Source organism: Lutra lutra, chromosome 3 (genome assembly GCF_902655055.1).
Source record: "Lutra lutra chromosome 3, mLutLut1.2, whole genome shotgun sequence".
NCBI classification, from domain to species: domain Eukaryota; kingdom Metazoa; phylum Chordata; class Mammalia; order Carnivora; family Mustelidae; genus Lutra; species Lutra lutra.
In genome coordinates this window covers 173,532,607-173,820,964 of record NC_062280.1, presented here as the reverse complement: position 1 = coordinate 173,820,964, position 288,358 = coordinate 173,532,607, and positions in this window count along the sequence as shown.

Sequence of the window (288,358 nt, the reverse complement as noted above, 5' to 3'; positions counted from 1 at the left end):
TTTTCAAAACCTGAATATGACTGCATCTGATCATATGAAAAAAAAACAAGTTTGTAACAGTTGTTTCATGTGAAAAATTGTATTGTGATATATTGAAATATTGGAAGTCCATACGAATAATCAAGCATTCCTTTAGTAACTCACTCAACAAAATTTGGCAAAACCTCTTGTGTGAAATTTGTGATGCAAATTTTTTAAAACTAAAAATGTTCTCCAAATCCTGTATAGTCTTCAAGGAACTATATTTCACTGATTAATTAGCAGAGGATAAACATTTGTCCCAAAGGTGAAAAGAATGATAGAAGTAAAAGTATTCTTTCACTATAGTCTGTACATCACAATCAATATGGCAGTAATAAGTATTAATTTAATCTCAGTAAAAATGGTTGAGTAAAATAGAATTACGACTTACTTTCCACAACTCACACATTTTATTTCAGAATTTTTTATAAATTTCTCTATTCCCAACACTTAATTTCCGTCACTAGTATTCCCCCAACCCCCAAACTCCCAAAAGATGTCAAGAATCTGTATTTGAGGAAAAAAAGATTTTTTTTGGATATTAAACAGTAACATTATCATAAAATAATCTATGTACCTTTCCTGCTTTAAGATAATATTATTTGTGGTTTTGCATTATATCTACAACAGTTGAGCAAAAGACAATTTTAACAGTTGTATGGTAGGCATCTCTAAGATGGCCTCCAATGATCTTGCCTCATCATATTTATCCAGCTCTGGGTAATCCTTTCCCTTTGAGTATGTGTTGGATTTATTAATACTTCTAATGAATGGAAGATAGCAAAAGTTTGGATGTCCCTACTGATATTAAGTTACACAAAGACTATACAGTAAGTCTTAGTTACCACTGTCTCTCTCACACACACACTTTCTCTAAGGAAAGCCAGCTGCCCTATTTTGCCTTATTGATATGCCCAGAGGAAGCCTTGTCTTATAGCCAATGAGGAAAGGGGCCCTCAGTCTAACAGCTCACAAGGAATAAATACTGTGAATAGCCATGTGACTGAGCCCTGGAGTTAGATCCTCTTCCAGACCTGCCCTCAGTTGAGGCTATGTCCCTGGTTGTCACTTTGAGCACAAGCACATGAGAATTTGAGCCAGAGACACTTTGCTAAGCTTTGTCCAGATCCCTGTTACACAGAAACTATGATATAACAAATGCTCATGGCTTTTATCTCTGAGTTTTAAGGTAATGTATTATGCAGAAATAGATAACTAATACAAATTGTTTATACGATGCTAGTTTTAATTTTTCCCAGTGATGACATCTAAAAAATAGTACAGCTCCAGCCACTTGCCTTTATTCTTACAGCCTGAGTTCACAACAATTTGAAAATATATTCAACATGAACAGATTCAGATTAACCAAACCCATAAGAGATCTCAAAATAATACTTTATAATTTTAAAAAGAATTAGAATTGCTGAGAAATAGAAGTGTCAGGACTGTGGCATTATATTGTTCCCATATACGTACTACAAACTTAAAATTTTATAGACTTCAAATTTTCAATCTCAGGAAAAGTCTTTTTTTTTTTTTGGCTTCCTGCAACTTCAAATTTTGAACATTAAATACTTGTATAAATTCCAGAGATAATTATATATTCTGCCTTTAAAAAATTTGCCTAATTCCAAATAATTTATTAAAATAACTAAATAACTAAAGATAGTTTGATGTGTATTTTGGAAGAAATATTGCAAATGCTGGTGGATAGAAAGTACTCCCTGTGTCTACATTAGCCATATGGCTTCGTGTGCTGTAAGAACCTGTGTGAAAATAAGAGATTTGTAGAATTAAATAGCTGATAAAGAGAAATTATAAATATGGGAAAAACACATTATGACATTTAATTGATTTTTAAAGTGCTAGTAACGGGATATGAAGGATGGAAAGTGGTCTTATGAATCAAGGTTTGATTTCAGACTATAGTAATCGACTTACATCACCTATCTAGATAAAAAGATAATAGAAAATGAAAGGGTAAAAGTAAATGCACATTTTAAGGGAAAAAAAGGTACTCTGTGCTTTAAAGAGGCAGTCTGAAAAGATTCCACATTATTCAGAGCCTTACAGCAAACAAATAACTTGTTGAAGCTGGTAAAAAGAATGGCCCGTGGGGAGGAGACACAGGGAGAATGACTGTTGAAGATGATACCTGGGATGTATGACCAATCAATTCATTGCCTCTTTTGAGTCTTATGGGCATGACTCTTACTCTGTAAGCTGGGGGACAAAATAAATGTCAAATTCTAATTTTTTATTTAATAAACTTCACGTTGAACTATAATCTTGCATGCTTGCTGGAAGACGCAGTGTTACTATTAGAACTCCTTTGTCCTCCCTGGGGCCTATGCAATAATTTGGAAAGTATTGCTTCAGTAGGACTATTATGCACAAAATTTTAGACTGATCCTATTACCCCTGAAGCTTAGTGTCCAATCTAACTGGATGTATTCTGCGCCATCCCCTCTGAGGCCGTGCTACCTCCTTAGCAGGTGAATATAAAATAGAGCCTGAGTCAATTATATCACAAGCCTATCTGATCTCAATAATCTTTCAAAAAAAAATAAAGATAAAATAGAAATCTAGCACCTTTTTTCCTATTTTAAAAGATGTGCTAAGGAAAAAAATAAAACAAAACTCTCTTATTTTGTAGATAATGTCCCACAAAATGAGAATTAAATGGCAAAGGGCAGGAAAGGAAAGCTTTAAAACTTTTTAAACATTAATTAATACCATCCTGTGAGATACAAGAGGATCAGAGGACTTGCTACCATACTGGAATGGGATAGAAAGTGTTGGGGGGAATACATAGAAGAAAACAAATTAGAATCAAAATAAACATTCAAACTATACTTTTATGAGACTGTTAATAGGTGTGATGAATACCAGAAAGGAGATATAGATATAATCCTAAGGTTTGATAAACTCAAAATATAGATAGAAAAATAGGATATCAAGGCAATTTATAAAATTTTTAAAATATGTTCTGAAAAGTATTTTGAAAGAATAATGTAAGAGATCACAAAAGGAATCATTTTAAGGCTTCCAAGAATAGACAGAATTATGACAAACAAGATAGAGTTCAAGGCACTCTGAATTGATTAAAAGGGGGAAGTGGAGGCACAGAGGAAGGAACTACAAAATCTGAAAAATGTGTATGAGATGGATATTTACTCAGAAAGAGAACTGGTGCACTGATGGATGTTTGTCTTAGAATGGGTGCCCTTGAAAATATAGTCTGAGGAAAATCTTATATAAGTTAATACTTTGTAAAGAGGTATGGAACCCAAGAATGCAGTTTTGACTGATTGAAAGAGGTAGTAAAACTGAGAAAGAAGGGAAAGAGTTTTGGAGGTATATATTGAGCTGGCTACCACTTTTTAATCTGTGTAACTTATAACTAAACATCTCAGAAACTTTATCTGGGAAGTCATGTTAATTTCTGGAAATTATTTCCATGTGAAGGAAGAGAGAAATAATTTATCTTGTGACTCCAGTGTTGCACTGATCGAATATTTTTCTCTCTGAGATAACTTCCCTGCAATTCTGGTTGTAAATGAATGAGCACAATATAAGTCCAATGGTATCTTATGACTGTATTAAAGAGAAAACCCAATATTGCAACATAAGTATGTGTAACATGGGCAAGAGACATGGTACTGATGGTTATGCACAGGAGGTCATTGTCCATGACATCTAGGATGACACAGTTTGTCAAGTGTTCCAATTCCAAGAGGATCTGTGGTGGTTCATAAAAATTGCTTATATAGTCTGCACTGGCAACAGGAATCAACCTTCATGCCTTCTAATACCCAACACCCACTCTATAATATGGATCTCTTTTGGTGGAAAAAAACACATATTTTCACTACCTTCCTGAGAGGCAAAATAAAAATCCATTTGTCTCAGTCTCTATCAGTGAGCTTTGGTTCCCACTGCTATAGCCAATCCCAAATCCATAATTGGTACTCCATCATTTTCTTCTTCAATCATCCATTCTAGCTCGTTTTTTCTCTTGTTCGATGCTTCAGTTGGTCTGGATTATTTGCCTGGTGGGAGAAAACCAGACCCTTAACTGTCTTATCTTTCTGAGATCCCATTTTCTGTAGTTGCCCATTTGTAGTTATTAATGGGATGGAAAACCAAGTCTTCACACAGTAAACTCCATAGATTTTAGGCATACTCCTCCTTAACCCCATTGTGTTTCAGTATCCTTAGCCTCTCATGATGATTAGTGTGAATTTTCCCTTCTCAGTTGTCAGTTATCAGCATAATAACTTCTTTCCCTGATGGATCCTCATGACCCACCAGGGTAAGAAGTCAAAAATGTCTAGCTAATAGTTAATTAGTTCAGTTTTTGGAATTATTCTGTGTTCCTTGTAATGTGATGCCTTACTCCAAATTCAAGAATTAAAATCTCTAGTAAGATAAGGCCTAATAATGCAGGGAAATGAAGCATAAAATTGGCAAGTGGGTTACTGGCAGTAAATGAAAGTGGCCAATCCTGCTTTTACCTCTGTGTTTCTAGACTTGGCTATTCCAGATATTAGGAACATTGTAACGTGTATTGGCCATTTGTTCAAAGCATATACTAGAACCTGGTGGACAATGGGTGCCTCAGTTCTGCATGATTCCACCCCTAAAGTGACAGTTTAGCTTGGCCTTTCATAGGCTGTTCCAATATTCTGTGCAGCTGTATCTGGGCGACAGAGTATATAGTATCAGCATGATGATTTTCATGTCAAGATGATCAAGGTTAACAATGACCTGAAGAAGCATTGCCAAGGCCTAAGGATAAGAAATTGATAAAGAACTACTGTCCACCCCACATAAAATCAAATTGATTTTGATCCTTTTTACTAATGGGGTTTGAAAAGAATGCATTAACTAGATTAATAGCTGCATAATAATTGCCAGGGGCTGTGTGGATCTGTTCCAATAAAGATGCCACATCTGGCAAAACAAATGGAATTGAGCCTACCACTTGGTTATATTTAAGATAATGTAGAATGTGGCAGTCTTCTGATCAGAGGAGGGGTGGGCACCAAATGTGGGGTGAACCGATCAGGTAGAGGGTGGAGGAGCAAGCCATGAAAGATTTCACCCAAGGCTGAACAAATGAGATAGAAGTTCATTGAATACTTTGCAAGGGAGCAGCATACAGGACAGGAGGGGAGGGACTGATTGCCACAGACGTGGAAGGGAGCTGTTTTAAGGGAGAAGCTGAGGATGTATAGGAATGAATGGAATTAGCCGTTTTGGGTACCTGTATCCAGGTATAACCCATGGGTCAGCTAGGACTTATGAATATTTTGAGGTGGGTTGCCTAATGGTCCTGTTCGTATTCAGCCAGAGGTTTGGGGGTCACTGTGCACTCTTCTACCCTACTCAGGTTTCCATTGCTCAAGTTGGTTGCCTAAAAGCGGTCTCAACATAGAATAATCTATCATACTCCACCTCCCACCCCCCGAAAAAGGGGGAGAACATAAAAATGAACAAAGGCAGATATAATAGGACAGGAAATTGTATCTTCTTTAAGTATTTGGGGGTGTTCATAATCTCTGCCATTTCACCAAGTATACATAGCATGACTTCTGGTGTAGTGCCTTGGCCGAAATGGAAGGGTAGGAATGAGAAGGATTTTCAAGAGTGTCCCTTATTCCTTTCTACTACAAATTAGGGGAACTGTGCAAATGTTCAGCCAATTGTTTGATATAATTATTCTGGTTTTGTTCTCAAATACAAGGAATAACCTAAGAGTAGTGGAAGTGGTTGTGATGACAAGATCCTGCTTTGGTGGACTTGGGGTTTCTCCCAAACAACAAGCAAAGCTCTGTAGCTGAATGTCCTACAATTCAACTCATGACACTGTCTACTTGGGAATAGCATCAGATTCTACAGACCCAGGGTTGAGTCTTATGAGACTGTTTCCCTCCCCTCACCCCTGCAACACACACACACCCAACTTCAGATGCCAGTTGGAAGGCCTGTTTGTTCCCTGTGCTTCTGACCAACAACCACTTACAGATTGGTGGTTCCCATGATGCCCTTCTTGGGTTCAATTAATTTTCTAGACCACCTTATAGAACTTAGGAAACCTATTTACTCACTAGATTACTGATTTACAAAGGGTATTAAAGAATACTTAAAAATCAACAGCCAGTTGAAGAAATACATAAGGTGAGATATAGGGAAAGGGCACAAAGCTTCCATACCCTTTCTGAGCACCAGTCTTCCCAAATCACCACACATTCACCATCCCAGAAGCTCTTCAATCCTTTGGGGTTTTTATAGAGGTTTCATTATATAGGTATGCTTGACTAAATGCCCAGTAGTGATTGAGCTAAAACTGTAGCTCCTCTTCCTCCCTGGAGGTCAGGGGGTAGGACTGAAAGTTTGAAAGTTCATTCCTTTGTTGATGAGCTGCCATCCTAGATGTGTTCCAAAAGTTGCTTCATTAACATTAAAAAAGACCCCTTTATGGCTCTCATCCCCTAGGAAATTCCAAAGCTTTTAAGAAGCCAGAAATAGGAATGAAGACCATATATATATTTCTTACTATAAATCCCAATATCACAGGAAGGCTGGCTGGCTCATTCAGTTAAGCATCAGACTCTTGATTTGAACTCAGGTCATGATCTCAGGGTTGTGAAATTGAGCCCCAGCTTGGGCTCCACACCTAGGTGGAGTCCGCTTGAGATTCTCTCTCTCTCCCTCCCACTTTGCTCCTCCACTAATGCATGGACACTATAAATAAATAAAATAAATAAATAAATAAAATCTTACAAAAATTTTAAAAATAAGTTCCAATATCACAGTTATGTCTGTGCACTCCCTGGAATGACTGTGAGATGGACTTGAGTCAAGATTTCATTTAGCAGGGGTACTTTATAACTCTACTCCGAGAGACCATGATGGCATTTCACATCACCCAACACCAGTTTCAGATCGCACCAGTATCCAAGGAGCCCTCATGATTTCCCCCATTGTATATTTATGTTGGTAAATGGTTGCAGGTCTACTTAGAGAAAACACTGGAAAGAATGTTTATTACATATTCTTGTAGAACATTGCAGAACCCGTTCTCAAGGGACTCAGCCTCCCTGTTAGTTGATAGACTAGAGATCTAAAAACTAGCTAATATTAGCAAATGAATAAGAAACCATTTATTTTCATTTTTGAGGTTTATTCTGTTTGCTTCCTTAATATATCCACTTTTTTAAAAATTCTACAAAAAACCAATAATATTATCATATGGAAAGAATGCCATTGCTAGATCAATAAAAAGAAAATCATAATAGAGCTTGAAGAGTCACTGTTATACCAGGTAAAAGTGTTCTATGTAGAAAATTGTCTTGTCAAAGGAACCATCAAACATAGTGGAAATTCTGTGAGACTTATATAAATATATCTTCAATGATTCTCAAATTTAAGACAGGAAAATTACTTGGGATAATATTTATATTTTTTTCCCAATAGCTGAACCATTTTGCTCTTTGGCAGAGATAGAAAACATGGGAATTGAACAGCTAGATATCAGAAACTAGAATTTTATTGTTTTCTTACCAAAAAATTTCACCTCATAAGAAAACCAAGTCAAATATATGTCAGTACAATCGCCAACTTAATCAAATTTATATTTTAAAAGAATGGGGACTAATGCTCCAATTACAAAACAGATAATTAGGAAGGCAAATAACTAAAAATAAGCAAGAAAGTTTTTCTCAGAAGTGATACCATGGGGATGTTGGCACAGATCAGAGGAATGCTTTTGTTTCTGTTTGTTGTTTTGCCCAAGATGATTTATATAACACTTTTTCAAGTTAAGAAACAAAGTGTTCCAGAAATTCTAACATAGGAAAATGATTATGATTAAATGGGTATCATTGGAATGTTACAGATTGAGAATAGTGATTACAAAAAGGACATTTTTCAAAATAATGTGTGTAATCTTCAGGCGGTAAATTGACAACAGTGTGTGATAATGAAAATTTGCCTATGTGATAAAATAAGAACTCAGGTAAGAAGAAAATAGTTTCAGATATTTTGGTGAGGAATAAAGGAGGGGTATCATAAATAATGTCAGAATGCATCTCACATTTTCTGGCTGAAAGACATACTGTTTTCTCAATCTATTGAAAAATAACACACAGGAACAAAGTAATGACTGATAGTAAAATGTGTCATTTATTTCATGATTAGTTTATAAAATATTTATAAACTGTGCACTAAGTTTCTTGCACAGTGAGGACTAGAGCAAAGCACTTGTTTGTCAGGTTGTCATTCTCATGGGGAAGGTTGACCTGTAAACATTTAAATACTACAGTTTTATAGAAAGATTTTATGGAAATATACAAAAAGAACTTTGTAGCACTATGTTACATTCTGTATGTCAGCTATTCTGAGAAATGTTAGCAAATTAGGTCTAATATATATAAAGAGGAAACTAAAAGAAAGCTATATCACACCAAAAACTGTTGAAGAGAGCTTGGTGAGACTAACATTTTAAAAAATGTATTTTACTTACAAATTTCTTTCTTTCTTTCTTTCTTTTTAAAGATTTCATTTGTTTATTTGACAGAGAGAGAGAGAGCACCAGTAGGCAGAGCAGCAGGCAGAGGCAGAGGAAGAGGGAAAAGCAGAGTTCCTGCTGAGCAGGGAGCCCAATGAGGGGTTCAATCCCAGAACCCTGGGATCTTGACCTGAGCTGAAGGCAGATGCTTAGCCAACTGAGCCACCCAGGAGCCTCTTACAAATTTCTTTAAAGAGAAGCTTTCAGCAAAGGAATTATTGATACAACTTCTTTGGAGACTATAATATACAATGTGGGGTATCATCCTTCATTTAGAAAGAGATGGGATATATTTTGAGAATACTTAAATACCAGTTAACCACAAATTTCGTAGTTATTCTATCTCATAGTAACATGTTATTGTAAAGTAAATTTTGTTAAATGGACTTCTTATAAGATAAAGTAACTTCATGTAAATACTCAAGATTACTTTTAATAATTATCTCAAATATTATTCACTTGTAAACTTGAGACTATCATTTTTATTTCTAAAATGTTTCTCAAAAATGGTGTTTGTTAACTTGAACTGTGCTTCTTGGAAAGTTGAGCTCACCAATTTTCTTATAATTACACAAATTATTATAATGTTATTGATGCTTTTATAAAATAACTCAGTTAAAAAAACTACATATGCTCTTATTAAAACAGTTTTGGAACATATTCCTTCTTGCAAGTTTGTGCAAGTACAAATGATTAAAGAAACATGACACAATCATATTAATTTTCAAAATAAAATATACTACTTCAACAGAATTTCAAAATTTATGCATAGATTTTAAAGAAATAAAATATATAGATAAATTTTCATTCTATGCATAAAAATGCACTTATTTTTAATAGTACCTATGTATATAGTTTGTATAGATAAGTGTGCAAATCATACTGTCTTATCATCTGCTTTTATAGTTAACAATTTATCATAAAATATTTCTATATTCATGAATATAGAAGAAATTAGTATGGATGCTAAAAGCATGGAATCCAAAGTTAAGCTGCTTGGGTTGACTCCTATCTCAGTTATTCACAAGTTATTACACAGTGTGCATTACTTAACCTTTCTTCACCTAATGGAAACATGCTTACATATTTTGAATGTCACCTAATTTATTTGACCAATCCCAGTATATTAGGAAGTATAGGGTTTCCACATTTGGTATTATAAGCTATAAATTTTATAATAAACAGCCTTGTGCAGATATGTTTATGTGTATAATTGTCCAGTCAATTCTCATAAGTAATGCCAAGAGGCAGATTTATAGATAAGAGAGGATGTGTATACTACAGATAAATATGTTTTCATCTGCATGTAACAGAAAACCCGACTATACAGGATTTTAAATGTGATTCATTATTCTTAGATAAGAAGGGGATTTAGGACATCAAAAATGCCAGAGCTGAAATTTCTGTAACTCTTATAAACTTTCCATGATGGACACATAAAAGCTCTTTACAACTCCTGTTTTCATGCTATGTTTAAAGAAAGTACCAAGAAAGCCAGTTTTAAGTAAAACAAGCAAAGGAATACTATTCTTAGGAACTGTTCCAAATTCTTTTTCTTACTACTTATTGACCAAGGTTAAGTCATATGGCAGTACCTATATGCAAGGTAGTGCAGGAAAGGGAGGAACAGGGCAGTCGCTGGAAAGGAGGACATTATATATACAGCTTAAAAAATCTGTCAGTTGGGGTGCCTGGGTGGCTCAGTCATTAAGCGTCTGCCTTCAGCTCAGGTCATGATCCCAGAGTCCTGGGATCCAGCCCAGCATCAGGCTCCCTGCTCAGCGGAAAGCCTGCCTCTCCCTCTCCCACTCCCCCTGCTTGTGTTCCCTCTCTCACGGTCTCTCTCTCTGTCAAACAAACAAACAAACAAACAAACAAATTAATTAATTAATTAAAAATCTGCCAGTGCTCCTTTGTGTTTCTTAAGTAAATATTAATGAAAACCACTTCTAGTTCTTTTGAACTAGTGTATCATTCCAATTCCAGTGATTTTAGGACTTTAAACTCTTGGTGTAATAGTTTTGTTATATCAGTTTGGCCAGACTGAACTGCAGTCCCCAGAATACCCTATCTAGTATGATTTCTTTTAGGTCAGGCCACAAGGAACATTCTTTAGGATAGTTGAAGGACAGAAGGGAGTGGCAATCATTTTATATAGTATCCGCATCCCTTTCAGTTATTCAAAAAATACTAATCTAGTTGCTGCTCAAGGTGATTTTGCAGATATGATTAGAGTCCTTAATCAGGGACTTTAAGTTAATCAAAAGGGTGGTTATACTTGAGGCAGCTGATGTAGCCTGTAAAAAGGCCAATTTAAAAGGGCTTTAGGTCTTCACTAAGTAAAAACTTCTAGTAGCCACTGCGTGGAACCACCCTTCATGTGAGCTTCCTCTCCTCACTGCCCATCCTAAGAACTTTGGAGTCGCTTGATCAATGCCCACAGTTGTGTGAGGCAAGTACTTGTAATAAATGCCAATATAAATATCAGTGCACATTTCTTTTTTTTTTTTTAAGATTTTATCTATTTGACAGACAGAGGTCACAAGTAGGCAGAGAGGCAGGCAGAGAGAGAGGGGAGGAAGCTCTCTGTGGAGCAGAGAGCCTGATGTGGGACTGGATCCCAGGACCCCGGGACCATGATGTGAGCCGAAGGCAGGGGCCTTAAACCACTGAGCCACCCAGATGCCCATCAGTGTACGTTTGTAATGATGCCGTGACTCTTTCTCAGATTGAACTCTGACTGAAACTCTAGATACAATAATTACGAAGCCATCAGAGAGTGCATACAGCATGATTTAGAAGGAGCAGGTGAGCTAGAAGCAGCAGTATCAGCAGGATGGGGAGAATGGAGGAGCAGGAGGAAGGCAGGGAGGAGAAGGGGAGGAAAGGGAAGTGGAGGCAGAGGAGAAGGAAGAGTGAATTTTGGTACCAGGAAAGCACTGTGCCATCCTTGATTTAACCTGATGGGGAAATTCTCCCAAGTTTAAAAAAATGAAAATGTACAGCCAATTAAAAAAGAGAGAGAGGGCGCCTGGGTGGCTCAGTGGGTTAAGCCTCTGCCTTCGGCTCAGGTCATGATCTCGGAGTCCTGGGATCGAGTCCCGCATTGGGCTCTCTGCTCAGCAGGGAGCTTGCTTCCTCCTGTCTCTCTGCCTGCCTCTCTGCCTGCTTGTGATCTCTCTCTGTCAAATAAATAAATAAAATCTTTAAAAAAAAATAAAATAAAATAAAAAAAAAAAAAAAAGAAAGAGAGACGGGGCGCCTGGGTGACTCAGTTGGTGGAGCAACTGCCTTAGGCTTAGGTCATGATCCTGGAGTCTTGGGATGGAGTCCCGCTTCCGGCTCCCTGCTCAGCAGGGAGTCTGCTTCTCCCGATGACCTCTCTCCTCTCATGCTCTCTCTCTTTCTCTCTCTCAAATAAATAGAATCTTAAAGAGAGAGAGAGAGAGGAAAGTAATTCTGTGGTTGACAACCAATGAAGACTCTTCAGATGCTCTATAAAAAGGAAGCCATCTTCAAATATCATTATTTAAGACTTAGGATTTAGTGTGAATTTTAAACAGTGTCCCTGATTTATTTCCGCTGAGCAGAAATAAGAAGAATTTTGGAAAGTGTACTGAAAATTACAATATAATAAATGACTTGAGGGAAAATGATGCGTATGACACATAGAAAATACCAAATGGAACACTCTAGACTGAATAAGTACATAGATCAAAATGAGGAGCCTCAAAAGCTTTTTTGTACAGAGAATCAAAACACCATGCTGAGGCCCCACCATACATCATTTGCATTCAATAAAATGATTACCCATATCATGGATTGCACATAATTCCCATCCCGTGGGATACTATCATTTTAAAACAATCCCTTTGGTTTCAGTCATATATTTCTCAGAGAACCCCAAAATAAATGGTTCTGAGCACATATATGAACAAGGCAGAACTTACTTGATTCTTGTATTCAGAGGAAGCAAGCCAGGGAAATATTAACTTTTATGGCTTTTTTGGAATGGTTTATTTCTGGGAGTAAAACATACTTAATTTATGTGTACAGAACATAACATGAGAGTTTTAAATACTAAACAGAAGCAAGTATGGATGGTGAAATAGCACCATGTAAAGATAGAGGTGGGTCTATTTATATTTTTTAGGGTATATGTATATATAGGTGAGTATGGGGAAGTAATAGAAAATCTAGATTTTTAAAGTAGATAGGCTAAATTCAAATTCCAGCTGTGATTTGCTGCATATAGAACCTTTCACAAATTAATTGAACTAATACCTCATGTCCTTATCTGAAAACAAAGTAGGGATAAAAATATTACTTACCAAATTTATAGAGCTGTTTTATACAGTACCAAGAATGTAGTAATAATGAACCTAATGTTAAGTACATGTTATTATCTTAATACTTTGAATATGTGTTTACTTTTCTTTTGCTATCTTTTTCTACTTCTTCTTATATTTTCTTTTAGTTAAATTATTTATAATAAAGATTGGTTTAATGCATGCACACACGTGTATGTACTTCTTTGAAAAAAAAAAAAAAGTGTAGTGCCATATAGCAGTTTCCAAAATAAAGCACTGTGAAGTAAAACCAGGGGGTATTTTGTAATGGGATAAAGATAAGTAAATCTTGTCTAAACTTGGGAAAGAGAAGCTAGAGGCATATGAGCAGACAATCAGTCAACTAACATAATTTCAGAAAATCAGTAGCAAAGACTACAGATGTGGAGAAAGAGATTGCAAAGTTAAATCACCTTGGCTCCAGTTGTTTTCTTTCCTGGCAGAAATCCCAGAGCCCATTATTATTATTACTGCTTTGTAAATACCCTCACTACTGTGTTTCTCTTCCCTTTCACTTTATTCACAAAACCTCAATCTTGATGAACTCACAGTCTCCTTTCCTGAAATTTGCTGGAGAAAGGAATGTTTATGTGTGTCTCTTGGTTTCATTAACAAATTTATGATCTGAAGTTGACATCAGATATTTCATAGCAAGTCTCATGAGTATATTTTTTCAGTTATACTCACTTCCACAACTCCCACAAATAGTATCTCCTATTTCATCCATCCACTCTAACCCCCTCTCTCACACACTTCCTCTTCTCCCATGGCTGATGACAGCGCTACGTAATTCACTTAGAAAATGGAAGGCAGCATATGGGGACATCTTCTACCTTGCCACCATCAAACTCAAAATCCTATGTACCCTTTTATCTATTTTCTCTTGTCTTCCCTTCTTTGGAGAAAGTTTCCCAATGCATATCCCCTCTACCTTGAATTCTAAAATTTTAGTGCTTCCCAAATTAGTGCATATAAAAATCACTTGAGAGCACGCTTTATAAATATAGATTCCTGGATGAAATCACCAGAGGCTCTTCAATCACACCTTTTGCCATTCCAGTGTGGCATATACATACACACACGCACACACCCACACAGGCATACCTACCCATGCAGTCGTACATCTGGATATCTATATAAACACTCACATGTGTACACATACACCAATACACCTGTTCCCTCCTATATACACACATAGTACATAATATATGCTTACCCACACATACTATTTAGGCTGAATTGTATCCACCCAAAAAAGTATGTGTTGATGTCCTAACTCTCAGTGTCTAAGAATGTGTCTGCAGCTGATAATAGGGTCTCAAAGAGGTGATTACTGTAAAATGAGGTCTTATGGATGGGTCCTAATACAACATGACTGATGTACTTAAGAGACCAACGCAATCAGAAGGAAGACCATGTGAAGAAACAGGGAGAGAACGGACATCTGCAAGTCAAGGAGAGAGGCCTGAGAGTAAAATCAACACTGCCAACATTTTGATTGTGGACTTCTAGCTTCCAGAATCATGAAGGAATAAATTTTGGTTATTTAAGCCACCCAGTCTGTGATATTTGTTAACAGCTGCCCTAGCAAACTAATACATACTTGTATATATGTATACACATACACACACTGACTAGGCTTCCCTGAACACACACTCACACGCATAGACATACACACATTCCAGAGACATACACACATACCCACAACACCGCTGTGGACAATCATCAAGCTCCCAGCAATACTAGCTTTATTTCAGCTTTTTTTTTTTTTTTTTTTTTGGAACATGTTAAGCACATTGCTATAATAGGAGTTTTGGGCATACTCATCGTTTTGCGTAGAATTCTTCCTTCACATCTTCTCTTGTATGATTTCACCTTTTAGGTATCATCTTAGTGATCACCTCTTCCAAGGACCCCAGTAGCCACCCTTCCTCTACATCATTATCTATCTCCACCCATTGTGTGTTTTATTCAAAGAACGTGTTACAAATTGAAATTTTTTGCCTTTTAATTTTGTTTTTCTTATTAGATCATGAAATAAATCATCTCTGTGACGGTAGAATCAATTTTGTTTTATAAAAAGTTCATATTCCTAGTGTTAGCATAATGCCTGGCACATAAGAGGTATTCATATTTGTTGAATATATGAATAGAGGACATTCAGCTGAGTTCTTTTTTGGATAGTGAATCCTGTTTGTGTGTGTGTGTGTGTGTGTGTGGTGTTGTGTGGTATGTATGTCTGTGTGTGTTCTGCTTCAGGAGAAGGTGGGAATGAAAATGTAGAATAAAGTTGCCAGAGTGTCTTTTTTTTTTTTTTCCTCTGTTGATGTTTCCCAGAGCCATTTTAATTCCAGGTGCAAGTGAGGAATAATGACTCAGTTCACTACACTCTCTAGCATTCTATATAATTTGGAAGTGGTTGTTATGCACATTAAGATAATGTAAGGATGAGGTAACAGATAGGACTTGTGAATAAGTGGCTGTGGAGAACTTGGGAAAGGGCAGGCCGATATTACTTGGATGTTTCAAAATTGTGTGACAGGAATAATAATGTTAGTACCAGCAGGGAAGGGAATTGAAAAGGAGAACTGTTGGGGCGCCTGGGTGGCTCAGCGGGTTAAAGCCTCTGCCTTTGGCTCAGGTCATGATCTCAGAGTCCTGGGATCGAGTCCCACATGGGGTTCTTTGCTCAGCAGGGAGCCTGCTTCCTCCTCTCTCTCTGCCTGCCTCTCTGCCTACTTGTAATCTCTGTCTGTCAAATAAATAAATAAAATCTAAAAAAAAAAAGAACTATTTGGGGAGAATAAATAATAAAAGAAATTCAATTTTATGCATGTCACTTTCAACATTGTGTTAGAATATCAAATTGAATGGTCTAGCTGGTTGAGCAAAATTTAGGTCTGGAACATGGGAAAGATTCAGGACTAGTTGTATAAGCGTGATACTTTAATATTTTCATGTTCTCATTCAAGCCAGGGAAGGAAGTGATAGTTTTTTATATCAGCTGGAGAAAAGCTGTGGCTAAAATACCAAAATCCTATGCAGCCTTCTGGTGAGTACTTAGGTAATGGATCTAAGTTAATGCAGGCTCTTGACTCAGCTCTAGCTTTCCTTCTAGAAAGATGTAATTTCTTCATTTTCTCTTCAATTTCAGCTATAATGAAGTCCATTTTAGTCATCAGTTGGCTTTAGTCTTTCTGGTGATTAAAAGGCATGTTTATTCTTTAGTCATTAATGGTTAGTTGATGTCAATGATGATATTATACAAGTATCCAAAAATAGAGAGTCAAGGGAAGAGGTTGTTACTCTTTGATCAAGCCTTCATTTCTTCATGAAGAAGTGAATTTTACAGAAGACAGATAAAGTCACTTAAATGAGAATGGTTTGATGAGAAAGGAGACAATTATATTCCAGTTACCAAGTACTGTTTGCAGTTGAGAATGACTTGAGAGTATGGTCCAAATGGTGAGTCCTATAGACTACACTAATTTTACCTCCAATAATTGATATAATAATGATAAATAATTACTTGTGATAATAAATTAGGTCCCCTATATATCTAATTTCAATGAGTGATTAGCCAAAATATCAAATATGTAATGTCTGTAACTCATTCTATTTCCTAACCTCACATAGTTATAATCATTTAAGAATAGGGCATTATAGTAAGAGTTATTATTATAAGATAGTCATTGTTGATTGGGCTTGGAATTTAAAGTCTGTAAGGACAAAGGTGAGAATTCAACATAATGTGATTTAAATTGTGTCTAAAAATTGATTTGTTGCAAGAAATCCTGCTGTGTCTACAAAAACATCCTCTGATCTCCAATAACGATACCTTAAGAGTAACTAATGTTTGAGATATAACAGTAAATGTTTGCAGGTGTTTAAGAAAGCGTATAATTTTCATTCACTGCATAAATTTTTTCCAAATACACTATTTTTTAAAAATGACTTTTCATATTTAATTTAAAAACAGCCATTATGTGGGTCATATCTATTTCATAATCTAACAATCATAGCATAGCAAATATGAATATTCCTGATCTGTACAAGCAGAAAGTTATATTACCAAAATATTCCCAAAGATATTTGAGTTTTTAAAAATAGACTATCAATTTTATAGTTTCTCCCTGTGATGAAATTTGTAGGTACTCTCCCCTAAAAACAGACATTTCATTTTATTGCTTCCAGCTTTTTGGCAGGAACAAAAAAGTGAATAGCTAACACCTGGTTACTAGCTACCAGCCAACCTTGCAATTTCTGCCTCTGTGGAAATGAAGTTTGAGTCTTAGAAATCAAAATAAAATGAAAGTTTTGAAGCTTTAGTCTTATTTACTCGAATACAATGAATGCATCCAGAGAAAGAGAATTAAAAAAAAAAAAGGGACTTGTTGAAAAATCCAGCTTTACTGTTTTATTCCTAAAAGAAGAAACAGAAATATTGCCAAATAGTTATAATTGCATTTGTCATAATAATACTCTTTATCCATTGTTAATTTAGTTTACTGACATTTTAAGACAAAATTATTTAGAACTCTTAAGATCTTAACTAATGCATGAGTTTTTCATGTTTAACACCAACTCGTAAATATTTAAGAGCAAAGTGTGATCAATATTTCATTTCACATCTTTATGGGAGAAGATAGCTTTGAGAAGGCAGTTCAAAATTTTACATTTTCTAAAATAGACTTTACTTTTTAGAGTAATTTTAGGTTCACAGCAAAATTGAACAGAAGGTTCAAGATTTCCTATATATTCCCTACTACTATCCATGCATAGCTTCCCTTGTCATCAACATCCTAACCAGAGTAGTTAATTTGCTAAAATTAATAAACCTACAATGAATATCACTATCAATCAAAGTTCATAATTAGCATTAGGGTTCTCTTTTTGTGTTATGCATTCTATGAGTTTGGACAATTTTTGGTAATGTGTCTCTACCATACAAAGTGGTTTCACAGCCCTAAAATTCTTCTCTGCTTTGCCTGTTCATCCCTTTTTCCTTCCTAACCCCTGGAAACCACTGATTTTTTTTTTAATCATTTCCATAGTTTTACCTATTCCAGTTTGTCATATAGTTGAAATACACAGCATGTAGCCTTTTCAAACTGGCTTGTTTCATCTAGTAATAGGCATTTAAGATTATTCATTTTTCATGGCTTGATAGCTCATTTCTTTTTAGCACTGAGTCATATTCTATTTGCTAGATGTATCATAGTACATTTATCCATTCATTTACTAAAGGACATCTTGGTTGCTTACAGGTTTTGCCAATTATGAATAAAATTGCTGTAAGCATTCATGCACAGGTTTTTGTATAAACATAAGTTTTCAGTTCATTTGGTCAATACCAAGGAGTATAATTGCTGGATCATATGGCTATGTTTAGTTTTACAAGAATCCACCAAACTGTCTTCCAATGACTGTAGCATTTAGCATTTGTCTCAGCAATGAATGAGAGTTCCTGTTGCTCCACATCTTCAGCATTTGGTGTTGTCAGTGTTCTGGATTTTGCCATTTCGAAGGTGTGCAGTGGTTTGCAATCGTTATTTTAATTTGCATTTCCCTGATGCATAGGAAATAAAACATTTTTTCATATGCTTATTTGCCATCTGTATATTTTCTTTGGTGAGGTGTCTGTTAAAGTCTTTGGTTCTGATTTAACTTTACACTAATACTCTGAAATTAACACAGATTCATACTTGCACTTGGTATAAAACAGTATATACCTGAAGTAGCTTGAATAATATGAGACTTTAAAAGGATTTTATATTTTGTCATCAACTGAGCTGTAGGCCTTGTGTTTTTCCAGAAATAATTAAAAAAGCTGTCTTTTTAATGCAATGTAAAAGAGCAAAAGTAGTAGATAATGAGGTGAGACAAGGAGGGAAGCCAGGCATTTTGAAGATTTTGACTGAGTATCCTCACTTATATCTGAGTGAAATTAGAAGCAATTGGTGGATTTTGAGGAGAGAAGATAATCTTTCTAATAAAAATTCATACAGTCTAAAAAAAAAAAAAATTCATACAGTCTATCTAAACTTCTTCCAATTCACCGGAGCATTCAACATGCCATTGTGAGCAAATGTCCAGGTGGCAAGTAGGCCACCCAAGGAATCTTAAAATTTGAAGGAGGAAAAGAACAACCTATTTTATTCTCACACTGAACATGAATATAACTACTTTGTCCAGTGTTTATTAGGTTAATAATTATATTCGTTGTTCTTTATGCCTCACTTGAGTACTATTTAATCCATTCCGTCCTCCAAATGTTCTCTGTAACCTTTGGACTCTCTGAACTCCACTTTATTTTATTGGTTGATCTGCATCTCAGTTATTTTTATTGACCTCTTTCATTTATGTCAGGTACTCACCACACTGTAAGCTGCTTTTATGGGCTTCACTATGGATATTTTTTGAAGCCTTTGGTCCTGTTTAGCAGAGAGCTTTTCCCCACACTTCATCCTTCCAACACAGGGACACCCTTTGGAATATTCTGAAAGATTGGGCACTTGACATGTGGTGCTTTGAGAAGCAATCTGTTCCTCTGTTGAGTACTTTTCTGCCTAATCTTTTATTATGGAAACTTACAAAAGTACAGCAAAAATTAAGAAATTTTATATGAAAACCCATGTAACTACCATCAAGATACTAATGTTATTGTTTTACTATAAATGCTTTGTTGCCTATCTATCTGTCCTTCTATCCATAGCTTAATCCATCGTATCTTCCATTCTTCTGTGATTGGTACTGGGATGTTTCCAGTTTTAGGCTCCCTTGAATACAGTTGCTTTGAATATTTTGTACAAAATCTTTTTGTGAAAATATGTTTTCATTTCTATTGGGTACCTAGGAGTAGAATTTCTAGAATGTAATTAGTTTTAAAAGAAATTGATAGAACTTTCTCCCAAAAAGGCTGTAACATTTTCTATTTCTACTACTTTTTCTTTCTTTTTTTGCATTATTCCAAAAAGAGCAAAGAGATTTCAGTTGCTTCATAATATTACCATCATTTAGGGTCTTTTAATTTTGTTCTGATGGGTATCTGCAAATATTTAATTGTGGGTTTTGTTGTTGTTGTTTTGTATTTCACTAATAACTAAAGAGACTCAAAACTTTTTCACGTGCTTATTGACCTTCCACATACCTTCTTTTGTAAAGTTTCTTTTTAAATCATTAGCTCTTCTGTATTGGGCTTTTTTTTTAAATCATTGAATTAAATTTTATATATATAAGTGGATATTCAGTACTTTGTCAGATACATGTTCTGTGAATATTTTATCCCAGTTTGTGCTTTGATCATTCTTTTTCCCAATTGGGTCTTATAATGAACAGATGTTTTCATTTTAATGAGGCTTAATTTATCTGTTCTTTTTTGAATGTTACTTTCTGTAACCAAGCTAAGAATTCTTTGCCCACTCTCATGATGATAAGATTTGATAAGATGATAAGATATTCTTTTGTGTTTCCCTGTAAAGTTTGATGGGTTTAACTTCTGCATTGGGTCTGTTCTTCATTTTGAACTACATATGGCATAAAAAGTGAGATAGGGAGAGTTTTTGCTTTTGTTTTTGTTTTTCATATGGATATTGAGATAACTAGCACTGTTGGCTGAAAACCATCCTTTCCTCATTGGATTACATTGGCTCATTTGTTAAATTCATATAATTATATACATATGGGTCCATTCTATGCTCTTTATTTACTTTATTAGGTTCATTTGCCCATTTTTATGACAATTTATTCTATTTTCTAGATTTTTATAGTTTCTAGTATGTCTAGAAATTAGGTAATGTAATTCTTCCAACATTGTATCTTTGTAAAAGTAAAATTCTTCATTTGTACCTGTTAACTATGATTGTATTTGTATTAGTTTATTACTTATTATTGATTGTATTTGTATTAGTTTATTACTTTCTCAAAATCATTTGTTTACTTATTACACAGTGGAGCATATTAGCCTTTTTACCCCAGTGTCTTTTTCATCCAAAAGTTGGTTAGTGTTCTTTTTTAATTGTACTCAGACTTCATGATCACAGTATATGAAGTGATAACTACTTCAAAGTGAATAAAGTGTTACAGCTTTAGCGTTCTCCTTCCATACAACTGTAGTGCCTTTTGCTCATAGCATCTGCAGTAATTGTATAATTGCAGTAAGACTTGGAGGAAGGACCACTGTAATCATCATCATAGTAACAGTTCCAGCAAAATTTTGGTTCTTAGTAAATCTATTACTTTTTAATGTGTGATTATAGTTTTCTTTTCTTATTTAATCTTCATGACCATGTACAAATCATTTTATACATTTTATAAATTAAATAAAGTTTGGGGACATTATATGACTTATAAAATAATACATATATGCTATATCATAGCATATAGAGACACTCTATGTGTCTCAAGGAGATACTGCTGGTAACCCTAAGGTCTACCAAGCCTTCAAACATCTTTGCTGGGTTTAATGCTGAAAAACATAAAGTGATTATAAAGAAATAAGCAGAGTTGCAGCTTTGAACAACTCTAGGCCGTGTAGTTCATGCTGTGTTCTGTGTGGGGGTACTCTCTTTAATTGTGCAGTACACAGTATCAATTAGATGTTTTGTTTGTATTTGAATTTCTTCTCAAAATTACATCAATATAAATGGAATTTATTGTGTGATGGAATAGGAAGGATATGAAGAGGTCAGAATTGATTGTATTGATTTGATTCAGCATTTCATGGACACCATTAAGATCCTGTTTCCTCTGTTCTTGGACTTCCACAGTGGATCAAGTTAATTTCAGTGTAAGATTGCTACCAAGAACTTCTAGGACTACATCCACCTACACAGAGAAATAAGGCTCATGTCCTCAGGCATATTCATTTTCTAGGATTGCCATAACAAATCACAACAAACTGGGTAGCTGAAAATTGCTGAAATTCATTTTCTTCGGGTTTAGACAGGCAGAAGTCCAAATCAAGTTGTCAGCAGGGCCACAGTGCCTCCGAAGGTTCTAGGGAAGTATTCTTCCTTTATCTGCCAGCTTCTGTTAGCTCCTGGCATTCCTTAGTTTGTGACAGCACAGCTCCAGTCTTTCCCTGTTTTCACAGGGCCTTTGACCAATAGTCTTCAGGTTTCCTTCTGGCTGACTTAAATTTTAGACAAGCTTCTTCCTGCCTCTAGCCCCCTGACTTTCCTCCTATCTTGGCCCTTATAAAATCCAGAGGACATAACTACAAAAGTCCCTTCTCTCCTTTTTCTTAGAGCATTTACTTTAGAAAACTTGTAATTGCAAATTGTTTCTCTGCTCCTTTGAAATATAGATCTGCTTCACAGACTCTTGACAGTTTTATAACCCAGTACTATCTTTCTCTAGGACCCGGGAGCCAGTGCTATGAAATTCAATAATCAAGGAAGATAGAGTCCCTAATTCCTAGACTCTGTAAGCATTTAGGAATCTAACTTCAGTGAGCACCTTGCTCCAAATTGTAAAACTACCTCTTGTCAAGTAGGTGTGACAAAGTTTACTTTTCCTTTGTGTAATGGCCATCACACCTCACCCCACCTCAGCTCTCTTGCCAGACTGGGTTTTGGCCTCTTTCCCCTGTTCCAATGCCCTTTTATAAAATCTTCCTTGACTATTTAACTTCTACTAGTGCAACCTTTGCTTTGCTACTTTGTGTCTTCTGAATGCCTCTTTGTCCTTTCCTTTTCTTATAAGGACACAAATTACTAGATCTAAAGCCCACCCTAAAGTCATTAGGAGTCTTCTGGAGATCTTTGACTAAATATATTTGCAAAGACACTGTTTCTAAATAAGGCAACATTGTGAGGTACTAGGAGGACAATAATTTTTCAGTGACACTATTCAACTGACTGCATGTTGCTTAAGGGCTATTTTCTTCTTATACCTTCAGCAGATTTCCCCTCTTGTCTCATTGTCTAACTTGGGTCACATGCCCATTCTCAACTCAATCCATTTGGCCAAGAGAGTGTCATTGAGCATTTATTGGATTAAACCTGGATTACTGAAATAAATCACCATGGCAAATAGCTTATGTTGGATTAAAAGAAGAGTTGGCCTTTTTTTTTTTTTTTTCCTAAAGAACCATATAATGAATATTGATGCAGGGCTCTATCCTCTGTTCAGCTATTCCACAGTAGCGGGAAATCAACCATAGACAGTTACTAAATACTGGGTGTGTTTGCAGTCCACTAAAACCTTATTCCCATAAATAGGCAGTGGATGGGTTTGGTCAGGGGGCAAAAGTTTGCTAACCCTGGATGGAATAATTAGCTTCCTCTTCTCCCTGAGTTGGCCAAACAGGGACTTTCCGTGTTCTTCAAAATATGGGGGGAAAAAATAGAAGCCTGTAGTACTTGGTAATTCATCCCTGATACATTTAACTTCATTTTCAGAGTTTTACATTCAAAGAAGCCATTCAGCCTCCTCTGACTTACACAGATACCATTATTTAAGTAAAATTTACTATACTGGTTTTAAGCAACCATTCTCTACTTAAGTACATCACAGAATAGTACAGTTTATCTTAAGACTCTGGGTACTATAAAATGTATTCTTATTCATTCTGTGACCAGGACTTTATCCTTCTTTTTTCTGATAACAACACAGCAAAACAGTACTCATTTTCTTCACACAGTGGCTGAAAAATACAGGCTTAGAAAGCAGGCCCACATAAATTTGAAACCTGGGTCTTTTAAGAACTAGTGATCTTGTGAAATTTATTATGTGTACCTCTGTTTCTTGATAAATAAAATGGCGATTGTAATAGTACCTATCCTAGTGGGTAATTTCAATGATTAAAGTGTAAATGTGTGCTAAACTCAGTATCAGCATGTTTGGTGTATTATTAGCTTTTTCAAGAAATGCTAGCTATTTTTCTCATTGTTTTATGTTTCATTAATGAAAAATTGTCCAATCTCCCATGGCTTTTTAGGTGTCAGATCTAGGCTTTGAATCAAATCTCATAATACAGATTTGTGTTTTTTCTACCATGAAATGCAGCATTATCAAAACATTTTAGTTTTAACATTTCAGCGAACAATAAGCCTATCTAAACCATAAGTCTGTCTGTGATTCAGTCTTTGACAATTTTGCTCAAGGTGGAAATTTTCAAATTTTATAGGAATTAAGTGTTATAATTACTTAAAAACTTAAGTACTTAAATTTTATAATAAACATAAAAAGAAATTAATTTTTGAGACAAATTTGTATATATTTCTCGAAGTAAATCTATGCTTATTTGTAGGGTGACTGATTTTTTATTTTAAACTTCAGGTACAGGAGCACCTGGATGGCTCAGTCAGTTAAGCGCCTGCCTTGGGTTCAGGTCATGATCTCAGGGTCCTAGGATAGAGCCCTACATCGGGCTCCCTGCTCAACAGAGACTGTGCTTCTCCTTCTCCTTCTGTCCCCACCTCCCCTTGTGCACACACTCTCTCTCTCTCAAATAAATAAAATCTTAAAAAAAAAAAAACTCAGGTACAGAGAATTAAATGAGTTATTTTACTCAGTTGACATTATACAAATGGTTTATGTATGTATATACATATGTATATGTATACACATGTATATACATGTATATGTATACACACATATATATGTGAGACATATAGATAGATAGATAGATAAGATATAATATATACATTAATTTCCCTCCCCCACAAAGTGGCCAGTTTAATGATTTAATGTTTTTCCCATATGGGTATTTTTACTTTGTATTTATATATTTTTCATTTACATAGTGTAGTGGCAGAGATTAATGATTTTCTACCAAAATTCATTATGCCCTTATTCAATAGAATAGAATTATACACTACATTTCCCAGGATCTCTATAGTTTGGTGTGTGCATGTGTGATAGTAAAAAGAAGTGATCCAAAACATTTCTAGATCTGAGCCTTTAAATATTAGGTGTTTGCATTTTCTCACTTTCTACTCTCTGCTAGGCAGATGTGAAAGTGCTACAGTTTCAATTAAGCAACTAACGCCAGTACTCCAGGGCATTGGTTCTCCAATTATTCTTCCCAGACGCATCAGTCACCTTGAAAATTGCTAGCAATTGTGAGTATTGCAAATTTTCAAGCCCAAACCATGGCTGCATGTCAGAAACTTGGGGAGAGGATTAGCAATCTTTGTTTTACAAACCCTGAATGCAATTGTGATGCATGTTGCAGTTTGAGAACCACAAAGCAATATCATAGGAAGGACCTGAGTCTTTGAATGAGTTTATAGGAAAGGCCAGCAAATCGTAGTCTGCAAAGTTTCAGGTAGTAAATATTTTAGGCTTTTCTTGTTCTTTTTCTGTCCCTGCTTCTGTTTTTCCTCTTCTTCCTCCTCCTCTTGCTTCTTCTCCTACTTCCTCTATTAATCATTTAAAAATTAAAAAAACTGTGAGCATATACACAGATTATACAAAAGTAGGTTGGCAAAGAGTAAAATGGCTAAGGTAACCTTGGGTATATTATACAAGAGAGAAAAATAAATGTCTGTTTTTTCTAAAGTAGTATATTGTCAGATCAGTTATAGCAGTTTACAGACTCATTCACTTTTTATTTGTGTATTTAGACCATTTATACTTATGGTTATGTTTAGTCCACCAATTCCAACCACAGACAACTGGATATATTACCAGAGAAATTTCTGCACAGTTCTAACAGGGAATGTGTAAAAGGTTTTATGTTATATGGCATTAGGGAGTTGAAATTGACATGTGTTCATGTCTGGGGAGAACACAGGCAAAATGTTGTAAGGGCACAGCATGGAGCACTTTTCTGTGGTGGGAATTGGTGGGCTAAACATAACCATAAGTATAAATGGACTAAATACACAAATGAAAGACAAGAAGAAATGGAAAAACATTCCATGCTTATGGATTAGAAGAACATGCTGTTAAAATGTCTATACTACCAAGAGAAATCTACACATTCAATGCAATTCCTATCAAAACACCATTAACAGTTTTCACAGAACTGGAACAAACGATCCTAAAATTTGTATGTAATCAGAAAAGACCCTGAATAGCCAGAAGAAGGTGAAAAAGAATCCAAAGCTGGAGGCATCACAGTTCCAGACTTCAAGCTGTGTTTTGAAGCTGGTATCATCAAGACAATATGGTACTGGCACAAAAAGAGATGCATAGATCATTGGAACAAACTAGAGAACCCAGAAATGGACCCTCCACTCTGTGGTCAACTAATCCTTGACAAAGGAGGAAAGAATATCCAGTGGAAAAAAAGTCTCTTCAACAAATGGTTGGGGAAATTGGACAGCCACATGTAGAAGAATGATACTGGACCACTTTCTTACATTGTACACAAAATAAATTCAAAATGGATGAAAGACTTAAATGTGAGACAGGAATCCATCAGAGTCCTAGAGGAGAACACAGGCAGCAACCTCAGTGTCCTCGGCTGCTGCAACTTCTTGCTAGACACGTCTCTGGAGGCAAGGGAAACGAGCAAAAATGAACTATTAGACTTTATCAGGATAAAAAGCCTTTGCACAACAAAGGAAAAAATCAATAAAACTAAAAGGCAACCTACAGAATGGGAGAAGATATTTGCAAATGTCTTATCAGATAAAAGGCTATTATCTAAAATCTGTAAAGAACTTATCAAACTCAACATACAAAAAAACAAATAATCAAGTCAAAAAATGGGCAGAAGACATGAACACTTATCCAAAGAAGACATACAGTTGGCCAACAGACACATGAAATGCTCAACATCACTCATCATCAGGGAAATACAAATTAAAACCACAGTGAGATACCACTTCACACCAGTCGGAATGGCTAAAATTAAGAACTCATGAAACAACAGATGTTGGCGAGGATGCAGAGAAAGGGGCACCCTTTTACACCCTTGGTAGGAGTGCAAACTGGTTCAGCTACTCTGGAAAACAGTATGGAGTTTCCTTAAGAAGTTAAAAATAGAGCTACCCTACAACCCAGCAATTGCACTACTAGGTATTTACCCCAAAGATACAAATGTATTAATCCCAAGGGGCACCTGCACCCTAGTGTTTATATCAGCAATGTTCACAATAGCCAAACAGTGGAAAGAGCCCAGATGTCCATTGACAGATGAATGGGTAAAGAAGGTGAGGTAGATATATTCAATGGAATATTAGTCAGCCATCAAAAAGAATGAAATCTTGCCATTTGCAATGACGTGGATGGAACTAGAGGGTATTAGGCTAAGCAAAATAAGTTAGAGAAAGACAAATTTCATATGATTTACTCATATGTGGAATTTAAGAAACAAAAGTGATGAACATAGGGGATGAACATAGGGGAAAGAAAAATAAGAGTAACAGAGGGAGAGAAAAAATCCATAAGAGACTCTTAACTAGAGAAAACAAATTGAGGGTTGCCGGAGGGGAGGTGGGTGGGGTATGGGGTAACTGCATGACGGGCATTAAGGAGAGCAGTTGAAGGAATGAGCACTGGGTGTTATATGCAACTGATGAATTTCTAAATTCTACCTCTGAAACTAGTAATATTCTATATGTTAATTAAATTGAATTTAAATTAAAAAATGTTTAAAAATGCTCTGATCCATGCTGTGAATTGTTTTTGAAGAAATTATTCTAACTCCTACTTCTAAACATCAAATCAATACTTTCACTAATATATATATTTTAAGAGGGTTTATGCTGCTTTTACTTCCACTTAATTTATATTTTTAAATATTTTTCACATTTTGTACATACAAAATATATGAAATACATATGGCAACTAAAAATAATACTATTAGGAAGAGTTTCAGTTTTCAGTGACTACTTCATGCTTTGAAAATTGAACTTATTTTTGAAGTCCACAAGGTATTTCTTGTTTTGCTCTCTAAAGGTCTTTAATTTCTTGCTCATCATTTCTTTCCATTTATTTCCATTTTTGCCATTTGTATTGTATACATGTATAGCTACACACCTTAATATAAATATATATCTCAGTATATTTTTATATCTTTCATTAGTATTTATATGTATATTAAAGGTTTATGCTATATTATTCTATTATTTATTTTGGGAACTCAGTATTATGTTTCTTAATTCATGTAGCTATGTTCATTCATTTTGATTGATGCATAATATTCTGTTCTGGTAATATTCTACAATTTATCCATGATTTTCTAAGTGGTGTTTTCCTAGTTTTATTATATTATCTACTTTGATGCTTGGAACAATATTATACATTGCTCTTGTTGCATAAGAGCAAGGATTTCTCTAGGGTTTATATCTAGGAATAAAATCATCAAGTTATAGTTTCGCTACATAAGCAAACTTCCTTCTGACAAGTAACTGATAACTCTTTAATGCATTTTAAGCATTATTAGTACTCTTTCAGACCCAGCATTTTCAGAATGAAAAAAAAAGAAATTAATCTTACCAGTTTGTCCTGAGTTACATATTCTCTATACATTGATTTATCCATTGGGACATAACCATTTCCTCATACAAAATTTACTCACATTGTAGGGATGGTAATCAGTCTGAGATGCAGTACCTGGTACCTGAAGTCCTGTCAATCACCATCAATAATAGGCATGTGAATAAAATTTACTTTTGTAGAAGGTGGAGATGCTGGCATCAGGGAAGACAGATCAATAGGCTTATTAGAACGATGAACTAAGGTATCTACCATGATTATTTTTGTAATCTGGTCAGTTAATAAATGACTACTTTAAAATTGAAAAAAAATAAGTAAAAAATAAAATTAATAAGATGGACAAATCATTTATCATAGAAATGATTATTTTATCCATGCATAACCCCAAAGCTCCCTAATCTGCTCACCTCATTCAAGGGGTTAATTGTTTTTGAGATGTAGGCATAAGTAAAACATGAGCAGGGTTGGAAATAATCTTTGGAATTTCATTGAATATGAATTGCAAGTATTCTAATAAATGCAAAATACGATCAGCCTTACCTCAGATCTCAGAGTAATGCCTATCCATTCCACCTTAATAATGTTCTACATTGGCACTGTAAAATATTTTCAGGTTTTGAATGATACATTTCAGCCATTAATTCCCGTATCAAAATCATATTAAATAAGTCACTCTTCCCATTTTAAGTATGTCACAGGGGTATAGAATGTTAAATTGCATGACCATTGTGTCAATATCAATTCAGGAGTAGAATAATGAGTAGAGTCCAATGAACACTATTTTGTCTATTGCTTGAATAATTTACTAATGGTGATGTGCCTTTAGGAAATATAGTAAGTAATATCATTTTATGATGTCTGAGCAATGAGTTATAGAATGATAATTGTCTGATTGTATTATGCTCTGGAAATCCTATAATCACTTACTTACATAGGGAAAACTAACTGGGAAATTAGCGAAATATCCCTTCTTTAAACGTGTCAAAGAGTAATTTAAGAGGAGAAAGTGATGCAGGCAGGCTGGGTCTGAGAACCCAGGGGAGGGTCCCACATGACCAGCTAAGAGGGTGCTTGGCTTCATGAAGGATAGAAACCAAACCTGAGCCAGAGAAAGTGAAAACAGAGTTTTTTTAATAGCATAAGTGACAGAGAGTAGCAGGTGGAGTTGCTGGGAGACTCAGAACAGAAAGGAAAATAAGTCTCATCATTGCTTGGGCCTCGGGGTTTTTATTGGAAAAAGTTCAATGGTGCATGTTTCTTCAGGAATCCACGGTAGGGTCCAATCCAAAGTGATTGTCAGGTGAACAATGGGTGTTAGTCCATAAATTACTGAAGGTAGGGGGTCCTGATGCCAGCATCAGCAGTGGTTTATTTGAAGCTACTGTTCTGGAACATATTTGGGATCTGGCTCTTCTGGCCTAGCACAAAACTCAGAGGAAAATTAACTTTCTTGCTTTCTCCTTGAAATGGCAACGTAGCTTCTTTGGCTTATCCAGAGGCAAAATATGGAAGACCGGTGTAAATGGGGCCTTGCAGGAAAACAGCAGAGTTGGGACCTTTCCTCAGATGGAGTCCCTTCAGAATTCCTAGTTCCAAAGGAAATATTGAATATTAGTTTACATTAATCTCATGAAATAGTTTGTCTTCATTTGTATAGAAAAATTCCTTCTTGAAATAATTTGCTAGTTCACGACCTTTGCATTGATTACACTTGAAAAAGGACAGAAGATCATGATTAATGTTAAATGAACACCTGTTATGTATCAGGCACTTTACCTGTGTCATCACAGTCAATTCTCAGTACAACCCCTTCAGGGAAGAACTAATAAATTTATTTTCCAGTGATGAAACAGAAGGTCGTAAGGGCTACCTTATTTGAATGAATCTAAAACTAACATCATTCACTAGAAGATACTTATCATCTTATTTCCACAAGAAACAGAAATACTGCCAAGTATAATTTTAAGATTTTCCAGGAAGCTGATACTGGTTTAACAATATTACCATTGGTAGGATGGGTGGGGGGATAAAGTACCTTCTAGAAAGATCTCATGTGCTGGGGCACCAGTCTAACCTTCCGAGTTGGCCATATGAAGCCTGTTCCCAGGCTTCTCTGGTTCCCAAGTCCCTGATTCTTCCCTTAAACTTTACAGCCTCAGCTATCCTCTACAAAACAGAATGCATTTGGCATTTTCCTTTATGAGAACGTGCCTTTTCCTTGGTGGCACCACCTAGTCTTTGTAACCTTCATACAGAGGAAATCAAAGTGCATGACAGTGTATTAATCAGAAAAATAGATTGTGCCTGCCTCATCCTGTCAATCACTTGATAAGGGAAAACAAATAGCAAAGATTAAATCACAGACTGCTCAAATGCTTCATACTTAGGATAAATACATTTCAGCTTTCAGAAAAGTCCATTATGCACCGTTTGGCTTTGTTAGCAGGGGGCATTTCATAAAGCATGAAATTCAGCTACAGCTAGTGGAAGAAAGAAGAAATGTGTGAGCATTTTCTCACAGTTTAGTTAAACAACTGATTTACCCCCGTCAAAAAAAAAAAAAAATATCCATTAAGGGCTCTGACAATTATGAATGTCTTTGGCAAAAAGATGAATTTATCTGCCTGTAAAGGAGATGTCACTTGAAAAGCCCATGTCTGCAGCAAACAGAACACCAGCAGAGCATGACGATAAAGAACAATCCGTATTTGCTCTTACACAGGAGAGATCCACAATTGCAACTTGATTGTAATCCTCACCTGGGAAATCTGAAATCACCACCTGTTTTCTTTGGATGCTTGTGTGACGCACTCCAGTTGTTTTCTACAGAATTTAGAACATTGATTTATTCCAGTGGATACACTTGGAGCTTTCTTCAATTCAACTCATTTCCATTAAGCATCCGACTCACTAGTTGGATTTATTAGAGCTAAGTAGATTTATAATATTTTATATATATATATATATATATATTTATAACATTTATAATCCTAAGTATGCATACTACATATATTGCTTCCACCCCAGGACTTGTATTCATACAAGTGTTACTCTTGTTTGTACTTCATTAAAAGGGGCAAGATATTAAAGAAAAGAATAATTAGCTACTATGCATTCAGTGTCACCTTAAAAATTTTGGAGAAAACAGAACCAGTGTGATAAAACCACAACCACCACCACAAACTAATTCACTTCTTACAGGCCCTTCTACATTCCATTCTGGACATGTCATTTTTTTATGTTCAATCATTCTAAAGTATTCTAGGCAAGAATTAAAGAATGTTGATAGGCAAAACCTGAAACATAGCCTTAAGGTCATCTATAATGCCTATTATAAAGTAACCTCTGTTATTTTTAGCATTTCATCTCTACTTAAATTTGCTACTTAACCTGGCAAGATACACTCTAATGTAAGGGGCATTGCAGTACCAGTAAACATAGATCCACAAAACTAGGCCCATTGTTATGATCTGAACAAAACAAGTTAATGGGAAAAAAAAACAAAAACAAAAACAAAAAAACTTGAGAACTTCTATGACACAAGCAAAAATCTGTCAGAACCCAGATGCTTTGTGAGGGTCTCGAACATTGTGCAACATTTATAATTATATAAAAAACGGTCTCTACTTTTTCTAAATTTGGGAACACTACTTTAAGGATAATAATTTACATTATCAAATGAGAAGTTTCAAAACAAATTTAAATGTGATTCTAGAATTATGTATTTGTAAAATGGACATAAAAGGCAGCAATACGCTAAAAGTACAAATGTTCGACAAATACAAAATTATGTCAAAGTTTTATCCTGAGCTTGATGCAATCAAGTATATCTAACCATTTTAATCTACCAGTGAATAAAGATTGATTGTGGCTAAGCAAGGTCTTTGTCAGTTCATACTGTTAGGGAATTTTAAGGATAGTTTGATTATTGTTGCAAAAGGCCTGAAAAACTCAGTGTCAGTTTTTGCTAAGTGATAGTGCCATCTACTGGTTTTGTTTGTCACAATAGCGTGGTGGTTAAGGGCTGGAGGTGTCCGGTTTATAGACACACCTGACAGCTGTGACCTCATGAAGGTATTCCTAAACATAGATTCTGTCATTTAAGCTAAGCAATAAAAAAGAATCAACACTGTTATAAGTTAATGGAAATTTCACACTTAGAGGCACTTTCATTCATTATTAGAGCAGAGAAGAGAACCTATTACTGGGCAAAATCATGTAGTGATTTAAATTATTATATAAATAGATTATATATATATATATATATATATATATATATCTCAAAAGTTCAAATGTTTAGTTAATCAATGCTCTGCACATATACACTGAATGCATTTTGTTCTCAAAAATGTTAGGCAGATTGAACACGATTCAGGGCATTTAAAAGATAGACAACAGGAAAAACAGAAGAAAGTTCCTGGCTTGAAGCTTGAGGACTGAACGAACATAATATACAGACAAGCAGTTAACTAACAAAGTAGTTGGCTCAGGGTAGTTGCCATACATATTTTAAGATATGAATAAACGTATGTCTGTGGAGTAGGGGGACCTTTGAAGGAGGTGTTGAATTTGAAAAGGAGGAGGCAAGAAAAATGGAGGGGATTATCAGCTTGAAAAAGGGAAAGTACAATTCAGAATGAGATTTTGTTTGGCTTTTACACAGCAACCATACATGTATCCTTCATTCTGAGAAATACATTCTTAGCAGCTCTAAAACTATCAATAGCTAATGTCCATACTGAGCATAGGAAAATGTGTGCTCATTCTTAGTGCAATAAAACATCTGATTTGGTCTGTGGCAGTATCAAAGAGTGGTCCCATTGACCCCACATTGCCTTTAAAGAACCCCAAATAAAATGTGTTCTATTGATAAAAGCAGAGAAGAGATTGTTGGCTATGCAATCACAGAGTTCTGACAAGTTTACAAAACTCTGTTACCTTATGGGGCTCCTGGGTGGCTCAGTGGGCTAAGCCTCTGCCTTCAGCTCAGGTCATGATCTCAGGGTCCTGGAATCGAGCCCTGCATCAGGCTCTCTGCTCAGCGGGGAGCCTGCTTCCCCCTCTCTCTCTGCCTGCCTCTCTGCCTCCTTGTGATTTCTCTCTCTCTGTCAAATAAATAAATAAAATCTTAAAAAAAGAAACAAAACTCTGTTACCTTATACTGCTTATTAACTCAGATGCTTTGGAATGCAAATCACATTAGAATATCTATTTAAAGAGTAAAGTACATTATTTTCCCTAGAATCTATAAAAATCCATCTCAAGCTTTTAAAATATTTTTGGGCTGGACACTAGTTTTCCTAGGAGGTTCCCAGGATGCCCCTAAGGAGAGTGAGAAGCAGGCACCAGTGTAATCATTAATTTACCTGCCCTGATCCCACACAATCAGAGTGAAACTGCTTTGATCTGAAAAGTCTGTAGATATGTGTTTATGTGTTTATATGTGTGTGTGTATATAGATACAGATATAATTTAATTCTACATACATATTTTCTTTGGGCAATGGTTCTGCTGCTAAAAATACATGTAGAAGCTTATAAGTTTAAACACGTCAATGTAAAAAGTGGAATTTGAATGCAAAAATATTGGGAAGAAGAGCTTGGATAGAAGTAAGGAAGGGAAGGTAGAGGGTAAGCATGCTATTTTCTGTTTTGGCTTTTGCATAGGAATACATTAAACTCTTCAGTGGCTCAATGTATGCCGACCTAGGCGTGGACTTGGTTCAGGGTCTTCCTTGGCCAACCCAGGGAGTGATCCATGTCTGTACCGGGGACCTCTGTCCATCCTGTTCATCCACTTGTATAGCGTGCTACTGCATACTACCTTCTAATTACAAATTGTGTGGGTCTGAAAATTTTGTACTCGAAACAAAATAATAGTTTTGCTCAGACAGGATTCAGGCCTTACCTCATTTGAATTACTCATAACACCAAGCATAATGTGGTGCTGGTTGTTTATGGTGAATATAAATAACATCCCATAATTCCTCTCTCTATTTCTTTCCCTCTCTCAAGCATTCACATGCACATACACATGTTAATTCGTTAATGTCATAGAAACATGGACAGAGTGTACTAACAGGCTTTATTCGGAATAGGAGATGTAACAGGAGAGAAGATCGGTGAAGAGATGATTGCGCACATAAGAAATCAGAGTGCTTCCAGTTATACCTATAGAATATCATTGTGTAAATGTTAGAGTGACAAAGATTAGACAAGTGATGAAAAGGATCTGAGACTAATAGGACCCACATGCTCAATAGAAGGAGTGGACACTGGTAAATCCGACTGACAGAATTATTTGGCAGTAGTTCACACAATTGAATATGATTTATGCATACCCTAGGTCATGCAGTGCTTTTCCTTAGTGTATACCCCATAGCGATGTTCAACATTCCCTTTGGGGGACATATACAAGGATAGCCTGTGCTTATTTATTTCATTGATAGAGATTTGAAACAACCTGAATATCTACCCCTGAGAGAGTGGGCATGTAAAAAGGGATGGATGGATGTCACAGAATATCATGCAGGAGGTGCACATGGAAGTGCTCGTAGATCTAAAATATGTAATAGAAAGAGAATGTAATCTACAAAAATCACAACATGTTTGTGAATTTAAAATACACATGCAAAACAGTAACATATTTTCTACAAAAACATATACAAATGCAAGTATTTTCACTAAATAGTGAAAAATGTGGATGGAAAGAAATATACAAATAAATGAATTAAAGAGGCTTGGACTGTTGGCAACAATGTGTATCATTGAGGAATGTGATTAGCTCATGCTTATGCACCTGATTCCTAACTGGGAAAACAAGAAAGATTAGAGTAGCCGCTTCCAATAGGATGCACAGAATAGAACATGCACAAATTGGAACTCAAAAGCAACATTAGGCTACTTGCTGTAGTTGTTTACCCCATCAGAATGGGAAATTTCTGGTTCTCAGATTTCCTGATGATCTCTGTGTGAACCAACCTTTCCCATCCATACTTAAGACAGGTCTTTTCTAATGCCAAATTCCTTTTCAGTTCAATTCCGTATCTGCTGTTTCATTTCATATCCCTTGGAAATGGTCCCCTTAAACTGGGAGAAGCGACAAAACAGTTGTGGCCTGAGTCAAGGCAGCGTCACATTCAAGAACTCGGTGTCTGCCTCCTTTTTTTCTACAGTGTCACATTTATCACAAGCATAAAGAAAATATTTTTCCTGATTCTCCATCATTTTGGTGATTTTACCCAGAATGAAAAAGTTTTAAACAGAAGAGGATTCCAATTTCAGTTGTATTCAGGCCATGGACAGACATTTCTTCTATGTACGAGCAACAAAGGAAATAAACAGCAAGTCAATAATAGAGTGTTTTTGTTTCCATCTCTGTAACTGGCAAACTATGTATTACAGATGTAGAAGGCCAACTCCTTATTTTTACTTCCTCATCATTAAAGGTGAGGTGACTGACATAATGAACATAGCTCTAATTCACTGAAGGGAGACTAAATCAAATATAAAACAAAGAAAAAATATTGTGATATTAAGCTAAACAGTTACCAACCCAACCTGATTGTTGCATGTGAGCAGAATTTCAGGATAAGAGAATTGTAAGGTTGTCTTTTCCAGATTATAGATGTAGGCCTGTTCCCAAATTCAGTTAATTAACTAGACTGGATGATTTTTTAACATTGGGGTATTATCAATGCTGACCCCCGCCAAAATGCTAACCAACAAGTTAGATTTTCTACATGCTCTGGTTTAGAATAAAGTACTATTCAGCTTATCTAATGAAAATTACTGAAAAGTGTTTAGAGTATAATTCTATTTTTGTAGGAGCTGTTTCTAAGCTTTGACATTATCTTTTGTATTGGCTGTATGAATACCAGACTATGATTATGCTAATGGTCAGGAATTAAAATAATGTTCCTTCTCCACTGACCCGAGGAACATTCACATCAAGTCCATTTTCATAAATATTCCATTCTTTAATAGAAGCATGTACCATGATGGGAAAAGAAAAAAAAAAAAAAAAAGAACAGAGCTATAATTATCCTTAAAAGATTTGGTGGAAAGTTGATGTTGTACGGAGGGTTGAGTACCATGGCAATGAATACAAACTAGTATCAACTCATATTTTTACTGTGTTTAACATACAGTAATGCACTGCTGTTTCACAACAACAGTAGGAAATAGGAAGGAGACTTTTTTTTTTTTAATTTCCATTTTATAGGTGTGGAAACTGATTCTGTTAATTTGTGATTCAGATTTCTAAATAGTAAATCCTAAAAGTGAACTCAGTTATATTTCTTCGGACTCCAGAAATTAACCATGCTGTGCGTAGTCTTATGTTTACCCTAGCCATCATGAAGTGAGAATTCATGAAAAAAGATCAAGAAAATACAGGTTGTGTAAGTAAAAAGTAAAGTAAAAACAGTAATTTAACAAAATACATGAAATATCACACAATTAAATTTAGACTTGATTATGAGGGCACAGAGGATCATTGGAGAATTTAAAGCAGAGAAAAGATATGTGAAAACCAAGTTTGGGATGATTAATCTAGCAGAACTGTATCAAGTAGATTGAAGTGGAAAGGACTTTGAGAGAACAAGAAAATAATGTGGTTATCCTGCATGAGATAAAGAGCCTTCCCTATGGCAGAGGCAAACTGATTAAGGAGAAAAGAAACAAAATCCATATATATTTTAATTAATAACATAATGGAATCAAGGAATTAATGTAAGTAGGTTAAGAAAATGAGGTAGGGATAAAATTATATCTGAAAATATTCTTTTTGTTGAGGAGTTAATATTCTGAATATAATGTTTTTGTTATGTTTCAAATGCTTAATTATTTAACTTTTTTGTCCAAAGAAAAAGATAGTAATGGACTGATAATGATGGTCCTCATCTAAATGATGAGTCCTCATGTAAATGATGAGGGTCCTCATCTATGGACCATGATGATGGTCCTCATCTAAAAATATCAAAGAGGTTAATGGATAAGAGGATTATAAATAGAATTTCATTAAAATGGGGCATGCTAGTGGTTAGTAAGCTGTTGATTTGGTGAATGATTTTTAAAAAATATTTAATATTTGGAGGAGGTTACTTTTCGTTGGATGGGTGTATGAGTGAATTTCACTAATGTCGATTTTCAGTGCGTGTGATTGTTTTTTTTTTTTTAACTGTAAAACACACAGATTTCCCACTTTAACCATTTTAAAGTGTGAAATTCAGTTGTACAATTGTCATTGCCGTCTAATTCCAGAAATGTTTTATTACCCCAAAAGGAAACTACACCCATTAATCAGTCTCTCTTCATTCTCTCCCACCACCTCCCCCACCCCCACATTCCAGGCAAACAATAATCTGCTTTCTAGGACTTTGACTTTTCCTACTCTGAATATTTTATTTAAAATAAATCATGCAGTAAGTATGTGGCATTTTGTGTCAGGCTTCTTTCACTTGAGATATTTTCAAAATTTATTCATGGTATAACATGTATTAATCTTCACTCTTTTTATGGGTAAATAATATTCCACTGTATGGATGTACCACATTTTCTTTATCCATTTATGATTTGCTAGACACTCAGTTTCCACCATTTAGCTATTGTGACTAGGGCTGCTATGAACATTTATTTACAAGTTTTTGTTTAAACACCTTTCAAGTCTTTCATTCTTTTTGAGTAAAATTTTGTATATGGTGTAACACAGAGTCCAACTTCAATCTTTCACTTGTGAATATCCAGTTGTCCCAACATCATTTGTTAAAGAAACTCTTCTTTCCCCATTAAAAGGTCATGACACCCTGTTGAGAATCAATTGACTATAGATGTATGGATTTAGTACTAGACACTCAATGTCTACCCTTATGTTTTGATTACTGCAACTGTGTGGTAAATTTTGGAATTTTGAAAAATGTGAGTCTTCCAACTGTATTCTTTTCTTTTGAGATTGTTTTTACAATCCTGTGTGGATTTGAAAATAAGCTTTTCCATTTCTGCAAAATAGCCACTGGGATTTTGGTAGAGCTTACATTCAATATGTAGATGACTTTGAGGAATATTGTCATTTTAATGATAATAAGTGTTCAAATAAATGAACACAAGATACCTTCCTATTTGTGTATTATTTAATACTTTCACCTGTGTTTTGTAGTCATCTATTCCTAATTTGTTGAGCATTTTTATCGTGGATGGTGTTAGATTTTCAGATGTTTATTCTGTAATATATGTTCATTCACAAATGTTTAGTTCGACTGAGATGATCATTTTTTTTCCTTCACCCTATAAATGTGTTGTTTTACATTGATTGATTTTCCTGTTAAACCTCCTTTGCATTTCTAGGGTAAAAAAAACAAAACAAAACAAAACAAAAAAGCACACCACATATCCATTATGTATTATTTCTCTGTCTTTTTTTAAGATTTTATTTATTTGAGAGAAACAGAGAGTGAGAAAGAGCATGGGGGTGGAGGGACAAATAGAGAAGAAGGAGCAGGAGCAGACTCCCTACTGGACAGGGAGCTCAATGCTGGGGTCTCGGGGTGGGGGGTGCTTAATCCCAGGACCCTGGGACCATGACTTGAGCAGAAGGCATCACCTTAACCAACTGAACAACCCAGGCAATCCTCTGGTGTATTATCTTTTAATGTGCTGCTGAGTTTTGTTTACTAATGCTTTGTTGAGGATTTTTTCATCCAAATTCATAAGGGATATTGGTCCATAGTTTTATTTTATTGTATTTTTGTCTGGCTTTAGTATAAGGGTAATGTGGAACTCAGAATGAATTTGGAAGTATTTGCCCCTCTTCTGTTTTTCGGATCAGAGAAGAATTGGTATTAATTCTTCTTCATTTGGTGAAATTCACCAATGAAGGTAAATGGTCCTGGACTTCTTGTTGTTGTTGTTACGAAGACAGAAGCAGAAGGTTGGAAGGTCAGAGTGTGTAGCTTTAATTATTGGAGGTAGAAAGCTATGAGCTAAGGAATGTATCAGACATTAAAACCTGGGAAAGACAAGGAAATGAATTCATCTCTGGTCTCCAGAAGGAATGTAGCCCTGCTGATCAAGTTTAGACTTCTGATTTCCAAAATTATAAGAGAATAAGCTGTGTTGTTTTAGGCCACTAAATCTGTGGTAGATAGTGACAGCATCAATAGAAAACTGATAAAGCAGATATTTTACTTCAAAATAAGCAAATTCATCCTACTCCTCAGCCAGTAACTTATAGTGTGTTTTCATTGGGAGTTTGGTACTAATTATACCTCTATCATCTATGAGCTATGAAATTGCTTCCCTCCTTCTGTCTCTTTTTATGTCTAAGTGTTTATATCCCCATAATTGTCCCCTGTTTTACTGTTACAAATATCCATGCAACATATTAACAGGTAAGTATAAAAATACCATATCTTGTTCTCTGAGAGGCTATTTCTTTAGCAAGTTGAGGAATTATCGATTATTATGTCAGACTTCCTGAGCTTTAATCTGAGCCTCAGTACTTATTTTCTGACTTTGGCAAGCTTACTTAACCTCTACATGCCTCAGTTTTGTAACTAGCCAAATGAAAATAAAAATAGTACTTGGTATAAAAGGTTGTTCTTAGGATTATATAAGATAAATATATAGATATTGACACACAGAATCTATTAAGGAATACTGTCTTATTTTCTGTATCTATGAAGACAAAATTGAAATTATTTTAAATTCATTCATTTTTTAAAAGATTTTATTTATTTGAGAGAGAGAGAGCATGAGCGGGGTGGGGTAGGGGGGAGGGACAGAGGGAGAGGGAGAAGCAGGCTGCCCACCAAGCAGGGAGCCCAGCATTGGCCCATCCAGGGCCCAGTCCTAGTGCCTGGAGATCATGACCTGAGCCGAAGACAGATGCTTAACCAACTGAGCCACCCAGGTGACCCTAAATTTGTTCATTTTATTTTTGCAATAGGAAATTTAGTTTATAAACAGGAAACACTTCAGTAGAGTGTAAAGAATATGAAGTAAGTTTTATCTGATTTTTCACTAATATAGCCTTAGTGATATAAGCAGTTTCTGGAATGTAGTCAATACTTCACAGATGTATGTCAAATTAATATTGCATTCATATACATGCCAAACTGCCAACAACATATACTTGTGCATTCCTGAGCTTTTATAATTATAACCCCTGTGAAAATGAATAAAGGAAACCTCTTTTAAAATGGAGTTGGAGGGCACCTGGGTGGCTCAGTGGGTTAAGCCGCTGCCTTCGGCTCAGGTCATGATCTCAGGGTCCTGGGATCGAGGCCCGCATCGGGCTCTCTGCTCAGCAGGGAGCCTGCTTCCCTCTCTCTCTCTCTCTCTCTGCCTGCCTCTCTGCCTGCTTGTGATCTATCTCTGTCAAATAAATAAATAAATTCTTTAAAAAAAAAAAAAAAAAAAAATAAATAAATAAAATGGAGTTGGAAAGGCCCCAAGTAGGCGCTCTCGTACACATTCCACTCCTTGCAGTCTGTCTCACCAGCTGGGAAGGTAATTGTTGCCTTGAAAAGGCAGGACATTTTCCACGTAGGAATTTTATTTCCCGCTTTCAAGAAAAAGAAAAGAGTGATCTCCGTGCTCTAATGGCAGTGCACTGCTTTCAGCCAATGAGAAACCTCTCCAACTCACTCATTTCATAAAATACATTTTATGAAAATATTTATTATTTCATTTTATATTTAATAAAATTTCCTACTTATACCACGAGCCAGGTGCTCAAAGCAGAGCTTCTACTCTGCAGTCTGGTAAGTTTACTGATTTACTCATTCTCCTACCCTCAACCTAAGCCAGGACCAGTGCTGGGTGCAAGAGATAAAATAACAAAATAACAGTAAAAGGCTCTGTTAAACCTGCTACCTACATTCCCTTCATAGCTTGAGATACATACTCAGAAGTTTTCTTGAGGCTCATATAATAATCATTTATCAAGATGATCATTTACTATAACCTGTAATAATAACAATAATTGAGACAAGAACACCTGCTGAATTGTTATCACGGAGGATGACTCCAGGAAAAAAATAAGACAAAATATTAACATGTTTCCCTAACTCTAGAAATAGTGAAACTAAATATATTTAACTGAATTTTGTGGTCTAGTCAAGTAAACAGAAGTTCTTGAAAGCTTTTATCCATTATCCCATTTTTGCATATTGTTTCTATATTACCTTGTCTTTTACTTTGTTTAAATTTTTAATTTCCTCATATTCCTTTGGATGACTCTGACTATATATATGCATTTACTTAAATATGTATGTGTATTTATGTGTGTGTGTATAATATGTATATACATGTGTTTTGTGTACATGTGTACATATCTTTGTTTGTATACATATACACATTTTATATATTTTTATATATCTATGTGCCCTAATTATATCTATCTATGATAGAATAATTATTAATGTTCTGCCTGGGTTTTAGTTGTCTTAATTTTGCTATCTGCTGGTAAATATAGAATGGTAAAATTTTAGGTAACATTTGAAACCAAAAATAGTTAGATACATTTATTTTGTTGTAAAATGCATGGTACTCTACCAAAAATATATGTATTTGACTTTATTTACTTTTTAAATGTTTTTCAGGTCATTATAATATAGACAAATTCAAAAGAAATGATAAACTGTTAAACCATACAATTACAATGTAAAAAGAAATTTGGGGTGCCTGAGTGGCTCAGTCAATTAAGGGTCTGCCTTTGGCTCAGCTCATGATCCCAGGACCCTGGGATCCAGTCCTACCAAGGGCACCCAACTCAGCTGGGAGCCTGCTTCTTCCTCTCCCTCTGCCCCTCCCTCTGCTTGCGTTCCCTCTCTCACTGTCTCTCTGGCAAATAAATAAATAAAATCTTTAAAAAAAAAAAAGCAATTCAAACTTTTAAAGTAGTAATTTTATAAGACAGGAAATTCATGAGTTTTCAGGGGATGAAAAATATTAAACTGAATAATGGCAATTTTAAAATATTGTAGTAATTTAGGAATAAACAGACTAATTATAATCTTGGTCACAAAGATAACGTTTTATCACTGTACCATAATTGGACAAGCATAATCTAAGGTTTTTAGTAGTTTTAAAATGTCTGTTTCAGTCCAACACATAAGCAGAAATAAATAAACGTTGAACACTTCTTACACAAATAAATCATTAGAAAACCTTGATCAAGTGAAACAAAGAAATCTGACATTCACGTGTTCCCTTTTCGATGAATTTATTCTTCAGAGATAAGGACACATTTTTAATAATGGCTCACAGATTAATAAATTTGCCCAAATCCTAATCTTGAGAGAACCATGCTGACAAAATATGTATTAAACATTATTTTTGCTTTCTTAAATCCTATATTAATCACGTTGTCTAAAATTAGAAAAGGAACAAATATTATTGTTAAGAAGTTTAAACATGCATAAAACTTGTTTGTATGCTTATAAATTAGACAAGATTAAGTGTCATGTTTATTTAAACATTGAGTAAGCTGAATTAATTACAGAGTGTGTGCTAAAAGCTTTGGACTGCTTTTCAAGTCAAGAATGATTTTGCCTATTTATAGGATGACATTTGGCTCTTACTTTTCTTAAACAACCACTAAGCTAAGTTTAAAAAGTGAATGAATTAACAAAGTGCAGATAGTACAAAATATTACAAAGTCAACACATCAGTTCTTCTAATATAGACCTCACTTATCTGAAAAAGAATTAAGGGTACTGGAAACAGTATTAAAGGTATAAACTAATAATAGAATACAGATATTCAGAGTTGACAGCATCTTGTTAAAAGAAAATCATTCAAAATAGAAAGCATTGTTATAGCTGTGTAGGATATTGTAATCTGTAAGAAAACTCATGAACTATGCCCACACAGATTAAAAAAACATTTGAACATTTTCATTTTATTTTCTTCAGAAGGTAGGAAGTTGGTGGAATTCTGACTCCCCCCAGCCACTTGAGGACATATGCAGTTTTTAATAAATGCCTCAAAGAATGTACCCAGCCCTCTATAGTGATGGACAAAAGATCCAGAATATTTTTAATATTATACTTTAATATTTATTATATTTAATATTAATATTTAAAATAATATTTTAATATTCTTACAGTGAAAATTATATTACCTAATCATTATATTTTAAGCTTGTTTCTTGTTTGATTTATCTTGAAAAATAAGTAAAAACCAGTACTATCTTATTCTCCAGTTTATTTTATTTTTCCTTTTACCTCACTTTGCCTCCAATTTGGTGACACCATTTCTCTGATCATTCTCCAAAGATTATTGTCTCCAAAATTGTTCATTTGGAAGTCAGTTATATCATGAGACTGTTTTGTGAGTTACAGTATTTTGAGTTTTATCTGTGGTGTTCAGAGGGGGTTTTTTGGTTTGTTTGTTTTTTTAAGATTATTTATTTGAGGGGTGCCTGGGTGGCTCAGTGGGTTAAAGCCTCTGCCTTCAGCTCAGGTCATGATCCCAGGGTCCTGGGATTGAGCCCTGCATCGGGCTCTCTGCTCAGCAGGGAGTCTGCTTCCCCTGCTCTCTCTGCCTGCCTCTCTTCCTACTTGTGATCTCCATCTGTCAAATAAATAAATAAAATCTTTAAAAAAAAAAGATTATTTATTTGACAGAGAGTGTGTGCATGCCAGCCAGGGGGGCAGGGGCCCAGGGGATGGTGGGGCGGGGGGAGGGAGGAGGGTGCAGAGGAAGAGGGAGAAAGAACTTCAAGCAGATTCCCAGGTGAGCATGGGTTCCAAATTGGGCCTTGATCCCACAACCCTGAGATCATAAACTGAGCTGAAATCAGGAGTAGGACACTTAACCAGCTGAGCCACCGAGGTGCCCCAGTGGTGTTCTGAGTCTTGATACTCTTTCACTTTCTTGCCAGGAACAGCTGTTACCCTGAATTTACCCTGGGTCTTATCAGCAAGTCCAGTCCCCAAGGAAGAGTATCAGACTCAGCACTTTCTCAAAGTAAGCTGTTGATCTAAAGGATTTTTTTAAAGATTTTATATTTATTTATTTGAGAGAGAAAGAGAGCAGGAGCAGAGGGACAGAAGGAGAGGGAGAGGGAGAAGAAGAAACAAGCTCCCCACTGAGCAGGGAGACTTGACCCCAGGACCCTGGGATCATGACCTGAGCTGAAGGCAACTGATTACCAACTGAGCTACCTGGATACCCACCCCAATCTAAAGGACTATCACATCCACTTATACTCTAGAATTTTGATTACTGGAAAATCTATCCAAACTCTTGATATATTGACATAAATGTGATTGAGCATATATGTGATAAGATATAGTGTGTTTTCATGGTGCTTTTTCATATTTGAAGTCAAAAGCTTATTATAGGATATTAATAAAGTAGAAGAAACTCTTATAACCAGCTCTTGTCAGTGATTTGTAATGTTTGTGTAAGAAAAAATTATTTTGGGAATGCTCTATCATGTCTCTGGGAAAGACTAAAATATTATATTTATAAATTAATCCATGTGTGTCTCAAATGATGTGATATCAGGATATTTGTTTCTATCTGTCCTTTAAGCCTCCTAAAGAGAGTAGCATTTTCTTTTTAAAAGATTTTATTTATTTATTTGACAGAGAGAGTTCACAAGTAGGCAGAGCAGAAGGCAGGGAGAGAGTGGGGGAAGCTCTCTGCTCAGTAGAGATCCCAATGTGGGGCTCCATCCCAGGACCCTGAGATCATGATCTGAGCCGAAGGCAGAGGCTTAACCCACTGAGCCACCCAGGTGCCCCAAGACAGTAGCATTTTTAATAACTCTTTCTCATCATACCTTTTTTTTTTTTTTTTTTGCTAATCTTAAGGAAATGGTAATTTTATTCTGATATATAAGCAAAGTTGATTTAAAAAATCATGAGGAAATATTTTAAAAATTAAATTGTTATCATTCACTGGGTGCTGAAGGAAACAAGAGTTGGTAAAGCACCATGGCTTAAATGTTAATGTCAGCCTCAGTGTCTCATGCTTTCTTTGGCTAGCATGAATATAAAAATTCTTCAAGCAATAAAATTCTTCTTCTGAGTAAATTCAATGACTGCTTCACTGCATAAACTCTTTAACATTCCTAAGTATCCTTTCTTTTCTTTCTTTTTTTTCCCCATATCTATCCATTTTAATTGTGATCTGAGGAGATGTTACATAACTGAATTTTTGTTTAATGGTATATAATTTGAATAAGGGTGTTATTTTCTTTTGCTTCACAGTTGGGAGGATTTTCATTAATTAAATAGTTTGGATTCTCATTTTCTGTTTTCTTTTTATAGTAGTGGTTTATGGATGCTTCCTTCTATTTTCTCCTCATTTTGTAATGTGTTATTTTTATGCATCAGCAATAACATTTAACTGCAGACAGGGTGAGAGTTACCAAGTTTCATCTCTATTCTTATATCATCCCTCATTGTATAACCACTGAAACCAATATTATAGAGTGATTTATGAAATACCCCAAATCTTTTTCATATAAATGATTTCTTTTATTGGTGGGGAAGGCATCACTTTATGAACCGTAATATACAAATAGTACCTTATACAAAATAAAACGTTCTGTATACTGCTAAAATGTGTATCCAGAATATAAGCAATAAAGTTCCATTTTATACATCTTAAAAGGTAATAATTAAAATAATACATAACTAAATAAAAAACCTAAACACACACTTTATCATTTTTATGTGAACAAATCTCTTCTATTTGTATCTTATAGTTATATAAATAATTCAATGAATAATATAAAATACAAACTTTCTTGTTTTTTCCCAAATAACATTAGAATCTCAAGTCTGTCCTAGTATTATACCTATATAATATGTGTCTAATAACTTACACAGAAGAGAAAGAATCTGAGTCAGCATTAACTTACTCATTAATGTCTAAACATTTATTTTTAACATGTTCTAGATGTGGTGTAGGCCATACAGGGATGACTAAACCATAAAGCTTGCTAAATGAGTTAATATTTCTCTTCTACAGTCAAAAGTATGAAATTCTTCTAGATTCGTTAAAAAATTTAAGTATAATCTGGATTTTTAAAACAATAACTAAAGTGTATTATACCAATATAGAAAAGAACACAGAATAAAGAAAATATGGACTATACTAAGTAGCCTGAAATAACTTTAGTCACAGTTTTAGGAGGTCACGTCAAGCAATCTATGATTTACTGGAATCTATTGATTTCTTCATTAATGACAGGGTACTATCAAGCTTCTAATGTTCATCCTTTTTTTTTTAGCGATCCAGGCATTTATTTAGGAAAAACATATTCTGTGACAAGCAAATGACTAAAATCTGATAGTAAACAGACATAACTCACTCTTCATCTCTCTTTCCCTAATTGGCAATCTAATAATAATATCATAGTGTGGTAAGAGTTATAAAAGGTAGACACACAGGGCAATGTGCTGATAAGGACTGGCCTTGTTTTATTCAGATGGAGGCTTACCCAAGCCAAGTCATGGACTATATCATGACTGAAAAACAGGAACTAATCCAAGCAGATGGGGAGCTGACAGAAAAAGTATGACATTCTTTTTTTTTTTTTTTTAAGATTTATTTATTTATTTATTTGACAGATCACAAGTAGGCAGAGAGGCAGGCAGAGAGAGAGAGAGGAGGAAGCAGGCTCCCTGCCGAGCAGAGAGCCCGATGTGGGGCTCGATGTGGGGCTCCATCCCAGGACCCTGGGATCATGACCTGAGCCGAAGGCAGAGGCTTTAACCCACTGAGCCACCCAGGTGCCCCAAAGTATGACATTCTAACATGGGAAGAAGTTGAAAAGATGGAAGTGAGAAAGAACATGGCAGATTCAGGGAACTAAAATTATTTTTGCGTGCTTTAAGGGTAGAGCATATATGAATGAGCACAACATAATACTTCTTCAAGGATACTCAGCTGTGCTTACTTCAAGAATTACCACCAGTGCTTTGTACTTATCTTTCCTAGGTAATTTTACTTCAGGAAACTCATTGCCAATCCCTGAAACTACATCTTGTTTGGAGCCACCCTTGCCAGTGCCTCAAATTTTCACTTTGTCATTCAGGATATATATATATATATATATATATATATATATATATATATATATATATATATTTTAATCAGCTTATTCCTTCTAAAGGACAGAATGTGCAGAGATCTTATAAAATGATGACCTTAAGTGGTCACAGATAGTTTTGTTAAATCATAATTTCTAGAACATTAAATCCCTTCTTGAAATCTCTGTGTGTATCAAAGATAATGATTCATTTATCCTTTCAGACCAGAATCAGAAAGGTCAACTTTTTTAAAGACACAAGACAATCAAAGTACTCAATTATGGTGTGTTCAGTATTACCTCCATATACCAACTTTATTTTCTATCTTTCTAAAAATTATTTAACTTATTTATATGAATCTTTATATGAATATTAAAAACTGAACTATAGGTCGGTCAAAATGATAATATACTCATTGTTATCATGTCTCATTGAATCCACACAGAAAACTTGTAGATGAATAATAATATTTAATGAATGGAGAAATTGAGGCTTCAAAAGGACAAGTGTCTTTGATGATGCCAAGCTATTAAATTACAGAGCCAAGAATCAAACCCAATTCTCTTTGATGACAAAGGCAATTTTGTTTCTACTATTATTACATGTTGTTTACTACTTTTCTAAAAATTCTATTGCAATGTGTCTTACAAATAGTTTAAATTTTTTCTTTATTTGGCTAAATTATATCATTTATTCTTAACCTAACAATAATTGTTCCTCTTATAAATTGGATCTAAAACAAGAAAGACATTCTGGAAACTAATTATTTTAAACTCCAGGTAATAAGGTTTCAGAGGCCATGATCCCGGTAAAGCTAGGTATTAGTTTGAACTTGGTGAGTTAGAGACAAGATTTTTTTCCCCCCTGTAATTACTTACTTCACCTATGCTCTACTGAACATTTAGTTCCCTTTCTTTAATAGTTTACCAGGTATGTTCTTCCTGTCTCTCCATCCATTCTCCACCTTTGCCTTATTGTTCTCTTCTCAAGGAATTGACTTATATAGATTTAAGAGTGATATCTCTTGACCTCTGGCTTCCAGTCTGGCTGGATATTGGGAAGCTAAGTAGGAGAGCAGAGGTAGGAGAATAAGAGTAAGGTCCATGTACTTGTTTTCCAGCTCACCTTTGACTGAAGGTCACATTGCTCTTAAAGTGGCCTCTCCATAAGATTCTCCTGTGAGTTCTAGTGGCCATGCCATTCCATTACCCTTCACGTTCGAGTTAGTAACCATTTTGCTGTTATTAATCCAGATTACTCTACTCTCCTGGTGTCTTCTTCTTCTTCTTCTTCTTTTTTTTTTTTTTAAACAACCTGTCCATGCTCTTGTTAATTATCTTATTAAATTCTCCAGAAATTATACCAAATGAGTGTGTCATCATTTTTCTCTTAGGACCTGACTGATTAAAATAACTTGGCAGAAGATCCCACAACTTTCTGAACAGTTTTATACATTGGAATAGTCTCTGTTATTCAATTTAACTCCAACTCTTTTCTCTTTAAACCTGTTAGGTAGGGATGAGGGTAAAAAAAAGAATAGGTATTCTCCTTTGGCATCATAGCTTACTCTTGGGTTGACTGTTTCCCTATATCAACTGGCTGCTGCAGGCGCCATCTGTATACTGGTTCTGGTAGTACAAAGGTGGAAAGAGATCTACCCTGGCTGCAATACTTTTTTTTTTTTTTTATTAAAGATTTTATTTATTTATTTGACAGACAGAGATCAAGGTAGGCAGAGAGGCAGGCAGAGAGAGAGGAAGGGAAGCAGACTCCCTGCTGAGCAGAGAGCCTGATTCAGGGCTTGATCCCAGGATCCCAGGACCCTGGGATCATGACCTGAGCCAAAGGCAGAGGCTTTAACCCACTGAGCCACCCAAGTGCCCCAACCCTGGCTGCAGTTCTAACAGCCAACATCAGCTCAACCAACTGGTCACCCCACCCTCTTGTTGCTGTGATTCTCACCCAGGAGGTTACTTTTCTTTTCTTTTCTTTTCTTTCTTTCTTTCTTTCTTTCTTTCTTAAGATTTTATTTATTTATTTATTTGACAGAAAGAGAGCACAAGTAGGCAGAGGGGAAGGCAGAGGGAGAAGGAGAAGCTGTTGCCCGGCTCCATCCCAGGACCTTGAGATCATGACCTGAGCTAAAGGCAGCTGCTTAACTGATTGAGCCACCCAGGCACTCCTCAGCAGGTTTCTCAATCTCTAAAACGTTTACTTGAAGCTCTCCCTATCCCTACCCTTTATTTGATTTGCTCGTTATATATGGGGAGAAATACTCAAACCTACTACTGTTGGGGGCGCCTGGGTGGCTCAGTGGGTTAAGCCCCTGCCTTCGGCTCAGGTCATGATCTCAGGGTCCTGGGATCGAGTCCCGCATCGGGCTCTCTGCTCAGCAGGGAGCCTGCTTCCCTTCCTCTCTCTCTGCCTGCCTCTCTGCCTACTTGTGATCTCTGTCTGTCAAATAAATAAATAAAATCTTAAAAAAAAAAAACCTACTACTGTTGGCTTATGAGCAATGATTGCTTCTCTTGCCTCAAGCTGTGATGTATGAAGCCTGGAGAAGCAGATATAAACTCCCTGTCTTAGAGGACTTTTAAAGCCTGGAAAAGGTGTCTTCCCAGATTATTTTCAGTTTTTCCTTTTCTTTTTCTTTTTTCTTTTCTTTCTTGCTTTTATTTTATTTTTATTTTTGGAATCTGAGATATTTAAAGTCATTGTATTTTTACCATGGATCATACATTATTGGTGATGCAATAGAAAAAGTCCCCCTTATTATATAGCTACATTTATCAAAAAATGAATATACCATTCATTATAGCCTCTCAAGAAGTATTTATTAAACTAAAGACACAACTTCTTTCCAATAAAAAGGTACATAAAAATGATATGTGATAGTCTATTGAGTGTTCAATCAAATGGCTAAGAACAAGTTTTTATAGCAACAACATTAATAGTTCAATATGAGTGGCAGATGTACAAGAGATATTAAACTTTTTAAAAAATATATTTGAAAGTTTTAATAATGAATGATTTTGTTTTAAAGGGTCAAAACAAGTACATCTATCACTATAAACTGTAGGTCTGAAATACACATTGTTGGTCCTCTTCCTACTAAGAATAAAATTCCAACCCTCGAACTGATCTAGCCCCTGCCTGACTTACCACAGTCCCTCTGACTCATTTTCATCCCATTGTATGGGTAATTCTTTTAGGTTAATGCAAAAGCCAAGTTTTTCTTCCTGAGATAATTTGCCATACTTAGAACTCTTTGGTAACATTCTTATTTCTGTTCCTTATGCCACTTTTCAGATTTCATCCTAAGTAGTACCTTTTCACAGTGGTTTTCTATGATCAATGTGTCCCAAAAAAAATCTCCCACCATTCATGTAAGCATCCCGTTTGCTCCCTCCATAATCTGCACCACTGCTTCTAATACTCTATTGCCAGATCTTTCAGTGTAGTAACTGTCTATGTTTTATTCAACTTTCTATCCCTATCACGCTTAGTATGTAGGAGACACTCAAGAAGTGCCTATTGCATGATGAAATCTAGTTTGAATAAATCTAAATGAATAAACCTAGCTCTTTGCTTTCAAATAAGCAATAGAATTGCATTGTGGTAGATGAAGAATTAGATCTCACTCTAAGATGCTTTTTGCCCATCAAGTTCTAGTGAAATGTTGTTTTAAGCTCTGGCATTTTAATATTGAGAAAGTTTTATGCAAACACCATCATTGTCTCTAAAATATTTTGTGTTTAGTTAGCCTCCAGTGTGGTTATTAATAAAACTATCACAGCTGTTTCATAATGTCTTTATTAATCCCATTAACTTTGAATTAATTCAGATCTTCAGAAAACAAACACAAATAAAAGAATTCCCAACAGAATATGCAGTTGCAGTGTTAGCAAATACCGAAGAAATCAGTCAAGACAGCAGTTTACTCAAAACTTCATTTATAAAGGTATAATCAACAACATTTTTTAATCCCTTTGTCAGGAAGAATAAATGTTCAATTTGTTTTCTGACCAGTTGCTCAAGTACCAAACACCTGTACTGTGTAGATATAGCATTAATCATTCTACCATCCATCTACGTCTTTTCTCAGTGTCTTTATCTTGCCGTGATCGTCCTCAGCTTACCTTCTCAAGACTTTTTCTATGAGGAGTCTACATGTATATGAAAAATACAGTGTTGAGATCACATTTTTCATTAAGGACATGTTCAACTTCAGTTTACTTACATTGAATATTTACACAGTTACAGGCGATTTGGTTATTCTCCTATTAGTAAAAGAATCATTTAAGTATTTGAAATTCTCACTTCACACATAAAGTTTATGTCAATTTTGACTAGAGATAAAAACAGCAATTGAGTAAAGAAAATTACGAGAAACCCAAACAAAGCCTCTCACCTTGAAATGATAGAGAAAAATAATCAGCTATATGGGGCTCCTGGGTGGCTCAGTGGGTTAAGCCGCTGCCTTCGGCTCAGGTCATGATCTCAGGGTCCTGGGATCGAGTCCCACATCGGGCTCTCTGCTCAGCAGGGAGCCTGCTTCCCTTCCTCTCTCTCTGCCTGCCTCTCTGTCTACTTGTGATCTCTGTCTGTCAAATAAATAAATAAAATCTTTAAAAAAAATAATAATCAGCTATAAAAACAAAGAAACAAATGACAAGCTGTAAAATCAAACAGGAAAACAATGAAATATAGCGTGTAAACAAAGAGAATGCTTTGAAAGTTAATAGTGAAAATAAAACCATTATGTTAGTAGCACAGAATGTATGAGAAAAGGGGAGAAAATAGACTAAGATTCAGGTAGATGGAAAGATAATACAGAGGTTAAGAAAAGGAAACGTGGCACAAAGTGGATCTGGTCAGAAGCAAAAGGCAAAAATTGGGGGAGAGAAGAAATAGAGAAAGAAGGTAAAAGTATAAGAAAGTAATATAAAGAAAAGACTAAGGGAAACCTATAGGGGAACTAAATAAAGTGTAAAGGGAGGCTGAAAACAATGAAGAAAATGTTCACCCAAAGAACAATTATACATATTCATTAAATATGACCATTATATTTTATGTGCTGTAGAATAAATAGCCAAGTCCCTGGTTACTCCTGCAGTACTGGGGCCATAATCACAAATCCTAAAAGAGCCTCAGAAGCAATAAAATTAATGAGACATCTGGTACAGAGAATATGCTTCCGGCTAGAGTGAGTTGATGCCATTGGAGGAATGGAGCCAGTGTTTCCAATTCTTCCTATCTTTCAGAAGTAAATGGGCATGTTTGACATTTTATGCCACCTACCCTAAATCTACTCTTCTCTTTTTCCTTGCAATTCAAATTTTGATTTTGGAGGGGGGGACAGCAAGCACTCAACTCTAGTCATTATTCCTGGGTCCTTTCATCTAGAGATAGCCATATAAATCAACGGTGAACAGTGAGAGTAAATCCACTGTACTGGCTTCTAGGACTGTGGCAAAGTTTTGCTTTCCTGAAAAAGAATGCCAGCATAGCTGGCATCTTCTCTTTATCCCCCTTCCTTCCTTAAATAGGAGGGGATAGCCAGACCTGCAGCACCCATCATGGTCCAGTTAGACTTGATATTGCTGAGTGACTGAATCAACATCAATGATCTCTTAATTCTGGATGTGTGTGTGTGTGTGTGTGTGTGTGTGTGTGTGTGTGTGTGTGAGAGAGAGAGAGAGAGAGAAATGAACATATTCAGGTAAACTATTAGTCAATCATTCCATCAGTTGAAGCCAAATATATTCTAAATGATATAGTGGAAATCTAGATTGGGGTGTGAATTATTTTAAATGTTAGTCATATTTTAATACTGTTTTTGACAGATGAAATATGTCAGCAGAGCAGATCCTGACCATAGATCACAAAACTGTGACCTCTACATATTGATTCATTTTGGCAAATGAGCCAAAATTTCCCATTCTGAATGAATATTTTGCATTCAGAGTAGCTGTTTGTAAAGAACTAAATTTATTCTGAAGAATTCTATTTGTATGCTTTTATCCTTATTGAATAAAGGATTTATTTTATAGGTAAGATATTTCACATCTATATAAGTATATTCTTCAGGTTTTCCCAGTGCCCTTGGATCTTGTCCATTGTCTCTTCTTTGATGTTCCTATTTATTTAATCGCTCTGTGTCCTCTGTGAAATTGGGGTTCAGTTCTTATTTTAATCAAATGTGACTTCCAAAAAGAAAGATTCTGAGATGTTCCCCACCTCCAACTTGAGAGATTGCAGAGGGCACAGAACCAAGGGGTCAGCAGGGTTGTATAGCAGGGACACAAGGTGCAGTCATCCCAAACAAAACCAAGAACCAGCATTTTGCTGGCTGTCATATAGGAAACTAAAGGTGCTGATAAAACACTATTAAAGTCAAACACTGAGCAAGTGCCAAAGAAAGCACATAGCATTTCTTTAGAATAAGTAATAAGAGCCCAAAGAACAGAAGGTGCTATCACAATAAAGAGGATATGGTGGAATAAAAACTTTGGGCACATTGGAAAGAATCCAAAGAACTTGCATGATACACAAAAGGAGAAGTAGCCTGGGATAAATATAACATTGATTGCTAGTTCCAACTGGCCCAGAAAATTTCAAGGTACTTATCAGTAAGAAACTAAAAATTGTATCTCTAACTATACGTATGTCATAATGTATATATTTGTCATCTAGTTAGGTATATGATAAAATGTATATAGTTATCATGCCTCACCAAGAATTCAGTTCTCATCAATATAATTTCTTGGGGTATCCTGTGTTGAAGAAACTATGCCCCAAATATCAAATATAGATGCGTGAACTGACAAAACATACTTCATGTTTAAAATCAAGATTCTGGTACATATGATAAAAAGAGTTAGGCAAGTAGCATTTTTGACAAAATACTGCCTTCACACATATTTATTTCTTTTGGCTGTTTTACTAAAAGAGTAATTCTCAGTTATGTGAATTATGTTAATATGAGTACATATATATAATTTGATGGTACAAGATATATATATATATATATATATATATATATTTGTGTATAATATATATAACTGTTGTTGATAATAAACTTTTTTCTTTTATTTCTACACACCATTCTAAAATGGCCTTTTAAACAGCATGTTATCCATTCTGTTTTTTTGTTGTTGTTATTGTTAGTGTTACTTATAATTTAAAATAAAATTGTAGGATGTTATTTTGTAGTTATCCTGAACTACAGTTCTATATAATCCTGTAGAACCTATAAATTTGTGGATAGTTTCCCTCAACATAGATAAATTCTTATTTCCTTACTGAATATCAATTAGGTTGTTTCAGTTATACTTTGATGTCAGATAACATAGTGAATTGTTACTCTACAAAACTTATTTTTGTATTTTCTCAAAAATAATGACATGTTTAATGAAAAATCTCTTTCCTGTGCCTGTTCCAAACTGATAAATTAGAAACCATTCCTATGCCTTTGCACTGTCAATATGTTTTTTTGCTGGTCCACCAAGCAAACTTATAGCTAAAAGTCACAGTGCATATCTTCTGTTTTCTTATGTTTTGTCCACCTACAAAAACAAAAAAATTTAGTATTTGTTCTTGACAGTTTTATTCTTTCCCATGGAATTTATGCATACTCAAAAAAGTAATCTAGGGGTACATTTTCTTTAGACATGCCATATAAGCTCCCATATACATCATAATCTAGAGTTAAAATATTTGAAAGAACAATGAATTATGTTTAGCATGCTTATCCTTTATCTATTTTTGGTGAGCCCTAAGGCCTCTCTTTTAGACTCTGCTCTGTGATTCTCTGGTTGAATTTGCACATTGCCTGATGCCTTCTTTTATGATTCTGACAATGGAGACACTTGGGTATTAAAATTTATGGGAAGAGAAGAAACTTCCTATCTCTAGTTTAAGCATCATATTAGCTGTAGAACACAAGTTCCATTTCTTTTATCATTGTTAGCAACAGTCATGGTTATGGCTCTCAGATGTTCTAACACCTGCCAACCATATTCTTTTGTTGTTGTTGTATGAGAGCTTTGGTCTAAGAACCAGTAGTAGTGCTGTGATTTTCTTGGAGATCTGAGCGCTGGCTATGTGATGTGTTCCTCAGCTGTGATAATCAGTGTCTGTAGCATGATGATCACTTCCTGTGGTCAGCTTCTACAATATGGTCCCTAACCCCCTTTTATTGTTGTTCTGTCAGCCTAGAAGTAATAACTGCTTCTTCCGTTAATAATATCTGTGTTCAGGACACCTGGGTGGTTCAGTTGGTTCAGCATCTGCCTTTGGCTCAGGTGGTGATCCCAGATTCCTGAGATCGAGTCCTGCATGGGCTCCCTGATCAGTGTGAAGCCTGCTTCTCCCTCTGCCACTCCGCCTACTTGTGCTTTCTCTCTTCGTGTCAAATAAATAAAATCTTTTAAAAAATAAAAAAATGAAAAAAAAAAGTAATATCTGTGTTATTAGGACTCATGATCGTGCAGTCAGTTAAGCATCTGACTTTTGGTTTCTGCCCAGGTCATGATCTCAGGGTTGTGAAATCGAGCACTACATTGGGCTCCATGCTCAGTTCAGAGTCTGCTTTAAGTTTCTCTCCCCCTCTCCCCACTTCCCTCTCTAAAATAAATAAATACAGATTTTTTAAAAAAGTTTATTCAAAAATAAGTTTTATATAAAAATTTCCATTTTTGTCTTCCAGCTTTGCTATATGGTACAACTGATTCCCTCTTTAGAATTTTCTTATTTAAATTTCTTATTTAAATTTGTTATGTGGGATTTTTTTAGCTTTACTGATAAAACTGTAAGATATTTAAAGTATGCAGCGTAATGATTTGATGTATATATACATTGTAAAAGAAATCCCCACATCAGGTTAACTAACACATCCATCATTATAGGAGTGAGGATGAGGAAATAGGCTTTATCCTTTCCTCTTTAGCATACTAAAAGATCTAGGTAGTTACTACCTCTGCTCATTAGATTCAATGACCATGATGTCAGAAATGTAGTGAACCAGTACCATCTGTGGGATAACAAGGTGCCTAAGATCTAGGGACACTAGAATATAGTGAAGAGTTGACATAGCCCTGAGACAAGTCTATGCAGATACTTGCTGCTACCGGTGAGAACAAATGTTTCGCTAGCTCTTGCATAGTGGTCTAGAACAAGGCTGCAAATTAGAGCCATCAGACTAAATCCACAACTCGGCTACTTTTTTTTTTCCCCTTAAGTTTTATTGGAACACTGCCATACTTATTCATGTATGTATTGTCTGTGACTGCTTTTGTGCTATAATAATAAAATTGAGTGGTTTTGTTACAGACCAAATATCCTATAAAATCCTAAAATATTTACTTTATGGCCCTTCACACACACACACAAATATTATTATACATATATACGTGTATGTATATACACATAAATATGTATATATATGGAGAGAGAGAAAGAGGAAGATACCTTGTGTTAAATTCCTAGGGCTGCTATAACAAAGGACCACAAATTTGGCAACTTAAACAACAGAAAATTATCATCTCACAATTATGGAGGCTCAAACTTGAGATCACATGTCCGCAGGGCTGTGCCTCTTCTGAAGGCGCTAGGGAAGCATCCACTCAAGGCTCTCTCTGAGTTTCTGATTCTTATTTGGTTTGTGGCCGCATAACTTCAATTCCCATATGTTGTTCTTCCTGTATGCTTGCATTTGCCAAAATTTCCCCTTTTCATAAAGATCTCACTCAGATTAGGGGCGCACTCTACTCACATTCTACTCAAAACGCACAACAACCCTACTTCCAAATAAAGTCGCATCCCGAGGTACTGGGGGGTAGGAGTTCAACACATGAAATTGGGGTCACAATTCAACCCATAGCATTCCTTATCAGAAAAATACAGGCTCGATCAATTACCACATGTATATTCCAGAGGCTATATTGACTTGTTTCTAAAACTTGCCTCAGCTGGAAAAGCAGCTACTATTTATGTCACTCCCTATTTAAAGTTTACACTACTCCACAATCATTCCTCAAGATCCATTCACCTACAGCATGGGCAAAGAGCTATTTATTTATTGTTTTATTGTTGTTGTTGTTGTTGTTGTTTTTCAAAAGAGCAGTTTAAATAAAGCTGTGATAGGAACCCTTAGCCCTGCATTTCTGAAGTCTTTGACCACAGCACTAATCTCTGGAATTCGCACTGGGATGTGACATTGCTTTCTCTAGAGACATTTTCAGAGGCTTCATGTAGTGGGTGTTTTTTTTTTTTTTTTCCTGCCATAATAATTTATCCCATTAGAATGAGAACCAAATTTGGGTATTTTTTCAGTTCCTAAATATAACTATATTATTAGAAACTGTCTACCTAACTAAGATATTTATGCAGACCCACTAAACACAGTATGAGATGAACTAGGGTCAAAACTACCTTTTTGAACAGACTTCCATAACCCCCAGTGTAATCAATGGGCCATAATGCCATTTTAAAATTATAGGTACTAGTGCCAAAATCAGAATCAATGTCTAGAAATCTACCAAATCTTCCTTTTCCGTGGTATGCAGTAAGAACATAGAAAAGATTGCAAGACCCTTTGAAGAAAGCTTAAAGGAAAATTTATAATTTATATATCGGAAGAAACTCTGACATCCCTTTCAAATAAACTAAAAACTGAGTGAGAGGCTGCGACTATCCATTGTGATGATTCAAGTAGTTTCCACCTTATCCAGAATTTGTGTCACATAGATCAAGTGATACTTTAATAGATTGCCAATCTATTGAAATCTCTGAATCCTGCAATTAATTGGAATCTGCTGAAGATCTATGAGGTTCAAAACATTATTTTTCCTTGTTTCTAATGCACATTTTTGAATGTGTGTGCCCATCCTTTAATGTCTAAGTGTTTTGTCAAGCATCTACCATTCTGGGATCCCTCATCCTTACTCTACAATGAAAGCCCATCTCAATGAAGACTTTTCTGCCATCTTCCTCACCTGTATAGAAAGGAATACAGATGTGCATTTCAGCAATACTGCCCTCCCTTTCCATTCAGGCATGTATTACCAGTGCCTTAGAGAAGAATGTCCTCTCAGCCCTCTCTTGCTATATAATCAGAAAGCAGATGGCACAGGATGCATGTAGTTCTATATTCCTATTTCCTGAAGCTTTTGGATTTTTTTCCACTTTATATTATGTTAGGAAATTACTGATATTTCAGTCTCACTGAGTGTTGGCAACCATTAGGCCTAGATTTCAGTCAACAAAGCAAACAAATTATTAAAGCAGATTTAATGTGTTAAATCCAGAAGCTCTGAGAAGTGTAGCCATATCAACAGTCTGGCCCCATCCAGTGATACAGTCTGTACTCTTTCAAAATACATCCTTAGAATGTATACCCAGTCATATTCTGCAGGCTGCCATAATATAAATTAGCAAAAGCTGAGCCCTTTTGTTCTAGTAAAATCATCTCTCCCTTTATTATTTCCTCAGCTATCAGAATGGTAATTGCTTCTTGCAGTTACTAATCTTTGGATTATTCTACCATTTCCCCTTTTGCTCTTTCAGCTTTCCAACATCATCATCTATTTAACCAACCTATGGTATCAAATTCCCTCTCTTTGATGTTGTTTATGTTTCCTGGCAGGGCACAGACTAACTGAGCTACAGATGAATGTAACAGATTCAAAAAACTGAGATGAAGATAATTTGGAATGTGCTACAAGAGTTTTGGTCTTAGTGACTTTGTTTTTTAATGTTTAACTCTAGAGTTTTCTATTCTGATAGCTAAATTAACTCTGTAACAATAGCTTAACAATGAAAATGAAAATCAGTTCATCTTGTTCAAGTTTCCACCAAGTTTAACATGTTTTGTATAATTCTGATTGAAAGGTTCAATTCCTATTATTAAAAAGATCAAAATTTTAGAAGTTGTTTTGTTAATTCTCATATTCTGCTTATTTATCTCTTTTTGAAATTTATAATCATTATTTCTTTTTCTGCCCACTGGATTTGCATAGCTGAAGCATAAACAGATGACAAGCACCTGGTTGAATGTTTGAACACAGCTATTATCTAAAGCCTTAATCTACTTCCTTTCATAGCTCGAAGTATTTTAGATTGCTTCAATAGAAACATTCTAGCTTATTGATAAAAAAAAAAAATCTGATCCACTTACCTGAAAATAAATTTGTGTTTTATAATATTAGAAATTTCTGATCACCCTCCTTCCACTTGTCTACCTCTTGAGGAGTATTTGTTCAATTATTGTCTTTCTTTTTGGGTGATGAAAGTATCTGGAGCTAGACAATCTGGCAAATGTACCAAATGTCAGGAACTCAGGTGTCTGAGTTGGGGATAGAAAGATAGGCATGATGCTCTTCTTCCTTTAGAGAATCATTCGGGATAATCGAAGACTCTACAAAATCTCATGAGTAAGCCATAAAAAAAATTCATTCATAAGAAAATGATATTTATAAAATACAGATATGAATATGATATTCTTCATAAAATCCTTCAATGTCTTCCCATTGGCCTTGGATAAAATTCAGTTTCCTTGGGTCATTAAGAGGACTTCCGTGTCCTCATCTCAGCTCAGCTCCAGTCTCAATACTTTCTAGTCTTCATCTCGTATGTACTCTGCTCTACCCCGACCACTGGGGCTTCTGTAGGTTTTTAGACTGCATGATGTTCTTCTCTCTGGGCCTCCTCACTCTGCTGACCAGCCCGGCCATGCACACTCACCCTTGTTCTTTGGTTGTCTAACACTGCATCACTACATCATCCTTTACTTTCACTTCAATGTCAGCTTATTCTCTTTGCTTCCTTGCATAGATAAAGTGGAATTTCTTTAGATTCCCAAGGACCTCTCTCTTTTTTTTTTTTTTAATTTAAATTCAAGTTAGTTAACATATGGTATACTATTGGTTTTAGGAGTAGAATTTAGTGATTCATCACTTACATATAATACCCAGTGCTCATCCCAACAAGTGCCTTCCGTAATGCCAATGCCCATCGCCCATTTACCCATCCCCTCACCCACCTCCTCTCCAGCAACTCCTTTTGTTCTTTATAGTTATGAGTCTTATGATTTGCCTCCCTCTCTGTCTCTGTCTTATTTTATTTTTCCTTCCCTTCCCCTATGTTCATCTGTTTTATTTCTTAAATTCCACATGTGAATGAAATCATATGATATTTGTCTCTCTCTGACTGACTTATTCCGCTTAGCATAGTATATTCTAGTTCCATCCATGTCACTGCAAATGGCAAGATTTCATTAGTAATATTCCATTGTGTGTATATACGACCTCTTTCTGACCAATTCATCAGTTCATGGGCATTTGTGCTCTTTCCATAATTTGGCTATTGTTGATAATACTGCTATAAACATTCGGGTGCAGGTGCCCCTTTGAAACAGCATTGTTGTAACCTTTGGATAAATACCAGTAGTGCAATTGCTGGCTCATTAAGTCATTCTATTTTTAACTTTTTGAGGAACCTACATACTGTTCTCCATAGTGGCTGCACTAGTTTGCATTCCTACCAACAGTGTAAGAGGATGCCCCTTTCTCTGCATCCTTGCCAACATCTGTTGTTAATTTTAGCCATTCTGCCAGATGTGAGGTGGTATCTTGTTGTGGTTTTGATTTCTAGTTCCTTGATGATGAGTGACATTGAGCATTTTTTCATGTGTCTGTTAGCCCTTTGTATGTCTTCTTTGGAGAAATGTCTGATCATGTCTTCTGCTCATTTCTTAACTGAACTTATTTATTTTGGGGGTGTTGATTTTGATGAGTTCTTTGTAAATTCCTGTAAGTAAGCCCTCTCTTGTAACTCACTAAATGTTGATTTTAGTTATAGGTTTAGGGTCTCCTTTCCCAAGCAAAGGGTAAGCCCCATGACAGCATGGTAGATGTTTTATGTGGCAAAAACATGGACCATATGATGGCCATGTCTGCTGTATGCTGAGTGCCTAGCAAAAAACCTGGAACATTTTAGGCAAAAAACAAACAAGCAAACCATTCATTGCATGAATAAACATTTATTTAGTAGAATGGATCATAGATGAAAATTATTAGGTATTTTAGGACAGATGAGCTGAATGCACTTGAAATATCAAAGGTGATTTTTAATGGGAAAAGTGCATTTAAGTTAGAACTAGAGAGATAAAGAAAAATAGGACAAAGTGAAATTTGCCCTGAAATGAATAACATATGAATAGGTAAAACAATGAAGAGAAAATACAAGTACAGTCTTCCTTTTGAGGAATACTGATGAATTACTAGTGTTTTCACCAACATATCTTATGACTCAATAGATCCTCTAAAAGAGTTCCATTCCTTGTATTTCTCTGACTTTTTGAAATGTATGTTTTTTTCTAAAATCTAGTGTATTATATATTTTTGTTTTTTATTTTTATGATTTATGTTTATTATTATTTATAATCACATATTCCCAACTTTTAAAATATATGATTTTGTCAACATTTTCTCATTGATCCCAGTTGACTACAGAATCAGCAGTTCTGTTTGCTAATTTTACTTGTTATCAATAAGGTCATTATTGGCATTTTGGTTTGGTGATTCATCTTCACTGTGCAGAACTTTCTTGGGACCTAGAACAGTTTCATTTGTGGCCTCTGGGCATTACTTGCCATTCACCCTTCACCCTTCGCAGTTATGGTAACGTCCAAAGCTCATACATTTGCAAACAATACTGGTCATTTCTGACCCCCAGAGAAAGAGGAAGTATTGCCTTCCTCCATTTCAGTACCATTTAACTTCTAGTAAGTTAGGAAGTAAATTTAAACAATTGTTTTGATGTGATTTTATAATAATATATCCATTTAGCTGAATATTTAATTATAGATATATGTTTTCTTGGCACACATTTTTTAAATAGTGTTAGAAAATAATCTTAATACTATCTGACCAGTTGATTTACTAAGAATGTTTGTATTAGTTAGTACATAGATTTCCATAGAATTGTATGTATCCTTGCCAAATAGCATTACTCCATCTACATTTATTTACAAAATAATTTAAAATTAAGATAAAAGTAATTAACACCTATTTTTTTTCAAGATTTTTCATTTATTCAGAGAGAGAGAGAGAGGAGGAGCAAGCATGAGTAGGGGTAGGAGGAGAAGGAGAAGCAGACTTCTTGCTGAGCAGGAAGCCCATGTGAACTTGATCCCAGGACCCCTGGGATCCTGACCTGAGCCAAAGGCAGATGCTTAAATGACTGTGCCACCCAAGTACCCAATAGTAGCCTCTTTTAATGAGAGTAATTTTAGTGCTCATCTATCTAAGTCACAGTATATTCATTAAACCCAGCCATGTGTTGTTGGAAATAGTTTGTATGTATGTTGTATAAATTATATAAATTCATTGCAGTATTGCACATTACTCTCTATTTTAGATTTTTTTATATATACTTAAAGTATCTTACCTAATCCCTATACTTCCTTTTGTGAGCTATCCTGTGTCTCCATCATTTTCTTTCTTCTACATTAATACTGTATTTTATACTCCATTGTATTTTATAAAGCTGCTTTATCTCAGTACTTTTTTGGTTTGTTTTCTCCTCAAATTTTGCCTTAAGGTCTTTTGAGCAGTTGAGTTTATCTTGCCGATCAATAATTTAAGGTGTTCATAAAAAAACACTCTCTTCTTCTCCAGGAGCTCATTGCTTTGGTATTATAAAAACAACAATCAGAAGAAAAAAAAAAAAGTCCACTCTTTGAGATAATATGGCAAGGCATTTCCTATATCATCTTTTTTTTTTTTTTTTCCCAAAGTCATGGGCATAAATTTGTCAGAACCCTTAAATTGCTTTAAAAATTCAATACTTAGAAGAGAAAGAATACAAAGCATAAAATTAATATACACACATACATTATGGACTTTTTATTGTCATACTGTTCTTAAAAATAATTATATAAATACACCAATACAGATATATTTTATCTTTTGTGTTATATAAAGCATATTTATAAATCTAGGAACATGCATAAAGTACCTCATAGTTTCAGTATTTTAATAATATTTAAGATTTTTTCCTTCTAAAAGTAGTGTAAAGATATCCCCAATATGGAATAAAGGGATCCAAAATGTCTAGCTCTTCAGTAATTTTGCCATGTCAAGGAAGAAGAGTCATCTAGTATCTACTTGGTTCTAATTCAAAGTTTAAGGGTACATGGCTGTCAGGATTTTCCTAATCTGATATTGTCCTTGCCTTATAACAGTTGTAGTGATGTAGTTTTGGAATATAGGTGAGGTTTGATGGGGTGGGGTCTGGAGCCTCTGGCCAAGAAAGAAATCTTGAGACCTCTTTGGTGAAAAATTGTGTTTTATTAAAGCCTGGGGACAGGGCCCACCAGCAGAAAGAGCCGCACTGGGGTCTGGAGGAGCAATTGATCAGATACTTGGAGTTGGGGGAAGTAATGAAAAGGGAGGTTTTCAAAAGAACTTTCCTACGTTAAAGAAGACCTACAAGACCCTGGAGGACTTGCATTGTCAAGGTTAGTTTTCCCCTCTGGTAAGGTATTAACATTAAGACAGTTGGGAGCTTCCGGGAGGAACATATACTCAGCTTGCCTCAAGTGCTTGTCCGTGGGCTGCAGGTCATAAAGTCATTTAGTTTGATCTACATTTCCTTCTGGAAGTTAGGTTATTAATAAGAATGCTTCTTCTTTATAAATCTCTGAGATATTTGTAAACTGAGGAAGACTCATGTCTTGCAGGGCTATAATCTCTATAAATTAACCATTTGTTTTTCCTTCCCTTAGTTTTAAGGGAGGCAGGAATGTCTGAGGAATGTTGCACATATCATACCTGGGGGACAGGGGAGGAGGGGGTTGTGGGTGTCAGCTTGTGCTTTGTCTTCAGTTTGCCCTCTGCTCCTTCATCAAGAGGAGGGGAGGAAAAATAATGTTTCCCTCTACTCCTCTGAGTTGTCCTGTAATAAAAGACAGATTAACAAAAGAAAAACAAACAGTAGTTTATTAACAGGTATCATTGTGCATACATGGGAGATTCCCAAAGAAAAATGAGTCGCTCCCTGCTATGGCTTATAATACAGATTTAAATACTACTTAATAGGGAAAGGCAGGGGAGAAACAGACTTCTCGGGGAGAATAAATGAGTTTTGGGGAAAACGAAATGGGCCTACAGAAGAATAGATGGGAGGTATGAAAGTTTGTGACAAAATTTGTCAGGCTGTGGTGCAGACTTTGTCTTCTGTCCTGTCCTGTCCTGTCCTGGTCAGTTTCCTTTTTCCGTGATGAAACTCCAGGGCAGGGGATTTATGATTATTAAATTCCTTTTGGAGGATCTATCTTTGGGCAGATAAGAGGAGTTCAGAGAAAGCCACTCCCTGCATTTGCTATTTTTCGAGTGCCTCTAGCTCAAAATAATCATGTAGAGAGCAAAATGGAGTCTCTCATGTCAAGCAATGACGGAAGCAGTTTAAGCAGTTTAAGGTACTGCAGCTAGGAGACACGGCGGGACCCGTGTCAGGTGACACCCCAGAACTGATAAGGAGCTGAACCATAGGATATAGGACGTCATCAGAGACCCAAAACTGATTAAATCCCTTTAAAAAGGGGAGGATTTTGGCAGCAAACTCAAACTCTTCAGACCTGACCCCTCTATGTCTGGCCCCTTAAAAAAGGCAACTGCAGCCAAAGGCTCTGCCCAGTTGATCTCCGAAAAGAACCAAGATCCTTTACTGCCTGAACATAAGAAGCAGTAAGTGCCGAGAGCTGATCTGGACCAGACCCAGGCCCTATCTCAACTGTGCGCCCCCACGAGTAAGGGACAGGCAGGGCTAGGTAGGGAGAGGTGCAAAGCGGGCTCTGTGATCGGGCTCACAGAAATCGCAAAAATGTGGAGGTGTGGGAAAACCAGAGATAAGGGACAAATGGAACCACCCTACCCTAGGCTTGGGGGGGTGGGTGTCTTTATGATAATCACCTGTGACCAACAAGGATTAAGGAGACCCTAAAAAGGAAGTAAGCCACAGAAGGTGTTATCACTAGTCCTTGGTCAATGGTGATAACAATAGAAATGTTAAGGTCCCTAGTTAGCTTTCCATAAAAGACCAACCCTAAAGTCCCTCATCTGCAACCTTGTCCAGAACCCTCTCCCTCTTGGGAGGTTGTGTGTGTGTGTATGTGTGTGTATCTTCACTTAATAAACTTCTATCATGTACTCACCTTTGTCCCAGAGATTCATTCTTTGACTCCGTGACAAAGGAACCTAGCTCTCCCACTCTGCCCAGACTGCTGTCATGTCTCATGGAGGCTAAGAATGAATCTCGCAGACAAAGGAGAGTAAGTGATAGAAGTTTAAGTGAAGATATAGAAAGAGTTTTCTAGAGTGAGAGGGGTCCCACAGGGTTGCCACCGAGGGCTTTTAGGGATGGTCTTTTATAGAAAGCTAATGAGGGAACTTAAATCTTTTTAACATTTCTATCGATATTCCCCATTGAGCTAGGACTAATGCTAATACCTTCAATGGCTTACTTCCTTTTTAAGGTCGGGTAATTCTTTGTTGGTCAAAAGTAGCTGTTATAACAAGACCTCACATCTGACACCTAGGACAGGATGGTCTGGTATGCTCCCTTATCTCTGGTTTCCTTACATCTCCTGCATTTTTGAATTTTATAAGCCTGATTCCCAGGACCCCAACCTATCTCTTGCTACCAAGCCCCATCTCTCCCTCACTTACTTCAAGATGTTAAAGGGTTCCAGTGGAGGGCGATTTGCTTTATGGGCAGCAAGCTAAAAAAACCCAGCCTAGAGGGGCTATCAGTCTGTTGTAGATGATCATTGATATGTGAACTTCAATAGCCATGTGAACTTCAATAGCCATTCAGTGATCAAGAACTTAAGTACTGGGTTTAGACTCCATGTTTGGGATACTGCATTCATTCACATTGCACCATGACAGAGAAATAGATTTTCTTTCTTACTACTATTAAGCCACTAGATTATAGTTTCTATTATTAACAGTGGCTTAGTTTGGTCTACGTGTATGTGTTTATGTTCATGTGTGTGTATATATATATATACAATCCAAAAAGAGAGCAATCAATTACTCTACATCTTAAAAAAAAGTGAAACAAACTTCTTTCAAAATTATTTTAATTACTGATACCCTGACATTTGAACATCCAAACAAAATGATGCAGAAACAAGACAAATTTTATACATATATGTGTGTATGTGTATATATATATATATATATATAGTTTCTCATTGTGTAAAATGAGCAAAATAGAGAAAAATGTAAAAAAAGGAATCATCTAAAGGATAATACATTTTAATTGTTATGTATTGTTAAGTCTTTTTCTCAGCATATTTTATGTAATAGTCTTAATACAATTTTAAAATTTTGCTTTCTCATGTAATATACCTTATAAACACTCTCATCCAAATTTCCATAGATATGTTTTACAAGCCTTATTTTTAGTGTTTCAGAATATATTTTACATGGATTCACCATAATCTACTGTATGATTCCCCTACTATAATCTTTTGATGCCATCTAATTCTTCATTATGTTTAAAATAAATGTGAAAAAATTTTCGTATACTTTTTATACCAATTATCTCAAGATAGAGTCTCAGGAAGTGAAATTGTTAAACACACATCACTTAAAGCTATTGTTGCATATCCTCAAACTGCTTTCCCAAATTGTTTCACCAATATATGTCTAAAATATATCAGATTGTAAACTCTGCAAAGGTGAGGATATTTTATTTTTTCATTGATACGTCTTGAATACACACACATATGCACACATATTCAACAAATATTTGAGGAATAGCTGAGTGAATGGAGGATTCCAAATGGTAACCACATTTAATTAAGCAAGAATCTTTCAATTTTTATTGAGATGCTTGCATAGATGGACTTCAGGTAATCAATCTGAGAAAAGACAGGAAGCAAAGAAGCTTTTGAGGACAAGAAAAAAGATGCATAAATATTGCATCTCTCTCAAAGTAAGGACAGTCTACTTGGCAGAGACCACTACTTTAGTTGCCCTAAAGCTGCAGTGGTTAATGTCCAACCTCATGTCAGTCCTTACATTTTTGGCTAAAGATCCAGAGTTCTGTTAGAGATTGCTAGCTTGGGTAAATTCAATTCCATTGTCTGAAATCTAGTTATACAAGTACAAAGAAGTACAAAACTGTCCTTGACTTCCAAACTGAGAGACAGCTACCATAAATTATGCTACCGTTAAGAATATAAAACTTCAGAGTTCATTTCATTTCACTAAACAAAAGAAAAGAAAAGAAAAGAAAGTCACCTCAAAACATACTAGATACGGGAAAAGCCAAAAAAAATTAAAATCTAAGTGTTCTTTGTATCTATTCACCATTGACATGTTGACATAGTAACATATAAAGAGCTATTTGTAAAAATTCATTTTAAAAGATTTAATCCTTCCAAAAATTGGACTTATTGATGCTTCTCTAAAACTCTAAATATGTGTTTATCTCAGGCAATAAGATATTAGTTTATTCCACAATTCATATATAAATGTTGTGATTTATTGATTATTGTTTGTTCTAATATAATCTGCTTTAAGAAGGAGGTTCACATTGTTATTGCTTATAGTCAATTCAGTTAAATTCACATACTCACTCTTCCATCTGTTCTAAATATATTCTATGTAACTTCATTACATCATACTTTTGATTTTTGAAGATGTTCTGGGAGTCTGGGACAATATAGTGTGACAAATTAGATTAAATGTTTGTGCATGTGTGTGTGTTTTTTATGTGTAAAGTTTCTTTTTCCTTAGGATATTATAGATTTTGCCTTTTGGGTTTTTAGCTCTCTCTTTTTTTTTTTTTTTTTTTAGCTCTCTTTTTATCAAATTATTTTCACATATCATCCAGTCCTGTTTACATGTTATAAAATGAGAATTCTTTCATTCTCTGTCTCTCTTTTGTAAATATATATATAAATATATACATACATTTATATGTATATATATATAAAAATATATACATACATTTATATATATATAAATATATGTGTGTATGTATGTATATACATACCTCTCAAATATGTATACACATACTTCATGCATACACACATTTGGAGATATATATATATATATATATATATATATATGAAATCACAAATATATATATATGAAATCACAAATAATAAAATACATCATCGTTTGTATGAGTTTTATTCTAAAGATTTATTTATTTCTGAAGATAAGCAGGGTAGCTTTTTATACAGTCGCTTTTTAATATTATTTTCTCCGAAATGATAAAAAAGGTCCTGAAAATAATCCTGACAGCTCTCTAAAACCACTTGCATTATCTTATTTTGTACTCAAAATGGATATTTATGAAAATTTAATGCAGATAATGAATCATAGCATTATACTCTATCAATGAGGACACCAATCATGTGTAAAAATATAAAATGAAAAGGACTGTAATTTAATGGACTACACATAAATAACAGTCTTATCATTGCGCTTAGCCTGGTTTCCCATGGAAACAAGAATTATAAAACTACCTAGTGCTCTCACAGTCTAGGTAGCAAATAAAAGTTAAATAACAATTATCACTATTAGGCTATCAGTCAGACTGTCAGTCTCTGTAATGTTAATAACTTTGGCCTTAGCAGCCAGTTTCAGTAAAGTTTACAATGATCTGAGTTTCAGTGCTGAGTAGGAATATAAAACATCAGGAAAATAAAAACAAATCAATCAATTGTAGAGATGTATAAAGAACAAGTGACAAGAAAATTGCAGCAACTTCGCATTTATTCTTCATTTTATTTTAAGTACAGATGTCAGGTTTTATAACAAATTTTATGATGCCCCTTTTCAGCAGAGCATGTGAACCTTTTTAAAGATGCCTATTGAAAAGAAATTTAACAAAATACATTACCCTCCTAACATAATTGTTTCCCATATCAAAAAATGCCCAGCAGATTCATAAACTGTGTGAGTAATAAGTGTTCTCTAATCTTCCTGCTGAGGGTCCCTATACTGTCTTATGTGATCAGAAATTTTCTGAAATCATCATAAACACCATTCTTTCTCCTACTCATTGTTTCCTTACCTCACATCAAAACCATGGTCTGCCACTAATTTTCAACAAAGTCCATGCTATCAAATAATACCTGTCTGTATTTTTATTGTGGAAAAAGCTATTTGTTGCAATCATTTGTCAATGTCATGGGTTTGTTTTAAACCTGGCCTGTATTCCTCTTTTCGAGCCTTCTCTTAACCATCTTCTTAGTGTCTAACAACTACATATAAAGAAAAATCTAAAAAGTCAGCTTTGTGGTTTTTTTTTTTTTTATTCTCATTATTCTCTATGCATTTCATAGAATTACATTTATCCCCTAACAGTGAAATCTACAAATTGCATTTTAGGACAGTAAAACAAAGACTCTTCCAAAATCCTTTAATTTAGAAAGCTATGTTTTGCCCAACAGAAGCAAATATAATCTTCTTATCTGAGAAAATATGTATCATAAATGTAGGACTTGTGTTGTCTGATAAACTTTCTGCTTTTTAATTTGTGAAAAGTGATTATTTTAGCCTTAGAAACTATAATTTCAATTCTTATTTAAATAGCCAAATTATAATTCTGAAACTGAAAGGTTCTAGAATATATGTCTCCATGCTGCAATAAATTTCTACTCATTTAATCTCTATTTTTGAAATAATAAGACGTGTTTTGTTTTGTTTTGTTTTGTTTTTAAGAGCAATTTAAAGCATTCTTAAATATTCTAGTTTGGAGAGTACGGTGTTTGGTTCTCTACATCATCTTGGAGCCTTTATATGTGTTCTATTTCCTTCCATTGACTCTTTTCATATTTACTTTTCATTCTTTATTTCTCAGATTAAATGCCACAATCCCCAGAAAAGCCTTCTCTAACTGCTTTCTCCCCTTAATTATTATCTTTCAGAGTATTACTCATTTCACTGATAGTACTGCAGTTTGCCTGTACTTTTTAAAATCCACTTTATCTATTAGAATCTATTAGAAAATCCACTTTATCTATAGATATATAATTCATATATATCTATAATGCACATATAGATCTATAATGCATTATACATATATTTATCTATATATAGACATATATATTATATATATATATATATAAATGAATAAATGAATAAATGAATAAAATCTGGCCTCTTAGAGCCTAGATACATTCTGTCAAAACACTGTGTCATTCTATGAGAGACATTAGGAGTTAGTGGTACCTTCCAGGACATAAAAAATATTCATTTATACAGTTATTTAATAATAATATTTAGCCAAGTCTTACTCTACATGAAGAACTGACTTGACCGCACTGTTCTCAGTATCTGCAATGTAGATATGCAGATAAGAAAACACATGGTTTTTGAGGAGAACAAATGAGAAGCCAACAGATAATTTCCAAAGAAGGTAATAAGTACTGTGGGAGGAGAGTACTGGGTGCTATGAGAGCATCATAGGGAGGGTCAGGAAGAACTTGAAGGAACCAGAAATGTGAAAGGATTTATCTGGTAATAACCAAGAAGAACTTTCCAGGAGGAGGAAAGTACATTTGCATAAACTCAGAGGCAACTAACATCAGGGCATGTTTAAGGAATTTACCAGTTGAGTATAGCTAGATGACAGTGCACAAGACTGACTAGCAAAGGATGAGCTGGAGAGGTAGGCTAGTGTCTAGTCATAATAAGTCCCATACAGGAAGTGACCTATCACAGAATAAGTAAGTTTAGAGTGTCTTTTATTGTTATCTAATAAAGTTGTATGGGAATATTAGAAAAATAAATGGTGACTTGAGTCTTTGAGATCTAATCATTCAATTTAAAGACCACATCATGGGAAAGAAAGCTGGATTTCTCATCCTATTTCTCACAAGTATACATACATGTTACTAGCTTTGCAAAGGAAAACTAGGATCATCCCTGGATCCTGGGATCTGATGTATGTAAAGGACAGGGAAGACTTTGGGTATATTTCTTCAGTATTATGGAAAACAAGCCTGAATTTTCTGTACCCTATGTATATGATAAATGAAGGTTATTTCTACAAAGGGCCTCCTGATGTAGTTCAGGGAACTTCCATGTACTAGCTGACATATTTTTCACAAGTCTAACTCACTTAATTCCGTTCTGTCTCACGTAGAGTTGTTAGGACAGAAATGCATTAATACTTGAAGAGCACCAAAGCATAAGCCATCTTATGATTAAAAATACGTATGGCCTATGAGTGCTATATGGTTCTGAAACAGCCTTCTCATTTGTAAAATGAATATGCTATTTGGTCAACATCTACTCCTACTTATAGGAAAGAGCCAGCACCAGAACCCAGATCTCCTGAATTTCAGTACAGTGTTCCTTCTATTATAGTCTGTGTTTCCCAGTAGCCAGATCATTTATGAGAGGATAATAGCTATCAAGTTTCTTTTTCTGTATATAACAAGAGGAAAACAGATGTGGGAAATTGAAATAAGTCATAAGGTTTACTATAGTTAGTATTTTATGTTGTAATAATAGTAAATAAGAATTAAAGTGTTAGATTTACTGATACCTTCCTGAGATACATACCTCGTTGAAAAATATAAGAATTCATCCCTTTTGTCGACATATATTTGTGAAATTCAGAGAGTCGCGTGAACAGACTACATCTGAAATACGTCTATAAGTCAATGATTTAATGTAGAATTAAGATCAGTGCATTTGTTTTCAGTAGACATACTTGCCACCTAAAATTTCCTACACTGTCAAAGTAGAGCAGATTAGCTCAGAATCTTGCTTCTAATGAACTGCTGGCAAAGCCATTAGTCTAGTTTAGTTTAGTTGACACACTCAGCTTTGGGGTGAGAACAAACGGATGTTTTTGGTCTTGTCTTTAACTGTAATGTGCTTTGTTTCCAATGCCTATTTATTTTATTTCATCTTTATATAACAGTGCTCACTACTTTTGCTATATTTCATTTTGGTAAAACTAGTTTTGCTAATTTAATGTTTGAAATGGAAAGTCTAATAGGCCTATGTGGTTATCCACTATATAAAATATAAAAATTACACTTCAAAGAGAGATACTAAATTCATAGACACACAGGTACACAGAATACAGAGTAATCTAGATGATTTACGGATGAGTGAATCAAATAGGAAAGCAGCCCACAGAAATAACATTGGTACTTTTGTAGGGAGGGGCATGTGGCCATATAAATGATGTTAAAGAAGCTGGAATTATTATTGGACTTTCTTAATTAGTTAATATGAAACTCGGCATTGTCTCTGGGTCTTGTGACCTTCATTTGCTGGTGCCTTTCAATAATTATGTAGGGACCCCTTTGAGAATTAAATTATTTACTCTTTGATCCACAATTAAACTGGTTGTTTTTCCCTAAATATTTTAGAATAGTTAATTTACAATGACTTAAAAAAAGAAAATTAAGAATTAGTGGTCCTGCAGCATAAAACGTATTGCGGTATTTTATACTAAATAGAATGTAAACTTTAAGACACACCAATATTTTATGGACTAAAAGAGTTTTATGGATCACATACTGAATGTTACATGCACCTCAGTTTCACAGATGTGCAAATGTGGGAAAGGTGCGTTTTAGGAACGATAAAATGGCGCACATGTAAGTTTAATTAAAATTCATAAGAACAAGAGAAACTTCTTCAGACTGTTCTGCAAAGATAATAATTTTGGAATGTCTAAAACAAGTCCCTGGTAAGCAAATGAGTAAATAAGATAGCATCAAAAAGAGAGACATGATCTATTTTGTTTGCTGCTACAGAAGGAGCAAACCATTAGCAAGGCTGGGTTTTATATTCTTTACAGTACTAAACTTTTAAAGGCTGGGTAATGTTCCTTTGATAGTCACATCAGCCTTCACTGAGTCTCACAAAGCCCTAGTTATTACACACTAAGGGAAGGATTTATAATCGTTCATAAATATGGCAAATGAATTGCATTACACCTGTCAACAGGACAAGCGAGGGAGTTTTAGAGAAAGGGATGTGAACTCTGCCATCCCTATCACAGAATCGTGGTGGCTTAGCACATCAAAACTTAGTTTCTCACTCACCTAAAGACAGTGAAAGTTCTGAGATTTTGCACAGTAGCTCTTCTCAGCATATGGTAATTAAAGATTCGGCTGGTTTCTTCCATCTTTTGACGCAGCAGTTTCAATCTGTGTTCTCTGAGATGGTTACAGAAAGAACAGAGGGAGCCCGGAGTTACACTGGAGCATCTCTCACAGTTCTTATTGGCCAGAGCTTTTCACCTGACCCGTGGACTAACTCTGAGACCATCTGGGAAGTGTAGTGTAGTTCGTCGATAGTCAGGAATTACTACATTCCCGGAATATTTCTATAGAACTCTTTCCTCTAGCACATATTTATTAGGAATATTTTTATGACATTGCTTTAGTGCTAATATGTAATGACATGAAGGGTAAAATGGTCTGCATATAATTATACAAAAAAAGAAGAAGAAAAACTGCACTCTGGCCCCTGGCGAAATTTCCCTTCTATTCACCTGTTCCTCAACTTGAACCTGGGTCATCATTTTATTGTAAGTATCAAGCTTTCAGAATGACATGTATTTATTTACATATTGATTTTCTACTTTCAAACCTATGTTCACTTTGAGACCAGGGACTATAGTCTCCCCATAGACTATAACTGAATCTGTTATAGTATACACTCAGTAAAGCATAGTATTAAGTTTAATCGATTTTTATTCAAAATTCCAGTAATACATCCACTTTTCTTTTTTCTTTTTACTTTCTGGGAAAATTAAATTTCAATTCTCTTAATTCTTTTACTTCATATAAAATTTTCTCAAATTGAACTAATTTTATTAATACTGTTAAATATTGGAAAATATAAGTTATAGACACCTGAGAAAATAGGAGAAAATGGTTCATTGGTCAAATTCATCATAATAGCAAGTAGTTATAATTGAGGAAATATAGATTTGGATTCACAATTGATAGTATGTGAACATGAAAAGCTAATATAAATTTGCCAGTTCTGTTTTTAGTCTCTCATCAGAATCAAAATCATTCAGTTCTGCTTTCAGAGTAATGTAGGTACTGAGACATATATGGCATATAATATGATTAATACCAATAATGTATATTGAACACCATTGTAGTATATACTCAAATAGAAGAAATAAATTTAAGAATTATATGTGATCTTAATCTTTCAGATAATAGGAGAAATGTAATTAATGTTACTTTGTACTATTATGGATAAATGGAAATTTTCATTTAAAAATGATACATGTTTCAGTGTTTTATAAAGATATCTCAATATACACGTGCTTTAATGTTTTACAGTTTATCACAGCAAGTCTCAACATTAAGTGAACTTCGTTGCTTAAACAGAACTTATATTACTAAATCAGCATAGTAGTTGTACCAAATGCAAGAAATTACATGCCTTTTGAATTTAAAGCAACAGCAACAAAAACCATAAATAGTTTAAGTTAGATTTTAAAGTTTTGCTCTCTCATTGTACATAAATGATGAAATTAATATATAATTAATTATAATCTCTGCAAAAACTTCTACAGCAGTTCTGTGTGACAAGCACCATTCAATCACCCTACAGATATTTACTTAATTAATCTTCGAGCAATTCTATGATAATAGATACTATTATTATCCCTGTTGCACAGTTGAGGAAGCTAAGGCACAGACGGGTGGAGTAAATTACCCAAGATCTGGATCTTCATGGTGTGAGTTCTTAAAACTTATACAATGTAATATCTTTAAGAGTGCAAAATAAAAGTGGTCTGATAAAATATTCAGGTAGTAGAGGCTGCCTACCATTTTAATTGTATAATTCAATAAATAGTAATCAATTTAATATATTAAATAGAGTAGTGGAAGGAAAAAAGTATAGACCAAAAAAAAAAAAAAAAGGAATGTAAGGAGAAATAAGATAATGTCAAGGCTCAGTCACAGTAAATTATCATGCTTATTTGCATTTATATAAATTTACATATTAAAATTACTTATCAACTTTGATAAATATACTAGAAAGAACGATTTGAATATATGTTGAAAAAAAGAAAATGTACTTTAATTATGAAGGCGGATACAGGTTAAAAATAAGAAGGATGGTGTCTTAGTCCATTCAGGCTATATAACAAAACACCTTGGACTGTGTGGCGTATAAACAACAGAAATTTAGTTCTCACAGTTCTGGAAGCTAGGAAGTGTGAGATTAAACTACCAGCATTTCCTAGCCTTCTTGTTGTGTCTGGAAGGGACCAAGTAGCAGTTTTGGGTCTCTTTTGAAAGAGCTCTAATCCCATGAGGGTAGAGCCCTTATGACTTAATACCCTCTCAAAGGCTCTGTCTCCAAATACTATCACCTTGGAGATTAGGTTTCAAAATATAAATTTCAGGGGGACACATTCAGACCATAGGATATAGAAAAAGATATGCTACAAAAATGCTAATCAAATCAGCTGGATGGTATTATCAATATCAGGAACAGTATAGTTCAGGTAATGTAATGTCTAGGGTAAAATATAGAGGGAATTCTTTTTGACCGTTGGTTAAGCAAAGATTTAGATAGGACACAAAGTAACCAACCATAAAATAAACGATGACAAACTGGATTTTGTCGACATTAAAAACATTTTCTAAAGACAGTTTTATAAAAATGGAAAGACAAGTGAATGGAAAATATGATTTGCCATTCACACATCTAGGAAAAGATATTAATTGAGAAGAATAAATAGAAAAAAACCCACTTTAAAAAACTGGGAAAAAAATATTTGAGTAGATACCTCAATAATGAGAAAGAGACAGAAGGTGTCTGAGCAGGAAGTACTAGGAATCCTTCTCTCCACGTAGACAACAACTGTATGGCAGAATCTGTCTGATACAACTATTTTAGAACCCTGGAGTTTACTGAAGAATTATAACTTCCAGGAGAAAGCTTGGACTGTAAGTTGTTAATTTAGGTCACTTTCAACTCTTAGCCCATAGCAACTACCTATCCTATGAAATGGCATGGCACTATACTGGATATGGATTAGGTGATTCTGCACAACCATGGGTAATCTCACTCCTTCAGTTTATGGACTCAGAAGCCTTCTCAAGAGAGAAGAGTAAAGATTAGGAGAGGAAAAGCCTTGACCACTGAGTCAGAGTGGAGATAAGTGTCTTCAGATGTGACTCCTGATTAAGGAGGTTTCTCCAGATGTACCTCTTCATCCCCATAAAGGACCTCCAGTGGGAGGCACCAGGGCTAGAAATTCCGATATATATCAGAACGTGGCCAACCAGATGACCTGAGTCCTTCAACACCTCCCTTCATAGACTGCAGGGCACCAGCTAAACGCCCAGTCTGGTATTGGGGGCAGGGGGAGGAAAGGGGCATGCCAAGTAGAGCCTTTATAATCATCTCTGTGATTGGGCCTGAAAAATCACACATGTTTTTTGTCAGGAGCAGGACCCTACATGCTTCACCAAAACTTTATGTTATTTTTCTTTTTATTAATCATTTTGCAATATTTATAAGGAAATGAATAACTTCTCATTATTTTATAGACCTGCTTCTAATCAAATGTATGGGAATTGCCTGTACTTTGAAGGATCTCATTGGGAAAATTGAAATCAGGACATGTACCATTGTTTTAGGATCATTCATAGATAACCTTTTCAGCTTACCACATGGCTATAATCTATTCAGGTTTTACTTGCCTTATTAAATAAATTTTAGAAATTTGTATTTTATTAGAATTTAATAAGAAAAAATGGAGGCACTGCATCTACCTCAAATGTATTAGAAATACATGCATTCTGTAGAAGAAAAGACTCTGAGGGTGAAGGACATGGAAGCCAGCAATGACAACCTCAGCCCCCGCCCCGGCAACGCAAGGGATTCCAGAAGCTCACTGGAAAGCTGTTGAGAACCTCTTGCCTGCTGTCCTTGCACACACCTGCCTGCAACTGCCTCCAAGGAATGTGACTTTGTCTGCTTTTGCCCTTTTGTATCTCAGATAAGGGCCTCTCTCAGGACATGGATAGGAATAGGGGCATGGGGAGTATGAAAATTTACAAGAGAAGATATGATGCTTTATTGAAGGACTGGGTAGTGGAGTTAGTAAAATAGGATTGCCCATAATTCTACCATCTTCCATTCTTTACTCTTGGGTAGATTCTATGCCTGTGGGACTGGTAAGCTTCACTTTATACATGGCCTGAGAAGTAAGAGGTCCAGGAGAAGCTTAAGCAAGAGAGGGAATTAATGTGTTCAGTTACTTACCACCATGAGAAGAAAACACTTAAAGCAACATTTCAACAGATAGTTGATCAACAGTGTCATCTTTCTACATGGAGAATAATATTAAGGTTGATAAATCCATAAATACATGAAAATTGGTAGAGAAATTCAACTGAAAGCCATTGTTACTTTGTAAAAAAAAAAAGAGATATTTTAGATCTTATTTTGAAGGTTAATATAGTACTTTACATAAAATATTAGTCCAGATTAACATATTTTTCAAGATGGTTTTCGGTTAAAAGTCACATTGCTTAGTAGAAGAAAAAGAGGAATGCCAAACAAAATATTCCAGTTATTGTTAAACATATTTAGGTGGCCCTTCTTTTTCTTCTCTTGTACTAAAGCATCCAATGCAGAATCTTTGACATTGTTTTATTTTTTTGTAGATTTTTTGCCTTTGATCTAATTCCTATAAAAAATCTTTGCCATGAATAGCTCTCCATTCGTCGGGTCTATCTGGGTAATGCAAGTCAATTAAATTTCAGCAGAACATGTAATTACTGTTGGGAGTCCCTCTGCAAGATTTTCAATTTCTCTTTAGGGATTCAGAACTGAACAATGAATAATTTTGGTTTAATTAAAATTCAAGTATCAAATCCCGCAAGGCTCATTTTACAGAGACCTGCCAATCAGTCAATTGACAGACTCATAAAACTCTTGCTCACTCTGTGACTATTTTCTCCCCAATGTTATAACCCCCCAGTGAAGGACTTTTGTTTGCTGATATTTCATCCCACATATCTTGTAACTTGGCAATCTTATAATGAAAGAAGTGACATACTATTCCAAATTAATGAGTTATGTGTGGTAGGCGCTGCAGTCCCAGTTTGCACTAGTCTCTCTTGCGTAATATAAGATGACAATGTGGTGGTTTTCTTTCTTCTTTCAGTATTATAATCTGTATATAGGTATAGTTTGCATCTAAACTTGAAAAATAAATGACCTTCTAACAGAGACTATTAGCACATGTAAGAGGGTATTTAGTCACTTAATTATTCAATAAGTAGATGCTTACAGTCTATACTGTTGGCACACTATTTGCTGAAAATATAGTTTTCCATCACAGAGGCCTAGGAGACTCATGGGAAAAGCAAAAGATTTAATAAGAAAATAGTGTAATGTGAGGTAGGTGTGTGCTGTCTAGGCAAGTGCAAGGTATGACAAGACAAACCCCAATGAGAAAGGATCAAAAAAACTTTAACTGATTCTGAACTGACACTTGAGGAAGGAGCAGGAGATAGCAAGTCAAGTTTGCAAATCTGGGTGAATATGGAGAAGGATCCTGCAGGTTATCCAGGTGAAAGATGCAGTGTATGAAGTTCAGAGGAACCGCACTTGAGTCATTCAAGTCAGATATCCCATCTGAGCCCTGCTACTGAATAGGTTAAGTGAAGGCCTTGCTCAAGAGCGGAGTGAAGAGGAATTGAGTATAAATAGCATAAGAAGACCCCCGAAAGTGGCAGGGATGTCATTTGTGTGGTCCTATTGTGAAAATCCATGAATGTCATGCTGAAGAGTCAGAGTGATCCTCAGTATCCGTTAAAATTAACCTGGGGCCATAATATAGAAGTTTCAGTGGAACCATCTAGTTTATGAATCAGGATAATAGTCAAGAAAGTTAAAGAAGGGGCACCTGGGTAGCTCAGTGGGTTAAACCTCTGCCTTCAGCTCAGGTCATGATCTCAGGATCCTGGGATCAAGCCCCACATTGGGCTCTCTGCTCAGCAGAGAGCCTGCTTCCGCCCTCTCTCTGTACCTACTCGTGCTCTCTCTCTCTCTGTCAAATAAATAAATAAAATCTTTAAAAAAAAAGAAAGTTAAAGAAATGTCATGAGATCAGATTTGAATTCAGTCTTATTTCATGGTGTTATAATCAAAGTATAATAATTTTTAAAAAATCTATACTGTGAGGATAATAGTAAGGTATCTTATGTATGGGTGAAACAAGAACAGAGTAATGCAGCTTCTGATGTATCCTAGATATACAGCTTAGATGGAATCATAGAGGGGTGGCATAATGATTATAATAATTACATAGTAATGAAAGCATGTTTCTAAGCATATTACCCAAGTTACATATTACAGTACTAATGATAGCAGCTAATATTTGTAGGTTTTTTGATGTGCCAAGCATTGTGGAAAAGATTTTAGCTGAATTATTGACTTTCTTCAGAGCAACCTGATGGATTTTTGTTATATCCCCATAATAAAATGAGGGTTCTGATGTATAGAGTGGTTAAAAATCTTTCCCAAATTCTCACAGTGCTGGAGGCAGGATTCTGAACAAGGTTCGAAGTAACCTAAAACCAGTATTTTTATGTCCTAGGTATCCTACTTTTTAGTAAAATGAGAAAGCAAATTTATAATGATTTTCGAGAGTGCAATATTAAATTTTCAGAAGTTTTCTACTTTATGTTGGCAACTTGAATTCATCTGTGGTGGGGATGTTGAAACCATAGAAATCTACAAATCTGACATGTAAGGGTCATTTTTTGGAACATTGACCAGCATACCTATAGATACAGTAAAACCTACTAGGTTATGGTCAGAAAAGAGACAATGAAAGTAGGGTCACAGAATATGTCAGGTTCTATGTGTACATTCTGCAGGATGCTGAAAGATCGTTTGTGTTGTGCTGTGATGAATAAGGAGAGGACTTGTGAAAATCATATCGTGAAAGGGCCTTGCTTTAGGATGTAGATGTCTGGACAAGTCTATGTTTTTTTGTTTTGTTTGTTTTTTGTTTCTTGCTTCTGTTTTCCTGGGGTTTTTTTGGGGGGGCGGGGTGGGGAGGATAGGAGGAAGAAGAGTTGCTTGACTAGAGAAAGAAGAATTTGGTTTTTGTCATTAAAAAAATAATGCCAGTATGTTGCATCATAATTATCAGAAGAAGATTATGATCATGTCATTAAAATGTCCTGAATATTGGTAGAAATTTTCTACCCCTGCAAAATGTGCACAAGACACAAAGAAATGTCAAGAGCTCAAGCAGACTGCTAAAAACAGAGGTGTTACACTCTTGACAAGTTATTGCTAACCAGAAGGAAAGCTCTGGTCTGAGGAGCAATTCAAGTATAGATTCACATAAGTTTAGGCTAAAACTGGCAGAAAGTTTAAATGGCATTAGTTTAAAAACCAAGTGTTTGCTTCTTTCTTATTTTTGCTAACCTTTGGGTTGTAGGAGCTCAGGATAAGTGGATCATACAAAATGCGCCCTGTCTTAGCACTTTAATTTCTGTCTAAATATACTTGTAAGAGAAAGCACAATTTAATAAGAAAATAGAAAAAAAAAATGACTATACTTAGAATAATCTATTTCAGCCAAAGTTTACAAAGCTAAAAGTTTAATTATTAGGGCTATTTGGTATCTAGATATATTTAGATTCTGAGTTGGCATGCTGATTATTAGGAAACTTCTAGTCATTTGATTAGAGATAATTAGTCTTAGTCCATTAGGCTCTTCCATCACGAAGTTGAACATAATTTGATTGTTCACACCGAAGTATGGTTTTTCCATGCAATAATTTTTGAATCTTTATAATTAGCAATTATTAAAATAAATACTCCTTTTAAAATACCTTCCTGATCCAAGAACTGATTACCATGGCATTACTTATCAGATGAAGAGGTGTTTAACAAATTGTTATTTCTTAATGACTCTGCATCTAGATATGCAGCAAAAAGTTTATTAGGTCTTTGAATTCAGATTCATGGAGTATACATGATCTCATGCTGCATATTAAGAACAGGAATGACCATAAAAGTAGTGTTTGCTTTCCTTTCCTCCCATCCTAACATTTTAAACACTAATTTTAAAAAATCTGACACTGTATTTGAATAACAATTTGGAATTTTCTAGATGCTTTCACAACTTGCTTAGTAATCATAGCTGGTCTAAAGGTGGCAAAAAAAGTTTAATAGAAACTTTACAATGAAGAAATCAAGACAGAAAATATTAATAAATGCTCCTCCCAAAGTCATCACTGTGTGATTAAAAGCAAATGTATCCCACTTTTATTTAACCCTCTTTTCCCCACCATCTACCATGAAAACTTGTAGGTTAGGTTTGTATATTTGTACCATGGTGTGACATTTAGATGTTATAGTTAGAAAGGGAAAAAAGGGAGCAGAAGAAAATTAGAACAGAGAGGAAGAATAATAACAATGAAAATAAAAGAAAGAAAAGAAAAAGAAATTTTTTTGAGTATAGATATTTCTATAATTAAATAATTTCATAATGACTGAAAATGTTTGCTGTCAGTAATCAAAAATCCAGTTGGAATTTTTCCTCTATTTGTTTCTTGGATGAGTTTTGTTGTAAGCTTAATAACAACTGCTTTTTTAAAAAGTTGCAGCAAGAGTAACATTTTGTGAACCAAAAGTTGCTGAGCAGCACTTTTCTTTTTTATTGGAACATTTCTCTAAGAACTGAGTAAATTAGAATTTACTCCACAATAATGGATAAAATAGATACACTTTGATCCAGAGGGAGTAGAAGATATACAGCATTATCCCCATATGCTCTTTGAAAATGATATTATTCACTTTAGTATTCAAACAAAGAGTAATTTGTAAAGATTGTGTGCTCTGCAGAGTCATTTTGTCAAATTGCTAAATCTCACTGATTTCTTTAGGGACTGCGTCAGCTGCCATGCCATTCAGGACACATCCAGAGGGCAGTTCATTTGACAGTAGTTTGGGGAGACATATTTGTCTGAGTATCAATTTCCTGTCACCTTACATGCTATCTCTGTAAATTATTAAGGCAATTGTAAGAATGGAGAACACAGTGATTTTCAATATGCATTATTTCCTGTTCTGTATTTGACTACAATAAAAGTAAGACTTTCCATGAAAGCTGTGATTAAAGCTTGCATTATTTGCTGACTACTTCTTGACCCATCTTGGTTGTATAAATATCCACCAGTCTGATAGGATTTTTCTTTGAGTTAAGACATAAAGTCCCACCTATTTTCGTGGCTTAGTGTTTCATTTATTTGGCAACATTTTTATTTTGCAGAGAAGAATAAACCACAAGGATGTTAAATGACTCTCCAAAATCATCTAGATAATTTAGTGGCAGAGTGGAGGGAGAGGTATGGGGAGTTTTTGTCTCTGCTCCTTACTGTGTCATTTCAGGGGCCTTCGACATACAGTTGTTACAGATTGTATTGCATTTTGTTCAGAGAGCATGGACACCAAGTTATTGATAATTTTTCATTATTGATATTTATTTTGTGGTTTAATACATGGTCTATGGTCTGTACACACATGCACACACACAATACTTGGTGTCTCTGTCTCAGTCTCTCTGTATATATATATATATATATATATAATGGCAATATAATCATTCTCCCTCTCATATATATATAGATATACGTATATCTATATACATATAGATATACGTATATCTATATATATATATCACCTGTACTTTAAAAAGATGCATTCTTTCTTTTGTGCAGTATTCTATGAATGTTTATTAAGTAGTATGTTTATTGTATAAAATCTTTCTATCTTAAATACTTGGTTTCATTTTTGACCTATAAGATTCTGAGCCAATAAATTTTAAATACTTTGCTTGTGCACTTCTTTGGAGCATTTTGTCAGTGTATATATTTTTGGGTGCAGAAAAATTTGACATTATAATTTCTTTCTAGACATTAAGATATCTAGACATTTCCATCATTAAGAAAAAAATCATTTTACTGGCCTTTGTCTTTACAATCTATTTTTTTATGAATATTACATCAGCTGCTTTTTTGTTAGTGTTTTACTGATATACAATCTATACCCTTATGCACAATTTTTCTGTATATGGTCAGGTTTTCTGTATATCATTTTTAGATTATATAACATAATTTTTTAAACATATGCATTACAATCTCAGTGTTGAAGAGGTTATTTAATATTTCTACTATTTCATCAGCAAATATAATTGAATCCATTTCTCTCATCTTATTTTGTGTTTTCTATATAATACGATTTTCTTTTCTCTTTTCCTCCTTTCTCCTATATAATTTATCAAGGTTTTTTCATTACCTTCGGATGGCTCCAATGTTTTGAAATTTATCTTTCTATTTTATTATTTATATAGCTAAACCTTTAGGATTTTAATAGACATGCATGATTCATCATAGTCCAATGATATTATCTCTCAAAAACATTAATCTGTTTGTTCCCATCCCCCATTGCACCCTCATTATTATTTTAGTCCAGTCTTGTTATTAAAGATCCACAAAGGAACCTTGTTGTTATGAATTTATAATTAATATGTATGCAATTTTAGTTTGATCGACTTTATAGAAAATTTCAAGCATGTACTAAAGCAAAAGAAGAGTAACATGAGCCCCCAGGTTACTGTTGCCAAGCGTTAGTGACCTCCAGATGCTATACAGCATTTTTTAAAAATTTGTTCTTCACATAAGCATTTTGTTGCAATATTTGAAAGACGCTACAAGCATTCACATCATTTCACCATAAACACTCAATTTTGATGGCAAACAAATAAGACTTTGTAAGTGTAATTCAAATAATACTGTCATTCCCCAAAAGTTAATATTCTCAGTTATTATTTTCACCCAAAGCTTTAATTTCATTTTCTTCTAGAATATCTGATTTACACATGGCAAGTCTGCATTTATAATAATGGGCTTTCTTATCTTTTCATTTTATTAACTCTTACTATACCCTCCCTGCCTTTAATAGTCTGCTTCCAGGTGAATCAGTTTGTATATTTTATATGTTCTTTGACTTTGGTTGATTGTTTTTAAAATCTGGGATCCTTAGGACTTTCATTCCTGAAAACTCACAGTCCTTACCCTCACAAATATTACTTCATTCTGTCGCCTTCTTCGGGGTATTCTATCAGACGTGTATCTCAAGCCCTTTAATTCTGTTCTCCCAGTTTATTGACTCCTTTCCTTATGTCCATTTCTATATCTTTCTCTCTGTTCTTCCAGGTCTATCTTTTCTTCAGCTCTGTGGAAACCTCTTCAAGTTGGTAAATTCTTTACGCTTTAAAATAAACTTTTATTTAATCTTCTCAGTGAGGATTTAATTCTTAGGACCATATATATTCATATCAGGATGTTTTAATTATTTTGTGTTAAAATTTGTGTTCTTTTCAATACTCTAGTTCTTTTAATAACAAAAGCCTTAAAAAAAAGAAGGAAAGCCCATCATATTTGACCACAGGAATGAACCAGTAGGACCTTATGCTAAGTGAAATAAGCCAGTTATAGAAGGAGATGCAAGATCTCTTGCATGATCCCACTTACATGAGGTATCTAACATAGTCAAACTTGGTTGCCAGGGAGGACCTGGAGGGTGGGGAAATGGAAAGCTGTGTAACAATATGAAGTTTTGGTGATGCAAGATGAGTAAGTTGTAGAGATCTGTGCATAGTGTGCATGGTTAACACTGCTGTACTGCCCCCTCCACTGTAATAACTCTTAGGCATTACAGGAGCAGAGGGCAAACTTTGCCTCTCACACATACATACACATGCACACTCACAACCACACACAGCCACACACAAATGTACACATACATTATTCTACATTGTTCGAACCCTATATTATTGGCAAAACAATACACATCCTTATCTCATGTTAGTATGTATTGTCCCTAATATGGCGAGACCTGTATTACTGCAGGATTTTCACCATTTCTTCATTCCTGTGCTGATTAAGGAGAATTATTTTTTGCTTTCTGTCTTTGTGAGCCTTTGATGTACAAAATCAACTTAATGTTTGAAGACATGAATTGAGAGTCTCTAAGGCTCACTTGATGGATTTAAGTAGGGAATATTTATAGGCATCAGAACAAATGAAGAGATTCAGAAGTCTTAGGTGAATAGATTGAAAATTTAAAATTCAGCCCAGGCTGATATAGATGGAAAATTTAAAGGAGATTGTGAAGGAAGGAGAAATTTGGGGACATTCTAATGTGTGTAGTATATATAATACAAAGGAGAATTTTAGAAGTTCTTTTTGTGGTTAAAACACATTTTTGGCATTTAGAATTTCTTCTGTAGAGATTTAAAATCCTTTTCATTATAATTTGGTCCATTATAACTTGTTATCTGTGATGAGATTAAACTACAAATGGCTTGACATTATATAAGCTATAGCACTTTCAAACTTGTCTAGGCAAGGATGACTATCATGGGATTAGAATTTAGTAAAATTAGGTCTTTTGTTTCTAAGCTATGAACATGCCATAAAGGTCAGTTGTAAAACTGAATATTTTTTTCTCTTACAAGTTCTCACCGGCAACACAGTTATTTCAATTTTTGTGACAATGGCATGTGACCATTTTCTATGTAGCATGTAGTTAGAGTATGAAGTCATAAATTCTATGTATATTTTATGCTATATTTATTAAGCAACAGTGTCTTACTCTCTTAATTTCTACATGGTTTCAGTTTCTAAATGTTTTAGTTCAATATTGCACTGCTTATTTTAACTTCTTGCTATGTTTAAAAATTAAGATACATGCCAACGCTCTTTGCATAAATAGTGGTAATTGAAAGAAAAAAATGGGCACTGAATTGGAGTAACTGAATTGTACCATATTAGTTTCTTATGTTTTCTTATCTTCATGATAAGAAATAATAAAGTCATGGTGGTGGCTCAACAAACGTGTCATCGAGTAACCTTGCAATAGCAAGAGAAGTAAAAGAAATAATGAAGAGCAATTAGAAGTTTATATAGTGTTCCTGTTGTATTCATGAATAATTTTTATTGTATTTCTTGGTGGGAAAGAAAGGAAAACAAAACCAGTAACTGTCAGCTTAAAGTAAAAAGTATTTTTATGAAAAGATATTCAGTAGCTCATAAAACTAGTCTTGGTGTAGAACCAAGGGTAGGAATTAGAGCAAGTTTCTAAGCCAGAGAGGTGTTCCCAGGACACTGCTGCTGGGACCATTGCCATCACACAATCACCCCCATGCCTCCGAAGCTCCACCAGAGCCACCTCAAATCTTAAGTGGACCTATGCTCTTGATTCCAGCACTGGTAACCAATATTTGTTGGTAAAATTCTGCGATTAAGAATCTGAAGCTAAATGTGGTTGAGGTGGCTGAATAGAGCAAGAGGGATATTTTAGCTGCTCTGGTATTTACACCAAAAGTGGAGCAAAGATATGTTTCCATTTGGACAGGCATGGGCAAGGGTACCAGGGAGGGGTAAATTGACCCAGAAGACTGAATCCTAGAAAATATATCTGAGAAACCCATTAAAATACTTTATAAAGAGGAGGAGGAGTCAAGATGGCGGAGAAGTAGCAGGCTGAGACTACTTCGGGTAGCGGGAGATCAGCTAAATAGCTTATCTAAAGATTGCAAACACCTACAAATCCAACGGGAGATTGAAGAGAAGAAGAACAGCAATTCCAGAAACAGAAAATCAACCACTTTCTGCAAGGTAGGACTGGCGGAGAAGTGAATCCAAAGCGACGGGAAGATAGACCGCGGGGGGAGGGGCCGGCTCCCGGCGAGCGGCGGAGCAACGGAGCAAAATCAGGACTTTTAAAAGTCTGTTCCGCTGAGGGACATCGCTCCAGAGGCTTAACTGGGGTGAAGCCCAGGCGGGGTCAGCGCGGCCTCAGCTCCCGCAGGGTCGCAGAAGGATCGGGGGTGTCTCAGTGTCGCAGAGCTTACCGGTATTAGAACGGGGAAGCCGGCTGCAGAGACAGAGCCGAGGAGTGACTCTCAGCTCAGGGTTGCCTTGAACCGGTCGCAGGCTCGGTCAGCTCGGAGCGCGGCCGGAGGCCAGGGTGACGAGAGTCATTTGGCACTGTTCTCTGAGGGCGCACTGAGGAGTGGGGCCCCGGGCTCTCGGCTCCTCCGGGCCGGAGACCGGGAGGCCGCCATCTTTATTCCCGCCCTCCGGACTCTACGGAAAGCGCTCAGGGAACAAAAGCTCCCGAAAGCGAACCCGAGCGGATGACTCAGCGCGGCCCCGGGTAAGGGCGGTGCAACTCCGCCTGGGGCAAAGACGCTTGAGAATCACTACAACGGGCCCCTCCCCCAGAAGATCTACGGGAAACCCAGCCAGGACCAAGTTCACCTACCAAGGAGAGCGGCGGAATTCCAGAGGAGAAGAAAGCAAAGCACGGAACTCATGGCTTTCTCCCCATGATTTTTTAGCCTTGCAGTTAATTTAATTTTTTTTTTCTTTTTCAATTTTTTTTCTTTTTCTCTTCTTCTGCTAAATTTTTTTTAACTTTTACCGTTTTCTTTTTTTAACGTTTTTTAAATAGTTTATCTAATATATATATTTTTTTTTCCTCTTTTTATATATTTTTTTTTATCGGCTTTCTTTTTTTTTAATAGTTTTTTTTTTCTTTCTTTCTGAACCCCTTTTTATCCCCTTTCTCCCCCCTCACAATTCAGGATCTCTTCTGATTTGGCTAAAGCATATTTTCCTGGGGTTGTTGCCACCCTTTTAGTATTTTACTTGCTCCTTCATAAACTCTTATCTGGACAAAATGACAAGGCGGAAAACTTCACAACAAAAAAAAGAACAAGAGGCAATACCAAAGGCTAGGGACCTAATCAATACAGACATTGGTAATATGTCAGATATAGAGTTCAGAATGATGATTCTCAAGGTTCTAGCCGGGCTTGAAAAAGGCATGGAAGATATTAAAGCAACCCTCTCGGGAGATATAAAAGCCCTTTCTGGAGAAATAAAAGAACTAAAATCTAACCAAGTTGAAATCAAAAAAGCTATTAATGAGGTGCAATCAAAAATGGAGGCTCTCACTGCTAGGATAAATGAGGCAGAAGAAAGAATTAGCGATATAGAAGACCAAATGACAGAGAATAAAGAAGCTGAGCAAAAGAGGGACAAACAGCTACTGGACCACGAGGGGAGAATTCGAGAGATAAGTGACACCATAAGACGAAACAACATTAGAATAATTGGGATTCCAGAAGAAGAGGAAACAGAGAGGGGAGCAGAAGGTATATTGGAGAGAATTATTGGAGAGAATTTCCCCAATATGGCAAAGGGAACAAGCATCAAAATCCAGGAGGTTCAGAGAACCCCCCTCAAAATCAATAAGAATAGGTCTACACCCCGTCACCTAATAGTAAAATTTACAAGTCTTAGTGACAAAGAAAAGATCCTGAAAGCAGCCCGGGAAAAGAAGTCTGTAACGTACAATGGTAAAAATATTAGATTGGCAGCAGACTTATCCACAGAGACCTGGCAGGCCAGAAAGAGCTGGCATGATATATTCAGAGTACTAAATGAGAAAAACATGCAGCCAAGAATACTATATCCAGCTAGGCTATCATTGAAAATAGACGGAGAGATTAAAAGCTTCCAGGACAAACAAAAACTGAAAGAATTTGCAAATACCAAACCAGCTCTACAGGAAATATTGAAAGGGGTCCTCTAAGCAAAGAGAGACCCTCAAAGTAGTAGATCAGAAAGAAACAGAGACAATATACAATAACAGTCACCTTACAGGCAATACAATGGCACTAAATTCATATCTCTCAATACTTACCCTGAATGTTAATGGGCTAAATGCCCCAATCAAAAGACACAGGGTATCAGAATGGATAAAAAAACAAAAACCATCTATATGTTGCCTACAAGAAACTCATCTTACACCCGAAGACACCTCCAGGTTTAAAGTGAGGGGGTGGAAAAGAATTTACCATGCTAATGGACATCAGAAGAAAGCAGGAGTGGCAATCCTTATATCAGATCAATTAGATTTTAAGCCAAAGAGTATAATAAGAGATGAGGAAGGACACTATATCATACTCAAAGGAACTGTCCAACAAGAAGATCTAACAATTTTAAATATCTATGCCCCTAACGTGGGAGCAGCCAACTATATAAACCAATTAATAACAAAATCAAAGAAACACATCGACAAGAATACAATCATAGTAGGGGATTTTAACACTCCCCTAACTGAAATGGACAGATCATCCAAGCAAAAGATCAACAAGGAAATCAAGGCCTTAAATGACACACTGGACCAGATGGACATCACAGATATATTCAGAACATTTCATCCCAAAGCAACAGAATACACATTCTTCTCTAGTGCACATGGAACGTTCTCCAGAATAGATCACATTCTTGGTCCTAAATCAAGTCTCAACCGGTATCAAAAGATTGGGATCATTCCCTGCATATTTTCAGACCACAATGCTCTAAAGCTAGAACTCAATAACAAGAGGAAATTTGGAAAGAACCCAAATACATGGAGACTAAACAGCATCCTTCTAAAGAATGAATGGGTCAACCAGGAAATCAAAGAAGAATTGAAAAAAATTATGGAAACAAATGATAATGAAAACACAACAGTTCAGAATCTGTGGGACACAACAAAGGCAGTCCTGAGAGGAAAATATATAGCGGTACAAGCCTTTCTCAAGAAACAAGAAAGGTCTCAGGTACACAACCTAACCCTACACCTAAAGGAGCTGGAGAAAGAACAAGAAAGAAACCCTAAACCCAGCAGGAGAAGAGAAATCATAAAGATCAGAGCAGAAATCAATGAAATAGAAACCAAAAAAACAATAGAACAAATCAACGAAACTAGGAGCTGGTTCTTTGAAAGAATTAATAAGATTGATAAACCCCTGGCCAGACTTATCAAAAAGAAAAGAGAGAGGACCCAAATAAATAAAATCATGAATGAAAGAGGAGAGATCACAACGAACACCAAAGAAATACAGACAATTATAAGAACATACTATGAGCAACTCTACGCCAACAAATTGGACAATCTGGAAGAAATGGATGCATTCCTAGAGACATATAAACTACCACAACTGAACCAGGAAGAAATAGAAAGCCTGAACAGACCCATAACCAGTAAGGAGATTGAAACAGTCATCAAAAATCTCCAAACAAACAAAAGCCCAGGGCCAGACGGCTTCCCGGGGGAATTCTACCAAACATTTAAAGAAGAACTAATTCCTATTCTCCTGAAACTGTTCCAAAAAATAGCAATAGAAGGAAAACTTCCAAACTCATTTTATGAGGCCAGCATCACCTTGATCCCAAAACCAGACAAGGATCCCAACAAAAAAGAGAACTACAGACCAATATCCTTGATGAACACAGATGCAAAAATTCTCGCCAAAATACTAGCCAATAGGATTCAACAGTACGTTAAAAGGATTATTCACCACGACCAAGTGGGATTTATTCCAGGGCTGCAAGGCTGGTTCAACATCCGCAAATCAATCAATGTGATACAACACATTAATAAAAGAAAGAACAAGAACCATATGATACTCTCCATAGATGCTGAAAAAGCATTTGACAAAGTACAGCATCCCTTCCTGATCAAAACTCTTCAAAGTGTAGGGATAGACGGCACATACCTCAATATTATCAAAGCCATCTATGAAAAACCCACCGCAAATATCATTCTCAATGGAGAAAAACTGAAAGCTTTTCCGCTAAGGTCAGGAACACGGCAGGGATGTCCGTTATCACCACTGCTATTCAACATAGTTCTAGAAGTCCTAGCCTCAGCAATCAGACAACAAAAGGAAATTAAAGGCATCCAAATCGGCAAAGAAGAAGTCAAACTATCACTCTTCGCAGATGATATGATACTCTATGTGGAAAACCCAAAAGACTCCACTCCAAAACTGCTAGAACTTGTACAGGAATTCAGTAAAGTGTCAGGATATAAAATCAATGCACAGAAATCAGTTGCATTTCTCTACACCAACAACAAGACAGAAGAAAGAGAAATTAAGGAGTCCATCCCATTTACAATTGCACCCAAAACTATAAGATACCTAGGAATAAACCTAACCAAAGAGACTAAGAATCTATACTCAGAAAACTATAAAGTACTCATGAAAGAAATTGAGGAAGACACAAAGAAATGGAAAAATGTTCCATGCTCCTGGATTGGAAGAATAAATATTGTGAAAATGTCTATGCTACCTAAAGCAATCTACACATTTAATGCAATTCCTATCAAAATACCATCCATTTTTTTCAAAGAAATGGAACAAATAATCCTAAAATTTATATGGAACCAGAAAAGACCTCGAATAGCCAAAGGAATATTGAAAAAGAAAGCCAAAGTTGGTGGCATCACAATTCCGGACTTCAAGCTCTATTACAAAGCTGTCATCATCAAGACAGCATGGTACTGGCACAAAAACAGACACATAGATCAATGGAACAGAATAGAGAGCCCAGAAATGGACCCTCAACTCTATGGTCAACTCATCTTCGACAAAGCAGGAAAGAATGTCCAATGGAACAAAGACAGCCTCTTCAATAAATGGTGTTGGGAAAATTGGACAGCCACATGCAGAAAAATGAAATTGGATCATTTCCTTACACCACACACGAAAATAGACTCAAAATGGATGAAGGATCTCAACGTGAGAAAGGAATCCATCAAAATCCTCGAGGAGAACACAGGCAGCAACCTCTTCGACGTCAGCCGCAGCAACATCTTCCTAGGAACATCACCAAAGGCAAGGGAAGCAAGGGCAAAAATGAACTTTTGGGATTTTATCAAGATCAAAAGCTTTTGCACAGCAAAGGAAACAGTGAACAAAACCAAAAGACGACTGACAGAATGGGAGAAGATATTTGCAAATGACATATCAGATAAAGGGCTAGTGTCCAAAATCTATAAAGAACTTAGCAAACTCAACACCCAAAGAACAAATAATCCAATCAAGAAATGGGCAGAGGACATGAACAGACATTTCTGCAAAGAAGACATCCAGATGGCCAACAGACACATGAAAAAGTGCTCCATATCACTCGGCATCAGGGAAATACAAATCAAAACCACCATGAGATATCACCTCACACCAGTCAGAATGGCTAAAATTAACAAGTCAGGAAATGACAGATGCTGGCGAGGATGCGGAGAAAGGGGAACCCTCCTACACTGTTGGTGGGAATGCAAGCTGGTGCAACCACTCTGGAAAACAGCATGGAGGTTCCTCAAAATGTTGAAAATAGAACTACCCTATGACCCAGCAATTGCACTGCTGGGTATTTACCCTAAAGATACAAACATAGTGATCCGAAGGGGCACGTGCACCCGAATGTTTATAGCAGCAATGTCTACAATAGCCAAACTATGGAAAGAACCTAGATGTCCATCTACAGACGAATGGATAAAGAAGATGTGGTATATATACACAATGGAATACTATGCAGCCATCAAAAGAAATGAAATCTTGCCATTTGCGACGACGTGGATGGAACTAGAGGGTATCATGCTTAGCGAAATAAGTCAATCGGAGAAAGACAACTATCATATGATCTCCCTGATATGAGGGAGAGGAGATGCAACATGGGGAGTCGAGGGGGTAGGAGAAGAGTAAATGAAACAAGATGGGATTGGGAGGGAGACAAACCATAAGTGACTCTTAATCTCACAAAACAAACTGAGGGTTGATGGGGGGAGGGGGTTGGGAGAGGGGGTGGGGTTATGGATATCGGGGAGGGTATGTGCTATGGTGAGTGTTGTGAAGTGTGTAAACCTGGCGATTCGCAGACCTGTACCCCTGGGGATAAAAATATATGTTTATAAAGCTGTAAAAAAAAAAAAAAAAAAAAAAAAAAAAAGAAAGAAAGGATGAATCCACAAGTTTTGTAGCAACATGGACGGGACTGGAAGAGATTATGCTGAGTGAAATAAGTCAAGCAGAGAGAGTCAATTATCATATGGTTTCACTTATTTGTGGAGCATAACAAATAGCATGGAGGACAAGGGGAGATGGAGAGGAGAAGGGAGTTGAGGGAAATTGGAAGGGGAGGTGAACCATGAGAGACTATGGACTCTGAAAAACGATCTGAGAATTTTGAAGGGGTGGGGGGTGGGAGGTTGGGGGCACCAGGTGGTGGGTATTGTAGAGGGCACGGATTGCATGGAGCACTGGGTGTGGTGCAAAAATAATGAATACTGTTATGCTTAAAAAAAAAATAAAAAAATTAAAAAAAAAAAAAATACTTTATAAAGAAAATAATATTTACATTTGGAATCTACGATAACATAAGCCCACTTGATAAGTGTCAGTTTAGCAAGATATCCTCTATACCTTACATCTTTTTCTTCTCCCCCCTTCTGCCCATCTCAGACACATGAAAAGACGCTTGATATCAGTCATCATCAGGGAAATACAAATCAGAACTACAATCAGATGTCATCTCACACCAGTCAAATGGCTAAAATTAATGACACAAGAAACTACAGGTGTTGGTGAGGATATGGTGTAAAGGGAACTCTTAACTCTATGGTTGGTGGCAATGCAAACCGGTGCAGCCACTGTGGAAAACAGTACGGAGGTTCCTTGAAAAGTTAAAATTAGAACTATCCTACAACCCATAAATTGCACTACTAGGTATTTTTCAAAGGATACAAAAATGCTAATTCAGGGGGGCACATTCACCCCAATGTTTATAGCAGCACCATCAGCAATAACCAAATTATGGAAAGAGCCCATATGTCCATCAACTTATGAATGGATAAAGAAGAAGTGGTAAATAAATACAAAGAAGTATGAAATCTTGCCATTAGCAAGGACATAGATGGAGCTAAAGAATATTATGCCAAGTGAAATAAGTCAGTCAGAGTCAGACAAATACCATATTATTTCACTCATGTAGCATTTAAGAAACAAAGCAATTGAGTAAAGGGGAAAAAAGAGAGGGGGAGGCAAACCAAGGAAAGGACTCTTAACTGTAGAGAATAAACTGATGGTTACCAGAGGGGAGGTGGGCGGGGGGATGGGTGAAATAGGTGGTGGGGACTAAGGATGGCGCTTGTTGTGATGAGCACTTGGTGATGTATGAAAGTGTTGAATCACTATATTATACACATGAAACTAATACTATATTGTACATTAACTGGAATTTAAATAAAAACTTAAAAAAAAAAGAATGAGATTGAGAAATAAAGAAGTTGGCTATGGAATAAGTAATACAAGTTAGTTTAAAATGGTACTATAACTTGGGACTCCTGGATATCTTAGCAGATTAAGCATCTGCCTTAAGGTCAGGTCATGATCCTGGGATCCTGAGATCAAGTCCCACAGAGGGCTCCCATCTCAGCAGGGAGCCTGCTTCTTCCTCTCCCTCTGCCCTTCCCCAATCCTTCCCCTTACCCCTGCTGGTGCTTTCTCAGGCTCTCTCACTCAAATAAATAAATAAATAAATAAATAAATAAATAAAATCTTTAAAAAAAAGTTAAAGGTTGGAAATAAGACAATGGAGAGATATTTTATTCAAACTGAAATAATAAGGGTGATCATAGGAGAGAAAGAATTTGTTTTAGGTCTTGAAGAATTAGAAGGGTTTATTTATTTATTTATTTATTTATTTTTAAAAGATTTTATTCATTCATTTGAGAGAGAAAGAGACAGAGAGCACAAGCAGGGGGAGAGGCTGAGGGAGAGGAAGAAACAGATGTTCTGCTGAGCTGGGAGTCCTGTATGGGGCTCGATCCCAGAACCCGGATATCATGACCTGAGCTGAAGGCATATGCTTAACCATCTCAGCCACCCTGATGCCCCAGAAGGTTTTACAGATGCTGAGAAATATGATGCATAATACCATGCTGGTAGTCCTAATGTTCTTATGTCTCTTTTACCGGGCACTGAGATTAAAATGAAGCTTCACTGTAGCTGCCTTATATTATGAAGTAAATAGGGGCATATGATATTTAACTGAGTAAGTTTGGTGAAATTATTATCTGTGAGTTTCAATTTTCTTCTATTTAACATAGATACATTGGCCCGTTCTTCTGGCAGTGTTGTTCTGAGCACCAAATAAAATGAGATAATGTATCTGAAAATGTTTTATGGACTGTAAAGCAGTATAAATGTAAGGTATCGTTATTATTTAAACTATAACTCAGATCGCTCAAAGATCCTACTGAGATTTTCAAAGCACAGCAATAAGTGAAAGAGTAATAAATGATAATCATGATAAATGAATAAATATAATGAAGACTACTAAATTTATTATGCAATTTAGATTTTTTCCAATGCCTTTTTAGGATTGTTATATAGGCAAAAACATAGAGCTTCATTGTTTCTCAAGTATAAAATATCAAACCCACATCATGTTGAAGCAGTAACCTGGTAAAACAGATTTACCACTTCCATATAATAAAATTGGACTTCGATGCAAGTACATTTTACACTACTTCAAACTTAAGCAGGCATATCAGAGATATTCCAGTATATTACAAAGAAAAAGAACCTAACTTCTAAACGTAGGGTAGGTTAAGTCTCCAAAGAACAAGTAAGAAGAATTGTATCTTGTATTATAGCAAACAAGAGAGCATCATCATGACATTGAATGCATGGACCAAAGGGAAAGTATATGGGACCATAGTTTTGCATTTGTATAGTTACTGGTCATGTGGCTAAGATAAGCGCATTTCCAGTGTTTTGTATAAGTTGCACTGCTGGGACATGAATGTTTTCTGACCACAGCGGTCCAAAGCGGTCTGCTGCAGACAAGAAGAAAAGAAAGAATAGCAGGAAAGGAAATCCAGATCATTGTAGACCTGAGCTAGTTTCATTGGTGGGAAAATGCAGCCAAGAATCAAGGATAAAGAAAGAATAGAAAATCAAAATAGCCATAAGAAAAGCAAAGAGGATTAAAAAAAGATTATAGCAGATGGGAGTGGTGAATTGAGAAATTAATTTCAGAACTGAGGTTTTGCCTAAGTGTTCCTCTTACATAGCTCCCAACATGTGATGAAGAGGGGTTACTAGTTTGGATTTTTAAATGCCCTATAGAGAATCTGATTCCTGGCTTAAACTTAGAGAAGCTGTTTACACCTGAGCATATGCATTGTTTTCCAATAAGAATAATTTAAATGGCTGGCGATCATCAATTTATTGGTCAGAGCAAGTTGGTCAGTTTTTAAAAGATCCTCATTTAAGTTAAAAAAATAGAAAAATAAAAAATGGGTTATATTTTTTAGAAAAAAGATGGTCAAGTGAAGTATGAGAAACATCAAAATTATAAATTAGAAGGTAACAAAAGCAACAATTAGACAAGGCTTCTGAGAAGCAGGCACGACAAAAATATATTTTCCTAAATAGAACTTGTATTAAGAATGTAGTATAGAAGAAATTCATTTATAGTGAAAATGTTTGCAAAAATAATCTAAAGAATTAACTAGCGATAACTATATGAATACATATAGCATATGAATACATATTACTGTATGCTATATAACTCATTCTTTATTGATATCCAGTTACCTTGAGAGCAGTTATTAATTTCTACCACTTTAAATGTAAGAAAATGAGGTCAAAGAGAGTATTTGCTTTCCCCAAAGCCAAATAGAGTTAAAAGTTGTCAGGATTCAAAACTGCTACCTCTAGTCTTATTTTCCTAAATCTTATCTTCTTTCTTCTATTACTACACTATGTAAAAAAGAAGAAATAGTTTTCTATACATACATGAAGCACCTGAAGGCCTGTCATCGATTGTTTTTTTTTCTACCACGCTCATACTCATGCCAATATTAGCTACATTAAGTAAAGTCACTTAAAATATCTTAAAATATATTGTGTTATGTTAGGCAGAAGAGTTTAGAAATTCAAACACAAAGTGAAAATAATCATTCTCATTTGCATTTCCATATCTGCAAAACAGTCATGATTTCAGGTGACTTGCTTAACTCTTCATTTTGTTGAAGTGTGCAATTAAGAAAATGGTATTAGATTACCTTATACGGTGTAAGTGGGTAAGCTAATTAGTGATTTCAAAGTACAATTACTAAATAAGAACATTTTAAGAAGACACAATCAATTTTATATACCATTAGGTTGGAGTAATTTCTCCATAAATTATTTTATTTTTATATCTTTTCTTTTAAATATGCACATTTGTAGTGTTAATTCTCATTTTTCATGACTTTTCAAGCAAGTACATTATAATCCCAACAATGTAAGTCACCTGCTGTCAAGCTTTCTATGAACTTTTTTTCCTTTACAATTTGGACCAGATTTCTTAGCACAGTATTTTAAATGACAAAATTACTTCTTCAAACTTAAGTCATTTTACCTTTTTATTTTACCATATTTTGCAGCCAAAATAAATGATCATTTCTTTACATACTTTATGCTTTCTTCATTTGCAATACCTCTAGCCCTGTATCATCTTTTCATAATTTTATCAACTATTCAAGAGACAACTGGAATACCAGCTTCTGTGGGATACCATTTTTATTTGAATCAAGGCTGAAAGTAATTGCTCCTCATTTTTCTTGAAGAATAATTCACTCTTAAAAATTAGTTTACTTTTTTTATGGTTTTCTTACCACACTATTTGTTCCAATTTGATTATGAGTGGTTCTTGCTTATGGATATTTTTTATATTTTCTGTTTCTATACAAAACTGAGATTGCCCAAGACAGTATTATGTTATCATTTATAGAATTTGAAGTAACTCCTAAAAGAAATGGACAAGGTTACACTTAATTGTGTACAAACATCAGGTGGGAGAAGTAGTTGCAGACTAACTCCATTTGCAGGCAAGATAGTTGCCTTCTCTACCAGAGAACAGTGACTAAAACAGTAAAGGCTATGGTTTTCTGAAGTGTCTGTCATATGCCAAATATTTTATAATAATTTGTTTTTTCTGAAGAGTCATGAAAAGTAGATATTCTGTAACCCATTTTAGAGATGAAGAAATTGAGTTTCAAAGAGTAGATCTATTTTTTTCCTAAATCACAGGACTATGGGATAGATGGGATTTAAAGTAGAATAACTAAAGAAAAATCAGGAAGCACATAGAATAAATCAATAACACCACTAACCATTCTTTACAAGCATCCATGTATATATATCAAGGTGGACTGTATTCTTAGTCATAAAATAAATCTCAACAAGCTGAAGAAAAGAATTAAATCATATAGAACATGGTCTAACTGCAGTGATATCAAAAGGATTTTCAGACAATGGGCAACATGGTGTGATGGTGTTCTGAAGTCATACCATCAGCTCTTCCTAATTTTGGCATATATCACCAGCTATTCTTAGGCAGATTTCTGTAGATGGGTCCTCTTTTGTCCTGTTAAATATTATAATATTTAATTGTATTTTGGGAGTTTCATAGTGTTGTCTTAACCACAATGACAAAGTACTACAGCCCTGTTTAGATAGATACACAATAGTAATATTTCCCTATTTATCTTTTTAGTATGGTTTCACAAAGGCAAATCAACAATGATTGTAAAAAAAATTGTCCATGAGAACTTGAAACATGGATGAGGAGAATATGTAAAAAAGAATGAATCTGTTGAAAAATCTGTTCAGTTTGGGGAATATCTGTTGGCATGTGTTGATCAACTCTAGGAAATTTCATTTAAAATTTTTAAAATTTAAAAAAATGCCTTTAAGGGTAGTCCGTATACTGGTCATTGAATCTGAAAAGCTAATTCTTTTGGCAATTCAATAATAAAACAAAACAGCATTTGTTTAACTAGACTCTGTAACATAATTTAATGAACAACTTGATCTTAACATTTTACGAATTAGTTCAATTTCCTAAAGATTTTATTCTGAGAATAAATTTGAAACTATTGCTAATATTGGTTATTGGAATAAGTGCATTATTAGATCAGGTAAGATGTATCTCAAGATACGGAATGTGTTTTTCCTCTAAACTTCTGAGAAAATAAGCCAGACAGAAATTACTCTTTAGCTAACATCAATAACCTCATAACAGGAATCACCACAATTTTGTTCTTTGGGCTTTAGTGTCTGCACCCAGGCTCCAGCGGGCTTAAGGATCCATCTTGTCCTCTCACCTTGTGTCTCACCAACTTTCCCAGAGGCAAATCATTTTCTCTTCCTCTTGGGAATGATGCCAAGGTTGGAGCATCTGACTCTTAATAGTGTGAGTGACAAAAAGTCTCTAGGCTTTAAGATGTAGTTTTAAAAGGGCCATAATCAGGGCTAACATCCCTCAAGACCAAGGCTTCCCTCTCCTCCCGAGCCTTAAATTTATTACACTTTTATATTGGTGTGCGTGTTCCCACCACACAGTGAAGGAAAAATCAAGCTGAGTTTGCCCCGAACACCTGAATGAGATACCCAGGAACCTTAGGTCAGAGAGTATGTGCTCCACATCCTCACCCTGACTGTCTTCAGCCCCCAAAGATGCATAATTTCAGCAGCAAGTATCAGGGGAAATTCCTGTTTGTGATTTCTGGAGTACCTTTTAATCATAAACAGTTGCTTCTAGCCCAAGAGGTAACAACTTACAATAGCTTTGAGCTTCTCCTGATGCCAGCTACTTCTGGGCTTGGCAGATGTAGTCTAACATCTGTTTTCATGTCATCCTAATTGTCTCATATGTCAAACAGCTCCTAGGGCCCCCTGGAACTGAGGAATATACCTTCCACAACACAAGACTAATATCTCCATGAGGTTGATTTTATTCTTTTGTGCTACCTAAGCTTGAGAAATGTGACCTCTGATTTCACTTGAATTAAAGTAAATTCTAGTTGAAATGGTGAGCCTGCCCTTCTCTGCCAACCTCTGTCCACTCTCAAATGCCCTGACAGATTGAAAATAACCCCACGTTTTTCTTGATTACAAAACCCCCTCCTTCCTACTGTATAAGTGCATCTGTGTCATTCTCTCCTAGTGAACAGCCTGAAGGAGTTCCCATAGGCTTTTACAGAATTAAACTAGCATAAAAACTAGGGTGACAGACTTACAGAAAATGTTTTTATGAAAAAATATAAATTGATCTATTACCGAGAAATGGGGGCTGTGACTTTTAAAACTTGCCTGGCTTTGTTCTGGTGTATTTGTTCAACTTTGAGCTCACTCAAAGCCCTAGTAATTGCCACCATAGACTTTAAATATAAATGGAAAATGTCAGCAGTTCACACATTTCAAAACAAATTTTCAAATCCTTCCCTAATTAGAGAACAGCATTTTATTATTCTCTTTAGAATCACAGAAGAAGATGAATGGTGAGGAAAAAAGCTAACTAGCTTGGAGAGACGAGGCAAACTTGTTCTACAAGGAGCTGTGCTTTCATTTCTCTCCTGGTATATCTTATTTATGAGGTATCATTAATACATATTGGGTGGAGGTTTTATACAAGATGATCTGAGGGGGGGGGGGATCCTATTTCTTGCAGAAATATCACCCTGTTTGTTATCTAGTGTTTTATTATTTACCTGTCAGAGGCCAGATCAAAAGGTTTAGTCGGTATTCTTACATGCAAAGGGATCTTTCCTTTATGCCATGTTTGAAATTTCCTGGGACTGCCTATGCATTCACATTTCTTCTGAGCAGGTCAGGTTGTTCAATTTTGCTTTTAATGATTCTCATAATTTAATTTACCTTTATGGGAAATTGTACTTTATTTCAAAACAAAAGGTTCAGCAATTGGGAAGCAATACTACAAGATTTTCCAGATTATGTCAATATCAATCCAAAATGTTGCATTTAAATTATTACCTATGGCAGTTGCTTTAACTTTTCATACTTCTGGTATGCTGTTTAGGATTCAATCAGATGACTCAACTATTCATAATTCTCTGTAAAACTCAGTTGCTTTATGCAGTCTTGGTCTTAGCAAAATTCCACCATTGACTGGGAGTATACCTCTTCTCCCAATTTAAAACACTTGCTTATTTAAAACACATCGTAACATCGAAAGATTGGCTCAAAACCCTCAATATTTTTGTGCAATAGATGCATACTTCTCTGAGAAGTATTGTAAGAACATATTTAGATTCCATTTTATTATTTATCCCCTTTTTATAACATCTGTCTCTCCTTGCGTTTGATTTTGAATTCCTCAAGTGCCACTCAGTACATTAGTTTTTACATCCTTGGCGATAGTACAATACATAGCTGACTGCAGCAAAAACACTGCAAAAAAATAACCAGTAAATGAACGAATCGATGTCTGACTAGAATGACCTATGTTTCATTCATTTATTCAGCAAATACTTACTAAACACCTTCTCCATGGCAGGCAAAGTTATACAAGTGTTAAGAAAGGAGACACGTCTGTACTGGTTGTGCTTTAATTTCTATTTGCCAAAAATGTGGTATGGATTACAATTTAAAGGTCAACCAACTTTTTATTTTTGTAAATGTATGGAAGGGGAGCCATTAACTGTGTTCCTGGAGTCAATTTTTCACTCTCAGAATTGCAACAGAAAAGGCAAGGACACTTGTGGAGATGATCACGAAACATGTAATAGCTGAGTGGTAAACTTGTGAGTTTGAGTTTGGGACTCTGCTATGTATTACCTGTAGAGGCTGGGGCAAATCGCTTACCCTCTCTCTATGTTTTATTTTCTTCTCTACAAATAGGGAAATAAAATAGTTGTGATACATATCGAAAGGGCTGCCATGAGACTTCAATAAGTCAATGTATGTGAATAGCTTGGAACAATGCCTCGCACATGGTAAGCTCATGATAAATGTTAGCTATTACTATTCTTTGTAGGATTATTTGTCACTAATGAAAGCATTCTAAACTCTCACCACATAATTTGATGTTTAATTCATGGAGAAAAATATGGATGCCCTACCAATAAAATGTCCACTTATAATCTCTACTACTACTCTTACACAGCATATGACTTGATCTCTCAAACTCCTAATTCTTTCTTTAAAAAAACAACTGCACAGATATGTCTAAAAAAAAAATGTTGTTACTTATTTTGTTTTGAGGGGAGGAGGATTGCCAGGTTTTATTTATGAATTTGTTTTTGTATTTGGGCCTGAGATCCTCAAAACTTGGGAAAGGAAGAGAGAGAATCTTAAGCAGGCTCCATGCCCAGTGCATAGCCTGGCTCAGGACTCAGTTTCATGACCCTGAGATCATGACCTGAGCCAAAGTCAAGAGTCGAATGCTTAACTGACAGAGCCGCCCAAGCACCCCCCAAATCTTTTGATGAGATTATGCAGCAGGAATGATTTTAGCCACCAAACCCCCAATTAACAGATGTAAAATAACATCAAGGTAATCTTGCAGAAAAGGGAAGCCTGAAACATATAAAAATGCGAAAGGCTCTATGAGTTATTTTATAGAATAATATATGCCCTCTCCTCCACCACTCCTTACCAAAGTTTGTCTGGTGCAATTATTTTCCCACTCAAAGTCTTATGTGGAGTTTTCTCCTCTGAATCTGAACACATGTGTGTACACATACACTTCCACACACACACGTACACTTAATCATCCCATCTTCTGTGTTGTCTCTTTACTCTGCATCTTTCATATTATTACTGAGTGTAAAGAAATTTACCACTGTATGTACATCTGTATTATTCTCCTTCAAATATGGTGTCTACTGAGCATCCTAGCACAAAAATTGTGCTCAATAAAGTTTTATTGAACCAAATTTAATTGATCAAAGTAAATGGAAGAGTTGTTAAAGTAAAGATAGAAGTCCAGGAGTCAGAGACTGATTCTACATATAGAGAGAGTTTATTGGTATCAGGGCTGATTTATGTACAGCTTCAGACACCAAAATCTCTTTCTACCCATTCTTAAAACACCTTCAGTTCCCACAAAATATTTACCTTAACTTGACTGCGAAAATTAATGATAGCATAGTTCTACCTCAGGTCTTTGAAAATGCCAAATTCCCAGACATCCTGTGACAATTCAAACATTAAGGAAAAAAAATGGAAATAGAAAGGCCATAAGGTTATTGTAAGTAATACTGCCTTCCTTTATATTATTTCTATTAAAATTGTAGTTATAAAATACTATGAGCTAACAATTATAATGTCTGTATGCCTATTAACGTTTCCCCTGGAGTGTCAATAAAATTGAATCTCCATATTACCCTGGGGACCTGCTGTTGGTCAATTTTCCAGTTTTCAAAGGAGGCATATTATCACAAAGTGAGTTTTATTAATTTTCAATGACTCTAAATCAAATGTCAGCCTCTATGACTTCTTTTAAAAAATGTAATTGTTCTTTCATTTATAGCTGTCATCTAAGGCAGAGTAAAATTAAATTTCAACAGAAAAGAGGTAATTAGAATACAGTGTGTCCTCTGGGATTGTATCCAGAGAGATTCTACTCTGTAGATTGCAAGATTTCTTGCCTCTGAATTTGATTCAAGGGCATGAAGATTTTCAGATTTAAATAAACTTGAAATTATAAAGTGAACTTCCAATAAAACTAGCAAGTTAGTGATTTTTTTCTTCACTCCTTTGAAACTACAAATCTTAATTATAATCTGTTGTCTTAAAATCTCCCAAGTTCAGTATAATCATGTATAATATGTGGGGATTGGCAAATACTGACTGTAGCAGAAATATGACTTTCCTACCCACTTTTCATAAGAAAATCTAATTATTTCCTGAAAAAAGCATATATGACTGATGGTAGTTCTTAGGAAAAATTACTGATTTTGGAGATATACATGTATATATATTTTTCCATAGCAGTGTTTTATATTAAATGAAAAATGACAGGATTTAGACATTTTTTCCAAAGATATCCAGGCTCAGATCTGTTCATACATGTTGTTTCAGACTTAGCATTTTCAGACTCCATTCTGCAAAGACAAATACACTTGTCTGTGGCCTTATCTCTCATTTGTATTTTTTTTTCTAATATCCCTTAGATTCTAGTTCTGAGATTATGCCTATTCTTGGTATAAGAGAAAAGTAATTTTTATATGTGGAATGTAGGGGGTTTGAGAATTGATTAGAATAATGATAAACAGTGAGTTCTCAGAAGGAACTCATACCTTTCAATACATCCACTGCAAAGAATAGATTCAGCTTACTTTAACATAAATTTGTGTGATTTTGTTTGTGTGTATTCTTATGCTGTCCTTGAGATAGAAGAAGTGAGTAGTATTCTGGAGCCAGATCATGTAGCCTCTCATGAGCCAATTTTATGCGTCTCTTCACAACTCCACATTCAACAATGTCACATTTATTACCTGAAATTGGCCATGGTTTGAGTATTTACACCATAGAAATTGGCAAACAGCTTTAATCAGCTTCAGAGCACAGCTGTTGAGCATTTACCAGCACAGCATTGGTGATACTACATGCCAAAACTAATGGCCTATAAATATAACTTTTGAATTTAATTCTGCAGTTACCCAAACCTAACTTTTAAAGAAAAATCAAGATTGGTGATGAAGATGTGTGACTATTTTATTTCATCCATACTTTAAAAAGGGTGACTATATCCTGTTTCCCTATGACTGGAATGCAGAATATAATTAAACTAAACCAGAATCTTTCATTATTTATGGAAATTTGTGAAAGTTAATCTATCTTTCATACATGTGGCTGGTTTTATATTCTGCTTTCTCCCCTACATACAAATAAAAGGAACTTTTATTGAGCAGCTCTTTGGTGCCAGATAATATGCAAAACAAATTATTTATACACGTGCACACACACACACACGTATTTGCATATATGTTTATTATATACATTTATATATTATTTTAAAAATATCATTGTAAATATATGCAAACTAGTATGGGGATTTTGTTTTGTTCACTGCTTAACTTCCAGAATAAAATAAGGCGATAATAGAAAATTCAAAAATTCAAAATAATAAAATTCAAAATAAAAGTCATGTGCCCTATTTGAATATTTATATGAAGTTTCAATGTACATTTCTATTCCTTATGTAAATTAATACACTCAACAGCTCTGTGAATTATATATTATGAGGTCCATTTTATGGATGCAAAATACAATTTTCTTTTCCTACTGCCTTTTTGTCCAGATTCTTTTATCTGATTATATTTAGTCACTAAAAATGGTTATTATAGGATGAAGTTTCTAGGTTTATCTACAGTTTTCCTAGCCAGGACCAAATCAAAGTGTTTATAATTCATAATCTCTACATGGAAGAATGTAGAGTTTTTAATAATAAATTTTTAACATATAAAAGTCATGTTCTTTAGAGCAGAATGGCCACAGTCTGATTTTTCTTCATTCTAACCTCATTAGTGAGAACTCTGACAATGCAGGATAGTTATGGTTCCTCACTAAAACATATAGAAGTCTGGAAAGGAGAAGTGGATTATTCAGAGTTCTCCAGAGAAACAGAACCAATCTGAGATCTATATCTATATTTGTATATCTATAGATCTATGCCTGTATAAATATATAGAGAGAAATTAAGGATGGTGGCAAGTCCAAAATCTGCAGTATGGGCCAGCCAGCTGGAGACTCAGGAAAGTAAATGTTCAGAGTCGAAGTTTGAAGACACTCTGTGAGAGAATTCCCTTTTGTTCTGGGCAGAAGATAATTTTGTTCTGTTCAGAACTTTACCTGATTGAATAAGGCCCACTCACATAATGGAGAGCAATCTGCTTTATTCAGAGTTCACTTGTTTAAATGTTAATCTCATCCAAAAGCACCCTCCAACTTGACACAAAAATCACGGAATGCGAAATACATCATCATAGATGTAATAAGAAGTTTGCATTTGGATAATTATAGTTGGTCTTTGTGTCATATCCATTCCCAGGAGAAATGCGAATGGTCATACTTTACATGATGTCTACCTATAAGAGTCTGGGGAGGAAAACATATCAAATAAAGAAAACATATGATAAAATATTAGGAAATTCACAGCTACTAATAATATCAACCTCTGTTGATATTTTTCTGTAACACAGTAGCATGCCAACACTTTGCCAGCCGGACTTTGTAAACTGGCTACAAAAATGATATGCTGGTGTGCATGATGAGTAGGAATCACAACACCTTCCCATTTCTGGCCCCGCACTTGGAAAGGTGCTGTCTCTTGCAACTCAGGAAGGGCAAACATGATACCCTATACAAAAGGAGAAATGTAAAATTAATCAAAATGTTTTATGCAGGGCGCCTGGGTGGCTCAGTGGGTTAGGCCGCTGCCTTCGGCTCAGGTCATGATCTCAGGGTCCTGGGATCGAGTCCTGCATCGGGCTCTCTGCTCAGCAGGGAGCCTGCTTCCCTCTCTCTCTCTCTCTCTGCCTGCCTCTCTGTCTACTTGTGATGTCTCTCTGTCAAATAAATAAATAAAATCTTTTAAAAAAATGTTTTATGCATGTAATATGATTTCTTATTTTTTGCATTTTCCGAATTCCATTTCTGTATTCTTATATTCTATCACAAATGAAATTTCCCTGTATTAACTTTTAGATTCTAACCCTTATTCTCCATTATGCTACTTTTTTCACTTATTTAGTTGTTGGTGGCTATTTTATTCCCATCAGTGACTGTTTATCCTCAGTGAAGCTCTCTTCCTTCTAAACTTTGATTAGTAGCACTTGAAACCGGGAGAATATCGCTGATTGATTTTATGTCTTTATTACCAAAAATAAGTAATATGTTCTATTGGAAAACAGAATAAGATGCTAGAAAGCAGTTTGGGTTTGGAATCAGATATGCCTGTTTGAATATGATCCCTAAGCATGCCTGAGTTTGAACAACTGTCTCAGTTTCTCAAGCTAGTCATTAAAATAATAAGGTGGTGGAAAGAGCAGGGATGTGGAAGTGTGTCTGTGTGAGGTATATTCGGTTATTATACCTGCTTTAAGGTGTGAGACTAAAGACACAGATGTATACATAGCATTGTTATAGAACCTGGTAAACACTTTTGGAAGACATAAGTCCTCCATGGGACTCTCACACTCCTACGTTTTGTTAGTATGTCAAGATGGCAAACCCCTGACAGTTCATTCTGTGGGACTTCTGTCAGTGTTTTATTTCCATCAGTCAAGTTACCTCTAGAACAAAAAGCAGACTTTTTTTTTTTTTAATTTTTATTTATTTATTTGACAGAGAGAGATCACAAGCAGGCAGAGAGGCAGGCAGAGAGAGAGGAGGAAGCAGGCTCCCTGCCGAGCAGAGAGCCCGATGCGGGGCTCGATCCCAGGACCCTGAGATCATGACCTGAGCCGAAGGCAGCGGCCCAACCCACTGAGCCACCCAGGCGCCCCAAAAAGCAGACTTTTTATAAAATAGCAGAGTCCTGAAGTTTAGTGTTTCTATCCTACAACTTAAACCACTGGATACGCAGGCTTCTGTTTGGGCCTAAGTTATGTTGCCTTTGTAGGACTGGGGATACAGGGGGGGTGGCTATATACGCTGTGCCTTCTACTTGCTTTGCCAGTGTTAATAAAGTGCTTTGTCTTTGTCCCAGGAGCCTCATACCTTTTGCCAGCAGGCATGAAACAACAAGAGGATAGCTGTTTGTCTCATAAGTAGAGTGAAATCAAATTTCTCAAAAAATGCTAGAAAAAAATGATTGAAGTTGAAACACCAAACCTATATGAAAAATAAAAATCAACATTGATCTAGTCTACTGACTCTAGTGCTAGATAAATCAACTATCATTTGAGAGGTATTTTAGAGGTTTTCATTACTGAGATTTAAAAAAATAAATTTATGACAGAGATGAAGGCTAAGATGATGACATTAGAGGCTCCTGAATTTCCCTTCTCCCTGGACACGGCAAAAGTATACTCATACACAGAAAAGCCTTCTATGAAAGAAGTCCAGAAACTGGAAAGGGGACTTCTACACATGGGGCCACAGAGAAAGTACCACATCAGATTGTATAAGAAAGGCAAGACACAATCTCACTATAAACCCTAACCCTAGCACAGAGGCATACAATTAGGAGGGAAACCCCAACTCCCATTTTCTTCCTGAGGAGTCAAGGGTTTGTACTGCACATCTAGCCACTCAGTCTTTAAGCTTCCCACCTGAGGGAACAGTCAACAAAATGAAAATTTATGGAATAGAGGAAAAATTTCAAAACACCTATATGATAAGAGATTAATAACCAATATATACAAAAAGACTCCTACAACTCAGTATTTAAAAAAAATTAGGTAACTTAACAAATGTGCATAGGACATGAGTTGTCATTTTTTTCGAAGAGGACGTATAAATCACCAACAGGTACATAGAAAAGTACTCAACATTACTAAATCATCGGGGAAATGCAAATCAAAACCACAAGATATCACCTCACACCCAACAGAAGGTCTTACCAAAAATGCAAGAGATAACAAACGCTGGCAAGGATATGGAGAAGACAGAACTCTTAAACACCGCTGGTGAGAATGCAAACTAGTATAGCCACTATGAAAAAAATTACAGAAATTTCTCAAAAAATTAAAACTCGAACTACCATATGATCCAGAAATATAGATCCAGAAACTACCATATGACCCACTTCTGGGATATATATCCATAGGAAGCTGAAACTCAAAAAGATATTGTACTCTCATATTTACTGCAGCATTATTCACAATAGCCAACATTTGGAAAAAATCTAAGTGTCCATCAGTGGATAAATGAATAAAGAAAATGTGATTAAAAAATATCTACAGTAGAATATTATCTTGCCTTAAGAAAGTATTTGTGACAACATGGATGAATCTGGAGGGCATTATTTAAAATAAACCAGATAGAAAAAGACAAATATTTACATGTGGAATCTTAGGAGGAAAAAAAGAAAAGAAAGAGATTAAAAGGAAAAACAAACAAACAACTCACAGAAACAGTAGAAAAGTGGTTTCCAGGGGCACCTGGGTGGCTCAGTGGGTTAAAGCCTCTGCCTTCAGCTCAGGTCATGATCTCAGGGTCCTGGGATCGAGCCCCATATCCAGCCCCTCATTGGGCTCTCTGCTCAGCAGGGAGCCTGCTTCCTCCCTCTCTCTCTGCCTGCCTCTCTGCCTACTTGTAATCTCTGTCTGTCAAATAAATAAATAAAATCTTAAAAAAAAAAATGAAGTGGTTTTCAGGGGTTGTACCAGGGCAGAGGGGTATAGAGAGCATTGATAGATGGTACAGACTTTCGGTTATAAGATAAATAGATCTGAGAGTTTAATATTTAATATGGTGATTGTAGTGATAATACTGCATTGTATAATTGAAATTTTTTAAGACAGTAGAACTTTTTGCTTTCACATACACCAAAAAACAAAACACAAAAAAAGGTAGATATATGAGGTGATGGTTGTGTTAATTAATGGAATGGTGGGAATCCTCATACAATGTATATGCATACAAATTGTCATGTTGCACATTTTAAATATATTACAATTTTCAGTTATACCTCAGTAAAGCTGAGAAATAGAAAGAAATTATAATTATAAATGTTTACTTATGCTTTCTTTTTTTGAAGTTTTGATTACAAGCTTAAATATACACTAAGAATTTGTCAGATTCATAGTCTTTATAACTTTTATTACTGTATTTCTCCCTCTGCTTCAAATTTATTCCTTCAAACTTGAATCTTTATTGAATTCATTCATTTTCTCCCCTTAGACTTGGATGTCTAAGTAAGAGTATCCTGGATTTCTTTTAATATTTTAGAGTTCTGAGATCGATAACAGACTTAATGATCAGTATGTCACGGCGAAGCCCAGGAAATTTGTATTTTAGCAAGCAGTTGGATATTGTTTTTTATGACCTGACATTTTGGACAACACTCCCTTAAAGTTAGAAACTTAAAGTTTTTAATCTATGAGTCTTAACTTCTAATATACTGCAATAAAACACCGTCAAACATAGGCATTTTAGTTTTTGACTCGTGTCAAATGATAACCCCAAGACTGGAGTATGTAGAAAGTAGTATTTCTTTTTTTTTTTTTTTTTAAGATTTTATTTATTTATTTGTTAGAGAGAGAGAGGGAGCGAGCATGAGCACAGGCAGACAGAGTGGTAGGCAGAGGCAGAGGGAGAAGCAGGCTCCCCGCCGAGCAAGGAGCCCGATGTGGGACTCGATCCCAGGACGCTGGGATCATGACCTGAGCCTAAGGCAGCCGCTCAACCAACTGAGCCACCCAGGCGTCCTGAAAGTAGTATTTCTTATGTATTCATTATATTCATAGAAATTGTAGGAAACATGCTAAAATCTTTTCTCATTTTTGTCTAGAGTTAAATCTCTTTTGATTTAGAAGAATTTAAGGTTATTGAATATTTAATGGGGGATTTAGATTGGGTAAAAATCTAGGATGCTTGAAGTTTTTTTAAGGATGCTTGTATTAGTCAGAAATGAATGCTTTATACCACCCATTAATTGTGTTGGTTATGTTTTATTAATTTTGATGTGTTTCAGGAAGTTATTGTGACATTTCTAAAAGAATGTGCTTTGGATTTAGGCAACCTGCCACTTTCATCTCTGTAAAATTTGGGAAAATGTCTGTCTTTAAGTCTTAATTTCCTTGTCATTGAAATGAAGAAAATTAATCTCCAGTATAATTAGGAGAAGTAAACAAAATTCTGTTGTAAAGCACTTTGTAGAACGTTTGTCCCATACTATAGACTAAAAGTATATTTCATTGATTTACTTCAAAAGCTTGTTCATATTTTCCATTGGACCCTGCAAGATTCATGACCTTAAACTTTGGAGCATAAATGTTGGTGGGCTCAATTGTTTTATATTGATCTCGTACTTTAAGTAGATTACTGTAAAGTGGCCTGCTTACAAACTAAAAAAATTGGAAACTGCAGGACATACATCTCTCAATCTTTCTCTGATTGTAAGTAATTCACTCTATTGAAAAACAAAATAACTCTGGCAAAAAAATATATACATGTAATAATTCATCTCAACTTTTTTTCTCTCCTGAATGATGGGTTTTAAATATTTTTTAATGGATGAAAATTACTGAAAAGACACTCTAAATAGTATCTAATGTGTATTTATAATGATTGGCATGTATTTTAGAATATGTAAACATTTTCAGAGTAAAAAGTTTTCTTTACAAAAAACCTTGGTCACATCTCACTTCTTTTTTTTTTTTTTAAAGATTTTATTTATTTATTTGACAGAGAGAGATCACAAGTAGGCAGAGAGGCAGGCAGAGAGAGAGGAAGGGAAGCAGGCTTCCTGCTGAGCAGCGAGCCCGATGCGGGACTCGATCCCAGGACTCTGGGATCATGACCCGAGCCGAAGGCAGCGGCTTAACCCACTGAGCCACCCAGGCGCCCCTCACATCTCACTTCTTAGTCATGTAATTATGCACTCAGCAGCTGTTAGATTCTAAGCACTGTCCTAGGCACTGGACACATGCTATTGACTAAGGTAGACTCATTCCTGGACATCACAATTCTTTCCCAACCATTCGAGATCCTGGCCTTCTCTGATCCCTATAGAACTCTCTCTATTATTTATTCTAGCACCAAAGCTAATACTTCAGGCTGTTTTCTATGTATGTGTCTTACTATAATGCTAAACATAGACTATACTCAATAAAAAATGGACTAGTTGAATTGATTTAGACATGAGGTGCATTATAAATAAAAAACTTCCAGCACAGAGTAGAATTTTCTGTTCTTTGCCAGACAATAAACCATACCACTAGTTGTTAGAAATACAAAGTAGAGAATTTTCAGCTCAGATTATTTAAAAATTAGTAGTACAATCTATACATAGTGTATATTCCACATTCATTACTCAGAACCATAAAAATTGCACAAATTCATCTGGACATTTTTCAGTGTTTGGTTAGTTTTCTAAAGATTTCTTTGGAGAATTATGTGCTTTCTTGATCTGTTTCCTGTTTTTCATTGAACTCTATTAAAACATTTACTTTTTTTTTTAAGATATGATTTGCTCACAGATTTTAACAAACTGTTTTCACAATAGCCAGATTTAAAGATTACTTACATTTTATGATAAATGCACTCTGTGTGTGTGCATTGGTATATCTATCTAGCTAGCTATCTAAATACCCTATTTTTATAAAGACAGCATATGAACTAAACTTTGAAAATATTCAAAGAATAACATATCCATGGTATTTTTTGCAAACATATCTGCTGTCCTAAAAACATACTTTCATAAATCTACATTATGGATTTATAAAATAATACTAAATTTTATTTTACTATGTGTTTTAAAATACATGTATCTGGTAATAAAAGAATTTTATTTTTATTATATAAATTTAAAATACCATAAACCTTAAACAAATTTTAGATCACCCATTATATTGTTTTCCAGATATAAAGTTTATTAAGATTTTCTTTTATTGGGATGCCCGGGTGGTTCAGTGGGTTAAGCCTCTGCCTTCAGCTCAGGTCATGATCTCAGGGTCTTGGGATCAAGCCCTGCATCAGGCTCTCTGCTCAGTAGGGAGGCCTGCTTTCCCCCCGACCCAGCCCCACCTGCTTCACTGCCTACTTGTGATGTCTCTTTCTGTCAAACAAATAAATAAAAATCTTAAAAAAAAAAAAAGAAAGATTTTCTTTTATTGCTTTCTCTCTGTCTTTTTCAATGCGTGTGTAAATCTGTGTGAGTACTTACACATCTGTGTATGTGTGTATGTTTTTATGTGCATGCATCTACACATATATTACGTTTAATATATGCATATGGGTTGTGTTTATATATATACATATGTTACACATCATAAACATATGTGGATTGTGACATGTGCATGCTCAAAGGATGCACACTTTAGTATTTATACTCTAATTTTTAATTTAGCAACATACTGTATTTTAAGTCAAAAATATATTTTATCATACAAAGTTACTATTTAACCAAGCCCCAACCGTTTTTTGTGGGGAATTTTTTTTTAACCAAGCCCCAACTGTTGAAAACTTAAGTTACCAATTCTGTCATCACAAAAAATTCTATATAAAACCACCTAAGTAATGAATATTTGTGTTTAATTTTTATTTTTGCTCTTCTCTTACATTTGTTTTTCTTCTTTCTTTTACTCTCTTATCTGTGAATATAGCAATAAAATTAAACTGTGTATCCCTTATTTTGGTGGTGTTCATGCTATTTGTAAGGTGAGGATAAACCCTATTGTCCTTCACTGATTTCTTCTAATTCTTGGGCCTTGACTTGCTGTTGGTGCACCTCTGAACACCACTCTGGATACTGGAAGAGATTTTTGGCACCAACGTAGGCAGGCAAGTAGGCCATAGGGAGTTTTCTGACAATTTACAGATTCTCTTCTCTGGAAATAACAGCATGATCAGTGTCCAGGGCATTGAAGAGGGAAGTGATTTTTTTCAGATGAAGGAGCTGATCCCCAAATGTTGCTTTTCACATAAGAGGGAAAATGAAAATCAATTATAGGGCTTCAGGAGAAAGTAAAGTAGAGGAAAGTAACAACAGCACACCTTTCCAAGTTTTTTTTTTTTTTTAATTTTTTATTTTTTCAGCATAACAGTATTCATTATTTTTGCACCACACCCAGTGCTCCATGCAATCCGTGCCCTCTACAATACCCACCACCTGGTGCCCCCAACCTCCCACCCCCCACCCCTTCAAAATTCTCAGATCGTTTTTCAGAGTCCATAGTCTCTCATGGTTCACCTCCCCTTCCAATTTCCCTCAACTCCCTTCTCCTCTCCATCTCCCCTTGTCCTCCATGCTATTTGTTATACTCCACAAATAAGTGAAACCATATGATAATTGACTCTCTCTGCTTGACTTATTTCACTCAGCATCATCTCTTCCAGTCCCGTCCATGTTGCTACAAAACTTGGGTATTCATCCTTTCTTTTTTCTTTTCTTTTCTTTTTTTTTTTTTTTTACAGCTTTATAAACATATATTTTTATCCCCAGGGGTACAGGTCTGCGAATCGCCAGGTTTACACACTTCACAGCATACTACTACTACTACTACTACTACACTACTCACCATAGTACATACCCTCCCCAATATCCATAACCCCACCCCCCTCTCCCAACCCCCTCCCCCCATCAACCCTCAGTTTGTTGTGTGAGATTAAGAGTCACTTATGGTTTGTCTCCCTCCCAATCCCATCTTGTTTCATTTACTCTTCTCCTACCCCTTCATCCCCCCATGTTGCATCTCCTCTCCCTCATATCAGGGAGATCATATGATAGTTGTCTTTCTCTGATTGACTTATTTCGCTAAGCATGATACCCTCTAATTCCATCCACGTCATCGCAAATGGCAAGATTTCACTTCTTTTGATGGCTGCATAGTATTCCATTGTGTATATATACCACATCTTCTTTATCCATTCGTCTGTAGATGGACATCTAGGTTCTTTCCATAGTTTGGCTATTGTAGACATTGCTGCTATAAACATTCGGGTGCACGTGCCCCTTCGGATCACTACGTTTGTATCTTTAGGGTAAATACCCAGCAGTGCAATTGCAGGGTCATAGGGTAGTTCTATTTTCAACATTTTGAGGAACCTCCATGCTGTTTTCCAGAGTGGTTGCACCAGCTTGCATTCCCACCAACAGTGTAGGAGGGTTCCCCTTTCTCCGCATCCTCGCCAGCATCTGTCACTTCCTGACTTGTTAATTTTAGCCATTCTGACTGGTGTGAGGTGATATCTCATGGTGGTTTTGATTTGTATTTCCCTGATGCCGAGTGATATGGAGCACTTTTTCATGTGTCTGTTGGGCATCTGGATGTCTTCTTTGCAGAAATGTCTGTTCATGTCCTCTGCCCATTTCTTGATTGGATTATTTGTTCTTTGGGTGTTGAGTTTGCTAAGTTCTTTATAGATTTTGGACACTAGCCCTTTATCTGATATGTCATTTGCAAATATCTTCTCCCATTCTGTCAGTTGTCTTTTGGTTTTGTTCACTGTTTCCTTTGCTGTGCAAAAGCTTTTGATCTTGATAAAATCCCAAAAGTTCATTTTTGCCCTTGCTTCCCTTGCCTTTGGGGATGTTCCCAGGAAGATGTTGCTGCGGCTGAGGTAGAAGAGGTTGCTGCCTGTGCTCTCCTCGAGGATCCTGATGGATTCCTTTCTCACGTTGAGATCCTTCATCCATTTTGAGTCTATTTTCGTGTGTGGTGTAAGGAAATGATCCAATTTCATTTTTCTGCATGTGGCTGTCCAATTTTCCCAACACCATTTATTGAAGAGGCTGTCTTTTTTCCATTGGACATTCTTTCCTGCTTTGTCAAAGATGAGTTGACCATAGACTTGAGGGTCCATTTCTGGGCTCTCTATTCTGTTCCATTGATCTATGTGTCTGTTTTTGTGCCAGTACCATGCTGTCTTGATGATGACAGCTTTGTAATAGAGCTTGAAGTCCGGAATTGTGATGCCACCAACTTTGGCTTTCTTTTTCAATATTCCTTTGGCTATTCGAGGTCTTTTCTGGTTCCATATAAATTTTAGGATTATTTGTTCCATTTCTTTGAAAAAAATGGATGGTACTTTGATAGGAATTGCATTAAATGTGTAGATTGCTTTAGGTAGCATAGACATTTTCACAATATTTATTCTTCCAATCCAGGAGCATGGAACATTTTTCCATTTCTTTGTGTCTTCCTCAATTTCTTTCATGAGTACTTTATAGTTTTCTGAGTATAGATTCTTAGTCTCTTTGGTTAGGTTTATTCCTAGGTATCTTATAGTTTTGGGTGCAATTGTAAATGGGATGGACTCCTTAATTTCTCTTTCTTCTGTCTTGTTGTTGGTGTAGAGAAATGCAACTGATTTCTGTGCATTGATTTTATATCCTGACACTTTACTGAATTCCTGTACAAGTTCTAGCAGTTTTGGAGTGGAGTCTTTTGGGTTTTCCACATATAGTATCATATCATCTGCAAAGAGTGATAGTTTGACTTCTTCTTTGCCGATTTGGATGCCTTTAATTTCCTTTTGTTGTCTGATTGCTGAGGCTAGGACTTCTAGTACTATGTTAAATAACAGTGGTGATAACGGACATCCATGCCGTGTTCCTGACCTTAGCGGAAAAGCTTTCAGTTTTTCTCCATTGAGAATGATATTTGCGGTGGGTTTTTCATAGATGGCTTTGATAATATTGAGGTATGTGCCGTCTGTCCCTACACTTTGAAGAGTTTTGATCAGGAAGGGATGCTGTACTTTGTCAAATGCTTTTTCAGCATCTATGGAGAGTATCATATGGTTCTTGTTCTTTCTTTTATTAATGTGTTGTATCACATTGATTGATTTGCGGATGTTGAACCAACCTTGCAGCCCTGGAATAAATCCCACTTGGTCGTGATGAATAATCCTTTTAATGTACTGTTGAATCCTATTGGCTAGTATTTTGTTGAGAATTTTTGCATCTGTGTTCATCAAGGATATTGGTCTGTAGTTCTCTTTTTTGTTGGGATCCTTGTCTGGTTTTGGGATCAAGGTGATGCTGGCCTCATAAAATGAGTTTGGAAGTTTTCCTTCTATTTCTATTTTTTGGAACAGTTTCAGGAGAATAGGAATTAGTTCTTCTTTAAATGTTTGATAGAATTCCCCCGGGAAGCCGTCTGGCCCTGGGCTTTTGTTAGTTTGGAGATTTTTGATGACTGTTTCAATCTCCTTACTGGTTATGGGTCTGTTCAGGCTTTCTATTTCTTCCTGGTTCAGTTGTGGTAGTTTATATGTCTCTAGGAATGCGTCCATTTCTTCCAGATTGTCAAATTTGTTGGCGTAGAGTTGCTCATAGTATGTTCTTATAATTGTCTGTATTTCTTTGGTGTTCGTTGTGATCTCTCCTCTTTCATTCATGATTTTATTTATTTGGGTCTTTTCTCTTTTCTTTTTGATAAGTCTGGCCAGGGGTTTATCAATCTTATTAATTCTTTCAAAGAACCAGCTCCTAGTTTCGTTGATTTGTTCTATTGTTTTTTTGGTTTCTATTTCATTGATTTCTGCTCTAATCTTTATGATTTCTCTTCTCCTGCTGGGTTTAGGGTTTCTTTCTTGTTCTTTCTCCAGCTCCTTGAGGTGTAGGGTTAGGTTGTGTACCTGAGACCTTTCTTGTTTCTTGAGAAAGGCTTGTACCGCTATATATTTTCCTCTCAGGACTGCCTTTGTTGTGTCCCACAGATTCTGAACCGTTGTGTTTTCATTATCATTTGTTTCCATAAATTTTTTCAATTCTTCTTTAATTTCCTGGTTGACCCATTCATTCTTTAGAAGGATGCTGTTTAGTCTCCATGTATTTGGGTTCTTTCCAAATTTCCTCTTGTTATTGAATTCTAGCTTTAGAGCATTGTGGTCTGAAAATATGCAGGGAATGATCCCAATCTTTTGATACCGGTTGAGACTTGATTTAGGACCAAGAATGTGATCTATTCTGGAGAATGTTCCATGTGCACTAGAGAAGAATGTGTATTCTGTTGCTTTGGGATGAAATGTTCTGAATATATCTGTGATGTCCATCTGGTCCAGTGTGTCATTTAAGGCCTTGATTTCCTTGTTGATTTTTTGCTTGGATGATCTGTCCATTTCAGTGAGGGGAGTGTTAAAATCCCCTACTATTATTGTATTCTTGTCGATGTGTTTCTTTGATTTTGTTATTAATTGGTTTATATAGTTGGCTGCTCCCACGTTAGGGGCATAGATATTTAAAATTGTTAGATCTTCTTGTTGGACAGTTCCTTTGAGTATGATATAGTGTCCTTCCTCATCTCTTATTATAGTCTTTGGCTTAAAATCTAATTGATCTGATATAAGGATTGCCACTCCTGCTTTCTTCTGATATCCATTAGCATGGTAAATTCTTTTCCACCCCCTCACTTTAAACCTGGAGGTGTCTTCGGGTTTAAGATGAGTTTCTTGTAGGCAACATATAGATGGGTTTTGTTTTTTGATCCATTCTGATACCCTGTGTCTTTTGATTGGGGCATTTAGCCCATTAACATTCAGGGTAAGTATTGAGAAATATGAATTTAGTGCCATTGTATTGCCTGTAAGGTGACTGTTATTGTATATTGTCTCTGTTTCTTTCTGATCTACTTCTTTGAGGGTCTCTCTTTGCTTAGAGGACCCCTTTCAATATTTCCTGTAGAGCTGGTTTTGTATTTGCAAATTCTTTCAGTTTTTGTTTGTCCTGGAAGCTTTTAATCTCTCCTTCTATTTTCAATGATAGCCTAGCTGGATATAGTATTCTTGGCTGCATGTTTTTCTCATTTAGTACTCTGAATATATCATGCCAGCTCTTTCTGGCCTGCCAGGTCTCTGTGGATAAGTCTGCTGCCAATCTAATATTTTTACCATTGTACGTTACAGACTTCTTTTCCCGGGCTGCTTTCAGGATCTTTTCTTTGTGACTAAGACTTGTCAATTTTACTATTAGGTGACGGGGGGTGGACCTATTCTTATTGATTTTGAGGGGGGTTCTCTGCACCTCCTGGATTTTGATGCTTGTTCCCTTTGCCATATTGGGGAAATTCTCTCCAATAATTCTCTCCAATATACGTTCTGCTCCCCTCTCTGTTTCCTCTTCTTCTGGAATCCCAATGATTCTAATGTTGTTTCGTCTTATGGTGTCACTTATCTCTCGAATTCTCCCCTCGTGGTCCAGTAGCTGTTTGTCCCTCTTTTGCTCAGCTTCTTTATTCTGTGTCATTTGGTCTTCTATATCGCTAATTCTTTCTTCTGCCTCATTTATCCTAGCAGTGAGAGCCTCCATTTTTTATTGCACCTCATTAATAGCTTTTTTGATTTCAACTTGGTTAGATTTTAGTTCTTTTATTTCTCCAGGAAGGGCTTTTATATCTCCCGAGAGGGTTGCTTTAATATCTTCCATGCCTTTTTCAAGCCCGGCTAGAACCTTGAGAATCGTCATTCTGAACTCTATATCTGACATATTACCAATGTCTGTATTGATTAGGTCCCTAGCCTTTGGTACTGCCTCTTGTTCTTTTTTTTGTTGTGAATTTTTCCGCCTTGTCATTTTGTCCAGATAAGAGTTTATGAAGGAGCAAGTAAAATACTAAAAGGGTGGCAACAACCCCAGGAAAATATGCTTTAGCCAAATCAGAAGATATCCCGAATTGTGAGGGGGGAGAAAGGGGATAAAAAGGGGTTCAAAAAGAAAAAAAAAAAAAAAGAAAGAAACTATTTAAAAAAAGAAAGCCGATAAAGAAAAAATATAAAAAGAGGAAAAAATATATATATATTAGATAAACTATTTAAAAAACGTTAAAAAAGGAAACGGTAAAAGTTAAAAAAATTTAGCAGAAGAAGAGAAAAAGAAAAAAAAATTGAAGAAGAAAAAAAAAAATTAAATTAACTGCAAGGCTAAAAAATCATGGGGAGAAAGCCATGAGTTCCGTGCTTTGCTTTCTTCTCCTCTGGAATTCCGCCACTCACCTTGGTATTGAAACTGTACTCCTGGGTAGGTGAACTTGGTCCTGGCTGGGTTTCCCGTTGATCTTCTGGGGGAGGGGCCTGTTGTAGTGATTCTCAAGCGTCTTTGCCCCCGCGGAGTTGCACCGCCCTTACCCGGGGCCGCGCTGAGTAATCCGCTCGGGTTTGCTTTCGGGAGCTTTTGTTCCCTGAGCGCTTTCCGTAGAGTCCGGAGGACGGGAATGAAGATGGCGGCCGCCCGGTCTCCGGCCCGGAGGAGCCGAGAGCCCGGGGCCCCACTCCTCAGTGTGCCCTCAGAGAACAGCGCCCAATGACTCCCGTCAGCCTGGCCTCCGGCCGCGCTCCGAGCTGACCGAGCCTGCGACCGGTTCAAGGCAACCCCGAGCTGAGAGTCACTCCTCGGCTCTGTCTCTGTAGCCGGCTTCCCCTTTCTAATACCGGTAAGCTCTGCGACACTCAGACACCCCCGATCCTTCTGCGACCCTGCGGGACCTGAGGCCGCGCTGACCCCGCCTGGGCTTCACCCCAGTTAAGCCTCTGGAGCGATGTCCCTCAGCGGAACAGACTTTTAAAAGTCCTGATTTTGCTCCGTTGCTCCGCCGCTCGCCGGGAGCCGGCCCCTCCCCCCGCGGTCTATCTTCCCGTCGCTTTGGATTCACTTTTCCGCCAGTCCTACCTTTCAGAAAGTGGTTGATTTTCTGTTTCTAGAATTGCTGTTCTTCTTCTCTTCAATCTCCCGTTGGATTTGTAGGTGTTTGCAATCTTTAGATAAGCTATTTAGCTGATCTCCCGCTACCCGAAGTAGTCTGAGCCTGCTACTTCTCCGCCATCTTGACTCCCTTCCCCTTTCCAAGTTTATCTTTGTATAAGGGTTAATGTAAAAAACATTTTCTAAGGTAAGAATAAGACTACATCTTCTTTGGAAGCTCCAAAATCAGTCAACAAAGAGCAGAATAGAGTATTATATTGCGTCTAAGTGTAGATAATGCTTTGTAAGTACAATAAGAATATTGAAGCTATTATGTTGTATTAAGAAATGAGTAAAATTCATTGTAATTGTAAATATCATTGTACGTATGAATTAATCAATATTTAAACTTTCAGAGAAATCAGATAGAAACATAGATGCATAAACAGATACTTAAAAGGAATTTTACTGAGTATTTGTCTAGCTTAATTATGAAGTACATAAGAATCATTGATTTATGAAATGCATAGATTTTTAAAGCTGGAAGAATCTTTACAAACCAAGTAATTCAGCTCCTTTATTTCACTAATTTGACTAAGGTAGACCCATTCATTTTTAAATCTGAATTTAAAAAATGAATAGCAACTTATATGAAACTTAATCTATAAAGCAAAATTTCTACTGTTTGAATGAATTTAAATTAAAATAACATTGGGAACAATTCAGTTTTTGAAAACTTACTAAGAATCGTTGGTAATATAGACTTTATAAAAGCTACAAGTCAGGAGAAATCCTGCTTTTTTTGAAGCCTATTGAAGAAGGTTTATAGCAAGTAAATGAATGTAATGCACAAGCGTTTACATGCATTTCTAATACAATAAAGTTAAGTGATATGTGAAGACTTCAGAGGAAAGTCATAAATGCCATCATAAGTGGGGTTAGAATATAAATTAGGAACAATTTAGCCAGTTAGAAAAGCTAACGTAAAGGTCAAGGTATTCAAGAACCATGAAAATTTCAATTTTCCTGACATTCTTTTTTTTTTTCAGTCAATAAGCAACTAATAAGACAAGTGAATAGAGAAGCAGTAGTCCTAAGAAACTTAGTGAATATGGGAAAAACTTGGAGCTGCTTAATTTGGAAGGTCTACTGATTTCATCAGATTTAGATAGTTTGGAAGATATTCCAATTACTAAAAATACTGCAGCATGAAGGAGATATACCAAATGTCAGAATGTTAGATCATGGTCATAATGAAGAATAGAAGCTAACTAAATTTTCATGCTGAAGTTATGGGAGACACATTCCAGTTATTTTATTTACCTATTGTCTTGGGCAGGTTATTTCATTTCTCTGAGGTTCAGTTTTCATATTTAGGAAAATAAAATAGGCATATATTCTTTTCAGGATCCTTAACGACTCTAAGGACTGATGGAATATATGGAAGTTCTTGATAAATAGTGAATGCATATTGACTACCTTTGAAAAACATAGCCCAAAATATAGATTGTATGATATTTTATGTGATTTGAAAAAATAATTGGAAATGAAATACAATTAAAAATAAGATAAATCTGGGGCGCCTGGGTGGCTCAGTGGGTTAAGTCGCTGCCTTCGGCTCAGGTCATGATCTCAGGGTCCTGGGATCGAGTCCCGCATCGGGTTCTCTGCTCAGCAGGGAGCCTGCTTCCCTCTCTCTCTCTCTGCCTGCCTCTCTGTCTACTTGTGATGTCTCTCTGTCAAATAAATAAATAAAATCTTTTAAAAAAAAATAAGATAAATCTATCACTTCCGTGCTTACATATATAAAGAAGAGTCTAGTTTTTTTCTTAAAAAAACTAACACTAAATCCTATATATCTGATTATTTGAAACAAAAACATTCTTATTTAATGAAATTATATGTTCAAAATACTTTTTTTAAATTAAAATTTGGCCAGGTAAATGAACACACTGTATGGTATATTTTGTAAAATAATGTCTTCATGCTGCATTCAATAAGTCCTATCCACTTTACTACAAGCAATATATTGGAATGAGGAGAAAAAGCAGTCTTGCAATGTACCTTTCTATTGCTACAAAAAAAGAAGAAGAGTTGGTTTTCATACCAAATTATATTTTCATTGAAGAATTGGAGAATTATTTCCCCTGTGTATGGGGATAGCAAAGTGTAAAATATGACTGTTTGGAGGCTACAGATGCTAAATGATGCTAAGGCTATCAGACTAGAAATGGGGATACGACGAAAGGCCCCCTCAGTTTCTCTGTCTCTGAAAGCAGAGTCACATCTGCCCGGTGTGTCTGCAGAGGAGATCTATACAGTAGCATGCTGCTTCACTTCAGTGCTAGAGAAACTCAGAGAAAGAAAATTCTGGACACTTGGGAGCCCTTACCCACAGTGCCTGCAGAAACTCCATCCTGGACACACAGCTCTTAGACACTATTTTCCTGAAAGCTTGATGGAAAATTCTCAGAGCAGATAAGAGTGACCACTAGGGAGGGGTTTCTTAGAGTCCTCTCCTCAGGAACTCTGATGCAAGTAATAAAGGCTGTAAAACTGAATGGCAGGAAATATATGCTAGAAGTAAGATACAGAATATTAAAAGACATTTGGATGGTGTGTAGTCTTTCAGTAAATGCAGACATGCCAGATAGATTACTACAAGCACTATCAGGTATGTAATAGTTTTAATAATTTTTTTAGTATTGTATTTTTTGCTTTTTAATGTGTTGTAGTCACCAATAAAAAAAATATACAGAAATATACCCTATTTTGTTTTAACTGTAGAAGGGAGAAAATATATTTTCAAACGGCCAGCAAATACATGTAAATATTTTAAATGCTTATCACAAAGGGTATCTTTAACATTTAGAGTACTACTCTGCCATCTAGAGGAAAACAGAGTCTGACACCTAAATAGGAGGAAATAAAACTAGAATGAATCCTTTATGCATAGAATGTAAAATAATGATAACACGGTAAATAGATAGTGTAAAGCCTCCACAGACAGTGAGATTTCCCACTGAGCTTGTTAACATAGATAACACAAGCAATAATGATTAAAAAAAACATACAAATAAATAAATGGACACAGGCACACATGGCAGCAAAGAAGTAAAATGTGCATTTTTCAGCTTTATTGCGATACAGTTGACACATAATATTGTGTAAGCTTAAGATATACATGATTTGATGGTCACATATATTGTAAAATGCTTACCCCAATAAAGTTAGTTAACATAGGTATCACCTCACATTGTGGTCATTTTGGTGTGTGTGGTGAGAATTTTTTTAAATCTACTTTCTCAGCACATTTCAAGTATATAATACAATATTGTTAACCAAAGTTACTATGCTGGACCTAAGAGCCCAGAACTTAGTTATCTTATAACTGGAAGTTTTTGTATTCTTTGACTATCTTCTCCCATTTTTCCCCACCTTTGACAGCACCAGTCAACTGGTTATTTATTTTTTTAGTCTGATTTTAGATTCTACGTGGAAGTGAGATCACACAGTATTTGTCAAAATATGTACATATTGATCTTTGTTTATTTTTTGTTATAGAGTCAATAAGCAATTTTCAAATAAATTACACCTATGAATCATTTTCTCTCTTTTTCTCTCATGAAATTCTTTGGCTATGACTCTGCATCTTGGAATATAGTGTCTAACAGTTGATGTCTCCTTTCTAAGTGACTGACCTTTATATTCGGAGACATACATATATTAGAACCCAGCCTGCACTCTAGTCACTTTCTTGCATACACAGCAAGAGAAAAGGGCACAGTGCATTCTCAGGTCTCTTCCATGGAAAGCTTAATTCCTTTCAACATTTCTAATCTATTATTGTTTATTCTGAATGAAATTAGAAGGTATAATGTTTAAAGTATTTTTCTGCTCTAGCAGTCAGTATGCTGGTTACTTAATAAAAATATATGTATTTTGACAATACAATGATGTATAGATTTTAATGTATCCCTAACTTTTGTTGTCATTGTTGTTGCTTGTCTGTGTTCAACAAAGCGCATTCCAATTGAACTATTATATACAGTGTGTGATTTCAGGCAAGAAAGTAAAGGAAGGTGCATGGAAAAGTCACTCTCCACTATATTGAATGAATTTATGTCAAAGAGCAAGAAAACAGTCGGTAGCTACAGTAAACTCCTGTTGTCTTTTAAAAAGGTCTCTGTACAAATTGACATTTTTGTATTGGTCACCTTGTGAACAGAAGCTAATCCAATGAAAGTCAATTTACCTCAAAGCAAGTGTGAAACATGTAGTTTGTAGAATTGACCTATTCGTTCATTTTGTGGTTAAAAAAAGAGGAAGAAAAAATCTTGCTTTGGGTGGAATCAAAACATCTAAGACAATGATCATCATAAAATAAAATAAAATAAAACGTGTACTTGTTCAAAGTAATTAGGTAATAGGATCTACCAAGTCATCAACAAAGAACTCTTAGAAACTGTCTTCAAAAAGGAATATATTAATATTCTGTGATTCTTCTCACATAAAGAAAAGCATGCTCTTATTCTGTATTATTATCTCAGCAAGTTTCATAGTCCCCTTTGGAATTATCAAGACTAAATGTTTAATATGATCTAACTTTTAAAGACTTTTAAAATGTAAAATAAAATGCAGATGCAAAAATCTATATAAAACCAAATCTATGTAGCTTCAGGGATTATAGGTTTTGATAAGGCAAATATCACCAAAGTCAAGAAAAATAATTAAGCCAGAACTCGACAAGTCCCTCGTAGATTCAGATTCAGTCTCAAAACTGGGTCTTTCCCGTCAAGTGTAGCCATTCTCCTGACCCTCACATTAACCATTTCCTCTCATATCTTCATAACTTCGCATTCCAGCCCTCAGTTTAGTCCTCCCTATCCATTTGGTTTTAATTAATGTGACTTTAAGTCTTGTTTAATCTACAAGTCTCCCTTCTATCCTTTTCATTTCCTTGTAACTAACCTGTTGAAAAGCTCGAAGGATTTTGTAATTTAGGGTTTCCCACAGTCTGCATTTTGCTGATTGCACACGTACGTACAGTTCAGTATGTTTGCTGTCACCCATGTTTCTTGCAGATTGGCAGCTGGATCCACAGTTTCATTAGCGTCATGTACAGTCCCTTTGGTAAGACCTTAGGTAGTGGCGTATTTTGTTTTGTTTCATCTTATATCAAGAGATCATTTGTCTCTTTCTGTGTTTTTATCAGTTACTGTTTTTCCACGCTTACATCAATTGGTGCATAGTGCATAGCAAATTGACAATAGTGAAAAAGACAAAAACGTGCTTCAATTACTATTTGTTTTCATTGTACTATAATTCATTTTATTTTTAATTTTATTTTTATTTTTTCAGTGTTCCAGGATTCATTGTTTATGCATCACACCCAATGCTCCATGCAATACGTGCCCCCCCCTTAATACCCACCACCAGACTCACCCCAACCCCCACCCCTCCCAAACTCAGTTTGTTTCTCAGAATCCACAGTCTCACATGGTTTGTTATATAGCTCATTTTAAGGGGCAGAAATTTTATTTATTTTCTTTATATTCATTTTAAAGATAATTATTTGCTTTATCATCTTCTGGAGTTGACCAATAAGATATTCTTATTATTAATAAATTATGAATTTAAATCAGTCTTATTTATTATCTCATTTAAGAATCAAATTGTATCATATTTGGCCTGTGGAATCCTCTTCAGTGTAGCACCTAAGTTCTTTGGTATACCATTTAATAAACTGAAAGAGGAAGCATGCCCATTACTAGACGTAAAGATTTTATAACTCAATCTCTATTGTTCATACAAGTTAAATGGCTAGCATGCAAGAAAAAAAAAAAAATTAACACCCCCCACCCAAAGAGTAAATCACCCACATTCAATAAATAAGGCCATCAGCAGAACAAGATACGAAGTGGGTCTAGATGTTGGAATTATTAGGAAAAATATATTTTTTTAAGATTTTTTTTATTATTTATTTGACAGAGAGAGAGAGACATCACAAGTAGGCAGAGAGGCAGGCAGAGAGAGAGGGGGGAGGAAGCAGGCTTCCCGCAGAGCAGAGAGCCCGACGTGGGGCTCGATCCCAGGACCCTGGGATCACGACCTGAGCCGAAGGCAGAGGCTTTAACCCACTGAGCCACCCCAGGCACCCCGGAAAAATATATTTTTTAAAGATTTTATTTATTTATTTGAGAGAGAGAGAGCATGAGAAGTGGGAGGGTCAGAGGGAGAAGCAAACTCCCTGCCGAGCAGGGAGCCTGATGCGGGACTCCAGGATCATGACCTGAGCCGAGGGCAGTAGCTCAACCAACTGAGCCACCCAGGCGTCCCAGGAAAAGTATTTTTAAATAACTTTTAATATTATAAAGGATCAGTGGAAAAGGTGTAGAATGTGCATTAACAGATATGGAGTATCAGCACAGAGATAGAAACTATATGATTAGACAAATGAAAATGCAAATATATTATATATATATATTTAAACGTTTCATATATATATATAGAGAGAGAGTGAGTGAGAAAGAAATGTCTCAGTGGGATTATCAGCAGACTGAATATAGCAGAGGAAAAAAATCATTGAACTTTAAGATAAGTGTATTAATTTATTCTGATTGAAAAAGACAAAAAAAAAGCAATTGGGAAAAGAAACAAACAAATATAATTGGTCTCAAGGAAATGAACTTACTTCAACTCAAAAATTTTTACGTGCATGTTCATTAAAAATCTTATTGGTAATATACAAACCACAAATAATACAAATTAGCACATGGGCTTGAATTTTCCTTCCTAAATCCCAGTAAAGGTAGCTCTCACTGTAACATGTCACATAATACATTTAATGCCTTTTAAAATTATTCACAAAATTAAGCTATTTCCATTATCTTTTTCTTTTGTTTCAATATTGCATTTTTAAACCTTTTGAAATAATTGGTCCATACAACATTTGTAAATTTTTATATAATTATGCCAATAGAACTACTCTAAATTTTATGGGAAATTCCATGTTTTTTTTTTTAAATTGTATGACTGTATTCTCTGCATTAGAGTAAAAATTATACAATTTTATTTTTGTTTATTTATTTATTTATTTTTAAAGATTTTTTTTTTTTTTTAATTTGACAGAGATCACAAGTAGGCAGAGAGCGAGAGAGAGGAGGAAGCAGGCTCCCTGCTAAGCAGAGAGCTCAATGCGGGGCTTGATCCCAGGACCCTGGGATCACGACCAGAGCCAAAGGCAGAGGCTTTAACCCACTGAGCCACCCAGGCGCCCCCCAAATTATACAATTTTATTTTATTTTATTTTATTTTTTTCCAAATTATACAATTTTAAAGACTTGAGCTTCACTAAGCCCAGAAAGGTCATAATACATTTAAAGACATTTAATCAAAGTTCAAAAATATGAAATATTGAATAAAAGGAATATTTATAATATGTGTTTGTTCTCTAATACGAGATAGTTTTATCTTTTCTTATTTATTTAAAGAAGAAATTGATTTTCCAAGGTTTAGAAATTATACCATTTTGTAGTTAAAATTATAATACATAATCTTGTAGATAGATGTTAGGCAAACCCTGAGAAAAATTCATTTTGTTTCAACTCCTTTGCTGAATAAATTGATTTCTCAAAAAAATTAAGAATTCAGAAATTCCCCAATAACCTGAGTTAATAATATTAAAATATGGCTATATAACATGGCTGCGACAGTTATAGTTCCTTTCACAGAGCTAGGCTATTTTCCAGATGAACTGTGGCCTCTGTTACAACTTTATTTCTACGTTTAGCTAAAAATTTCCAAAATGGAGTGAATCAGTATTCTTCTATTGCTTCAACAGGTTTTGGTAATTTGCCTACTGATTAAAGGCTAGGATTTAGTTTAGGAAATCAAATATATATTACAGCAGCTAGCATTTTTTTCTGTCTTTGATCTGTAACTAATGATTCACAAACCTGCTCTCATCCTTAGATGAAAGAGAGTATTTGGCCATAGCTACTCCGATAGGACCATTTACTTTTTGTGTTAAAGTATCATCATATCAGCCCTATCAAGTCACACAATTATTGTATTGCCTTTATTAGGAAATGTGTACGGGTGATACTTTTCACCTTATTTGTCTCTAACCCCACCAAGTTTTTCGGAAACTTTGAGTATCCACATTTATATTAATGTATTTGTGTAACTTGATTTTAAGAATGCATTATCTTTAAATTTCAGAAAAAAATATGAATTACATTTTAGGTCTGTTCAAACTGTTTTTTGAGTATAAATTAGAGTAATACTTTCTGGAAAGAAATTGGTTATATTTTTAATTTCTCTATTAGATAATATAAAATTTCAGACACACACACACACATACACACACCCCACACACACTTTTTCAGTTAATTTTGCCTGACATTTTATAAAGATGCATGTCTTCTTTTATCTGGAATAAAGTTTCTTCTATTATTTTGCTGCTTATTCTTCTTATCTTCTATTCTTTCTAGGTTTCCTAATACACATATATCATAACTAGTTCCATTTTCTAATTTGTTCCTCTTGCCATTGCTCTTCGTGAAAATTCATGTATTTCTTCTAAATTTAGGATAATTTATTGGCCTCAGTAAATCAATGCCTCCTTGGTATTATTTCATTTCAGTGTGATATTTGTTTCACATGTGAATACAAATTCTCTGAACTCCAGTTTTGTACCATACGCAATAAAGGGACAAAAAAAATCTCTTACATATGAAAGCATTTTTTTTTCAGAATCCTAAAATAATTCTTTTTTTCAGCCTTTATATCATTTAGAGTGTCTTTTGGTTTTTCTGTATTCTCTCCTTGACGAATTCAATTTCTTGTTGGAAATTCCAGTGTATTCTGCGAGGGACCTCAGGGACCTCTCTTGAGATACTTCTATTACAGGCAAAGGGCGAAGCTTATGTTTACCTGATTTCATTTTGATAGTTGGCTGATCCAGTTTCAGGAAGCTGCTAACTAGGCATAGGGTCCATGCTTACAGCAGCTCTTCTTCTATCAGCTCTGGTCACTATAGATTCTAAGTCAGATATAGGGAACATCTCCTCCCCTCTTATCACCACACTTGATAGCCTGGCAGCATCTTCAGTGGCTTTCAAACTGGGAGCTTAGTAGGGCTCATGTCAAGTTAGAATTCTACTGGGATGAATTGCCGTGAGGAACAGAATGGGGCAGGAAATGAGACATCACTGCTCAAGGTTTTGTTTTGTTTATCTCTGTGTTTTGGTACTACATCAAAACTAGTTGGTGCATGGGGCGCCTGAGTGGCTCAGTGGGTTAAGCCTCTGCCTTTGGCTCAGGTCATGATCTCAGGGTCCTGGAATCGAGCCCTGCATCGGGCTCTCTGCTCAGCAGGGAGCCTGCTTCCCCCTCTCTCTCTGCCTGCCTCTCCGCCTACTTGTGATCTCTCTCTATCAAATAAATAAGTAAATAAATCTTAAAAAAAAAAACAAAAACTAGTTGGTGCATGGCTTCTCTTTTCTTAAGGACACAGTTGTCCTTTTACAAAGCCCACTATGACAATGCCTTAATCTGGCTGCATTCCATGTCAAGTGATGGCTGGGGATGAGGTCTGTGGCCAGTGCATCTCAGAGGTAGCACCTTCACTATTTTCTAATAGCTTAACTTGTCCCTACCAACAATACCATTTCTTCACTTTGATCCTATTTTCTGCTAATCCAACATCAGAGGCTTCCTAGTGCTGTCTTTGATAATCTCATTTATTTCCTTCCAGAAGGTCTCTGTTTGAAAAACCAAACCAAACCAAACCTATGCATGTTCTTTATCTTCTTTAATTATCTTCTTTAATTATGTTGATAACCTTGCCAATTCATTTCTTCATATCCAATATAGAAATTCCTAGAAGTTTCTAGTGTATTGTTAAATCTCTTTCCTCTTCTGATTTAGGAATTTTATTCCTCTTTATAAAAAGATCTTATTTATTTATTTGATAGAGAGAGAAAGAGAGCATGAGTGGGGGAGAGGGGAGAGAAAGGCAGAGGGAGAGAGAGAATCAGGCTCCCTGCTCAGTGGGGTTCTATCCCAGGACCCCGAGATCTTGACCTGAGGTAAAGGTAGATGCTCAACTTACTGTGCCACCCAGGCATCCCAGATTTTTATTCGCTTTTAGATTTCCTTAAAATACTGATGATTATTACAGACATGATTTTGAAATAACAGAAGGCCAAGAAGAAATTACTCATTGACATCACCCAAAATGTAATTTATTTTAATTTGTTTACATTATTTTCTAGGCCATATCTTTGACTAATAAATATTGACATATTTACAAATATACAAAATGCTCAGATACAGTATTTTATATTATTCCTTATGCCTAGTTGTCTATTTGTTAACATCTTTTTCCCCTTCCCTTACATCATTTCTCATTCCCTCGCCTACCCACTGCAGGTGAACAGGATTAGTATTTTGGTGAGTGTTGCTCCTTGCTCATACATACATACATACATGTGTACATGTTTGTATGCACTTTGGAATTTGGTGTTCTGTTGGTTGTTGTTATTTAATTGCTTCTTTTAAAAAACACACTATAGGGGCGCCTGGGTGGCTCAGTGGGTTAAGCCGCTGCCTTCGGCTCAGGTCATGATCCCAGAGTCCTGGGATCGAGCCCCACATCGGGCTCTCTGCTCAGCAGGGAGCCTGCTTCCTCCTCTCTCTCTCTGCCTGCCTCTCTGCCTACTTGTGATCTCTGCCTGTCAAATAAATAAATAAAATCTTAAAAAATAATAATAATAATAAATAAATAAATAAATAAAAATAAAAAACACACTATAGGGGCACCTGGGTGGCTCAGTCCTTAAGCATCTGCCTTCAACTTGGGTCATGATCCCAGGGTCCTGGGATTCAGCCCCACTTCAGGCTCCCTGTTCAGCCAGGAGCCTGCTTCTCCTTCTCCCACTCCCCCTGCTTGTGTTCCCTCTCTCACTGTCTCTCTCTTTGTTAAATAAATAAAATCTTTTTAAAAATAAAAAAAAAAACACACTAAAATACTGTGAATTTTCTTTCTATGTTACTTTTCTCACTTAACAACTTACCATGCAAATTCATCTAGATCTAGTGACATAGGTTGTTTTGCATAATATTCAATATAACAAATGCAATCATTTTATTTAACTATTCTTCATTGGCATTCATGCTATTTCTAGTTTTTAATGGAACAAAAATATTTAATATTTATCTCATTTTCTCTTTCTTATGTTTTCTCTAAGTACTATGTTCATATGATTCATTCTTATTGCCATAAGCACATCTAATATTTTGCTTCTAAAAAGTGCTAGATCTCCAGTTACCTCCAACCTCCCAAACAACTAAAAGCAATATTGAAAAAAGACATCTTTATGCATTCTCAGATGGAACTATGTGAATATTTTCCTAGGATGTTTCCCCAGAATTGGAATTCCTGTGTCATTGGGTATAGATATTCTTATTTTGACTAAATAATGCCTAATGGGATTACAGGTAATTCTAGAGTATTTTAGTCTAAAAACCTAAGCTACTTCCTATTCATTCTAGCCAAGACTTTGCATTTTCTAGTTTTCTGTGTTCCTGAAGATTTTGTTTTATTTGGTTTTAATTTTTTTTAGATTTTATTTAGTTATTTATTTATCTAGAGAGAGAAAGCATGATCAGGGGGAGGAGCAGAGGGAGAGGGAGTGAGAGAGAATCTCGAGTAGACTCCATGTTGAATGTGAAGCCCGAGGTGGGGCTCGATCTCACAACCCTGAGATCATGACCTGAGCTGAAATCAAGAGTTTGATGCTTAACACACTGATTTTTTTTTTAAAGGAACTCTTCCCGATGCTTCTATCACAAGGTTATCCTCCTTGATTTTCTTCCAATAACATCAGGTTTATTTTAATATAGAGTCCGACTTCTGGATATCATTTTATTTAGGAATCCAATTTTGTTTTCTGCTTAGATGATTCAGTTTCCCAAAATTCCTACTGAAAAATACATATTTTCTCTTAGATTTATGTATTACATTTTAATATTATGTTATGTGTGTGTGTGTGTGTGTTTCTAACTCAGTTTTGTTCCATTAGACTGTCTGTGTGTGTGTGTCTCTCTCTGTCATCAAAATAACAGTGTTTTCTCCTAATGTCTCTGTATCATTAAAAAAAAAAGGACTCTGTATCATATCTTCAAATATAAGAGTACCCTTCGTACTCTTCAGATTTTTCAAATATTATTTTAGTTATTGCGGACCCTTCTTTGTTTATGTACACCTTAGAGTTAAATGTTTCCAGTTTTCAAACTGTTCAGCTGAATTGGTTTGCTAAGATTGCATTAATTTGTGGCTTAATTTTTAGAGAATTGATCTATTATAATATTAAATTGTCTCGCTCAAGTACTTGTGATATCCTTCCATTTACTCATCATCTCCAATGCCTATTACTAGAATTTTAAATTTATCCCTTAAGTTATTACTGAGTTTTAGTTAAATAACTCTTAGATAATTTAGAAAAGTTTTTCTCAACTACACACACACACAGAGGCTATTTTGAGTGACATTATATAATGTGAAATGGAAGACATTGCTCTTTTTTGGATGTAATTTGAGATGAACACTGTTTAAGGATATAAACAATATTGGGAAACTTTTAGTGTTACTTACTTCCAATGATAAAACCTTCTTTCTGAGAGTTGGAATGTCTTTAGGCCAATAAAGGAATTTTCCTGAGACAGCCAGTATTAAAGTTTAGGAATACATATTCATCTAGGTAAAGAAGCCTTAAGTCTATGTATTTGCCTTCTCAGTTGCCTAATTTGTTTTATTTCTATGAATTCCAAACATTTGCAGAAATTTCATTTGGTGAAATCTAAGAACAACAAATTTCATTCCATGTGTTTGAGGTCCACCTTGTGTTACCCAGATGATCTCTCTACCAGATCTTTCTCTGCCATGGATGAATGAAAGTGAGAGTTACTCACTTTTGTCTACCTAGCAGGGGAGCCTCTTTACCTGATTTCAGAATCTGGAATCAAGAGAAAATATAAAATTGTGTTTAGCTAGTTAGTTATATTTCATGGCTTAGTTTAGTTCTGAATATGAGTCCAGCAACAGCAAGAACTACAGAAAAACTAAGAAGTTACCCAGTCAATCAAAAAGAACCTTCTTTAGTAAAGTTTCTGACAATAATATAAATACCATGAAAAGAGAGTCATTGTTTTGTTCTTGTTTGTTTGCTTTTGTTCACTGCTGTATATCCAGTGACTAGTCCCAAACACAGTACATTCTACATGGTCATAAATATTTGATAACTGAATAATAAATTTATTTCTTCTGTGTGTTCTTAAACACTGATTGAAAATACTCACAAATGCTAAAAATGTTGGTAAGCATACATATTTCACCAAAGTTTTTTCTTTGTATTTTATTACAAAAGAAATACAAGAGGGAATTTTCTATGAGCCTAGGTCATCTATTTTATGTTCCATTTATTTACAAACAGTATGTAATTCTTGCACTGACTAAGTATCTTTAGGGCTCTTATCTTTAGCACTTCAGAAACTTTTAGTTTTCCACATAATTATAATGATTTTAGGAAAATATTTCCTGGAAAATCTATAGTAACTTTTATACTTTGCCACTTAAGTGGACACAGACCCCCCACCATTAAAGTTATTAGGAATTCTATGTCATTCTCATTGAAAAGTGATTCACTCTGTCACTGATTCTCAACAGAAGAATATAGATACATGCTATTCCTCTCTGGGTCCTCCCCAGAGTATTGCAAAAACGTTTATTAGAGAAATACATCTAGTTGCTTTTTTACTACAAGAGCCCTTATATTTGGATACTCCTTAGGATGAAAACCATTATTCTGAAGAAGCTATATACTTGCTAAGAGTAATAGAATTCCAATAGAATGAAAGGTCACATTCAGTGTATCCCCATTGGTAGAAATATGTTTATAGAAATAGTTTATTGTCCCCTTCTAAGAGGTATGGATACAATAATTTCAAAGAGTAAAAGGCCCCATGATAAGACATTAGGGCAAATAGGAACACCATCAAAATAGACAAGCACTTTCAATTACCTCTGTTTCCTGAGGTCATTTTGATAATTACATAATCCTCTAATTTATAGTTGAGTATAAACTTGGCAAATCATCTAAATGGTCTAAAAGACAGGAAAAATCTGTCACTCAGGAAAGTGAATAATTTCTCCTACTTCAGAAAGCATTAAATAATAACCACAGGCTTTGAATTTTGAATGCACAAAGATTGAGTATAATGATTTACTCTTCTCCATAATCAACAGATATTCATGGAAATTCCTATGGATATTCCGTGGACTTGTGTTCAGTAAGTTTCATAATCACCATACATAGATGTAATGTAGGCTTTCAAGAATGTATCATTAACTAAAGTACTCCGTTTTACACAGCCTAAACTTCAGTACTTTTATATCTGGAAACAAAATTGTTGAAAATGAGGTCATTTGATAGTCTTAGTGAAAACGATTCTGTTTAAAGTCAAAACTTTTTACTGGCCACTGAATGACTTTATCACAACAGAAATAGTAAAATACCAATTGATAACCTGTAATACCACCTATTCTAGATGAACTTTCCTGCTTTTCCAGCACATCAAATATGTATTAGCATGTTTTACTCAATTTGGGATATGAGGCATGTGGCTCAGGCAATAACATTCATCTCAGAGTATCTCTGGGTACCTATACTTCTGATGAAAAAAATGATGTAATTTCCCAAGAGATCAGAAAAACTAAGGAAAGGTAATTTTCTGGAGTAAAATATTCTGTAATTTATAAAAATGGCAAAGGTGGTAATGGTAAGCTGATATTTTTCTTTTTTAAACAATGTTAAGATATTATCAACATTTTTGCCCTTGAATGACCTTCATTCACCTCCTGGGTTCTTCCTACATCTTATCAAGAAAGCATTCAAAAAAAGCTTATAGATGAGTTAATGTCAAATGTTTGAGTAGCAGAAAATGGATTGATGCCCACACTACATCCCAACTAAGGCATGGCCCTGAAGTGGTGGATGGGCTCACAGAAAGTGGTCACTATATATGTAAATGTTTGAATTTCATGTTAATGCCTGCTATAAAATATCCACAACACAGGGGGCATGACTCAATCTCTAGATGTCAGCCAGGCCCTCCTTTTAGCCTTTAGGAGCCCTGAAAGGAAAGATTTTGGCAGAGGGAATGGAACAAATGTCTTGCCCCAGCAGTACGAGATTCTTCTCACTAAGCCTGATCAAGCTAATGCCATTGCTGAATCTCCAGGAAGCCTTCAAAAGAGACAGATGCTGAGCCCTGAGTATGGCTCCATTCCTCAAGAAGTCACTTGGTGTTAGGTTAATTACATTGAATCCTGTCGTGTTGGAAGAATTAATAATTTGACCTCATCTGAATGGACATTTGTCAATATAGGCTTATCCTCACTAGCTGCATTGCCTGAAGTGCATCTGTCATCTTCGCTGTCTAAAGACTTGCAGAATGTCTGATTTATCAATGTGAGATCTTAGAGATGCTTCTCAGACCAAAGAACCTACCTATGAAAAAGAGTTTTAATGGGCATATGAATACCAAGTAAAGTGATCTTTCTCTGTCAGCTGGAAGAGTGTGGTATAGCCTGTTGCAAAGCTCAACCTAAGAATCAGACAGTACCCTGGAGTAGTAGACAATACCCTGGAGGTCAGAGACTTGTCCTCCAGACTATAGTATATGCACTGAATCAATTGCTGAGTCAAAGGGCTGTGTCCTCAATAACTACAATATATAGGTCTAATTATCAAGATGTAGCACTATTTTTTTTCTTTCCTTATCTATTACTTACAATGATCCATTTAGTGAGTTTTCACATCTTAAGTTTTTGCTATATTGGAAGCCCCATTCTTAAGATTAGTAGACCAAACCTTCCCTTGGGAAGCATCAAAGATTCCACTGAACCAAGCTACAGTTACTACCTAGTTATTTTGGACTTTCCCATGCCAGTGAACCAGAAGACAGAAAAATAAGTTACATTGGCAGAGGTGACTGATCCTAATTGCTACAATGAGCTATAGTTGTGACTGCCCATTAGCACCAGAAAAGAACATGTTTGAAAGCACAAGAGTAGATTCACTGGAGTAATTTTGGCACCTCCATGCCTAATTATAAGAATAAATAGGCACCAGCAGTAACCATAGTCTTTGCTAAAGTAAAGAAGGTAAGGGATTTAACCCCAAGAGTATGAAACTCTGACAATCTAAAGATGTGGAAATGCTGGCTTAGAATGAAGGAAGTCTGGAATGGTCAATGAAAAACAGGGATGATGACTATTAATTTTGACCTTACAACAAGTTTTTAGAGGGTATTATAGCTAGTTCTGCTAACCCTCTTATACTAAATATTTTTGAAGAGATTGTAACTGATTACTACTTTGAAAGTTTTGTTGAAGACTCTACTTCAGGGAGGATACAAGTAGATGTGAGTGGTGCAAGTGGGAGATGCTGCTATATGTTTTTGTGCCCCATCTCAGACTCTCTTGGTTAACTTATGTGTACCAGAGATTGCTGGGGAAACCAGCTCCACACTAGTTATAGCCTGACAGCAGCTCTCTTCAGGTCCAAATGGAACCTCATGTTTTCTGTCTTGAGGTTCTTTTTCTGCTGTTCTTTCATGTCCTCTGACATGGGGCCAGAGCAAACCTGGAAATATGGCAGAGTTAAGTCTTGTAGGGGCAACCCATGACCGTTAGAGGATGACAGTGTTTCAGGGTGGGCCAGTCTGAGGTGCATTCTACTCAGTTCCTTCAAGTGTCCCCAGGGAGACCAAGCTTCTCTTGCTCACAAAATGCCCACTCAATAATACATCTGTAGATCGCCTTTCTTTCCTTTTTTGTTTTTCTTTCTCTACTTTCTCCAGTTGGTTTCCTGCGGTCACTTACAGATAAGTTGCCACAGAGAACCCCAGTCTCCTGGTCTCATTTGGGAGAATAATTTCAGTTAGGACACACACTGATATCTAGCATGTTTGATTTTTTAAGATTCATAAAATGTGTTGTAATAGTGTATGTTGAGTTTAGCATTTTATGTTACTCATTAGTCATAAACTATTATTTATATGAGCGATGTTATTTTCAAATATTGTTTTTGAAAATTTATATTCTTTGAAAAAATTTTAAACTCTAATTTTGTCTAAAGAAAAACATGTAACAGTCCAAGGCTATTGTCATCAATGTCTTGGAAATTATAAAAATACTAGTTAAAATTTCTTCAGTCAAGGTTAGGAATTTCTATTTTTGATGGAAAGGAAGGGAAGTGGGGAGGCATGGACTTGTTCATCAGCCAGCTAAACTTCTAAGTAAACAAATCCATGGGCTACACAACCTATGTTAAATTCTGCTATAGTTACAGAAAAGGAAATTTTAATTAGCAGCATTAAAAGCAGCAAGTGATTTTGCCCCTTCCCACAAAAAGTGTGAAAAACATATGTTTCTATTTTAAATGTACTGCTAATTGTTACTTTTAAAATGTTTATTGGAAATTATGATTTCTGTGCATTTGGGAACGGTATTATTCCAGAGTATTTTTCAGGTGATTGTAATACAGATGGTCTGGAATTATAGTTAAAATACATTGATATAAACCATTTAATGTAATAATACTAGATGTTAGTCTAGAAATATATTCTAAGAAAGCTTTCAAAGAAATTCCAACAAAGGGGGCGCCTGGGTGGCTCAGTGGGTTAAGCCGCTGCCTTCGGCTCAGTTTATGATCCCAGGTCCTGGGTTCAAGCCCCACATCGGGCTTTCTGCTCAGCAGGGAGCCTGCTTCCTCCTCTCTCTCTGCCTGCCTCTCTGCCTACTTGTGATTTCTCTCTGTCAAATAAATAAATAAAATCTTAAAAAAAAAAAAAAGAAATTCCAATAAAGAAGAAGGGTGAAAACTGGACCTATTGACAGACTTATTTTTAGGAAGGATAAGTATCCCAAATTCAAAAGATTCTAGGCTGTACATTTGTTAACTTCCTGAATTGAGGGGGAACTTAATATTTCCTAAACAACATTACCTTTTATATTAAAATAAAGTGATACCTTGAAGTGCATTGCTTTTGTGTTTTGTTGCCTTTAATTTGTGCAGTATTTTAGATTTTATAGGTATAGTAAGAACTTTAAGCATGAAAAAATTGATACACTGTTTTATATGCTCATATTTAAATATTATTATAAATAATGTAATGTGAGGGGCGCCTGGGTGGCTTAGTCATTAAGCATCTTCCTTTGGCTTAGGACATGATCCCAGGGTCCTGGAATTGAGCCCCACATCGGGCTCCCTGCTCGGTGGGAAGCCTGTTTCTCCCTCTCCCACTCCCCCTGCTTGTGTTCTCTCTCTCGCTGTGTCTATCTCTATCAAATAAATAAAATCTTTAAAAAAAAAAGTAATGTGAAATCAGTCCAATTTTTTCTTCTTTTAAGAGTTCTGAACAGTTTTGATATCTGGAAACAGTTTTTACTGCAGTGGCAAAATTTCAATTTTTCCATTTGTGTGATGATGTTACAAGTTATATGAAATTTGAAAAGCAGAATGTGATAAGAGAAAAACTTTACTACTCAAATACAATAATACAGATAATAGACTTCAAACTCTAGTTTCATCTTCTATCCTTCCCCTCCATCCCTCAGTATATACCAGGCACCTGAAAATTATTTCCCTTTTGTTGACTCTATTCTTCCTGATGCACAGCTTTTGACTATACTATTTCTCTGGGCTAGCACAGTCTTTATGTTTTTACCTTTCCTTACATGTTTATTGTCTGCTTTTTGGTTGTCATGGGATATATTCCCAAAGCTACCTTTACTTTCCCTTCATTGAATTTATTAAAATTTGTAGTCTTATATTTTTGAAGTGATTTGATTAATGGTTTTCTTACTGGATTTTAACTTCTAGGAGAGTAAAGAAGGATGTCTGCCTCAATCAACACTTTAACTTCTGTGCCAGGTAAGCATCTTGTACATAGAAAATTCTTGATCAGAATTTGTTGAATGAGTCAAAGAACAAATTAATTCATATTTACTAGGATCACTAGGATCCTTCCCATGTCTACTCATCTTAAATTGTGTATTTGATTTTTCTTGCCGCTGTATCAAAGTACAAGTTTAGTGCCATAAAACAAGAATAATGTATCATTTACATCTCTGTAGGTCAGAATTCCAGATTTTGGAGGCCACCCACATTCACTGGCCTTGGTCCCCCCTTCCTCCATTTTCAAAGCTAGCAACATTGAATTTCTCTGACACTTTCTCGGTCGTTACATCTTTCTTACTATGGTTGGAAGTGGTTCTCTGCTTTCAAGAACTCATGTAATTACACTTGACTTACCTGGATAATACAGGATAATCTCTCCATTTTAAATTCTTTAGCCTCAGTCCCATCTGCAAAATCCCTTTTGTTATATTAGGTAGCATATTCACAGATTTTGGGAATTAGGGTATGAATATCATGAGTGTGTGTGTGTGTGTGTGTGTGTGTGTGTGTGTGTGTGTGTGTATGATGCTTATACTTACCACACTTAATAATATTTAATGTCACCTCTCTTTCCGTTAATTTAAATTATTAGCCTACTTTGTCTCTCAGATGAACTCCTCTAGCTACACCAGGAAACAAAAACCAATAAACATCTGTTTATTCACTCCTACTGTCAATTTATATTAACTGCCTCCTCTTTCAGTATCTAGTCACTTATAACTTAGTGGCGATAGATGGACAATAGGATATAAATAAATGTTTGTGGAGGTTAGGTGGCTATAATTATTAAAATGAAAAGAAAGAAAGAAAGATAATGTATATAGAAAGTAAATATGGTTCGGTGTTATTTTATACAGGATGGTCGGGGAACATATTATTGGGAAAATAAGATTCCTTGTCATTGAGAATGAGCCATTAAGAAAAGACCTGAAGGCCTTGAGAAACGAGAGAGTCAGTTATGGGGCTACCGGAGGACAAACGTCCCGTATAAAACAAACAAGAAGTAAAAAGTCTCTGAGATGAAAATATGCGTACATAATAGGGGAGTGTGACTGAAGTAGATTTATCCACAAGTGGAATGGTAGGAAAACAGTCAGAGATGTTATGGAGAAGTCAGGTGTTATGTGCATATGGCATTTTAGGACACGGCAATGGCTGGATTTTCCTTTTCAAAGATTTATTTATTTACTTTAGAAAGAGAGAAAGAGAGAGGGAGCATGCATGTGAGTGTGGGGAGGGGCAGAGGGAGAGAATCTTTCCAAGTAGACTCTGTTCTGAGCTACAAGCCTGACACAGGAGGAGTGAGGGGGCTTAATCCCATGACCCATGAGATCAAGACCTGAAATGAAACCAAGAGTCGGACTCTCAACCCACTGAGCCACCCAGGCCCCCCAGCTTTGGATTTTAATTTGACTAAAAAAGGAAGCTGCTGAAAGCCATTGAAAGCTGAAAAGTGATACAATTAAACTTAAGTTTTAAAAGTATTACTGTGATATGTGGAAGACAGTCTCTATAAAAACTTTTCTGAAAACAGGGAAACCACTTGAGAAGTGTATTAGGGTTCTCCACAGAAGCAGAATATGTGTGTGTGTGTGTGTGTGTGTGTGTGTGTGTGTGTGTGTGTGTGTGTTTAGAAAGAGAAAGATTTCAGAGAGAATTAGCTCTCACTCTTTCTGGACCTGGGAAGTCTGAAATCTATAGGGCAGGCTCAGGCAGGGTCTCTATGTTGCAGGTTTTAAGTAGAATTGTTTCTTCTTCAGAAAAACCTCAGTGTTCCCTCTTAAGGCCTCCAGCTAATTGGAGAGGCCCATTCACATTATGGATGGTAATGTGCTTTATTCAAAGTCTACTACTCATTTTAAGTGTTAATCATACCTAAAAACAGCCTCAGAAAACATCTTGACTGGTGTTTGACCAGACAACTGGAAACTAGCCTAGCTAAATTTACACATGAAATTAACCATCACAGAAGCTTTCACAGTATATCAGAGTGGAGGTGATGGTGGTGTGGAAGGGGGAGCTGGTAATAGGTGCAAAGGCCAATAAGAAGTCGTCAGATCTGGCTGTATTTTGAATGTTGAGCTGAGAGTATTTGTTGGTAATCTGGATGTAGTCAACCACTTCTTTGTCCCCATCTCAGGCATTTTCTAATCAGATGATGACTTAATTACTTTTTTAAACTCTTTCTTTTTCTTTTCTGATACCCTGTCCTCCATGCTTCTCTCTGATGTATTGTCCTCTTCTTAGTCTCCTTTGCTGTTTTTTCTGCTCATTTATGAATTCTAGTGCCCTGAAGTTCATTCTTAATCCTCACAGCCTCTCTATCTGCATTCCTTCCCCATGAGAACAACTGAGCTTTACATCACTTCTGCACACTGACAACTCACACATTTCTGCAGCCAGGTTTGATTCATAATGTAAGCAGCAGATGTGTCTAGGACTTTCTTGACATAGCAACTTAAATAACCATTCTGTATTCAAAACTTCACATATCCAAGGTTAAACATTTGGTTTCCTCCTTAGCAAACCTATTTCCCCAATTTTGTCATCCCAATAATTATATAACACTTAACTAAATAGTAGGCAAAAAAAATAGTAATTATTCCAAATTTTTATATTTACCTCCACTTCCTGTACCAGTTGAGTTCATTAATAAGTTCTATCAGCTCAAACAGAAAAAAAAAATATTTAATCCATCCTCTTGTTTCCATCCTACACTCCCCTCCTTGTCCAAGTCACTATCTTCTGCTACCTGAACCAAATCAGTGCCTCCTTTTGGGCCTCCTTGTTCCCACTTCATCCATCCTATCCTATCCTCTTAGAGCCATAGTGATCTTCTAAAAGATTTATAATTAGTTTCTAATTACCCCCAACTAAACTGAAAGACTCAGAGAAGAGCAACATGAATTATCAATTTTCCCTATCCAATTTTTCTAACACCGATCAATCTCAACAAGGAAAATACCTAATAAAATGCTTTTTCTGTAATAAGAAACAAAAAATTAATTATAATAAATTGCCAAATTTGATGCATTTTTATAAAAACATAGCACAAGGAAGTACTTGGAAAGTCACATGTTATTATGCTAGTCTATCAAGTATAGCATATGATCTTATTTTCTTTTGATTAGTGACAACAGTGCTTGAACATTAGAAATCATGATTTAATTGGGATTTCCCTTTTCAGTAAATACTTACTCATGTGTTTCACAAAATGGCATAGCATGACTTTGGCAAACATGTCTTGGAAGTATCTCAGAGATATATCTTATCTTTCTAAAACTGAAATAACAAATGGTTGTGTTTTTTAATGGTGTTGGGTCCCCCAGTAATGGGTCTGTGATTAAAGGAGTGAGACTGATACAAAGCGAAGGTCAAGCAAAGCTTTATTTCATGCCAAGCATCAAGAATCAAACCAACGTTCGGGGCCGCACCTCTTACAAGAGAGGGCGACCTCTCTCTGTTTCACCGACTAACTTTTATAGAGCAAAGGCCATGTGGTTGGGCCTGGCCACATACAGGTGGCCGATGAAATTGTAACACACAGAGAAAGCTGCACAGTCATGCTAGGTGACCAATTGAATTACAATTTACCCTAGTAGACGGTTGAACCAGCCTATCACCTTGTTCAGAATTGGCGCCCAAAAGGTGCCCGAAGGGCGGGGCCCATACTCCTTGGTAGCTAGGAGACAGTATGCGCTCCCACTGATTGAATACCTCCACCTGGCCTGACCCATCCTTTTTACTTGGACTTTGTTACCTGGGACTGGTTTCCGGGACTTGTTTTTAAGTAAATTCCCCTGGGGTGGGGGACAGAGTCAATTTAAGTTTTTACAACAAAATGGCAGTTCAACCAGGGTGGGGGTGCTCTGGCTGAATAGGCCCTTACAATGTATGCTTTATTAGAGTGAGAATTCTTATATTATCATTGTCTGAAAATGTTACCTTTCTTCAAAATATTTCAGTGTTTTAAATGTAACCAGTAATAGCTGTACAGAATTACCTCTTGGGCTAAAAAGGACCATTCCTTCCTTTTAAATGGTGCAGTACCATATTATATACATCATGTCTTTATTGAAGTTCTTTGCTTTATTTCAACTCTAGCTGCATTTCACTTAGCACCCTTGTTGAACCTTCGTACCTTCACCCTTAAAAAAGTCTCAAGTCCTTTACTAATACTCTCTCATTTAAGTGATATAACCAAGGGTAGAGAAAGTATGTGATAAAATCTTCCTTAAACATAGCAAGATGATCCATTCTTATGGAATCAGTCTTTATAGGAAAGTATAAAATATTTATAGGAAGAAAGAATTCTAGATTTTACAAATTACAATAAATTTTAAAACATATATATATAAATTAATTTTTATAGGAAAATGATAACTGAAAATAAATTATTTTGATAGCCCCCATTTCTTTTTTTTTTAGATTAAAAATAATCATATTAGGGTGAGACTTTATTTTTTGGGAGGTGAGACTGCTTAAATATCACATCCAAAAAATAAATATTTAAAAAAATTTTTTTTAGATTTATCTATACAATTTTTTTATCAATGCTTGCATTTCTGTAACATACATTTATGCATTTTTAAAAGTATAGCTAATTGCTAAAGAAGTTGCAAATTATCATTATCATAATCATTATTAATTTAATTACCTATGATAAAGCTCACAACATTAAGGGATAAGAGGCTAAAGGTCAATCACATGAACAGCAGGTGAGTGAATCCAATAAAAGCTCTGGACACCAAAGTTTTCTGGACTGGCAGCCCTCTGCATATTGTCCCACATCAGTGGGCAATGTCAGTAACATGTTCAGGAGACAACAAAAGCTTGTCCCACATCAGTGTGCAAAGTTATGATGTCCTCAAGAGAGGACAGTCTTCCACCTGTGCTGTTATTCTGTGAAATTTAACCTAATTCCAGGTAGTGTCAGAAGTCAGTGTACCCCATAATCTATACTTTCTCTGTGAGGAAATCACTGGCATTCTATTTCTTATATACTGATAAAATGATTGGAAAGCTTATTTTAAGGTATAGGATATTTTTTCTTTAAAGGGCATGACTCAATATGCTATTCCTTCAAAATAGTAAATGAGCATTTGAATTGCAAGCCATGTATGCAAAGAAGAGCTATGTTGGGACATTTCAAGACAATTAAATTGGGAAACATTTTTGAGGAAGAGATTTGGTAATTTATTAAGTAAAATAAGCATCCATCGAGGACGAGCTGTATTCTATAAGCAGGGACACAAAGATGGATAAAGATACAAAGTTTGTACTTCTCACAGTCCCCCAGAACCATAAATCACATCAAGTCAGTAGCTGGGTATATACTTGGATAAATATAATGTTATTTCCCTGGGGGACAGTAAGGGACTTAGGGTCTGACTGCTTTATGAGAAACTTTTCAGTTACTAGTAGGCAGATGAAAGAATGAATGAATACAGACATTCTTTAATGGCTAACAGTGGAGAAAATCTTGTACACTATCAGCTTTTAAAAAATTGCATGCTTTGTGAATAATTTACATATAAATTATTGGAAATGTCTGACATAGGTCAGCTCCTCTGAGTACACGGAGCCTTGTATAAGTAACCTGTAGAATAATTTTCTCAACTGCCCTGTGGTCCACCATCTTTTCTTTTATAGTTCTGCTGATTTCCAATAGCTTGACAAACTATTTAATCTTCCCTTAAGGCACCAAATTCCTTAGTCAATTCTCATACCTGACTAATTTGTCTTTCAATGATATGTCTTTTGAAGATTAAAAACTTGACAATTTTGGTCCTCTTGGCATGATTCTAGGACCCTCTCTACTTACATACAGACTTCTGGATAGTTCTAACTGGTCATTGATGAAGTGATATTCACAGTATTTCCAGGAATACAGTGGACTGAGTAGCAAGATCAATATTCCTTTACAAATGAACAAAAATATGTGATAATTTAAAAAAATCTTTATAAAGAAATTGATGAGTAGGAAGAAAGGGATTACTAGAATTAAAGAATTATCAGGTCAGGGAACTGGTAAAGTCTGGAATCTCCAAATAGTAAGTTGAGTCCTATAGCCACTTTTTGTCTGAGGGGTATTGACTTAAAAAGGTGAGAACAGATTTCTGGATTTAGGTTAAAACTCTATTAGGTATGATTTTCATATAAATTGGAGACCACAAAATTACCTGTGACAAAGCTCACCACATTAAGGGATAAGAGGCTAAAGGTTAACCACATGAACAGTAGTTGAGTGAATCCAATAAAAGCTCTGGACACCAAAGTTTTCTGGACTGGCAGCCCTCTGCATATTGTCCCACATCAGTGGGCAATGTCAGTAACATGTTCAGGAGACAACAAAAGCTTTGGGAACTTCCCAGACCTTGCCCTATGCATCTTTTCCTTTGACTCATTCTGATTTGTATCATGTTGCTATAAAATTGTAATTGTAAGTACATTGTTTTCCTTAGTTCTGTGAGTAATTTTAGAGAGTCATCAAACCTGGGGGTTATAGGAATTATAAGAATAAATTTGAAATTCTCTCTATATCCCAAAGAATGCAAGGAAAAATCAACTTTTTCAAACATATTTCTACATGGAAGATTTCCCTTTGTTGCACTTCTTTGGAGCTACGTGAGTGGAGATATAAGGGAGCAAGATTCCATTTCTGGCTACCTCTACTATACCGAGCTAACTCATCTCTGACCTTGACCCGAATGAGACCTTTCCTCTACTGTCAGTTCATTGTTGGGAATACCGCTTAAGCCCCTGGTCATGAGTTGAGGGAAAGGGCTACCTGTTCATAATTTACTCATGTTTTTATGCATTCTTGGACCTAATTTTACATGTACCATTTTTATTTTATAATGCTACTGGACCTGCTAGAACTTGTGACATAACCAATATAATAACAATCATTTTGTGAAGAAAGCTCATGTTGATAAGCCCTCGGTTATTACACTATCCCATCATACAGAACTGTTAGGAGCCAGCAGCATGACAGGAGCTGCTTTGCAAACAGAATTTTCCTCCAGTAAAGGAATGAATGGCCTTATTCCAAATCCCAAGGGTCTTCTCTGAAACTCTCCTCTTGCAGTTTTCCAGAGATTCCATATGGCACACTATCGACCAGAGATACTTCTAGTATCAGTACATGTGCTGGGTAATGTAGCCACAGCATCAGATCGGCTTGCTCTTCAGCCTCATCCTGACTTAAGTATGAATATTGTAATTGCTGATATAACCATCCAAGCTGGAAATATTGTACATTATTCTAAATTAATAGGAGAAAAATATTAAATGAAAAAAAATCGAAAAGAAAGGATTAAAAAGAGATTAAATAGAACAGATGAAAGAGTTATAGATACAAACTCAAATATGTCAAAAAAATTACAAAATTATAAAATTATAAGCCTAACTTTTTTAGCTAACTCATGCTATATATAACCCCTCCTTCCAAGCATAGCTGGGCAGCTATACAATTCTGCTTTGGGAATTTATTTTAAATTCCATTTATAAGTCACATTTAAAAATCAGTTGTCTTCCAGTGTTACTTAGCAAAATAGTTTGGTCAATTAATTCATTCATGAGTTAGCTAAGATTGACTTTGGGCTGTTTCCAAGGGGGAGGGGGAAATTAAAAAAAAAAAAATATATATATATATTTATATATTCCTCAAAAGGAAATGTTTCCCAAATCTTTGTATGTTCAGAAATATGCTGTACTCTAAATTTAATGTGGACATTGACAGGAACAACACAGAAAGCTAAACTCACTTTCAGTCCCAAAGACTAAAGAACAGTAAGACCACCCACCTTGGAAAAGAGGTAATACTCATATTGCCTGAGGGAAGAGTAAACTGGTGAAACCTTCTGGAAGTTAATTAGGAAATACATATAAAAGCCTTTAAAAATGTTTATACCCTTTGACCTGGCAATCCTTGTATCAGAATTTCACCTTAAAAAAGCAATAAGTGTTGCAAAGAAACATTTATGAGGAATAATTGATTGTAACAGTCAAGATTTTGAAAGCTATTTAAACCTCCAAAAATATTTTAATTCATTTGTATTACATATATATATATATGGAAAACTAACAAATCATTCATATCACATTTTTAAAATATTTTATTTATTAAGCAACATGCTCCTATGTATGGGATTTGGGGTTATATTAATTTCCTATTGTTTTTATATTTTTAGTTCTACAAGGAACATAATTTTATTAATAAAAAATTAAGCATTAAAATAATTATCAGCTACTTTTACATAAATTATAAGCATGTTAGAGCTTCATGAAGAAATCTTAATAATATCTCTGCATTTATTAAACCACAAAAAGGCAGGACATTGTCAACTACACACAGACGTACCAAACATGGCTCTTATTTAAAAATTAATATTCCTAAGTATAGTTGCCATATGTATTGAATTTAGCAATAATATAACTTCTTTATTTCCAGTGTGGCATTTGAGGATTATATCTCTAAAGTAATTAATGTATATGTATATATAAAGTAATTAATGTAAAATGTATAAAATGTTTTTACATGAAATTTCACAAATCGAACAATTATTAAGGCATTTGTTCTAATTTTGTCTGGTAAACAGCATATCTATAAAGATTCCCAGGAAGGTAAACAAGAACAGGAATTACTCAGTAGCTGTGGAATCAGGGTCCCGAGCTGTGGGCACTGTGGTCATTCCAAGAAGCCGTAGTTCACTTCCCTGGTTTCAGACGTGGCACCATGTTCCTTTTCAAGATAAATTTCCAGGGAGAATTAGAAATAAGTGTGTAAGCTAATGAAAGTTATGCTATTAGCTTTCCCCTGGGTTAAATGCCAAGCTTTTTCTTCTATGTCGAAGCTGGAATTTGGGAAATAAACCAGCAAGAATCCATGATCTCGATATTGCTGTGACACGTTGTTGGGGCCCAGCTTTTATATGAAAGTAGGAATGACCGATAGCTGTTCTCTAATTTAGACCATTTAAAAATTATTTTTAGACAGTATTAGGTTGTAACACAAAAAATTTAAGAGGCCTAGAATAGCCTTTTTTTTTAAGAGTTTGAGACCTTTATTACCTGACTTTGTGACTTACTATAAAACTAGAATAATCAAAACAGTGTGGTACTGACATAAGGCACAAATATAAACTAGAGGATCATGACGGAAAGTAAATATATATGTATGTGTATACACACACACACACACACACACACACACACACACACATTTTATGGTCAACTGTTTTTTGCAAAGATGCCAAGATAATTCAATGGGGGAAAGGATAGTATTCAGCAAATGGTTCTGGAACAACTGTATGTCTTTAAGGGAGTAAATGAAGCTAGACTCAGCCTCATGCATGATGAAAGTTAGTTTGAAATAGATCATAGTCTTAATCAGAAATGCTACAATTATAAAATCTGTAGAAGAATTTACGGGGAAATCTTTGTGTCATTAGGCTAGGCAAGTATATTTCATTTAAGGAAATACTAAGTTGCAATTCATCGGGGCACCTGGTGGCTCAGTGGGTTAAGCCGCTGCCTTCGGCTCAGGTCATGATCTCAGGGTCCTGGGATCGAGTCCCACATCGGGTTTTCTGCTCCGCAGGGAGCCTGCTTCCCCCCCACCCTCTCTGCCTGCCTCTCTGTCTACTTGTGATCTCTCTCTGTCAAATAAATAAATAAAATCTTTAAAAAAAATAAGTTGCAATTCATCAAAATTAAGATCCTTTGTCCTTCTAAAGTCATTATTAATGAAATGACAAAGAAGCCACAGGATAAAATATCAGCAAAACATATATCTGAAAAGGAACATGTTTCCACAATATATAAAGGACCATCGCCAATGAATAGTAAGACAGTCTAATTTTAAAACAGCAGAGGTACACTTCACAAAGGGAGATGTATGAATAATCAATAAGCGCATTAAAAGAGGTCAGACATCATTAATCTTCAGGAAAATGGAAATTAAAACCATGAAATCTATGTGGCCACAATACTAAGTATTGACATTGATAAATAGGAACTAGAACTCTTATGTATTGTTACTAGGAATGTAAAACAGTGCAGCCACTTTGGGGGAAAAATTTTTTTTGAGAGTTTCTTAAAAAGCGAAATTATACTTATCACAGAAGCAGTAATTCCTCTCCTATGTGTCCACTCAGGTGAAATTAAAACACATGTCTGCACAAATACTGGTGTACTCTGTTTATAGCATCATTATTTATAACTGCCAAATAATGGAAACAACCTAAATATCCATTACCTGGTGAGCGGACAGACAAGTTTTGATATACATACAATGGAATACTAGTCAGCAGTTAAGAGAAACAAATTACTAATCCAACAAAATGAGTGAACCTCAAGAACGTTACACTATGTGGGGCACCTGGGTGGCTCAGTCATTGAGTGTCTGCCTTGGGCTCAGGTCATGATCCCAGGGTCCTGGGATTGAGCCCTGCATCGGGCTCCCTGCTCTGCAGAGAGCCTGCTTCTCCCACTCCCCCTACCTCTGTTCCTTCTCTTATCTGTGTCTCTCTCTGTCAAATAAATAAATAAAATATTAAAAAAAAAATTACACGGAGTAAAAGTTTTCAAACACAATAGGCTATATATTATATATTCTCCTTGATGTGAAATTCTAGAAAAAACCAGCTACAGAGACATTCAACATTTTAGTGTTTGCCTGAAGTCAAGACAGGATCAGGGATTGACTACGGAGAGACATAAGGGAATTTTTGAGATGATATAAATGTTTGAAATCTTGATTGTGGTGGTGATGATAGGAATACCCACATTTGTCAAAACTCGCCAAACTGTATACTTAAAAAGGGTGATTTTAAGTGCACCTGTGTCAGTTAAGTGTCTGCCTTCAGCTCAGTCATGATATCAGGGCTCTGGCATCAGCCCCTGTGTGGCTGGCTACCTGCTTAGTGGGGAGTCTGCTGCTCCTTCGTCCTCTGCTCCTCCCCACTGCTCCTGCGCTCTCTCTCTCTCTCTCTCTCTGTTTCTCAAATTTAAAAAAAAAAAAAAAGGTAATTTTATTGTAGAGAATTTTAATTCAACAAAGTTATTAAAGATAGGTCTCTCTTTTTTTTTTAAAGATTTATTTATTTATTTATTTGTCAGAGAGAGAACACAAGCAGGGGGAGCAGTAGACAGAAGGAGAAGCAGGCTCCCCACGGAGCAAGGAGCCTGATGTGGGACTCGATGCCAGGAGCCTGGGATCATGACCTGAGCCGAAGGCAGATGCTTAACTGACTGAGCCTCCCAAGCGTCCCTAAAGATAGGTTTCTTATAGTATCTTTTTTTTTTTTTTGCTATTTACCTATGTAGCATTTTCCCCTCTTTAAGTTTTGTCATTATTTTTCTTCTAAATGGTTGAGCAAGCAAATTAGACAATTTGCCTCCTGGAAATTAAAAGTTTGGTGATGATTATGGGGAAACATAGAATTTCATAGTGTTTCATGGAATGCTAAAGGTACAGAGGACAGAGTACGGGGTGGGAATCCGATAGAGGGGGTGTATTTATATATGGAACCCATATTATACTAATTCTGGATGGGGTCCTTAACTTGTACTTTTTTAAAGAAGCAGATGAAGAAAAAATGGTGGTGGGTGGAACCTCCCCTAGGAGATACGTCCATGTCTTGAAGTATCAGTAGCAAACAAAACAGCTGGGATGAGTTCTGTTTGTAAATACACGCGTATACTACGGAGCATGGGCTGTTTGGGAAAGCAGAATTAGTTTCGTCTGTTTGAAGCATAAGAAAAATAAGTGAGGAAAAAGACGGAGAATGACAGTACTGATGGTATAGAGGTCAGTTCAAGAAGAGCGTTTGTGCATCTAGTGTGCCTCGCATTATTTGGAAATGAAGTAAAATATCCTAGGTAATGAGAACGTCATAGATAATGTGCAGACAAGTATCAGCATGAATGACTTAAATCAAGGTTTGTTCTGATGGGAGATATATGTAGGATCCTGGTTAAAGCTACCAATATGCAGAGTCATCGTCAGTAGTCTTTTGTGGGGAAGTCATGGACTTAAATTTTGGCATCACTTCACTCAAAAGAACTATATGTCCTTTGGGTGAAAGCTTCATGGATACAGTTATTAGGCTTTGGGGGGCCATGAATAATGGTTTTTAATAATTTAATATATTTACTTCTTCTACAAAATGTACTTATTTTACAAATACTAACAAATACTAAGTAACTATGAATTACCATTTCCCAACTTTTAAAATAATTTTATAACAATATTATAAGAAACTGCAATAGTCCGGTGTAATTGTTGTACCAGTATGATTAAGCAGCATTAAAAAAAAAATTCTTGGGGCACCTGGGTGGCTCAGTGGGTTAAGCCTCTGACTTTGGCTCAGGTCATGATCTCAGGGTTCTGGGATGGAGCCCCACATCCAGCTCCCTGCTCAGCAGGGAGCCTGCTTCCTCCTTTCTCTCTCTATTTGCCTCTCTGCCTACTTGTGATCGCTGTCTGTCAAATAAATAAAATCTTAAAAAAAATTCTTAGACATATATATTATCTCTATTAAGAACATTTTCATCTCTCTGCACCATGACTTTTTAAATATTGCTGGAAATATATACTCTAACTTAAACCTTAACTTACAATGTTTAAATTTTAATGTAGCTGGTACATTAAAACTCTAAAGTGATATTACTAGATGGAGTCCAGTGTGTCCATAGTGTGGTTTCCAGTGACCTGTTATGTATTTTTATTTTCATAATATTATTAAGTTTATCATAAAAGAGAAGGAAATTTTTTAGTCTCATTTTTTTTAAAGAAGATATATACTACCATTTAAACACTCAAAAATATCTGCTGCTGCTCTTCCAAATCTGGACATTTTGATTTTAAAGAAATATTTATAATTAGATCAGATGAAAGAAAAAAAGTAAATCGACCAGATTGAGATGCCTGATAATTTCATTGAAGAACTTCTGCTCTGGGAAGAAAGGAGTCAGTTGATACAGGCAAAGAGAGGAAAGTGAGAAACCTGCAAGATTACACTTTCCTCCACAATAATCAAATACACTAATTTTATGGGTGAGTCATTAAGGGAATATAACCTTTAAATCTCTACATGGATCTCTAGGGATTTTTTAAAAAGATTTTATTTGTTTATCTGACAGACGGAGATCACAAGTAGGCAGAGAAGCAGGCAGAGAGAGAGGGGGAAGCAGACTCCCCTCTGAGCAGAGAACCCAGTACGGGGCTCGATTCCAGGACCCCGAGATCATGACCCAAGCTGAAAGCAGAGGCTTTAACCCACTGAACCATCCAGGCGCGCCCTCTAGGGATTAAAAAAAAATTTTTTTTTTTGAGGTTTTATTTATTTGAGAGAGAGAGAGAAAGAGCAAGGAGCCCGATGTGGGACTCGATCCTGGGGTGCTGGGATCATGACCCTAGCTGAAGGCAGGGTCATAACCATAACCAATGAAGCCACCCAGGCATCTCTCTAGTCAGTACTAGGGAAAATTTTGTCTTATTTAATATTGTTAAGTGCATCAGACAAAAATAATCAGAATGAGCCCTTGCCTAACAAGGTCATCTCCAAACTCAAACACAGAGAGAGGAATAGAGAGAGAAATAAATAATTTTAATGAGGTATCTTTTTTTTCTTTCTTTTTTTTTTTATTTTATTTTGTTATGAGAGAGACAGAGAGAGAAAGAGAGCATGAGGGAGGGCCAGAGGGAGAAGCAGACTCCCTGCTGAGCAGGGAACCCACTGCGGGGCTCAATCCCAGGACCTTGGGATCATGACCCAGGATTATGAAGGCAGATGCCCAACCAACTGAAACAACCAGGTGCCCCACAATGAGGTATCTTGAGAGTATTTTGTAGTACCTTGCAAGGTACCTGGCATATGAAAAACAATGTCTGGGGGCACCTGGGTGGCTCAGTGGGTTAAGCCTCTGCCTTCGGCTCGAGTCATGGTCTCAGGGTCCTGGGATCGAGCCCCACGTCGGGCTCTCTGCTCAGCGGAGAGCCTGCTTCCCTTCCTCTCTCTCTCTGCCTGCCTCTCTGCCTACTTGTGATCTCTGTCTGTCAAACAACTAAATAAAATCTTTAAAAAAAACAAAAACAAAAACAATGTCTGTTGTGTTAGTACACAAACACTACTAATGACGGTGAACTAACATTCTTCTTCCTCTTTCAGAGACCACGGAATTAGCCCCCAGTATAGCAAATTATTTACTATTTAGGAAGTTTTTACCCTTTGCTGGAACCCATGCTAAATACTTTGTATGCATTTGCTTATTTAATACTCAAAGCTACCTTAAGACTTAGGTAATATTTTTCTTCCATTGAATAATAAAAGTGAAGTTTAGAGAAGTTATATAACCAACCTGAATACACTTCATAACTGGCAGATTTACACTTGAATCTATAATTCTTCATCATGTAACAGCTTGTTTCCTTGATAAGATTTTCTAGCTATGTAGCTGTGAGATGAAGACCAGGAAACCAAAAAAAAAAAAAAAAAAAGTTTCCTTCATGATTTCAGAGATCTTTGAGATTCTCCCCAAAGTAAACATGCCTTAGGAATATGTGTCCCAGAAACAGTGTTTAAACTTTCCCTGAGGTCAATTACCTTGGGACTCTAGAGCAGAGAGGTCAGCAAGTTCTTTTTCTTTGTACAGTTTCAGCAGGTTAAGTATTTCAGACTTTGAAAACCACAAGCTCTGTAGCAGCTGTTCCTTCCCCTCTACTGTTGTGCAGAGGCAGCCACAGACAATCTGGAAATGAAGTGGGCAGTGTCTCACTGAACTATTTACAAAAACAAGAGGCCTCCATTTGGTTCCTGTGCCATCATTTCCCACCTCCTGACCTAAAGCGCTCTATAGTGCTTGTTTTCTTCTACACTGTAATGAATCAGAATACCGTTTTCAGTGGGATTTGCATACTAATTCCCACTTCTCCTTGACTTGATACAGTGATAGTGTATGCATGTCTTTTTTCAATAGACTGGTAAATTCTTTAATGGTAAAGCTTGGGTGCTTTGAAAATCATTCTCATTAGATTAAAAAAAACACTACATTTAAAAACTTTTTTGACATATGACTTGAGTTAGGAAGCAGATTAGTACTTTTATGAGACGAATAAAACTCCAAGGAGCAGGAGTCATCATTTTCTAGAGTCCTCTTTTTCTAGAAATGGGATTGATATAGTCAAGACAAGCCATAATGAGTGCTATTTTTGTTTGTTTGTGTTTTAATGGGAACTGGAAGATAAAATCAGTCTCAGAAGGCTTGCAGATGTTAAATAAAAGGGGTTAGAGGAACAGCAATAGTATTTGCACGCCAGAAGCTCTAATTGCCGTGACATTCCTTCTGTCCATCTAAAACTCTGTTCCCAGATTAAATATGTAGACATTTATGAAAAACACACATCTTTTCCATTCATGGAGAGTATTGCTCAAAATACAAACAAATAGTGAGGAAGTATGATGCTAACAATTAGAAGTATAAAAGCTGTAGTTTCTTGGATGTCCCATTACCAATTCTACAGTAATGAACTGTGGAGTAAATGTTAACCTTAAAAGCTTTGCATGAAGAATGTAAAGCATAATGATTACAAAAATATTCCCAGTTTTTTTAACCATTAGATGTGCCAAATAAAAATGTCATTTACTCTCATTTATCAACACGCAGACTACAACACTAGCCAGAAGATACCTAATTTTGGAATAAGCAATCCCTTTAATCTAGTCATATATGCTAATGTGAAATGAATCTGTTTTACATTTTGTAAGGATATTTATCTTATTTGGGGAGACTTTTAAAGTAAAAGCAATTTCGGGGCATCTGGGTGGCTCAGTTATTAAGCGTCTGCCTTGAGCTCAGGTCGTGATCCCAGGGGCCTAGAATTGAGCCCCTCATTGGCCTCCCTGCTCAGCAGGAAGCCTGTTCTCCCTCTCCCACTTCCTGTGCTTGTGTTCCCTCTCACACTGTGTCTTCCTTTGTCAACTAAATAAATAAAAACTTTTAAAAAAAGGTAAAAATAATTTTGTGATTAGCAGTTTGTGTTTTGGTTTCCAATTTTTCTGACTTTTTTTTAACCTAATCTTCATATATATATATATATATATATATATATATATACAGAAAAAGTTTATAATAATGACAGCTGATGTAATATACTTCTGAAATAGTTGTGCCCCAATGACCTAGCATGGATTTATCAGTTGTTATTTGAAAAGTTCCTTGAGATTTTTGTAGTTCAAGTATACATTTAGTAGTGATCATAATCTGTGTCTTTCAGTAATACACTTGACAGTTCTTACTACAGAATGTCATTGAGTATTCTGGCATTTGTATAGTCATTCATAAAAGGATAATGAGCCTGCCAACTGAGCATTTAAACTGATGACCTCAAGAAAAAGAAATAAATTTTCCTGTCAAATATAGCATTTCATTGGCTAAAATTAACCAGTCAGGAAGCGACAGGAGAGGATGTGAAGAAAGGGGAACCCTCTTATACTGTTGGTGGGAGTGCAAGCTGGAGCAGTCACTCTGGAGAACAGTATGGAGGTTCCTCAAATGTTGAAAATAGAACTACCCTATGACCCAGCAATTGCAGTGCTAAAACTTTACCCCAGAGATACAAATGTAGGACTCCAAAGGGGCATCTGCTCCCCAATGTTTATAACAGCCATGTCCACAACAGCTAAGATGTCTAATGATAGATGAATGGATAAAGAAGATGTGATACACACACACACACACACACACACACACACACACACACACACACACAGGAATATCACTCAGCCATGAAAAAGAATGAAATCTTGCTTTACATTCATTATCTTATTCAATCCTGACAATTCTGTGGAGTACGTATATTCCTGTCTCATTTTATGGATGCAGAAACTGGGACTTATACAGGTCATGCCACTTTCTCAGTTTATTAAGCACTTAATTTGTATTAAGTTAGTTTTACACATGATAACTTATATGATGGTCACAGCAACCCTAGGAAATAGGCATGCATGTACACACACACACACACACACACACACACACACACACCACATTTTTCATGAGTTACATAACCAGACACTACTTCCTTTGCTTCTCTCTAAGACCAGTCAATCAAGAGTGCCTTCCCCATCTTTGTATTCCAGTATAAGATCAAAAACAGGTGCTCAATAATTCTTTTTTAGAAAGATGGCAAATGAATAGAAGAACAAATGCATGGCTATTATGTCCTTTTATTTTCTATATAGTCTAACAGAATGTGTTTTAAAATACTAATGTTGGAAAGTAGATAAGATATCTCAATCTGTTGGAGACATTTTTGCTTTTTACAATCAAAGCTGAGTGATTTTCCAAATTATTTTCAACTTAATCACAGTTATTTTTAAAATGTTAAATGACTGGTGTGAGAATGCATTCTTGTCTGGTTTCGTTTTGGCTAGTTCCCCTAGAGCCATGATTACAAATATAAGTTCAAGTGAGAGGTGAGTTATAATTTCTGCACCCTGAGCTCTATTGAGGGAACTGTACGCGGTACGGGTTACAATAGCTGGAGGTGGAGACTTCTGTGCTCTCTGTCCTCTGCTGCAGGATGGATCCACAAATTTGTTGAGAGGGAGGGGGCCATGTGGCTGGCCTGGGCCAAAGGAGGAGAAAAGAGGAGACAGTAGGACCACTATCGTGGTGGAGATAAAGCACAGCCTTAGCCCAGCTGATAAAAAGCATTGCTGATGTGTTTTTAGCGTCGATTGTGGGCAAGTTTAGATTATTTATCACCATTTATTTCTAAGTTTCCTTTACTGGAGTGCAAAAATTACTTGAAAGTAATGTTTTCTGAAAAAAATAAATTTCAAATTTCTACCTAGTGGAGAAAACAGGAATCAGGATGTATTATTTTCTTAGGGCTGCCATAACAAAGTAGCAAGGATTGAGTGGCTTAAGTAATAGTTACATTTTCCCCAAGATTCTGGGGCTGGGAAGTCTGAGATCAAGGTGTTGGCAAAGTTGGTTTCTTCTGGAGCCTCTCTCTTTTGCTTGTGTGTGGCCTCCTCCTGTGACCTCACATGGCCTTCCCTCTGCATGTCTGTGTCCTAATCTCATCTTCTTATAATTACAACCATCATATTGAAATGGGCTCACCCCAAAGATCTCATTTATCTTTAAGTACTTCTTTGAAGGTGTTCTCTCCAAATACAGTCACATTCTGAGGTACCCAGGGAATAAGAGTTCAACTTATGAATTTTCAGGGACACACATCAGCCCATAGCAGAGGATCATGTAGGGCTAAAAAAATCACATGGCAAATAATCTGTGTTTTATGGCTTATCTTCTAATGTATGCAGGCACCTTAGACCCACTGCTGAGAGGAAAATGGAGGAGACAGTTTCACAGTAACTCTCTTGTGTAAATAAATCTCTCTTGAGTAAACTATGGAAAAATATATTCAAATTAGGGGGAAAATTGACAATACAGTATCTTAATCTTCATTTCTAATAAAAATGAGGTATAGAAATTCTGACCATGTTTAGTGGAACATTTTTCCATACATTTTTTTTAAAAAAGCAATTTACATTAAGTTTTGATCTAATAAGGCTGACATTATCACTTTATGGAAGCAATCCATTTAAGGGAAATGTAGTAGTGTGCAGTCAACATTTTCATGATAAAAATGTGTCTGTGTAATTTTTTACATTGACATTTGTAATATTCATAAACATGTAGCAATACCAAGCTTGGGGCAGACCTTAGCGGCAGAGGAGCTGTGTTTTATTAGGTAACAGAAGAGTAAATCAGCATAACCGAATCTAATGTTTCATCCAGTCCTTTCTGTGCTTAATGTCAAAAAAATTGAATCAGAACCACCATGTATTTTCCTAACATCTTACACTAATACCCCTGCTTACTTTATTTTGATTTATATTCCATATAATATTATTTTCCGTCAAGAACCTAATATGTGTGTATATATATATAGTGTATATATAGAGAGAGAGTTGAAAACCTAATATATATATGTGTGTGTATATATATAAATTCAAATGAGAAATGAGTTATCTAATTGTTCATCTTTAATCAAAGCACTAGAGGGCACCATTTCCTTCTGTTAAAACATATTTTCTGCTTCTGAATTGTGCCGTATAAATATAAACCACTGCCATGTAAAAATAATATCCTTTTTATTTTTAACTTTGTGGAATTGATTCCATATTTAACTCATTTTACTTTTGATGATCCCCAAGTCACGGCATATTGTTTTAAATAATATTTAGTTCATTCGTAGCTGAAATTAATTATAATATGCCAGAAATGTCAGTGTCACAGACACAAACTGTCCTACTCAGAGCCAGATGTTGCCCTGGTGCTGTGATGGGGAGTAAAAATAACTCTGTGTTTGACACTGCGTAGAGTGTGTATAAGAATAAGCCAGACTAAAATTCCTGTGTTTAGATTTAGGGGTTATTTGTCTTAAATGTGTTTTCCTATTCTCTGTGTTCTCAAATGAATAGTGTACTACTGCTAGATTAACTCACTGTTTTAAGCAGGAATGCAGCGAGACTGGCCTGGAGGAAATGGTAAGCATTGAGGACTCACTGAAGACCCAGATAGTAGTAATAATTGCCAAAACTTATTTAGCCTCAATTATGTCAAGCATTTTTCATTACATAATTTCATTGAGAACACATTCAGTCTTTTGAAGTAGTTATTACTATTTTTATTCTCATTTTATATATAACAAAGATACTGAAGTATGAGAGTAGTGCTATTGTATTCAACACAAATGATACTTACACATTTTGGAAAGCAATGAAGATTTGACTTCATTCAGTATAGATGAGAAAGGATCAGAATTTTTTTTTTTTTGAGGTTCTGTGGGTTTATTTGTAGGTATGGGGGTTGGATTGGAGTGTGGTATTTGCAAAGGATGAGGGCAACTGAATATATTTTGAATCCCTGCTAAACTTGACAAGCATTCCCTGATTATAAAGCATGTTGGTATCCCCTCAATTGTAATGGAGTACAACTAGAAATCTGAAGAAATTAGCTTATTCACTTTCATGTACTATCTAGTCTATAATACTTAGGTTGAAACATAAGTCCAGACTGTGGTACAAAGACACTCCCCAAATGGTTTTAGGTTGGGATAGAGGAAGACTCATGTGTAACCTAGAGCAGTATACGGTCACAGATTTGATGAACTCCCAGAACAGTTGTGCAAAATTGAGACGGGAGGGAGAAATGCCATATATCTACAAGAAGACAGAATTGCAAACGGGCTTACAGGGACTACGTGTTATATGCAAAGCTCAGTGTCCTCAGGCATCACCTCTTCCTTACTGTGGAGGGAATTCTGTGCCTTTCGCTGACCAAAAAACTATAAAAAGTTTTTGGAGAATATTTGCCAAATCCTGGACTCTGACTTGCCAAAAGGCCCAAGATTATGGAGGTCCTCAGTCTTCATGAAGGTCTGAGCACTGACTCATTGTGTCTGCTCCCTGTTGAATGCAAGTATGTGCAACATATATACACAGACACACACACACACACACACACACACACACACACCACAGAATAAACAACACATGTTTGGAAAGTTTAATAGAAAGCACTGTTTTTCTTAAAGCCATCTTTGTAATGAATATTTTTCAGTCATTTGTGACCAGTTTTAAATGAGAATCTTTGTATTTTGCTACAGGCAGCAAGAAGTCACTGAGTGGACATGTTGTTCTACACAGAGAATTTTTTTTTACAAGTTCAGACCTGAGATAAGTGTTAATAGTAGAGATCTTGGTACTTGGGCTTTCCTAACCACTCAGGAACATTCTTTACATAATTTTCAGATGGGAAGAAAGAAGGATAGAAATTTTATAGTCTGTGATAATGGAATGTGGTTATTTTTAGAGTATCTGTATCAATAAGAGATGTATACATTAATATTTGACAAGCAAAGTAGTGTAATGACTACTTTGAATTATTCCAGGACAAAGAAAAGGGGAGAGATAAACTAAGATGGGCAAAAGTGGTGAACTTGGTATTATGTTTAAAGAGATTTCCAAGAAAAATGTTGAAGGTGCCATCTGTATTTTTTTTTTTTTTGCTCCCTATAATAAAACATGGGAGGATGGTAATTAATTGCTTGAAGAATTCAAACAAACAACAAAAAAGGAACCAGAGCTGGAAAAAGTAAAGATTACTCAGAGGGTGGAACCAAGAGCCTAGAATTCAGAATCAAGAGCCCAGAAAGTACAATCAAATTCCATTATACACAAAATAAATCATGAAGAGAAAGAGAGTTTCCTTTTTACTGAAGTTATTCCCAGGCCTTAAATCTAATCAAGGAACTCCCAACATTTGCTTGGCTAGATTTCATAACTGCTATGGATCAGTAACTTCTTTTCACCCTCCATTTCATTTTTTGAAGGATGATTCTTCAGCTGTCAGCCTCTGCCTCTCCCCCTATTGTATATTGGGTTTGTAGTGGCAGATAACTTGTGTCTTTAGTTACACAAATCCATGGACAGATGAAACAATGTCCTAGGAGTTACTTAAAGGATTACAGCAAGATAATTATCAGCCCTTGGATCTTAGTTATATGATGAGATTTTAGGCATTGCTGATGCTATATTTTCTGAGCTGATGTCCTAATAACACAACTCTCTTGGGAACCTTTTGTGTGAAGTAAATGCATTTTGCATGTGGGAGGGACATGAATCATAGGGGACAAAGTATCAGACTATGGAAAACAGATTTGGACGTACCCCTCTCTGATCCCCCACCTCTTGGTGTTCGCACACTTGTATAACTTCCATTAAGTGCTGGAAGGACTTTTAACTTGCTTCCAAACCAAGAAAATGTGAAAGGTAATTCAGTATTTCTCTCATGATTATAGTACATTCTATAAGACTGAGTCTTGCTAGCTGACTTGCTATATTTATCCCATGTTGACTTGGAAGAAGCAAGTCTCCATGTTGTGAGGTGGTCCATGAAGAGGGTCTTGTGGCCAGAAACTATGGTGTCTGTATGATCTGGGAGACCTCCAACCAAGACTCAGAAAGAAGCTCTCTGTTTCAAGAAAATGAATTTTATTAACAACCAGAGTGAATTTGGATGTGGGCCTATTGCAAGTAAATTCTTACTTACTTTCAGATGAGAACTGAGCCCTGGCAGACACTTTGGTTACCTTGGTGGGGACACAGCTAAGAATGTCAGAACTCCTGACCTATAGGAACTGAGAGGTAGTGCATGCGTGCTGTTTTAATTTGCTAGGCTTGAAATTTGCTGTGCAGAAGTAGAAAATTAACATACTTAGGTTGATTATTTTTCTATATTTACCTATATAATATTAATCTTTCATGATGATTTTTTTCCCCAGAAACTGAAGTGATACTGCCGAGATACACTTAGAAATCATTGAGATAGCATGGCTTCATATGATTCAATTAAAAGTGAAAGTTGTTTTTGTTTTGTTCATTTTCAGATTTATATGGGAAATTATATTCAAATTTATTTGGGTAGGGATGGTTATTGTTTGTTTTAGTGTACCCCAATAAATTATTTTGGAAAAACAAAATACTGTATTTTGTATAAAGTATAAAATATTGACAATAAATAATGTATAAATAGGTGAAGAAAAAAAAGTTGTTCTTGACCTAGACAATATAGAGTCTACTTGATTCAGACATTGTTCCACCAGTTATGGAACACATAAACCAAATTGTGCTTAACATTTAATTATGCATTTGTATATCACTAATATCATATAATATCTGTTTCTTTTTTCCTATTGTTACCCTTTTGTTTTTGTTTGCTTTTGTTGCAAAATTATTCTGTTTTGATGTTGAAGAGATAGAGTATAATAAGTTTTATTCATTCCATATCTCTTAATTTCCTTTTCATCTAAATTAAGAGTATATGCTTGTATTATTCTTTAATTTGGGTCATTGCATGTGCATATATACAAACAGGAAAGTGCATGAAGAAATTAATAGTGATGGGGCACCTGAGTGTCTCAGTGGGTTAAAGCCTCTCCCTTAGGCTCAGGTCATGATCCCAGGGTTCTGGGATCGAGCCCCACATCAGGCAGTCTGCTGGGCACGGAGCCTGCTTCCTCCCCTCTCTCTGCCTGCCTCTCTGCTTACTTGTGATCTCTGTCTATCAAATAAATAAATAAAATCTTAAAAAAAAAAGAAATTAATAGTGATTATCATAGGATGATGGGATGTATCATAATTTTTATTATTATCTGTAATGTTCTCTATTTTTCTTACTTTTCACAATAAATACTTGTAAAGATAAATATAAATGTTTTATTTTAAAATAAAATAAAATCCAGTTGTTATATGAATATATACAGGGCCATACCTTAGTTTCTAAATGCCAGTTATTCAATAAGAGTAGCCAGGGGCCTTTGAAGAAATAGCTGATTCTTGGATTTGGGCAGGAAAAATAAACTGTAAAACTTGAGTATACTGTAGTTTTATTGAAAGTAAATAAAGTTTGGAAAAATAGGCTGTTGGGTGGCTCAGTCTACCTTCGGCTCATGTCATGATCCCAGGGTTCTGGGATCAAGTCCCTCATTGGGCTCCCTGCTCATCAGGGAGTCTGCTTCTCCTTCTGCCCTCCCCCTACTGGTGCCCCCTCCCCCGAAAATAAATAAATAAAGTCCTTTTAAAAATGATTTTTAAAAAAGTTTTTTAAAAAAGTCGGGGGCATGAGACTCATGTCAAAAGGAGAAAGAATTATTCTGAACAAGCTCCAATAATCAAAGCTGTAGTGATTTTAACAACAAAGTAAATAGTGATAGTATTTATTGCAATACAGTGAAAATCCAGGAGTCTATACTAATATAAATAAATGGTTGAATAATTTCCTTTAAAATGGGGGGAGAATGGACAATTTTCCTCACAGAAGATTTCCAAATAAATACATGTAGAAGAAATGAGGAAGATAGAAAATCACCATTAGAATACCATGGTAATAATTGCTGCAAGCAAAATCTTCTCATCAATGCTAAAATTAGTAGGTGAACTTGAAGGAAAAATATTTATTAAAATATTTATTAAAAACTCTAATTGTTTTAATGTATGTCCACAAATGATTCCTGTGGAAAATATGGAAAGAGAGTAAAAGTAAATTTACAGTGAAGAAACCTGCGAACACCACCTTAACTGAGTGACCAAAGTGAACATTACTAGCAATATGTCATGTTGATATTATCTGTACCCTCATATGATGTGAAGGACTTAAGTTTTTTGGTATTTATTCCCCAAGTGGATAGCTCAGTCTATTTATGAGAAAATATTTTACAAATTGAGGGAAACTCTACAACTTAATTGAACAGTACTCCTCGAAAGTGTCAAAATCCTAAAATACGCCAAGACTGAGAAGTTTTCAGTCTCTGGAGGATATCAAGTAGACATGACATAAAAATTCAGTGTGGGGTTCTGGAGTGTAACCTGAAAAAGGAAGAGGACGTTAGTGGAAAAACTGCCATGTTAGCTTTCTCTTGCCTCTGTAACAATTTGCCCTAAGTTTAGCTTCTTAAAATGGCACAGGTTTGTATATCTTATCGTTCAGATATTCAGTAATCTGAAGTGAATCTTCTAGCTCAAATCAAGGGGTTGACAGAGTTGCATTTCTTTTGGAGGTTCTAGAGAAGAATTACATTGGTGTTTGGATACCAATTTTATTCTATGTGTATTTTCTATCATGAAAATTACTGTTTTATTGATCCACCGGTATCTATCAGACTGAAATACAGTTCTTTGTGATGGTTAGCTGACAGGGATAAAAGTCCTGGTTTTCAAAGAGTTCTATGTTATAGAGTGTTGCTGAGCAGAAGTAGATGGTGATACCACTGCTGTGCCCCACTGGGGTAGCCTGGAATCAAATACACATTCATTCTTGAGCTGTTGCTATCAATTTGGATGAGTAAACAAGACATTAAAAAAAAAAAAAAACCAAACACGTTTGAAGATTGGTTATAAGAGCATCTGGTGAAGACATGTCTGTGGTCAGACCTCCCAGAATGGGCACAGAATGGGAGAATAACTGTGTGTCATGTTAACGGAACCACTAAAAAGAAGTTCTTAGAAACCAAGTGGATAATATGACATGTCAGTTAGCCTCTTTCCCCAGCCACTGAATAATTGCTCAGTAATCCCAAATACAAAGTGGCCACTATTGCAAAGTTGATGGCTATGCATGATTTCAATTACATGAACTTCCTCTCACCAAGCAGGGTCTGGATACTACTACTGCTAAAAGCCATACCTACCATCAGCAGAGACCAATGTCGACCTACTGATATGTTGCCATTTACTGTGGGGACTAGCTAGGACTGGGAACAAGTTATTAATAGTGGATTCCTTCACCAAGGAAGGAGCAAAGATTTGTCCTCACTGGAATAAACACAATTCTAGATATGGATTCTTGAATACAAGGATCAGTTACAGTGTCATTTACAAGACAACATCCTGAAAGAATTTGGTTCTGTCTTACGGGATGCAATGTGTGTTCTGCATCAGCAACCAATATATGGAGATGTCTTTCCCATAAGCCAGAATACATGGGAATGCATTGGTCTGGAAATCAGGAGGTGGAAGTGGGTGAGGCTCCTCTCACTATTAAAGCTATCTATTCTTTTGTAGAAATCTTGTTTCCTTCCCCTGCAACTTTAAACTACGTTGATTGGAAATACTAGTTCTTAGTTTAAGAGTGCTATATGAGGATATGCTATATGAGGATATCAGCATCAGTCAGCTGCCTCCCTCTTCTGGAGCCCAGGCCCATGAGTTCAAAGACCCTGACGTTTGCACAGTAACACCCACTTCCTAGAAACTTGATTTTCAGCTTCATAGGAACCCTCCTCTAAATCTTTGAGTTTTAGAACTTCTAAGTTCTTGTCCTTGGATTCTGCATCCTAGTTCAGCTCCCTCCTGAAGTTGTTCCCTCTCTGACACGTTCGTATTCTCTTTTTACTTCTTTAATAACCTGGTGAACAAGTCTATTCCTAGTTAACAATTCTTCATATTAAACTCTGTTACAGTACCTGGTCATTTCTGTTTACTGACCCGACAGGCTCCTCATTGATATATTGAGCAGTGACTCATGAAGCTACTTGGGGGATACATGAGTAATTCAAGGAATAGACATATTCCAGAATTAAAGAATTTACATATTACAGTATTGAATTTTTGCATAGGATTATGAACTAATATATTTGTCACAGCCTTAGTAAGTTAATATGACCTCGGCTAATAGATTTCTGTCGATGACAGTTGAAACCATTCTTGTATTATTAATATGCTGCCAAAATCAACAACATAGTACAGTGTCCTAAAGGACAGACCATGGAACTGACTTCTGGAGTCCTTATCCCAGTCATTTTCTAGTTTGAGCTTGAACAGATTACCTAGTATCTCTGTACTTAATTTTTTAAAATAAAGAGTAATATCTTTTCCATAAGTCATAGTGATAAATAAATGAATTCAACAAAGTGCTTAGAAGAGTGATCCCTGATAGAAAATGTGAATTTCACCAACAGAGTACAAGTAAGCTCCATGAGTTGAAGGACTTAGGGCTTTTTCCTTTACTGCTCTTTGCCTAGTAACTAAAATGATTCCTGGTACGTAGTAGGCCCTCATTATTAATCATTAAAGGAAACTCATAAATGAAAGTCAAACTGTAGAGACTTCTGAGGTTGAGAGTTGAGCCATGGACACTGAAAATTCACCAAGGAAGTGGGCATCCTGGAAGAACGTCAGCCTGTTTTCCCCAGATAACACAGTTCCATATCAGAATGAATAATACATTTTTTTCTATTGGAACAATTTTAATACATCGCATAAAATCATCTGTTCTCTCTTAGAATCACAGACGAAGTCTTGTTGCCTTTAAGTATGATACTTCTTGTAGAGTCTGAGAAGCATACTGAATTTCTATTCTAATCAAATATCGCCTAAGTGTTTATGGCCAGAATTATTAACATAATATTTCTTTTGGTATGACTTCAGATGAAACAAGAGTTGCCATAATTTTTGGCTGCAGGGAGGATTTCAAAGAACTGAAATAAAGCTTCTAAGCAATGACACAAGAAAAACTTAGGCGATCACTCTAGGTGGAACTCAACAAATCCTATGACACTATGTAATATGCTGACATGTTTCCTCCCTCAAAGAATAATTACCTCAGACCAGAAAATATGCTTTGCTGCTATGTGAACGATTTTTCCTGTGCTTCCCAAGGCTGATTCACTATATAGGTTTGCAGGCAGCGTCATCCTTTCTGTTGTACGTGTTCTAACTTGATTTAACTGTAAAAGAATTGTATAACTCAACACAAACTCATTCTGTAGCCCAGTTTCTTTTAGATTACCAGAAATACTACACTCCTAGTGCTCCTAGTGTTAAATACACTTAAATTGCTGGCATTGCAGCAGTTCTGGCATTAGAGGGTGTTTTAAATACAGTAGTAATAGTGGTGGAAGGAAACACTTCTTATTTTCGTTTTTGTTTTGGAGGAAAATAAATCAGTCCTTAGGATGATCTATTAGACCATAGGGATAAAAAATTAGCTCATGAATAATTGGGTAAAAATGATTAAAAAAAAAAACAACCCTGAGTATGTATAAATCAGTGAACTTGAAGGACTTTCAAGATAAATGCACTAAATGGGTAATGCACCATAAGACTTAGGTTTAGGTTTTCCATGGACCAATACTGAAGCTGAGGAAACAAGAATTGAGGGGCACCTGGGTGGCTCTGTGGGTTAAGCCTCTGCCTTCCACTCAGGGCCCTGACATCAAGCTGAGCATCCCGGCTCTCTGCTCAGCAGGGAACCTTCTTCCCCCTCTCTCTCTGTCTGCCTCTCTCTGCCTATTTGTGATCTCTCTCTCTCTCTCTGTCAAATAAATAAAATCTTAAAAAAAAAAAAAAAGGAAAGAAAACAAGAATTGAGAAAATTAAAGACCAGGACAGAAAATATTAACAAAATGGTATATACACCAAAACCATAATATGCTTTGATCAATTTAAGGCAATTTATATTTTTGAAGATTAAAAAAATAGTATTGTCAAGTCTCACTACACCGTTCTTAATGCATTCTGTGTTCCTTACAAGATCATTTTCCTTTTGCAAATGATAGCAATAAAAGTATCATGAAAATATTTTACCTCATTATGGGCTATTTTTTTCCTTATAGGGAAAACACTACTCTGGCTTCTCTGAAATAACAATGTTCACCTTTCTCAGGGATTACTATGCACTAGGGAGGTTTCCCCTTTGGTCTTTCCCCACTTCCCTCATCAAACCATGTCTACCGCATCCTCCCCCCACAAAACTGTACAGAGGCACCGTATCACAGAAACACATATGCACCACTTTATGCTTTACTGTTAGTAACAGAATTCGAACCCAAGCAAGGTTTAAATCTTTTGTTTTTGAACAGTCTCTGATTAGATTTATTTATTTTTTTTTAATATTTATTTGACAGACAGAGATCACAAGTAGGCAGAGAGGCAGGCAGAGTGAGAGGGGGAAGCAGGCTCCCTGCTGAGCAGAGAGCCCGATGCGGGGCTCCATCCCAGGACTCTGAGATCATGACCTGAGCGGAAGGCAGAGGCTTTAACCCACTGAGCCACCCAGGCACCCCATGGATTAGATTTATCTTTAATAAATTAACTTTGACCTATCTCCCTTGAAGTAGAAAGCAAGGGGCAATACCAGATAAAAGAAAAATTAGCAGAGATGAATGGATAATTTATTATTTTAAACTGAGAAATCTCGAAGGCTCTTAACCCATTAAATGATAACAAAGCACTGGGGAGAAGAAATCTACAAAGTACTTGAAGAAGTCTAAGTTGTTGACTGAATTTGCAGTTGGAGTATTTACTTGGGAAAGGGCAGAAAACAGAACAATACCAAGGTTAAAGCTTCACATCTATTGTGTATATATCTTGTCAAATAGCGTGGTGACCCTAGTCTTCAATATGGCCCTTTTCTGCAGAAAATATTTGTACTTTTATCTTAAAATAACCTCATTACCCATTGGGATAAAACCTGCTGGTGGTGCATTTCATTTCACAATAGGAAAGAGTAGGAGTCCCCAGACTTTGTCTGTAAAAGACCAGATAGTCTAGTATTTTAGGCTTTGCAGGCCATATGGTCTCTCTTACAACTACTCAACTCTGCCACTGCAGGGCAGAAGTGGCCAGAGACAATTCATAAACAAATGGGTGTAGTGGGGTTCCCATAAAAGATTGTTTATATCTATTTAAAAGTGAATCAAAATATGTTTGCTGCCATCTCTTAGAATTCTTCAATTAAAAATATATTATATGGGGATGTGTATCTTTCTGATATATTACTGTTTTTCCTGTTTTAGGCACCATAGTATTTACAGTATACTTAGGCTACATTAATATTAGTTTTTGCTAGTAGGTTGACAATAGAAAGTTTTTTTTTTTTTTTGGTGGGGAGAAATATAAAAGATAATGAGATTTAGAAAATGCTAGAGCAAAGAAATGGAAGAAATCATTGTAACTCCTACTTCTCAACTTAGAGATAATAAATCTCCTAGTTTGAAAATAAGTTGATATCACTCTTGAGTTGTGACAAAGAAGGATTTGACTTGCAGCTCATGGAACTTTCCTCTTTGTCAAATGATTTGCCATTAAAAAAATGTTCATTTTCTCAATTGTCTTACCTTAAAAATAGGTGACTTATGTTCATGTTTTAATCATAAGTACATTTTAGTCTTTAAAAAAGTAAAAATACTATTAAAAATTGCTTAAAGAATCTAAATATTCTTTTAAATACCTGAAATAAGCTCCTGCTAAACAGAATGACTAATAAATAAACAAGCATGTGTATTTCAACAAAAGTATTTTTAAATGTTAATTATCTTTGTGACATTTCACATCAATGTAATTATAATACATGCATGTTTTTAATACATGATTTGTAAGTGAAAATTATTATAAATATGCCACATTTAAACTGTGCTCATTTTATTTTTTAAAAGTTTTTATTTATTTATTTGACAGAGAGAGGGCACATGCACCAAAGAGCATAGGCAGGGGGAGTGGCAGAGGGTGAGCGAGAAGCAGGCTCCCCACTGGGCTGGGTTCCTTAGGCAGGGCTCAATCCCAGGACCTTGGGATCATGACCTGAGCTGAAGGCCAGCACTTAGCTGGCTGAGCCACACAGGTTAGCCCCTACACTGTGCTCATTTTATAGACTAAGATATATAGACAGGATCTGATCAAAATGCATGGAGGTGGCAGATACATCAAATGAGTGGTGGATAATCTACCAGGAAGAGTTCATGATCTAGCTGGAAGAAGTTCATCTAGTTGAGGTCTAAAGCTAATAGCATCTAGCATCCAACCAAGGTCTGATAGATACTATGATGGAGTTTGAGGGAGAGAAACAAAGAATTTAGTAGATAGTGAGCAAAGCTAAGGAAGTAGTTAATGAGTGTACCTACTGCTAGGCACTATTAATTACTATATGCCAAGGATGGAGTTCAACATTTTACATATATTATTTCCTATATATCTCTCTACAGTCCATTAAGAATGAGTAAGTATGGATGCAGTGGCTTAGAGAAAGTAATGTGGCAAAGGTCACATAGCTATTAAATGAGGAGTTGGCACTTAAATCTGTATCTCTCTAATGCCATTAACAACGTCCTTTGCCAACACACTCTGGTAAAGAAAGAGAGTAAAAGATGGAGGCACAGACACATTCGTTTTGTGAATATCTCTTCTTTTGCAGGTTTTCTTTGCCCTCAAGCTCATTTGGAAGTGGGTGTGCTGATAAATATTTAAGGATTGGGTACTGGCTTTACAGGGAACTTCTGTTTGGGGCCTTCGTTGACTTCTAAGGTCATTGGTGGTTTCAAGCCACAAATCTGAAGTCCATGCAAGCAGACTTGGGACAAAATGCATGTCATGAACTCCTTCAGGCTGGTGCAGCCAACTGCAGTAGAGTTGCAGAAGACCTCAACTCAAGAGTTTCATGTTTGCAAGTTACCCAGGACCAAGAGGCAGACAGAGCTGATTGTCACAAAATACAGTATTTTTTAAAAGCAAGAACAGATCATTACCCATTTCTAAGAGTTATGCGTGAACTAGTAAGTCTTACTTGAAGAATATAGTTTGTTATATTTGATGGTTTTAGAACGAAGCCTCCATTTAACAATTCTTATTCAAAATAGACCTATAGGACTATCTCTGCTTTGCTCTTGGTTGACACCCATGAAACAGTTAAATGGCACTGACTACCATTCTCACTCTGCTGTGTTTGGAAAGATAATGGATGTACAGCTATGAAGAACTGACATAGGACATTGTCAACCTCAATTCACTTATTCAAAGATTCTCTGTCATTGCTCAAGAGCCATCAATGGATAATTCTTTCTTTAGTGCTCATCTGATTTGGGGGGTAAGGATTGGCACATTGTAGTCAACTCTTAGAAGAAGAAACAAGAGCTCAATTTGGACCTAAATTTGGTAATATCCAAGAATATAGTAGAAGAAAATAGTAAACCAAATAATCATGAATATATGTCTTTCAATAGACTTCTATTCCAGTATTTCTCTTCCCTATGTTTCTTTTTGTCCTCATTTTCTCTTATTTCTGGCATCTATTTGTAGCAACTTTCTTTTCTTTTCTCTGAATAGCTTTTTATTCTTCTCTTCTAATGATTATACTTTACTGTCTTAATATCCAATTCCTGTTAGAAGCAAACCCTCATTTTATTTTTCCACTTGCTCTGCAGCAATCTCACACACTTGGCTTTAGTATAAAGCTCCTGGCTAATCACTCCGCCACTCTCTCACACAGCGAGCTATTCACAATCAGTACAAATCCCCAATTCAATTTTATTCAATGCAGTTCAATTCAGAGCAGCTCAATTCAATTCAGTTCAACTTACTCTACCACATGTTAGTGCCAATTCTAATTCAATCCCCCCTTTTTTTCCCCCTTTGTCTCTCTCTCTCTCCCTCTCTCTCTCTCTCTCTGTAGATGATCAAAGCATACATGAGAAATAGATCTGGTAATTTGATCAATCATTCATTTGTCCTTTCTTTAGAAGGTGGATGTTTACAACTGTGTGCCACTCTTGACTATTTCCAGTTTTCCATACACATCTTACTTAATGCACCGATACTCTTCTCTTTAGCACTTTTAATAATTATTTATTACTTCCAGAAGTGTTCCCTTTCTTTGATCTGCTCAGTGAACTTTCCATGTTGACTCCCAGTGACAGTTTCTTGTTTTACAAGGACAAGAAATTACATAATGGTACAATTTGTCATTGCAATAAAAATTAATTAAAGGGTGTTTTTTGTTTCTAACTCAATTTTTATTATGCATAATGACCAAAAAAATCTGCCATATATGCCATAGAATTACACATCAGCAAAAAATCTGAATTATCCCTACTGTTGTGCTTGTCATAATCATTTTCTGCGTGTCTGTTTTTCTCCCTCTCCATGTCCTTGTACCTACATCAGATCATTTTACTCCTAATGTTCTATCTTGTAGTTTTTATTTTCTGTAAATTGAAGGAATATGTCCAATATAATTTTTATTGAATGGTTTAGGCGAACTTTCTCTGTTTTTGAAAACTCCCTGTTTTTTATACCATTAGAAAATAATTTTCTAATTTATACAGTCATTAAAGTTTAGAGTTTCTGAATCAGGTTATATTTTCATTTTTGGTTACTTCTGAATTCTGAGATGTCTTTGGAAAAGCTATGTATGTTATTGTCATATAAATTTGTTACTATTTCACAAACAATCTGAAGATGGGTATATTTATATTTGTACTTTATGTAAACCATGGAAGTGTTAGTGAGGAATTTGAATTAAGTATTTATCAGGCAGCAGTTAAGTCCAAGGCAGGGATATTATTTATCTACACCTCTAGCCAAAGGAAAGAATATTTTGTATGATTAAATGTAAGGACAGGATACACGTAAATATTTTTTTAAGATTTATTTATTTATTTGACAGAGAGATTGAGAGAGACAGCACAAGTAGGCAGAGCAGCAGGCAGAAGGGAAGGTAAAAGGCGACTCCCCACTAAGCCGAGAGCCCGATGCGGGGCTCTATCCCTGGATCTGGATCATGACCTGAGCTGAAGGCATTTGCTTAACCACTGAGCCACCCAGGCACCCCATGGATACACTTAACTATTAAATATATAAGTAAAAGGACAGGATAACATTTTAAAGATTATTTATTTATTTCACACACACACACACACACACACACACACACACACACAGCACAGCAAGGGGAGCAGCAGGCAGAGGGCAGAGGGAGAGGGAAAAGCAGGCTCACTGAGCAGGGATCCTGATGCGGGGCTCGATCCCAGGACCCCGGGACCATGACCTGAGCCGAAGGCCACCCAGGATAACATTTATAAGTATTTTGGTACTATATGCTTTTCTCAGTCTACTCAAACTGCTGTAACAAAAATACCATAGACAGGATGACTTAAAGAACAGAAATTTATTTCTCACAGTTCTAAAGACCAGAAATGTGAGATGATGGTGCCAGCCTGGTTGGGTTCCGGTGACAGCCTTCCTCCCTTTATTTGTAGATGGCTCTTCTCACTTGCCTTCACAGGACAGAAAGAGAGAGAGACGAGGCAAGCTGTCTCCTGTCTGTTCTTAAAGGAGCTCTAATCCCATCATGAGAGTTACCCTCATGGCCTAATTACCTTTTAAAGACCCTACCTCTAAAATACTACCACATTTGGGATCAGGATTCAACATAAATTGGTGTGTTGGGGGGCAATAAACATTAAATCCATAGCGATACTTGGTACTTTTAAGAAATACAAGTAAGTTCAACTCTGTGTCTTAGTTTTCTCACAAACAAAAGGGGATAATACTGTTTTCTATCTGACAGCTTTGTCTTGAGGTCTCACAACACAAATAGAGACCATGAGAGATACCACTGTTCATATTCCTTTATGAACAATATAATAGGGATTCATATTTATCATAAATTTTTCATGAACTAACATCTCTAATATAGAAGACTTACTTGAAATAAAATTATGCTTTGGAAATTAAAATAAACATTCCCCATTGAGTTCAAGTCTAACCCTAATCAGTTCTGGAATATTTAATTTGAAAATTTAAAGTTTTACTTAGCTTCTATAAACAAATTAGAAAAATAATAAATTAGGTAAAGAAAGTCAAAGAGAAGATAAATTTAACTACTGTATATGTCGCTATTTGACTAAAGGTTATCTAAGATTTAAAAAAAACACTTCAGATAGAATTAAGTCTTCTATTAAATAGTGGTGTTTTATCATAGCTCACATGAAATTGTGAAGTCAACTTTCCATAAAAACACAATGAGAGACCCTGACGCATGATTATTTTCAAGGCCTTCAGTTCCTTCTTCCTCTAAAGAATCCGCCTGACAATATTGAGCCAGTATAGAACCTTTTATGTGTGTGTGTGTGCAAATTAAATGAAGTAATTTATATATCAAGTGCGTAGGACAGTATGGGGCACAGGTAAGTGGTAACTATCCTTATCATTCTGATTTTAAATCATATGATCATTCATCACATGAGCTCATCTCATTATGTCACTATTGGCATCACGCCTGTGGAAATTTACCTAGTTAGAGTTCCCTATTTGTATAAAGGCTCCAAATCAAACTTTTTTAAAAATGAGGATTTTATTCTTATTTACCTCACAAAAGTATTTACCTCCTATGTTTCTTCCAAGTAAACTTTAGTGGTTTGATAGTGAGTCACATTTAGAATCAATTTCAGTGAGTAAGAAATGCTTTTTCTTGTTTTCTTAGGGTTATAACTTAACCATTTTGATGATAGAAAACGGAAAGCTTATCACCAGAGTACATGTTTTGAATGCCCTCTAGTGGTCACTCAGCCTGTGACATTCAAGGAACTTGCTATTAAATGCAGCCTAGAAAATCACGATGCAGATTTTCAGTTTCTCCTTGTCCAACAAGACATTAATCCTCACAGAGGAAAAGTTAATTGCTTTTTTCTACAATTCTTCTAAAAACTCAAGTTAAAGCCAAATTAATTAATAATATTTAAAAATATATATTCTTATTTATTATTTTAACTGAAAGCCATTATGGAAAAACCATAAGAAATGATATAACAAATATCATTTCTAGAAACCATAAAAATTGTTACAAGGGTAATTTGTTAGCAGATGTGAAGTTTTCTTCCATCACTGCTTTCTCTTCTCCTTTTCTGTCTTCTGACAGCCTTAGGCAGCTCCTCTTATTGCTGTCTTTATTACTTTTAGAAACATTCATCTAGATGATATTTTAACATTTACAAGTGCCTGATACTTATTAACAGATTAATATGATTTGATAAGCCGCCAGAGGAATGATAGATTATCTGATTTAATGAGTGAATGTTTGAATCCAATCATAACTGTAAATAAATATCATCCATAAAGCATTCCAATTAGTAATGGAATCTAATTCATATTGATTTGTGTACTATATGATCTTTTTAAAATAAATACCTACAGCTTTGTTTAATAACTGATGGACATTCATAAGGCATCATATCTTCATACATTTTGCTATCTGAACACATTTTATGTAAGATTTATGAAGAAGTCCCTTTTTTCCCCCATTGGTTTAGAATTACATATTAAAATGTGATTTAGTTACTTTTGGGTTTGTATTACTATCAGGAAAATTTTTTGGTGCTCAGCATGGTATTTTAGGGATTACTAAGAAAATAAAGTAAAATAAATGTTCTCACTTTCAGGGAATTTATTTTCCAAAAATGTTAACAAGATAAACATAATAATTATATAAAACTTTTTTTAATGTTTCATCATTAGGCTGATATTTTTCCCATAAACTATTTTCAGTCTAAGTGTTCTTTCTGAGGATAACTTGGCAAACAGGAAAAAGAAAAGAAATGGGAAAATTTACCATGAGTGATAAGTATGATATTAAAATAACCATATTGAAAATTATAACTTACATTACCTTTCTCTAAAATGTATCCTTTCCTATTAATATTTTTTTCAGGAACAACTTTAGACAGACTTTTGAAGGATAAAATGATAATGAGAATATTAAATGAAATAAAATCTCTATGAGCACCTAGCAGGATGCTGGACTTACAGAGACTGTGAAATACACATTAGTTATTATTATTGTAATAGACCTTAGAAGTTCTATATAACTATTTATTTATTTATTTTTAAGATTTTATTTATTTATTTGACAGAGAGATCACAAGTAAGCAAAGAGGCAGGCAGAGAGAGAGAAGGAGAAGCAGGCTCCCCACTGAGCCAAGAGCCCAATGTGGGGCTCCATCCCAGGACCCTGAGATCATGACCTGAGCTGAAGGCAGAGACTCAACCCATTGAGCCACCCAGGCACCCCAAGAAGTTATATATAACTTTAAAAAGAGAAAAGTAGTATGATATGTATAAGTATATAAAATTTTTCCACCTGTGTATTTAATACCACTTTTTACATTTTATTTTCTCTTGCTAATGTCTGATTTGAAATCATAAAAACTAGAGAGAGTCACCCTCCATGGTGAGTCTTATTTTAAAAATCCACTGCCTTGGGGGCGCCTGGGTGGCTCAGTGGGCTAAGCCGCTGCCTTCGGCTCGGGTCATGATCTCAGGGTCCTGGGATCGAGTCCCACATCGGGCTCTCTGCTCAGCAAGAAGCCTGCTTCCCTCTCTCTCTCTCTCTCTCTCTCTCTGCCTTCCTCTCCGTCTACTTGTGATCTCTCTCTGTCAAATGAATAAATAAAATCTTTAAAAAAAAAAAACCACTGCCTTATTTAATTTGGCTAAATTAATTCTGCTCTTATCCAGGGGGGCCAGGTATTATTCCTCTCTCTCTCTCTTTCTTTCTTTCTTTTTTTTTTTTTTTGATATGTTTTCTTTTCTTTTCTTTTATTGTGTTATGTTAGTCACTATACAATACATCATTAGTTTTTGATGTAGTGTTCCATGATTCATTGTTTGCATATAACACCCAGTGCTCCATGCAATCCATGCCTGCCTTAATACCCATCACCAGGCTAACCCATCATTCCACCCCCCTCCCTTCTAAAACTCTCCGTTTGTTTCCTGGAGTCCATAGTCTCTCATGGTTCATCTCCCACTCCAATTTCTCCCCCTTCATTTTTTCCTTCTGCTAATGTCGTCCATGCCATTCCTTATGTTCCACAAATAAGTGAAACCATATGATAATTGACTTTTTCTGTTTGACTTCTTTATTTCACTTAGCATAATCTCCTCCAGTCCCATTCCAGTTGATGCAAAGGTCGGGTATTCATCCTTTCTGATGGCTGAGTAATATTCCATTGTGTATATGGACCACATCTTCTCTGTCCATTCACCTATTGAAGGGTGTCTTGGCTCTTTCCACATTTTGGCTATTGTGGACATTGCTGCTATGAAGATTGGGGTGCATATGGCCCTTCTTTTCACTACATCTGTATCTTTGAGGTAAATACCCAGTAGTGCAATTGCTGGGTCATAGGGTAGCTCTATTTTTAATTTTTTGAGGAACCTCCACATTGTTTTCCAAAGTGGCTACACCAATTTGCACTCCCACCAAGAATGTAAGAGGGTTCCTCTTTCTCCACAACTTCTCCAACATTTGCTGTTTCTTGCCTTGTTGATTTTTGCCATTCTAACTGGTGTAAAGTGGTATCTTAATGTGGTTTTGATTTTAATTTCCCTTATGGCTAATGATGATGAACACTTTTTCATGTGTCTGTTGGTGATCTTGAAGAAGAATGAGGCAGAATATACCTCTCTTTCTAAGCACAGCTTAAGGGATGGGTTATCCTGGAAAAAGGGTATGAGGTGGTTATGAGTTATGTCAACAGTTAACTATGGAGTTTATAGCTTAATATAAGTACATACAACTTGCAAATGTTCATGCATAGTTCAGTTTTATAAATGCATGGAAACTTAATTCCAAACTGAATGATTCATTTAAATATTGTTCACAATACTTTATTGAATATTTTTAAAGGAATAGCTATTGCATGTCTAGTCAGTATCCATTCACTTCTGAACTCAAAGAGAATAATTCATGCTGCAAATGACAAAGAGAAGTATTTATAATTTGCAATGTTGTGTAGTATAGTCACTCACTCTAACCTGAAAGAGATGATAGTTTCTAGCAGACATTCTTGGGGATGTAGCAGTACTATAATGAAGCCTTTCTGGTACCTCCATATCTAAATATCTTCAGATGAGACTTGAAATAAGGGATTTCAGAGTTTTAATAAAATAATATATCATATAAAAACAGGCAATCCTACCACAGTATTTAAGTACCATTCTTACATTATTTATTTGAATCTTCACAGTAATCTCATGAAGTAGGACATAGGGATATATGGAAACAAAGTCTTAGTTGAGTAAAGTAGTTTCCTCAGGGTTTTTCTACTAGTAAGTCACATAACTGGTGAATCACATAACTCATTTCTGAGTACGATTGATCTGTGACCTCATGTATCATTGTCTGAATGAAGTCTGTGCCAATCAAAGTGAACAAATGCCACATCTCCTCTGTCCTTTATGTTGTGTACACGTATGTAGTATATATAGTTCCTTTGAGAATATTTACAATATCCACTACTTTTTAAAAATATATTCCATATCCAAAATTCTGGTTGAGAAATGCAGACTCTTAAATGGTGTTTACTCTTTTTCATAAATCGCTTCCAATGGCAATAATATAAATTCAAAAATATGAAGGACAAAGTACACCAGACAATTAAGGGGATGATTTTACTTGGGTTATTGCAAAAGAGAGATTTTTCTTTAATTATTCATGAATAAGGCATGTCTCAAGGAAGAGGTTGAAAACCTAGGGTTTTTTTTTTTAATTTAATTTAATTGTTTTTCAGTGTTCCAAAATTCATTATTTATGCACCACACCCGTGCTCCATGCAATACGTGCCCTCCTTAATACCCACCACCAAGCTCACCCAACCCTGCACCTCCCCTCCAAAACCCTTAGTTTGTTTCTCAGAGTCCACAGTCTCTCATGGTTTGTCTCCCTCTCCAATTTTCCCCCACTTGCTTCTCTTCTCCATCTCCAAGTGCCTTCCATGTTATTTCTTATGATCCACCAGTAAGTGAGACAAGACTTACCCACTCTTCTTCAAAGACTCAGATAAGATCCCTCTCCATCTTCATTCACGAGGTCTAGTTTTATGAAACCCTAGACCTTGTGAGCGAAAATGGAGAGGGATCTTACCTGAGTCTTCGAAGAAGAGTGGGGTGAGTCTTGTCTCAGAGTATGGGATGCCACAGAGGTCCTTCAAAGTTAAGCATTTTGAAACACAAAAGGATAAAGGTAGGGGATTTCTTATCTTTGCTGTTCTCCAGTAACAACAATTCAGGCAAAGTTCAACATTATCAACACACTAACATAGTCTCTCTGAACATTAATTTTTTCTGGATTCTCTTCTTAGTCATTTTATAAAATTTTCACAATTGAGTTGACAAAAAGTTTATCACTGAAGACTTCAAAATACTAAAAAATGTCTAATTTACCAATAGCTCAAATTTTTAAAAATAGCCTTTCTTTTCTATATTAACCTAAATCATACTAATGAGTACTATTTAATAATTTAGACATAATTTTCTTTAAAATATTCAAATCTACTGAAGGATTTAAAAGAAATATGAGAATAAAAAAGAAAGACTCCATATCATGAGCTTTCTTTGTGTGCAAAAAAGGGAAATGCAAGAGAAAAACTGGAAAAAAAAAAAAAAAACCCTGAAGGTCCAAAAGTCAGAAAATAGATGTAATAAAGGGCAACATAAAAACAGCTTTTTGGTGGGGAGGAGTCAAGATGGCGGAGCAGTAGCAGGGTGATACTACATCAGGTAGCAGGAGATCAGCTAGATAGCTTATCAAACCATTGCAAACACCCACAAACCCAACAGAAGATTGAAGAGAAGAAGAGCAGCAATTCTAGAAACAGAAAATCAACCACTTTCTGAAAGCACACTGAGGAGTGGGGCCCTGAGCTCTTGGCTCCTCCTGGCTGGAGACTGGGAGGCTGCCATTTTCATTCCCGTCCTCCGGAACTCTACGGAAAGCGTTTAGGGAACAAAAGCTCCTGAAAGTGAATGTAAGTTGATTACTTAGCCTGGTCCCTGGTAAGGGTGGTGCAATTCTGCCTCAGGCAAAGACACTTGAGACTCACTACAACAGGCCCCTCCCCCAGAAGATCAACAAGAAATCCAGCCAAGGCCAAGTTCACTTACCAAGGAGAAGACCGGAATTGCAGAAGAGGAGAAGGCAAAGCATGGAACTCATAGCTTTCTCCCCATGATTCTTTAGTCTTGCAGTTAATTTAATTTTTTTAATTTAATTTTTTTTCCTCTGCTAATTTTTTAAACTTTTACCCTTTCTTTTTTAACGTTTTTTAACTAGTTTATCATAACAATACCTTTCATTAAAAAAATAATCTTTGGGGCGCCTGGGTGGCTCAGTGGGTTAAGCCGCTGCCTTTGGCTCAGGTCATGATCCCAGGTCCTGGGTTCGAGCCCCACATCAGGCTTTCTGCTCAGCAGGGAGCCTGCTTCCTCCTCTCTCTCTGCCTGCCTCTCTGCTTACTTGTGATTTCTCTCTGTCAAATAAATAAATAAATAAACTTAAAAAAAAAATCTTTGTTGAACCTTCATTATTATAGTCCTATTTTATCCTTCATTATATCTAACTTTATTTGTCGTATACACATAGGGTTTTTTCTTCTAAAAAATTTGGGGTACAACTTCTTCTAATAGATCAAAATATACCCTAAATCTAGCTCTGGGCTTGTTCTAGTCTCCAGCCCAAGCAAATTCTCTCCACTTTCTTTTTCTTTATTCTCCCAACCAACTTACTTTATCAACTCCTTTTTTAGAAATTTATAAAAAAAATTTTTTTCATCTTTATAGGCATATTCCATCCCTTCATTGTGTTTACCCTTATATATGTTTTTCATTCTTTAAAATTTTGGGAGGTAGTTTCTTCTAAGAGACCAAAACCTCCCCAAATTAAGTGGGTGACCCTGTTCTAGTCACCAGTCTAATATACATATTTTTTCTTTTTTATATTTTTTCTTTATTTGTTTTCTTTTTTTAATTTTTTTTTCCTGAACTTCTTTTTATCCCCTTTCTCCCCCCCATGATTTGGGGTCTCTTCTGATTTGGTTAAAGCACATTTTCCTTGGGTCTTTGCCACCCTTTTAGTATTTTATTTGCTCCTTCATATATTCTTATCTGGACAAAATAACAAGGCGGAAAAACTTACCACAAAAAAAAAAAAAAAAAAAAAAAAACAAGAGGCAATACCAAAGGCTAGGGACCTAATCAATACAGACATTGGTAATATGTCAGATCCAGAGTTCAGAATGATGATTCTCAAGGTTCTAGACAGGCTCGAAAAAGGCATGGAAGATATTAGAGAAACCCTCTCGGGAGATATAAAAGCACTTTCTGGAGAAATAAAAGAACTAAAATCTAACCAAGTCGAAATCAAAAAAGCTATTAATGAGGTGCAATCAAAAATGGAGGCTCTCACTGCTAGGATAAATGAGGCAGAAGAAAGAATTAGTGATATAGAAGACCAAATGTCAGAGAAGAAAGAAGTTGAACAAAAGAGACGAACAGCTACTGGACCACGAGGCGAGAATTCGAGAGATAAGTGACACCGTAAGACGAAACAACATTAGAATAATTGGGATTCCAGAAGAAGAAGAAAGAGAGAGGGGAGCAGAAAGCATATTGGAGATAATTATTGTAGAGAATTTCCCTAATATGGCAAAGGGAACATGGATCAAAATCCAGGAGGTGCAGAGAACGCCCCTCAAAATCAACAAGAATAAGTCCACACCCCATCACCTAATAGTAAAATTTACAAGTCTTAGCGACAAAGAGAAAAATCCTGAAAGCAGCTTAGGAAGAGAAGTCTGTAACATACAATGGTAAAAATATTAGATTGGCAGCAGACTTATCCACAGAGACCTGGCAGGCCAGAGAACTGGCATGATATATTCAGAGCACCAAATGAGAAAAACATGTAACCAAGAATACTATATCCAACTAGGCTATCATTGAAAATAGAAAGAGAGATAAAAAGCTTCCAGGACAAACAAAAACTGAAAGAATTTGCAAACACCAAACCAGCTCTACAGGAAATATTGAAAGGGGTCCTCTAAGCAAAGAGAGACCCTAAAAGTAGTAGATCAGAAGGAACAGAGACAATATACAGTAATAGTCACCTTACAGGCAATACAATGGCACTAAATTCATATCTCTCAATAGTTACCCTGAATGTTAATGGGCTAAATGCCCCAATCAAAAGACACAGGGTATCAGAATGGATAAAAAAACAAAACCCATCAATATACTGCCTACAAGAAACTCATTTTAGACCCAAAGACACCTCCAGATTTAAAGTGGGGGGGAGGGTGGAAAAAAATTTGCCATGCTAAAATACATCAGAAGAAAGCAGGGGTGGCAATCCTTCTATCAGATCAATTAGATTTTAAGCCAAATACTATAATAAGAGATGAGGAAGGACACTATATCATAATCAAGGGTCTGTCCAACAAGAAGATCTAACAATTTTAAATATCTATACCCCTAATGTGGGAGCAGCCGACTATATAAATCAATTAATAACAAAATCAAAGAAACACATCGACAGTAATACAATAATAGTAGGAGACTTTAACACTCCCCTCTCTGAAATGGACAGATCATCAAAGCAAAAGATCAACAAGGAAATAAAGGCCTTAAATGACACACTGGGCCAGATGGACATCATAGATATATTCAGAACATTCCATCCCAAAGCAACAGAATACACATTCTTCTCTAGTGCACATGGAACATTCTCCAGAATAGATCACATCCTGGGTCCTAAATCAGGTTTCAACCAGTATCCCAAAAGATTGGGATCATTCCCTGCATATTTTCAGACCACAATGCTCTGAAGCTAGAACTCAATCACAAGAGGAAATTTGGAAAGAACCCAAATACATGGAGACTAAACAGCATCCTTCTAAAAAATGAATGGGTCAACCAGGAATTAAAGAAGAACTGAAAAAATTCATGGAAACAAATGATAAGGAAAAGACAACGGTTCAAAATCTGTGGGACACAGCAAAGGCAGTCCTGAGAGGAAAATATATAGCTGTACAAGCCTTTCTCAAGAAATAAGAAGGTCTCAAATACACAAGCTAACCCTACACCTAAAGAAGCTGGAGAAAGAACAACAAAGAAAGCCTAAACCAGCAGGAGAAGAGAAATAATAAAGATCAGAGCAGAAATCAATGAAATAGAAACCAAAAAAAAAAAAAAAATAGAACAAATCAACAAAACTAGGAGCAGGTTCTTTGAAAGAATTAATAAGATTGATAAACCCTGGCCAGACTTATCAAAAAGAAAAGAGAAAGGACCGAAATAAATAAAATCATGAATGAAAGAGGAGAGATTACAACCAACACCAAAGAAATAGAAACAATTATAAGAACATACTATGAAAAAAAAAAAAAAAAAGAACATACTATGAGCAACTCTATGCCAACAAATTGGACAATCTGGAAGAAATGGATGCATTCCTAGAGACATATAAACTACAACTGAACCGGGAAGAAATAGAAAACCTGAACAGACCCATAACCAGTAAGGAGATTGAAACAGTCAACAAAAATCTCCAAACAAACAAAAGCCCAGGGCCAGATGGCTTCCCGGGGGAATTCTACCAAACATTTAAAGAAGAACTAATTCCTATTTTCCTGAAACTGTTCCAAAAAAATAGAAATGGAAGGAAAACTTCCAAACTCATTTTATGAGGCCAGCATCTCCTTGATCCCAAAACCAGACAAGTATCCCATCAAAAGAGAGAATTACAGACCAATATTCTTGATGAACACAGATGCGAAAATTCTCACCAAAATACTAGCCAATAGGATCCAACAGGACATTAAAAGGATTATTCACCATGACCAAGTGGGATTTATTCCAGGGCTGCAAGTTTGGTTCAACATCCGCAAATCAACCAATGTGATAAAATACATTAATAAAAGAAAGAACAAGAACCATGATACTCTCAATAGATGCTGAAAAAGCATTTGACAAAATACAGCATCCTTTCTTGATCAAAATTCTTCAAAGTATAGGGATAGAGTGTACATACCTCAATATCATCAAAGCCATCTATGAAAAACCTACAGCGAATATCATTCTCAGTGGGGAAAAACTGAGAGCCTTTCCCCTAAGGTCAGGAACATAGCAGGGATATATCCATTATGACCACTGCTATTCAACATAGTACTAGAAGTCCTAGCCTCAGCAATCAGACAACAAAAAGAAATTAAAGGCATCCAAGTCAGCAAAGAAGAAGTTGAACTCTCTTTGCAGATGCTATGATACTATATGTGGAAAACCCAAAAGCTTCCACTCCAAAACTGCTAGAACTCATACAGGAATTCAGTAAAGTGTCAGGATATAAAATCAATGCACAGAAATCAGTTTCATTTCTCTATACCAACAACAAGACAGAAGAAAGAGAAATTAAAGAGTCCATCCCATTTACAATTGCACCCAAAACCATAAGATACCTAGGAATAAACCTAACCAAAGAGGCAAAGAATCTATACTCAGAAAAGTATAAAGTACTCATGAAAGAAATTGAGGAAGACACAAAGAAATGGAAAAATGTTCCATGCTCATGGATTGGAAGAACAAATATTGTGAAAATGTCTATGCTACCTAAAGCAATCCACACATTTAATGCAATCCCTATCAAAATCCCACCCATTTTTTTCAAAGAAATGGAACAAATAATCCTAAAATTTATAGGGAACCAGAAAAGACCTCGAATAGCCAAAGGAATATTGAAAAAGAAAGCCAAAGTTGGTGACATCACAATTTCAGACTTCAAGGTCTATTACAAAGCTGTCATCATCAAGACAGTATGGTACAGTCACAAAAACAGACAGATAGATCAATGGAACAGAATAGAGAGCCCAGAAATAGACGCTCAACTCTATGGTCAACTAATCTTCAACAAAGCAGGAAAGAATGTCCAATGGAAAAAAGACAGCCTCTTCAATAAATGGTGTTGGGAAAATTGGACAGCCACATGCAGAAAAATGAAATTGGACCATTTCCTTACACCACACATGAAAATAGACTCAAAATAGAGGAAGGACCTCAGTGAGAAAGGAATCCATCCAAATCCTTGAGGAGAACACAGGCAGCAACCTCTTCAACCTCAGCCACAGCAACTTCTTCCTAGGAATATCACCAAAGGCAAGGGAAGCAAGGGCAAAAATGAACTTTTGGGATTTCATCAAGATCAAAAACTTTTGCACAGCAAAGGAAACAGTTAACAAAACCAAAAGACAACTGACAGAATGGGAGAAGATATTTGTAAACAACATATCAGGTAAAGGGTTAATGTCCAAAATCTATAAAGAACTTAGCAAACTCAACACCCAAAGAACAAATAATCCAATCAAGAAATGGGCAGAGGACATGAACAGACATTTCTGCAATGAAGACATCCAGATGGCCAACAGCCACATGAAAAAATGCCCCACATTTCTCGGCATCAGGAGAATACAAATCAAAACCACAATGAGATACCACCTCACACCAGTCAGAATGGCTTAAATTAACAAGCCAGGAAATGACAGATGCTGGTGAGGATGCGGAGAAAGGGGAACCCTCCTACACTGTTGGTGTGAATACAAGCTGGTGCAACCACTCTGGAAAACAACATGGAGCTTTCTCAAAAAGTTGAAAATAGAGCTACCCTATGACTCAGCAATTGCGCTACTGGGTATTTACCCTAAAGATACAAACGTAGTGATATGAAGGGGCACATGCACCCAAATGTTTATAGCAGCAATGTCTACAATAGCCAAACTATGGAAAGAACCTAGATGTCCATCAATAGATGAATGGATAAAGAAGATATGGTATATATACACAATGGAATACAATGCAGCCATCAAAAGAAATGAAATCTTGCCATTTGCAATGAGGTGGATGGAACTAGAGGGTATTATGCTTAGCGAAATAAGTCAATTGGAGAAAGACAACTATCATATGATCTCCCTGATATGAGGAAGTGGAGATGCAACATGGGGGGTTTGGGGGGTAGGTAAAGAATAAATGAAACAATATGGGATTGGGAGGGAGACAAACCATAAGTGACTCTTAATCTCACAAAACAAACTGAGGGTTGCTAGGGGGAGGGGGATCAGGAAAGGGGTTGGAGTTATGGACATTGGGGCTGGTATGTGCTATGGTGAGTGCTGTGAAATGTGTAAACCTGGTGATTCACAGACCCTTCCCCTGGGGATAAAAATACATTATATGTTTATAAAAAAAATTAAAAAAAATTAAATAAAAAACATTTTTTTGATACTTGTCAAGAAAATCAGTATAAAAAATGTGCTTCTAATTTATGTAATTTAGACATTTTATTTTCTGATACTTCATTCCATTTGGTTCGGTTTTTGGTCCTACCAGACATAATAGGGGCCAAAAAGACCAAGTTATATTTTAAGACAGTCAGAACTCGGTCATCTCTAGAGAGGATAAGATCCTAATGAGATGGTCTGTGATGGAGCCTCTCATACAAATATGCAAAATATTATTTACTAATGGACATTTTTATTAACTTAAAGATATAAAGTTACCATTTCCTTCCAGGTAGTGTTGCTTATAAACACTTCCCAGACAGAGAACAGTCTTAAGCAAATATATAATAACTGAGGGTCATGCAGAAATCCCAAGTGAGCTAAAAAATGAGTCCATTTACCTTTATAATAGTGAATATCAACAGTTTGATAAAAATGTAGGGGCCTATGGGTGGGTGTCGAGTGTAATGAGAGAGAAGCAAGGGTGATCCACATCAAACCTTGAAGTATAAAAGTTTGATCTAGATTCCGTATATTTTTTTTCTGCCAGAACCTAAAACAGATCACCCCAAAGACTTCTGTTCTTGGCTGTCTTTGTTTATATAGTCACTAAGATCCAAAGCTTGTGCTGTTGTTTTTTTTTCTTTCTTTTTCTTTTCTTTTTTTCTTTTCTATCCACCAATAATGACCTTTCTTTTTTTTTTTTTTTTTTTGAAGATTTTATTTATTTATTTGACAGAGAGAGATCACAAGTAGGCAGAGAGGCAGGCAGAGAGAGAGGAAGGGAAGCAGGCTTCCTGCTGAGCAGCGAGCCCGATGCGGGACTCCATCCCAGGACTCTGGGATCATGACCTGAGCCGAAGGCAGCGGCTTAACCCACTGAGCCACCCAGGCGCCCAATAATGACCTTTCTTATCTACTGTTTTTGTTGTTGTTGTTGTTAGAGGTTTTATTTATTTATTTGACAGAGATCACAAGTAGGCAGAGAAGCAGGCAGAGAGAGGAGGAAGCAGGCTCCCTGGTGAGCAGAGAGCCCTATGCCAGGCTTGATCGGGCAGCCCGATGCGGGGAGCCCAATGCCCGTGCAGGGAGCCTTATGTAGGGCTTGATCCCAGGACCCTGGGATCATGTCCTGAGCCAAAGGCAGAGGCTTTAACCCACTGAGACACCGAGGCGCCCCTTAGCTACTATTCTTTAAATGAGTAAGTATCACTAGTTTCATTTCAGGTGATTGTTAAAACAGACATATTGCATGTGTACACACAGACTCTTTCTCACTGTTGACACTGTTGAGTCATGTGGCAACCGAATGCCAAACTCTGAGGTTTGTCCCTCTCTACTAGCAACAATGGCTCCCTTCTGGTTTTACTGTCCCAGACTGAAAGAGTCCCCAGTTGTTTCCAAATACAAATAGCCATATTATCTTTAGTTTTATAGAAAGTCTCCTTTTGTTCCTCTGTTAATCTCCTACCATGTAATGGGAATACACTGAAAAAGAAGTGTATGCAAATGACAGATGTTAAAACATTAAATTCTGGTTTATACATGATTACTGGAAACCTTGGTTTGACCTAATTTTCCAGGCAAATGCATGTACACAAAACATACACACACATATCTATTAATTTGTGACAATTTCAAGCCTCTAGCTTTTCGAAGATCAGAACACACACACCATAGACACACACAAATCCCACACATAGAAAGATATGTATAGTTTAGTTACATGATGGATGGGGAGACATAATATATTTTTAAATATAAATATGTTTTAAGTTATATATATTATATAATGTGTAATATATATTATGTAAAATACATTTTTATATTTTTGTTTTAAGATTTTATTTACTCATTTGACAGACAGAGATCACAAGTAGGCAGAGCAGCAGGCAGGCAGAGAGAGGAGGAAGCAGGCTCCCTGCTGAGCAGAGATCCCAATGTGGGACTCTATCCCAGGACACTGAGATCATGACCTGAGTCAAAGGCAGAGGCTTTAACCCACTGAGCCACCCAGGCACATATTTTAAACATATTTTAAAATATAAACATAATATTTTTAAATATAGTTTTAGAATAAACCACCCAATTCCAATCAGTGCTGATTTTTCTAAAGCCTGGAAAATTTATCTCATTCTGATCCACTTGTATTTGCTAATCCAACTGCTGGTGTCATTTTAGACAGCTCCATTCATTGTGTCAGGTGAATACAACAGACCAAGGACTTCCTGTATGTAAATCCAAAGAAATACTTATCCCACATAAATCTCTTATCTAAAATGGAGAATAGTAAGTTTTTAAAGTGCTTTATTAGTCACCAATATGCAAAATGAAATGTATCGTGAATATCTATAATGATATTACATCTTGAAAAATACTGAACAAATAGTAACTCCAAGATTAATGCCCCTGACAAGTATGAATTAAGCCTCGTTTTAATATGGACCATTTATTTTAAAATGTCAGCAAAATCAGGTGCAACAGCAGAGTGCAAAGCACCTTTATCTTCTTTCCCAGCAATTGAAACTGCCACCCAACTTCTGCTTCTGAAAACAACACATAACACAGTTTGTTTTTTATCTAATTGTAAATGGAAACTCCACTCATCATCTAGGTGCAGGAAAGCTTAGCGCGAAAGTGACAGATCTTAGATCATGGAGGAATTTGCACCATGGTCTCTTTCCTGTCCTCTGTCCCCTAGGAATCCTGAGCACAGCCAGATGGAAGAAGCATCTGCTGCTTCACAGAGCCCAGGGACTTCCTGCTCTTCCTCTCTATATACAGATTTTTTACTCTTCCCACTTTCATCAAGAATACCAGATGCTACTGGCCATGACCTTGAGAAGAATTTAATTGGTATTTAAAATATATTTATTACAAATATTAAAGAAAAGACAGCATTAGAAACGGAGAAAAAGAGAGACTAGAAAAAAGGGAAAGTAAAAAAGAAAAAGAGAAAGCCAGAAAGATACAAAGAGAAGGTAAGAAATAGATGGGGGAAGAAGGATGGGAAAAGGAAGAAAGTTTTGCAAAACATTATCGCATTTCTGCACCATTTTCTCATGAGAATTACAGCTGCCTATATTTTCCAAATTTTCATAACTTTCCAGATTTTACTTAGAGAAGAAATATAAAGAAATACCATTTTAATCAAGTATCTAGTTCTCTCAAAGTTTGTATAACAATTGAATTTTCTCTCTCCCTCTTTCTTTTTTATATCACTAATTAATTAATTAGGTAATATACATGTTTACTGCCATAATCCATCTGTAAGTAGATTGCAAATAGCAGAATATTGATTTAAAAAAAAAAGCTTTCTACTTCCTGTGTGAAGGAAGACACGATTATTAGGTTGCATGATCTCTTGGCCCTCTTTGCTAAGAGCCGATCTGTTTAGCAGTTAAGAACTGCTGACAAGACATACTATTATCTCTTCAATTTCATCTTCCTCTTCTTTTCTCCCGATGGGAGAAGAACATCTGTGTGCCTTTGAGGGAGTTAAATAAGTTATAACAGATCTCCTGCCTTACAGCTTATTAAGAAGTGTTGACTTTTTCTACCTTGCTTATTCTTTGGGATTGAAGATTTGGGCAAATCCTACACCAAATGCCATATCTATTCACTTAGTCATTAATTCATTAGTTTGTTTAGTCAACACACATTTATTGAGAATCTACTTGATCTTGGCAATGTGCTTAGTAACTGGTATTCAAGCTAAGGACAAAGGCTTTTAGTTTTGGCATAAATAATCAAACATTCAACTCAAAGTGTGATTTTCTTTCTTCAAGAGCCTTTTAATAAAAATGTAAAAAGCAGTTTTGTGCATGCCTTCTAAAATAGTCTCAACTATCTGTGTGGTATGTATTCTTAAAACTAAATCACAAAATAAAATATGTAAGTATATTCTGACTGTACATTATCATTTGAAAACAAGAACTTTGAACATTGAAATATTGCTCTTAAGCTTTAAACAATGGAGTATGGAAAGGTCTTGTATACTGTATAGAAAGAGGCATTAAGTAAGAGGGGTGGGGCATAGTGAATAGGAATGAGGGAAGCAGCTCAGTAAGGGGATTTTAAGAATATGGAACTGAACATTAACTCCTTCTTGTGCTTCTGATCTCCAAAGAACAAGCAGCACTCTTTGGTAAGGATGAATGTTTTACCAGGAATATTTCCAAACTACATCATCTTTCTGAACCTCTGAAAAATGAAGATTATTAGTACTACAAAGGTTAAAACCAATAATGTCTTAATCATTGAGCCAACACTGTCAGTCTTCATTACATGACAATGTAGGACGAGGGGGAAAATATAGATATCAAAGCCAGACCGACTAGCCATTTAGGAATTCTGTTGACTGAGGCAAATTTACCAATGGCTCTGAATCTCAATTTCTGTATCAGTAAAGCATCAAGAAGAGCATGTCACATAGTAGATGTGGAGTAAATCACGATTATAGCAGAGAAAAGTTTTGTTTATTAACAAAAAACTTCTTTGCATCAGGTTGCTTAATCTGTTTTTAGTTACCTGAAATTATGAATGGCCTCATATTTTACAGTTCTTCTGTTTCTGCTTTCCTCTCACTTTTCGGTACTTTGTACTTATCCTCATAACCTCTTAGAGTTGGCCATTCATTCTTTTTTGTTGGCTTACTTGCTTACTTGCTTACATTAATTCTGTAATTTCAGTTCCTTTCTCTAGTGTAGGAAAATCTTATTGCTCAATAGACTGTGAGTTAATTGAAATCAGGAATATATCTTTTTTTTTTACTTTTGTAATTCAGATATACAACTTTGACAAATGTCTTGCTAATATCACGTACTTCATAAATGATTGAATGAATGAATGAATGAATAATAGTGTTTTTTTAATCAGTGGAAAATACAGAGTATTGTTCAGAAGTTGCATATAAACAGAAAGTCATTCCAAAGTTTTCTGCTGACCAAAAAAAAAAAAAAAAAAAAAAAACCTCGCAAAAGGTAGAATTCCAGTGATAATTGTAATTCATGTTTTGGAGGGAAAGACACATTTCCTATCATGCCTAACAAAATGAAAAAATTAATTTTAATATTGTCTTTGGATGCAAGTATAATTTTCTCTCTGTCAGTGTGTAGGATTTAATTAGTTTATGTGTAAGTTTACATAATATTCTTTAAGTTTGCTTTATCTCATGCATTTGTTATTTTATTTTAATCTTTTATTAATGCATACAAATGGGCCCTTTGGTATGTGAATGGACTCTTCCAGTTCTGGGCCAAGGTGAACAATGATACCTTATATTATAATTGTTATTGAGATATTTGGTGATATAACGTACCATCTTAGTATTTGACAAAACTGAGCATGATAGTAAACCTTGATCAGTACTTTAAAGAAGATCAGTGAATTTTACGTGATCCCATAGATCAACTACAGATTTTGTTTGTTTACTAATATGTGTATTAGCATTATGCATAGAGATAAGAAGACTTAGTATCATAGTAGATGGCAATACTTTCCAAACTGATAGTCAATGCAATTTTAAGTTCTTAGATAAACTCTTAAGAACTTTACACAAGCAGAAAGATACAAGTTTGTCTCCAACAGAAGCATTGAACTAATTAGAAAAGGAAAATGAAATTAAGAGCTGAGTTAGGGCATATTGATACCATAGAAAGCAGTATTCATACCATACTACCGAAATTTATATGCTTTAATTAGCACAAATTGTACATAGACTACATAGACTGATTAGGAAAAAGCAATGAGTAGATAAACTATACCATTGATGTATATTTTGAAATCATCCTAAACATTAATGTATGAGTTCTTTATTGTGTTTTGTTTTCGTATATTACATTTATTGTTTTGGTGTAAACAAGCATATAAAATTTATTGAGAAAAATTCACTACAGCTTCATTGAATATATATTCTGGAATGAGATATCAATGGTTTTCTAGGAATTGGGGATGATGGGGTGATTTCATTTCCATACTTTACTGATTTACTAAAAAAAAATTGCAGCAGGTTATTAATATGTGATTAATTGGGTTTTGTTTAAAGGGTTATATTAGGGGCGCCTGGGTGGCTCAGTGGGTTAAAGCCTCTGCCTTCGGCTCAGGTCATGATCCCAGGGTCCTGGTATCGAGCCCCACATCGGGCTCTCTGTGAAACAGGGAGCCTGCTTCCCTTCCTCTCTCTCTGCCTGCCTCTCTGTCTACTTGTGATCTCTGTCTGTCAAATAAATAAAATAAAATCTTAAAAAAAATAAATAAAAGGTTATATTAATCTATATACTGTTTCAATATATGTGATAACATAATTTTACAAAATGAATAGTAAGTGAAGAGGAAGAGACAGGAAATGCAGACGAATATTTCATTTTACTTTTTCTGAGAAAGGGAGTAGCTAGAGGAGCATAGGGTAACATAGCATGAAGTTAGGACGGGTCTCATGTGTCATGTTTCATGTTTTTTCAACCGGAGAATTAATACAATAGGGCATGTGTGGTAGCTGTATTTGTCATATTTGAAAGTGAATAATTAAACAGGAAGTCACCCGTAGAACACACATCCAAGGTGCAGTTTCCTAACTAGTGACATCTAGAAGACTAGTACCCAAGAGAGACACTCTGAAAAGCGTCCCTGCTAAATTAGCTTGAAAAATTCTATAAAATGTTAGGTAATAGTATCAGTGAATCTTTCACACTAATGTATAGCATCAAGGAATTTCAGAGATTGAGAATACATATTAGTGTATTAAAGACTGTGCTATAAAGATGCCCCTTACCTCTTTTATTGGGTTAAGTCAGTAAAAACGTTTCATCATGGAGGACTGTTCCCAGTTCTGTAGATGCCAAGTTCTTTCATAACTTTATCATTTTGTACAAGTTGTTCTGCTTACAGTGTCATCCTGATTTGTGACCAAGTAAATTCTTAGTCATTGTTAAACACTGAACTCACTTTCTCTTTCTCTGGTCTCTCCTTTTTCATGCCAGAATAACCATGTCTTTTCTGTCCTCTCATAACATTTGGTGCTCTATAAATAATTTTCACACAGTATTTTCACTGTCTGTGTTTTTCAGTTCCATTTATTTGACTTATAATTCCAGTGTATTTGCTACTCTTTTGTTCCATTTTTCTTCTGGATGGTATAGTACATCTTGCATACACCTGAGGCATCAATAAATATTTTTGTATGAATTGGTAAATGACTCTGGATGTTTCTGAGTGTAAGTGGTAGATGAAGCATTTGAAGGAGAACTCATTACACAAAGAGAGTGTCTAAAGGGAAAGGAGAAGCAGCCCCAGGAAAGGAGAAGCAGCCCCAGGGAGGGATTTTAATAAAGTCTTTCTTTGAAGTAATTTATAAGGAAAGAAGAACAATTGACAAAGGTTTAGAAGATACACACTAAGGACATCATAAGATAGATTGCTATTATAAAGAACAAGATTGAAAAAGCCTCCAGAAGAAAAAGGTAAAAATTACAAAATCTTATAGAGAAGTAGAATAAAATAATGACCAGAAGGAGGTCATTGAGTTTGACAATAAAGAAATTACTATTGATTTTATAGAGAATATTTTTGGAAACATATGAAACATAAAAGTCAAATGTCTAAGCATTCAGAAATGAAACTTAGGTGGAAAAAGATAAAGGTGCATAGATGTAGATAAGGCTGGGACATTGGGGAGGGTCAGGCTGATGTACTGAGAAATATTCATAATCTATTTCAAACCAAATAATATTTTTGTCTGATTTTTGTCACATTGAATGTGTAAGGATTAAAACTAATAGAAGAAGATATAATACATTTACTTTATGCATTTTAAATTGTGTGGCAAGTAATAAGCCAAAACCCACTTCCTTAATTTGTAATTTTTTGTGATTGAAAAATATTATTACTGAATTCCCAACATTAAATATTTATAAACATTGAATGCCATTCTGAATTCCACACTGGAACAGTGGATTTCATTCTCCTATATCCAGTTTCAAACAGCATCTTCAATATTGCACGGTTTATCTTAGAGACAACTCAAACTTAACATTATTAAAAGTTAGCACTTGAGTTTTTTCCTATCTATAACGGTTCTTCCTCCCCATGATATCACAATATAGTCCATGGTTCAAGCACCACCACCACCACCACAACTGAGTTATTCCCGATTCTTTTCTTTTCCCCTGCCTCTGTGCTTTAAACTCATTAACAATTTTAATCGGTGCTTTTTTCAAAACATATTCTAAATCTTTACACATCTTCCTATTATCACTGTCATTGAAGCCGGAGTCCTCTCTTACCTGGAGGAATCCTTTGTCCTCCCTTGTTCACTCTGCTCTTCCGTACCACTTATTCTGTATACATTAAGCAGAGTTATCATTCAGTAATATATATCAACTCATTATTTCTCTGTTTAAAACCTTCAAAGGCTTCCCACTAGAAAATAAGAGGCCTTCCTTACTGAACTCAGCCTCTACTCTTCACCTCATTCATCATCCACATGCTGCACTAATGTTTATCCTTATAAAAGACAAGCAGCTCATTCATTTCTCAGGGGTTTTCCACATGCTAGTCCTTTTTTTTTTTTTTTTTTTTTTTTTTTTGTCTTTTCATTTCAGACTATAAGCTCCATTAGACCAGAATGTCCCTGTATTAGTTACCCTTCATGATTAGCACTGTACCCAGACCCAGTGCTAGAGCATTTTGTGGAATTTTTGCTTCCGGTAATGCTGTGTTAGCTGAGTTCAAAGCAACTATTCCACCAGCAAAAGCAAACAAAATAGCTGAACACAATGTAAAAAAAAAAAAGGAGGGGGTAGAGAGGGGGATGGCAGGGCTTATGAAAAAGCTTCTAAAGCATAAAGATTTAAGGGATCAAGGTAACAGAGAGCAGGGCAGCTGACAGAGGAAATCTTGATATTTGATCCTGATTCTCCCCCTCCCCAAGTATGGGACAACCTGAGAGCATGCATTTTAAAAGACTTACTAAATAAAACCAAGATTTCTACCACTTTATGCTGATGAAGGGAATTACAATTTAAGTCCAAAGAAGAGAGAACTCATAAGCACCCTGGGCTTCGATTTTGAACATGAAAAAGAGTACGTTTGTATAAGTAAGACATATACTAACTCTCAAAAAACTGATACCCAGCATTGCTTTGAATGAGGTTATTCTCTGATTAATTCAAGAGATTACCATTCAGCTATCTTCCATAAGCAGAAGGTGAATTTGTTATTGAAGAAGATAGAGCAAAATGCAGAACTGCAGGACTCAACTTCTCAGTCTCTGTCTCATTCCAAAAGTCTCTATTCAGTCAACAATATCCAGGCAAGTAAAGTATAGGAATGAACCAGAAACTGAAGAAAGAATATCAACAGACCCATTGAAGATCAGATGTAAGAGTGATCAGAAAGGAACTTTAACATGATTTTAACTAGAAATTCAATAAGTTCAATGACAGGAAGGAGAATATTTGTAGAAAAGTGAAAACTGTTATAAAGTTACATTGAAACTCTAGAAGTGAAAAATTCAGTAACAAGTTAAAAATGCAGTATATGGGTTTAACGAGAAAGTAGAAACATATGAAAAGAGAATTAATTGGAAGATTGAAAAAATAAAAGGTATCTCTGGAAACAAGGACAAAAGAAAGAACATGCAGAAAAGAGTGTGAAATATACATGTATTTGGAGTCCCAATAGAACAGGAGTCCAAGAATGAGGCAGGAAGCAGTATGTGAAGAATTAATAATTGATTAGCTCCTGTAAATATATCAAAGAATATAATAATGATGTGGTACAAAACTTTAAAATAAATACAAGTAGACCTGTACATTAGGTCACATTGGAAAAGTAAAGTAGACCAAAGAAAAACAGGAAAGCAGAAAAATCTTAAAAGTAGCCAAGGTGGTAGAAGGGCCATACTACTTTAAAAGGAATAAGTCTAAGACTGACAGCTGACTTCTAAGCAGAAGCAGTAAAACATAAAAGACAAAGAATGATGCCTTAGAGAATTTAAAGAAAATAACTACCAACCTAGAGTTTTGTTAACTATGACTATATCCTTCATAAATGAAAGCAAATGATGACATTTTTCAGGCATCCATTAATTGAGATAATGTATCACAAAGCAGAACCACATTTAAGAAAATGCTTCAGGCAGTAGGAAAACTCCATCAGTAGGAAAAAAATATCAAGGAAATCTAGAAATAAAGAAAAGTAAAGGGCAGAAGACAGGGTAAATACAAGGGAAATAAATCAGTGTCTTGTAGGGTTTCAAATTTAGAATAAAAAATGTTATCATAAACACAATTATCATGTCACTCATATGTGGAATTTAAGAAACAGAATAGAGGGGGCGCCTGGGTGGCTCAGTGGGTTAAAGCCTCTGCTTTCGGCTCAGGTCGTGATCCCAGGGTCCTGGGATCGAGCCCCACATCGGGCTCTCTGCTTGGCAGGGAGCCTGCTTCCTCCTCTCTCTCTGCCTGTCTCTCTGCCTACTTGTGATCTCTCTCTGTCAAATAAATAAATAAAATCTTAAAAAAAAAAAACAGAATAGAGGATCATAACAGAAGAGAGGGAAAAATAACACAAGATGAAATCAGAGAGGGAGACAAGCCATAAGAGACTCTTCCTTTTTTTTAAGATTGTATTTATTTATTTGTCAGAGAGAGAGAGCAGGAGCAGGGGCGGAAGGAGAATCAGGCTCCCCACTGAGCAGGAGCCTGATGTGGGACTTGATCCCAGGACTCTGGGATCAAGACTGAGCCAAAGGCAGACACTTAATCAACTGAGCCACCCAGGCATCCCCCATAAGAGACTCTTAATCATAGGAAACAAACTGAGGGTTGCTAGAGGGGTGGGGGGTGGGGAGGATGAGGTAACTGGGTGATGGACATTGAAGAAGGCGAGTGATGTAATGAGCACTGGGTGTTTTAGACAGTGGATGAATCACTGCTCTCTACCTCTGAAACGAATACATTTTATGTTAATTAATTGAATTTAAATTAAAAATAAAGATATTTTTAAAAGGCTGTCTTTTAAAAGAGAAAAATGAAAGTGCTCTAAGTTCCTTTGATTTTATGGGAAGTTGCTGATATAATAATATATGCTAAATTTTAATAAGTCTGATATATATAAGACTTTAGTAAGTCAAGGATTCATATATAATATTAAGTAGCCATGAAAAGATTTGTTAAATAATGTATAAATAACAAGCTGAGAGAGAAAACCAGGGAAATAATAAAAGAACATTTTGTTAATCCAAAATACAAGGAAGGAGAACAAAAGTAAGAATAAATAAGAGAGCAACAATATTATGACAAACTTAAAACCAAAACACTAGTAAATATATTAAATATATATTAAAATTTAATCAAAAGAAAAATGTTCATAACTGATTAAACTTAAAAACAAATATTTGTGGGGTGCCTGGGTGGCTCAGTGGGCTAAAGCCTCTGCCTTTGGCTCGGGTCATGATCCCAGAGTCCTGGGATCGAGCCCCACATCGGGCTCTCTGCTCAGCGGGGAGCCTGCTTCCTCCTCTCTCTCTGTCTGCCTGCCTCTCTGTCTACTTGTGATCTCTGTCAAATAAATAAACAAAAAATCTTAAAAAAAAAACAAAAACAAAAAACAAATATTTGTTGTTTACCCTGGAATGCCTTAAAAATAAAGATCAAAAAAAAAAAAAAAGAGAGAAAGCTGAAGCTAAAAGGACAGTAAGGATGGTACCATGGAAACCCCAGCTGAAGGAGGGAGTAATAATTCTTTTGGTGGTAGAGTTTAACCAAGTAGTAACAGCAAAGGTAAAAAGATACACTTTGTAATGAAGAAAGACTTAATCTAAAGAAGAGATTTAATAGTTCATAATTTTTTTCCAGTAAAGAGAACAATTATGTTTTAATGGAATTTCTTTCCAATCTGTGAAGTACATATGAAGTAAATGCTTTTATTCTTTCATAGGACAGATTTCCAAACAGTGATCACAGTGCTTAGGGTAGTAAGATTATGGACAGATACGTAACCAAAGAATGCTATAAAATACCCAAATCCCATCAACTGTATTATCAAATTCAGGTTACTCAGACCTCAAGCTAATGATGTTTAGAGCTACATGGCTAAAAACAAGACTATTACAGTAGTCAAGTCCATATAACTGGAAAAAGCTATGTAATGGAAAGGCCTTTCATAAGCTATTAAATGAGCATATATGATAGACAAACCAATTTTATATTTGAAGCAGCTTATAACACCAGTGCATCATCAGGGACCTATAGAGGGGAGGCCATTGGGCCAAGGCTCCTAAAACAGAGGGGCCTCTTTGGATGCCCAGAGAGATGAAGTTTCTGGTCCAAAGTCTCACGATACAGGGTTATAAAACTGGCTAGAAGCTGATTCAAGGCTACGATCTAGTCACCCAACGTTAGGTAACTTCTCTCTTTTAATCTGCACATAATTCTACTTGATTCATGTATTTTTTCCTGTTAACAGATCTGCCATAAAAGAAAGCAATTCATAACACAAACCAGTATTATATTTTATTGAGAAAGATTGACATGTACTGTAGTTCATTTCTTGGGCCTATATAGATCTTCAGTTGATAGTTGGAGTAATGAGATGCCATTTATCTTAGCTGTAAATTGGCTGAGAAAAAGGCATCTAAAGACAAAGGTAAGCACATCCTCTACTACCTAAACTAATCTGTGCCTCAAGATTACTAAATTATTGGTATTTTTTTAATAGTTTAAAGGCTAATAGAATACAAAAATAGTACATAGAGAAAGCAAGTCAGGTCCTTCCTTTAAAAGAAAATTATGGCGCTTTCCTTTTAATAAGGTAAGGAAATGTAAAACCCCGATTCCAGTATATTTTGCCATGGTCCTAAGGTTGCAGTTGGATAGATTTATGCACTAATGAACACATAAGAATGAAAAAATAAAAAGAGATCACTCTTAACAGAAGCAGCATGAAAGACAAAAGTATAATAAAAATATTTAAATAGCTTCATAGATATGAAACCAAGAAATTGCATGTATATATGTGATTAAATGTGTATTTATAGCAGTAGTTGGGAAAAAGCAACATATACTGGGCATCTGTCCATTATTATAAACCAGCTGCTGAACAGTTAAATTGTGATTCAGAAGTAGAATAAGGCCTAATAAATGAAAGTGACTTGTGCATATCTTATACATTTATTTTCTTCCAGAGACATCTATTATAAGTAAATTGACATTTAGCTATGATTTTCCCTTTTGGGTAAAGCATCAAAGGATTTGATTTCACTTTTCTTGAACATGCTGTACACCCAGTTAGAAAGTTAGATAACATTTATACTCCTAGCCTTTATGATATCTGACCAGCAAAAGTAAAATGAAATCTCCTGAGACCTCCATTCCTTACCACTGCGAACATATCAACAAAGAGAGAACAAAACATACTTGTTTTCTGTTAGGTAAAAGAACATAATTTAGTACTACAAGGTAAACTGTGCTTGCTACTGAAAAGAAGCACATATATCGAAAAGGTATAATGAAATTTCACGAAAATATTTAACAAGGTGCATTATAAACATTTAAAGAAACATGTTAAAAAGCAGAGTGAAAGTGGAGCCTGGGTGGCTCAGTGGGTTAAGCCACAGGCTCCTGATTTTGGCTCTTGCCCTGATCTCAGGGTCAAGAGATCAAGCCGTCTTGGGCCCTCACTGGGCGTGGAGCCTACTTGGGATTTTCTCTTTCTCTTCCTCTGTTCTTCCCACCCTGCCTCTGTGCTCACAAGCTCTGTTTCTTTCTAAACAAGAAGGAAAAAAAGACACCCAAGTATTTGACACCCTTGTCTTTTGCACATTTCTTTCCCACTTGGGCTGGAGAGGTGAGTATCACCTCTGGAAATAGATGTTCCAGCAGGAGAGAAAAGGTAAAAGGCAGGGAAAAGAGAGTGAAATCACAAATTTGGGCTAAGGAAGGAAGCTGTTTTTCACACACTCCTGCTCCTCTTTGGGCTGGGCTCTTATGCACTCTGTCTTGCTCCAGGCATCAGGGTGGACATTTCAGAAGTGTCTACATCTAATCCAGAGAATATGAACCCTAGGGCACAGCTGCTCAGAATCCTCCCTAGGGATCTCCTCCTCTTTTCTACTGAAGCCCAAAAGACCCCTTGTGACTACCTCATAAGAGGGCTTTTAGTTGGGTTTTTAAAATTTTATTTGGTACAGTTGATTATAGCCTAAGAGGTCAGCAAGATTTCTTCATTACTCAGTTACAGTGAATACAATCTTTAGGATGTTCTTTACTTTTTTACACAGTAACCATAGGGAAAAAATTTATTCTACCTACCTATAGATAAAGACAAATAATTTCATAATATTTTGATGTAGCTAATGCTTAGGATCAAAATACATATACGAAAAATTGATAGAGTTTAAAGAAGAAAGAGACAAATGTGCAGGCATCCTAGGATGTTTTAATTTGGACATTTTGATTTCACTGTAATATGCTATAAAAAACAAGGTTTTGATACAATTATGATTGATGTTGGGATGATTCAGTGTGGCTGTATACATGGTGTAAGTTTGGAAAGGTAGGCAATCTGGATTAAAAGTCCTTGATGCAATATCCAATAATGAAGAGTTCCTACGTTTTCCTATGGGCAATGAAGGGAATTTTTTGGGGGGGGGGATAAAAATGACATGATCATATTTGCTTTTAAAATATTACTTTTGCAATGTATGTAATGTGTATTGAAATGAGGCAGTCTGGAAGAAAGAGAAACTAAATATGTAGATACTGTAATAATTTTTAAATAAACCTGTTTTCAAAACAGAATATTTTAGTGCTGATTAACAGAACTGAAAAGAGCTAATTATTGATTGGATGATTGATTTGAGAGAATAATGAAAGTTTGAATTCTCTGTATTGGCTAGTTAGATAGAGGGCAGTGCCATTGACCTACCTTACAAACAAAAAAGAAAAATGAGAATTGGAAATGATTATAGTGAGTTCTGGTAAAGACATATGGATAAGGATAAAGGAAGCCAGGGGAGGCTTTGTAGTGAATGTTTAGTACATAAATAATAATAAGTGCTCACTCAACGTTTAGCAATTAGCTGTATTCCACTCTATTTTGTTGCTATTGTAGTTGCAATGGTAAGGAATAGAATAGACATATTTTCAGGGTAGCTATATTTAGGGGGTTAGAGAGAGTAAAAGAAAACTGTGTAGTGTAATTTGGGTTGTTCGAGAAAGGACAAATACTACAAGTTACATCTGTCTATTATCAATATATATTTTTAATTCTCCATTCTTTGACTTTCATTCACACTAAATATGTAAACTTACTCATGATGAGGAATAAAACGTGGATAGCTAACTTGCTGATATCTAGTTGTTTTGATAAGCCAGCTGATTGAAGAAGAAACTTAAAAATATAAGTTAAAAAAAGTTTGGCAATTTTTTGAATATTTTCTATATGTATTTCATTATGTTTAGGACATAGTTTGTACCTATGACAAGATCAGGAAAGCTCATTTTATGTCACTAAAAAAGCTGGGCTATGCTGGGTATTTGTACATGTTTCCCTGCTTGAATTCATTCCTAGGATCTTTCCTTATTTATTAAATATATGTAGTCATATTTTTAGAAATGTCAACTCTTACAAATAATAACAATCTAAAGCAATACCTCCTATGTATGAGCTACTTAATTAAATAAAATTAGCATTTTACCTTCAAGTATTATTTCCCCAGTTCCCATTTTCATGGAATTTTTTTCCCAATTATTTCCAATACCCAAGATCTTTAAGTTGAAACATTAAAGTATTACTAATGGTTTTGAAGTAATTCTAATGGTTGTACAAAATCACTACTGAGCACTTAATTTTTTAAAAAATTATGAACACTTAATTGTGAGAGAATAATGTAATAACTGTCATATTAACTTTATGAGCCTAAAAGGAAGGTGGAGGGGGTGGGGGGGAAGAAAAGTAAGTTAGAGAATATATATAAGTTGTGTGAAGAATGACTTAGTCTTTGGGTAGTCCAAGATTTGGAAAACATGTTTGAGTTGAGGTGTCTCTCTTTCTTTAATATCAAGGAATATAATTTCTCTGGTAAGAAATCAGTAATTATTTTTATTTTACTTACAGTGAAGCTCCCCTCCTTATTGAGGCTGTCTTGTAACAGCTTAGACAAAATGAATTCAGCCTCTTCAGCTTGAGGCCATTAAAACATTTCAGTACAGAAGGAAGTGAGATGGGCCTTCATGAATGAACCTTGGTAATATCTGCTGGAACACTTTTCTAATGTTGGCTAAAGTGCATTCCTGTGTATTTCCACTTAAGCCATCTGCCAATCTTAATGCTTATTCCTGAGGGGGAAAAACTTCCAGAGCTATTTTTCATTTAATTTGCAAGGACATCCTGTTTAGGTACTTATCAAAAGAACAGAAGAATTAATGCCAAATACCACAAACCCTAGTTTAGAAAACTTAATAGGTTGGACTAAAGTAATAATGTACATTTAAAAGAAAATGTAACTTACTTTCTTTATATTTAGTAAATACTCAGAAAGTATGGCTGTTTAAGCCTAAATCCTTTTTAAAAATACTGTACTTTTCTCTGTATATATATTAAGGGATTTCTGGAAGGAAAAAAAAAGTTGTTAACCTTTCATTGGATGGTGGCTAAATATTTTAGTGCCCTAGAACCATAACCCTTTGTGTTCCAAGATCATAAAATGAAATTCAAACAGCGATTTCTTTTGGAAAATAAATGATCTAATGTAAAGATCTTTTTATCATGTGTGATGAATAGCAAAAGAGCAATCTATTTAAAAATTGCAGTACCCAACTTTTTTTCAGTGTATCACAAATATCTTTTGCATTGTAAATATTTAGTTTAGCTCTGTTTTATTCAAATTTCACAATTTAACTCAAGAAATACCCTATTTAACTCTCAATATTACTGTTTTCAGTATAAGAGAAAGGTAGATATATTTTGATGTTGGAGAACTTTTTATTCGAGTGACAAAAAAAGAAGATCCAGTGAAATCTTTGTATTTTATTATACTGGGACAATAAATTATAACTTGATTATGTAACTTTTTTAGTTCAACAATCTTATAAGACATCATCCTTTATTTTATGTGCTCTACATAGAGATTTTCACTAAATAAGTTAGTGGAAACCAAAGTTAAGTAACATTTTAAAAACATTTGATCATATTGGGTAAACTCCACCACTCATTTGGGTTGGCACTGTATAAGTAAAACATCCAGTTAATCTTTTTTTTTTATTACATTGATTATGTAATTTGAGCATAAGACACCCAACAAGACTTAACTGAACACTTCTTCAAGTTACATTTTACATGTAGGTGGAATATGTAGCTACTTAAGTGACGTTATTCCAAAGGTTCTACTTCAAGGTCAGTGTTCCTATTAAACATCATATTACTATAGCTTATTTTTTTATTCCTATTAAAGACTTTTTAGACCTTAAAATCTTCCAAAGTATAAATCTCTTAAAAATGTTAAGAATACAACGCTACTACTTTTCTATGTTTATTATATAAATTAAGATTTAGAGAAGCCCTATGCTAAATAAATAGGTAAAACTTAGTAAGTTGGTACTTCTGACTCCCAGTCCAATAACCTTTTCTTGGCATACTTCTGGCAAATAACATAGTAAAGCCTTACTTTTGCTTCCTTTTAGGGAAGATTAATTGGAGTGGACCAGATGGATCAGGATATGGTTTCTCTAGTGAGACTGGGTCATGCAAAACAAGGGAGAGAAATTCAGAAATAAATCTTATTGAAACACACAATGAGTCCTAAGGAGAAGTACCTCTGTTCAGAAGCTAATTACAAATATAAGAGAGGATTAAAAAAAAAAAAGAAAGAAAGAAAGAAAAGAAAAGAAAAAGAAAGAAAAAGAGAGAGAAAGAACGAACGAACAAACCAGTGAATTCAAATTGGTCAAAGACCAAGAAAATGAAGTGCAGATAAAGAAGTCTAGTATCAGGGGCACCTGGGTGGCTCAGTGGGTTAAAGCCTCTGCCTTCGGCTCAGGTCATGGTCCCAGTGTCCTGGGATCGAGCCCCACATCAGGCTCTGTGCTCTGCGGGGAGCCTGCTTCCTCCTCTCTCTCTATCTGTCTGCCTCTCTGCCTACTTGTGATCTCTGTCTGTCAAATAAATAAATAAAATCTTAAAAAAAAAAAAAGAAGTCTAGTATCAGATTCATAGTAATTCAAGGTCAGAACTAGCATGACTTGCTCACCCTCTCTAGTCTGTTTTTAATGGATTTGAACCTGATGTAGTAAAGCTGTTCTTTGTATTAAATGTAGGAGTGGAGGATAGCCAGATTGTACAATGGTTGTACGATTATAGAAATAAAAAACAAGTTATTGGTTGTCAGCCATTAAAGAGGATGTGGTGGTGGGAGGAAGTGGGTGTGACCACAAAAGGGCAGCCTTTGGGAATCCTTGAATTGATGGAAATGTGCTGCATATTGACCGTGTCAATCTAAATATACTGGGATATTGACTTGCAAGATATTACCATTGAGAGAAATTGGGTAAAGGATATACAGGATCTCTGTATTGTTTCTTAGAATTGTGAATCTGCAATTACCTCAGAAGAAACAGTTGAAAAAAAAAGTAGAAGTTGGTGGATTCACAATGGTACTAGGTAGGTTAATATACATTCTTTATAGGTACATTAATATACATTCTTTACTTTTGATAGACCAAGTAGACAACAATCTGATATAGTATACATAATCTTAATTATAAAATCAACAGAAATTTATTATAATTATATATAATTAATAAATAAATATTAATTGAAATATTAACATGAATTATGTATTTTTATAAATGTGTGTCAAACTTTTTACCTTGCAACGAGTGGCATATTACCTCTAAAGTGCCTAGAAAACACTACAAAATAAACATATGACACACAAAAAACATGCTGTGATAAATCCATAATGTAACTGTATTTTCTGTCTCTAATATTATAAAATTATCTGCAAATAGTTAAGTCAGTTATAAATGTTAACATGTACTCAAATCTTGGAGAAAAGAGGAAATCAGGAATATAATAAGACTATGTAGAAAACAAATACGTGTATATACTTATAAACATGTATATGTATATATTATTATATAAACATGTATATGTACATATGTATTATACTTATAAACATGTATAATATATGTGATATATATAGTAAAGAGACATATAGAATAGAAGGTGATCTGACATTTACGTATATATTGCAAGGCTTTTGGAATGCTGTTATATTTCTACTCAAATCCATGAATGCTCCCAAATTAAACAAGAGACACTGAAAATATATAAGCATTCAGCTGGGATGCCAGAAAAGAACAACAAAGCAATCTCAATGGTGGTAGCAAAGAAACCAAACATTAATGAATAGAAAAATGGAAAAATAAAAATCATAAATTCAATAACAGGCTCTTTTAAAACAAAAAACTTGAAGGTCAAATTAGAAGAAAGAAAACACATATATATATAAAAGGTATATAACCATAAATTCTGAAACAAAAATAAATACAAAGCAACGTCACTTGCAGTTCTAGTCAAGTTAGTTTAAAATTTTAGCCTCATCACTATTTTACAAGATAATAAATTTACTAAAACCCGGACCAAGAGAAAGAAATTTGACTTGACTCTCCATTAAACATAAATAAATGTTGAAAAGGCTCATATTACTAGTAATCACTTTTAATTTTCCAATAAATAGGTAATTACTATACAAACATTTTACTATTATTTTAACCTTTTATTACTTGCAATGAGTATCATATTCTTAAAAAATGATAAATTTATACCATTACAGTTAAAATATATTTTCCTTGGGTAATTGAAGTTATTATAGTTTATTCAGGCTAAACAAAAACAATAACAAAATCTTCAACCCCTGGAAATTTGAGTTGTTATCCTTAGCTGTTAAAGAGAAAATAAAGGTGAGCAATGAAAGTAATATCAATATTTCCCTGCTTTATTCTATTTCCAATGTTGTGAAATTCCATAGAATATGTTTTTAGAAGCAAAGCACAATATTAACAGCCATTGGCAATGGCCTGCATTTTTCTTGGAGTTACCAGTGAGACTGAACTCATCAGGTGAACTGGAGTCATTTGCATCCAGCAGAGATCTGAAGCTCTTCACACATCTGGAAAAATCTGGGGAAGTGTTAGTAATATTACAACTTTTTGGTAATTATACTACCAGCCTCTTCAAAAATATCAAAATGATAATATACAGTGTCAATCTAAGGAAGCTTAAATCTTACTTGGTAAGCATTGTTCACTAAAGTTTATATTAACTTTCCTATAAGAATATAATACTTAACCAAATAAGATATCTGGTTTGGGTTTAGGTTTATTTGTTTTTTTTTTTAATGAATGGATGTCCCGTGGCTCCAGCACATTTGTTTCTAAAGCTGTCTTTCCTCCACTCAGTTGCTTTTCAACTTTTGTAAGAAATCGGCTGGACATATTTGTCTGAGTATTTCTAGACTCTCTCTTTAATTCCATCGATCTATATGTTTGTCCCTCCACCAATACTACATATGTTTAATTACTTTTATATTTAATGTCTTGAAATTCAGTAAAAATAGTTCTCTCACTCTCTCCTATATATTCTAATTGTTTTAACTACGCCCACTCCTTTGCATCTCCATATTTATTTTAGAATAATCTTGTTAGAAAAACAAAACAAAACCAAAACTTGCTGGTTTTGATAAAAATCATTTTAAAGCTATATATAAATATCAATTTGGGGGAACACTGTCATCTTTTCTCTGTTGAATCTTCCACTCCACAAACACAATATGTTTGTCCATTTGTTTGGGTCTTCTCTGATTTTCTTTTATCAGCATTTTGTAGTTTTAACATAGGTTTTTATCACATTTACATCTAAATATTCACCTTTTCTTTTTTTGTTGTTTTTTACTTATTTAAAAGTGGTGGAAAACATTTTTTTACCTTGCACATCATAAAACAAAACAAAAAACAGATGGTGATCAGATTTGGTCCATGGGCCATAATTTGCTATCCCTTTATGTAGACATCAACCAAATTTTAAAATTCAAGATATGAGATGATTTATTTGTTGAAATGAGCATATTTTCTACTGCTTGTTTAAAATGAACATAGAAAATTTCCATTTATGAAAAGTAGGAGACATTATTGGCATGTAAAGCTGTAGAGAGAAGGAAGCAGAATTAGCAAGAGAAACTCTTGGTTTAATTTCTGAAAGAAGATCTATGGGACAAAATTTAGAGGGCATTCTTTGTAGATAATTTGGGTTATAGAATATTTGAGATGTTCTTTGGGTAAAATAAAAAGATACAGTCATATTTCTCTAAATTCGAATTGTAGCCAACTCCTATTGCAATGGAATTCTTACATAAAGTACACCCCTCCCCCAAGATTTCCAAAGTCCTGAACAATGAGCTGAGAGGTATCTTCCATTAACAGCATATTACCCATTTTCCTTTGTTCTATTTCCATGTTTCTTTCTTCCAGGTTTTTTTTTTTTTCCTGTTTTCTAACTACCTTGATTTGAGAAGGACAGTTTATCATTTAGTCTATACTCACCTTGTCTGTTCAGCAATTATTGCATATCCGCCCTTAGAATTACTATTTTGAAAAAGGTACTACATTTGAGAACATCTTGGTAATTACTCAGTTTATTCTTTTTCTTCATTAAATTAAACAAATGAAATCTCAGAACAGTCCAATGGTCTCAAACTAAATGCTAGAAGTGTACCTGAAGTAATGTAATGATTATAGGATTCCTGTGGCTTTTTCTGCTTGGTTTTGGGGGTTTGAGGCCTGCTTTTCCCTGTGTATAATGTAACAAAAAGGTTGAACTCCGAACCTGTCTGAAAAAGAGGCGAGCCATTTAAACCAACATTTCACTTCAAATAACTAGAAGTTAATTGTTAGCTGTTAGATCCCCCAAAAAATGGGTCCACAATTAAAGGAGCAAGATTGATATAAAGCGAAGGTCAAGCAAAGCTTTATTCCGCACCGAGCATCAAAAATCAGACCGAATGTTCAGGGACGCACATTTTACAAGAGAGGGCGACCTTTCTCTGTTTCACAGACTAGCTTTCAAGGGCAGAGGCCATTCAGTCAGGCCTGGCCACGCACAGGTGGCCAGTGAGATTGTAATACACACAGGAAACTCCACAGTCATGTTAGGTCACACATAAGTGACCAATTGAATTACAATTTACCCTATAGTAGACATTTGATCTAGCCTATCACCCTCGTTAGAGTTAGCGCCCAAAAGGCTCTCAAAGGGCAGGGCCCATACTCCTTGGTAGCTAGGGAGACAGTATGCAACCCCCCACTGATCAGATGTCTCCACCTGGCCTGAAGCACCCTTGTATCTGGGCTTTGTTACCTGGGCTGGTTTCCGGGACTTGTTTTTTTTTTTAAGATTTTATTTATTTGTCAGAGAGAGAGAGAAAGAGAGAGAGAGAGATCACAAGTAGGCCAAGAGGCAGGCAGAAGCAGAGGGAGAAGCAGGTTCCCTGCAGAGCAAGGAGCCCGATGCAGGACTCGATCCCAGGACGCCGGGATCATGACCTGAGCCGAAGGCAGCCACTTAACCAACTGAGCCACCCAGGCGTCCCCCGGGACTTGTTTTTAAGTCAGTCCCCTGAGGGAAGGGGAGCAGGGACAATTTAAGGGTTAAACAACAAGGTTATTGTTTAACCTTAATGGAAGCCTCTGGCTAAATAGGTCCTTACATTAGCAAGACACTCCGATGATTGTATTTTTTTCAATTTTCACATGTATATCCAAGGGGCTGAGCATCAAATATGTTACTATACCAATGTTAGGTCAGACTTTCATTAAATGGACTTTCGTTAAATACTCTTGCTTAATAGAAAGAGTATTAACTTTAAAATGTATATTTTTCAAACTATATTCATCTTAGCAAATAAAGATTATTCCCTTCTAACATTTTCATAGTTTATTCAAGAACTGTAATGTGTCCTACTATATGATATGATGTTACCGAAGATAATGATATAATCAAAATATTACCATTTTCCATTATTTTAAATTAAGGATTACTATAAGAAGTGATAGAAGAGAATTCATTAAGAGACAGTAGAAGTTTGTAACTGATTAGGAAACAGTGGAAGAACACCACCTAAGCAGGTAATTTTTAAAAAGGACATTAACCCACAGTTGTAGAAAACAGATTTATCCATGAAGTCACCTAATGGCTGCAACACCACCTGGAGGTTTAGCTACTCTCTAACCAGGAAAAATCAAACAAACCAGAAAAATCTCTAGTCTTCGCTATAAAGCCCACTTGGTTATTTATTAATCAGCACATCAAATTTTTCAAGATTTTTTTAATGGCACATGAATAAAGAAGTAATCGTAAGTTTCGAAAAAGTCACATTAAAATATCTGTACAATTGTTTCAAACTAAAAGGGAATGATAAATAAATTCAACATTAAAAAAAAATTTTTTCTGTATACTTGTGCTTGCCATTTTTTTTTTAACTCAAAGAATGAAGTTGCTTTTGCCCTGGCATTTTTAAATGCCACATTAAAAATGATCTGTGCAATGTCAAACTGAAATAGAATATTATATAAGGTCCAAATTTTATTGTTTTCTCCCTTTATGCTCTCTATTAAATCTTTCCAAACTTAAAGAATGAAATTGCCATTGTCCTGGCAATTCTAGGCATTTTGAAGTTTTTTCCTATCAATTGGCCCTTTATACCTTTCACCAGAGGCCGGATGTTTGCAGTTGCTGGCAGTTGTTGTTTGAGACACTGCTAATGGCTGATAGACTGGCAGCACACATTGAAAGAGGGAAGCTCAGAGCCTGGGAAAGGTCCCAGCACTGAATGCCCTCAGTCCTGCAGGGTAATTAGTTTATTGCGTACAAGATTAGAAAATCAGTACCAAAGATACTCTATCTGACCCACTTCTCAAGAGTCATCAAAAATTACAAGTGACAATATTATGTTTTTAAGCAAAATATAAGTAATTTAAACATACCCCTTCTTTCTGAACTAATCCAACAATACAAATATTCAGCAACATTCAATGCAATGTTCTTTGTTATTTTGACTCTCCCCCTTCTGGACTCTGAGTATATGTAAAATCCAATTTAAAAAATAAATCAGTTGTGAGAATTGTTGGAAAAGCACAAATTAGTTTACTTTAAGAGTGTGAAAAAGGTTTCTCGTTAATTATACAAACAAGCATAGCAATCAAATTAAAAGGATCATTCGCTGACAAATGGTAACTTCCAACGTACTTTTAAAACTAGGAACAGGAAAAGAAACATCACAATTCTGAAAAAAAAAATGTTGAAATGTAATTAATATGGAAAAACCTTTTAGTTTTCCCCCAAGGAAAATTAAAATTACTATGTGAAGGAGAGTCAGAAGTACATTTAAAGAAGTAGAAAATTATCTTTACTGTTATTGACAAGAAATAATAGTGTGAGTTGCTCCTTGACCTTTCTCTTCATTTTAGTGCTGGGAGCAAACATAAAGTAAATTTTCTGGAAGAAAGTTGCCCTATTTAAAACCTTAAAACACTTTTAATGTGTATTACAAGCTAATTTGCTCTACTCATTATTAAAATAAGCTATGAGCTCAAAAATTGAATATTAAGCATACTAGTGGCAAATTTGATTTTTTAAAAAAGCAAAATTTCAAAGTACCACTAAAGATTGTATTATTCTGAAAGATAAAACATGTGTGGTACAGGGAGAAATTATATGTTTGGTAGAGGGATCATGTTGTCTGCAATTATGTGTTCAGAAGTGTATCATTGGTTTATAGAACACAAATACTGGTAAGTCCCCAGAGAACATAGACAAGTTGAAAGAAGCACACTTAAATCAAATTTACCTTTCCTCATATTTCATGAATCATTTCATATAAAGCATATCTATAATAATGATGATGACAACAATAGCTAAGTGTAATATGATCAGGTGATAAACCTATTGATAAAAAAGTCATGTCAAACAGTCAACATTTCATCATGCCTGTCTTAATGGCATTGCTGGATTGATTATTAGTAAAAAGATAAGGACTTAATCAAAACAATAAAAATTATCCAATGGCAAAAAAGTCATTTGTCTTCTACTTCTCCTGTGGATGACTTGTTTTCCCTACAGAGGAGGGAGCTTCTGACTGGGAGGAGTCAGAATTTAGGTCCTTGCTCTAATGCAAAAAATAGATAAAATCATTAGAAGAAAGGAAAACTAAGATTAATCTCTATAAAGATGCAAAAATCCTCAACTAAGTATTAGCTGATTGAATCCAACAATATGTAAGAAGCACCCAAATGGGGTTCATCTTAAGTAGGAAAGACTGGTTCAATAGAGAAATTCAATTAATACCATCCTCTACATCAAAAGAGTAAAGAAGAAACATCATATGATCATATCGATAGATGCAGAAAATACATTTGACATAATCTAATACCGATTAATGATCTTTTTTTTTAAATTTCAATGAACTAGGAATAGAGAGTATCTTCAATTTGATAAAGTACATCTATTTATAAATCATAAATAATGGTAAGAGACTGGACATTTTTCTCCTATGCATTAGAATAGGATCATAGTTTGTCCATTTCCTAAAAAATAAACATCATCTTTTCTCATGATTCAGCAATCACACACCCAGGTATTTACCCAACTTACACACACACACACACACACACACACACACACACGTAATGGCATGTAAATGTAGGTAGCAGTTTTATTCACAATTGCCAAAAACTGCAAGCAACCAGTATGTCCTTCAGTAGCTGAATGGATAAACAGTCTGTGATACAATAGATAATGGAGTCATATTCAGTGATAAAATAAAGGAGCCATTAAGCTACGAAAAGACAAAATAACCCTTAAATGCATGTGACAAGTTAATGAATCCAGTCAGAGAAAGCTATATATTGTTTTATTCCAACTATATGACATTCCAGAAAAGAAAAACCTAAAAAAGATTAAAAGGTCAGAAGTTCTAGGGGAGGAGGAGAGGGTGAACTAGAACACGGTATTTGGGATTTTTTTGTTTGTTTTGTGTTTGTTTGTTTATGGCAGTAACACCATTCTGTGTGATCCTGTCATGGAAATATGATATTATGCATATGTCAAAACCCATATATTTTTTCCCAATTTATTTTACAATTTTTACAACTTATTAAGCAAACAAGAGATTAAGTATCTCTCATCCACTGATGTGATCTTCTTATATACATCCTGTTAGTAAGTCCCATTTAGAACAGCTGAAAATCTTTTAGCAAAAGTTTTGAAGATGAGCTCATAAACTCAATTTAAATTTTACCATTTAAATTAGGTCAAATGGAAGGAACTCAAATGAGTAGCTACTCATCAATCAGAGCCCATTATTTTATAAGTTATCAATCAACACGCACTCCCTGCCCAAAACTTAAGCTCCACCTTGAATCAATTATTGAAAACCCACATGTAAGGAGGTGAAAGGATGAATTTCCACTCCTCAATTTCCAACCCCGGAAAACCTATATAATTTTAACAGCACAAAAGTTAACTTCAATGTATACAAGTAAAAGGAAAAAAAAAATTGGGGGGAAGTTGAGAAATTCAAGGAAGGAACCTAGACTTTGATAAGAGAATCTAAATGTATCACAAATATATGAAACAAAATCACTGAATATAAGTGGGAGTGTGGACAAAGGTGATGAGCCAAGTTACTTAGAAAATGAGTGAAGCCCGTAACTGGAGGCGAACAAGACATTCTCACTGTATTCTAGTTGGTAAAGTTGTTTCTCATCTGATACTGTTATATATAAATATTGGAACTAAACAATTAAGTAAACAGCAAATAGTGTTTGTGTTGTAGTGTGTATTGTAGTGTTGTCTTTATGTTATAGTGTGAGTTCACGGTAAATCAATAAAAGAAAGGTAAAATGATCCACGTGGTAGTGTTTTAGGGTTAGAGACATAGTATGAATTCATGTTTAGCTCAATATGCATAGAGATGGTTACATATAGCAGTATCTATAGATACATGTATATACAGGTTAGTATACAAACAAATTTCTTTTCTCTATCAGCTAAAAGGGCCTAGAAGCTATTTTAATCCAGTAGCAACAAATGTAAGTAGATCTTTATTCTTTTTTTTTTTTGAAGATTTATTTATTTATTTGAGAGAAAGAAAATACAAGCAGAGATGGGGGCAGAGGGAGAGAGAGAATTTCCCCACTGAGTATGGAGCCCTACCCGGGGCTCAATCTCACGACCCTGAGATCGTGACCTGAGGCGAAACCAAGAGTCAGATACTGAACCGTCTGAGCCACCCAGGTGCCCCCAAATCTTGATTTCCAACACCAGGACTCTCTAAATAAACAACTGATTCTAGGACTGGGGCAGAAAAGACTTAAGATGAGCCTGGATCTTCTTGTAATAACAGGAAGAAAGTCAGTGCTGAAACAGTAGCAAATCCTACCCCTACATTGATGGGTATGTAAACAAATGATAAAGAAGAGACAGATCTCCCTAACAGAGAAAATCCTAATAAAGTACGGAAGTACTCTGTCCTCAAGGAGTAAATCTCCACTCATTAAAGGTAAACTGTAGAGACTCGCTTCTAAAAATTTCAATTTAGAAATGGAGAAAAAGAAAGAATAACATTGTGGAGAAACTTGACAAACACTATCTCAGCCAAGTGATCAAGGTGAATAGTAACATTTGATAAATTACATTGATACTGTGTATCCATGTAGAATGTGTTGAAAATGGTAATTACCTCTGTGATTTTTTTCATCCCTGAAATCCATACCTGCAATCTAATAATGAGAGAAACATCAGACAATTCTCCATGAGGGACAATTTACAAAATGCTTGACAAGTACTCCTTAAGATTCTCATGGTCATCAAAAACAAGGGAAGTCTGACAAACTAGAATAACCGAAAGGAGACGAAGAACACCTGAAAACTGAATGCGATATTATCTCCTGGGCAGGGCCCTGGAACATAAATAGACATTAGGTAAAAACTAAGGAAATCTGAATAACTGTGGACTTTAATTAGTAATAATGAATAAACCCGGTTTACTAGTTGTGGCAAGTTTACCATGGTAATATGCATTGTTAATAATATGGGAAACTGGGCATTGGCTAAGTGGGGATTCTCTAGATTAATCTTCTCCATTTTTCTGTAAACCTAGAACTGTTCCAGAAAATAGGTCCTTTTAAAAAATAAAAAGCCACTCTTAAATGAACATAACAAGTTTGTTCTTTGGTAAAATTTGCACTCGTTAGGAAAATATTTTATATAGCATGAATGACTTTTTGATCATCAAAGGCAAACAGAGATATTTCATAGCATATCTGTGTGACACAGCCAAAAAAAATTTTTAAATATCAAAAGGAAAATATTTGCCATACTGCAACAGTGAGGGACAATGTGAAAACTAAGCTTGTTTTTACAAATTTTACACAGCTTACTCTAAGCCAAAGTGTTCTGGGCAAGATTCAGAACTTTTCAAACTGTTTATGAACTGAACAAACAAAGCTTCCCAAGTCCATTCACAATTGATTCCTCAGTCTCTTTTCAGTCCTGAAGAACAGCTCTTTCACAAATGCAGTACATCTTCCACAGACCGCGAAAGGCGACGTCAGCTGCTTAGGTGGATGTCGAAACAGTAGGGTTCCACAGTGTCTGGCAAATTCATCCTGGACACTCAAACATTAAATGAACACCGTTTATGGACAATATGGAGAAATGAGAGTTCAGTGAAGCTGATACATGCAAAAAGAAATTTTTTTCCTCTGCTATGTTCAGTCTCTACTTTACTTTATGAAGCTTGGCCATAATAGTTACTCAAGAATTAACAGACCTAACTGTAAGAGGATGACCGGATTTTTGTATAGTTCCTTCTAGTTCCAAATCTGAAATAAGACTTAAGTCCTCTGAAATTATGATTAGAATTTACCTGTCCGGTACCTCTACCTTATGTCAATAGATCGGAATCCAAATGGGAAATTGTATGTAATTGCATTCTTTCTGGCAAATGGCTGTTGAATTGCAGAACACCACATGTAGAATGGTGGTTATGAATCTGAAGGAGGGCTGAGAGGTTCTCTGTTTACTTAAGAAAAGAACAAGCCAATTCTCTACCATTAAATGTTAAATTCCCTCTAGAAACATGTAGTTACATTATTTATTAGAGAGGGGAAAAAATCCTACCACCAAAACTCGGTAAGTTATAAAGTGATGATCTAGTCTCGGCTTTCTGTATGCCCTTTAACTCCAGCAGTCTAAATTTGTGTGGGAAATCTGCTGTTGTAGGTATCTTAAAAAGCACACGTGTGAAAAAAAAGAAAAGCACACGTGTAAAATGTACACAGACCTAATTCCTTATATTGAAACATCTACCTGTGTGTGTGTGTATACCTATATATGTTGTTATATACAATAAAACATTTATTTATACATAATGTATTATATAATGATATATAAAATATTGTACATTATAAATAACATTATACAATAGCACATATATTAAAAGTTTTTTAATCTAAATGTGGAAGATTTCCATATTTACTATGCTCTCAATAAATTTATCTTGTTCAAATTGCATCACCTTTTATTTCTTGAAATTAGTATCTGTACTAGGAGTATGATGCATATTTATAAAGTTCAATAACATATAGAATATTAAGCCTTTGAAAACCAAAGTGACCAAAACACACAAAGATTCATGCAAAAGTGGGCAAGAAATGTAAAATCATTTTTTAAATTTCAAATCAACACAGACATTTATTCCCCTATTTGGGGTTAAGGAAACTGTTCAGGAATAATTCTGCCCATGTACAGTCATTTGCTGTACTACTGTGTGGCCTTGGTCAGACTGCATAACTACTATTATCTCTAATCCTCAGTAACATAGAGGTAATAATATATATGTTCTCTACAATGTTCGAGGATTAAATATGATAATGCATGCGACATGCTCAGTCAGAGCCTCTTAAGGAATCTCTTCAAAGGGTGATAAAAGTCAAGGTTATGAATAAATTGTTTTGATTCAATCCAATTATATTAACAGTTGAAGAATGGGTTTGTTTTTGCAATAGCCTAGTGCTCTCAAGGCCTAATGGAACAATATGAAGGTTATGTACTAATAAAATTATACTTAGCAAAAAAAAATATTCTCTAACTTTTTTCATTTTCTGTTAAAGATATGTTCTCCCATAGGTTGAATGGTTATGAATGAATATATATATTTAATATATTCATATACATATATAGTGGCTCTCTTGTTTTGCTTCTTATTCCTTATTTCTCTGTTGCCTCAACCATTTGCTTTATAATGCTTCCTATTTCCTGTACTACGCTAATAGGAAGCTATTTCAACTTATATAAATTTTTAAATAACATCTAATACTGAAAGCTCTGTACTGATTATATTAACGATGTAGTAGGTCATAAAATATCAAAGGAAATAGGACTCACAAGCAAATTAGCAACAAAACCTTTCTTCATATACATTTCATATCTCAAGATGCCATGGGATTGGGAAACAGAACAGAGTGAATCTGAAAATGGAATTAAAAGTGAGTGCATATCTGCTTCTTATGAATTATAAATTATTTCCTTTTAGAATCAGGCATAAATAAGATTTGACTCCATTAATGTGCTAAACTGCAAATAATCAACAAATTTTCAAAGAATTTTGCAAGCCAAAAGTATTTTTGCTTTGATTTATAATCGTCATTTATTTTACCCTCGGAACTCAGAAGACTACATCTGTTTTTTTTTTCTTTCTTAAATTTTTTTTCTTTTTTTATTTTTTATAAACATATAATGTATTTTTATCCCCAGGGGTACAGGTCTGTGAATCACCAGGTTTACACACTTCACAGCACTCACCACAGCACATACCCTCCCCAATGTCCATAACCCCACCCCCCCTCCCAATCTCCCTCCCCCCAGCAACCCTCAGTTTGTTTTGTGAGATTAAGGGTCACTTATGGTTTGTCTCCCTCCCAATCCCATCTTGTTTCATTCATTCTTCTCCTACCCCCTTAACCCCCCATGTTGCATCTCCACTTCCTCATATGATAGTTGTCTTTCTCCAATTGACTTATTACTTTTTATTTGACATATTTCCAACTTACTGATAAAGTGAAAGAGTAGGACAAAGAATTCTCATATATCCCTCCCTCACCAGGAGGCCTCGCTGAAATTTTACCAACTGTCCAATTATGTATTTTCTACAAAAGAATCCAATTCTCAAATATTGCCTTTAACTTTCATTTCTCTTCAGTATCCCTCATTTGGGATGGTTCTGACCTTCCTTGATCTTCATAAATTTAACAATTTTGAAAATTACAGGCCAATTACTTTGTAGAATTTCTCTCAATTTGGATTAGTCTAATATTTCTTCAAGTATAATTTCAGGTGATGCTTTTTCTGGTAGAAATATTACAAAGTGTTGCCATATCCTTACTCCTGTGAGGTAGTACATAATATCAAGTAGCCCATCAAAGTTATTTTATCTCTGATCACTTGAATAATGGTGCCAATCTTAGCCAACATGAATGAACTCTTTTCACCTTGCAATTTTTAAGTGTTTGGGGGGACCTAATTTGAAGCTACGTGAATAATGTAATTCTTATCAAAACCATATTCCCTAGTTTTAGAGTCCCTTGATGGTTGTTATTTGAATCAGTTATTAATATGATGGCTGCCACATGGTGATTTTCTCATTATATCATCCTTTCTAAATCTGTTAGTTGATGTTCTGTTTTAAGGAAGGCATTTCTCTCTTTCTCTCCCCCTTTTATCTTTTTTTTTTTTTTCCTAAGGAAGGCATTTCTTGTCACGTTTATTAATTTGTTCTAGATGTGACCCTTTACTTATTTGTAGCTCCCATTTCAAAGAATGAGAAACCTAGCCTTCTTGCTCCAGCTTTGTGAGTACTGCTGGCCTGCAGCCCTCAGTCCTTTTGGAAATTTTCTTCCCTACGGATTGCTGCCTGGTCCACGGCCATGCCTCCTTCTTGTGGGTAGCCTGTATCTAATGACTGCTTGGTGTAGGAGTATGAAAGTCCGCTCTGCCTGCCACATCTGAAGAGCCGAATGGCTTCAGTGTCCCTCTTGAGGCAGACTGAGATCTTTGTTGTCACTGCATCAAAGTCAAATTCTCCCTCAGCATCTTTGTTTCCACAGGTGTTGGTACCAAGGGTACTCCCTCTACACTTACTGCAGTATAATCTCTGACTCAGACTATGCTTCCCCGGGGTTCCAATTTGCAACAGAATATGTTTGCATTGCAATAATTAATCATTATATCTTTTTTATTTTTTAAAAGATGTTATTTATTTATTTGACAGACAGATCACAAGTAGGCAGAGAGGCGGCAGAGAGAGAAATGGAGAAGCAGGCTCCCTGCTGAGCAGAGACACCCTCCCCCCCCCTGCCCTATGTGGGGCTTGATCCCAGGACCCTGGGATCATAACCTGAGCTGAAGACAGAGGCTTTAACCCACTGAGCTACCCAGGCGCCCCTAATCATTATATCTTATAGTATTAAGGAAATATAGACATGGAAAAATAATAAATACTTATATAAGCAAAGCTACCAAATCTAATACACTATCTGCATTTAGCATAATTACATCTGGAGTCCATACACTTACAGACTATAGGTGAAATTAGTGCAATATATATTCTTAAGTCCAATCTTTTTCTTTTTTTTAAAAATATTATTTATTTGACAGAGAGAGAAATCACAAGTAGGCAGAAGTAGGCAGAGAGGCAGGCAGATAGAGAGGGAGAAGCAGGCTCCCTGCTGAGCACAGAGCCTAACGTGGGGCTCAATCCCAGGACCCTGGGATCATGACCTGAGCTGAAGGCAGAGGCTTAACCCACTGAGCCACCCACGTGCCCCAAGTCCAATCTTTTTCTAATGAAATTGACAATTATTTCATTCATAAGTTTGGTAAAAAAAAAAAAAAAGTTAGTGGAGAGAACACCTATGACAATGCACATAGTAATACAAATGCTCCCTGAAAGGCTAGAAAGGAAGACAGTGGACATTTTCGACATTATCTTTTGGTCTATAACTTAATGTTTCCCAGTAAGTGTATGGAGGTAGGACTGCCTATGTCTCACGTACCATAGGCATAAGTATGTGACCTTAGGAAGTTACTGAACCATTTTTAGCTTCGGTTTCCTTCAGCAGACAATGGTGACTGTCTTTTTAGATTACTCAAAGGATTAAATAAAAATAATGCATGCAAAGTGCTTGCAGGCGTTTGTGGTAAGTGGTCAGTACATGTCTATGATTATTACTTGAAGCGAGCCTCTTGTCAGGGACAGGCGGCACGCAGCACGTGTTCTCGTGGTACTCGCAGTCCCAGAGGCCAACAGCATTAAACTTGGAGTCTGGAGAATGTGTGGAGGATTTGGGTTTTTGCATTTGCTGGGTGATCTTGAATACTTTGTGTTGTAGTTCAGTAATCTCAAGTATGGAGGAGATCTTACAGATGCAGAATACTGTTAAAAAGATTAAATGGGTTTGTGGTTGGGAGAGCCCCTAATAACTGACACGTGGGAAGATAGAAAAGTGGGCACTCGTAACATGATCCTGATATTTGCCTCACCAGAATATTGGTGAGTTGTTCAAGAAGCCATGGTTATGTGCACGCCTCGGTACTCATCTATATATTTCACACAAACTAATCACTTCTGCATTGTCTTCTTACCGGTTTCAATTACTCACACTATTTCTTGTCAAGCTTAACACTGCTTCTGTCTGTATTGATAGAACAGTCACGAAAAAGTTTTAATCTCTTTGTCAGGAATCACTCTAAACATAGTGATTAAAGTCACCATTTCCTAAAAACATTTCAGGACCTTAGGCTATTTCTATGAGCTGGTTCATAAATCCTTGAAAACATGAAGATTCCATCTTCTTCAGGATGAACGTCCTGCTGATGACTTCCACCAAATTCTGCTATAGAATGTCTATAAAGGAAAGTTAATGCTTCTGTGGCTGAAGTGGGAGTTTCATAATCCTCAGTGGCTTTAGGTTAACAAAAAGAAATTTTCTATTTGTATAGACAGAGAAATGTGTCTTGAAATATTAATCACCATGTTTTTTTTTTGTGGGTTTTTTTTTTTTTTTTGGATTCATCATTCAGCATCTTATAGTCACTTGGCATCATCAATACTGGAGAAACATTAGTATTATTAGCATGAAAAAAACCCTACAAACAAGCACACAAATACTTTTTTATTTCACAGATAGGCCTTTTATTATTTTTTAAATTGTATTTATTTATTTGAGAGAGCAAGCATAAGCAGGGGAATGACAGAGGGAAAGGAAGAGGGAGAAGCAGGCTCCCCACTGAGCAGGGAGCCCTATGTGGGGCTCAACCTTAGAATCATGACCTGAGCAGAAGACAGACACCCAACCAACTGAGCCACCCAGGTGCCCCCCACAGATATACGTTTCATTTTGTTTATTTACTTATTTAATTTTATTTTTTCAGTGTTCCAAGATTCATTGTTTATGCACCACACCCAGTGCTCCATGTAATACATGTCCTCTTTAATACCCACCACCAGGCTCCCCCATCTCCCCAACCCCCTTCCCTCCAAAGCTCTAGCTTTTCTCCAGGATGGAGTTTGGTAATAGATTAAAAAGAGAATTGGGGGAGCAAAATCACTTCTATCTTCTCCTTGGGGAGAAGAGGTAAAGGTCACCTGGACAGGAAGGGAAATTCTGTCCTTAGAATGTGTCTAAAAGTCATCATATTAAAGGGCTGGCCCTAGTGAGTCCTGGAGAATGTAGTGGAGTCAGTATTCAGAATGGCTGAGCGCCATCTCTGCACATCGAGAACAGGGAATTCTGACAGAAGCAGACCAAGGGTCTGCAGACCATCTTTTCCCATCCAGTGTTGAAGAACTAAGAACCCCATTAGTTGCCTTCTTATGTATTCAGAGTGTCCCATTTTGTACTCAAATTGTCTAGCAAAAAGAGAACTTGCCTTTTCTCCAACATTCTCCTGAGCCTTTCCAACTACCCTGCACAGACTACTCATGTCTTTTCCTTGATTACCTGTACTCGGGTTCAGAGCGGAAGATCCAAAACAAGATAGAGTTCTTGTCATGCTAGTGGTCCCAGTGGGGACAAAGGGAAGACCAGCCTAGCCCTTGATTAGGACAGTGGGTAGATCCATTTAGGTTTCAGATGCATAAGATTTTCTCTCTCTTTACTTAGCCTTAGCTTCAAAAGTTGTGGCTATAGAAGTTAAAATTAAAACAAAAAAACAAACAAAAAAAACCCCCTGTGCATTGCTGTAACAGAGTTTTGCTGTGCGAAAGTACCTCCTATGAACTTACGTGTAAGAGATAGGTGGAGATAAAGACAGAGAGGTAAAGAAAATATATGTTTCTAGATAAATGCCCGTAATTGTGGCCAACTTAAGAAAATCACTGATGAACCCACAATAGGTTTGATCTTCATTAGATCTCTTAATTAATTCCCAATTTTGAAATTGTTCGTGTTTTCAGGGGAAGGGAGAAGGGTATGATAAGCTGCAAGATCCTATCCAATTTAAAATTTTCCATCAATGATTCAGGATGCAGGCTTTGATGGAACTTAAAAGATTTTAGATTATATTTTCATCATATAAATGTAATGAACCAAAAAGTATATATCTGCCTTATTTTTAGGAATCTTGGAATATATGAAACTTGAGTAGTAGTCTGAAAATACATAAAACAATGGAAGCCATTTGTCTTTAAAAACCTGATACAAAAGCATTGCTTATAGAAACAGCACATTGCAATATTGGTGATTATAGCTGCTTTAAATGAACAGCATGAAGTGTATCCTGTGCAATAATTCTTGATTTAGGCAAAGATCAGAGTGGAATATTTAGTCTGCCCATATGTCCTGAACTGTTCATTTCCTGTTACTTCGCTGGAGGCAGAAGCCAAAAACTTTCAGTTTTCCTGTCTTTATTATACATATGCTGGTTATTGCTGTTTAAGCTGACTCTTTTCTTGATGACCACAAGGCGACTTACTATAGTTGTGTTCCCAAAGGACATTAGCAGCAACACGTGTTTTTAAGCACATTCAGTGTTGTTTTGAGACTTTCAAATAACGTGGGAGCAATCAAATGTAGACTACACATGTAGCCATAAGTTAATGTAAACTTCTTTAGAGAAAAAGGACATAGTTGGTTTCAATATATAAGTTGCTCAGATTTAACTTCTTTATTAAAGTTATATTTCTACATTGCATTTGAATTTGATACAACTTATCTCACTCTATATATGTTTGAGAGCATGTTACTTAAATGTTTATATCAACCATTCAACCTATCAAACCATTCTTCAGAGAACTTTCAATAGACTATACACATAGGTAACTTCCTTATCTGTATTTGCTAAAAAGAACATCTACATACAAATGTATAATGATTAGAACCAAAACTTATATTCGGACAGAATTAATTTATACTACATCCACTGTTCAATTATATTTTAGTATATAATGTTTGATTTGATAAAAGGAAAGAGAATAGTTGGAGATTTTTAAACTTACTAAGTTCATTCAGAACTTCCTGAAGAATTTTGTTGCACTTACAATTTTTTAATTGTTTAAATTAACATATAACATATTATTTACTTCAGGGGTACATGTGTGATTCATCAGTCTTACATAATTCACAGCACTCACCATAGCACATACCCTCCCCAATGTCATAACCCAGGGCACTTACAATTTTAAATGAACCTTCTTTTGTATACTCGTGTGATGTTTTTACAGGTTTAACGTTGCCATTCATTATCAACCGTGCATCAGTATCTGCTCAGCACTGTGTGGATCCAGGTTCCTTTTCAGAGCACGTTTATCCCCATAAGCCACTTAAAAAGGGACTTTATTTGAGGGTATAAGTAATAAAGTCTCGGTTGGATGTTCATGAATGACTACCAACCCACAAAGAAAGCCTCTGTCTTATCTACATTTGAGAACTGGACAGGGAATTGGGAAGCTATTCCTACAGCTGGCAGCTGGAGTAATCACAAGGGCACTGCCGCAGTCAGGAACCCCATAAAAGCTGGAAGTCACCATGATCAGCAGCTGTTCCAGCTCCAGACCATGCCATACCTCTGCAGACCTTTGTCACTAACTGCAGCTCTGTGTCTTGTCAGACATACAGAAAGCCAGTGACGTTATGCTACATGTCTGCTAATACTGCCACAGAAAAATCAAATATATCCAGGAGAGCGCAGATGGCCAAAATTTCCCAGCAACAGAAAGATGACCTCTGACTTCCATCAAATACTGAGCAATCGCGTGAATTTACCAAATACGCATCATATCCAGAATTCCAAGGGTGACTGAGAATTGTTACTTTATCTTTGCAGCTTTTGCAAAACAACACAGATTAGAAGGAAGGAAGATTAGAGAACTCATCTCCTGTGTTGATCACAGATATTGCAGTATATTCTCTTATATACTATATAATATATATATATATATATATATATATATATATATATATATATATATATATGTCTCCACATAAAAACACAATGAGTCAAATGACACCATTTTTTTCATAAAGAAAGTAAACCTCAAGAATTTAATTTGCATACAACCAAACCTTTGTCATTTCTATGACACTCTATATGCCTCCACCTGACTTACCCTTTTTTAAAATGACTGATATCTTTCCTTTGCTCATCTGAAACATAATCTTTGATAGACTTTACATGTATTAACTGAAGTTCTCCCTTCTTTGAACTTACTAAACAGAATATAATGATCAGAATCAAATTTCCCATCTTTTCAAATATTTTTAACTCTTTATTTAGCCTTTTTAAAAAACAACAGAATATATTTACTAGGGTGTGTCAGGTCAATGAATAAACTGGTGTCAGTTCTTCATATTGTAAAAATAGATAAGTTAGATATTCTATGATTATTTTTATGAAACAATGAAGAATCATTGGTTTTACTTCATTTGGGGATCCTATTTTTCTTATGCAATTAGGATAAAAAACAACATCTTTATAGTGGTAAAAATAAGAGAAGATCTGTGGGCTCCAAAAGACTAAAGATCCACAGGAGGACAGGAAGGACCATTATGTTAGTTTAAGATATTATAATTTTATCAAATACTTTCTGGAAATGATCGTGTTTTCTACTTGTTCCTATTGGTAAAATTTGACAATAGGAGACATATTTTGCTTGCTTATATAACATCATACCTCACTTCTGCTATTTGTTTTTAGTAAGATGAGAGAGTGTTTTTAAGGAAAAGTTCAATGGGTCTGGCTTTAGGGGTCAAAACTTTGTCCTTCAAAATCTCTCCCCCAAATTGCTCCGTTTAATAAAAATATCAAAAATTAAGCATGATTATGAGTCCTGTCAGCATAAAATTAATGTTTCCAATTTTCTATGAGTTTTTTGTTTGTTTGTTTGTTTTGCCTTTTCAAAGTGGAGAGAGTAAGCAGGGTCATTTATTTATTTTAACTTTTTTGTGGCTCAAGTAGATTACATGGATTAAGGAAAAAAACAGACAAAAGTGAAAGTAATTATGAAAGAATAGAATATATAAATCTAAAAATACATAGCAATAGTTCCATTAGTTAATATATGATAAGAGTTTCATCAGCTATTTGTTTTACATTAACTATTTTGCCTGATTGGAAATAATAACAGACTTTCATATACTGATACTTCTCAGGATGGCACTTTTATTCACATTGTATACTTTGCTATGAAAAAAAGATTTTCTTAAATTCCTGCAGGTCTTTTAAACCACATTTTGTTTTGGCCATGTCTTCTTTTAGTCTCTATAAAAAATTATATTTGCTTGTTCTCCCATAGAGAAGATTTCAAGTATTAAGAAGTAATATAACATTGTGAGGAAATTCTCTCTTTTTTTTTTTTTCAAGATCTTATCTATTTATTTGACAGAGCACAAGCAGGAAGAGTGACAGGCAGAAGGAGAGTGAGAAACAAGCTCCCTGACATGGAGCTTGATCCCGGGACCTGGGATCATGACCTGAGACAAAGGCAGACACTTAGCCAACTGAGCCACTCAGGTGCCCAGAGATGAGGAAACTCTTAACCAGCAAGACTAAAATAGTAATTTTAATAGTAGCCATGTGCTGTTTATGACACCAGTGTTGAATAGGATCTCTATGGCCGTTCTTTGGTATCTTTTGATCACCCCAATTTTTTTCACCCCCTCTAAGCAGCAGGCATATATCCTTTGGTAATTCTGTCCTCCATTTGGGTGGGATGATAAAACCCTCTATTATGGATGCCAGAGAGCCAGATACATATGTTCTTTCACTAGGATCAGAACCAGAGGTTGATCTGTAACTAGGTTCAACTAACAGAATCCTCTCCTTTGGGTCTTTGAATTTTGACCAACTGATTCGCTAAGTAATATTTAGATTTCTTTCTTTCTTTTCCTTCCTTCCTTCCTTCCTTCCTTCCTTCCTTCCTTCCTTCCTTCCTTCCTTCCTTCTTTCCTTCCCTCCTTCCATGATGAAGACTTAACAAGATTGTTCCTACTAGGAAACCATTCTGAATACTCCATAATGCTCTTTGCTTAGTCCTGCTTTGTTGCTGATTTGTAAACCTGATCTTATGGTCTTTGAATGAGTTTTTTAGACTTCTGATAATCTTTCATAAACTTAAAACCAAAGAATCCTAAATGAATCAGAAATGAGTATGGGAGAATGGAATAATAGCCATTAATCCTCAGGGAATATACAGTATTTGAAATTATCTCTTTAAGAATGGGTTAAAAAAAGCATATTTTATTCATTTTCTAGAATGGAAAGTGATAGCATAAAGTGCAGTGATGAAATAATTAATATATTATTTACTGGAGCCATAGGTTGCTGCTACCATAGAAAGTTATAAAGAATATTAGGGATCAGAAGACCACAAGATAAGGTAGCTACTGATTATAGACAGTGGTGAGTAACTTGAAGCAGATGCAGACCAGTCTCTAAAGGTGAAGACAAATGGGGAATTTCTGTGGACATATTAAAAAGTCTCAAGCTAGGGCACCTGGGTGGCTCAGTTGGTTCAGTGACTGCCTTCAGCTCAGGTCGTGATCTCGAGTCCCGGGATCAAGTCCTGCATCAGGCTCCCAGCTCCACAGGAAGTCTGCTTCTCCCTCTGACCTCCCTTCTCATGCTTTCTCTCACTCTCTCAAATGTATAAATAAAATCTTCCAAAAAAAAAAAAAGTCTCAAGCTTTGTAGTACAGAGCTGGGATTGATGAAAACAAAAGAAAATCTATCATCATATGGGTTGATATATTACAGTACTTACTTAAATTTTCAACCTACTAAATTATAGCTTTGATTGCAAAAGAGTGAAATAATTGAAATAAGGACATCTTTGAAAACCCAAAAGAGTAGAAGTAACACATTTTTTTAACCTTTTAGAGGCACTCACCAATAAATTTCTCTAGAATAGAGTGAGAGAGGTAGAGAATGTTAGAAAATAATGTGATAGGAATAATAAGAGGATGACATCTTGTAGATCTTGTAATTGCAAGTACTTTGATTTTTAGTTTGAATAAGATGATTGTGAGCAGAGAAATGACATTACTGATTTACTCTGTAGTACTATCCCTGTTGTTTCAAACGTTGGAAGGATAGGCTGGAAATAAGAATAAAATTTAGGGGATTTTAAAATAATTCATAAAAGAGGTACTAGTGGTTTGAATCATGGTGATGGCAATGAAAGTCTGAAAAATGGTTATAGTAGAATATATATATATATTTTTTCAGAATATTTTCTAGAGGAGAGTCAACAGGTAAGTTGATACATGTGAATTCTGAGTAAAGGTAATGAAGAGTGATCTCAAGATTTTTGGCCTACACAACAGCACGGATGGTTAGTCAGTAACAAGAATTGCAGGCCTGTAGTGGAGGAACAGCTTCTGCTACTGCATAAGCAGAATTATGAGGTTTCATGTTGGGCTTGTTAACTTTATAATGCTCCAAGACAATCACATGACCATACCAAGTAAACAGTTGGATATGACAGACAGAAATTCAGTTAATAGTTTCAAGATGGAGATACAAATATAGTAGTTATTAGTATATAGACCACTTGATACAAATAATGAAATACTTTGGGACTAAGTCTCCATATCTATAAACACACAGTAGTGCCCTATGTAACAGATATGTCTTCATCTGCGTAATGTAGAAAACCTTCCATGGTAGTCGGAAGCCAGTTTATTTACTTCAAATAACAGGAAGTCTCCAGTTAGGGCATTCCAGCATGGATTTGGCTGCTTGAGAAAATTTCAACAACACAGACTCCTTCTGCCTCATCAAAGTTATTCTTTATCAAGCAACATTGGCTCTCATGGCTTTAAGATACTTACTTCCATTCCAAACTCATGTTGAATTCCAGTCAAGAGAAGAAAGAAGTGTAGAACCAAATTAAAAAAAAAAAAAAAAAGCACAATTTCTTTCAGAAATATGCACCAGACTTTGATAAACTCCATTCACTAAAAATGTGATTTGGCCACCTGTTTCAGAAGAGAAACTAGAAAATGTAGTGTTTAGTAGGAGTTCACGTACTGGGGAAAGGGAAAGTTGGCTAGATGTTGAATGAACAACTGGCAATATCACCATAAGCCATAGTCATGAATTTAGTGGTGAGTGAGAGAGAGTAATGATTTCTTGGGAGTAAGAATCAAATTCATCTGGAATAGTTTTTTCATTATGCACCAAATGCATTAAGTGCACATACACACATATTCTCTGCTACTAAGAGTTATTCTAGATGGCATTCTTTTTTGAAACATTCATTCCTCAAGAGTATGGCAGCATCATATTAAGAGCTATTAAACTAGACCCTTCAAAAAGTTTAGGATAGCAGAGACTCAAAAAAAAAAAAAAAAAAAAGACTTATTGTATGATACCGGGCAAATAAATTGCTTTTTAGACACTTTTGGTGTAATAAATGCCCCAAAGAACCAATTTCTACCTGTTGTTACACATGTCTTGTGTTCCATCTCTGATGTTCTTGCTGGAAGCACATTTTCACATTGTCATTATGTGCTCTGTGATTATATGAGGTACATCCCATACAGCTGCAGGAAGATTTCTCAACCTGGTATTAGAAAAGGCAACACCCTGGTTCTTAGAAAAGAAAAAAAAAAATCAAAGTATCTGTCTTCTTCCAAATTACATAATCTTCTTGAATTTTCTTCCTTACAACACTCACACGCAACTGCACAAATGCACACGCAAGCTTGAACCATCCTTTAGATTCCTAAGAGAAGGATTATCGTAATCGTAAAGTGAAATGTACCTTGTAGAAACTTGCAGTGATGGACCAAAAGATAGAATATTGTATTTTTCTAGTAGATTTTCTTCTCACCAATGACTCCTCAAACAACCTGTTTCTCAAAGATTATATGAAGAATATAAGAAATATATTCTCAAAGAATATATGAGCTAGTTAAGAAAAAGGAAAATACGGGAAATCTTTTCAGGAAAACGCCCGAGTTTTAAGATGGCAGTGAAGGAACTTCCCATATTCAACAGATTATTTATTGAATACTTATTATGTGCCAGACACTGTAGATACAGTAGTGCTGTTACAATATTGGAATAGTACAATTTCTAAGATATCATAATTTTCAGAATAGAAATGGACACGTTTTTGAAATCCCAAAGACATTTTTTTCATGACACAAAATACTTGCTAGTGTTTTTAATATACTTTATTTGGGGAGAAAACTTCAGAATTTTTTTTGTACTCCTTATGACATTTATTGTAGAAATTACAGTTAATAAAAATAACACCTAATACTTTGTGAGCATTTACTCTATAGCAGCATTTATATTACTTATATTACTTCAAGTTCCTACCAGCCCATAGAGAGACGTTATTGTGTCCATTTACAATTTGGATACTCTTGGAAAAATGAAAATAGTGGTTCTTGATTACATAGTAGGTGACCCATCTTGGATTTAAAAAAAAAAAAAAAACACCCCATTCTTATTAGAATCCTAGCTCTTGAATACCTCACTTCTGTTCTCACACCTAATTTTTACTGCATTCTTTTTATATGTATTGTGTTTCTCTACCAACTAGCTTAATTTCTGCCACCACAGATCCTTAGTTCATTATGTTGGCAGATTTTGTGGCAAAATGGTGCCAAGTGCAATGCAAAACTATGCCCAGGATAAAAACTACCAGGCTCAGAGTTTACCTTCTCAGGAGAGAAAGCAAACAAGTATAAAGGTCATTGTGATACAATTCCTTAAGTTTCTTCTGACTTCTTTCTTCCTCTCTCCTCTCTTAAACACTCATCCTTATCCTCCTAAGCAGGTTCAAATTCTGTTTTCTAGATCCATGTAGACATTTTGAAGTCTAAATAATTGGCCACATCATTTTTTTTTTCACTACAGAAATGTGTTTTATGACTGTTGGATGACTCAGGTCCCATGTTTACATATGCAATATCACCAAAATAATCAAGTTAAATATAAAATTTTTAGTGCTGCATCAATTATTTATACGTTTGCTAAAAATTGGTCTTGGAGACATATTTCACTTAACTTTTTCCCTGTAACTCTAGATGAAGACACTGTTTGCCAAAATCTCCTTTGGGACATCCATACATCACTTTTTAATCATCTTATTTTATTTCTAATAATTAAAATATTTTCTTCAAATTTTAAGTAGATTTGATAAAAACAGTTTAACTCTCCAAAAAAATAATTTTCTTATTCTAGCTTCTATCTCTTTATCTGCTTTTCTCAGCCTTTTAAATGTAAGTATAAAATAATTTTTCTTTAAAGTTGAATATAATAAAAGACCCCTAAGTGCTTCTTACTATTTTCTTTTTTGCACATCCTTGGAAATTGCTAACAATGGAAATGTTTTGCAGTTCTTCTGCTGTTACATTTTTCTTCTTCCTCTTCCTCCTTCTAACATTTTCTTTTAGTGTTACAGAAGTTACAGTTTAGAAGCCACCCCATTACCTCTAAATACATGTCAAAACCCTTCTGCAGCCTTTTATAAAGGTAAAATTAAAGGTAATAGGGATCTTAGAACCTATCCATGGTCTAATGATTTTTTTAATCTTTCTGTATTTCATGATTTTTTATTTTTATAATTATTTTTTCTTTTTTTCTAATGATTTTATTCTGTAGATGAGAACAATTTTGCTGAGAGATAAAATAATGCATTCAAGTTTACATAATTTTTCATGGCAGAACTGCACTGGAGATAACTTCTGAATTTTCTTATATAACAGTCATGATTCCACCTGCCTACTTACTACTGTACCTTCTCCCCAGCATGCAAAATGAAGGGGAAGCTGAGGGGTTCTTTCATAGGGTTGTAGGATTTCTATCTCACTGACAGTATTTTAGAATATTTTAGAATGTAGTGACTCCTGGCTCTGCACTGAAGTTCTCTTTGGAGAAGATCAACCAAATGGGGTGAAAAGTAAGAAAAAAGAATAAATAATCTCTCTGCCACTTACGACAACATTTTAAAACAACACTGAGCTTAAATAAATGTTTTGGTGTACGTTTTCAGACTTAGGACTTCACTTAGTGAGTTTAGAAGAAAAAAATATATATATATCACATTTCTAAGACTATGTTAAGATCCATAAACCAATCCTCATTTCCTTTGGATAATTTTTCTTTTCATATAAATGTGTCTAAATGTACTATTAATTTACTCTCAACTTTACTCTTAAAACCATATAGCTTTAATTTTTTTTTCAGACTAATAAGAGAAAACAGCTGTGTTAGAAGCATTTGCTTGGCTAAGTCACTAGACTGCTTTCAGTTCGAGTTGCATTATCTATTAAAAATATAGTAATTTAGAAAGATGTTTGAGGATTAAACAATGTAACGCATGTGAATGCAATTTTAATTTGTGAAGATACACAGAAAATATCAGGCTTGATTATCACACCACTATATTCCCCAAAAGGCTGTGCCCACGTATATAACTATACAGTCATACGTGTTCATCTCTTTTCTACTGTGTAACATCAACATCTGAAAAGCTCAAGGTCACTTTCTCAGTAAAGCTTCTTGTGACACCCCCTCTCTACTTTCTGGAAGAAAGTACAGAACTTCCATCACTTCCGTCCAACAGTACATTATCCAGTCCAATATTTAGGAATTTATTTAATTGTTTATTTACAAATGTATCTTCTTGAATTGGGAGATACCTAATGAATTCTTTATCTTGCTTTCCTGTGTTTTAACATAAAACCTTGTGAGAACAGGAAACCTAAAGCTGGCGTTGCTGAAGATCCAACATGTTTATATCCCTTCTTCCCTACAAATATAACTTGAGCTTAGTGCCCCTTTACCAGTTTGCAGTTTAAAATTAGTATTTATTTCAGTCTTCATTTCCCTTAATCAAACCTCCACATTTTGGAAACCACATTTCCATTTCAACTATTAAGACAAATAAAAATAATACCAGAACTAGAGGGGAAAGCATACAACCCCCTTCTTCTATTTTCCCCTTCTGATTCAGTTGCTCACTTTCTACTTTAGTACATTATCCAGTATTTCTGTAGTTCTTCCAAAAACATGTGATGAGAAGACTCCTGAAAAGTAGTTAGTGTAAGTAAGTATAGAAATATAAAACATTGATATAGAGTCAATAAAAAAGGGGTGATCATATTTTTCATCAATATGCTATTTAGCTTTAGAATGCTTAGGAAAAAAACTCCAAATCTCCCACCTTAAATATATTTAATATTAAATACCAGTCAAATTCTCATTGGTCATGCCAATAGCTATATTTTATTCACATAGTCTGTGTTTCTTTACTAAGCTCTTTATATATATATTCTTACTTAATCTTGGTAAGTATCCGACTACTTAGGTGCTACTCTATCCTTCTTTTACAGATGAGAAACTAAGGATAAGGAAATGGGGAAGAAATTCCTATAGCTATGTGATAGAACTGAGAGGAGCTGAGATTTAACTCAGAATTTTCTGTTTCCGGATTTAAGCTCTCAATCATTATTCTCAATCATATTTTCCCAAGTATCAATAGAAATATATGTGTATATATAATGCTCTGGTAAAATTTTAAAATATATATGTCCTTTTAAAATAAGTTTTTTTTTTTCGGGACGCCTGGGTGGCTCAGTGGGTTAAGCTGCTGCCTTTGGCTGCCGTCATGATCCCGGCATCCGGGGATTGAGTCCCGCATCGGGCTCCTTGCTCAGCAGGGATCCTGCTTCTCTCTCTGCCTGCTTGTGTGCTCTCTCTCTCCTTCTCTCTGACAAATAAATAAATAAATAAATAAAATCTTTTAAAGTAAGTTTTTTTTCTTGTATATGTTAAAAAGAAAAAGCTCCCCTGATATGACTTTCTACATACCCAGTTGTATTAAAGTATCCTTCACATTAATTAATTTAATTTAATAGAAAGTATTTTGTAAATGGAAAATCTCAGCATAAAGTAATGAGTCCCTTGACTCATTTTTTAGTTTCAAAACTTCCACTCTTGACTTTTTTAAATTTTATTTTTTTATAAACATATAATATATTTTTATCCCCAGGGGTACAGGTCTGTGAATCACCAGGTTTACACGCTGCACAGCACTCACCATAGCACATACCCTCCCCAATGTCCATAACCCCACCCCCCCTCTCCCAACCCTCCTCCACCCATCAACCCTCAGTTTGTTTTGTGAGATTAAGAGTCACTTATGGTTTGTCTCCCTCCCAATCCCATCTTGACTTTTTAAACTATTTTCCAAAATACCTTACTCAACATCACTATTTCATCTCTAACTGTGGTATGTACTAGCATGGAATTTGGCCATTGAAATGAGTTCATGGATCAGCTAGTTCAGCCTTCTAGAGAGAGTTGGTGAATGCTTTGAGTAGTGGGAGAGCTGCAATGACCACAGCTCCCCGTCCTTAGGACAGTGTGGATTTCGGATGCCACTGCCACTCAGCCAGCTTCCCCACCATGACACACTCCCAGGGACAATGTGCAACCTAACCAATTTATAAAGGAGCACTCAATGAGAACATGGATTTGGTTTTTCAGATTCCCATTCTACATTTTCACATTGGAAGCTCAGATTTGAAACATTATATTCAGTAGAATCATATAAAAGTTGGGGGCAAAAGAAGCATGAAATGATGTTGATAATAATAATGATTGGTAAAATTTTAGAACTTTTTTTGGTAGTAAGCTTTAAAGTTTTCAAAGACCCTTTCCTAACATTTTAATGTAAGCTCATACCAACCCAATGAAGTACATAAGACTTGTATTTTCATACATTTTTTTAACAAGTGGTAAAACTAAAAGGTTAACTATCTTTCCCCAGATAACATATCCAGTACTTTGCTTGAGCCTTAAAACATATGTGTTTACTTCCTCTTCACTTCATAAATCACCTCTACTTCATACTCAATTGCTCAAGACATAGAAATTCAGTGATCCCCTCTTAACTCTGGACCTCAAAGGGGGCACCAGAATATTAGATCCTACAATTATTAGAAATTCCCTGAGGTAAAATGCAGCCATTCATAATAGCTCTCTACTGAGTCCGTTTTGCTACTCACTATACTCCTCTCAGAATATTTAAGCCAGGAACTTATTTCTTTCAAATCTGTATTCCTAATGATGGCTGAAAATAAAAAATATGGTTTTTGAGGAAATGTAGAAGAAAATAGAGAAAAAAAATAAGTTTTGTATGACTTTGTTAAGAGGTAGTTGAAATACCACACTTTATGCTAATTGACAAAAATAAGACCTTTTCCTAATTATTTTTCCAACTGTCTTCTATCTTAACTTCTAGTAGAAGTGGCTATACCTGAATCAACCATCTGTATAATTAAGCTGACCATTCCCAAAATATATATTTTTCAAATAGAAAAAGTAATGTTTTTTATTGAGCTTTTTCAAGCTTTGGTTTTTTTCTCTATAGGAAGTAATAAGGAAAAGCCACAAAAATGAAAAGACCTGAAGGGTAGTGTCAGGAAAGCAGTGAAGTGTCTAGTGTCCTTTCACGTTCATGTCAGTCATCAAGCAGACACTGGCCACAGCATGTAGTTAAAGGTCACGTTGGGAAGGAAGCAGTTAAACATCAGTAATTTCTTACTCTGTGACTCCAGCAATCACTGGGCTTTCAAACTGCCACTTTCTTGGTGACAAAACCTACTTCCACTGAGAGGTTCCTACATCACTTAGGACAGTGGTTGGCCCATAGTAAGCTTATCATATATAAATATTTGATTGGAATTCAACTTTTCAACAAAAGAAGCAACGTATATTTTCCATTTTCCTCAATACTACTGAAAAAAAATAAATGTATTTCTGATAAATCAAAATTAAATTGCTGTCTTAAGTTCCAATGAGCTTATCACACATTAAAAAAATCACTAAAACATCTACAATCTGTTTTATGAAATTGAAATTCATTTGAAGGAACATGCTAATCTCATAAAACCAAAACTTCAGACACTAGACCACATTCCTGGGGAAAGCAAGTGACCTTTTTCTCATGTTTATTTACAGCAAGCAATTCTAGACTAAACTCCATTAAGTAGAGAGGGTCTGATGGTCGTTTGCTGTATACACAAACAGTGCATTCATTCTAAACACAATGAGGGAGGTAGGAAGAGCACATCACTAAAAACTAAAAAACTACACAAAAAAGCATACTGACCACTACATATTTTGACAAAGTAGATAATTAGATTAACAAATGTTAAAGACGTTTTTAACACCTAGGCTAAGTTAAAAACAATACTATCTCATTTTTGATTTTGCAATATTGAATGCTACACAGATTTAGTTTTAAAATGGAAACAAAAGCTCATTTAGAAGTTCTGCTTAAGAATAAAAAATGTTTGCATGTATAATTGATAAATGACCTACACTTCTATTCTGAGTCATTTGGGTTTTAATTTCCATGTTTATGAAACTTTCAAACTATTTCCTATGTACAGAAATGTATTTTTATATTCCAAAGCTTTCTGTTCTATAGTCTTTACATCTTTACTGAATAGAAAGTGTGGATGTGTAATTTATAATGCTAATATTTATTTAAGTGACCCCTTAAATAAGTTCAATTTTCAGTGGGTGTTTTCAAAAATATTTTTAAAATTCTATCCATTACCTGTATTTGAAGTTTAATAAGTCTTTAATGCCCACTTTAGTGTATTAGAAATATATCACTTTAGATTATAATTTAGCCACTGCACTTGAATTACCTCTTTTCTCTTTCAGGGTGATATAAAGCAATGTTGACTATTAGGAACATTAAAGCTGTGTGTTGCTATAGGCTCTATTAAGATGAACAGATCCTAAAAAAGATCATCAGTCAATTTCTCTTGCTGGATTTCTCATAGATTTGCCTGGAGAAGGACAAAGAGGAAATTTTAACTATAACTGCCTTAAACTCTTAGAAAACGGGGACTATTTACCTCTAGAAGAACTATGTTCGGGGTGCCTGGGTGGCTCAGTGGGTTAGGCCTCTGCCTTCAGCTCGGGTCATGGTCTCAGGGTCCTGGGATTGAGCCCCGCATCAGGCTCTCTGCTCGGCAGTGAGCCTGCTTCCCCCTCTCTCTGCCTGCCTCTCTGCCTACTTGTGATCTCTCTCTCTCTCTCTGTCAAATAAATAAATAAAATCTTAAAAAAAAAAAAAAAGAACTATATTCCTGGGTTGGCTTTCAAAGACAATTTATGATTTCAGAAGTCATATCAAACAGAATCCCATTAATGATCTCTGGTTAAAGAGTTTTCTCTGGGGCATAAGGCTTATTAAAAAAAATGGGGGGCGCCTGGGTGGCTCAGTGGGTTAAGCCTCTGCCTTCAGCTCAGGTCATGATCTCAGGGTCCTGGGTTCGAGCCCCACATTGGGCTCTCTGCTCAGTGGGGAGCCTGCTTCCTCCTCTCTCTCTCTGCCTGCCTCTCTGCCTACTTGTGATCTCTGTCAAATAGATAATTAAATAATCTTAAAAAGAAATTAAATTTAATTTAATTTAAAAAAAATGGAAGGAGGAAGGAAGAAAGGAGGGCAAGAAAGAAGGAAAAGAAAGAAAAGAATAAGGGAAGGAAAGGAGAGAGAGAAGAAGGAAGGAAGGGAAAAAGGAGGAAGGAAGGAAAGAAGGAAATAAGAAGGAAAGGAGGGAGGGAAGGAGAGTGGAAGGAGGAAGGAAGGAAAGCAGGCAGGTGATCACCTTCTTTTGGCTTGTTTTTTTCATTGATTTGAGGAGAGAAAGAATTCATGATACATGTTGACTCCATAGCAACTTCAGTTACTCCCAGCTTCTGTCAATTTTCTAAGACTAAACATGAGGAGAGGGGAATAAAAAGGAGAGGGAGCAGATTTCATATAAAAAAAAATCTGTGCCTTCCTTTTCTGAAGGAAAATATTTAGCTTACACATATTACCAGACCCATTATATATTTCACTTTAATTTCCTCAGGAAAGACATCATTCTTATTGCAAATATATACTCAAGTGATTGGATTAATCTATGCCCTGGATATGTTTTTGCTTGCACTTTGCCAAGGGAAGATAAGTATTCTTAATTAAGTGATAATGTTGAAAGTTACTGATCAGTATTTAAAATCTTCTACCATTTGAATTCCTTATGAGAATGAACTCTGGCTTTAATAGAAGGTGAGGTCCCTAAAATAATGACCCCATCTCTTTTCTTAGACTAATATTTGGAAGCTGAAGATAAGGCTTGGTTTGTAAAGTTTGAGTTGACAGAACAGGACAAAGAAGGAGTAATATTGTAAAATCCAGAGGTGTGTTTGGAAGGAGCACAAATTATAAGAGCAAGGTAGAAAATGATATTCATGCCTTTATACATGAAGAGTGAACACACTTGTAAAAAAGCAGCATGCTGTTTCTCAGTATCTGCTAGAAAAAGCCAAAAAAGCAAAATATACTTTACTATGAAAAATATTGTATAGAAATCTTCTAAGTAAGCATAGATATGAATGAGTGATTCCTGGTGTGCCAAAAAGAAACTAAAATTCAAGAACCACAAAAGTACCCAGCACATTAAAATTTTTTTTTTGAAGTTAGAACTTAATATTTTTCTGTAGTGAGAACTCCCAAATTAGTCATCACTGTTGAAGTACATATCAAAATATTGAATTGCTCTATTTAAAAAAAATAGGTGTTATTATTGGTATCAACACCATTTTACCCCAAAAGTAATGCAAATAGACATTGACTTCAGTGACTTAATATCTCTGTCTTAACCATTTCTCTGGTGAAAACACCCATTGCTAGGTTATCCTGAAAGGCACCTGCAGGTTAATATGTAATGACTTTCTATAAACATAAAATCCTTCAAGTTTTTCTGTTACCAGATATTGAGAAGCATCCGGAATTCCTTCTTTCTTGTTTTTAATCATGAAATTGCTCACTGTTGCCTGTATTTTTCACTCGCATATGATTGTTATTGTAAATACAATTAAGAAAAAGAGAACAAATGAAAGAGGGAAGTAGGAGAGAGATTTTGTAATTTAACACACTGTAAATGTTAGAACATCTCTTTATATTTCAAATGTAGCTCATCTGGGGCACCTGGGTGGCTCAGTGGGTTAAAGCCTCTGCCTTTGGCTCAGGTCATGATCCCAGAGTCCTGGGATAGAGCCCTGCATCGAGCCCTGCATCGGGTTCTCTGCTCAGCAGGGAGCCTTCTTCCTCCTCTCTCTCTCTGCCTGCCTCTCTGCCTACTTGTGATCCCCATCTGTCAAATAAATAAATAAAATCTTTAAAAAAATGTAGTGCATCTAAGTACATATTATTTTAAGAAAATATCTACCTTTACATGTAACAAAGAGGAAATATTTATTGTTAATAAACCAGCTACAGAGAAAGAATCTTTACATACTTGCCCACCTTGAAAATCTGCCTAAGAGAGAACAACTTCATTTTCTTAATGTTTAACTTATGAAACTCAGTGTCTGTATTTTAAACTTAGAAATCTAGTAAATTAAGAGCGGTTACAACCAAAGAAAATTCCTATTCTATAGTGGATAAATAAATACATACATTATAAAATATTCTGTCAAATCATAGCTTCAGGTATTTCATTGTATAAAGCCAGCTAAATCAATAAAACTGCAGATTAAGAGATTTTACAAAATTATCTCACCGAAAATAATACATTACCCAATTCTGTTAATCATACCAGAATTAAATTTTAGCACAAGAATGACAATGGATAAAATATTTCCTTTCTTGGAAATTAGCAGTCAGTTTAAGGAAATTGAACATTTGTTGTTTCCCAAGTTTGGAAACTGCTATAGAAATATAAATTTTCCTATGCAAGTACCTAATTTTTGTGACTCCAGTTATTACTGAAATTTTTCAAGCATTACAATATTTTAGTATGCCTGATAAGAAATAATACAGGGCAAAGTTACAAAAGAAAACTATTTTCATCTTTTTTTCTATTATCTTTAATAATTTCATTTGTGTCTTTTAATTCCATCTAAATATACATTTCTTCAGAAAAATATATATCCAGAAATCAAGCAAAGAGTAGAAGAGGAAAATGAGCCATTTTTACCAAACTGATAAATTTAGTGTTTTGTTCAAGCAATGTTTTAGCTTCCTAGAGGTATAATTGACAAATATAAACATAAATATTTAAGGTATCCAACATGATGACATATATACATTGTGAAATGACTTCTGTAACCAAGCTACTTAACACATCCATCACCTCACAGTTACCAATTGTGTTTGTGTGTGTGTGTGTGTGTGTGTGTGTGCGCGCGCGTGTGCACGCATGTGGTGAAAACACTTCAAATCTACTCTCTTTACAAATCTCAAGAATACAATAAATACAGTATTATTAACTATAGTCACTACGCTGTGAATTAGATCCCTAGATCTCCTTCACCTTAAAACAGAAAGTTTGTCCACTTTCACCAACATCTCATTTCCTCCAACCCCAACCCCTAGTAACCACCATTTTTCTCTCTGTTTCTGAGTTTGATTTTTTTAGATTCTATGTGTAAGTGAGATCATGAGCATTTACCTTTCCATGTCCAGCTTATTTCACTTAGCATTATGTCTTCCAGGTTCATTCATGTTGTTGCAAATGGCAAGATTTCATTCTTTTTGTATAAATGAACACTATCCCACAACACACACACACACACACACACACACACACACACACACAATGTATTTTCTTTATCCATCCATCTGTTGATAGACATTTAGATTGTTTCCATATCTTGTCTATTGTGAATAATACTGCAACAAACATAGAGTACAGCCATTTATTTGAGAAACTTACTTGATTTATTTTGAATATATGCCCAGAGAGGGTTATTGGATGATATGATAGTCATATATTTTATTTTTTGAGGAACTTCTATATTATTTTCCATAGCAGGCATACCATTTTTACTCCCCCAAACAGGACACAGGGTTCCAATTACTTCATAGGCTCACCAGCACTAGCTATCTCTTGTGGTTTTGATAAGAACCATCCTAAAACAGGCAAGAGGTCAAGCATCTCATTGTGGTTTTGATTTGCATTTCCCTGATGTTATTGAGCATATTTTCATTTACTTTTTGGCCATGTGTATGCTTTCTTTGGAAAAATGTCTGTTCAAGTCCTTTGACTAAGTTTTTTTTAAAATTTTTTAATTAACATATAATTTATTATTAGCCCCAGGGGTATAGGTCTGTGAATCACTAGGTTTACACACTTCACAGCACTCACCATAGCGCATACCTTCCCGAATGTCCATATGACTAGCTTTTAATAAAATTTTGGGGGATTTTGCTGTTGAGTTGTATGAGGTCCTTATGTATTTTTGGATACTAATCTATTGTCAGAAAGGTGGTTTACAAATTCTCCCATTCCACAGGTTGCCTTTTCATTTTATTGATTGTTTCCTTTGCTGTGCTGAAGCTTTTTGGTTTGATGTAGTCTCACTTGTGTATTTTTGTTTCGGGTGCCTCTCCTTTTGGTGCCATACAAAAAAAAAAAAAAAAAAAAAAAAAACATTGCCAAGACCAAGTTTAGAGATTTTCTCTATATTTTCTTTTAAGAGTTTTACAGTTTCAGGTTTTACATTCAAGTCTTTAGTACATTTTGAGTTGATTTTTGTGTATGGTATAAGATAAGGGCCTAATTTCATTCTTTTGCATGTGGATACAATGCACCGTTCTAAGCACCATTTATTGAAAAAACTGTCCTTTCCCTACTGTGTATTCTTAGCACCTTTGTCACCGATAGTTGACCACATACGCATGGGTTTATTTCTGAGCTCTGCATTTTGTTCTCTTGGTTGTCTGTTTATACACCAATCCCATGCTATTTTGATTACTACTGCTTTGTAATATAGCTGGAAATCAGGTTGTGTGATGCCTCCAGCTTCGTTCTTGCTCAAGATTGTTTTGGCCATGCAGTGTTTTTTATGGTTTTATATAAATTTTAAGATTGCCATGAATGGAATGTCCAATATGTCTGTTAGGTCCATTGCTCTAAAGTGTGACTGATGTCCAGTATGTCCTTATTAATTTTCTGTGTGAATGATTGATCCATTGTTAGTAGTGGAATATTGAAGTCCTACTATTATTGCATTGCTGTCTCTACCTTAGGCCTGTTAATATTTGCTTCATCTCTATATACTTAGGTGCCTCGATGTTGGATGCATGTGTATTTACAGTTATTATATACTCTTGATGAACCGACACCTCTGTCATTCTATAGTGACCTTCTTTGTCTTTTGTGACAGATTTTGACAAGGCTGTCTCATTTGAAATGAATATAGTCACCCCTGTTCTCTTCTGGTGGTTTATCACTTGCATAGAATAGGGTTTTTCTATCTCTTCACCTTTCGCCTGTGTGCTTCCTTAAAGGTAAAGTGAGTTTCTTGCAGGCAACATATTGTTGATTGTTTTTTTTTGTTTTTTGTTTTTACTAATTCAGTAACTATATGTCTTTTGACTGAAGAATTTAATCCATTTACATTTGAAGTAATTATTGGTAGGTAAAGACTTACCCTTATCATTTTATTGTTTTCTGACTTTGTTTCATAGTTTCTTTGTTCTTTCTTCTCTTGTTACCTCCCTTTCTGATTTGATTTTTTTTAATTTTTGCTCAAATTCTTTTTTTTATCTTTTGCATATCTAGCATAGGTTTTTCATTGTGATTACCATGAGGCTTACATAAGACATTTTATACTTTAACAATCTATTTTAAGCTGATAACAACTTAAATTTGATTGCACACAAAAACTTTATACTTATATTCTCCCCCACCATATTTTATGTTATCCATGTTGCTATTTACATTACTTTCTAATGTGTATCCAGCGGCTGGAGTGGGTCCATGGGTTGCTTCATGGACTTCAGATGGAACTGAAGTTGGCAGACCTGTTACCCAAGGCATGAGGAGGGAGGACTTCTCCCTCCTCCCACCATTAGTGGATGGTGCTAATGACAGGACCAGGACCTAGTGGGGTTGTAGCCAAATTCCTAGGGGATATGGCTGTTCTATAACCAGAACCATGGTTCATAAGCCAGCCATCTGGACATGGGCCAGCCTTCTTAAATGACCTTCCTTTGTTGTGGGCTCCACCATGGCTTCCAAACTTCCTACCTGGATCCGAAAGTTCCCACAGAAGCACCTTTGTCCATGAATGGCTGCCAAATTATTGTTACTATGGTGGGATATGAGGAGGGAACCACTTATTCCACCATCTTGCTGATGTCCTGTTTAAGAAAATTTTTAAAAAGCATGTCTAAATTGAAAAAAAAAAAAAAGGAATCTCATGAACCATTTTACAGTCTTTAAGCCTTAGAAAAAAATAGTTCAGTATTAAGAGATTACGAAATAACATTTTTTTTTAATTTATTTGACAGACAGATCATGAGTAGGCAGAGAGGCAGGCAGAGAGAGAGAGGAGGAGGAGGCAGGCTCCCCGCTGAGCAGAGAGCCCGATGCGGGACTCGATCCCAGGACCCTGAGATCATGACCCGAGCTGAAGGCAGAGGCTTTAACCACTGAGCCACCCAGGCGCCCCCAAAATAACATTTTCATAGATACTTTAGTATATGCACATTTTTCTTTTCCAATAAACTTAAGTAGTAATAGAAAGTTACTAGGTTTATGCTGAAATCCCCTCATGTTTCTCTTCATACCACCCAGTTACAAACTACTAGGAAATTAGATTAAATAGGTTGACAACTGGATAAATCATCTTCAAATAATAGAGATAGAGCATTATTTAAAAAAAACACACTTCTTAACTTTTTCTGTCGATGACCAACAAACCTAGAGCCAAGGAAAGAGTCATCATATTTATTCATTGCTACTCATCTATGTCTTTTGGACAGTGATACAAATACAAATATTCACACATATTTTACTTGTTGTTTAGCTGGATATTAAATAACATTTGAAAGCAAATTTAAAAAATGAGAAAGGATGCTTCAAAACTATCTTTTAATTGAACACATAAGTTGCTGTTGTGATTTCTTGATCAAGATTATAAAATCAGACAAGGAACATGTGCAAATTAGAACTGTTTTTACCTTACTTTTTTGAGAGAAATTGAGACTCTCAATTCTGGCTGCACTAAGAAGAATTTTTGAATGTTGTCACCATGCCAGAGCAACACCGGAACAGCTATGTCGGTAGTCTCAGGCCAGGGGACATTTTCCATTTCATAACTCATTCCCCAGATGTATGATCATACCTCATATACACAGAAAACAGAACAATAAGCCCTTAAATATGCTCATGGGCAGTTTTTCACAAGGGCAAGTTCACAGGATAGTATGTCTGCCTAAAGAATTACTCCCTTGCTTTCCCTATTTATTCTGAAATTACCCATTTCCCAAAGAATTAAAATGTGAGAAAATATCCCTCACGTGGTCATTTTATTTGGAAATCACTTTACCTGTGTCTGGACACTGAGTTTTCACGAGTTGAACTTGAAGTGGGCTTTAATATTTTTTTTCTCCATAAACCATTTTTGCTGGTGGTAAAATTGCTGCAAGGCTTTTTATCTCTTGCTAGTATGCCATTGCTAAATGTATGTCGAAAGAGATAAAAAATTTGTTACTCTATAAGTCCTTAAGTTAATACTATAAAGTAAGTAACTTTATCACAGTCCCATAGGAATATTGTGGATTTGTGGAGAATGCAGACATTCTGGAACTCTAGTCAGCATGTTTCAAGAAAGGATGCTTGTGAAAGAATCCAGATCCACACCGAGGGTTTTTAGAGCAGGCTCCATCTAGACGGGCGGAAATCATATCTGCCAAGGAAGAAATATTTTCTAGATTAATAAAAAAAAAACTTTCTTTAAGAAAACTGTGTTATAACAGTGACCAATAAAATGTCAAATCCACAAAACCGGTTATCTGCCTAATGAGGTATATACCTCATGGAAAATTCTGAATGTAATTAAGGATCAGCTATGTTGCACAACTGCATGGTTTCCATTCACATAACTTACAAAGTGAATGCTACCCACATTCAGCTAGGCAACAAGTTCTGAATTAACCCCATCTTCAGGTTGTAATTTACAAATAAATGTTTCTTCTCAACCATTATGCATTATATATTGAAATGTTTTGAAAACACATATGCTCTTCCATGTTATGGTTGATACTACTAGATTTTAAAGTCCGAATGCCACATTTTCAGTGAAGCTGTAATCATTTAAAGTTATTTTAATGGGGAATATAATATATGTTTTTATTAATAATTCAACCAATTTAAAGAACTGTGAATTAAAGCACACTGATGAATATTTGTGTTTGCCTAGTACTCCTTCACTTTTGGAATGGTGTCTAAAATTTCCTTTTTGGATTCTTACTTCTCTCAGCCCATGTGATCTGCTCCAAGATACAAAGGTGGGCATAGGATCCAGGCCTGTACAATATGAGCATCCAAGCTACAGATATTGTTCAGATGAGGTATATAATCCAGATAGCATAGATTAGAGTAATCCCAGGAGTTCAGGGAAACTTCTGCCTGCACCAAGGGGGACTACTTTGCAACAGCAGTGGTTCTCTAAATGTAGTCCTCAAGACCAGCAGCATCATAATCACATGAATACTTGTAAGATATGCAAATCCTCAGACTCAACCCACCCCAGAATTTTGAAACAAAAACTCTGGGTGTGAGACCCAGCAACTTACCCATTCTGTGTACATTTTTGCCATCATGACTTCATGCAGTGCTTACAATGTTATTACCCTCTGGCCGGATGTTTTAATTGGCTCCTTTCTTCAAGGACTAATTCAAAAGCTTTCTCTTCCATGAAGTCATTCTTGATTGTGTTTTCTACTCATTATTTTCTTTGAATTTTGTTTTTACTTTATGTGTGCCATTTCCAAGAATTGAAAATGACTCAACTTGCATTGTCATTTATATGCATATCTCGTTTACCCTGTTAGCTTAAAACTACTCACAGAACAAAAGAGAGGCTTATCCATGACTGTGTCTCCAAATGTAAGTGTGGATGAATGAATAAATAAATGAAAATCCGGAGTTTAAAAAAAAGTAAGTTGAGTGGATGAATTAGAAGATCTAGAACTTCTCACTGAGGATTTCATCACTGCATCACTGAGGACTCAGTCATGTAAAAATGTAAGTTATTCTCATATTGGTCCAGGAAGTAAGTGTAATCCAGATAGTCACAACAGGTGTGTGTGTGTGTGTGTGTGTGTGTGTGTGTGTACACTGACAAGTTCGGTGTGTTCATTCTGAAAATTCATCAAGCTGTGTATATATATAATTTGTGTATGTATATATACTTCAGCATTTTAAAATCTAAAATATATGTATTTCTGAGAGATATTTTATTTCATTCACAATTAATTTTCTTTATTAATACTTTTTTCCAAGTACCTAAGAATAAGGCTTCAATTTTTTATAATCTTTATTGCAACAGCTTTTAAATAAGGTATGAAACAGTCTTTTTAGTCTTTCTCTGAAATGAAATTAGGTGAAATATGCTTTTTGGCATTTATGAATGGGAACAAAAGGAATTTTTAATATAAACATGTTCTAAAAAGGTCATTGACATGTTGAAAGCTCAGAAGACTGATGTTCCCATTTTATATAATACTTCTCCTATTTTTAAACCTGTTCATCCTCTAAGGTGTCAGATTTAACAATTAAGCATTTTCATTCTGATCTCCTGGGAGAATTTTAGTCTAATAACCAAGATAATTCCTCTTTAAATATTAATTAATCAAAATTTAGCCAAGCTATCAGCTGAGGTTACTGTGTGCTTTGATATTTGGATCAAATGATCAAGCTGGCTCAAGTCCTCATGGCTAGTTTTATGGACTATCCAATGCCCTAGATAAGGTTTCAATGAATTTTTTGAGGAATTGTGTTTTCACACTGATTTCCTGCTCCCTTTGGCTCAGTCTCTTTACCATCTTGAGTTCTGTGACTGTTCGCTTTTATCTGGTCTGCATTGTCCAATCTCTGTATTAACTGCATCCAAATAATATGTTCATTTTATTTGTAATGATTAACTGTGATCGCCTGCTAAAATTTGTATTGAGCTATAAAATTATCTAAATGTGTCTTCTTACTGTATTTCCTCCAAAAGGGTATTGTGACTCCCTCTGGGCCAACCAGATAATTAGATACCCTGAAATATAAAGGCCATTGTTAATCCTTACTATATTTTCATTTCAACCCAGCATTTCTAAGAAGAATCAATAATCGCATGAGGCATATTCTCTAATTATACACTTTTCAAAATATCACATTCTGAGTATCATTTACGATTTGGAATAGAAAACCATCACTTATGATGAGAAGAGAAAATTCCCTTCTCATTCAGTACCTCGTAAAATTGTCATGTTCGCAAAACTAGTGTATTTCTCAGAATTAGGAGTATTTAATGTACTTTTGACTGTAATCTCATATAGTTTGGACTTTATTTTATTTATTTTTTTAAAAAGATTTATTTATTTATTTATTTGAAAACGAGAGAAAGAGTGCTAATTGGTGGGGGGTGGGGGTGTAGAAGGAGAAGGAGAGAATCCCAAGCAATCTCAACACCCAGCACAGAGCCCCATGTGGGACTTGATTCTGACCTGAGCCGAAGCCAAGAGTCTGATGCTCAGCAGACTGAGCCACGCAGGTGTCTCTCTAGTTGATCTGTTTATATTACATTTTTTCCAAACTTTCCATGTCAGAATTTGTTTTCTTTTTAAAAATATTTTATTTATTTATTTGACACACAAAGAGAGAGATCACAAGTAGGCAGAGAGGCAGGCAGAGGGGGAGGGGGAAGCAGGCTCACTGCCAAGCAGAGAACCTGATGCGGTGATCGATCCCAGGACCCCGAGATCATGACCTGAGCTGAAGGCAGAAGCTTAACCCACTGAGACACCCAGGCGCCCCTCCATGTCTGAATTTCTTACCAATTGTATTTATTATACATGTAGTTGGTAAATACAATTTGCAGTATAGAAAAATAGGAGAAAGCTCTGCAGCTCACAGAATAATACATTTTAAACCTTAAGAATAAATATGATCCTTTACTTGATTACTTTATAATCTGTCTAAACTTTAAGTCCGGCTTCTCAGGCCTGACAAACTACTCGCACAGAGAACCCTGAGTGCAGTATTTCAAAACCAGGCGCTCACCTTTAGTTGCTTATCACTAGTGTTGAACACATTCAGATACAGTCTGCAGGATCTGGTCTTTGGGAAACGCCACAGCAGCTATGGAAGAAGAAATATGCAACTACAATTTATATTACAAGGAACCCATTGCCATAGCAAACACTGACCTATTACATACCTTGTGCATTTCCAAACAATTGATTGATTTTTATCATTTATTTGGTTGAATACTAATAAAAACCAACAGCAGCAGCAAAAGCAAGAGTCATGGCTATATAGTCTAAAACATGAGGATGTGGAAAGTTGGAATATAAAGGAGTAGAAGATTATATCAAGGGTAATAAATGAAAAAGCTGGTAGAGCTTTGTTGAAATTTAACAAAACAAGCTTTACTGCACAATCTCTACTTAGGATTAAAAGGGCCACATCGTAATGACATTTTTTTGCCAATTTCCAAGAATATGTACTAATTATAAATGTATTTGTACCTGATAATGTGAATTTAAACTATAAAAGCTATTAGTTTAATAGCTTTATTATTTTAATAGTTATTATTAATTTAATAAAACTAAAAGGAGACATAGACAAATCCACATTAACAGTGAAACATTTTACTAAATAATTGCTAGGTTATGTAAACACTTAATAAAAATATAGAAGTTTCGGGGCACCTGGGTGGCTCAGTGGCCTTCGGCTCGGGTCATGATCCCAGGGTCCTGGGATCAAGCCCCGCATCGGGCTCTCTGCTCAGCGGGAAGCCTGCTTCTCCCTCTCTCTCTCTGCCGGCCTCTCTGCCTACTTGTGATTTCTGTCTGTCAAATGAATAAATAAAATCTTTAAAAAAAAAAGATCATTTAAAAAAAATATAGAGAGAAGTTTTCTGGACATATGTAGAATGCTAGTCATCAAAAATATTGTATAGCATTATTTTCAGGCATACATGCAAGAAACATTTACAATTATTGACTAAAAATAATGACCATATGGTAGATAATAAAGTAGGTCTTACAAAAATGCCAAGAGTGAAATGATAAAATTTTTTTCTAACCATAATTCATTGTATTTGAAATCATAAGCAAAAACATATTAGAAAATGGCCATACTTACTGAATATAAAAGTAGTTTTCTAAATAGCCTACCTATAAAAATCATAATAGAAAATAATAAAGTTTTGAAATAAGCGACAATAAAGTAACTACATACCAAAAGTTTTTTGATGTACTAAAGCAGTACTTAGAGGAGCACTTAAAAGTTTTAAGTGCAAATACTAGGAAAGAAGAAAGGGTGTAACACTAACATATTAAGAACCTATTCAGTATATTATAAAATGAGCAATAAAATAAAATGAAAAAGTGAGAAAAGTAATAAGAGCAGATATTAATAAGACATATAATCATGAGAATCAAGAGAGCAAAAGTTCCTAGAGCATAATACAATTGCTAAATGACTGGCGAGACTCACAGAGAAAATTTTAAAAAGAAAGACACAAGTCACAACTAGCCAATATAAGGACATCAGACATATGGAAGATAATGAGAGAATGTTATAAACAATTATCTGCCAAATTTGAAATGGACAAATCACTAGAAAATTACAACTTACAAAGCTGAAATCAAAGAGAAAAGCTGAATAATCCTATAAATCCTTTAGTTAATCATTCTATTTTGCCAACATTTCTCTTTAATTTTTTGTGACTATTTTGCATTTTTCAACCGTACTTAAAGCAAAATATGTGTGTCTATGAATAGTTTATGTAACTCTACATTTAATGAAAAAAAAATAGAGGAAAGACTAAAGAAACCCATGAAAAGAATGCAAGTGATACCATAATCAACAAAAGGCACAGCATCTTGGGATGCATGCTGCCCAATATCTTTATTGCTACGAGTTTATAAACTGTGAGACATCAAATGGAAAACTTGCCACAAAATGCATTAACTATAAAACTTTGTGTGAGTGGCTCTCAGGTGATAGTGCCCATCTGTTCCTGAAGCAAAGGAAATCCTTCAGAAGTCTTTTAAATCATAAGAAAACTGCAAAAAAAAATAAGGGTAGTTAATGAAACTCCTTGTAAAGTTGAGTTCTTATAACCTGATTTATCTAAACTCAAGTTATGAATCTACATATTTTATATAAATACAAAATTATGTAGAAGAGTACTTAAGTATAGCCAGTTTTAGCTATGTTTACGTAGGTAGTTGGGTTGCTGTATGCCGTTGCACAGAATGAAGAGGGGACGGAGGGAAGTAAAGAGAAAAATAAAACTTTAAAAATAGCCAGGTATGATGTAGTCTAATTCATGTAAGATAATAAATATAAATAAGTCAACTTAAAAATAGAGCTGGATATATGATAGTGAGAAACAAAGACTTTTGTAGTAATTTGCTGATTATGATTATGAATATATAAATTAAAAACCCAAATTATGAGTGTGTGTTTATAAGTTCTATAAGAGCAAGAACAAAGTTCTGAGGAGATAAACAACAACTTATTAGCATTAGATTGATCAAAGATGGGAGATTGAAGGGGGAGTCAGATAGAAGATGATTAAACTGCAGGCACTTATTTTTTTTTAATATTGCACTTTTCTCAATACAAAAAAGTTCACATGTTAATTTAATTATGTCATATTATGTAATTTTTTTCACATTAAATGTCTTATAATAATAATAAAAAAAAAGATAGTCTTTAAAATCAAACTGAACCTGGGGTACCTGGGTGGCTTAGTCAGTTGAGCGTCTAACTCTTGATTTTGGCTCAGGTCATGATCTAAGGGTCGTGGGAGAAAACCCCACCTGGAGAAGGGAATCTCCTTGAGGATTCTTTCCTGCTCCCACTGCCAATCCCCCTGATCAGGCGGGCTCTCTCTCTCTTTCAAATAAATATGTATATCTTTAAAAAAAAAATACAAAAAAAAAAATAAAAAGTAAAGTCAAACAAAATTATAAATTTGAGTCATGGCTCTTTCCACCTATTAGTTTTATCCTTCAGCAAGTAACTAACATCTTTGGGTCTCAATTTCCTCATCAGTAAAATGAACATAAGAATAGCAACCATGTTGGAGTATAGAGGAGTTAAAAGATATATGTGAAAATCACATAAAATAGAGCATGACTCCTAGTAATCAACCACTAGTTGGTAGCAAATTTTATTCTTTCTGTATAGAGGAGAAAACACTTGAAAGCCATTTAATCAATTGGGATTTTGGAAGCAACCATCATTCTAATCCTCAGACCAGATTCTGATCAATTTAAGAAATAAAAACAAAGATGAAAGCCCACAATATCCCATTTATTACAGATACAGGTTACGTAACATCACGAAAGCCAAATGAAATCAACAAAGGAGACTACCCCAAGCCTGAACCTTGGAGCATTCTACCACTGGACGTTTTAAGTCTTCAGATTCAACACACTTATTTGGGTCAGTAATTTGAATGGAGAAGAAAACACAAATGTGTTGAATTCATGTACTGGACTTCTGGAGCTTAACCCATCTCACAGAACTATGGAAGAGTTTTGGCACCCATCAGCTAAGTAATTCCAATCAACTAGGTAACTCCAGGGTAGTCGTAGCGGTGGGTAGGTGCCACCAACGCGTTGAGGAAAAATCCTTCCTCAAGAAAACCAGAGTTGGGAAAAGGATATTCTAACACTCTCCAGTAGTTTTCAAACATTGTATTAGAAAAATTCTTTTTCTTAAAAAGTTTAATCTAAGGCAATTCTTAATACTTAAAACCAATTAACTTTTGTAAAAGTTAATCTTAAGGCAAATCTCAATTATAAAACTACTTAAAGGAGCAAGGAGGCGAGGAGAACCTTATTTATTCTGGGTCTCAAAACTCATTAATCAATGCTAATTAATCATAGTCCCTACTTAATTTCTTTTAAAATAATGCTTATACAAAAAAGGGGGCAAAGTTTATAAAATACAAATAGCACATATTTTTAATTATTGAATTTATTTAATATATTTGAATTTCCTTTATTTTGCTTAATATATATTAATCTTATTCTGGAAACTGCAGTGAAAGTACATTCCAATTAAAGTTAACAGACAACAGTCTGGTTATTTTTATTACATCACTTAGTCCCCTGTAATATTGGCTTTCCAGGCAGAAATTTTGTCATTTATTTTGGTGTAATATAACCCATAGTAGAAACTGCACTATTGGGTGCATATGGTTACAATCTTACGCATATGTGGAAAAATCATTTTTCTTTTATTCCATACAGCTAAAAATCATCCATTGACTTAAATTACAGGCTTTGAGGGAAAAAGAATATAGCTTCACTGAAGGAAAATTTATAATAAATTTCAAAAGTGGCCTGTTAAAAAAAGAAACTTTTCTTCTAATTTGTAGATAAGCAAAATTTATCTGTAAAATTTTTCAAACTCATACTCAGGATTCTATGATACATATCCAAATTTATGGTGTTATCTTGGTTTCACCCTGAGAAAAGCATCTTATGAGCAAGAATGTCTTTGCAAGGCTATAAAAATGGATTGTATAAAAATAACTATATCTAGTGGCACCTGTTCTCAATATCAACAAGCCAATGGTTAACAGGCAATTGGAATTTTCCCCAATATATTATTCTTAGGATCACTATCTTGGCAATATTGGCTTAAAAAGCCCTGTAAAGTTGGCCACTGCCATATAGTGATTATTTCAGCTCTTGTTATAAGTAAAGTCACATATGTATGTGTGTATATATATGAGTATAAATATACATTCATATATATGTATGTGTATGTACATACAGATAAAATATACATACATATTGTGTATGTATATGTACATACATATATAATGTACATGCATATACATGCATACATAAATGTATGTTTATACTCATATACACATATACATATATACATACATATACATACACATACATACATATGTATACATATACGTGTATGTATATGTATGTGTGTGGCTGTGGGGGAGGGAGATGTTGTGGGTAAGAAGGATGACCAAGAAAATTTGGCTCCTTTGGTATTTGGCATACTTAAAGGATGGCCCTGATAGATCAACCTGTTGATTGCCATATTGAAGCTGTCAGTGTGGTCATGGAAGGGAGAAGTGGGGCTCTAGGCAGGACCCACCATAGATAGCTCTTGAGTTTGGTCTTCAGCATGTATATGGATGACAGAGAGGATGGGGAGCTAGGTGTCCCATATTAGCATATGCAAATGCAAATATCTGATGGACAGCACTCAAGCTATGTTTATATGATGGAATTAAATTAATTATTTCATAAATAATCATTAGTAAAGGCCAAATGTGGCTCAATAGACCAGACATTCAAAAATAGATCATTTGTGTAGTTAAAATTAAGGCGGTAATATTAACTTTTAGACTATTTAATTTGATCCCAGGAAATATTAGGTTACAATGGAATATATCATGCTTATTGCTGAAAAAAAAAGATTTTAGGATAAAATAATTTATGGTGACTATATTTAAACTGACGTGAATTGAAATCTACAATGGAATTTCCTACATTTAAAGGTTTGTACATTGTTTTTTTATATTACTTGAATTTCCCTACAACATATTTAAATTATCATGTATACAACCACTGATAAATGATGATTTTGTTATATAGTTGCCTCTTGGCTGGTGGCAACTATTGTATTCCACACAGAATTAAAGGGAGTATCTGTAGACCTGTAACACTTCTTTCTAGAATTACTGGTAGCTTCATATAAATAAATACAATGCAGTAATTTACCTTCTATACCCCTGAGCCTCTCCATCTGAAGTCCTGAGAGCTTTCAGAAAAATACACATAACTTTCCAGTTTGTTGTCAACATAGATGCATTGCATTTAAGATTTAAAAGGCACTCTAAAGAATAGAGATATATGCTTAACTCTTCCTATAGAAAGAAGTGTTGATCTGCTCATTCTAAAGGATTCTCTGGTTGGTGCCCTCCGTGGCTGTTGGTTTTGCTATGCACAGGAAGAGGAAAGGAATCTTCTCATTGTACTGAGCATATGTGAATGATTTCCCTATATCCTCAGGGTAAGAGACAGAAAGAGGTTACACTCCAGATATTTCCTGAAGAATTTGGCCTTTAGTTCTGATCAAATCTTTCCCCAGAAACAGCACTACGTTTAGGGATATACAGGATAATAAAGCTATTTTACTCCATAAGAATAGTTCAAATTCATTTCTGCTTAAATAGTTTGATGTAGATTTCCCTGAAAACCTCCTTCTTTTTTCCTTCTTGCTCCTCTCCATAACTTTACAGCAGTCTGCTCCTCATTATACATATCCCTAAGAAATGTTTAGTCTTAGGAAAAATACTTAACATTTTTTCCAAGGTAACAGAGAAAGCTATAAGGAAACCTCACAATACTAAGTGGGCAAAAAATCTGTAAATGTCAGTTGACTTGTGAAAGAAAATGCCTTAGATTAGTGGATCCTAAGCTCTTGGAGGAGGTAGAGGAATAGGAACCAGAAACCATTTAAGCTATTGTCCTGAGAGTACCAGCCGCGTGGAGATCAACCCTAGAAACAATGTTCATTACATGATTTTTTTTAAATCGGAAATGAGGGTGTATATGAATCTAAACACTTGGTTTCTATATGACGATTAAAACACAGAACTGCTCTGGAATCAATTAAGCTAGAATTCACACCTTTTTTGTATCAGGTAGAATACTACTGAGTGCCAGCAGAGGCAGATGGAGCATAGTTTCTGCTCAAAAATACACAATCTGTTAGAAATGTTTTGTAGTATAAAAAAAGGCTCTATCTCACTCTTAAAACTAATTTAAAACACCTTTCAAAATACAAAGAAGAGGAAAGGCAACACAAAGGATATTAATTAGTAAAGAAATCAGGACGAATTGAATATAAGGATAAGAAAAGGAAAGAGACAGCCAGAGGTAAACTTTAGTACACTACGTTCACCCTATAAATCCCTGCCATAAATTGCAAGAAGTGGGCCACAGATCCGTGACTGTCTCAACAGTCACAACAAAGTGGGAAATACAGTCAGCTTTGTCATTCACAAATGCAAACATAATTAAAAAAACATTACTCAGAAGAACACACGTTGGCAAAAGCATGCTCATCAGCTGGCTTATCTATGGCCCTGTAAGGGTGTTCTTGAATATCTGTTCTCTTGTCAGGAGAGAATCAGGAGGGTGAGTGCATTTCCCAAAGCTCTATGTGCATCACCTGCACTCAGGGGGTCCTGAGAGAATAATCTCATATTTGGAGAAACGGCTGAGAGAAACTGCACCAAATCCATATTATAATGGTGATGATACAAACTCCAAAGCTTGAGGAAAGGATTATTCAGTAATCAATATTTCTCCTGAATAGTGTGTCTAGTAATTTGTGATTATATAGTATTTTTTTTTCCTGAATGAATAAACAAATGCTCCATATTACTTTCTGCTGCTGCTACACTGCTGTGGCTGTTATCAAAAGGAGCAACAAAATTACATAAAAGAAAAATTAGGAAATTAAAAGAAAAAGTTAAATAATCAAAGGGGATACATGTTTTGAAGAAAATAAAATATGAAAAGAAAAGTAAATAATAAGGTAATGGACAAAGAAGTAAGTAAATTAATATAAAAATGGAGAATAAATATGACAAGATAAAGTTATAAAGAGTAAAAAGAATACAGATTTTCCATAGAAAAGTTTTAAAGTAAAGGTATAAAGCAAAAGAAGTATATGGGATGCCTTTCTGCTCAGCAGGGAGCCTGCTTCCCCGCCCCCCCCCCCCCCGCATCTCTCTGCCTACTTGTGATCTCTGTCTGTCAAGTAAATAAAATCTTTAAAAAAAAAAAAAGAATAATCAAGAAATTCACAAGCTTTGATATTAAAAAAATAAAATATATGTAACATTCTTTATGATGATGAATTTGAAAAAAATTTAAAATTCTGAACTACAAAGCAAGACTTGTTCTTAATAAACATGGGAAAAATAGCCAATGAAAAATGGAAGAGCAGGTGACAGGAGTCCCAAGAATATGCTGACTTAGGATGAAGAGTCCCAAGGCAGACAGGTCAGAAACTCTCTTCCTCTTGTCACTGAGTTAGTCCCCTAAGGGAGCTTGTAGATCAAATAAATGGTCCTTCAGAAGTAGGCAATTGTTCAACCAAAGGGAGAAGGAATTGCCTCTACTACCTCAGTCACTGGCAAATTGTAACTTAACATTCTTCAGTGAGCTCTACCAGTGAATTATAATTTTTGCATTTGCAAAAAAATTAAGGAAATGGGAGAATTAATACTTTTCATCTTGAGATGTTCCCATAGTACAAATTATCTTTTCTTTCTTTATTTTTTTTTTTTTCATTTGCTTATATCATGTCTTCACAACTCTAGTGTTCCTGAGTTGTGGACATACTCACTGATTACTTAACTGATTTTTTTTAAGAAACACATCAGGCAATAATTGGATTTTGATCTGAATCCATGTGACTACCAGAAGAAATTTTTCATCCTTTTAACTATTCTTAAATTTGATGAGAAGAGATAGATTAGACTGGGTATTGAATCCCCAAATGTTAAAATTATATGAAAGGCCTCAGAAATACTAACTGATTTAGGAAATATAAAAGTAAATATTCCTACTAGGTAGCAAATTTAGGAAACTTATCAATCCGTATTTTTGCATTAAAATATTATATATATTAAGAAAAATTTAGAGATACGTCATGACTATTAGCTGTGATGGTCTCAGATATATTTTTACTTCTTAATTTTATAAATAATTCTGCTTGGATTAAATCTGTTTCATACAGATGCATGATAAGGACATTTTCATGCATATAAACTATGTGCATGTATGTAAAATGAAGGACAGATAAATAAGTTTGTGTAAAATTTGTGTTGGTATTAGAATATGAAGACAAGCTAGGAATTTTGAGAGCTTTTCTTCACGTACTATGTAGATAGAGTGTTTATCTTAACCACCATACCTCCTACTAATAAGTTTACTGGATGACCTATGTATATGTTCTTGCCCTTGTTCAAACAAACAGGCTAGAGCTTGTGGTAACACGATGACCTTACAAGTACAAAATACACACTCCTTGGGCATATTTGAGACATTAACTGTGATAAGCAGAGAGCTCAGCCTTGTGTAATCTGTCAACAAACTAATAAATTACTTCAGTCCAGGGAGAAGGAACTTCCTCCCCATGACCATCTGCACAGGGGAATAGGTTAGTAATTAGGATTCCAACAAAACTGAGGGTTTTGACAAGATACGCAAAGGTTTAATACTTAAAGTTAAGGTCTAATCCTTTTAGGAACTGATTAACACACACTTAACTTTTTTTTGGCATTCTATCTGTAAATATTAAGAGATTACTAAGAAATATGATCAAGCAGCAGGAATGTCCATTTAGATCCCTACCCTGAATTCAGTATAAAGTCCTGTTTCCACTGACGTCAAAAGGAGTGTTCTTTCTCTAACGGAACCACACTTGGGTGCTTTCTTGATTATTAAATAAAACCCAAACTTACTTAACTCTCTCACAAAGGATTAGTGACTTAAGCCCTTTAGTATATATTTTGGCCAAAAAACTGGAGTCAAGAGACCTGGATTCCTATCTTAACTTTTATACTTAAGAGCTATTTGACTTTAGGTAGTACCTCTTTCATTAAGAGCATCCAAAATACCTTACCACAGCAACTTGTTGGACAAGCTGCCTAAAAAGGAAGGCAAACAGCCTACAATTTGGTTGGGAATGAAGCAAAATGTTCTGTTCACCTGCCGTCTTTGAAATTCTTGCTAAAATTCACCATTAGACTCCTTCTAAAAATCCACATTGAAGTTTGGACCACAAGCTGATAGAAGTAGGTTGTGATTATCCTAGAGATACGATTCTTTATCATATGATATGCTACAGGGCTGTATTCTTGATTTACTTTCATACACTTTATCCAATGTTCCAAATGATTCACCAAACTACAGAGGCTTCTTAAGGATGACCAGAATTATTACTGACTATATTCCAGGGCCTACTACAACAAATGCTGAAATATATATATATATATATATATATATATATATATATATATATATATAATATATATACTGAATGTCTTTTAGAGAATTTTTTATACTTGATCTTAGCCAAAAGGCCAAGAAGTGATTAGAGAATTTTTTAAACTCAGCTTAGATTTACTGATGAGACTTTAACATGAGACTCACCAGTTGTTAGTATAAACGATATTGCTAGGTAATGGGAAGACGGAGCTTTGCACAGAATTATTTTTTATAAACAAACACAGCTTTAATTTTATGATTTGGAACATACCATTTTTTTCCAAAAAGAAATTATTAATCAAGAAAATAAAAATTTTAGTTTCTGTGAGTTATGAGATAGACGAAGTGATAAAGGCTATAATGAAGTGGGATTACACATACCGATGTCCAACTATGATTGAGCTGTTTTACAAAGTGCATCAATCCTGTTCCATTAGTTTTCCTTTGAGCACAAAGGAGTATTTAGAAGAATGAGTATCCAGAAGAATGAAGGAAAGGCTTTGGGTAAAAATATATGAAGACATCATTCATTGTTAAAAATTATAGATCTATGACAAAGAAGACTTCAGAAAGAATAACGTTTGTCATCTAATTTAGATAAACAATTTCTATTTTTATGGAAGTGTTCATCTTTTGTTAAAAATTGCCAAGAATGTCAAATTCAGTTTAATGTGCCTGTTACATTTTAAGGCCAGCCATATTTTAATGTATTCCTTTGAACGTTAACTTTTCTTCCCTCATTTTTTGTATCTTTAAGATCTGCCTTTCTTCTAGAAACTCTCTGCCAACTGTGTTAGAAATATGAGCCTAAATTATAAGACATTCTATTTTTGTTTAGACATCTGCTTTTTTTCTGGTTTCCCCTGGAATTGGAATTACAGTGTGTCAGACTCTCCTTATCACCCCAAGCTTATTCTCATTGTTGTCCATGACACAGAGAGCCCACCATGACCCCAGAAGAAACCACATCAACAACCCTAGCCCATCTCCGATACTCCTTGCCCTCTACTTGGTGGTAGAAATTAAAGCCTTGCCCTAGCTTCTGTTTGTTGTCTTCAGAATAACTACTAGATTCTCACACTGTTTTCTTATGTCTCCCTCTGTCCATAAGTCTTCAGATGCACTTCATTGCAGGGATATACAGATTCCAAAGGTGCTCCTACCAGTTGTTCTCTTCTTACTCTCACTGGAGAAGCAGTAGGACAGAGATTCAGCTTAGGTCCCTATACAACCTAACACTAGCATTGCTCTAGAAATGGGTTACTAAGCAACAGCCAGTGACAGAAATGATCTTCCTTGCTCTAGGCTAGAGCACTGCCCAAATAACTCCTAAATATTAACCACTAGTAAGAGATATAACAGCTTGCCCTTCTCGTAACTAGTACTGTTGCCTAAATCACGAGTGAGTATGCCATTTGCTACATTCCTAAGGCAACCTCTTCATTTAGGCCAGTTTTTCAGCAGAGTTATTGCTCCAAATTTGTAGTTTTTCTATTCTGTATTCTCTAATCTGAATTTATCAGTTATGTTATTCAATCTACTCACTCCATGTTACATTAGGTATTGTGCTACACTTCATATATATAATTTTGGTTTTATTAATCTCCATTCACAGATGAGGAAACTGAAAATCAATGGAAGTAAATAACTTTTCTATATTCTGAAACTAATAGTGAATAGAATTTGATTGATTTCTATTCTGCTTGACATTCAGTTCTCTCTCAATATTCAGCATGCTGTATAATAACTCAACATACTATAGTGAATTCTGTAGTTGAAATTCCAAAATGTAAAGGAAGGAAAGGAGGAGTGACTGAATTTTTTTCCCTTAAAGTTTTGCCAAGTGGTATCTAAGGGTTAAATACTCCCTATGGCCTGGAAACATAATGATGAGAAAGGTAGAAACAGCCCATTCCTCCCTGCAAGGACATATTTCTATCAGCTCTTCCCAAGTATTTCTCAGTCTTTCTCAAAGTCTGTCTTGTCACTGAAGCATTCCAGAATCTTCTTTTGTAGGGGCACATGGGCCCTTCAATGGTATTTGTGCTTCTGCCCATCTCTTCTACCCAACAACTTTGTTTCTATCTTTCTAGGTTTGTCTTAGAGAAACAAGTCCATAAAGCCCAGAATTTGTTGCCTATAATTGCCCCACTAGCTGTCCTTTGTCTTCTTCTTCTTTCTTCTTTCTTCTTTCTTCTTTCTTCTTTCTTCTTTCTTCTTTCTTCTTTCTTCTTTCTTCTTTCTTCTTTTTTCTTCTTCTTCTTCTTCTTCTTCTTCTTCTTCTTCTTCTTCTTCTTCTTCTTCTTCTTCTTCTTCTTCTCCTTCTTCTTCTTCTTCTTCTTCTTCTTCTTTCTTCTTTCTTCCTTTTTTCCTTTGCTCTATTCCAGGGAAGATTTAGGGTCAAAGGTATCTGCATCTTGAGTAATTTTTTCCCTAAAAAATCCAACTATAAAGGGTCAATTGTTATCTCCTAATAGTATTTTAAAGTCAGGTAAAATCTCGACTAGACAAAATCCCTGATACCTTTTCAAATATTCTTATTTAAAATCCTAATATACATCCTTAAACCCTAGTGCTGAACATACATAATAAATTTCCAAGCCCTGGGGTGTCTGGCTGGCTCAGTTGTTAAGCATCTGCCTTTGACTCAGGTCATGATCCCGGAGTCCCAGGATCGAGCCCCTCATTGAGCTCCCTGCTCAGAAGGAAGCCTGCTACTCCCTCTCCCACTCCCCCGCTTCTGTTCCCTCTCTCTCACGGTCTCTTGCTCTCTGTCAAATAAATACATGAAATCTTTAAAAAAAAAAATAAGATGAAATAAATTTCCGAACCACCCCCCTCCATAACATCCTCAGGTTTCCAAATAACTAAATGTTTTAAGAGTGACCTGGTTATATGGTTGTATACAAAATTTTCTGATTGTTTTGTGATTCTACTATTGAATCTTTTATTAATTTGTTATCCTGCTCATTCCTGGACCATTTTTGTTCCAGGGGCTCTAAACAAATTAAATCAGTACAATTTCTGTATCCAATCTTGAGAGAACTTCCTTCCACTAAAAGTGTGAGATTTGGGCCCGAATTGCAGGCAATCTGCATCCCTTTTTAGTCTTCCATTGTTTATTTTAAATCTCAGAATGCCAACTCATAAAATAATGAGACATTATTATATGTTACAAACTTTAGTTGTAGAATATTGATTTAGTAAAATATTGCTGGATTTACATATATCATGCAATACTACCAATACTATTTAGCTTATGAAACCAGCAACATTGAAAAAGCTAAGCTTCTACATATCCTTGTAATTAATTTTCCCTTTAACAGCTGAGGTCAAATTCCAAGCATTACTTTTGTATATTTTTCCCTCTTGAGTTGAGATTTAAATCACTGTTTGACTTTATTTGCTCTTCATCATTAGATAGTCTCCTTAACAAAGGCACCTTGGCTCACAAGCATACAGATATAATCATTTAACTTGTAACATAAATTGATATCTGGGACATGTCAACTGAAAATCTTAGTTATTTCCGAAAATTGCAGGTGCTATGAAATGCAGCCAACTGGGATTCATCTTCCAAAGGATACAGAGTGTGACAAAAGCTTGCAAGAATTACTTCCAAAAATGTTTAAAAATTAGAATTTGACAAAGGATATATTTACCAAGTACAACTGAAGTTTAAATATCATGAACTTATTTTTAACCCTAAACAACATAAAATTTCCAAAATCATTTGTGCTCATCTATATTGTTCCTGATACTTATCTTGGCAGGAAGATAATTTGGAATGAAAATATTTGAAATCTGGAATTAATCAGGCAGCTTACCCATCTAAATTCTGACCATCTAGATAAAGATTTCAAGCAAAGTTATTCATATTAACTGGTCAAATTCCAGCTAGCTCAAGCTATCAAATAAGATATTATTTTCTTTTTAGCCTTACACAATACATTAAGTATAAATATTTTATCTCAATTCCAATATTGCCTGCACGTGTACCAAATATCTAAATCAGGATAAATGTTGATAAAACTGTGTTCAGAAAAAAAAAAAGGTTCAAAACCCCAATATGCTCTGTTCTTTGCCAATCACATGAAATTGCTACACTGTTTATAATTTATTCTATGTCTGAAACACAAACATTTATACATATTTTCTTTACCAAATAGGGCTTGCTTGTTAAGATTATATATTGGGATAACTTTATTTGGAAAAATATGATGATAAGAGCTTGAATTATTTTAGTACTTTCTAATCTATCCTTGTTTTTTTTATTCAGCCATGAGAAGTTTACATAAAAGAAAGGAAGAAGCAACAAAGCTTTAAAATTATAAACTACAGAGTAATCTAAGTCTAAATTTAAAGATTGATAATATAACTATGGTCATAAATTCAACCATTTTAACTTAAAATCTTTTAGAACCAAATACAAGTATAGGATATTGAATTTATTTTATATAGTGTAACTCCCATTTTCTTTGCATAAATTTCCAAATATTTGAAGATATTTATACCAACAAATTTGAAACCATAGGTGATGGCCAATCAGGTTGCAATGAGAAGGCAGAAGTTAAATAATGATTTTATTTGCTTTTCCCTTTTTAAACTTTTTATTTAGAAATAATTTTAGATTTATAAAAAGTTACAAACAGTACCAAAGAGTTCTGAAAATCCTTTACTAGCTTTTCTAAATGGTAACAAATTATATAACCAGAGTACAATTATAAAAATTAAACAATGTTGATACAATACTATAAACTAATCTAGATACCTTATTCAAACTTACCAATTGTCCACTAATTTTTTTTTCACTGTTCTGATATCCAGTCTGGGAACTGTGGTTGCATTTAATTTACATTTCTCCTTGAGTCTGAGTCATACATTTTTTGGCAAGGGTACCACAAATTAGTTGAACCCTTCTCACTCCATAGCATCCAAGTACGTGATGACGACATCTCATATTAGTGATAGTAACTTTGATAACTATGTTAAGGTAGTGTGTGCCAAGTTTTTTCCCCATAAAATTATTATTTTCCACTTTAGCAAGCATCTTGTGGGGAGATAGTTTGAACTTTGCAAATATCCCATTTCTCATAATACTTTTCCCAACTAATTTTACCATACAATGATGATACTTTACTAGTTACTGCAGTGTGTCTGCAGAATGATGGCTTCCTCTTTCTATGATTCTTTTTATATTCAAATTGTACTATAAGAAAAAGTCCCTTTTATCTTAAAATATAACTATCTACCTATCTACCCACATACCTTATTTATTGTTTATTTATTGTGTTAGGGCAAACTCATGGATACTTACTATAAAACATTACTATCTAAAGTAATTACTGGCTAAAAATGTCCCAGATATGGGCACTGGTAGCTTTTTGCAGTTGTCTTCTGAGTTCTTTAGACATGGCACTTTTTCTTTTCTTCAGCAGCTTCTTACTTTCTGCAATCACATGATTGATATTCCAAGTTCATCTTATATTTTCCCTGACTCAGACCTAGGAGTATCAATTTCCTTTTGTTGTAAAATGATATTTGTAAATGAATTTCTGGGTACTAGATTTGCTCATTGCTATTTAGTGTGATTCCTTTTAGAACATGCTATGCTGGGAAAGAAATATATGTATGCACACATATTCACATACATCTATATTGATATCTGTGCATATTTAATTTTTTTAAAGATGTATTTATTTATGTGAGAGAGAGTGAGAGTGGAAGGCAGAGAGGCAGAGGGAGAAGCAGACTCCCTGCTTCTCTGAGCAGAGAGCCTGATTTGGGGCTTGATCCCAGGACCCTGAGATCATCACCTGAGCAGAAGGCAGATGCTTAGCCAAATGAGCCACCCAGGCACCCCTTCAAAATATTTTATAAACATGATTCAAACATGATTTCATATTAATAGTTTTATTACTATCAATAATTAAAAATAAAAATACATATTTTAGAAACCTTGCCCTCATTATCTACCACTTATTTTCAGTGTGAGTTAAATGGAAAAATCTGACCTTCTTTAACGTCCCTTTATGCTCCCCATTTATAATTGTCTTAATAGTTCCCCTATATTCATTTAGAGCCATATGAAATAGTGTTATAATTTTGCTTCAACAATGAAATATAATTTAGGACACTCGGGAGAAGAAAAATGTATTTATGCATACTTTTGTTCTTTGCATTGTTCTTATTTCTCTCTTGATTCCATATTTTGTCATTTCCTCTGTTTATATAACTTGCTTTACTCATTCTTTCACATCTGCTGATAACAAATTTTCTTTGCCTCTGAAGAATGCCTTGGTTTTTCCTTAGTTTCTGAAGAATATTTTCCCTGACTGTAGGATTTGGCATTAAGCATTCTTTTCTTTCAACACTTAAAAACTGTTGAAATCCTTCTTTTTGGCCTTCTTGGTTGCTGATGAGAAGACCACTGTTATTTGGATTGTTTTTTCTTTATAGGTAAGATAACTTTTCTGATATAACTGCTTTCAGTGTTTTGTTTTTGTTGCTTTTGTTTTTGTTTTCCCTTTCTCTTTGGTTCTCAGAAGGTTGACTATTGTGTTTTTGGTGTGGGTTTGTTTGGATTTATCCAGTTCAGAATCATTCAACTTTTTGAATATGTGCATTTATGTCTTTGGACAAATTTGGAAAGTTTTCTACCATTTTACTATGGACTATTTCTCCTGCTTTCTCTTTTCCTCCCCGTCTGGGAATCCAATGACACAAATGTTAGATCTTTTGTTATAGTTTCACAGGTTACTGAGGCTCTGTTCAACTTCCTTTCTCAGTCTGTCTTCTCTGTTGTAGAGATTGGATCATTTCTATTATTCTGTCTTCAAGTTCACTGATTTTTTTTAAAATTAACATATAATGTATTATTTGCCCCAGGAGTACAGGTCTTTGAATCATCAGGCTTACACATTTCATAGCACTCACCATAGAATATACCCTCCCCAATGTCCACAACCAAGCCACCCTATCCCTACTCCCCTACCCCTAGCAACCCTCAGTTTGTTTTGTGAGATTAAGAGTCTCTTATGGTTTGTCTATCTCCCAATCTCATCTTGTTTCATTTTTTCCCTCTCTACCCCCCACAGCCTCCTGCCCTGCCTCTCAAATTCCTCATATCAGAGAGATCATATGATAATTGTCTTTCTCTGGTTGACCTATTTCGCTTAACATAGTGCTCTTTAGTTCCATCCACGTCATTGCAAATGGCAAGATTTTGGGTTTTCTATGGCTGGATAGTATTCCATTGCATATATATCACACATCTTCTTTATCCGATCATCTGTTGATGAACATCTAGGTTCTTTCCGTAGTTCGGCTATTGTGGACATTGCTGCTGTAAACATTCGGGTGCATGTGCCCCTTTGGATCCCTGCATTTGTATATTTAGGGTAAATACCCAGTAGTGCAATTGCTGGGTCATAGGCGTAGCTCTATTTTCAACTTTTTGAGGAACCTCCATACTGTTTTTCAGAGTGGCTGCACCAGCTTGCATTCCCACCAACAGTGTAGGAGGGTTCCCCTTTCTGTGCAACCTTGCCAGTATCTGTTGTTTCCCGACTTGTTAATTTTAGCCATTCTGACTGGTGTGAGGTGGTATATCACTGTGGTTTTGATTTGTATTTTCCTGATGCCGAGTGATGGAGCACTTTTTCATGTGTCTGTTGGCCATTTGGATGTCTTCTTTGCAGAAATGTCTGTTCATGTCTTCTACCCATTTCTTGATTGGATTATTTGTTCTTTGAGTGTTGAGTTTGATAAGTTCTCTGTAGGTTTTGGATGTTAGCCCTTTATCTGATATGTAATTTGCAAATATCTTCTCCCATTCTGTCGTTTGTCTTTTGGTTTTGTTGATTGTTTCCTTTGCTGTGCAAAAGCTTTTGATCTTGATGAAGTCCCAATAGTTCATTTTTGCCCTTGCATCCCTTACTTTTGGTGATGTTTCTAGGAAGAAGTTGCCATGACTGAAGTAGAAGAGGTTGCTGCCTGTGTTCTCCTCAAGGATTTTGATGGATTCCTGTCTCACATTGAGATCTTTCATCCATTTTGCATCTATTTTTGTGTGTGGTGTATGGAAATGGTCCAATTTCATTCTTCTGCATGTGGCTGTCCAATTTTCCCAACATTGTTTGATGAAGAGGCTGTCTTTTTTCCACTGGACATTCTTTCCTACTTTGTTGAAGATTAGTTGACCATAGAGTTGAGGGTCCATTCCTGGGCTCTCTATTCTGCTCCACTGATCTATGTGTCTGTTTTTGTGCCAGTACCATACTGTCTTGATGATGACAGCTTTTTAATAGAGCTTGAAGTTTGGAATTGTGATGCCACCAACTTTGGTTTTCTTTTTCAACATTCCTCTGGCTATTCGGGGTCTTTTCTGAGTCCACATAAATTTTAGGATTATTTGTTCCATTTCTTTGAAAAAAGTTGATGATATTTTGAGGGATTGCATTAAATGTGTAGGTTGCTTTAGGTAGCATAGACATTTTCACAGTATTTTTTCTTCCAAACCATAAGCATGAAACATTTTTCCATTTCTTTGTGTCTTCTTCAATTTCTTGCATGAGTACTTTATAGTTTTCTGAGTATAGATTCTTTGCCTCTGGTTAGGTTATTCCTAGGCATCTTATGGTTTCGGGTGCAATTGTAAATGGGATCGACTCCTTAATTTCTCTTTCTTTTGTCTTGTTGTTGGTGTAAAGAAATGCAACTGATTTCTGTGCATTGGTTTTATATCCTGACACTTTACTGAATTCCTGTATGAGTTCTAGCAGTTTTGGAGTGCAGTCTTTTGGGTTTTCCACATAAAGTAGTATATCATCTGCAAAGAGTGAGAGTTTGACTTTTTCTTTGCTGATTCGGATGCCTTTTATTTCTTTTTGTTGTCTAATTGCTGAAGCTAGGATATCTAGTACTATATTGAATAGCAGTGATGATACTGGACATCCTTGCCATGTTTCTGACCTTAGGGGAAAACTCTCAGTTTCTTCCCACTGAGAATGATATTCTCTGTGGATTTTTCATAGATGGCTTTGTGATATTGAGATATGTATGCTCTTTGCCTACAATTTGAAGAGTTTTGATCAGGAAGGGATGCTGTACTTTGTCAAATGCTTTTTCAGCATCTATGGAGAGCATCATATGGTTCTTGTTCTTTCTTTTATTAATGTGTTGTATCACATTGATTGATTTGCTGATGTTGAACCAACCTTGCAGCCCTGGAATAAATTCCACTTGGTCGTGGTGAATAATCTTTTTAATGTACTGTTGGATCCTATTAGCTAGTATTTTGGTGAGAATTTTCGCATCTGTGTTCATCAAAGATATTGGTCTGTAGTTCTCTTTTTTGCTGGGATCTTTGTCTGGTTTTGGGATCAAGGTAATGCTGGCCTCATAAAATGAACTTGAAAGTTTTCCTTCCATTTCTATTTTTTGGAACAGTTTCAGGAGAATAGGTATTAATTCTTCTTCAAATGTTCAGTAGAATTCCCCTGGGAAGCCATCTGGCCCTAGGCTCTTGTTTGTTGGGAGATTTTTGATGACAGCTTCAATCTCCTTATTGGTTATGGGTCTGTTCAGATTTCCTATTTTTTCCTGGTTCTGTTTTGGCAGTTTCTATTCTCTAGGAATGCATCCATTTCTTCCAGATTGTCAAATTTGCTGGCGTAGAGTTGCTCATAATATGTTCTTAAAATTGTTTGTATTTCTTTGGTGTTAGTTGTGATCTCTCCTCTTTAATTCATGATTTTATTTATTTGGGTCCTTTCTCTTTTCTTTTTGATAAGTCTGGCTGGGGGTTTATCAATCTTATTAATTCTTTAAAAAAAAACCCAATTCCTAGCTTTGTTGATTTGTTCTACTGTTTTTTTGTTTGTTTGTTTGTTTGTTTTTGTTTTTGTTTTTTTTGGTTTCTGTTTCATTGATTTCTTCTCTAAGTTTTCTTCTCCTGCTGGGTTTAGGCTTTCTTTGCTGTTCTTTCTCCAGCTCCTTTAGGTATAGGGTTAGGTTGCGTACTTGAGACCCTTTTTGTTTCTTGAGAAAGGCTTGTATTGCTATATACTTTCCTCTCAGGACTGCCTTTGCTGTGTCCTACAGATTTAGAACAGTTGTGTTTTCATTTTTATTTATTTCCATGATTTTTTCAATTCTTTAATTTCCTGGTTTACCCATTTGTTCTTTTGTAGGATGCTCTTTAGCATCCATGTATTTGAGTTGTTTCCAACTTTCCTATTGTGAATGAGTTCTAGTTTCAAAGCATATGGTCTGAAAATATGCAGAGAATGATCCCATTCTTTTGGTACCAGTTGAGAAATGATTTGGGACCCAAGATGTGATCTATTCTGAAATGTTCTATGTCCACTATGAAAGAAGGTGTATTCTGTTGCTTTGGGATGGAATGCTCTGAATATATCTCTGATGTCCGTGTGGTCCTGTGTGTCATTTAAAGCCTTTATTTCCTTGTTGATCTTTTGCTTAGACGATCTGTCCATTTCAGTGAGGAGGGTGTTAAAGTCCCCTACGATTATTTTATTATTGTCGATGTGTTTATTTAATTTTGTTATTAATTGGTTTATATAATTGGCTGCTCCCATGTTAGGGGCATAGTAGTTAAAATTGTTAGATCTTCTTGTTGGACAGACCCTTTAAGTATGATATTGTGTCCTTCCTCTTCTCTTATCATAGTCTTTGGCTTAAAATCTAATTTATCTGATATAAGGATTGCCACCCCAGTTTTCTTTTGATGTCCATTAGCATGGTAACTTGTTTTCTACTCCCTCACTTTAAATCTGAACATGTCTTTCGGTCTAAAAATGAGTTTCTTATAGACAGCATATCAATGGGTCTTGTTTTTTTATCCATTCTGATATCCTGTGTCTTTTGATTGGGGTATTTAGCCCATTTACATTTAGGGTAACTATTGAAAGATATTAATTTAGTACCATTGTATTGCCTATATGGTGACTGTTACTGTATGCTGTCTCTGCTTCTTTCTGATCTGTTACTTTTAGGCTCTCTCTTTGCTTAGAGGACCTCTTTCATTATTTCCTGTAGCTCTGATTTGATGTTTGCAAATTCTTTTAGTTTTTGCTTGTCCTGAAAGCCTTATATCTCTCCTTCTATTTTCAGTGACAGCCTAGCTGGATATAGTATTCTGCATATTTTTCTCATTTTGTGCTGTGACTATATCATGCCAGTCCTTTCTGGCCTGCCCACATCTCTGTCAATAGGTCTGCTGCCAGTCTAATATTTCTACCATTGTATGTTACCGACCTCTTGTCCCAAGCTGCTTTCAGGATTTTCTCTTTGTCACTGAGACTTGTAAGTTTTACTATTAGATGGTGGGGTATGGACCTATTTTTATTGATTTTGAGAGTGGTTCTCTGTACCTCCTGGATTTTGATGCTTATTCCCTTTGCACATTAGGGAAATTCTCTGCTATAATTTGCTCCAATATACCTTCTGCCCCCTCTCTCTTTCTTCTTCTTCTAGGATCCCAAATATTCTAATATTGTTTCATCTTATGGTATCACTTAACTCTCTAATTCTTCCCCCATGGTCCAGTAGTTGTTTGCTCTTTTGCTCAGCTTCTTTATTCTCCATCATTTGGTCTTCTATATCACTAATTCTCTCTTCTGCCTCATTTATCCTAGCAGTAAGAGGCTCCATTTTTTATTGCACCTCATTAATAGCTTTTTTCATTTCAACTTTGTTAGATTTTAGTTCTTTTATTTCTCCAGAAAGGGATTTTATTTCTCCAGAAAGGAATTCTCTATTATATTCTATGCTTTTTTTTTTGAGCCCAGCTAGCACTTGATAATCATCCTTATGAACTCTAGTTCTGACATATTACTAATGTCTGTATTGATTAGGTCCCTAGTCACTGGTATTGCCTCTTGTTCTTTTTTTTTGTGTGGTGATTTTTTCTGCCTTGTCATTTTATCCAGATAAGAATAGATGAATGAGATAACAAAATACTAAAAGGGTAGCAATGACCACCCCCCCACGAATATATACTTACCAAATCAGAAGCGACCCAAACTAAGGGGAGAAGATAGGAGGGGAAAGAAGAAGAAAAAAATATATAGGAGTGTGTGTGTGTGTGTGTGTGTGTGTGTGTGTGTGTATAACTGGTAAATAAAACAGAGCCACACATTTGATGAGTGTATTTTGTTCTGTTAGAGGGAACTACCCTCCAACATTTTAAATAAATAAAAACATATATATACAAAAATAAGGGTAAACATGATGAAGGGATGGAATATGACTGTAAGAATGAAAATTTAAAAAGATTCTAAAACAGTGTATGTAAGAAGTTTTTTGAAAAAAAAGCACAAAAAGAGGAAAAAAATGTGATCAGGCTGGAGACTAGAACAGTCATGTGCTGGATTTAGGGTATATTTTGATCTATCAGAAGAAATTGTATCCCAAAATTTTAAAGAAAAAAAAAAACTTGTATGTATACAAAAATAAGGTTAAATACAATGAGGGTTACAATGTGACTATAACAATGAAAATTTTAAAAGATTTTTTTAAGAGGTATAGATAAGATAAAATAGTTAAAATAGTTAAAATAGGAAAGAGGAAATTTAAAAAAAATAAGATAAGAAAAAAATTAAACTTTGAAAGACTAAAGAATCCTGGGGAAAAGGCCAGGGATTCTATGTGTTGCTTTCGCCTAGCTCTGGAGTTCCACAGTTCTCATTGAATAGTGAACTTGGTCTTCTCTGTATGTTCTTGTAGTCTTCTGGGGGAAGGCGCCTGTTTCCATCATTCTCCAATGTCTTTGCCTGAGGCAGAATTGCACTGCCTTCACCAAGGGCCAGGCTAAGTAATCTGCTCAGTTTTGCTCTTGGGAGCTTTTGTTCCCTGAATGCTTTCTGTATAGCTTTGGAGGACAGGAATGAAAATGGTGGCCTCCTAGTCTCCGCCCCCATAGGAGCTGAGAGCTTGGGGCCTCCTCCTCAGTGTGTCCTTGGAGAAAAGCAGCCAGTCCCTCCCATCTCCCTGGTCTCTGGTAGCACTCTGAACTCACCCAGACTGTGAATGAGCATTTCTGACTCTGGTGCACAGCCCCATTTGGTGTCTCCAAACCCAGCTGATTCCTGCAGCATGCTCCCACACTACTCCTTCCAGAGGAGGAAGGTGAGTCTCCCCAGATCTGCTACTTGTTGGATCCCTGCCCGAAGATCAGTGGTCCTACTGTGTCTTGGATCACAGTTTAAGGTAACCCTAAGCTGAGAGCTCACTCCTCAGCTCCGTCTCTACAGCCAGCTTCCCCACTCTGATACCTGGGAGCTCTGCCACACTCAGACACCCCTGGTCTTTTTTTTGACCCTGTGGGTCCCGAGACCACACTGTCCCTGTGAGGGCTCCACCCCCTGCTTAGCCTGTGGAACGATGTCCCTCAGTGGAGCAGAGTTCTCAAAGTTCTGATTCTGTGCTCCACTGCTTTCTCAGTTGCTGGGAGTCACCCCTCCCCCTGCGGCCTTTCTTGCCATGTGTTGCCTGGGATTCACTTCTCTACACATCCTTCCTTCCAGAAAGTGGTCGATTTTCTGTTCCTAGAATTTCTGCTCTTTTTCTCTTCAATCTCCTGTTGAGTTTGTAGGAGTTCAGAATGGTTTGATAACTATCTAGCTGAATTCCTGTGACCTGACGATATTGAGGTCTCCTACTCCTCTGCAATCTTGCTCCTCCTCCAGGTTCACTGATTCTTCCCTTTGTCTCCTCCATTCTACTGTTTGATTCCATTTATGACTTTTTTATTAGTACTATTTTGATTATCATAATTTTATTTCTAAAATTTTCATTTTGCTCTTCTTTATGTCTACCACTGTATTTGTTGAGACTTTCTATCATTTCATTTATTTCATGCATTTGTTATTGCATATTGAAGCATTTTATGAAAATTATTTGTCATCCATTGAGCATCTTTTACCAGTCTGTTTGATATTTTCCTGATTCTTAATATGATGGGCGATTTTCAATTAAATCAGACACTTGGAGTATTATTTTGTAAGTCTCTGGATATTATCTAACCTTCTATTTTAGATTTTTCTTTTGATACTGCTCCATCAGGGAAAGGAGGGAGGCAGCCTTTTTACTGGGTTAGAAGTCTAGTTCTCCAATAGGTCTTCATTGACACCTGAGCTGATGAGATGCCCCTAGTTACTATGGGGTGTAAGTGACAATTCAAGTTCCCAAAGAAGTCTCCACTGATACTTCTTAGGAGATGTGGAAAAGAAGCTCCTCATTACTGCTTTCTCCATGGCTTCCAGTGATACCACAGAATGAATAGCCTCTTTACTTCTGGGGGTGGTGAAAGTCCTGACTCACCACTAGGCCTCCTCTTACAACACCCTAGCAGGTAGAGGGAAGGGTGCTTTGTCACTTCCAGATAGGAGAAGAAGTCCACTCTTCAGGAGTATTTTAGAGTTTATCTTATATAAATTTGTACATTTATTATTTTGTTTGTCTTTAAATTTTAATCTTATTTCTTGTTGATGTAAATGGAGTTTTCCTTACCATTGTGCCTACAAACTGGTTATGTTTTGTGTGTATAGAGGCCATTGATTTGTTTATGTTAATTTTATATCCTGCTACCTTATTGAAAATTGTGGGTATTCTTCCCTTGTCTTTTATTTAGTGGAAATGTCTGTATGGATTACCTATTAAGTAAGAAAGTGACTTTAGAACTATAGCGTATGTATTATATCATGTTAAGAAAGTGTCTGGAAACTCCTATTTTCTTGAATCTGTTTTGTAAATCAGGCATAAATGTTGAATTTCTTGAAGATTTTTAGCATCTAAGAATTTTCACATACTTTATTATTATGTGATATATTAATGGAAATACTAATATTGAACCAATCTTGAATTTCTGGAACATATTCAACCTTGTTGTAGTATATGATTTTCTTAATGTGACTTCAAATTCTGTTTGCTAATTTTGCACTTAGTATTTTGCATCAATAGTAATTGGTAATATTGGTCTGCAGTATTCCTTGCTTGTAATATCTTTGTCAGATTTAGTTATCAATAATATATTTGCTTTATAAAAATAGTTAGAAAGTACTCACTCATTCTCACATGTCTAGAACTGTTCATAGAGCATTCAGCTAACCAGATTTCAGAGTCAGGTAGCCTAGAGTCATTGAAGTAATGATAATCAGGTTGACAGAAATCCCAGGAGAGAAACTGGGACCAGCAGAATCTTATAGAATCCTGACAAACCAGAATCAACAATGTTCTAGGAAGAGAGAAATTTCACTCTCTTCTAAGGAGACTGAGGAAACACTGAGGAAAACACTGTATCAGCAATTGTTTGAATTAAGGCCTCTGCATGATACATATTCACAATAACATAGCAGTTTGTTTCTTCTTGGATTATTGTACATTTATACCAACCAATTTGCACTAAAGAATACAATCTGGTTACATATGAATCATGGATCATATCTAGGACACTGACAGTAGGCTTTACTAACTTCCCAGAATATTGGTTTCATCATGTATAAAATGAGAAAACTAGCAACCTGTATTAAATATGATATATGAGATAATTTGAGTGAAAGTAGTTAATATTTAGCTAAGAGCAGGTGTTTACTATGTTGTAGATTATCCTTTAGTTTTAGAAGTTCTACTTGAATGAACAATAATTAAAAAGTCAAATAACTTGAGAAAAATACTTGTAACATATTTCAAAAATATTTAATATGTTTATTATATGAAGCATTAATATAAATTAATTTAAAATTTTGGAAGACTAAAAAAAATTTTTTTTGAATACTGCATAAAGAAGTTATGACCCCAGACTCCCTCTTAAGTTAGGTACAAACACTTGTCTCCTTTCATTTCTATCAGAAAAGAAGGCATTTACTTTCCTAAGAAGATTTAAAGAGAGGGGATATGCAGCCAGTCACCACTTATAGCAGTAGGTTGGGAGGGGTGTTAGTGATTAAAAATGAAAAATCTCTATATTAATATGTAGTCTCCAGCCCTTTATAAGTGCTTATAAGTCAAGCTTATAAGTCTAGCTTTTGTATCCCCTCATCTAAGCCTCAAGTAGGAAATTAGAGGGAGTTCTTAGGAGGAATCTGGCCAAGAAAAATGACACAGATACCAATATGTGTGGATTTTACAGTAAAAATGCCACATCCACATTTGTTGATTCTTCTGTGTAAACATCTCTGTTGAAATGCTTTGTCCCACTCCAAACAAATCTCCAAATAACATTTTAGCATCTCATTCTTAAAAGTAAATGGATGCACAGGAATTAATAGACATGCAAGTATGTGAAAGATACCAATGCTAATAAACAGGGGGAAAAAGTGGGAATTAGAGGAAATAGAAGCAATTCTGGGAACAGAAGAAAATTGCAAACAAGCAAACAAAAACTGTTATTAACATTCTTAGGAAAGGGGTGTCTGGGTGGCTCAATCAGCAAAGCATCTGCCATTGGCTCAGGTCATGATCCCGGAATCCTCGGATTGAGCACCACATTGGGCTTCCTCCTCAGTGGGAGCTTGCTTCTCCTTCTCTTCCCTGCTCATGCTCTCTTTTGTGATCTCTGTCTCTGTCTCTCTCTCTCAAATAAATAAATAAATAAATAAAATAAAATAAAATTTTGGAGCACTTGGGTGGCTCAGTCAGTTGGGTGTCTACCTTTGGCTCAGGTCATGATCCCAGGGTCCTGGGGATCAAGTCTTACATCAGGCTTCTTGTTCAGTGTGGACCCTGCTTCTCCCTCCCCCTCTGCCTACTGTTCTGCCTGCATGTGCTTGCTCTCTCTCTCTCTCTCTGTCAAATAAATAAATAAATAAATAAAATCTTTTAAAAACATTCTTAAGAAAATGAAAATTTTGAGTTGCATGAAAAAATAACAATATACAATAGAAAATCAAAGAACAGGGAAAAATAAATTTTAAAAAACTAGAATAGCTAAATAATTATCAAAGATTTTATCAGAAACTAGGTAATATGATTAAAAATGTAAAATAGGAAAGAAAATGTAAGAAAACTAGAGACTCAACACAGGACATGCAAACAGAACTACTGGGAAATTCAGACACAAGAAACAAAAAAGAAAACAAAAATAGGAGATTGTCAAAGAAATTATAAAGGGAAGTTTTTAAAACTGAAGGCATCCTTTTTCTAATGTGAAGGGCCCACTAAATGTTGAGAATAAAGTACATCAAGGCAAATGATCATGAAATTATAGGGAACCTCAAAGAAAAAAACAAATCCCAAAGGCTTTCCCAAAAGAAAAAGAAAAAACAAGGATGCTTGTGTGGCTTAGTTGGTTAAGTGTCTGATTCTTGGTTTTATCTTTGGTTTTGGCTCAGGTCATGATCTCATGGTGGTAAGACAGTGCTCTCTGGGGGCTCGCAACTCAACATGCCCTCAGATTCTCTCTCCCTCTGCCTGTCTCCTCCTCACACTTGCACACTTTTTCCCTCTCTCTCTAAAATAAATAAATAAAATCTTTGAAAAACAGGAAAAAAGAACAGTTTATGTAGGAAAGACTAGATTCAGCATGATGTTAGATTTCTCACTAACAACTAGATGGCAAGTGAAAACAAGACAATATCCTCAACATTCTGAGAAAAACGGTCTCCAAGGTCAGTTTCAGTTCTCCATCAAGCTATTAGTTATAAGTATAGATCAAATTAATAACATATCACCTTAACAAGTATTATCTCACTTGCACTCTTTTAAAAAAGCTCACAGGAGATATGCTCCTAAGAAAAGTGTACCAAGAAAGAAGTCATGGCTTTCAGGAAATAGTAGATCCAATCTAAGAGGGAGATAGTAAGGAAAGTTTCAAGATGAGAGTGGTATAGGTATGCTCAGAGAGACCAATTTAGATCAGAATAGCAAACAGGAGAACTCAACAAAGATCTCTTAAGAAAAAATATGATGAACTAAATAATTGCCTGATGTAGAACAGGTGTGAGTAAATATTGATTAAACTAAAATCCTTACATAACAATTTTGTAAGAATTGGTATTGGGTTATATGTCAGGGGGAAATATAAGGTAAAGGTAAGCTAAATATACAGCTCTCATAGTAGGGATTCAGTAGATAATGTGTAAAGCAAACACCCAGAATGAAGAGATTTTAATATATCATTTAGATGTATAGAGGTAGACCCTAAAAGAAAGCTAAAATAACATGACAGACTTTGGAGTGGCTGGAATCAGGATATGCAGGGGAAAGGCAAGGGGCTGCTATTGTTCATTCTAAGATTTATTAAATTATTTAAATATTAGAACTGGGCACATATTAATCAGATAAAAATAAAATTTCAATTTCAAAATAATTTATAAGCAAAAAGTATTTTAATAAAAAACAAGAGAAGAGAGCATAAAGAAGATTAAAAGCTGAAAGAGCAAATAGCAAATACGCATTTAAAAAACTGTCAGCTCTGGGGGTGCCTGGGTGGCTTATTCGGTTAAGCATTTGGCTCCCCTGGATATGGAATCTGCCTAAGATTCTGTCTCTCCCTCTGCCCCTCCCAGACCCTCAGAGGCTCCTGACAGGCTCATTCTCTCTCTCAGAAAAAAAAAAAAGAAAAAAAAAATCAGCTCTCTTAATGATTATCGTATGCTTTTGAAAACAGCAAAAATAATTTTGACTATTAACTGGTATATATTTCCTCCTTCGGTTTATTTTTTCTGTTGCTAATTTAATTTTTGCATTCAGGGGTTACTGTTTTCACCAAGCATTTGGGGTGATTACCTTGGCATTTCTCACAAGTTTGAATTGCCATTGTAGAGTTCTAACATTTTAGGTTTACTCTTGTTCCTTGGAGGTTTGCAACCTAAAGTGTCAGTTTACATCCCACTGTCTAAGTTGTAGAGAGAGGAGACAATATGAGTTATATGAAGGCTTATCTGCACATCTGTTTGTACAACTCTAAATGTGTAATTGTGGTTTTTAGTGGATGTTGGATGGGATGGAGAGAGAGCTAAGTCCTCTTATTTCCAGTTTTTTTTTTTTTTAAACATGGACCTAGACACACATGAATTCATTTATATACATGTATACATAGATAAAATTGTGTATAAATAATAAATTACATATATAAGTGCTTATTTATACTAATATATATATATTTTTGTTCACTGACCACCCCCTTCGATTGTCAACTTGATTCTTGTTCTTTCTCTCCTATTCTTTTCCACTTACATCCCTCACACACCCCCATCCATGAAATCTGTATTAACAACTTAGATATATATTTTTGCCTATGCCTAATCAACATTATACAAGAATATATAAGACAATATACATTCCTTATATGTATATACATACACATATCAGGGAAGTTTCATCATTGATTTATAAAAATGACACTAACTGTACATACTTTTCTTTATTTTCTTTCCTTCCTTATCATTAAATCATGGAAATAATTTTAAATTAGATAAATGATTCTTTCAGTGCCTGCATAATAGTTTGCAAGGCAAATGGACTATTTTTACATAACCGTTTTCCTATTGAGAGTCATATTTTACTGTTTACCTTCTAAGAACCAGACTGAAATGAATCCATAACCTTTTATTAATAATTTAATTAATAAACTATCTTAAACTAGTTAAATTGAATATTTGGTTCAATGATAATTGATATCATCTTTTTATTATATCTCATTGGCTAAATTCTTTTCTCTCTCTTTTTTAGTATAAATGTAGATAAGCTCTCCTCTTCTGTGTTTGAGAAGAAATAGTTCTGAGTTAAGAGGACGACGTGTAATATTGGCAATAGTCCTGAGGAACACAAAGGGAGGAAAGGTGTCACTGGGAAGCCAGTGTCAATGCATTACAGAAAGGAGGGAGAGGCAAGATGCATCTTCTGGGCCTTCCATCCAAGCTCTGCTCTAGTTCTGCAGCTATAGAATGAGGATTTCAGTTCATTTGGCCTGTAAATTATAATGCAAATATTTCACTCTAACAATGTTCCCAGTGAAACTAACGTTCTTTCTGTTTTCCTTCCCCTCCCTCCCTTCTCACCTGTCCTCTCCTCTCCTTTATTTCCTTTTAGCCTGCTTTACTTTCTCCTTTTTCGTGTTTCCTTTTTTTCCTCTTTCCCTAGATAATTATGTCAGATACTTTTCTCCATCCCTTTTCATACAACCTTCATTTAGCCTTGCCCTTTCCACTAAAAGAAAGGATATCATCAACTTCCTCTTCACAAATGTTTTTGAGATTAAAATTTGTGTCAAATAGATTCCACATGACACATACTTAATTCATTCCCAGATGTATAAATTGCTGAGCAGCTATATCTGAATAATGACTTATGTGATGACTAACCCGCTCTCAAATTAAATGTGTATTACATTTACCTCCTTTCCACAGACAAAAAAGCCATCATTTATCTACTGATAGAAAAAGAGGTTGGGGAATGCTAATGCAGAAGCATGCCAAAAGCTGTCTGAGTAGAGCTGGAAGAATAGTAACCGTTAGTCCACATCAGGGAAGGCCCCAGAAGTGGTGGTGTGTGGGAATAAAGAGAATATATAACTAAGAGAAAGAATCCAGATGACAGAAAGACTAGCTTGAGGGGAGTAGGGAGAAAGTGATACCAAAAGGAAAAGTGGAAAAAAAAGATATCTGGCATGCAATCAACTCAGGGAAACACAGATCAAAAAAGAAGAGCTAAAATTTACTCAGGAATAGCTGAGGAGGAATAATCTTGCACAGGGTTCCAGGCTAGAAGTTAAGGAAACTATCAAACATGACCCAGTGTATTAAGAGGAGCTTTGAATGTCAAGGTAGGGTGGCAATTAAGAGAGGAGTTTTAACTAACATACTAACAGTGTATGTTCCTGAAACCCAGATGGAAGAACCTTCCCAGCTTAAATGGCCAGAAGTTAAAAACAATTTAATATAGGCAACCTGAGTATCAATCCAACTGAAGACCAATGCATTCAAATTCATTAACATGGCTTCCGGGTCTGTATCAAATGAATCCTCCGCTCATTCAGAAAGCAGAGATAATATCCTCATACAATGTACAAATGAATCATCAAGTCTTTTTTGTACCCTTGGCATTTGATAGAAAATGACTAGAATGATTTATGTTAGCATGCTGATTTGTATATGACTACAGTGTCATTGAAAAAGAACCCTACTGCTTTCTGCCTTTCGTGGTCACAGCGTGAATGAGAGCAGTGGCATAACTAAGAACCCTTCTGTTGGATATGAGGTCTACTTTAAAAAAAAAAAGAAAAAAAGATTGTTATTGCTTTCTAAAAATGAGCCGTGCCACTTAAAAATGCAACTTTAAAGCAAAAATTGTGACTTTTTAAATAAAATTATAAAATTTCAAATTAGAAACATTGGTTACTAGCTGATTAGGAACGTGAATTTACGGCCTGAAGGTGTATTTAAGAAGACTGTTTTTTCTGTGTGGGTAATACAATTGATGGGAGCACTTGGCTAATAATGGGCGCTTGAAGGGTCCATGTATGAGTCAATAAGACTTCTTAATGTGTTCTCTTAATGGACCATTACTTTCTATTTTGAGGGTTATCAAGGCTGCATTATTTATTTAGTTATATATTGGATTTAGAAAGTAAGCTCTCAAAGCCTAGCTGAGAATAGCATTTATTGAGTACCTACTCTTCTAAACTCTTAAATATAATGCGCTCATGACATGGCCCTTCTCTTCTAATAGCATGATTATATACTGTTTTTAATATACTTATTATTTTTCTATTTGATAATATAATTCTTTAATAGCCATATGGGAACCTCCACACAGCTAGTTAAACCTGGAAAAACTCTTAAAGGGAGCAATGTGGGTGAGCTTTTTCTCCCTTGAGCCACAGGAGGTTGTAAACTTCTTTTCTTTCTGTTAAAACTCATTTCCCTTCCTGGTTCCCACTTTGTCTAACATTTTATTGTAATGTTCCTGGAATCTATTTTGTAGAGTTTTTTGTTGTTGTTATAACTGTGCATTGCAGTTTCCATTTATATTGTTTTCCCTTAATGAATTCTGTGCCTTTCAGAAAACAATTATACTTAATCTTTTGTATTATAATTATGCATCCCTTTGTGTGTAATAGTTAATAGAAGAATATAAAGGATATAGAAGATCAGAGCTTCACTATCTTGGGACTAAACATTTTTGATTTTGCAAGAAAAAACATGTGATTTGGGCCAGAAGCTGTCAAATAATAGAATTTTCAGCTTTTAAAATATTATCTCTGGGAAGCTTTTCGCAATAGCCTCCATCTCCCACTCAATTTCAATTTGTAACCATCTGAATCTTATAGTCTTTATGCTTTGGTAGGATTTGTTTGATTCTTTGTAGTTCCTCTAATTCTTTTCCCTGTCTTCTGCCTTCCTGCCATTAATCAAACAATTAACAAATATTTTGTCCACTTTGCTGAGCTGCAAATGCTATACAAGACAGTAAAAATTCAATAAGTGCTTTAAAGGGACATAGAGTCTAATTAGGGAGATAAAAATATCTTAAATGGATCCATTAAGAAATTACCACCATACCAATAATAATACCTAACTTTCAGAGTACTTACTTTAATAACTTTGTACACATCATCTCATTTAATGACTCCAAGTCCAGAAACTTGCCTCTCTGAGCTTAGGGTACTCCCTTTATATACAAACAAGGTATCTTATTACTGAATAGTACAGGACATTTTCCAGAGGAGTGCAGTGAAGGGAGATAGATATCAGTGTTAGATGCAACAGCTAAGGAAGGCTATATGGGATAAACAAGGTGTGGGTTATTATTGAAAGAATTCATAAATGTTTGCTACCAAATATATGAGAAAGTAGTGAAACATGGATATAAATGCTTGTGTATTTCAATGAGTATATTTTAAGGATAAAGCATGGGAACACTTACCTACATAAGAGTTACCTATAACATCAAAAACAAGCTCCTCAGAGTATGGGGCTGCATTTTAAAAAGCCCAGAGAAGTCTCAGGAACACTTAAATGACCACGCACTAAACAAAGGAAAGGATGCAGTATATCGTCAAGGAAAATGGTCATATGAATCCGCTTGATTTAATGACCAAATAAAACACGCCCCAAACACACATGAAAATATGTGGGACAGGATTATATTGGGTATGTAAACAGAACCAAAAGCAGCTGGACAGAGCTTCATAAAATAAGTGATAGGGTTATCCATCAGAGAATGACTGGATGGTAAAAGGAAATAGAAAGAAGATGCTTTGAGCAGCATTTTAAGAAGAGATTTTAAAAATTAAAAAAAAAAAAAGAAAAAGCTACGTGGTGAACGTGTGTTGGGAAGAGGCAAAGATTTTACCTAGTAAAGGTGGTGCCGAGAACCACCAGTTGTCATCAATGGAAATACGAAAGTAATGCATGCATTTTGCTTCACTACCCACGAATATTCATGAAAATCTACCTAAAAGATATATTGGTGTCTGATGACTTTTAACATTCACTTAAACAACATTTTACAGATGTTTAGTTAAGAGCAGTTAAAGAATATTCTAAATTTGAGTTGCATTTCCTTTGGACATTTCTGTGTTTGGTTAGTGTTGTATCTGGAGTATTTTCTTATTTTATGTCACCCTGCCAGTTTACTTACCAGTTTCAGAAGTTCACAGTCATCCTGCCTTTCGCCCTCCGGACACACACCCTTTCATGTTACAGACCTCTCTTTGGGGTCCCTCTTGTCCTTCCTGGAGCGCCTCCTTCCTGCTGTTTCACAAGACAGCTGTTTCTTCGCTGGTGGTCTCTGCTGCTGCTCCTGATCCCTCTGCATTTTCTCAGAAGCAAAGGAGAAACAGGATAACAACTTTCTTTTTCCACTTTTATTTCAATTTCAATTATTTGGTGGACTTTGAGTCTCCTAAAATCATAATTCAAGAAAAAATTGTGATAGAAAGCCCCCAAAAGAAGACACTAGAACATAGACTATATTCTTTCATTGAGAAGGCATTTTTGCCTGATTGCAACCGATCCAGATTAAATTCCTTCTCAGTTAGGCTGTTGCTTGAAACTGCTCACAACTAATAATAACCAGATAATAGTAAAACAGTGTAGAATGATTCTTTGAACTATGTGTGGGCTTTAGTTAAACAATATCTTGATGAAATACCTCAATATTTTTATGATAATGCTACTATTATCATTAGTATTATTATTATTCTTATCGATTCTTCTGAGAAGTCCATAATATGCATTTGCTCAATAACTTACCCTTGAGAAAGATTGAAAGGATCTCTATTTTCTCCTATTTAGGGACAAATGAGCTTGAACAAGAAGAGATCAAACAACTCTCTTTACTCTTTGTTATTTAACTCAGATCGGAATCTAGACATTCCAGAGCTGGATAAGAATTACAGCTGATCTCTAAGGTTCAAGTGTTTTTTTTCCTTCCTCTTTTGGAAATAAAGAATTGCTACCTGTTCTTTTCTTAGAACCATTAAATAATGCATATGATGTAGCCACATATATAAAGGTATCCCAAGAGTAAAAATCTGAATTTTATGACCATAAACAAAAACAGTAATATCATTTATGAATAGATGTGAAATAATGTCTCTGCTTATTTGGTATAAAGTGAACATAAGACAAAAATTCTGAAATATTAGTAAATATTTTTAGGTCAAAGAGAAATATTTTTTTCAATATAAAAATTCATTAAATATAAGGAAAGAAAGAGGAGAAACATGAAGTAAGGTAAGGAAAACGAAAGGGAAGACAGAGAAGGGGCAAAGGATAGGATTGGAAATAATCACCTGTAACTCGATCTTGATGTAGAGATGTGTCCTCCCACAAATTACCGGAATTAACTAACTGGTCATTCTTAACGTGTTCATTCACTCAGTGGATATTAATTAAAGGTATTCATTCCCCTGGCCCCATGCTAAATGCACAGCCTCTCCAAATAACAACACAAGTAATTTCTTGGATTCCCTTTCAATTATTCTTGAATCTGAGTTAAAACTAGTGCATCTAATCAGTGATTCCCAATAGCAAATCCCTGAATCTGTACTAGTCAATGAAACAAACATTAATCAAAATTTTATCCAGATTATAAATATACATAATATTATATACATATTATTTTATACATAATATTATGAAAATTTTTACTAAGTGTATGTTCTTCCAACTTTTAGTATAAAAACAATCTTCTTTTTATAACATAATGGCTATAATAAGTGGTAGAATTTTTTAAAATTTCCTTTCCAGAAGAAATTAAAATTTGATAACCTTATAGGAAAAATACATTAAAAAACAGACAAAAATCCATCTTAATACAGCTTCTAATTTAATGGTGGAAAAGTAAAAACAATTTTCAATACAATGTAATAAATCCTAGAAGTGAGGATATGGCACTGTGTTGGGACAGAGGAAGAAGGAATGGTCTCTCTTGGGATGTCATGGGAGAATCTGAAAAGGAGATGACACTAATCTGGTTCATGAAAGATGAGTAGAATCCATTATTTAACAAAAGGAAGAATATGCCAGGTAGAAGGAACAGTGCAAAAGCATAAAGCCACAGAACGAAATGGGTGCATCCCAAGAATGGCTAACAGTTTGATATGGCAGGAGGGAAGGGAGGGAAGGGGAGGGGAGGGGAGGGGAGTAAAGCCAAAATGAGATCACACAAAGCTCCTTACAAAATGTTGATTTATTGCAAGTTTGCAGTTAGAGAGGTCATTCTGATGGTGTGTAGAACGAACAAGAGAACTAGACCAAAGATAGAGAACAAGTGGTGAATTATCATATAAAGGATGATAGGGGCCTGAACCAAGGCATCAGAAATGAAATAAAAAGTATCCAAGAGCTGTTCAGAAGTTAGAACACACAGGAATATGTGAGGAAGTACATGCGAAGATTGAAACCCTGGCAGATGAAACGTATTCAAGAGAAATTGCTGAAGATAATTTTGAAGTTTTAAATCTACTATAAGCAATATAGTAAATAAACTTCAAAGAAGAAAGTTTGTAAGGGCAGTTTTAGACATAGTGAGGTTAAGGTCTGTGGAATATCTGTAGTGTATCACTATATGTCCTTTAGTTAGAGTGGAAGACAATAACAGAAAGACCTCGAATGGCCTACAAAGGCTCTATAAAAGGTAAAAGTAGTAAACATCATTCTGTTTTATACACTTGCACTTCTCAGATATTCTAAAACACAGTTGCCACCTCTTGCTATCTCCTTTATAGTAAATTAATTGCTATAATTCATTAAGCATTATGTTTATGAATGATCTTTGCCTTTGAAAGACTGATTCAAGTTCAAAGTCATGAAAACATTTTTATTATGTTCAGTTAGCCAACACATAGTACATCATTAAAACATTTTTAATATCTGATAATATAATAAATTAGATAAAGAAGTACTTGGGAAATTACAAGGAGATTTTATACATTTTATCTCCTGAATCATCAAAAACCCATGAAATATGAAACAAAAGCAATATCATCAATTACTAATAAGTAGCACTTAGCATATGCAGCACCTGACACATTAAATAATTTAATCTCACATATTTGTCAGGTAGGTGTTAATATTATTCTATTATTTACAGATGAGCAAAGTGTGGCACAGATAGCTTAAGAAAGTTGTTTGGGTCACACAGCTTTTAAATGGCAAGTTTTGACCCAGACCCTCTATGTTTGTAACCACTTTGCATTCTATAGTGACTACACACACACACACATTTTTTTCCCATTTTAAGGATATGGAACTCAAGTCCAAATTTTTTCTGTTGCTTTTCTATAGTTTTAGACAAAACACTCAAGTTCTGCATAAAAATCTATGCAAAGCAAGTGGTATTAAGAACAGTTTTTAATAAAATTATTAGAATAGAGACAGTAATGATTTACCATTTCCATCATATAATTTTGCTCTAGCCATTTTTAAATGGGAAATTAGTTAACATTGATGGTGATACTTGATTTAATATTATAAGTTAATACATTCCTTAGTACCATTAAATTAACTTTTTGAGAACAAATGCACATACTGTTTTTTAATATGTGTTTTCATGTCTGAATGTATGTGATTATTTTCTTCCCAAGGCATTCAATACAAATCATACCTTCTAGCATGGATTCAGTCTTTGTTATAAAACAATGTGATAAATCCTCCATTAATTTTAGAAATGTAAAATTTAGTGACAGAAAGTTTAATTATGATGCAATAATTTTAATTGTTTTGAAATGTTTAAACAAATGTTTATTTTTGGAAATCTAAAAGACTGTGTTTGAAGGAACTATCCTGAGGAAAAAAATGATCAGTTGGAATGTTTAGAAGTAGTATAAAGGTATTTTCACCATGATTATTTGTTTCTGAATGGAAAAAGAATTTGTCTTTTACATTTTCTATCATTTATAACCCAAATCTTGATGAATACGAGTCTAATCAGCAATTGCAGACATTTCACAGTATCATTAATGATCAAATTTGTGTAAAACATAATTTACTTTTGCTCCCTTAAGAAGAAAAGAACAGACTCTTAATATTGATGAATAAAGTACAAACTAATCAGATATTTATTGTATCAGGAACTTTTAGTCTTAGTGTTCACACATATCAACTAAATACATTTTCATCACAATCACTCATTCACAAAAATGCACCTGTATTGTAAATACCAGACTGGTAGAAAAACTTCTGTTTAATCTTGGGTGGTCTCTTTGCCCAGGTTTGATTAAATATGTCTTTTCACAACAGGTGACTTTTTAATTGTTTTCTTATGGCAACCCATTTATTCCTCAGGCTTTGTTTGGCTTGCATTAGTTTTCAGAGTTAATGACCATGTGTGAGAACATGCTGAGTACAGGTGGCCAATGGCTTTGCAGAGAATGTGGGTGTTATAGCAAATGCAGCGGGCAAGTGATTTAACTTTACCAATTAATACAGTGGTGAATAGTTCCCTAACCCTCAAGGCCTTTCAAACAGAAAACAAGCTCAGAATAGGCACTTGGTAATGCAAGTATGAAATAAAGAATAAAGCAGCTTGTTCTTTGTATTTATTAGGCTTCCTTTCTTTAGTGGGCTCTGAGTCTTTTCCCTTGTGCGGCTTAAGGGCTCAAATCAACTTTTTCAGAGTGGCTTCTTTTCTGTGTGGGCAGTTCTATTAGTAAACTGGGCATTTTCCTCCCTCTGACTTTTTGTATCCCATTATTCTTCTGGAAGCCTGTCAGGCAGGACAGCAGCTTGAGTTCCTGGGGCTGCCTTGTATTTCCTCTTAAGCAATAGACACGGGAATAACAATAATGAAGAGCATTATGATCCCTAGTACCCGAGATAAATTCTAGTTATTAGCTATCCTCAAGATAAATTCAGTTGAAGTTGAATTAGTAGTAAAATAATTATGCATAGGCCATCCCGACTGAGAAGAACCAAAAGGAATGCTGAGATCTTTGGACTACCTTGGTTGCGAGAAACTAACACCAAACACAGATTTTTTTTTTTCCCCCACTGGGTTTAACATTTTCCCCCCTTTCTGACAAAAGGAACATTTGTTTGCAATTAGCTTAGGTAAAGGAAATAGCATCTGAAGTTTTGTTTTCCAACTGGAATGACCCCAATGACCAGCTATGAAGACACTTGGAGTATTTGTTCAGTCTTGGTTAAGTATGCATGGGGGCGGGGCTACTTTAACAAACGCAAGTGTCTTTGCCAAGGATTTGTAAATTTCAAAATTATGCCAAGTACGAATAATGAAAAATATATATATACTTAAAAATGTTTTACGTGAAATTTACTGAATTCAACTACAGTGCCATCTCAGGATTGTAAAAACCCTTTGTGTTTTGTGATGTGTGATAAGTACCAATAAAGATAGCACATTTCTACAAATGTCAGTGTGATGACCTGCCAAAAATTGGGGAGAGAGGAAGTTGTAGACAATGCCTACACATAGTTGAATTTCATTTTAAACCAATAAGAAAATAATCAAAAACCATGTAATCTACTAGGAAATCTATGTAGTTGTACTGCATCTCATTTCCTTTCAGCGCATCAACTAATTCCTCTATTATCAGTGATAAAGAAGCGGTTGGAATTTTATTGGCCTTTTTTATAAGTAATTACATATCTTCAAAATGATTTCAAATGTTGGAGTTCAGATTCTTTATTTGTGACCAAACATTGAAACTTTGAATACAAATAGTATTTATACTATTTAAAAAAAATTTTAAAAATATATAGCCTTGGGGCATCTGGGTGGCTCAGTCAGTTAAGTATCTGCCTTCCGCTCAGGTCGTGATGCCAGGGGTTCTGGGATTGAGCCCCATGTTGGGTTCTTGCTTCAGAGGGAAGCCTGCTTCTCTCTCTCCCCCTGTTGTGCGCTCTCTCTCTCGCAAATAAATAAATAATTTAAAAATTATATATGTAGCCTTGAATTCTGACTTATATCAGTTAACTTTAGTTGTTACTTCTTTAAACTTGAATCAGTATGACTTAATGGGGAAAAGAAGGCTTTAATACTAAAATACTCTAAGAAAAACCAAATCTGTTTCCCACCTTCTACTTCCTCCCCTCTTAATTCAGGGTTACATGGAATATATCTGTGCTTCTGAGTATATTCATTTTCTAAACAAAGGAGTAAACAATAAGTTGAGAACAGGAAGGGGTGATTCTTCTCTCCCAGTTTTCTGATAAGAGCATTTCTATAAAGGCTAAGTTAGAACATTGTAGCGTTGGGGCAGAAGCCAAGATCTCTACTTCAAGCTTGGAAATGTTTACTAATGTGACCTCACATGTTCAAAGTCAAAAAATGTTTTTCTTCTACCTTGTTCATAATAGCTATGTGTACCTCTCAGTGACCTCGAGTATTCCCTGCAGTAAATTGGTAGCCAAAACACTCTTGTCTTGAAAAACAACAAATAGAAATTTAGGTTCTACCAGAAAGTAAATGAGAGCAGTGTGTGAATCAGGGACAGCAGAGATTTAGTAGCTGAATTGAACACCTGAGACAAAAACATTTTAAGTGTATTATACTGACTCTGTTCTAGATCTTCCTTCCTCAGTTCTACAGTTTCTTTGATTTTTTTCATTAGCCTTATAAAAAGTCACCACTTTTTCCAAGTCGAGTGAGAAGACCTCCAAAACTTCTCCTTCTTTTGCAGAAATAAATTAGTCTTTTTTTTTCTTAAGATTGATTTATTTAATAAAGTAGGGAGGGGCATAGTGAGAGGGAGAGAGAAACTAGAAGACTCCACTGTTAGTGTGGAGCCTGACTTGGGCCTCGATCCTACGACCCTGAGATCACCATCTCAGCTGAAACCAAGTGTTGGAAGCTCAATCAACTGAGCCACCCAGATGCCCCCCTTTTTAAATTTCTTATTGGTCTTTCATTTTTATTATAGAATTTACTAAGCAATTTCCACTAAAAACTTTAAGTATTTTGATGGGGGATTTTAGTAATTCCCTGTAGGTTGAAAAAATTGGTAACTTTAGGATACTGCGTTTTCACAGTTAATAATATATTTGTCCATCAATTAAGTCTTCGTTGTTAACTTTCAGTAAAGTTTTATTTTTTCTTATAAAAAAGCTTATATATCTTTTGTTAGATTTATCTGAATGCTCTTTATGTTTGTTACTATTTTAAAGAATGTTTTTTAGTCACATTTTCTTATTACAGTTGATATATAGAACTTCATTGATTTTCTGTATTAATTTGTATCCAGCAATTTTACCAAACTATTTTTATAATCCTAGAAACGTACCTTTTATATTGGTATTTTGGTTGTTTATCGCTTCATAACAAACTCCTCTAAAACGTGGTGGCTTAAAACAGTATTTTGTTATATCTCACAATTTTGTAGGCCACTTTGACTTATAGGTTTCATTCCTCATACTGTGCTACACTGCTTTGATGTCAAAATTATGCTGTCTTCAAAAATGCTCACTGGGGGGATTTCTAGTATCAGCTCCAACATGGAAAGAGCTTGGAAGTCATAATTCTCATTGTCACAATAAGGAAAAAAATGAACAGAGTAGAAATCAATGATTTTTCATAGGCCCCTCAGAGAATTGAGTTCACAAGGCAAACTACCACTTCAAGATCTACAGTGGTAAATATGTATAGTCAGAGCTAAGACCAGCTTACCAAAACCTGAGCACATTGGAGACCATAATCAGACTATAGAATAATAACAGTGGATTATAGCTTAGAGTGTATAAAACACAGACCCTATTTTAGAAGGGTTTCTTAAGGAACCCCAAGGGCAATAAAAGCAAAGCAAAACAAACAAACAAACAAAACAATAAATCATAAGAAACCAAAGCCTCTGGCACGAATAGCAATATCATGCATGAAATACAGCTTAGTTCCCAGCCATAGTCACATAAAGCCTGACAAAAAGCCCTAATTATTCCAGGTCCTATTCCTTGCTACTTCATGTCCAGCTTTCAACAAAAATGTACATAATATGTTAAAAGTCAAATAAAAACAGTCTGAGGAGACAAAGTAAACATCTCTGAATCTGTTAAAACTGTTTTTCTTAAATTCTCACATAGGAATTTTAAAATAACTATGATTAACATATTAAGAACCCTCAAGAAAAGTTATGCTGCATGTAAGAAGAGATTTAATGAAAGCAGAAAAAAGAATAAAAAATAAAAAGTAGACATAAAAATTGTTATAACAGTAACAAAAAATACCTTTGTTAGTCTTGTCAGTAGACTGGGCACAGATGAATAAAGAATCA